The sequence below is a fragment of the Mastigoproctus giganteus genome, chromosome 12 (assembly GCF_048544385.1).
Source record: "Mastigoproctus giganteus isolate SK-2022 chromosome 12, ASM4854438v1, whole genome shotgun sequence".
Classification (NCBI taxonomy): domain Eukaryota; kingdom Metazoa; phylum Arthropoda; class Arachnida; order Uropygi; family Thelyphonidae; genus Mastigoproctus; species Mastigoproctus giganteus.
In genome coordinates this window covers 9681659-9970016 of record NC_143586.1, presented here as the reverse complement: position 1 = coordinate 9970016, position 288358 = coordinate 9681659, and the positions used below count along the sequence as shown (strand labels likewise).

The 288358-nt window shown below is 38.4% G+C and overlaps 2 protein-coding genes across 2 annotated transcripts; one reads left to right on the top strand and one right to left on the bottom strand.

The window, feature by feature from the left end:
- Positions 1-65767: 65767 nt before the first annotated feature.
- On the top strand, positions 65768-177101 carry LOC150076668 (aldehyde dehydrogenase family 16 member A1-like). Its single transcript, XM_090386600.1, has 13 exons — positions 65768-65893; positions 69077-69291; positions 74806-74984; positions 78324-78483; positions 88398-88659; positions 107516-107707; positions 121122-121214; positions 130592-130834; positions 135549-135709; positions 151065-151232; positions 152821-153025; positions 163071-163256; positions 176799-177101. The coding sequence occupies exons 1-13, from the start codon at positions 65780-65782 to the stop codon at positions 177099-177101; spliced, it is 2481 nt and encodes an 826-aa protein (XP_090242726.1). The 5' UTR covers positions 65768-65779.
- Positions 177102-187847: 10746 nt separating this feature from the next.
- On the bottom strand, positions 187848-281620 carry LOC150076667 (uncharacterized). The gene is made up of 2 exons (XM_090386599.1): positions 281515-281620; positions 187848-188184 (listed from the first exon to the last, which is right to left on the bottom strand). Exons 1-2 carry the CDS (start codon positions 281586-281588, stop codon positions 187848-187850), a joined length of 411 nt encoding a protein of 136 aa, XP_090242725.1. The 5' UTR covers positions 281589-281620.
- Between the last annotated feature and the right edge of the window lie 6738 nt (positions 281621-288358).

The window sequence follows — 288358 nt, the reverse complement described above, 5'->3', positions numbered from 1 at the left end:
AAGAAGAAATCTTTATTGCATACAAAATGCATATGCTGTACACAATACCTTCACGGGTACAAGCCAGGGGTTTACAGTAAAGGTTAATACAAGGTAAAAGTCTAATATAAAGGTTACAAAGGCTAATACACTGCAATAAACAAGGATGAGATAGGAGAAAAAATAATCTTATTACTAATTATACAAGTGTAATGAAATGAAAGCAAATGGAAAATTTACATATGAACGTATATACACAACAGCATGTTATCATGCTAATTTATCCTCCAGGGAGCAGTCCTCTTACAGTGTTGGAGTCATCTGAGCAGGCGCAGAAAGTTGGAGCAATGTAGTAAGGGATCCATGGGAGTGATGGACAGGTCCTTGGGAGCAGGTTCTAATGCCCTGTGACATGGTCCTGAGAAGGAAGTCGATGGAGTAAGTTCTGCCTGTATTTTTTATCCAATGCGAACTTGTAGAGGTCGCCATCCAAGGAGTAGACGTACTGCAGCATTTGCACGGGTATGAAGCGATCGGATAACTTTAACCGGTTTGGGGTGGCCTGGAGGACTGGATTGGCCCGAAGGCTTGGGACCGGGATCCTCCAACAGCAGTTGGCCCAGAAGTCTGGTTGCGAAATAATGCCAACCATAATTTTTACAGAAAAGACGAGTCTTCTCTCATGAATAATGGCAGGAAGACGTCTGAATACAATAAATAATTATATTTACATATTCGTCGAACATTTCTTTTTCTGATTCAATCAATTCAGCGAGCACAGTTGCGAGTGCTGCACAAGCATAGGGTAAATTCCGACTTACGTAGCATTCGGCGGAACGCTACCCTTAGCTAGAAGCAAAAGCAGAACTTGCCGTTACGTATGTCGACCTGGAAGCTGCCTTCAACTCAATCAGCATTCCCTCACTTGTTCACCTCCTAGAAAATTACTTGTGACTTCTTGTGGTTTATCACAACCCTGCTATCAGACAGAATCATTGTTCTTACAGCGGATCAAGATATAATCTCAAGAAAAATCACTGCAGGAGTTCCCCAAGGCGGAGTCCTCTCCGGAGCATTATTTACTGCAGTCATTATTCCGTTCGTTCAAGAGAGAGAAGACATAATCTGCTATGCTGACGATATTAAGTTACACACCCAGATTAACCCTGGCGAACATATCTCAAAAATTAATGAAAAGATCAATCGAAAGCTACACGACTTAGAATCCTATCTCCATCAATTTGGACTACTTATTAATCCTGCAAAATCAGCCCAAAGTGTCTTTTCGTTGAAGCACCAACCCACTGAAGTCCAAGTTTCTCTAAATGGCATTTTCCTTCCAGTGGTAAATACACATACAGACTTGGGAGTAGTTTTCGATTGCAAACTGACCTTCAAGCTCCACATTGACAAGCTCATAACAAAATTCTGCAAAATGCGGTGGATTACCAAACAACAACTACTTCACGTTAAGGGTCTGGATGTGACTCGGCGGTACGTATACAGCTCTGTATACTCCGTCGTGTTATACGCCTCAGAAATATGGGCATCTGAAGCCCCCACGAATATCAAGCGTGTGTACTCCTCCGAATACTGGCTCCTTCGTTGGGTCACACATAAACATCATCGTCCACCCCAGCAAAGAACAACTGCGATGGCAACCGCACTGAACTTTGCCCGACTGCCAAATCTTATAATGGAAAGACGCCTCACCCTAACTGTCAAAATGACCACTGCAATAATCTCGGAGCCAAACATATGGGAACTGTGCAGCTGGAGGATCCCTCAACCCGGACTGAGATCAGCTCCAGCCCTTATAGCCAACCATAACAGACTAGCCCTTAGCGACCGCTTTCTCCCCAAGCAGATGCTTATCACTGTCCAAGCAATCAAAGGCGACCTCTACAAGTTTGTCAAGGACCGCAAATACCGGAGGGAGATCCTTGTTGCCCTAAACTCAACCAGGAAAACTTCACAGTAATGTCGCAGTATAATAAATTTAAAAAGGATGTCTGTATAATATTGTATATAATGTCAAAAAATACTGTATAATATTTTTATGAATATTGTGAATAATTTAACTGAAACCTATTATACTGTTGGCCCTGGGGGTTGAACCCGAACTCCGATGTGGGCCCCTCAAGGCCTTTGTACACCAGCCAATGTGAAGGACCCTGGCATTCCTGCCGTGAAGAATAAATTGTATAAATCCTTTGTACAATAAAGATTATATATATATATATAGATTATATATAAGTCGGGGAGTTCCTGTAATGAAATAGACTTCATCCTCCCTAACAGAATATATATCGTGAATGATGTAACCGTCCTGAACAAGGTAAATTTTGGAAGTGATCACAGAATGGTAAGATGCACATTTCGCATAAATGTCAGAAAAGAAAGGAAAAAACTGACTTGAGTAAATAATACGAGTCTTAGAGAAAACAGAAGAGGAGAAAAAGAAGTATGTACTAGAACTTAAGAACAAGTTTGAGGTTCTGCAGACTGCTCAGGACCAAGATATGGACGAGGAATATTACAACTTTCTAAAAGTGATAAAGCCCAAGAAACCTATTGGGAAAAAGAAATCCAAAGAAGAAGTTCCTCACTTAGGTTGAGTGGGGTATACCACTTATCATATCTCCCTTATGATAAGGCCGCTGTAGCCTAGTGGTTAGGCGCGCGAGTGCATAAATACACGTGCCTTGAGTGACCGGGGTTCAAGCCCGTGACCACTGAATACGGTGCTGTTTCTTGTATTCTGTCTATCTTGTGAACTCCTCTGACCGTTTGGTCGTCCCCCAGTATAAACAGAAAATTTATTTTATTTTATGGCCTGGTGGAGTGGTGCTCTGTTGTTCTCGAAGTAATCCTTCAGGTTAACTATCGTTGTTTTCTGTTGCTCTACCAGGTCTATCTGTCCCCTTCCACCCTATTTCCGAGGTATTGTTAATCTCTCCACTGATGACTTCGGATGTAGAAAACAATCATCCAATAAATCGCATCCACAAAAACCTTGCTAGTGTGTGCGAGTTTCGTGACGACACGCATCCGACAGTTTCGTGAGGAGGCGCGTGCGAGAATTCGTGACGACGCGCATGCGACAATTTCGAGAGGACGCGCGTGCGAGAATTTCGTGAGGACGCGCGTCAGACAATTTCGTGAGGACGCGCATCCGACAGTTTCGTGACGACGCGCATCCGACAGTTTTGTGAGGAGGTGCGTGCGAGAATTTCGTGAGGACGCGCGTCCTCACGAAATTCTCGCACTGCAGATGATAAGTGTGAAAAAATCTGGCAAACCAGGTGGAATACGCCAAAAGGCACAGTAACCATTCAGGCAATTTCGTGAGGACGCGCGTCAGACAATTTCGTTAGGTCGCGCGTCCTCACGAAATTCTCGCACGCACCTCCTAACGAAACTGTCGGATGCGCGTCGTCACGAAACTGTCGGATGCGCGTCGTGACGAAATTCTCGCACGCGCGTCGTCACGATTGTCGCACGCGCTTCCTCACGAAACTATCGATGCGCGTCCTCACGAAATTGTCTGACGCGCGTCCTCACGAAATTCTGGCACGCGCGTCCCCTCGAAATTGTCGCATGCGCGTCCTCTCGAAATTGTCGCATGCGCGTCGTCACGAATTCTCCCACGCGCCTCCTCGCGAAACTTTTGGATGCGCGTCCTCACGAAATTCTCGCACGCACCTCCTCACGAAACTGTCGGATGCGCGTCCTCACGAAATTATCCTCACGAAATTCTCGCACGCACCTACTCACGAAACTGTCGGATGCGCGTCCTCACGAAATTGTCTGACGCGCGTCCTCACGAAATTCTCGCACGCACCTCCTCACGAAACTGTCGGATGCGCGTCCTCACGAAATTCTCGCACCCACCTCCTCACGAAACTGTCGGATGCGCGTCTTCACGAAATTCTTGCACGCTCGTCGTCACAAAATGTCGGATGCGCCTCCAAACGAATTTTTCATATGCATGTGAGAGAATTTCATACGAAATTCTCTCACATGCGTCACGTGAGAGACTATTTATGTGTGTCCTGTCTGTAGAATGAGAGATTCTACAGACAGGACAGACAGACATTCTCGAGACAGTCAGTCGAGATGAAAAAGTTTCTAATAATTTGGTCTTAATTTAATGGACTGAACAGTTAATAACAGTGGTATTTGGTATGATCAGGAAGAGGAATTTAGTCTCCAAAATGAGTATATCAGCTTCTGAAAAAAGTCATCAGGTAAAGTTATTTTATTCTCTGTGATACAAATGATGTCATACATCATTTATATCAGAGAGAATAAAATATTATATTTATTTCTCAGACTTCTAGTATTTTGGTAGAAAATTCTGCACATTAAAGAAGTTTGGATGTATGCCCTTGTTGGAGCTCTGATGGCCTTCATCAATCGTCTATGGTTCTTTCTGGAGGTAGTTCTCACCTCAATCTTCATATATCTTCCCTCAGGCGTTAGTGGTGGGTGATCATGTCGCTGGCAAGCTTCTGTGAGGGTTTTTGAACCTTTAAGAAGGTCCTGTTCAGTATAACGAATATTCCTCCCCAAACAGATTTAATAATAATTAATAATAACTTAGACTTAATGGCGGATCTGGTTCAGGCTTTCCTTTCATTATTTGTGGTTTCCATCCGCTGGGGATGCCGCATCCAGATAGAGGTAAACTTTGCAGTGCAGAAGTGTTTCACTAGTGCCCCTGCAGGCCAAGAAGTGCAAGGCTGAGTAGTTTGTAGTTTCATTCTGCTGTAGTGATTTTGAATGATGCATAGTAAGGGTGTTTGGTCGTGAGCCTGGTAACTTCTGTTCAATACCTAAGTCTTCATTCAAATAAGACCACATCTGTTCAACAGTTGTGTGTGGAGAAAGTCTGGAGACAAAAATTGATTTTTCATGTGAAGAGATTTTTAGCGGAATTGCATGCATTTTCGTTGAGTTAGCAGTCCCGACTGTGGGCTTCATGTTGTAATTTGGTTTTTCTGGTGCAGTTACTTGGTTTTGGTAGATTTCTGCTTCCCTTTGCACGGTGTCATCTTCTTAGGAAAATTTGGGTGTCTTGGTTTGGTTGTTTCTTCGATGTGGGGACGAAATGTATAATTTCAAGATGATTTGCGGTGGTGCAGAAATTTCCGGGTGCGATTTGGTTGATAGAGAGGCTCCGGTGCCTCAGATAGACTTTGCACGCTAGGAATTAGTTGCTCCTCTTCCTCCGATGCGTGCGGCCTGACCCGTAAGCTGGGGGCATTCTTCCAAAGTGTCCGGACGGTTGAATGATTAGATTTAAGGACATCTGCAAATGTAGCACATTGGCTTACTTCTGAGCCTTGGACAGAATAGTTTTGTACCCGAGACGGGAGAGAATAGATGGTGTTGTCCTTCTGTGATTTATGTGAGGAGGGATAGGAGGAGGATTGGAGTTCAGACGCTGGTACTCCAGGAGGCGGAAATCGTTCATTGCGTTGAAAACTCTTATTCGCTCCTAATGTTTGTTCCTTGAATGGCTTGGTATTGATCCTCAGTGGGGGATGATATTCATCAGTTGTCTTTTTCTGTGATGGAGAATAATTTTTTACTTGGGAAGAACATTGTTCGTTGTTGCCTTCTGAAGGGGGCTGTTGGAGACCGGTGGATTCGGTCTAATAAGGGATGTCGATCGATGCCTCAGCGGAGTCGCTTCTTCTGGGATTTTTAGCTGAAGGAACGTGACTAGATTTCGTTTTACACTCAGGACAAATTAACACGATATTGGTCTTTTCATAATTTTTATAAATCTTAATAAGGTCCTGTGTCTTGAGAAGGTTGGCAAGCTCACTAGAATCCTCGGACTTATTCAGTTCGATTTTATGGTAGATGTCTAGAAGAATAAGCTTGATGTCCTTGTTACATTGGTGCAGAAATGTGACGTTATCATGCAGTTCTGCGAGGTTCGCTTTCATCATACTGAAGCCGAATTCCATTTTCGAAATTACGTCGGATGAGGTGTCCTGGAGATCCTCTGAGAGTTTAGTCCCTGGTAGACGAAAAATCACCATTGAATAGCTTTACAAAACCATTTAAATTTCTGGAGTACCTTCGAGCACATGTTCACCACGACACGCGCATGCGTATCATGTTCCAGACCAAGGGCCCCAGGAGAGAGCCCTGAGGACAACCCCGGTAGACAGCCCTTGTGATCTGAAGAAATTTTGATTTTACTACTACAGAGCGCTCTGAAAAGTAGTTCTGGAACAGCTTGTACAAACTTCGAACGTGAGAATCATATTTCTACCGCCAAACACGACTTCACTCATCCAACCTATGGATCAGGGTGTTATTTCTTATTTAAGCGCATACTATTTACGCACAAAATTTGCTCAGGCATTGTGTGCAGTAGACGGTGAGAAAAATTTTACGTTAAGAGACGTTTGGAAATCTTACAATATTTATCACGCCCTCTTAAACATTAATAAAGCCTGGCCAAAAATTACAAAAAGTTGTTTAAATGGCGAATGGAAGAAAATATACCCACGGCACGTAAAAGGCTTCGAAGGATTTAAAAAAGACGAATCATATGAAGAGGTTACAGATAAGATTGTAAAGGTTGCAGAGCTACTTCAGTTGGAGGTTGATGCCAAAGACGTTAACAGCGGAAGAAGACAAGGAATTATCTAACGAAAAAATTATTGACTTGCAGGCAGCGATAGTGAAAGAAGAAAATGCTGACGAAGCTCAAGATGAACCAAATGAGGAGCCGAGACGCTTCGTCACCAGAGAGATGGCAATGGCATTTCGTGAAATTGCATCGGCAATGGCGGGGTTTGAGAAGATGGATCCTGACAGCGAACGATTCTTAAAAGTTAACAGAGGACTGAATGATATGCTTGCTTGCTACAAAGAAATCTACGATTAAAAGAAAAAAGCCACCGTCCAGTCATCCATTATTATGTTCTTTCGTAGGTTGAGCGGCCGACCCCTTCTAAATTTCCACAGCCCTCAACCTCCACAGCCGCGTACTTATCAGCTGAAGACGTCGATTCTGGCAACGATGCTCGAGAGGTAAAACTTACTGACGATTACTGATTCTGGCAACGATGCTCGAGAGGTAAAAATTTCAAAATTTTATAATTTTGAAATTTTTTTAAATTGCACGATTTTGTAATTTTTCCTGCGCATGAGATAAAAAATTTAATAAATACAATAAATAATTATATTTACATATTCGTCGAACATTTCTTTTTCTGATTCAATCAATTCAGCGAGCACAGTTGCGAGTGCTGCACAAGCATAGGGTAAATTCCGACTTACGTAGCATTCGGCGGAACGCAACCCTTACGCAACCATTAGCTAGAAGCAAAAGCAGAACTTGCCGTTACGTATGCAAAAGCAAAAGCAGAACTTGCCTGGAAGCTGCCTTCGACTCAATCAGCATTCCCTCACTTGTTCACCTCCTAGAAAATTACTTCCATATAAAAGGTGACTTGTTGTGGTTTATCACAACCCTGCTATCAGACAGAATCATTGTTCTTACAGCGGATCAAGATATAATCTCAAGAAAAATCACTGCAGGAGTTCCCCAAGGCGGAGTCCTCTCCGGAGCATTATTTACAGCAGTCATTATTCCGTTTGTTCAAGAGAGAGAAGACATAATCTGCTATGCTGACGATATTAAGTTACACACCCAGATTAACCCGGGGGAACATATCTCAAAAATTAATGAAAAGATCAATCGAAAGCTACACGACTTAGAATCCTATCTCCATCAATTTGGACTACTTATTAATCCTGCAAAATCAGCCCAAAGTGTCTTTTCGTTGAAGCACCAACCCACTGAAGTCCAAGTTTCTCTAAATGGCATTTTCCTTCCAGTGGTAAATACACATACAGACTTGGGAGTAGTTTTCGATTGCAAACTGACCTTCAAGCTCCACATTGACCAGCTCATAACAAAATTCTGCAAAATGCGGTGGATTACCAAACAACAACTACTTCACGTTAAGGATCTGGATGTGACTCGGCGGTATGTATACAGCTCTGTATACTCCGTCGTGTTATACGCCTCAGAAATATGGGCATCTAAAGCCCCCACGAATATCAAGCGTGTGTACTCCTCCGAATACTGGCTCCTTCGTTGGGTCACACATAAACATCATCGTCCACCCCACTTCCATTATAAGATTTGGCCCGACTGCCAAATCTTATAATGGAAAGACGCCTCACCCTAACTGTCAAAATGACCACTGGAATAATCTCGGAGCCAAACATATGGGAACTGTGCAGCTGGAGGATCCCTCAACCCGGACTGAGATCAGCTCCAACCCTTATAGCCAACCATAACAGACTAGCCCTTAGCGACCGCTTTCTCCCAAGCAGATGCTTATCACTGTCCAAGCAATCAAAGGCGACCTCTACAAGTTTGTCAAGGACCGCAAATACCGGAGGGAGATCCTTGATGACCTAAACTCAACCAGGAAAACTTCACAGTAATGTCGCAGTAAAATAAATTTAAAAAGGATGTCTGTATAATATTGTATATAATGTCAAAAAATACTGTATAACATTTTTATGAATATTGTGAATAATTTAACTGAAACCTATTATATTGTTGGCCCTGGGGGATGAACCCGAACTTCGATGTGGGCCCCGTCCTCAAGGCCTTTGTACACCAGCCAATGTGAAGGCCCCTGGCATTCCTGCCGTGAAGGGTAAATTGCATAAATCCTTTGTACAATAAAGATTATATATATATATATATAGATTATATATAAGTCGGGGAGTTCCTGTAATGAAATAGACTTCATCCTCACTAACAGAATATATATCGTGAATGATGTAACCGTCCTGAACAAGGTAAATGTTGGAAGTGATCACAGAATGGTAAGATGCACATTTCGCATAAATGTCAGAAAAGAAAGGAAAAAAACTGACTTGAGTAAATAATACGAAAGTCTTTGAGAAAACAGAAGAGGAGAAAAAGAAGTATGTACTAGAACTTAAGAACAAGTTTGAGGTTCTGCAGACTGCTCAGGACCAAGATATGGACGAGGAATATTACAACTTTCGAAAAGTGATAAAGCCCAAGAAACCTATTGGGAAAAAGAAATCCAAAGAAGAAGTTCCTCACTTAGGTTGAGTGGGGTATAGCACTTATCTATCTACCTTATGGCCTGGTGGCGTGGTGCTCTGTTGTTCTCGAAGTAATCCTTCAGGTTAACTATCGTTGTTTTCTGTTGCTCTATCAGGTCTATCTGTCCTATTTCCGAGGTATTGTTAATCTCTCCACTGATGACTTCGGATGTAGAAAACAATCATCCAATAAATCGCATCCACAAAAGCCTTGCTAGTGTGTGCGAGTTTCGTGACGACGCGCATCCGACAGTTTCGTGAGGAGGCGCGTGCGAAAATTCGTGACGACGCGCATGCGACAATTTCGAGGGGACGGGCGTGCGAGAATTTCGTGAGGACGCGCGTCAACACAATTTCGTGAGGACGCGCATCCGATAGTTTCGTGAGGAAGCGCGTGCGACAATTCGTGACGAGGCGCGTGCGACAATTCGTGACGACGCGCGTGCGAGAATTTCGTGAGGACGCGCATCCGACAGTTTCGTGACGACGCGCATCCGACAGTTTTGTGAGGAGGTGCGTGCGAGAATTTCGTGAGGACGCGCGTCCTCACGAAATTCTCGCACTGCAGATGATGTGTCAAAAAATCTGGCAAACCAGGTGGAATACGCCAAAAGGCACAGTAACCATTCAGACAATTTCGTGAGGACGCGCGTCAGACAATTTCGTGAGGTCGCGCGTCCTCACGAAATTCTCGCACGCACCTCCTAACGAAACTGTCGGATGCGCGTCGTCACGAAACTGTCTGACGCGCGTCCTCACGAAATTCTCGCACGCGCGTCCTCTCGAAATTGTCGCATGCGCGTCGTCACGAATTCTCGCATGCGCCTCCTCACGAAACTTTTGGATGCGCGTCTTCACGAAATTCTCGCACGCGCCTCCTCACGGAACTGTCGGATGCGCGTCGTCACGAAACTCGCACACACTAGCAAGGCTTTTGTGGATGCAATTTATTGGATGATTGTTTTCTACATCAGCATGTTTTGAAGGCAACTAGAGGGAGTAATACTCTTGATCTGATTATCAGTAGTGATTCTTCATGCATAAAGAATCTTCAGATAAAGGAACCACTAGGTTGCATTCATCACAATATGTTGAAGAGGGATTTACTCAAAGGAAGGGTTGTTGCTTTAGTAAAAAAGGTGACTACGGTGGTCTGAGAGAGTATTTAAATTCTATAGAGTGGAACCAACAAATGATGTTGCCAACAGCAAATTCAAAATGGGAAGCATTCAAAGAATTAATTTTGGAAGCTATTAGAATTTTCATGCCAACAAAGAAATATTGTTCAAAATTTAGGCCTAAATAGATGTCAGATAAACTGATTAGACATGTGACAGAGAAGAGAAATGCATGTGATACATATAAATTAACATGTGACACAGTAGCCTATGATAGATATAAGTTGGTCTGTAACCAAGTTACAAAGGAGGTTGGGCAGGCGAAGGCAGATTACGACAAATCTTTGGCAAGGGATGGAAAGAAAAACAGCAAGGAGTTCTTTACTCATGTAAACTCTAGAAGGAAGAGAAAGAATCAGATTGGTCCACTTGATATCGATGGTCCAACTGTTGATGATTCTGCTCAGGTAGCTAACAAACTAAATGAATATTTGCATCGACATTCACAAGGGAGGGGAATGCCAGAGGTGTATTTAACTCTGGCAGTAAGCTAGATAATCTTTTAATAACTGAGAGTAAAGTGTAGGAGAAATTGTTGAAGATAAACATAAGAAATTCACCTGGGGTGGATGGAATCTATATTAAAGGAGGCGGCAAAGGAAGTAAGCAAACCCTTAGCCATAATTACGAGACCTTCCCTGACTCAGGGGAGGCACGCATGGACTGGAGATGTGCAAATGTGACCACAATCCACAAAGGAGGATCAAAGGGAGACACAGGTAATTACAGACCTGTTAGTTTAACTTCTGTTCCAGGGAAATTAATGAAGGCACTGGTTAAAGAAGCATTCCAGGATCATCTAGACAAGACTTTAGTTATAGACACTGCATGGGTTTCTTAAGGGGAAGGCTTTTCTGACTAATTTGATTGGATACTATGATGTAGTCACAAAGGAACTGGATGCAAAGAATAACTTTGATATCATATATTTGGATCTTAGAAAAGCCTTTGATACTGTTGCACATGGTTGTAGGATAGATTTGTGGAACTTTGCCTTTAGCCAGAGAGTGGTTGATTGCTGGAAGAAACTTCCATCTGTCGTTGTATAAGTTGATTGCTTAAATAGATTTAAGGCAGAACTTGACAAACATTTGGAGCGAGTGGATGGGTGAAATAAGGTGTTTTTTTTTTTTTTTTTTTTTTTTTTGGCTGATTCTATATAAGATCGCTTTCTTGCATCATGCGCCTTTGCTAATTTTAATGCTAATGCTAATGCTAAAGTGCTGGCTACAGACTCGGGAGAGTTCTTCAAGGAGACGAAATATCTCCGACGTTGTTTACAACGGCCCTTGAGGAAGCTTTCAAAAGATTAGACTGGTGGCAGAAAGGAGTCAGTGTGAATGGAGTGTTCTTAAACAATTTACGATTTGCAGATGACATTGTGGTGATAAGCCACGATCCTAAAGAATTAGAGGAAGATCTTGATGAATTATGCAGTGTTAGTAAGGATTTTATCTGAAGATGAATATGGTTAAAACAAAAGTAGTGATGAACAAATAGCCACAGAATGGGATATAATGATTGATAATTTGATAATTTATTTATCCCTATTTTGTGTTACAATTGTTGGGATAACAGCAAGAAGGGAAGGAGAACACATAAGCCAGAGGCTTTTTAGGGGGTGTGCGCTTTGAAAAAGATAACACTAAAAACAGATACATCATGAATCGGACATGTTTCTACATTCCATTACAGAGACTTCGTAAACCAACCACACATGTCGCGTGGTTAACAACAGTACTTATAATTACATTGTGAGTACTTTTACAATAACAAGTATGAAAGAAAAAAATATGAAATAATTGCGTAGAGTGTTACAAGCTTTTTGACAGCTATTCCTTCAACTTGTTTACACAATTTCCCAACTGGTATGCATTGTGGAAAGTTCAGGAGTTGAGTGGAAGGTGATTTAGATCAGACATTCCTGGTGAGGGTGCAGTCAGGAGCTTCTTGAACTTGTTTAGTGAGATGGCATTTTTCATGTTTTCAGGAAGATTATTCCTGGTTTTTGCGCCTCTGTATTTTATATTTTTCTGGCCTATGGCTTTTCTTAAAAGAGGAACCTTCAGGTTCGCTTCATTTCTTAAATTATATCTTATTCCTTCTTCTTCTATTGTTATAAAAAAGGATCTGAAGAGAGGAGGAAAGTTCGGTGTTTTCAAAGCATTGTAGACAAAGATCGCCTCAGCTTTTTGTATCAGTTGGTAGATGCTTAAGAGTCTCGCTTCCTTATATCTCGAAGTCACCGATGCATTCCAGGGAAGGCCCAAAATTGAACGAACACATCGATTGACAATTGAATTGATTCTCGTAAGGTTATCTTCACTTGTCGTACCCCATGAGATGATTCCATATGTGAAGTGAGGCTGTATTAAGGAAAGGAATACTAGTCTGAGAAGGGAAGGAGGTACCCAGGCAGAGGCTCGGGCGAGTATTCCTGCTAGTGACGAAGTTTTCTTTCGTAAGGTGATCATTTGTTTATCCCAACTCAGCTTGTCATCTAGCCAGAATCCTAGAAACTTTGTATCATTCACCCTTTCCAGTTGTTTTCCTTTGTATGTTATTTCGAAATCAATATTTAATGGTTTATTTTTCGTCCTAAACACCATATATTTGGATTTTTCTGGGTTTAGTATCAACTGATTCTTTTGAAGCCAACTATGCATTTCAGACAGCAGGGCAGAGATCTTGCATTGAAGTTGGTTAGGGTCTTTATCAGTGATTAGAATGGAAATGTCATCGGCATATGCTACTGAAGGAGCAGTAATTGAAGGAGCAGTAACTGTAAAGATGGAGTCATATAATTATGTGGGACAAGTCATTAGCTGTAATAATTATAAATGGCTGGAAGGCATGAGAAGCATTAACTTTGGATGGATAGCATTCAGGAAATATAGTTACATATTGAGGAGCAATATCCCAAATTGTCTGAAACGTGCAATAATATATCAATGTTTTCACTTCCATAAGTCAAGTTTCCATGACTTATGGAAACTTGGGCAGTCACCAAAAGAATGGAAAAGTGCTGTAACTCTACTTCACAATAAAGATTCATTTATTTATTTAAAAAAAAGAGAAGCTGAGAACTACACAATGAAGAATGGGACGAATTATATTGGGAATCAGGCTGTTAGATAAGAAGAGAATAAGAAGACTTGGATTAGGCAGAAAACTCAAGTAAAGGACATTTTTATCAAAACTAAAGGACTAAAATGGACGTGGGCAGGGCACATAGCTCGTAGATATGATTATAGATGTACTAAGAAAATAACAGAATGGTACTTAACAGGAGCTAGAAGAAAACCTGGAAGACAACGCGGAGATCGATAGATGAAATTCACGAGTACGTGGGTAGTAAATTCTCGCATTCGCGCCGTCACGAAATTCTCGTACTCGCGTCGTCCCGAAATTCTCGCACGCACCTCCTCACGAAACTGTCGGATGCGCGTCCTCACGAAATTCTCGCACGCGCGTCCTCACGAAATTCTCGCAGGCACCTCCGCACGAAACTGTCGGATGCGCGTCCTCACGAAATTGTCTGACGCGCGTCCTCACGAAATTGTCTGACGCGCGTCCTCACGAAATTGTCTGACGCGCGTCCTCACGAAATTCTCGCACGCACCTCCTCACGAAACTGTCGGATGCGCGTCCTCACGAAATTCTTCCACGCACCTCCTCACGAAACTATCGGATGCGCGTCCTCACGAAATTCTCGCACGCGCGTCGTCACGAAATTCTCGTACGCACCTCCTCACGAAACTGTCGGATGCGCGTCCTCACGAAATTGTCTGACGCGCGTCCTCACGAAATTCTCGCACGCACCTCCTCACGAAACTGTCGGATGCGCGTCTTCACGAAATTCTTGCACGCTCGACGTCACAAAATGTCGGATGCGCCTCCAAACGAATTTTTCGTACGCGGGTCGTCACGAAATTCCCTCACATGCGTCACGTGAGAGACTATTTATGTGTGACCTGTCTGTAGAATGAGAGATTCTACAGACATTCTCGAGAGAGTCAGTCGAGATGAAAAAGTTCTCTACTAATTTGGTCTTAATTTAATGGTCTGAACAGTTAATAACAGTGGTATTTGGTATGATCAGGAAGATGAATTTAGTCTCCAAAATGAGTGTATCAGCTTCTGAAAGAAGTCATCAGGTAAAGTTATTTTATTCTCTGTGATACAAATGATGTCATACATTATTTGTATCACAGAGAATAAAATATTATAATTATTTCTCAGACTTCTAGTATTTTGATAGAAAATTGTGCACATTAAAAAAGTTTGGATGTAAGCCCTTGTTGGAGCTCTGATGGCCTTCATCAATCGTCTATGGTTCGTTCTGGAGGTAGTTCTCACCTCAATCTTCATATGTCTTCCCTCAGGCGTTAGTGGTGGGTGATCATGTCGCTGGCAAGCTTCTGTGAGGGTGTTTGAACCTTTAAGATTGTCCTGTTCAGTATAACGAATATTCCTCCCCAAACTTACACTTAATGGCGGGTCTGAGTCAGGCTTTCCTTTCATTATTTGTGGTTTCAATCCGTTGGGGATGCCGCATCCAGGTAGAGGTAAACTTTGTAATGCAGAAGTGTTTCACTAGTGCCCCTGCAGGCCAAGAAGTGCAAGGCTGAGTAGTTTGTAGTTTGATTCTGCTGTAGTGATTTTGAATGATGCATAGTGTGGTTGTTTGGTCGTGAGCCTGGTAACTTCTGTTCTATACTTAAGTCTTCATTCAAATAAGACCATATCTGTTCAACAGTTGTGTGTGGAGAATGTCTGGAGGCAAAAATTGATTTTTCATGTGAAGAGATTTTTAGCGGAATTGCATGCATTTTCGTTGAGTTAGCAATCCCGACTGTGGGCTTCATGTTGTAATTTGGTTTTTCTGGTGCAGTTACTTGGTTTTGGTAGATTTCTGCTTCCCTTTGCACGGTGTCATCTTCTTAGGAAATTTTGGGTGTCTTGGTTTGGTTGTTTCTTCGATGTGGGGGCGAAATGTATAATTTCGAGATGATTTGCGGTGGTGCAGAAATTTCCGGGTGCAATTTGGTTGATAGAGAGGCTCCGGTGCCTCAGATGTAGACTTTGCACGCTAGGAACTAGTTGCTCCTCTTCCTCCGATGCGTGCGGCCTGACCCGTAAGCTGGGGGCATTCTTCCAAAGTGTCCGGACGGTTCAATGATTAGATTTAAGGACATATGCAAATGTAGCACATTGGTTTACTTCTGAGCCTTGGACAGAATAGTTTTGTACCCGAGACAGGAGAGAATAGATGGTGTTGTCCTTCTGTGATTTATGTGAAGAGGGGTAGGAGGAGGATTGGAGTTCAGACGCTGGTACTCCAGGAGGCGGAAATCGTTCATTGCGTTGAAACTCTTATTCGCTCCTAATGTTTGTTCCTTGAATGGCTTGCTATTGATCCTCAGTGGGGGATGATATTCATCAGTTGTCTTTTTCTGTGATGGAGAATGATTTTTTACTTGGGAAGAACATTGTTCGTTGTTGCCTTCTGAAGGGGGCTGTTGGAGACCGGTGGATTCGGTCTGATAAGGGATGTCGATCGATGCCTCAGCTGAGTCTCTTCTTCTGGGATTTGTAGCGGAAGGAACGTGACTAGATTTCGTTTTACACTCAGGACAAATTAACACGATATTGGTCTTTTCATAATTTTTATAAATCTTAATAAGGTCCTGTGTGTTGAGAAGGTTGGCAAGCTCTCTAGAATCCTCGGACTTATTCAGTTCAATTTTATTGTAGATGTCTAGAAGAATAAGCTTGATGTCCTTGTTACATTGGTGCAGAAATGTGACGTTATCATGCAGTTCTGCGAGGTTCGCTTTCATCATACTGAAGCCGAATTCCATTTTCGAAATTACGTCGGATGAGGTGTCCTGGAGATCCTCTGTGAGTTTAGTCCCTGGTAGACGAAAAATCCCCATTGAATCGCTTTACAAAACCATTTAAATTTCTGGAGTACCTTCGAGCACATGTTCACCACGACACGCGCATGCGTATCATGTTCCAGACCAAGGGTCCCAGGACAGAGCCCTGAGGACAACCCCGGTAGACAGCCCTTGTGATCTGAAGAAATTTTGATTTTACTACTACAGAGCGCTCTGAAAAGTAGTTCTGGAACAGCTTGTACAAAATTCGAACGTGAGAGTCATATTTCTACCGCCAAACACGACTTCACTCATCCAACCTATGGATCAGGGTGTTATTTCTAATTTAAGCGCATACTATTTACGCACAAAATTTGCTCAGGCATTGTCTGCAGTAGACGGTGAGAAAAATTTTACGTTAAGAGACGTTTGGAAATCTTACAATATTTATCACGCCCTCTTAAACATTAATAAAGCCTGGCCAAAAATTACAAAAAGTTGTTTAAATGGCGAATGGAAGAAAATATACCCACGGCACGTAAAAGGCTTCGAAGGATTTAAAAAAGACGAATCATATGAAGAGGTTACAGATAAGATTGTAAAGGTTGCAGAGCTACTTCAGTTGGAGGTTGATGCCGAAGACGTTAACAGCGGAAGAAGACAAGGGATTATCTAACGAAAAAATTATTGACTTGCAGGCAGCGATAGTGAAAGAAGAAAATGCTGACGAAGCTCAAGATGAACCAAATGAGGAGCCGAGACGCTTCGTCACCAGAGAGATGGCAATGGCATTTCGTGAAATTGCATCGGCAATGGCGGGGTTTGAGAAGATGGATCCTGACAGCGAACGATTCTTAAAAGTTAACAGAGGAGTGAATGATATGCTTGCTTGCTACAAAGAAATCTAGGATTAAAAGAAAAAAGCCACCGTCCAGTCATCCATTATTATGTTCTTTCGTAGGTTGAGCGGCCGACCCCTTCTAAATTTCCACAGCCCTCAACCTCCACAGCCGCGTACTTATCAGCTGAAGACGTCGATTCTGGCAACGATGCTCGAGAGGTAAAACTTACTGACGTTATGCCTGTCTCCTCTGTTTTTTTTTTTTTGTAATTTTATAATTTTGAAATTTTTTTAAATTGCACGATTTTGTAATTTTTCCTGCGAATTTAGAAGAAGAAGAAGAAGAAATCTTTATTGCATACAAAATGCATATGCTGTACACAATACCTTCACGGGTACAAGCCAGGGGTTTACAGTAAAGGTTAATACAAGGTAAAAGTCTAATATAAAGGTTACAAAGGCTAATACACTGCAATAAACAAGGATGAGATAGGAGAAAAAATAATCTTATTACTAATTATACAAGTGTAATGAAATGAAAGCAAATGGAAAATTTACATATGAACGTATATACACAACAGCATGTTATCATGCTAATTTATCCTCCAGGGAGCAGTCCTCTTACAGTGTTGGAGTCATCTGAGCAGGCGCAGAAAGTTGGAGCAATGTAGTAAGGGATCCATGGGAGTGATGGACAGGTCCTTGGGAGCAGGTTCTAATGCCCTGTGACATGGTCCTGAGAAGGAAGTCGATGGAGTAAGTTCTGCCTGTATTTTTTATCCAATGCGAACTTGTAGAGGTCGCCATCCAAGGAGTAGACGTACTGCAGCATTTGCACGGGTATGAAGCGATCGGATAACTTTAACCGGTTTGGGGTGGCCTGGAGGACTGGATTGGCCCGAAGGCTTGGGACCGGGATCCTCCAACAGCAGTTGGCCCAGAAGTCTGGTTGCGAAATAATGCCAACCATAATTTTTACAGAAAAGACGAGTCTTCTCTCATGAATAATGGCAGGAAGACGTCTGAATACAATAAATAATTATATTTACATATTCGTCGAACATTTCTTTTTCTGATTCAATCAATTCAGCGAGCACAGTTGCGAGTGCTGCACAAGCATAGGGTAAATTCCGACTTACGTAGCATTCGGCGGAACGCTACCCTTAGCTAGAAGCAAAAGCAGAACTTGCCGTTACGTATGTCGACCTGGAAGCTGCCTTCAACTCAATCAGCATTCCCTCACTTGTTCACCTCCTAGAAAATTACTTGTGACTTCTTGTGGTTTATCACAACCCTGCTATCAGACAGAATCATTGTTCTTACAGCGGATCAAGATATAATCTCAAGAAAAATCACTGCAGGAGTTCCCCAAGGCGGAGTCCTCTCCGGAGCATTATTTACTGCAGTCATTATTCCGTTCGTTCAAGAGAGAGAAGACATAATCTGCTATGCTGACGATATTAAGTTACACACCCAGATTAACCCTGGCGAACATATCTCAAAAATTAATGAAAAGATCAATCGAAAGCTACACGACTTAGAATCCTATCTCCATCAATTTGGACTACTTATTAATCCTGCAAAATCAGCCCAAAGTGTCTTTTCGTTGAAGCACCAACCCACTGAAGTCCAAGTTTCTCTAAATGGCATTTTCCTTCCAGTGGTAAATACACATACAGACTTGGGAGTAGTTTTCGATTGCAAACTGACCTTCAAGCTCCACATTGACAAGCTCATAACAAAATTCTGCAAAATGCGGTGGATTACCAAACAACAACTACTTCACGTTAAGGGTCTGGATGTGACTCGGCGGTACGTATACAGCTCTGTATACTCCGTCGTGTTATACGCCTCAGAAATATGGGCATCTGAAGCCCCCACGAATATCAAGCGTGTGTACTCCTCCGAATACTGGCTCCTTCGTTGGGTCACACATAAACATCATCGTCCACCCCAGCAAAGAACAACTGCGATGGCAACCGCACTGAACTTTGCCCGACTGCCAAATCTTATAATGGAAAGACGCCTCACCCTAACTGTCAAAATGACCACTGCAATAATCTCGGAGCCAAACATATGGGAACTGTGCAGCTGGAGGATCCCTCAACCCGGACTGAGATCAGCTCCAGCCCTTATAGCCAACCATAACAGACTAGCCCTTAGCGACCGCTTTCTCCCCAAGCAGATGCTTATCACTGTCCAAGCAATCAAAGGCGACCTCTACAAGTTTGTCAAGGACCGCAAATACCGGAGGGAGATCCTTGTTGCCCTAAACTCAACCAGGAAAACTTCACAGTAATGTCGCAGTATAATAAATTTAAAAAGGATGTCTGTATAATATTGTATATAATGTCAAAAAATACTGTATAATATTTTTATGAATATTGTGAATAATTTAACTGAAACCTATTATACTGTTGGCCCTGGGGGTTGAACCCGAACTCCGATGTGGGCCCCTCAAGGCCTTTGTACACCAGCCAATGTGAAGGACCCTGGCATTCCTGCCGTGAAGAATAAATTGTATAAATCCTTTGTACAATAAAGATTATATATATATATATAGATTATATATAAGTCGGGGAGTTCCTGTAATGAAATAGACTTCATCCTCCCTAACAGAATATATATCGTGAATGATGTAACCGTCCTGAACAAGGTAAATTTTGGAAGTGATCACAGAATGGTAAGATGCACATTTCGCATAAATGTCAGAAAAGAAAGGAAAAAACTGACTTGAGTAAATAATACGAGTCTTAGAGAAAACAGAAGAGGAGAAAAAGAAGTATGTACTAGAACTTAAGAACAAGTTTGAGGTTCTGCAGACTGCTCAGGACCAAGATATGGACGAGGAATATTACAACTTTCTAAAAGTGATAAAGCCCAAGAAACCTATTGGGAAAAAGAAATCCAAAGAAGAAGTTCCTCACTTAGGTTGAGTGGGGTATACCACTTATCATATCTCCCTTATGATAAGGCCGCTGTAGCCTAGTGGTTAGGCGCGCGAGTGCATAAATACACGTGCCTTGAGTGACCGGGGTTCAAGCCCGTGACCACTGAATACGGTGCTGTTTCTTGTATTCTGTCTATCTTGTGAACTCCTCTGACCGTTTGGTCGTCCCCGAGTATAAACAGAAAATTTATTTTATTTTATGGCCTGGTGAGTGGTGCTCTGTTGTTCTCGAAGTAATCCTTCAGGTTAACTATCGTTGTTTTCTGTTGCTCTACCAGGTCTATCTGTCCCCTTCCACCCTATTTCCGAGGTATTGTTAATCTCTCCACTGATGACTTCGGATGTAGAAAACAATCATCCAATAAATCGCATCCACAAAAACCTTGCTAGTGTGTGCGAGTTTCGTGACGACACGCATCCGACAGTTTCGTGAGGAGGCGCGTGCGAGAATTCGTGACGACGCGCATGCGACAATTTCGAGAGGACGCGCGTGCGAGAATTTCGTGAGGACGCGCGTCAGACAATTTCGTGAGGACGCGCATCCGACAGTTTCGTGACGACGCGCATCCGACAGTTTTGTGAGGAGGTGCGTGCGAGAATTTCGTGAGGACGCGCGTCCTCACGAAATTCTCGCACTGCAGATGATAAGTGTGAAAAAATCTGGCAAACCAGGTGGAATACGCCAAAAGGCACAATAACCATTCAGGCAATTTCGTGAGGACGCGCGTCAGACAATTTCGTTAGGTCGCGCGTCCTCACGAAATTCTCGCACGCACCTCCTAACGAAACTGTCGGATGCGCGTCGTCACGAAACTGTCGGATGCGCGTGGCGTGACAAAATTCTCGCACGCGCGTCGTCACGATTGTCGCACGCGCTTCCTCACGAAACTATCGATGCGCGTCCTCACGAAATTGTCTGACGCGCGTCCTCACGAAATTCTGGCACGCGCGTCCCCTCGAAATTGTCGCATGCGCGTCCTCTCGAAATTGTCGCATGCGCGTCGTCACGAATTCTCCCACGCGCCTCCTCGCGAAACTTTTGGATGCGCGTCCTCACGAAATTCTCGCACGCACCTCCTCACGAAACTGTCGGATGCGCGTCCTCACGAAATTATCCTCACGAAATTCTCGCACGCACCTACTCACGAAACTGTCGGATGCGCGTCCTCACGAAATTGTCTGACGCGCGTCCTCACGAAATTCTCGCACGCACCTCCTCACGAAACTGTCGGATGCGCGTCCTCACGAAATTCTCGCACCCACCTCCTCACGAAACTGTCGGATGCGCGTCTTCACGAAATTCTTGCACGCTCGTCGTCACAAAATGTCGGATGCGCCTCCAAACGAATTTTTCATATGCATGTGAGAGAATTTCATACGAAATTCTCTCACATGCGTCACGTGAGAGACTATTTATGTGTGTCCTGTCTGTAGAATGAGAGATTCTACAGACAGGACAGACAGACATTCTCGAGACAGTCAGTCGAGATGAAAAAGTTTCTAATAATTTGGTCTTAATTTAATGGACTGAACAGTTAATAACAGTGGTATTTGGTATGATCAGGAAGAGGAATTTAGTCTCCAAAATGAGTATATCAGCTTCTGAAAAAAGTCATCAGGTAAAGTTATTTTATTCTCTGTGATACAAATGATGTCATACATCATTTATATCAGAGAGAATAAAATATTATATTTATTTCTCAGACTTCTAGTATTTTGGTAGAAAATTCTGCACATTAAAGAAGTTTGGATGTATGCCCTTGTTGGAGCTCTGATGGCCTTCATCAATCGTCTATGGTTCTTTCTGGAGGTAGTTCTCACCTCAATCTTCATATATCTTCCCTCAGGCGTTAGTGGTGGGTGATCATGTCGCTGGCAAGCTTCTGTGAGGGTTTTTGAACCTTTAAGAAGGTCCTGTTCAGTATAACGAATATTCCTCCCCAAACAGATTTAATAATAATTAATAATAACTTAGACTTAATGGCGGATCTGGTTCAGGCTTTCCTTTCATTATTTGTGGTTTCCATCCGCTGGGGATGCCGCATCCAGATAGAGGTAAACTTTGCAGTGCAGAAGTGTTTCACTAGTGCCCCTGCAGGCCAAGAAGTGCAAGGCTGAGTAGTTTGTAGTTTCATTCTGCTGTAGTGATTTTGAATGATGCATAGTAAGGGTGTTTGGTCGTGAGCCTGGTAACTTCTGTTCAATACCTAAGTCTTCATTCAAATAAGACCACATCTGTTCAACAGTTGTGTGTGGAGAAAGTCTGGAGACAAAAATTGATTTTTCATGTGAAGAGATTTTTAGCGGAATTGCATGCATTTTCGTTGAGTTAGCAGTCCCGACTGTGGGCTTCATGTTGTAATTTGGTTTTTCTGGTGCAGTTACTTGGTTTTGGTAGATTTCTGCTTCCCTTTGCACGGTGTCATCTTCTTAGGAAAATTTGGGTGTCTTGGTTTGGTTGTTTCTTCGATGTGGGGACGAAATGTATAATTTCAAGATGATTTGCGGTGGTGCAGAAATTTCCGGGTGCGATTTGGTTGATAGAGAGGCTCCGGTGCCTCAGATAGACTTTGCACGCTAGGAATTAGTTGCTCCTCTTCCTCCGATGCGTGCGGCCTGACCCGTAAGCTGGGGGCATTCTTCCAAAGTGTCCGGACGGTTGAATGATTAGATTTAAGGACATCTGCAAATGTAGCACATTGGCTTACTTCTGAGCCTTGGACAGAATAGTTTTGTACCCGAGACGGGAGAGAATAGATGGTGTTGTCCTTCTGTGATTTATGTGAGGAGGGATAGGAGGAGGATTGGAGTTCAGACGCTGGTACTCCAGGAGGCGGAAATCGTTCATTGCGTTGAAAACTCTTATTCGCTCCTAATGTTTGTTCCTTGAATGGCTTGGTATTGATCCTCAGTGGGGGATGATATTCATCAGTTGTCTTTTTCTGTGATGGAGAATAATTTTTTACTTGGGAAGAACATTGTTCGTTGTTGCCTTCTGAAGGGGGCTGTTGGAGACCGGTGGATTCGGTCTAATAAGGGATGTCGATCGATGCCTCAGCGGAGTCGCTTCTTCTGGGATTTTTAGCTGAAGGAACGTGACTAGATTTCGTTTTACACTCAGGACAAATTAACACGATATTGGTCTTTTCATAATTTTTATAAATCTTAATAAGGTCCTGTGTCTTGAGAAGGTTGGCAAGCTCACTAGAATCCTCGGACTTATTCAGTTCGATTTTATGGTAGATGTCTAGAAGAATAAGCTTGATGTCCTTGTTACATTGGTGCAGAAATGTGACGTTATCATGCAGTTCTGCGAGGTTCGCTTTCATCATACTGAAGCCGAATTCCATTTTCGAAATTACGTCGGATGAGGTGTCCTGGAGATCCTCTGAGAGTTTAGTCCCTGGTAGACGAAAAATCACCATTGAATAGCTTTACAAAACCATTTAAATTTCTGGAGTACCTTCGAGCACATGTTCACCACGACACGCGCATGCGTATCATGTTCCAGACCAAGGGCCCCAGGAGAGAGCCCTGAGGACAACCCCGGTAGACAGCCCTTGTGATCTGAAGAAATTTTGATTTTACTACTACAGAGCGCTCTGAAAAGTAGTTCTGGAACAGCTTGTACAAACTTCGAACGTGAGAATCATATTTCTACCGCCAAACACGACTTCACTCATCCAACCTATGGATCAGGGTGTTATTTCTTATTTAAGCGCATACTATTTACGCACAAAATTTGCTCAGGCATTGTGTGCAGTAGACGGTGAGAAAAATTTTACGTTAAGAGACGTTTGGAAATCTTACAATATTTATCACGCCCTCTTAAACATTAATAAAGCCTGGCCAAAAATTACAAAAAGTTGTTTAAATGGCGAATGGAAGAAAATATACCCACGGCACGTAAAAGGCTTCGAAGGATTTAAAAAAGACGAATCATATGAAGAGGTTACAGATAAGATTGTAAAGGTTGCAGAGCTACTTCAGTTGGAGGTTGATGCCAAAGACGTTAACAGCGGAAGAAGACAAGGAATTATCTAACGAAAAAATTATTGACTTGCAGGCAGCGATAGTGAAAGAAGAAAATGCTGACGAAGCTCAAGATGAACCAAATGAGGAGCCGAGACGCTTCGTCACCAGAGAGATGGCAATGGCATTTCGTGAAATTGCATCGGCAATGGCGGGGTTTGAGAAGATGGATCCTGACAGCGAACGATTCTTAAAAGTTAACAGAGGACTGAATGATATGCTTGCTTGCTACAAAGAAATCTACGATTAAAAGAAAAAAGCCACCGTCCAGTCATCCATTATTATGTTCTTTCGTAGGTTGAGCGGCCGACCCCTTCTAAATTTCCACAGCCCTCAACCTCCACAGCCGCGTACTTATCAGCTGAAGACGTCGATTCTGGCAACGATGCTCGAGAGGTAAAACTTACTGACGATTACTGATTCTGGCAACGATGCTCGAGAGGTAAAAATTTCAAAATTTTATAATTTTGAAATTTTTTTAAATTGCACGATTTTGTAATTTTTCCTGCGCATGAGATAAAAAATTTAATAAATACAATAAATAATTATATTTACATATTCGTCGAACATTTCTTTTTCTGATTCAATCAATTCAGCGAGCACAGTTGCGAGTGCTGCACAAGCATAGGGTAAATTCCGACTTACGTAGCATTCGGCGGAACGCAACCCTTACGCAACCATTAGCTAGAAGCAAAAGCAGAACTTGCCGTTACGTATGCAAAAGCAAAAGCAGAACTTGCCTGGAAGCTGCCTTCGACTCAATCAGCATTCCCTCACTTGTTCACCTCCTAGAAAATTACTTCCATATAAAAGGTGACTTGTTGTGGTTTATCACAACCCTGCTATCAGACAGAATCATTGTTCTTACAGCGGATCAAGATATAATCTCAAGAAAAATCACTGCAGGAGTTCCCCAAGGCGGAGTCCTCTCCGGAGCATTATTTACAGCAGTCATTATTCCGTTTGTTCAAGAGAGAGAAGACATAATCTGCTATGCTGACGATATTAAGTTACACACCCAGATTAACCCGGGGGAACATATCTCAAAAATTAATGAAAAGATCAATCGAAAGCTACACGACTTAGAATCCTATCTCCATCAATTTGGACTACTTATTAATCCTGCAAAATCAGCCCAAAGTGTCTTTTCGTTGAAGCACCAACCCACTGAAGTCCAAGTTTCTCTAAATGGCATTTTCCTTCCAGTGGTAAATACACATACAGACTTGGGAGTAGTTTTCGATTGCAAACTGACCTTCAAGCTCCACATTGACCAGCTCATAACAAAATTCTGCAAAATGCGGTGGATTACCAAACAACAACTACTTCACGTTAAGGATCTGGATGTGACTCGGCGGTATGTATACAGCTCTGTATACTCCGTCGTGTTATACGCCTCAGAAATATGGGCATCTAAAGCCCCCACGAATATCAAGCGTGTGTACTCCTCCGAATACTGGCTCCTTCGTTGGGTCACACATAAACATCATCGTCCACCCCACTTCCATTATAAGATTTGGCCCGACTGCCAAATCTTATAATGGAAAGACGCCTCACCCTAACTGTCAAAATGACCACTGGAATAATCTCGGAGCCAAACATATGGGAACTGTGCAGCTGGAGGATCCCTCAACCCGGACTGAGATCAGCTCCAACCCTTATAGCCAACCATAACAGACTAGCCCTTAGCGACCGCTTTCTCCCAAGCAGATGCTTATCACTGTCCAAGCAATCAAAGGCGACCTCTACAAGTTTGTCAAGGACCGCAAATACCGGAGGGAGATCCTTGATGACCTAAACTCAACCAGGAAAACTTCACAGTAATGTCGCAGTAAAATAAATTTAAAAAGGATGTCTGTATAATATTGTATATAATGTCAAAAAATACTGTATAACATTTTTATGAATATTGTGAATAATTTAACTGAAACCTATTATATTGTTGGCCCTGGGGGATGAACCCGAACTTCGATGTGGGCCCCGTCCTCAAGGCCTTTGTACACCAGCCAATGTGAAGGCCCCTGGCATTCCTGCCGTGAAGGGTAAATTGCATAAATCCTTTGTACAATAAAGATTATATATATATATATATAGATTATATATAAGTCGGGGAGTTCCTGTAATGAAATAGACTTCATCCTCACTAACAGAATATATATCGTGAATGATGTAACCGTCCTGAACAAGGTAAATGTTGGAAGTGATCACAGAATGGTAAGATGCACATTTCGCATAAATGTCAGAAAAGAAAGGAAAAAAACTGACTTGAGTAAATAATACGAAAGTCTTTGAGAAAACAGAAGAGGAGAAAAAGAAGTATGTACTAGAACTTAAGAACAAGTTTGAGGTTCTGCAGACTGCTCAGGACCAAGATATGGACGAGGAATATTACAACTTTCGAAAAGTGATAAAGCCCAAGAAACCTATTGGGAAAAAGAAATCCAAAGAAGAAGTTCCTCACTTAGGTTGAGTGGGGTATAGCACTTATCTATCTACCTTATGGCCTGGTGGCGTGGTGCTCTGTTGTTCTCGAAGTAATCCTTCAGGTTAACTATCGTTGTTTTCTGTTGCTCTATCAGGTCTATCTGTCCTATTTCCGAGGTATTGTTAATCTCTCCACTGATGACTTCGGATGTAGAAAACAATCATCCAATAAATCGCATCCACAAAAGCCTTGCTAGTGTGTGCGAGTTTCGTGACGACGCGCATCCGACAGTTTCGTGAGGAGGCGCGTGCGAAAATTCGTGACGACGCGCATGCGACAATTTCGAGGGGACGGGCGTGCGAGAATTTCGTGAGGACGCGCGTCAACACAATTTCGTGAGGACGCGCATCCGATAGTTTCGTGAGGAAGCGCGTGCGACAATTCGTGACGAGGCGCGTGCGACAATTCGTGACGACGCGCGTGCGAGAATTTCGTGAGGACGCGCATCCGACAGTTTCGTGACGACGCGCATCCGACAGTTTTGTGAGGAGGTGCGTGCGAGAATTTCGTGAGGACGCGCGTCCTCACGAAATTCTCGCACTGCAGATGATGTGTCAAAAAATCTGGCAAACCAGGTGGAATACGCCAAAAGGCACAGTAACCATTCAGACAATTTCGTGAGGACGCGCGTCAGACAATTTCGTGAGGTCGCGCGTCCTCACGAAATTCTCGCACGCACCTCCTAACGAAACTGTCGGATGCGCGTCGTCACGAAACTGTCTGACGCGCGTCCTCACAAAATTCTCGCACGCGCGTCCTCTCGAAATTGTCGCATGCGCGTCGTCACGAATTCTCGCATGCGCCTCCTCACGAAACTTTTGGATGCGCGTCTTCACGAAATTCTCGCACGCGCCTCCTCACGGAACTGTCGGATGCGCGTCGTCACGAAACTCGCACACACTAGCAAGGCTTTTGTGGACGCAATTTATTGGATGATTGTTTTCTACATCAGCATGTTTTGAAGGCAACTAGAGGGAGTAATATTCTTGATCTCATTATCAATAGTGATTCTTCATGCATTAAGAATCTTCAGATAAAGGAACCACTAGGTTGCATTCATCACAATATGTTGAAGTGGGATTTACTCAAAGATGTAACTACCACCAAGGGTATAGGGAAGGGTTGTTGCTTTAGTAAAAAAGGTGACTACGGTGGTCTGAGAGAGTATTTAAATTATTATTATTATTATTATTATCTGTTTATTTCCATAAGGAAACCACCCCGGGACGGCAAAGTGCCAGGAGGGTGCTAAGTACATATCAGGGTACGAGATACTACGTGCAGTGGGTTACATATACTGAACACGTAGTCTCGTCCCGAAATATTATATACACATTTTATGTTTAATATATACAGTATTTACACATTAATGATTCTGTACATACATTATACAGCACATATAACTTACATATTAACATAACTGTTACAGAAGGTATATTTTTACAGTCAACAGATTATTGTTCTTAAAGCAGAAAGCTTCACTTTTATTCACAATTCTTTAGTACTTTGCAGCCGATTCATATTTCAGTAAGCCTGTACGAATCCTGGAAGATCTCTTTCCGGTATGTTGCATCCTCACACAGTTTTTCGGCATCTATCTGTAGTGAGTTAAATATTCTCGCTGCATTTGATGGGAAGAATCTTTGCAGGCTACTAAGATTGTTCAGGACTGAACGCAGTGGATTATTTAGTTCTCCGCAACGTCTAGCAGTGGCACGCGGTTTAACTAGAATATTATCCAGGACTGGAGCATCCACTCTGCCTGTGAGCATTTGTGCGAGAGTGTGTATGTTCCTGTTAATTGTCCGCTGCATCCAGGGTGTGATGTTAAGGTTTGAGTAGAGAATGGCCCTTGAGATAGTAAAAGGGTGGCCAGCAACTCTGTTAAGCCATCGCAAGAACCAGTACTCGATCCCAAGGACGGACTTATAATGTGAATCTGGAGCTGAAGACCAGATTTGCGAGGCATACATTGCAATTGGCAGGACACACATTAAAATGTACTTGGTCGCTAGCTGAGGATCCCTAATTCCTACCAGTTCCTGCCTAGTAGCCCATAAAGTGGCGAATATTTTTGTCTTCATATGGGCGAAGTGTTGAGCAAAGGTGAGTCTGTCATCCCACTTAAGACCCAGGTCCAGGTGAGAGTGCACTTTTTCCACACTAGACCCGTTCACAGAGATTGAGATGTCATTTTTATTCTGCTTGTAACTTATGGTCATTTGGGCAGACTTCTGTGCATTAATACGGAGCCCGATGCAATCCAGGTAGCTCTCAAATTCTCGGATTGTGCTATTTGCCATCTGGCAAATACTTTCTGCTGATTCATGGTCTTTGGAAGTGATGAAGAATTTTACATCGTCTGCATATGTTATAAAATTGTAGTACCGTGCAAGAAACGGCTCCAGGACGGCCGCGAAGAGAGTAGCCGAAAGAACTCCCCCTTGAGGCACTCCTTGCGAGATGGTAAAGCAAGATTGTAGCTTTTGGTGCTTAACAATAAGTTTCCTATGTTCTAGCAGGCTGCTTATTATAGTTAACAGATTTCCTCTTACATTAAAATAATTCTTTAAAATCGCAATGAGCGCTGGAATTGAGACGTTGTCGTAGGCTGCGGAGATATCCAAAAAAAATAATATCAATTTGCTTTTGCTCATTTAGTGCTTTCTGCACGCGAAAAAGGGTTTCCAGTAAGTTTGTTATTGTTGATCTACCCGAAATAACTGAGTGCAAATGTGGTGGTCTATGGCTGAAGCAGTGTTGATTGATGGTGGGAAGAAGCGCTTTTTCGAATACCTTCTGTAGGGTGCAACTAACAGAAATTGGTCTGTAATCCTTAGCCAATTTTGGGTGTTTAATCTTTGGTATTGGGGTTACAATGTAATTTTTCCAAGCTTGCGGGAAAGCTCCTGTCCTGATGATTTTCTGATAGATGTGCAGTAATAGATCTATTATAAATGGGCTACTTATCTTAAGGATGAACATTGGAAATTTGTCTGGTCCAACAGTGGCCTTATTGGGCAGATCGTTGATTGCTTTCATTACGCTCTCTTTGGTGATTAGTATTTCACTCAATGGAGGTCTTGTTGGTTCCTCTCTTGCCGAATAGTTTCGCTTGTTTAAATCTTTCAGGAATTCCAAAATTTTGTTACCATTATCAGTGTTCTCAATTTGATTCAGTCCATGCAGGTTACTAAAAGTGTTATTAGCCCATTCCTTGAAAATGCATTCTGTCATATTCTCTGTGCTATTTCTATTGCTAGTAATTCTTTTTGCTCGTTTTAGTTTGTTATGAATAACACTGCAGTGTGCCTGTCGTTTTGCTTTGATGAAATGTGCTCTTTCTTTCTTATAACGAATGTGATCGGCAGGATGACCCGTTCTTTGCCATTTTCTATACAGTTTTTGCTTCCTGAGGAAACTTGCTTTCAGTTGTGGGTTGAACCATTCTTTTGTTCTCTCAGATATTTTGATTTCTTTTGCTGCTCCTTCCAATGCTGTTTGGTATAGCTTTTTAGTGATCATTTCTAAAGCTTCATCTACTGGCTTTTCTTGCAGGTCATTCCAGTTGTAACTAGTCAGGTGCCTGAGAATGACCTCTGCATTAATATACTTCACGGAGAAAAGATACTTCCTTTGCTTTTCCCAGTTCGTGTGGTTACCCTGCATGTATTTGTGTATCTTCAGTGCTGCTTCTATTTCAATGGGATTGTCTATAGAGTGGAACCAACAAATGATGTTACCAACAGCAAATTCAAAATGGGAAGAATTCAAAGAATTAATTTTGGAAGCTATTAGAATTTTCATACCAACAAAGAAATATTGTTCAGAATTTAGGCCTAAATTGATGTCAGATAAACTGATTACACATGTGACAGAGAAGAAAAATGCATGGGATATATATAAATTAACATGTGACACAGGAGCCTATGGTAGATATAAGCTGGTCTGTAACCAAGTTACAAAGGAGGTTAGGACAAATCTTTGGCAAGATTTGTCCTAACCTCCTTTGTAACGATTACGACAAATCTTTGTCGTAATCGTTACAAAGGATTACAACAAATCTTTGGCAAGGGATGGAAAGAAAAACAGCAAGGAGTTCTTTACTCGTGTAAACTCTAGAAGGAAGAGAAAGAATCAGATTGGTCCACTTGATATCGATGGTTCAACTGTTGATGATTCTGCTCAGGTAGCTAACCAACTAAATGAATCTTTGCATCGACATTCACACGTGAGTAGTTATAAGGGAGGGTAATGCCAGAGGTGTATTTAACTCTGGAAGTAAGCTAGATAATCTTTTAATAACTGAGAGTAAAGTGGAGGAGAAATTGTCGAAGATAAACATAAGAAATTCACCTGGGGTGGATGGAATCTATCCAGTTATATTAAATGAGGCGGCAAAGGAAGTAAGCAAACCCTTAGCCATAATTACGAGACCTTCCCTGACTCAGGGGAGGCACGCATTTACTGGAGATGTGCAAATGTGACCACAATCCACAAAGGAGGATTAAAGGGAGACAGATAATTACAGACCTGTTAGTTTAACTGCTGTTCCAGGGAAATTAATGAAGGCACTGGTTAAAGAAGCATTCCAGGATCATCTAGACTTTAGTTATAGACACTGCATGGGTTTGTTAAGGGGAAGGCTTTTCTGACTAATTTGATTGGATACTATGATGTAGTCACAAAGGAACTGGATGCAAAGAATAACTTTGATATCATATATTTGGATCTTACAAAAGCCTTTGATACTGTTGCACATGGAAGACGGCTGCACAAATTGGAGCAGTGTGGCATTGGAGACAAATTGCTGCTATGGATAAAGGGATGGTTGAGTGGGAGAAGACAGAGCGTGGTAATCAATGGACACTGCTCTTTCTGGTCTAATGCTATTAGTGGAGTCACTCAGGGTTCAGCGTTGGATCCATTGTTGTTTTCTGTATTTAGAAATGATATTGATGATGGTATTTTACTCTTAATGTCCGTTTGCCGACGATACGAAGGTTGGCAGGGTTGTTAATGACACTAATGACAGTGCACTGCTGCAACAGGATCTTGAAAAGTTGAACAAATGGGCTGAGAGGTGGCAAATGAAGTTTAACATTCATAAATGTAAAGTACTACATATGGGAAGCAGTAATTCCAGACTACCGTATCAACTCGGTGGCACTACACTGACAGTGGCAGAGAATGAAAAGGACCTGGGGGTAATTGTGCAGACAGATATGAAGTTTTCTGAGCAGTCCAGACGGTCTGCAAGAGTAGCTGATGGTGTTTTATCTCATGATGTTTAATGATATCATCATCATCAGCCATTTTCAATCCACTGCAGGATGAAGGCCTCTCCAGCAACTTTCCAGTTCCTTCTGTTTTGAGCACTGGCCATCCATTTACTACTCAGAAACTCATGAATTTCATCTATCCATCTCCGCCTTTGTCTTCCAGGTTTTCTTCTAGCTCCTCTTGGGTACCATTCTGTTATTTTCTTAGTCCATTTGTCATCATGTCTTCGAGCTATGTGTCCTGCCCAAGACCATTTTAGTTCTTTAGTTTTGATAAGAATGTCCTTTACTTGAGTTTGCTGCCTAATCCATGTGTTTCTCTTCTTATCTAACAGTCTGATTCCCAATATAATTCGTTCCATTCTTCGCTGTGTAGTTCTTAGCTTCTCTTCCATTCTTTTGGTGAGTGCCCAAGTTTCACTTCCATAAGTCATGGTGGGGAGTATACATTGGTTCATTATTTTACGTTTCAGACAAACTGGGATATTGCTCTTCAGTATGTGACTATATTTCCTGAATGCTATCCATCCAAAATTTATTCTTCTCTTGACTTCCAGCCATTTATCATTATTACAGCTAATAACTTGTCCCAGATAAGTATATGACTCCACCTTTTCAATTACTGCTCCTTCAATCATTATTTCCCTTTCCGTGGCATACTTGTTCATCATTACCTTTGTTTTAGCCATATTCATCTTTAGTCCAAAATCCTTACTAACTGTGCATAACTGATTAAGATTTTCCTCTAATTCTTTGAGATCGTGGCTAATGACCACAATGTCATCTGCAAATCGTAAATGGTTTAGGTACTCTCCGTTCACATTGACTCCTTTCTGCGACCAGTCTAATCTTCTGAAAGCTTCCTCAAGGGCAGCAGTAAACAGCTTCGGAGATATTGTGTCTCCTTGTCGAACTCCTTTCTCGATTTTAAATTTGCTACTGTCTTTGTCTAGTCTAATAAAGGATGTAGCACTCTCATATATTTTCTTCAAAATCATAATATATGGAGACTCTATGCCTTGTCTTTCCAGTGCCCGAAACATTGCCTTATGCTGTATGGAGTCAAATGCCTTTTCATAATCCACAAATGCCAGGCATAATGGTATTTTATATTCATTTGCTTTCTCCATTAGCTGTGATATTACGTGAAGGTGATCCATAGTTGAGAATCCTGTCCTAAAGCCAGCTTGCTCTTTCGGTTGATTCTCATCAAGTATTCTTTCTAATCTGTTAGTAATGACCCTTGTGAACAACTTGTAGATATGGGATAACAAGCTAATTGGTCTTTAATTTCCAATTTCTGATTTATCTCCTTTCTTATGCAGCAAAACTATGATTGCATTATTCCACTGCTTAGACGTCACACCTTTTCTAATGCACTTTGTGAAGAGCCTTGCCAGTTTTTGTGTTATGTCTCTTCCTCCCAATTTTAACAACTCTACAGTAACTTCATCTTCCCCCGGGGCTTTCCGATTCTTCATTTTCTTCAATGCATGTTCTACCTCATCAGGAAGAATATCGGGTATGTCGTATGTGTTGCTACTTTGCAATCCATGTTCCCCACTGCTGGTATCATTCCCTCGCTCCTTGTATAATTCTCTATAGTAGTCTTCTCCTATTTGAATTATGCCTTCTCTGCTGTTTATAAGTACACCATCGCTATTCTTCAGTTTCAGTATCATTTGTCTTTCTGTATTACTGCTCATGGCTGCTGATTTAAATCCTTTGTTTTCCCTTAATGTTTGTTCTACTTTTCTTGTGTTAAATCTTCTTATGTCCTCTCTGAGTCTCTTTCTAATGGCTTTGCATAACTCAGTATACTCAATTTTCTCCCTGTCAGTGTGTTTCTTGCTCTTCATTTGTCGTCTTTGGTTCATCATGACAAGTGTTTCTTGACTAATTTTTTCTTCTTTGGATTTCTGTTTCCCTATAGGTTTCTTGGGCTTTATCACTTTCAGAAAGTTGTAATATTCCTCGTCGATATCTTGGTCCTGAGCAGTCTGCAGAAGCTCAAACTTGTTCTTAAGTTCCAGTACATACTGCTTTTTCTCCTCCTCTGTTATTTCAAAGACCTTTGTATTATTTACTCGAGTCAGTTTTTTCCTTTCCTTTCCTACATCTATATCAAGTGTACATCTTACCATTCTGTGATCACTTCCAACATTTACCTTATTCAGGACGGTAACATCATTCACAATATATCTTCTGTTAGTGAGGATGAAGTCGATTTCATTAGTTGTTAATCCATTTGGACTCTTCCATGTCCACTTTCTGTTCACCCTTTTCTTGAAAAAAGTGTTCATTACTGACAGTCCTTGAGATTCTGCAAATTCCACAAGTCTTTCACCTCTTTTATTTCTTTCACCAATTCCAAAATTTCCTATAGTTCCTCTTTCTGCACTGCTTTGCCTTTTTTTCAACCTTAGCATTGAAGTCCCCCATAATAATAGTGTAGTGGGTTTTCTGCTCATCTAGAAGACTCTCAATTTCAGTGTACATTTCTTCAATCTCTTCATCATCATGGCTCGACGTTGGTGCATAAATCATTATAATCTTTAGCTTGTACCTCTTAGAAATCTTGAATATTAGTCTTGACACCCTTGGTGATGTACTTTTGAATTCCAAAATGTTGTTTTTAAAATCTTTATGGACCAGAAACCCAACTCCACCTTCACTCCTTTCACTGTTTCCATTGGTTTCCAGCAGATTTCCACTTGATAAACTTATAAGTGATTCATTTCTTCTTCTTGTTTCAGCCAAACCGATGATATACCAATTCACATTTTCTAATTCCTTTTCCAGCTCTAATATCCTATCTTCACCGATGAGTGATCGTACGTTATAACAGGCCAAGTTCAATTTCCGTGCATGGCAGCCTGGTCGTACCCAGAGATTCTTAGCACCCTCTGCTTCCACTCTGATCCTCTCGCTGCCGTAAGAGGTAGAGTGAAAGCTGCTGGGGACTGAGGGCCATTTGTATTGTTGTGCTTTCATTGCTGGAGGGTTTGGTCTTTTCCTCTTCACGCTGACCAGGCGTCTTGAAGAGAACCACTCTACACGTTCGTTGCCACCTAAGTGACGTAACAGGGCTTACCATCGAGAAGGTGTGCATGAGTGGATTTTAGGGAGGCAGGCCAACCGGACTTCTCCTAAATCTTCTGTAATAGAGAGATATTGGATCCATCAGTGTTTTAGGCTGAGTGTCTGATAACACACAGGATACCTGTTCCCCTCTAAGCCCCGTTTAATGATATACAGGAAGTTTTCTAGCAGGGATAAGGAGGTGATTATCCCCTTGTATAAGGCAATGGTCATGTCACACCTTGAGTACTGTATACAGGTCTGGAGGCCTCATTTAAGAAGGATGTACAGCTGTTGGAACGAGTACAGAGAATGGCAACAAGATTAATGAATGGAATAAAGGGTTGCTCTTACGAAGAAAGGCTTAAGTTTTGTAAATTACAGTGTCTGGAGACTAGGCACCTGCGAAGTGATTTGATTGAGGTGTATAAAGCCTTGAATGGTTTGAGCATGCTCAATGTCGATGGGATTATTCTTCTTGCTGAGAATAATCACCTGAGAGGGCATAAATTCAAATTGAGGAAAGACGGTTGTAGGATAGATTTGTGGAACTTTGCCTTTAGCCAGAGAGTGGTTGATTGCTGGAAGAAACTTCCATCTGTCGTTGTAGAAGTTGATAGCTTAAATAGATTTAAGGCAGAACTTGACAAACATTTGGAGCGAGTGGATGGGTGAAATAAGGTGTTTTTTTTTTTTTGGCTGATTCTATATAAGCTCGCTTTCTTGCATCATGCGCCTTTGCTAATTTTAATGCTAATGCTAATGCTAAAGTGCTGGCTACAGACTCCGGAGAGTTCTTCAAGGAGACGAAATATCTCCGACATTGTTTACAACGGCCCTTGAGGAAGCTTTCAGAAGATTAACTGGTGGCAGAAAGGAGTCAGTGTGAATGGAGTGTTCTTAAACCATTTACGATTTGCAGATGACATTGTGGTGATAAGCCACGATCCTAAAGAATTAGAGGAAGATCTTAATGAATTATGCAATGTTAGTAAGGATTTTATCTAAAGATGAATATGGTTAAAATAAAAGTAGTGATGAACAAATAGTCACCGAATGGGATATAATGATTGATAATTTGATAATTTATATATCCCTATTTTGTGTTACAATTGTTGGGAGATAACAGCAAGAAGGGAGGGAGAACACATAAGCCAGAGGCTTTTTAGGGGGTGTTCCCTTTGAAAAAGATAACAATAAAAACAGATACATCATGAATCGGACATGTTTCTACATTCCATTACAGAGACTACGTAAACCAACCACACATGTCGCGTGGTTAACAACAGTACTTATAATTACATTGTGAGTACTTTTACAATAACAAGTATGAAAGAAAAAAATATGAAATAATTGCGTAGAGTGTTACAAGCTTTTTGACAGCTATTCCTTCAACTTGTTTACACAATTTCCAAACTGGTATGCATTGTGGAAAGTTGAGGAGTTGAGTGGAAGGTGATTTAGATCAGACATCCCTGGTGATGGGTGCAGTCAGGAGCTTCTTGAACTTGTTTAGTGAAATGGCATTTTTAATGTTTTCAGGAAGATTATTCCAGGTTTTTGCGCCTCTGTATTTTATATTTTTCTGGCCTATGGATTTTCTGAAAAGCGGAACCTTCAGGTTCGCTTCCTTTCTTAAATTATATCTTATTCCTTCTTCTTGTATTGTTATAAAAAAGGATCTGAAGAGAGGAGGAAAGTTCGGTGTTTTCAAAGCATTGTAGACAAAGATCGCCTCAGCTTTTTGTATCAGTTGGTAGATGCTTAAGAGTCTCGCTTCCTTATATCTCGAAGTCACCGATGCATTCCAGGGAAGGCCCAAAATTGAACGAACACATCGATTGACAATTGAATTGATTCTCGTAAAGTTATATTGACTGGTCGTACCCCATGAGATGATTCCATATGTGAAGTGAGGCTGTATTAAGGAAAGGAATACTAGTCTGAGAAGGGAAGGAGGTACCCAGGCAGAGGCTCGGGCGAGTATTCCTGCTAGTGACGAAGTTTTCTTTCGTAAGGTGATCATTTGTTTATCCCAACTCAGCTTGTCATCTAGCCAGATTCCTAGAAACTTTGTAACATTCACCCTTTCCAGTTGTTTTCCTTTGTATGTTATTTCGAAATCAATATTTAATGGTTTATTTTTCGTCCTAAACACCATATATTTGGATTTTTCTGGGTTTAGTATCAGCTGATTCTTTTGAAGCCAACTATGCATTTCAGAGAGCAGGGCAGAGATCTTGCATTGAAGTTGGTTAGGGTCTTTATCAGTGATTAGAATGTAAATGTCATCGGCATACGCTACTGAAGGAGCAGTAATTGAAGGAGCAGTAACTGTAAAGATGGAGTCATATACTTATGTGGGACAAGTCATTAGCTGTAATAATGATAAATGGCTGGAAGGCATGAGAAGCATTAACTTTGGATGGATAGCATTCAGGAAATATAGTTACATATTGAGGAGCAATATCCCAAATTGGCTAAAACGTGCAATAATATATCAATGATTTCACTTCCATAAGTCATCCCCACCATGACTTATGGATGTGAAACTTGGGCAGTCACCAAAAGAATGGAAGAGAAGCTGAGAACTACAGAATGAAGAATGGGACGAATTATATTGGGAATGAGACTGTTAGATAAGAAGAGAAACACATGGATTAGGCAGCAAACTCAAGTAAAGGACATTTTTTGTCAAAACTAAAGGACTAAAATGGACTTGGGCAGGGCACATAGCTCGTAGACATGATTATAGATGTACTAAGAAAATAACAGAATGGTACTCAACAGGAGCTAGAAGAAAACCTGGAAGACAACGCGGAGATCGATAGATGAAATTCACGAGTTCGTGGGTAGTAAATTCTCGCATGCGCGCCGTCACGAAATTCTCGTACTCGCGTCGTCACGAAATTCTCGCACGCACCTCCTCACGAAACTGTCGGATGCGCGTCCTCACGAAATTCTCGCACGCGCGTCGTCACGAAATTCTCGCACGCGCATCCTCACGAAATTCTCGCACGCACCTCCTCACGAAACTGTCGAATGCGCGTCCTCACGAAATTGTCTGACGCGCGTCCTCACGAAATTCTCGCACGCACCTCCTCACGAAACTGTCGGATGCGCGTCCTCACGCAATTCTCGCATGCACCTCCTCACGAAACTGTCGGATGCGCGTCTACACGAAATTCTTACACGCTCGTCGTCATAAAATGTCGGATGCGCCTCCAAACGAATTTTTCGTACGCGGGTCCTCACGAAATTCTCTCACATGCGTCACGTGAGAGACTATTTATGTGTGTCCTGTCTGTAGAATGAGAGATTCTACAGACATTCTCGAGAGAGTCAGTCGAGATGAAAAAGTTCTCTACTAATTTGGTCTTAATTTAATGGTCTAAACAGTTAATAACAGTGGTATTTGGTATGATCAGGAAGAGGAATTTAGTCTCCAAAATGAGTGTATCAGCTTCTGAAAGAAGTCATCAGGTAAAGTTATTTTATTCTCTGTGATACAAATGATGTCATGCATCATTTGTATCACAGAGAATAAAATATTATAATTATTTCTCAGACTTCTAGTATTTTGATAGAAAATTGTGCACATTAAAAAAGTTTGGATGTAAGCCCTTGTTGGAGCTCTGATGGCCTTCATCAATCGTCTATGGTTCGTTCTGGAGGTAGTTCTCACCTCAATCTTCATATGTCTTCCCTCAGGCGTTAGTGGTGGGTGATCATGTCGCTGGCAAGCTTCTGTGAGGGTGTTTGAACTTTTAAGATGGTCCTGTTCAGTATAACGAATATTCCTCACCAAACTTACACTTAATGGCGGGTCTGAGTCAGGCTTTCCTTTCATTATTTGTGGTTTCAATCCGTTGGGGATGCCGCATCCAGGTAGAGGTAAACTTTGTAATGCAGTAGTGTTTCACTAGTGCCCCTGCAAACCAAGAAGTGCAAAGCTGAGTAGTTTGTAGTTTGATTCTGCTGTAGTAATTTTGAATGATGCATAGTATGGTTGTTTGGTCGTGAGCCTGGTAACTTCTGTTATTATTTATTATTATTATTATTATCATCAGTTTATTTCTCTTAGGAGAACACCCGGTTACAGCTACTGGCTAGAGGGTGAAAATACATATACAACTATGTTACAAAAATACATCTATGTTACAATTATAAAATACATGAAATACATAATATCTGATTTATAACTACATTTTATCTGGAAAATACACTATTTCAGTTATTAATTATTCGCAAATACTTTTACTACTTAACTACTGTAAACTGGTAAGAACATACCGTGACAATTGAAGCATACCTTCTGCTTAAACACACACAAGTGGGAGTTTTACCATATTTACATAAACACAAATATTTACAGCAGCCAAAACAACGTACAGCATATGAAACAACACGAATGACCGTGATACGGCAAAATAAAAATTTTAAAGTTCAATTTTCCAGCAGCCTTCTTCTTCTGTGGGGATTAGAGTTGTGTAGGTAGGTCAATCCTTACACATTGATGAGGTCGGGTTTCCTAAAGCCCAGTGGCTTGTGCCTGGCCGAACAAGGTGCTGAAACTGTATCCTTACATCTGTATTTGCAAGTAAGTGTTTCTGAGAACTTCCTTTCTGTAGGATTTGCAATTGCAGAGCTTTTCAGGATTGATGTTGAGGTTGTTAAATAGCTGGATGGTGTTTGCTGGAAAGAATCTTCCGAGGCTATCCAACTGCGTAAATGCCGCTTTCAGTTGTGATTCTTTATCTGCAACTCGTCTTGATTTTTCGCCGGGGATTTCTATCCACTCTCGGGCTTTCGGTGCATCCAGTCGTCCTGTTAAAAGCTGAGCGAGGGTCATTATGTTCCTTGACGTGATTATTTGTCTCCAGGGTGTGACCTCTAAATTGGAGTATAGTATAGCTCTTGAGATGGTAAAAGGTTTAGCTGAAATTCTGTTCAGCCATCTCAAGAGCCAGTATTCGAGTCCTAGAAAGGCTTTGATACTGCTTTCGGGAGCTGAAGACCAGATTTGTGCCGCGTATAGGGGAATAGGAGTAACACATCTGTTGATGTATTGCTTCATCAGACCGGGGTCTCTAATACCGGCGAGCTCTTGCCTGGTTGCCCAAAGCGCCGCGTATGTTTTGTTGCGGATGTATGTGAAGTGCGGGCGAAAGGTTAGGCCTTCATCCCACTTGAGACCAAGATCAACGTGTGTCTGTGCCTTTTGGACGAGGATGCCGTTCACAAATATTTCCATTTTGTTTGGCTTTATTTTATTTGTGAAAGTCATATGTGCCGTCTTCTTTCCATTCAACTGCAGCCCGATACAATCTAGGTACTCTTGAAATTCTTTTATTTTAGTATTAGCCACTTGGTTGTGGTAGTCAGCTGATTTCTGATCTCCTGAGGTAATAAAAAATTTTATATCATCGGCGTATGTGATGAAGTGCTTCTTGTTCTGGGCTAAGAAGGGTTCAAAGGCTATGGCAAAAAGTGTGGCAGACAAAACTCCGCCTTGCGGGACCCCTTTATCCACCTCATACATTGCGCACATGTTTTCGTTTGTCACCGCAATTTGTCTTCGCCGAAGAGTGCTCTTTAATAAAAGGAGGACATTTCCTGCAATGTGAAAGTAGTCCCGCAGAATGACTATGAGAGCTGGGATGGATATGTTATCATAGGCGGATGCCACATCTAAAAAGACTACGTCCACCTGCTGCTTGCTGTTTAGTGCTTGTTGGATCCTTAGCAGTGTCCCCATGAGGTTGGTGATGGTCGATCTCTGTGGAAGTACTGAGTGCAGGTATTCTGGCCTGTGCTTGAAGCAATGCTCGATAATGGTGTGCAGGATTGTTTTTTCAAAGATTTTTTGCAGAGAGCATCCGATAGCGATTGGTCTGAAGTCTTTTACAGATTTTGGGTTTTTTATTTTGGGGATAGGTTTTACAAAGTAGCTTTTCCACAGCGTCGGGAAGCTCTCCTCCATCAAAATCCTCTGGAAAATGTGTAGTAGTACATCGATGATGTAACAGCTACAGATTTTGATCATAAATAGTGGGATTTTGATCATAAATAGTTCTATACCTAAGTCTTCATTCAAATAAGACCACATCTGTTCAACAGTTGTGTGTGGAGAATGTCTGGAGGCAAAAATTGATTTTTCATGTGAAGAGATTTTTAGCGGAATTGCATGCATTTTCGTTGAGTTAGCAGTCCCGACTGTGGGCTTCATGTTGTAATTTGGTTTTTCTGGTGCAGTTACTTGGTTTTGGTAGATTTCTGCTTCCCTTTGCACGGTGTCATCTTCTTAGGAAATTTTGTGTGTCTTGGTTTGGTTGTTTCTTCGATGTGGGGGCGAAATGCATAATTTCGAGATGATTTGCGGTGGTGCAGAAATTTCCGGGTGCGATTTCGTTGATAGAGAGGCTCCGGTGCCTCAGATGTAGACTTTGCACGCTAGGAACTAGTTGCTCCTCTTCCTCCGATGCGTGCGGTCTGACCCGTAAGCTGGGGGCATTCTTCCAAAGTGTCCGGACGGTTCAATGATTAGATTTAAGGACATCTGTAAATGTAGCACATTGGTTTATTTCTGAGCCTTGGACAGAATAGTTTTGTACCCGAGACGGGAGAGAATAGATGGTGTTGTCCTTCTGTGATTTATGTGAGGAGGGGTAGGAGGTAGATTGGAGTTCAGACGCTGGTACGCCAGCAGGCGGAAATCGTTCATTGCGTTGAAAACGAATGAACGAATTCAAGGAAAATGTTTGTTCCTTGAATGGCTTGCTATTGATCCTCAGTGGGGGTTGATATTCATCAGTTGTCTTTTCCTGTGATGGTGAATGATTTTTTACTTGGGAAGAACACTTTTCGTTCTTGCCTTCTGAAGGGGGCTGTTGGAGACCAATGGATTCGGCCTGATAAGGGATGTCGATCGATGCCTCAGCGGAGTCGCTTCTTCTGGGATTTGTAGCGGAAGGAACGTGACTAGTTTTCGTTTTACACTCAGGAAAAATTAACACGATATTGGTCTTTTCATAATTTTTATAAATCTTAATAAGGTCCTCTGTGTTGAGAAGGTTGGCAAGCTCTCTAGAATCCTCGGACTTATTCAGTTCAATTTTATTGTAGATGTCTAGAAGAATAAGCTTGATGTCCTTGTTACATTGGTGCAGAAATGTGACGTTATCATGCAGTTCTGCGAGGTTCGCTTTCATCATATTGAAGCCGAATTCCATTTTCGAAATTACGTCGGATGAGGTGTCCTGGAGATCCTCTGTGAGTTTAGTCCCTGGTAGACGAAAAATCACCATTGAATAGCTTTACAAAACCATTTAAATTTCTGGAGTACCTTCGAGCACATGTTCACCACGACACGCGCATGCGTATCATGTTCCAGACCAAGGGCCCCAGGACAGAGCCCTGAGAACAACCCGGTAGACAGCCCTTGTGATCTGAAGAAATTTTGATTTTACTACTACAGAGCGCTCTGAAAAGTAGTTCTGGAACAGCTTGTACAAAATTCGAACGTGAGAGTCATATTTCTACCGCCAAACACGACTTCACTCATCCAACCTATGGATCAGGGTGTTATTTCTAATTTAAGCGCATACTATTTACGCACAAAATTTGCTCAGGCATTGTCTGCAGTAGACGGTGAGAAAAATTTTACGTTAAGAGACGTTTGGAAATCTTACAATATTTATCACGCCCTCTTAAACATTAATAAAGCCTGGCCAAAAATCACAAAACGTTGTTTAAATGGCGAATGGAAGAAAATATGCCCACGGCACGTAAAAGGCTTCGAAGGATTTAAAAAAGACGAATCATATGAAGAGGTTACAGATAAGATTGTAAAGGTTGCAGAGCTACTTCAGTTGGAGGTTGATGCCAAAGACGTTAACAGCGGAAGAAGACAAGGAATTATCTAACGAAAAAATTATTGACTTGCAGGCAGCGATAGTGAAAGAAGAAAATGCTGACGAAGCTCGAGATGAACCAAATGAGGAGCCGAGACGCTTCGTCACCAGAGAGATGGCAATGGCATTTCGTGAAATTGCATCGGCAATGGCGGGGTTTGAGAAGATGGATCCTGACAGCGAACGATTCTTAAAAGTTAACAGAGGACTGAATGATATGCTTGCTTGCTACAAAGAAATCTATGATTAAAAGAAAAAAGCCACCGTCAGTCATCCATTATTATGTTCTTTCGTAGGTTGAGCGGCCGACCCCTTCTAAATCTTCACAGCCCTCAACCTCCGCAGCCGCGTACCTATCAGCTGAAGACGTCGATTCTGGCAACGATGCTCGAGAGGTAAAACTTACTGACGTTATGCCTGTCTCCTCTGTTTTTTTTTTGTAATTTTATAATTTTGAAATTTTTTTAAATTGCACGATTTTGTAATTTTTCCTGCGCATGAGATAAAAAATTTAATAAATACAATAAATAATTATATTTACATATTCGTCGAACATTTCTTTTTCTGATTCAATCAATTTAGCGAGCACAGTTGCGAGTGCTGCACAAGCATAGGGTAAATTCCGACTTACGTAGCATTCGGCGGAACGCAACCCTTACGTAAGTCGGGGAGTTCCTGTAATGAAATAGACTTCATCCTCCCTAACAGAATATATATCGTGAATGATGTAACCGTCCTGAACAAGGTAAATTTTGGAAGTGATCACAGAATGGTAAGATGCACATTTCGCATAAATGTCAGAAAAGAAAGGAAAAAAAACTGACTTGAGTAAATACTGTAATACGAAAGTCTTTGAGAAAACAGAAGAGGAGAAAAAGAAGTATGTACTAGAACTTAAGAACAAGTTTGAGGTTCTGCAGACTGCTCAGGACCAAGATATGGACGAGGAATATTACAACTTTCTAAAAGTGATAAAGCCCAAGAAACCTATTGGGAAAAAGAAATCCAAAGAAGAAGTTCCTCACTTAGGTTTAGTGGGGTATACCACTTATCTATCTACCTTTGGCCTGGTGGAGTGGTGCTCTGTTGTTCTCGAAGTAATCCTTCAGGTTAACTATCGTTGTTTTCTGTTGCTCTATCAGCCTTCCACCCTATTTCCGAGGTATTGTTAATCTCTCCACTGATGACATCCGATAGTGTTGACGACGCTTAGTCATCATTGTCCTTGGCTTTCCCATGATATCTTCTAGCTCGGTGTTAGTTCAATCTATGACCACGAAGGTGTACATTAGCACTGGTGCTGCATAGGTGTTTATGGCTTTAATTGTGTTCCCTCCGTTCAGTTTTGCTTTCAGCAGGCTTCTGAGTCTCTGATGATATATTCGGTCAGGCACTTTTTGATTTCCTTTTGTTCCAACTGCACAGCCTGCATCATTCCTAGGTATTTGTAGGTCTCTCCTTCTATCATAGCTTCGATTTCTTTACCAGCCAGCAGCTGGTAATATCGGCCAATTAATTTTCCGTTGTGCAGTGTGTGGGTTTTGCATTTATCTAGACCAAATTCCATCTTGATGTCCTTGCTGAATTCTTCGGTGATACGTAGTAGTTGCTGGAATTGCTTCTCGGTTGCCGCGTAGAACTTGATGTCATCCATGTACATCAGGTGAGTGAGGGTGTACAGGTTCTTTCTTCCTTCTTTGAGATTATATCCATACTTGCTGCCCCTAAGTGCTAGACAGAACCACAGTGAGATCAGAGCCTCTCCTTGAAAGATTCCTATTCTAATGGTGATTGGCCTGGTTGTGATGTTCTCGACCTTACTGGCAGTACCTATTGCTGCTAGGCTGCTATGTACAGTCTTTGGTACCATACCGGTGGTTCACACTTCTTGCATATGCTACATCTCCTTGATCTCATGTCTCAGGTTCGTGTACTTTCTAATTTTTAACTCATGGGTTTTCTGGACATTGCTAGTGTTCGGCACCGCTATGTCAATCAGGTAGGTAGCCTTTACCATCTTGTCCACAAGGGTTATGTCTGGTCTGTTGTGCGGGATGGTCTTATCCGTTACTATGGCGCGGTCCCAGTACAGCTTGTGGTTTCGGGTATGTAGTACTGCCTGGGGTTCGTACTTGTAGTAGTATGGTACACTTTCTTTGGTCAACTGGTATTTCCTCACTAGCTTCTGATGTACAGTATTATCCTAGCTACGTGGTCGTGTCTATGAGTGTACTCAGCGTGGGTGATCTTGCACCCCGCGGTGATGTGTTGGATCATTTCTGAGGCCAGGTGACATCGTCGACATGTGTCATCTGACATTCCGGACTCGTTTGCGATGTATTTTCTATAGTCTCTGGTGTTGATTACCTGGTCTTGGATGGCCAGCATGAATCCTTCGGTCTCGGGGAAGGGCGTCCAGCACGTGAGCCATGCATTGGAAGCAATGTTATCGATGTGATCTTGATAGAGGTCATTGTAGTGTTTGCCATGGAGTGTTTTCTTTGTCCATTTTTCTATCTTCGTTTCTTGTATCGTTTGGGCGGGAGGGGTTTCCACGCTTAGGCTGAGTGGGGTATACCACTTATCTATCTTCCTTATGGCCTGGTGGAGTGGTGCTGTGTTGTTCTCGAAGTAATCCTTCAGGTTAAGTATCGCTGTTTCCTATTATTCTGTCAGGTCTATCAGGCCCCTTCCTCCCTCTCCGAGGTATTTTTATTTTCTCCACTGCTGACTTCGGGTGGTTTTGGCGACTCTTGGTCATCATTGTCCTTGTCTTTCGCATGATATCTTCTAATTCGGTGTTAGTCCAATCTATGACCCCAAATGTGTATGTTATTCTTGGAGCTGCATAGGTATAAGTTTATGGCTTTAATTCTGTTCCCTCCGTTCAATTTTGCTTTCAGCAGGCTTCTGAGTCTCTGATGATATTTTTCGGTCAGGCACTTTTTGATTTCCTGGTGTTCCAACTGCTCAGCCTTCATCATCCCGGTATTTGTAGGTCTCTCCTTCTGTCATAGCTTCGATCTCTTTACCAGTTAGCAGCTGGTCGATTCGGCCAACTAATTTTCCTTGGTGCAGTGTGTGGGTTTTGCATTTTTCTAGACCAAATTCCATCCTGATGTCCTTGCTGAATTATTCGGTGATCCGGAGTAGTTGCCGCATAGAGCTTGGTGTCATCCATGTACATCAGGTGGGTGAGGGTGTACAGGGTCTTTCTTCCTTCTTTGAGGTTATACCCATACTTGCTGCCTTGAGCATGGTGGATAGCGGGTTGAGTGCTAGACAGAACCATAGTGGGCTTAGAGCATATCCCTAAAAGATTCCTCTTCTAATGGAGTTGGCCTGTTGTGATGTTCTCGATCTTAATGGTGGTACTCCATTTTGCCATCGTTGCTCCTAGGAAGTTTTTCACTATCGGATTGACCTTGTAGTTCTTCAGTGTCTCTATTAACCAGCTATGAGCTATGGAGTCCAAGGTCTTGTGGTAGTCGATGTAGGCCGTCTATAGGTTGAGGTGCTTCTTGAAGGCTTGCTCCATAACTGCGGCATCTATGGTTAATTGCTCTTTGCATCCTTTGTCCTCCGCTTGCATCCTTTTTATTTATTTTTTATTTTATTTTTTTTATTTTATTAATAAAAAGATACACAACAGGTAGCCATTAACAGTGTATCTGAGATCAGATCAATAAACATAATAACAATAATGTGAAATCCTACAGGACGATAAACATTGATATAGATTCAAACAATAAAAGCATATGTACAAAAGAGGATTGTATTAAGTTAAGTTACCGGTAAAACAAGTAATAATTAATCTGTTAGAGAATAGAAAAATAATATAACAAATAATAATAAACTACAATAATTAGATGTGAGCTAGTCACTTTGCAGTTTAAGTGAAGAGGCAAACTTGTGGATGGAGTTCATCAGTGATTGGGAGTTGTCAAAGAAGTCAATGCGAGAGTCATTTGCTGATTTGCTGATTTGGTTTTTTGGACATTATGTTCTGACTCACTAACGGGCCTGATATCTTCCTAGTTATGCAGCCGGTCAGGATCTTGTAAATCGTTGGGAACCATGTGATCTGCCTGTATTTCACCGGGTTTCTTGTATCTTCATCTTTAGGCTTGAGATATGGGTTCGCCAGTTGTGTGTGTTCCTGATCGACTATTTTACTTCTTCTCGAATCTCCCACTCTCTCATCTCTTGTATGTCCTTCGTTTTCTTCCGTTCTTCTTCTTCTTCTTCTTCTTCTTATTATTATTATTATTATTATTATTATTATTATTATTATTATTATTATTATCCATATGGTGCAAGGAAACCTGAGGCTTATGCTGCACCAACCAAAAAAAAAACACCCTAAGAGAGAGAGAAAGAGCGAGAAAGAGAGAAGTAGAAAGGAATCACAACATCAAGCAAAAAGCTATAGGTATCTCGGCCCAAGAGAGAGAGAGATAATCTTTATTACCCTTCACGGCCATAAAGCCAGGGGCTTACAGTTTCCCAAACTTCCGGGAAAATTGAACAATTATTTACAAAAAGGTAATTTTACAAAGAAAATATATTATAATACAAAGGAGAGAACTCCTTACGAGAGTTAAATCTGATTGAGCTGGCTTAACATCGAGATAAGAGCACCAGCTCCATCAGACAGGAACAGATGCAAGGTATACATCAGTCATTGCTGATTAGTCCTACTCGTCATAATTTTTTTCCGGTAAGTCCGGTCAACAGCGAATTTGTTCAGGTCGGCGTCCAGTGCCTGGGTTTGCTTGAGCATCTGCTGAGGAAGGAACCTGTCCGAGAGATGGAGTCGGGCTGAATGCGAGTAGAGCTCGGGATTGGCCCTAAGGGCAGCAGGGGGGATCCTCCAGCCACAGATATCCCAGAATGAAGGTGTTGCCATTATGCCTGTTATCATCTTGACTGTTGCTAGGAGGCGTTGGTCGTCGACTAAGGTGGGAAGCAGTGGAATTCCGAGAGAGTTGGCAAGCTGCGTGGTACGAATCAGAGCTGGGAGGTTGTGCTTCCTGTTGGCCCACTTTAGGAGCCAGAATTCTGTGGCAAAGAGTGGTTTCTTTATTGACAGTGCCGCTGACGCCCAAATTTCAGCAGCATAGAGTAAAGGTGGAAAGATAACTGTTCTTATGTACCTCACGGTTATCTTTTTATCTGTGATATGAAGGAGATGTTGTTTTGCTATCCACCGGAATCTTGAAGCACGTGTGAGGAGCATGTCCATGTGGGCATTGAATCGAAGTTTTCGGTCGAATACAACGCCCAGATCACGATGGCTGGACACAATTGGGATGAGGGTGTTGCTGACCGAAGGCTGGAGAGAAGAAGCAGTTTGCTTCAATGAATACACCATGAATTCGGACTTAGCAGGATTGATCTTGACCCCAAACTGGCAGAGGTAAGATGTGACTGTGGTGAGAGTGTTGTTAATTTCCACTTTTACCAGATCTAGGTCTTGACCGGGGATGATGGGAGTGAGTACCTTGATATCGTCCGCATAGCTCAGTAGACATCGAGAATGTGCAACCAGTGGTAAGATAATGGATGAAAACAGAAGGCCAGAAAGGATCCCTCCTTGTGGGACTCCTGCGGTGACGGATCTAGTAAGGGTGCTGTGGGGGGTGGAATGAAAAGAATGATGATTGTTTATATATTTAGTTATTGTTTTATTGTTCTTATTTTTATTTCGTTTTGTTCCCTATTATGTGTTGGTCCACTTTAGTCTTATTTCCCCCACTTATGCATCTGACTTTACTTCCTAGGAGAATTCCAGATTCGAGGGAACTTCTCAATTGTGTATAATTCCCTTCGGAAAGGCTGAGTGTTCAGGAATAACAAATTCACAAATTAATAAACAACAATGTTTATTTACATATATATATACAACATAATATACAATTGAATAAAAAAACATGTAATATGCATACAAGGTTAAGTCAAGGACACCTTGCATATATTATTCTTATATTAACAATCAATATGCTATTTTCATCATTATACTCTGTGTTCTCGCCATTCTGTTACAATACACTTTTACAAAGAAAATATATTATAATACAAAGGAGAGAACTCCTTACGAGAGTTAAATCTGATTGAGCTGGCTTAACATCGAGATAAGAGCACCAGCTTAACCATCTTAACTTTCCTAAAGTCTCTATTTGTTATTAGTCTTTCAGTTGGACCAACAATTCTTCATTAATACAAACACTATATTCAATTACCTATCCTTAAAACATAATCAAAGTTTTTTTTATATAGTTCAATTATCCTTCTAACATATTATAATCATCTGAACAACAATTTAATCTATTACTTATCTTTCGTTTCTCTTGCATTTTACAATAACCTTTTTGAATTAATTAACTCTGTTAGTATATATATAATTTACTTAAGAGATAATTTATCTATCAATTTACTTCTAATGCTATCCCTTTTTCATTAATTAATCACTATACTGTTTCACAGCAATCCTTGTTAACTTACAGTACTTACTATTATCATTTTTCTTTCTTTTGCTTCCCGGGGCGGTTTCAAACTTCCATCTTTGGCTCACTGAGGATCTCCTTCATCTGCTTTCACCTGAATTTGCTACAGATAATTTTTAGGAACTCTTTGCTGCACTGGGACTGGCGTTCTTTCTCCACCTTATTCGGGCTACTTCTATCTTTTCCACTCGTTGCTTTCTTCCTTCTCCTCGAGCTACTAATTCCGCATTTTCGCTCCTTCTCTCGAGCTACTGATTCTGCGGATTTCGCTCCCTTTCTCTCCACCTTATTAAAACTTATCACAAGGAAAAACTCATAGGGTGCTACCCTCGTTTTTCCGCTCCACCTATTAAGAACTTTTTTAAGAAGAAAACTTTCCAGGGCGCTACCCTTCTCTTTTCCCACCACGACCAAACACTCAACTGTTAACTGACACATATTTCCTACCACAACAGAACCCTCAACTGTCCATGTTACTAACTCATTTTACTTATCTCGACGAAAATCTCGACTGCTGTGTCCGCTGACTATTTCATTTTCTCTAGCACCAACAAAAACTCAACTTAGAATCCCACTAACCCATTTTCCTAAACACCCACATAACTCAACTCGGGAATCTGTGTCTGTCTCACTTTCCCAAGTACTGACAAAAACTTCAACTGTGTCTCCCCTAACTCATTTCCATAAACACCCACATGAATCTCAACTCGGGGTATGACTCTGTGTCTCCCCCTGTTCACTCACTTTTTGTTCATCTCCTTTTATGTACCGCATACATATGTCAAATCCGCCCTGGTTTTCCGTTTAACCAATCTTACTCATTTTATCAACTTCCACTCTCTTCTTATTTGCCCGTTTTATTTTCTCAAACTGATTCCTTATTGCCCGATCTAACTTCTTATTTTAAGAAGTTTGTAAACTTTCTTAGGCTGTCAGTACCTTTGAAGTCAGCCGCTTATAGTTATACTGTAGCAGACTAATTTCCCACGATCTAAAAACTTGCCATCACCGACAGCCAGAGCCAGACTTAAATCTAATTCCCAGCATTTGTTCCGTTTTTACTGTCCCGGTGTAACAGATTAAAGAAATGTCTCGACAGCACATGGTCCACCGCTCTATTGTTTACCAGAGTTGACCCTTCTACTAATACCAGTTGCTACTAGTTTCTATTGTTTGGTTTGTTTGTGTGAGCTGAGAGTCGAAGTGTCCCTAGGTTGCTAATAGCTTTTCACTTACAGCTACCCTTGTATAGACGTTTGTCTAATTTAATCCTTTGGCTTGTAAGGTTCGCTCCCCCATATTGCCATATTATAAGTTTTACTTTAAATAAATCTCACTCCTCCACAAAATATTATATTTGTAAGATTTTACATCTTACAGTGCGATCTCCTGTATGAAGCTTTATAACTCTGTTATTCAGAAGAGAGGAGAGAAAGCATAATATGTTCCCTGTGATCTGGAAGTGGCATTCCAGGAGAGTGAGAAGTTGGTTTACTTGGACGGTATCAAATGCAGCCTCAATGTCTAAGTAAGTCACAGCTAGTTCCTGCCTATTCTCCAATGCTGACAAGATAGTATTCGTGGTGGCTAGCAGATTGGTGATCGTTGATCTGTTTGGAAGGGAGTAGTGAATTTGGGCTGGATTACTGGGCAAGATCTGCTTAGTGAGGATGGGGAGTAAGGCCTTCACCAGGAGCTTCAGCAGGCTGGAGGAGTTGGAGATGGTTCGGAAGTGTTTAGGTTTCGATGGCGACTGAACTTTGGCTAAAGGTTTGATGAGATAGTTTTTCCACTGCTGTGGGAAAATTTTGTTCGAGAGTAACTGGTTGAAGATAATTAAAAGTGGCTGAATAATGTACGGACTTAGGCATTTGAGCATGAATTGGGGAACTCCATCATCACCGGTGGTTGACGAGACAGGTAGAGAATTGATGGCTACGATCAGTTGTTGTTTTGTAATCTGAATGTTGTTCAACACTTCTTGCTGGATGGGCTCTGTTAGTAGAGCTAGATCTGAGTTTGGCATAGGATTACGGTTAAATCTTGTGACGAAATCGAGCCACAATTCAGGATCAAGTTGTAAAGGAAAATGAGGGTTCACTTTCTTGTAGGGAATTTTTCCTTTAGCCAGCTCACGGTTAACGTATAATTTGAATGCCTCAGATTTCAGGCGATTAAATTGAGCCCTTGCCCTTGAATAAACGATACGATAATTGACATTTTGAGACTGTTTCCACGTGCGATGGAGCTGTTGCTTCAGCTGGAAACTCATTTTGAGTTCAGAATTCCACCAAAGCCTTCTATATGGACTGATTGTGATCTTTTTAGAGGCAGCATATTTGGCAACAGTGTTGATCCAGTTTGTGAGAATGTTCACAGCTAGTTCTGGGTCACAAGTCTCTAAGGCCACCCAGGGAATGTGAGAGGCTGATCTGATGCACTTATCTACGTCAAGTAAGTTGGGACAGTAAGACAGAACTACTCCAAAATTTGGTGCGACATAAGCATAGGATAGGAAAAATGACAGTAGGTGTGCGTCATAGGCCTAATGAATCTGATGAGTATAATGAGCACTTTTCCAGATAAATAGAGTGGGCCAGTAAATTAGAATGGCTTAATATGGGGGATTTTAATTTCCCGGATATTGATTGGAATTTGTGGGTTGTTCACTCACACACTTACAAGGCTTTTGTGGATTTATTGGATGATTGTTTTCTACATCAACATGTTTGGGAGGCAACTAGAGGGAGTAATATTCTTGATCTGATTATCAATAGTGATTCTTCATGCATAAAGAATCTTCAGATAAAGGAACCAGTAGGTTGCATTCCTCACAATATGTTGAAGTGGGATTTACTCAAAGATGTAACTACCACCAAGGGTATAGGGAAGGGTTTTTGCTTTCGTAAAGGTGACTACGGTGGTCTGAAAGAGTATTTAAATTCTATACGGTGGAACCAACAAATGATGTTACCAACAGCAAATTCAAAATGGGAAGCATTCAAAGAATTAATTTTGGAAGCTATTAGAATTTTCATACCAACAAAGAAATATTGTTCAAGATTTAGGCCTAAATGGATGTCAGATAAACTGATTAGACATGTGACAGAGAAGAAAAATGCATGGGATACATATAAATTAATATGTGACACAGTAGCCTATGATAGATATAAGCTGGTCTGTAACCAAGTTGCAAAGGAGGTTAGGCAGGCGAAGGCAGATTACGAGAAATCTTTGGCAAGGGATGCAAAAAAAAAACAGCAAGGAGTTCTTTACTTATGTAAACTCTAGAAGAAAGAGAAAGAATCAGATTGGTCCACTCGATATCGATGGTTCAACTGTTGATGATCCTGCTCAGGTAGCTAACAAACTAAATGAATATTTGCATCGACATTCACACGTGAGTAGTTATAAGGGAGGGAAATGCCATAGGTGTATTTAAATCTGGCAGTAAGCTAGATAATCTTTTAATAACTGAGAGTAAAGCGGAGGAGAAATTGTTGAAGATAAACATAAGAAATTCACCTGGGGTGGTGGAATCTATATATATATATATATATATATATATAATCTTTATTGTATACAAACGTGGTATATACAATAGACCCTTCACAGCAGCAATGCCAGGGGTTTTACATTGGATGGTGGACAATAATAGCGTTGGGGAGACGGGGCCCACATCGAAGTTCGGGCTCATCCCCCAGAGCCAACAATAAAATAGAATCAGTGTCAGATTATTTACAGGATATTATGCTTTTCACAATATTTACAATGAAATAATAAAGATATTCATATTTACATTATGTTATATTAATATTTATATTCATAAAGATAATCTTGACTTTATTTACAACATATTCATGAAGACATCGTGCTTTTCAACATTATTTACAATATATTGGGCATTATTATGCTGCCCTTGTCAATGTGCACTTTGCCTGGCCAAGGTCAGGCTCTTAAGGATCTCTCTTCAGTACCTCCGATCCTTCACAAACCTACAAAAGTCGCCGTCAATTGAAACGATTTTGGGGAGCATTTCCCTGGGGAGAAAGCGGTCACTGAGTGCTAGTCTGTTATCGTGAGCTGTGAGCGTGGGAGCTGACCTCAGTCCGGGTAGAGGGATCCTCCAGCCACACAGTTCCCAGATGCTTGGCTCCGAGACCATTCCGGTTGTCATCATGACAGTGAGAACAAGGCGTTTTTCAAATACAAGATCTGGAAGTCGGGAAAAATTAAGTGAGATCGCCATCGCAGTTGTCCTTTGCTGGGGTGGACGACGATGTTTTTGCGTGATCCAGCGAAGGAGCCAGTATTCGGCGGAGTACACGCGCTTGATGTTGGTAGGGGCCGCGGACCCCCAAATTTCCGAGGCATACAGTACGACGGAGTATATTGAGGTGAATATGTACCGACGAGTCACATCCAGATCCCAAACGTGGAGCAGTTGTTGTTTTGTGGTCCAGCGCATTTGACAGAATTTTGCTATGAGCTTGTCAATGTGGGGGTTGAAGCTCGGTTTATAGTCGAAGACGACTCCAAAGGCTGTATGCATCTTGACCACTGGGAAGGGAATGCCGTCTAGAGAAACTTGGATTTCAGTGGGTTGGCGTTTCAGAGAAAAGACGATTTGGGCTGATTTAGCAGGGTTAATGAGGAGGCCAAATTGATTAAGTCGTGTAAGTTTTCAGAGATCTTTTTATTGATGTTTGAGAGATGTTCGCCAGGGTTAATCTGAGCATATATTTTAATATCATCGGCATAGCAGAGTATGTCTTCTCTCTGTTGCACAAACGGAATAATAACTGTGGTGAATAATGCTCCGGAGAGAATTCCGCCTTGGGGAACTCCCGCAGTGATCTTTATCTATCCAGTTATATTAAAGGAGGCGGCAAAGGAAGTAAGCAAACCCTTGAGCCATAATTACGAGAGCTTCCCTGACTCAGGGGAGGCACGCATGGACTGGAGATGTGCAAATGGGACCACAATCCACAAAGGAGGATCAAAGGGAGGCACAGTTAATTACAGACCTGTTAGTTTAACTTCTGTTCCAGGGAAATTAATGAAGGCACTGGTTAAAGAAGCATTCCAGGATCATCTAGACAAGACTTTAGTTATAGACACTGCATGGGTTTCTTAAGGGGAAGGCTTTTCTGACTAATTTGATTGGATACTATCATGTAGTCACAAAGGAATTGGATGCGAAGAATAACTTTGATATCATATATTTGGATCTTAGAAAAGCCTTTGATACTGTTGCACATGGAAGACTGCTGCACAAATTGGAGCAGTGTGGCATTGGAGGCAAATTGCTGCTATGGATAAAGGGGTGGTTGAGTGGGAGGAGACAGAGAGTGGTAATTAGTGGACACTGCTCATCGTGGATAATGTTATTAGTGGAGTCCCTCAGGGTTCAACGTTCGATCCATTGTTGTTTTCTGTATTTAGAAATGATATTGATGATGGTATGTCAAGCTTAATGTCCAAGTTTGCAGATGATACGAAGGTTGGCAGGGTTGTTAATGACACTAATGACAGTGCACTGCTGCAACAGGATCTTGAAAAGTTGAGCAGATGGGCTGAGAGGTGGCAAATGAAGTTTAACATTCACAAATGTAAAGTACTACATATGGGAAGCAGTACTTCCAGACTACCGTATCAACTCGGTGGCACTACACTGACAGTGGTAGAGAATGAAAAGGAACTGGGGGTAATTGTGCAGACAGATATGAAGTTTTCTGAGCAGTCCAGACGGTCTGCAAGAGTAGCTCATGGTGTTTTATCAATGATATACAGGAATATTTCTAGCAGGGATAAAGAGGTGATTATCCCCTTGTATAAGGCAATGGTCAGATCACACATTGAGTATTGTATACAGGTCTGGAGGCGTCATTTAAGAAGGATGTACAGCTGTTGGAACGAGTACAGAGAAGGGCAACAAGATTAATGAATGGAATAAAGGGTTGCTCTTACGAAGAAAGGCTTAAGTTTTGTAAATTACAGTGTCTGGAGACTAGGCACCTGCGAGGTGATCTGATTGAGGTGTATAAAGCCTTGAATGGTTTCAGCATGCTCAATGCCGATGGGATTATTCTTCTTGTTGAGAATAATCACCTGTGAGGTCATAAATTCAAATTGAGGAAAGACGGTTGTAGGATAGATTTGCGGAACTTTGCCTTTAGCCAGCGAGTGGTTGACTGCTGGAAGAAACTTCCATCTGTCGTTGTAGAAGTTGTTAGCTTAAATAGATTTAAGGCAGAACTTGACCAACATTTGGAGCGAGTGGATGGGTGAAATAAGGTGTTTTTTTTTTTTTTTTTGGCTGATTCTATATAAGCTCGCTTTCTTGCATCATGCGCCTTTGCTAATTTTAATGCTAATGCTAATGCTAAAGTGCTGGCTACAGACTCCGGAGAGTTCGACAAGGAGACAAAATATCTCCGAAGTTGTTTCCAACGGCCCTTGAGGAACCTTTCAGAAGATTAGACTGGTTGTAGAAAAAAGTCAGTGTGAATGGAGTGTACTTAAACCATTTACGATTTGCTGATGACATTGTGGTGATAAGCCACGATCCTAAAGAATTAGAGGAAGATATTAATGAATTATGCAGTGTTTGTAAGGATTTTATCTGAAGATGAATATGGTTAAAACAAAAGTAGTGATGAACAAATAGCCACAGAATGGGAAATAATGATTGAAGGAGCAGTAATTGAAAAGATAGAATAGAATAGAATAGAATAGAATCTTTAATTGCAGCAATGATAGACATACAATTAGTCCCGTCACGGCATGGTGGTGCCAGGGGTTAACAAAACATATTTACAAAAGAGATACACATGAGAAAAAAAGATAAATCAGATTATTAACAAGGCGCTGTTTTACATTTTCAGTTCGACGAGGATACCCTTCCTGTATTTTTTATTATTGACCACTTCTTGGAGGTCCCCGTCGATGGCTTGCAGTGAGGGCAGCATCTGCTTTGGCAGGAATCTGTCGGTTAGTACTAGCCGGTTACGGTTTGCTAGCAGCTGTGCTGAAGACCGGAGATAAGGGGGAGGAATGCGCCAAGAGCAGTGATCCCAGAAGTTCGGCTCTGTAATTTTACCGGTGGCCATCTACCGATTATTAATTTTACCGGTCATCCCCATCTAGATGGAGTCATATACTTATGTGGGACAAGTGATTAGCTGTAATAATGATAAATGCTGGAAGGCAAGAGAAGCATTAACTTTGGATGGATAGCATTCAGGAAATATAGTCACATATTGAGGAGCAATATCCCAAATTGTCTGAAACGTACAATAATATATCAATGTTTTCACTTCCATAAGTCATCCCCATCGTGACTTATGGATGTGAAACTTGGGCACTCGCCAAAAAAATGGAAGAGAAGCTGAGAATTACACAACAAAGATTGGGACGAATTATATTGGGAATCAGACTGCTAGATAAGAAGAGAAACACCTGGATTAGGCAGAAAATAAATAAATAAATAAATAAATAAGATCTTTATTGTACAGTACATCGGTACACGCAGGTACCACGACCATACAATACCCTTCACGGCACCATGCCAGGGGTTAACAAACGGCAGAGATAACCTCGCCGGAATTATAAAGATTAATTTTTAAAAAATTAATTAAAATTAAAAAATTAAAATATTAATTAAAATTAAAAGATTAATTAATAAAAAAAAAAAAAAAAGTACTCATAGCAGATAACATTGACTTGAAAGGAAAACTAATACAAAAATAACAAGTTGTGATAACAAAAGAAAACTCAAGTAAAGGACATTTTTGTCAAAATTAAAGGACTAAAATGGACTTGGGCAGGGCACATAGCTCGTAGATATGATGATAGATGTACTAAGAAAATAACACAATGGCACCCAACAGGAGCTAGAAGAAAACCTAGAAGACAACGGCGGAGATAGATAGATGATCACGAGTTCGTGGGTGGTAAATTCTCGCACGCGCGCCGTCACGAAATTCTCGTACGCGCGTCGTCATGAAATTCTCGTACGCGCGTCCTCACGGATTTCTCGCACGCACCTCCTCACGAAACTGTCGGATGGGTGTCCTCACGAAATTCGCGCACGCGCGTCCTCACGAAATTCTCGTACGCGCATCCTCACGAAATTCTCGCAAACACCTCCTCACGAAACTGTCGGATGCGCGTCCTCACGAAATTGTCTGACGCGCGTCCTCACGAAATACTCTCACGCGCGTCTTCACGAAATTCTCGCACGCGCGTCGTCACGAAATTCTCGCACGCACCTCCTCACGAAATTGTCTGATGCGCGTCCTCACGAAATTGTCTGACGCGCGTCCTCACGAAATTCGCGCACGCGCGTCGTCACGAAAATCTCGTACGCACGTCCTCACGAAATTCTCGCACGCACCTCCTCACGAAACTGTCGGATGCGCGTCCTCACGAAATTGTCTGATGCGCGTCCTCACGAAATTGTCTGATGCGCGTCCTCACGAAATTGTCTGACGCGCGTCCTCACGAAATTGGCGCACGCGCGTCGTCACGAAATCTCGTACGCACGTCCTCACGAAATTCTCGCACGCACCTCCTCACGAAACTGTCGGATGCGCGTCCTCACGAAATTGTCTGACCCGCGTCCTCACAAAATACTCGCACGCGCGTCGTCACGAAATTCTCGCACGCACCTCCTCACGAAACTGCTGGATGAATTTCGTGAATTTCGTCTTCACGAAATTCTCGCACGCGCGTCCTTCGCATTCGGAGGAACGAAACCCTTACGTAAGTCGGGGAGTTCCTGTAATGAAATAGACTTCATCCTGACGCCTCAAGAGGCATCCCACAAGGAAGCGTACTGTCAGCTATCCTGTTTGCAGCAGTTTTGGAGCCTTTTCTTGCTCAGAATCCGAACTTTGTCTCTTATGCCGACGATCTGAAGTTCTACGTGAGCTCAGATCATAGTCATCAGATTCAACATATCAACAAACAAGCTTCTAGGCAGATATTAAGCTTGGAAAGTTATCTTGCCACAATTGGGCTGCATCTGAGCCCTTCCAAACCAGCGCAACTGACGATAACCAAGAAGAAAGTCAAAAATGATATCCAAATTTTTGTTAGTGGGGAACCGGTGCAAAGGTGACCTCTCATACTGATCTTGGCCTCACCTGGGATGTTGGACTCACTTTTCAGCCTCACTTTGCCAGGATGAGGCAGAAGACGTACGCTGCTCTTTGGGCAGGGCGTCAAGAACTCGTTGGTGTGCATCAGCCAGCGCTGCTTGTTCGGCACATCCTGAGGTGTATTACGCCGATTCCTCTCTATGCTTCAGAAATTTGGTCATCTGCCCCTGCCTCATACCTTCAGAAGTATCTCAGTTTAGAGTACTGGTTGCTTAGATGGATGAACAGGGTGGTAGGCCACCCCCTAACTATTTCCAGATCTATCCTACAAGCAAATCTGGGCACCACTCCCTGGAGACATATCATCATGACAAAATATGTCTTCACGCTCGCACGGCTTCTAATGAGGCGAATTGATGCTCCATCGGTATCCACATTAATCTCTGGCCCGAGGAGGGCAAGAGGGAAGCACCCCGACTCCTGTCTCCCTCTACGTCTTACTCTGTCAAACATCGATTCCCTGAGGAACATGTTTCCAGCCAATTGTCTTCGGATCTTCAATAAATTTAGGATCCACCCTGATAGGTTCTGTGAAGACAAGCCCTACAGGAAGGAAATCCTGAAGAACTGCTACCAGATTATGAAATTATAATACTCACCTGCTCCTGGATATGACAGACTGTTGTTTTTTTTTTTATATATTACTGTATATCTTGTATATTATTGTATATTTAATCCTGTAAATGTCTCGGGTCGAGCACGCATGTTCTCTCGTTTATCGTGCATGTGTTCCTCGCACCTTAGTCTGTAAATATTCACACCCTTCTGGCACAGAGCCGTCCCAGGGTGACCCAAGGTTTCTTGGGAAATAAACTGATTTAATAAATAAATAAAAATATATCGTGAATGACGTTACCGTCCTGAACAAGGTAAATGTTGGAAGTGATCACAGAATGGTAAGATGCACATTTCGCATAAATGTCAGAAAAGAAAGGAAAAAAACTGACTTGAGTAAATAATACGAAGATCTTTGAGATAACAGAAGAGGAGAAAGAGAAAAATGTACTGGAACTTAAGAACAAGTTTGAGGTTCTACAGACTGTTCAGGTCCAAGATATGGACGAGGAAAATTACAACTTTCTAAAAGTCATAAAGCCCAAGAAACCTATAGGGAAAAAGAAATCCAAAGAAGAAGTTCCTCACTTAGGTTGAGTGGGGCATACCACTTATCTATCTACCTTATGGCCTGGTGGAGTGGTGCTCTGTTGTTCTCGAAGTAATCCTTCAGGTTAACTATTGTTGTTTTCTGTTGCTCTATCAGGTCTATCTGTCCCCTTCCACCCTATTTCCGAGGTATTGTTAATCTCTCCACTGATGACTTCGGATAGTGTTGGCGACTCTTAGTCATCATTGTCCTTGGCTTCCCCATGATATCTTCTAGCTCGGTGTTAGCTGGGGTTCGTACTTGTAGTAGTATGGTACACTTTCTTTGGTCAACTGGTATTTCCTCACTAGCTTCTGATGTACAGTATTATCCTGCTACCTGGTCATGTCTATGAGTGTACTCAGTGTGGGTGATCACCTTGCACCCCGCGGTGATGTGTTGGATCATTTCTGAGGCCAGGTGACATCGTCGACATGTGTCATCTGACATTCCGGACTCCTTTGCGATGTATTTTCTATAGTCTCTGGTGTTGATTACCTGGTCTTGGATGGCCAGCATGAATCCTTCGGTCTCGGGGAAGGGCGTTCCACTCGTGAGCCATGCATTGGAAGCAATGTTATCGATGTGATCTTGATGGAGGTCATTGTAGTGTTTGCCATGGAGTGTCTTCTTTGTCCATCTTTCTATCTTCGTTTCTTGTATCGTTTGGGCGGGAGGCGTTTCCTCGCTTAGACTGAGTGGGGTATACCACTTATCTATCTTCCTTATGGCCTGGTGGAGTGGTGCTGTGTTGTTCTCGAAGTAATCCTTCAGGTTAAGTATCGCTGTTTCCTATTCTTCTGTCAGGTCTATCAGGCCCCTTCCTCCCTCTTTCCGAGGTATTGTTATTTTCTCCACTGCTGACTTCGGGTGGTTTTGGCGACTCTTGGTCATCATTGTCCTTGTCTTTCGCATGAGATCTTCTAGCTCGGTGTTAGTCCAATCTATGACCCCGAATGTGTATGTTATTACTGGAGCTGCATAGGTGTTTATGGCTTTAATTGTGTTCCCTCCGTTCAATTTTGCTTTCAGCAGGCTTCTAAGTCTCTGATGATATTTTTCGGTCAGGCACTTTTTGATTTCCTGGTGTTCCAACTGCTCAGCCTGCATCATCCCGGTATTTGTAGATCTCTTCTTCTGTCATAGCGTCGATCTCTTTACCAGTTATCAGCTGGTCCTTTCGGCCAACTAATTTTCCTTGGTGCAGTGTGTGGGTTTTGCATTTTTCTAGACCAAATTCCATCCTGATGTCCTTGATGAATCATTCGGTGATCCGGAGTAGTTGCCGCATAGAGCTTGGTGTCATCCATGTACATCAGGTGGGTGAGGGTGTACAGGTTCTTTCTTCCTTCTTTGAGGTTATATCCATACTTGCTGCCGTTGAGCATGGTGGATAGCGGGTTGAGTGCTAGACAGAATCATAGTGGGCTTAGAGCACCTCCCTGAAAGATTCCTCTTCTAATGTGGATTGGCCTTGTTGTGATGTTCTCGTTCTTAATGGTGGTACTCAATTTCGCCATCGTTGCTCCTAGGAAGTTTTTCACTATCGGATTGACCTTGTAGATCTTCAGTGTCTCTATTAACCAGCTATGAGGTATGGAGGCGAAGGTCTTGCGGTAGTCGATGTAGGTCGTGTATAGGTTGAGGTGCTTCTTGAAGGCTTGCTCCATAACTGCGGCATCTATGGTTAATTTCTCTTTGCATTCTTTGTCCTCCGCTTGCATCCTTTTGGTTTTTTGGACATTATATTCTGACTCACTAACGGGCCTGATATCTTCCTAGTTATGCAGCCGGTCAGGATCTTGTAAATCGTTGGGAAGCCTGTGATGGGCGTGTATTTCGCCGGGTTTCTTGTATCTTCATCTTTAGGCTTCAGATATGTGTTCCCCAGTTGTGGATGTTCCTGATCGACTATTTTACTTCTTCTCGAATCTCCCGCTCTCTCATCTCTTGTATGTCCTTCGTTTTTTTCCGTTCTTCTTCTTCTTCTTCTTCTTCTTCTTCTTCTTCTTATTATTATTATTATTATTATTATTATTATTATTATTATTATTATTATTATTATCCACATGGTGAAAGGAAGCCTGAGGCCTATGCTGCACCAACCAAAAAAAAAAAAAAAAAAACACCCTGAGAGAGAGAGAGAGAGAAAGAGCGAGAGAGAAAGAAAGAGAGAGAGAGAGAGAGAGAGAGAGAGAGAGAGAGAAAGAAGTAGAAAGGAATCACAACATCAAGCAAAAAGCCATAGGTATCTCGGCCCAAGACAGAACTACTCCGAAATTTGGTGCAACATAAGCATAGGATAGGAAAAATGACAGTAGGTGTGTGTCATAGGCCTAATAAATCTGGTGAGTATAATGAGCAATTGTGCAGATAATAGAGTTGGCCAGTAAATTAGAGTGGCTTAATAATGGGGGATTTTAATTTCCCGGATATTGATTGGAATTTGTGGGTTGGTCACTTACACACTAGCAAGGCTTTTGTGGATTTATTGGATGATTGTTTTCTACAACAGCATGTTTGAGAGGCAACTAGAGGGAGTAATATTCTTGATCTGATTATCAATAGTGATTCTTCATGCATCAAGAATCTTCAGATAAAGGAACCAGTAGGTTGTATTCATCACAATATGTTGAAGTGGGATTTACTCAAAGATGTGACTACCACCAAGGGTATAGGGAAGGGTTTTTGCTTTCGTAAAGGTGACTACGGTGGTCTGAGAGAGTATTTAAATTCTATACGGTGGAACCAACAAATGATGTTACCAACAGCAAATTCAAAATGAGAGGCATTCAAAGAATTAATTTTGGAAGCTATTAGAATTTTCATACCAACAAAGAAATATTGTTCAAGATTTAGGCCTAAATGGGTGTCAGATAAACTGATTAGACATGTGACAGAGAAGAAAAATGCATGGGATTCATTTAAATTAACATGTGACACAGTAGTCTATGATACATATAAGCTGGTCTGTAACCAAGTTACAAAGGAGGTTAGGCAGGCGAAGGCAGATTACGAGAAATCTTTGGCAAAGGATGCAAAAAAAAAAAAACAGCAAAGAGTTCTTTACTTATGTAAACTCTAGAAGGAAGAGAATGAATCCGATTGGTCCACTCGATATCAATGGTTCAACTGTTGATGATCCTGCTTAGCCAGAGGTATATTCAACTCTGGCAGTAAGCTAGATAATCTTTTAATAACTGAGAGTAAAGTGGAGGAGAAATTGTTGAAAATAAACATGAGAAATTCACCTGGGGTGGATGGAATCTATCCAGTTATATTAAAGGAGGCGGCAAAGGAAGTAAGCAAACCCTTAGCCATAATTACGAGAGCTTCCCTGACTCAGGGGAGGCACGCATAGACTGAAGATGTGCAAATGTAACCCCAGTTCACAAAGGAGGATCAAAGGCTGTCACAAGTAATTATAGACCTGTTAGTTTAACTTCTGTTCCAGGGAAATTAATGAAGGCACTGGTTAAAGAAGCATTCCAGGATCATCTAGACAAGACTTTAGTTATAGCTCGGACACTGCATGGGTTTGTTAAGGGGAAGGCTTGTCTGACTAATTTGATTGGATACTATCATGTAGTCACAAACTGGATGCAAAGAATAACTTTGATATCATACATTTGGATCTTAGAAAAGCCTTTGATACTTGCACATGGAAGACAGCTGCACAAATTGGAGCAGTGTGGCATTGGAGGCAAATTGCTGCTATGGATAAAGGGGGATGGTTGAGTGTGAGAAGACAGAGCGTGGTAATCAATGGACACTGCTCTTCGTGGTCTAATGTTATTAATGGAGTCCCTCAGGGTTCAGCGTTGGATCCATTGTTGTTTTCTGTGTTTATAAATGATATTGAAGATGGTATTTCAGGCTTAATGTCCAAGTTTGCCGACGATAGAAGGTTGGTAGGGTTGTTAATGACACTAATGACAGTGCACTGCTGCAACAGGATCTAGAAAAGTTGAGCACATGGGCGGAGAGGTGGCAAATGAAGTTTAACATTCACAAATGTAAAGTACTACATATGGGAAGCAGTAATTCCAGACTAATGTATCAACACGGTGGCAGTACACTGACTGTGGTAGAGAATGAAAAAGGACCTGGGGGTAATTTTGCAGACAGATATGAAGTTTTCTGAGCAGTCCAGACGGTCCGCAAGAGTAGCTCATGGTGTTTTATCAATGATATACAAGACGTTTTCTGGCAGGGATAAGGAGGTGATTATCCCCTTGTATAGGGCAGTGGTGCAAGGTCACAACTTGAGTACTGTATACAGGTCTGGAGGCCTCATTTAAGGAGGATGTACAGCTGTTGGAACGAGTACAGAGAATGGCAACAAGATTAATGAATGGAATAAAGGGTTGCTCTTATGAAGAAAGGCTTAAATTTTATAAATTACAGTGTCTGGAGACTAGGCACTTGCGAGGTGATCTGATTCAGGTGTATACAGCCTTTAATGGTTTGAGCATGCTCAATGCCGATGGGATTCTTCATGTTGCTCAGAATAATCACCTGTGAGGTCATAAATTCAAATTGAGGAAAGACGGTTGTAGGATAGATGTGCGGATATTTGCCTTTAGCCAGCGAGTGGTTGATGGCTGGAAGAAACTTCCATCTGTTGTTGTAGACGTGATAACTTAAATAGATTTAAGGCAGAACTTGACAAATATTTGGAGCGAGTGGATGGGTGAAATATGGTGTTTTTTTTTTTTTTTTTTTTTTTGGCTGGTGCTATATAAGCTTGCTTTCTTGCATCATGTGCCTTTGCTAATGTTAGTGCTAATGCTAATGCTAAAGTGCTGGCCACAGACTCTGGAGAGTTCGACAAGGAGACAAAATATCTCCGAAGTTGTTTACAACGGCCCTTGAGGAAGCTTTCAGAAGATTAGACTGGTGGCAGAAAGGAGTCAGTGTGAATGGAGTGTACTTTAACCATTTACGATTTGCAGATGACATTGTGGTGATAAGACACGATCCTAAAGAATTAGAGGAAGATCTTAATGAATTATGCACTGTTAGTAAGGATTTTATCTGAAGATGAATATGGTTAAAATAAAAGTAGTGATGAACAAATATCCACAGAATGGGATATAATGATTGAAGGAGCAGTAATTGAAAAGATGGAGTCATATACTTATGTGGGACAAGTCAATAGCTGTAATAATGATAAATGGCTGGAAGGCAAGAGAAGCATTAACTTTGGATGGATAGCATTCAGTAAATATAGTTACATATTGAGGAGCAATATCCCAAATTGTCTGAAACGTACAATAATATATCAATGTTTTCACTTCCATAAGTCATCCCCACCATGACTTATGGATGTGAAACTTGGGCACTCGCCAAAAAAATGGAAGAAACGAATTATATTGGGAATCATACTGTTAGATAAGAAGAGAAATACTTGGATTAGACAGGAAACTCAAGTAAAGGACATTCTTGTCAAAACTAAAGGATTAAATGGACTTTCATTATTATTATTATTATTATTATTATTAGCCATATGGTGCAAGGAAGCCTGAGGCTTATGCTGCACCAGGCAAAAAAAAAAAAATTCCCTATTACCCTGAGAGAGAGAGAGAGGGAGAGAGGGAGTAGAAAGGAATCACCAAGAAAGAGAAGAATGATGATATCCAGCTCAGGACCCTGGGTGTGCCAAGCCCATACTCACCAGATGTGAGCCCCTGACTTGGGCAGGACACATAGTTCGTAGACATGATGGTAGGTGTACTAAGAAAATAACAGAATGGTACCCAATAGGAGCTAGAAGAAAACCTGGAAGACAACTGCAGAGATGGATAGATGAAATTCAAGAGTTCGTGGGTAGTGAATGGATGGCCATTGCACAAAACAGAAGCATATGGAAAGTTGTTGGAGAAGCCTTCATCCTGCAATGGATTTAAAATGGCTGATGATGATGATGATGAGTCTTCTCCATTGGTGAAGCGTTACTTATTCGAGGTAGCGTAATACATAGTAACTCGTTGTGAAGATAGTCACAATATGAGATTCAATTAAAACGATGATATTTACACTACTTGTGCAGTATTTTACTACTACGAAAAAATATGGTGATACGGTATATCACTGATATTCTTATAAAAATAAATAAATAAATATTAAATAAATAAATAATTACCACCACAGTACGGCGTGTTTAGTTCGAATCGCTGTTAAAGTGGCATGTGGTGTCTGTAGTTATGTTAGAAGATGGCTGGTAATAATGAGGCTCTTCTGTTAAGTAATATTGATAAGAATCAAGTAGCTAAAGCTCTCGTGACCATGAGCTACAGCCCACCTTCCGATTCTGTGGGTGCTGCGAAGGTAATTAAAAAAAGAAAGAAAAGAAAGAACAGTGATAATCTTGCGAAATTTGTAATATTTTTTGGAATCCAACTCATTATTTGGATGACATCATGTTTTACTCACCGTCTTATTTTATTGCTGCATTTCGTATGTGCATTCAGTTTGAATAAATTATCTTAAAAGAATGGATTTACAAGGAAACTCTTCGACCTGATAATCGTCACAGAGAATTATCATGATTACCACAGGCATAGACGCCAATTTTACCGGGTGGGGGAGTATAGTAAAAAATATTTAGAAGCAGCAAGTGGACCTACACTATTTCCCTCATAGTTGGCGCCTCCGCAGCCAGGTGGGCAGGAGCAGCAGTGCGTAGCACACGCTTCTTGATTAGACCGGGATTCGAGCCCGTGACCACCAAATACGGAGGATGCGGAAAGGTCAGGGAATGACCACCGCATATACCCGGAGCAATATGGCCTTAGTTGCTAATGCTCCTAAAAAAACCAAAAAAAAAACCAACCTCATAGTTAAGATTCTCCCACTTCCATAGTTGGCCCCCATGACAGTATTATTATTTTATTATTATTATTAGCTACATGGTGCAAGGAAGCCTGAGGCTTATGCTGCACAAGCCAAAAAAAAAAATCCCCGAGTTACTCTGAGAGAGAGAGAGAGAGAGAGAGTCAAAATTAGAAGGGAATCACCAAGAAAAAGAAGAATGATGATATCCAGCTCAGGACCCTGGGTGAGCCAAGCCCATACTCACCAGATGTGAGCCCCTGGGGTTAAATCAACAAAGTTCATCTGTGCTGATGTCCCTTCCAAGATTCTCAATAGTTGGCCTAAAGAGTTTATATTTGGTAGGTACTGCAAGAAGAATGCAGATGAGAATTGTAAAAGAAAAAGAAAAATGTATATCTGCCTTTTGGATTTGTTTTTATTATTATTGTTATCATTATACCTCTTATATTATTTTTCCCTGCTTGGGGGTTCCACCTCGTGATGGGTATTGCTACCAAGTACACAGGGTGGTTGTTGTTATGTCTGGTGTTACTGTTGGTTGAGGAGCTCTCTAACTATCCTACAAGTGTTCAGGATTGCAACTTTCTGGAGTTCCTTGTAGCTGTTCAGAATAATAACAATACATCAGTAGCATTAGTCATTGATAGTGTTAGGAAAAAAGTGAAAGTTATTGAACCTATCTGATTAAAAAAAAAAAAACATTGCTTCTAATAAGACAATTGAAAAGGCTGCCTGCCCAGCATTTTCAACATAACTACAAAAGCCTGTATACCAACCTTGTGTAGAGAAAAAAAAAATGAGCAGTGTATATACATATATATATATATATATATATATATAATGTTTAATATCAAATTTTTTTTGAAAGAACCATAATTAGGGAAAATACTAGGAAATGTCAAGAAGAGTAATGATTGTTATGCTCAGTTTCAGAAAGCCTATTTGACCTGACAAATTTGAGTAAAAAAACCAAAGAAAAAAGTGAATTCTTGGAGTCTCATTTGAAACAGACCAACATAAGATCCAACACCAGTATGAATAGAGAAATCTGATGTCTCAATGCATCTAATTATTAAAAAGGAGGAGTCCACTTTCCTTTTTCCATTCCCTCTTCTATTTCATATTGCAGCATCCAGCTTCCTCCACAATCAGCAACGTCCACAGACCTGTGGTCCCATAGCTCATCAAAGCAGTTCCAGCCCCCCCCACTTCTAGGTGTTCATATGTAGATTCCATTATGCAAGGTGTAAAAGGTTATCCTGCACATGATAACGTACATGTTCATATGTAGATTCCATATGCTAAGGTGGAGAAGGTTATCTGGCACAGGATTGCCCTTAGCCAGTAAAGCACATCTCCTCAGACCTTCAAGATGCCATGCCCATTGGGCAATTCATGCATTCATGATTTTTAGTAAACTAATTAAACTTTCTTCCTGTTTTGTACTTGCAATTTTGATATAGTCATATAAATTTCCATGTTATTGTATTATAGACTGCTGGGGAAAGTTCACAGAGCAGAACCATAACATATTGTTATGTAGAGTATACAAGGAACCAGTAGTATGTGTAGCAATTATTGCACATTATTTTGGTTATCTTGTTTTAGTTTGTTTGTTTGTTATTTGGTTTTAGGACATTAGCAACTAAGGCCATATTGCCCTGGGGATATGCGGTGGTCATTCCCTGACATTTCCGTATCCTCCGTATTTGGTGGTCATGGGCTCGAACCCCGGTCTAATCAAGAAGCATGTGCTATGCACTGCTGCTCCTGCCCACCTGGTTCGGAGGCACCGGTTTATCTTGTGCTGTGGTTCAGAAGGTTATAACAACAAATTATGTGCCATTAACTTTTTGATTGTCTGTGCCAGCAAAATAGAAATTCAACATATAATCGTGTAATGTTCGTGGACAGATAAAGCCCATTTTTGTGTAAACATTAATGCATTCGAGATAGGTATTAAAACAAGTTTTTAGCTTGAAAGCATTAATGATCATAATTATATCATTTGGACAAAAGGTTGTCTCCACATGATACATAAAATCCCACTATATTTTACCTACCATCCTTGTGCATTAATACAAAAACAACTCACTTCAATGAAGAACACATGAACACAAATTAACTGTGCATACAGCTATATACGTAGATATAAAAAAACAGACTGCATCATTTGGTGGGTTCAAAAGTTAAGAGAATAGTGAGAAAATAAGCAACCTGTAGAGTGTAATCTGTCTTTATTTTCTTAAGAGCCTACAGATTATTCTCATATGCCTCATGGTACTTTCTATACCACTTCTTTAGTGACTGTAAAGACAGCAGAACAGGTAAATGTGGTAACTGTACAATTAAGAAACCACATCTACTTGTTCTGCTGTCTTTGTAGTCACTGAAGAAGTGGTACAGAAAGTGCCGAAAACATATGAAAATAATTTGTAGGCCTTTAAGAAATTAAAGACAGATTAGACTCTATGCAAATTGAAGTGCTCATTTTCTCACTATTCTCTATTTTTAATTTATCTGCACACCATGCCACTAAGAGAAATAACTTGTTTCAAAAGTTCCAAAACTTTTTGACTTTGATACATATAAAGTAGTAATTAAGAAAATATTATTATTTAAATTCTTTTCCCTCTTATACTACCAATGTATTTCATAATGTTCTTTATTTAATAGGAATGGCTGCTGAAAAATAAGCATTTTGGAATTTTTATTGATGGCACATGGCTATTTCCCGAAAAATGTGATACACATGAACTTGATATGTTAAATAAACCCACTGTGGTAATACCAGAAGTAGATGATGTCGATAGTGCTATAACTTCTGCAAAGGAGGCCCAAAAACTATGGAGTTCTCTCACCGGACATGAGCGTGCTGTTTATCTGTACAAGTAAGATTTTTTTTTTTTTGCTAATATAATGGATGTGGGGAAGGGGGCAGAGGATTGTCTTAAAAATCAAGCTTATATGTGATTGGAAGATAGTATTCAATAATACGTTATATTGAAATACATTTTTTTTTTTATTTTGATACAGTGCATAACTGGAACCAGAATAGTTAATAGAAACTAGAACTCGTGAGACTACATTTGGAAGCTTTTATATTTATGTTATGCATTTCTTTTATGATTTTGAGAAGTGTGTTGAAGTGAGAAAGTAGTAATATGGTTATTTTAACATGCTGTGCATGTATTACCAACTTTAAATGTTAACTAGCAAGGCAATTTTAGACAGATTTTTAGCTTCCTTGCACTCTTCAACCAAACCTCAAACATTTTGAGAGAGTCAGTGAACCTACACAACTAGAATTTTGATAACTATTAACACTTTAAAAGCTGAAATGTTGGTTAAAACAAAATTAAGTATTTTTATGTATGTATTAGAAATGCCTATGTGAGAAAAAGAACTGCAAGACTTATTAAATCATAATTTATACAATTGTTGTATATTTGAGATATTTTTCACAAATTACACCACAAATTACAGTAAGATTCCCATATCAGCGGGGGATACGTTCCAAGATCTACTGTGGATGGCTGAAACTCCGGATATAAGCGAACACCTACTGGCCCCATATATAACGTGATTTTCTTGTACATACTATGTATAATAAAGTTTAATTGATAAATTAAACACGCAGTAAGACATTACCAACATTAAATACGGTAATAATAAAGTACAGCAGACGCTTGATTTACTGGGATTGGATTAACCGGGACACTTCAAGACTCCAAATAAAAAAAAACAAAAAAAAAAACAAAAAAAAAAAACAAGCAAACAGAAATCATAAAATTCAAGTAATAACTAGAATAGGTATAAACAGATATTTTGCAAGTTGTAAATAAGCAACAAGAACCGGTTATAAGTCATCACTGGGAGATTAGTGTACCTATTATCTTGCAACCCCTTGCCATCTTCACACCTACCGCTCAAAACAAAAAGAAACAACAAAATGTTTAGTTTGATTTAGTGTGTTGCATCAATTGTTGTGTTCCGTTGCACTGCAAAAGGACAAATTTTGTATTTGTATCGTTATCGGATGTCAGGGTTGTCGGAATTTTTTTTTTGTTTAGAAATCGCGAAAATAATGGGCAAATGAAAGAGTTGTGTTTTAAAATTAAACAAAAACTTGAAATTATTCAAAAGTTTGAAAATGATGCATCCCTTAAATCTCTAAAGAACCATTACAACGTTGGCGACCAAACCATATGCAACATTGTAAAAAATAAAGGGAAGCTATTTGATTTAAAATCAACATCATAAAAAATAAAGGAAAGCATCATATTGGACACGTGAGTAATACGTGTTAAGTTTTTCATTTTTTTTCAGTGGTTAACTGCGGGTAACAAATCAGCGGATACGGGGGAGGGGGGGGCATAACTGTATATGAATAAGAAAAACACATTCAAAAAAGAAAAAAGGTGAAACCCACAGCAGTGTCAAGTTTTATGTCAAATATGATTCTTTATTAGTGAATTTTAAGGTATAAAGTCCATGGTATTCTTTTCTAATCAATGTGCCAGCCATGCTGCATAAACCATCACATCTAATCCACTATTCCAGAAAATGCTCAAGCCATAAGTATCCCTAGCAACTAAAGTGTTGCAGTATGTTATCTCAGTACAAAGCACAAACGGGCATTTACGTCTAATATGACATCTTCCAAATGTTATGGGATGGTAAGTTCATTACCTAGGCACTGATCAGATAATTGCCCAGAAAACTATTGGTGAAGTTTATCTCTCAGTGTCTTATGGCATGTGCTATGGTAAGTTGTTTGGATGTGAGTAATTTTGCAGATTCTAGATTCTGTTAACTATGAAACATGCTTAGTAGTTCTGGTCAAGTGTATGAGGTGGAATGCACTCGGTTCCACCCATATGGATAAAATGTAATTTTGCAGATTCTAGATTCTCTTCCCTGTGAAACATGCTTAATAGTTCTGGTCAAGTGTATGAGGCAGAATGCACTCAGTTCCACCCAGAATGAGAGTAGCCTTGTGCAGGCAAAGTTTTTTACTGCTCCTGGAATAGAGAAGTTTTTTCTGTTTTATTAGCTTAAATTAGCATATTAACTTATTTTCTAGAGTAGCTTTATATTCCTAGTTACGATACTTAAAGTTTAACTTACATAGTGATTTTGTAAATATTACTTAGTATCGGTAAGGGTATCAAATCCATGTGTTACAAGTTGCAGCTCCGCTGAACAAAAAGTTTTTTAGCCATATTTAGCCGTTTTATTGACCAATTGTTATATTAAATTATTTTCTATAAGTAGCTTATAGAATTAGTCAGGATCCTTAGTTTATTCTAAATTGAGACAGCGAGATTTGGAAGTTAATTAATACTTAAGTGTCCGTAGATTTACCGTTCTTAACTTGCCGCATTGTTATACGATACAACGTTATATCATACGTTCTATCATATTATGCGATACATAATTAATTATGTTACTTTTGTAATCTAAGTCGTTATATGTATTTAGTTAAAAAATACAATTTAATTGACAATGAAGTTTAACAAGATTAATAGATTTTACTGATTAATTGACAATATTATATGATATTGTATACTATACTATACTATACTATACTATACTAAGCTTATGCTATCTAGTTTGGGATACAACGTTATATCCCAAACTAGATAGCATAAGCTTAGTATAGTATAGTATAGTATAGTATACAATATCATATAATATTGTCAATTAATCAGTAAAATCTATTAATCTTGTTAAACTTCATTGTCAATTAAATTGTACTTTTTAACTAAATACATATAACGACTTAGATTACAAAAGTAACATAATTAATTAATACATACCTTGATACGGAAGTTATATGAACGGAATATGTAGATAATACTCAATACGGAAAAATATATATAGCGTTATAACTGTGTTGGGATACAAGTTTAGGGTTATAATTTTGTACTGAAATTGAAATTTTATTGAAATTAAATCGAAATCATGACTCAGACCAGAGCAGCAAAGCAAAAGGCTCAAACTAATGGGAGTGCTGTGGCTCAGGGGAGAACTGAAGGCAGCAGTTGCCCTCTGAATCACAGGCTTTTAAAATGCACTCCTTGCTTGATATTTGTGGAGCAATCGGGTACGGGACATGATATTGTCATGGGGGGGATGTCTTTGTGCGTGCGCAATGTAAGGAATGTAAGGAAATCAGGCGACAACTCAGCATTGTGATGGGCCTATATGAGAGCTTGAAGGACAGGGTGGCTGCCCTCGAAGGATCTAAATTGAGGGGCCCTTCAAGCTGTCAGCTGCCCACATCAACGCCAGAGCTTGCACTTGGTCATCACACAATACAGCGGCAACCCCCCAAGGTAGAATGTGCTGGTCCCACAGGAACTAGTAGTTGTTGGTGACTCTATTGTCAGGGAAACGGGGAACATGCTTTGTAAAAAGGATAGGTGGAACAGGACAAGAGTATGTCTGCAAGGGCAAAGGTTGATGATGTTGTAGAGCGGATATCATCTTTTAAGGGCACAAAAGGTGATATAGTTGTACACGTTGGCACTAATAATATTAAGAGTAGGAGACCAGCAGAATCACTTAACAAGTACAGGTCACTGTTGAAAAAAAGCCGTGAATTAGGGTTGAATTTGGAAGTGTCTGCAATTCTGCCCAGACATGATAGGAGGGAGTATATGATGAGAGCCTTGTCGATCAATTCGCCCCTGGAAAGATTGTGCAAGGCTCAAGGGGTAGAATTTTTTTCAACCTGGTCTGTACTTGTTATGGAGAGATTGCTTCTACAGGGATGGAATACACTTAAATAGAAAGAGTGCAAGAATATTTGCTGATGCTATCAAGGCAGTGTTAGGTGGGTCGGAAAACTGCTAGCTTAGGGGGATACAAAGACTAATAGATTAACAGTAGCCACTGGCAGAGGTGAAAGTGATTCTTGCACTGCTTCTATTGGAAGTAGCAGCAGACTGGAAAACAAGATGCAGGACATTTTAGAGACTGCTGGGAGTCATTGTGGTACAAGTAAACACATGGGTTGTGTTAGGGTAGCTAAGAATAGGAACAGGTGCATGTATACTTGCATGTACACCAATGCTAGGAGTTTGGTAAATAAATTTGATGAATTTGAGGTACAGTAAACCCCCGCTATTCGCGGAGGTTACGTTCATGAGAAATTTCACGAATACCAAAAACGTGAATACTGAGTTATGGCTCCCATAGTAATAAAGGGGTTCCGTTCCAAAGTATGAAATTTATAAGAAAAACTAGTCCAAAATTTTGTCTATGTATGTATTATATGTACCTTCATAATATGACTATGTACATAGACAGTACATAGTGAAATGCAAGCAAATGGGCATCGAAATGAAAATAAGAAACAATTTAATATTGAATGTAATATTTATTAGAAATTTCAAACAAATCTTTCAAACCAGCGCCTTTGCTATAGCTAAAAAACGTATCCCGCCAGTGCTATCACCAGTTTCGCTAAAGTGCTGATAAAGGGGTTGGACTAAATAGTGTTTTGCCTTTTCACGAATTATGAATAAACTTAACAGAATTTTATTTTGAGTTTGGTCTTCTATCCACAGATTTAAAGCTTTTTCCATTTTTTCTAATTTAACATCACGAGTTACAGAGCAGATTTTTGAAGCAATCAGCGCGTTTTCACGGACACTACAGCGGATTTTTTTTTTTTTTTTGGCTGATGCTGCATAAGCTTGCTTTCTTGCATCATATGCCTCTACTAATGCTAATATGGACAAAATGTAGACAGTAAACTGGTATTCCACTCCTAGGTACGGAACCATGCATGGCATGAGATCTGCACCTAGCCCTTCACAAACCCTGCAAACTAAATCTCCAGTTATGAGCATGCTTCACCATTAAACCTTATTAGGAACCCTATGGTTGCAGGTGCAGTGACAGAGAAACTACTGACTAAAGATTCATAATGGTGGACCATCAGTTGTCTGCAATTCCTGTGTCCTTTATATGTAATAGAGATATTGATTATTGTCACTCTCATAACGTATCTTGCATATGTAAAATGGAATACCCAAACATCTTGTGGACCACTATATGGTTGTGGTCAGATCACTGGACATAAAATCCAGAATAGTCATCAAATTTTAAACCTGAAAGTGCTTTGAGAGCAGAGTTGGTTATTTGAGGTTTTTTTTTTTTTTTTTTTAGGCCAGTGGTACATGAACTCTACTTCCTTGCATAATTTTTGCCAGTACTGGTATAAGACACAATTCTTATTTACAATTTGATACAAACCAGAAGTTTAACATCTGCATGAGGTAATTTTATGAATTCTTTCACAGATTTCTTCTCAAAGAGTAATAGAAATAGTATTACTTTTCTAAATAAGTAAGTTTGGTATCATTATACTTAAATATTTTTCCTTTCTGTAGTATTGCACGTACTATTCAAAAGCAACAGAAATTGTATATAGAGGTGGAGGCTCTGAATTCTGGAAAGTCTACTCAGAAGGTCCGAGATTCAGATATTCCAAATGTTATTCAAAGTTTCTATTATTATGCAGGTTGGGCACAACTGAAGAATTTTGATACTGCAAATTGGAAACCTTATGGTAAGCAGTATTAATAATTTATGTTAATTATATTTAAGCCTATTTCTAGAAAAAACAATTATTTAAAGCTTGGATTTTAGAAAATATTGGAATTTAGTATTAGTATTACTAGTAACAAATGGTACATGAAAGCAAGCTTATAGAGCATCTGCTATCGCATAATATGATAAAAAAAAAAAAAATAAACTATCCACTTCACCTATGCGTCCCCTCCAAGAATTTGTCTAGTTCTTCCTTGAATTTATTCAAACTACCCACTTCCACAACAAGAGATGGAAGTTTGTTTCAACAATCGGCTGAAAGCAAACTTCTGGGTATCAATCCTGCAGCCATCCTTCCTCAGTTTACATTTATGCCCCCTCATGCTTATAATCTCAGCAGGAGGAAGAATTCCATCAACATTGACCTTATTCAATCCATTCAAAGCCTTAAATAATCTTGTTGCCCTTTTTTGCTCACATTCAGTAGATCTACATCCTGCCTAAAGTGAGGTCTCGAGTGTATACACTACTCGAGATGCAGCCTAATCGTGGCCCTGTACAAAGGGATAATCATCTCCTTATCCCTACTAACACTGTTTCTGAATATCATTGACAAAATCCCGTGGACTATCATGGCAGTCTGTCTACACTACTCAGAAGTGTAGACTGTCTACACTACTCAGACTTCATATCTGACTGCACAGTTACCCCCAAGTCGTTTTCATTTTCCCCTACTGAGTGTTGTACCACACAGTTGGTATATTAATCTGGGATTACTGCTACCCATATACAGTACAAAGAAGTTTAACATTTGTCAATGTTAAACTTCAACTGCCATTTCTCAGGCAATCGACCAAATTTTCCTGAATCTTGTTGAGTACCTTACCTGATTATTCAATAACCACCCTGCCATCCTTTGTATCATCTTCAAACTTAAACATTAAGCCTAATACACCATCATCAATATCATTAATAAATAGTGAAAACAACCGTGGGCCCAATACTGATCTATGGGGACTCCAATAATAACATTAGTACAGGAAGAGCAGTGCTCATTGAGGACCACTTTCTGTCTTCTCATACTCAACCATACCTTTATTGAAGCAGTAATTTGCCCTTAATGCCACATTGCACCAATTTGTATAGCAGTCTTTTTGTGTCCATCAGTATCAAAAGCCTTCCTGAAATCCAAGTATATGATATCAAAATTATTTTTTTATCCAGTTCCTTTGTTACTGCATCATAATATCCAATGCCTGCATATAACGTCTTTAACCAGTGACTCCATTATTTTCCCTGGAACAGACGGTAGGCTAACAGGTCTGTAATTACTCATGTCACCTTTTGATCCGCCCCCTTTCTAAATTGAAATGGGGCGGATCAAATGGGGATATCCTCGTAGCAGATTTCTAGTCCATAGGTACTCTCCTCCCTAAATCTAATGGTGCTCTTGTAACTGTGACTATGGGTTTGCTTACCTCCTTTGCTGCCTCCCTTAATATAATTGCATAAATACCATTCACCAAAGAGTGAACCATTTTTATGTTTAGCTTCAGCAGTTTCTTTTCCACTTTCCTTTCAGTTATCACTAAATTATTTCGGTCCCCATTAGAGTTTGATGGGGACACCAGAAGTTTATGGTGTCCCCTTCTGGTATCCCCTTCCTAATGAATTCCTCATGTGTGCATGTAAATGCAAAATACCTATTCAGTTTGTCAGCAACCTGAGCAGGGTCATCAATAGTTAAACTATTGACATCAAGTTGCCCAATATGATTCAACCTCTCCTTTCTACTGTTTATATAAGCATAGAAGTCTTTGCTGCTGTTCTTTTTTTATTCTTTACCAGAGACTTTTCATAATCTGCCTTCACGTGCCTAACCTCCTTTGTAACTTGATTTCAGACTAACTTATATCTACCATAGAATCACCTGATAATTTGTATGCATCCCATACATTTTTCTTATCTACCCCTAGTCTCATCAGTTCATCTGACATCCATTTAGGTCTAAGCCTTAAACAGTATTTCTTAGTTGGTATGAAAAGCCTAGTAGGTTCTATGATTATTTCCCTGAAAGCTTCCCACTTAGAATTTTCTGTTGGTAACATCATCAGTTGGCCCCACTGCATGAAATTTAAAGTGTCTGAGACTGTAGTCACCCTTACGAAAGCAAAAGCTTTTCCCCTTACCCTTGACAGTGGTTATGTCTTTAAGTAAATTCTAATCAGTGTTGAAACTCTTATGCAGATATTCCATTTCTAGTCTAAAAGTGTTACATATCTGTGAACATACAAAATTATAGGAGAAAAGTGTTAATGACTGTATATTTATATATTAACATTTATATGCCTCCAGATGCATGAAAAATGAAAGAGCTCTATTTCTTTTATGTCCAGAAAAATGTCATTTATTTTTGATAACTGCTAAGTTAGCCAAAATGGAAATTAAAATTTTGCTAGTTCACGAACACTTATGTACAGTAGACTGTCGAAATAACGGCACATTGAAATCGGATGTTTACATACAGCACAGATGTCTTGCAGTGTTGAAAAAAAAAAACTGCAATTCACATGATTACTGTATTTGTTTACATTCGCCATTTTGAAAGTGAATTCTGTACTGATATCATGGCTTATCCCACTGTTTTATGTTTATTTTAAATTAAAAACCCCTCACTATGGCTTCTAAAGTTAATAAACCTGATACAGAGAAGAAAAGAACAACATTAAAGCTTAGAGACAAACTTGATATAATCCAAACTATTACATTAGGGTCACCCAAAGAGTTAATTCATATACCCATGTGCATTATGCCTCTAAATTGCATGTGATCTCTGGTTGATTTGCCTGTTTTGCTGGACGAAAACCCCAGTTTCTGGGGGGGGGGACCTTGCTATCTACACCTGAGATGGACTAACTCATCCACAGAGTGAAAAGGGCTCATAAAGATTCCTTACATCTACAGGATTAGAACTCGGACCTTTTCTACCATGTGAGGAGGACGGTGATGATACCACTGTGCTACCGTGCAGACTAAACTTGATGTAATAATACAAAATAAAACAGGGTGTAAGCAGGAGTGTATTAATGGCAGAATATAAATTTGGGTCATCAAAATCTTTATATTTTTTTATGTGCAGTTAATAAAATTGCATTCTTAATCTCTCTTATTTTTTATTTAGCCTCATTATTTCTGCATTAAATATATAAAAATAAAACTTTGTGTATAATGGAAAAATCTAAATAACAGAACCTCGAATCCCGGAAGGTGCCGTTATTCTGAAAGTGTACTGTACATTACAACCAATTATGTATATAAATTTTTTAACAGCTCTTACATTTTTGTCTTTTTTTTTTAGGTGTTGTTGGAGTGATTACAGAAGATTACAACAACCCCCTTCTAATGCTGTGTTGGAGGATTGGGTCTGCATTAGCAACTGGAAATTCAGTTATTTTGATGCCAAAAATTAACACTTGTTTGTCTGCTCTTTTGTTTGCTGAGACATGTCAATTAGTAGGGTAAGCAAAGGAACATTGCTATCTATTCACTTTCTAGCTTCCATTCCCACGTATTCACTGTCTTTTCCACACCTCATTCTTCTTTCTTTTTTTTAAATAAGGAAAGTGAAAAGATTGGAATAGTCTAATATGATATTAGTGTAGCTATAATCATACACTACCTATAAAATCTAGTGTTTTAAGGATATAATAACCCAAACTCATTTTTTCTTGTTTTTTTATTCTTGTGGGTCATGCATAAATGAGCAGTTGAAAATAAAATTTATTAATTTTATAAGTAGCCTTGTGCAGACGAAATTTTTCTGCTCCTGGAATAGAGAGGTTTTTTCTGTTTTATTAGTGTAAATTGGCATATTAACTTATTTTCTAGAGTAGCTTTATGTTCCTAGTTACGATACTTAGTTTAAAGTTTAACTTAGATAGTGATTTTGTAGATATTACTTAGTATTGGTAAGGGTATCAAATCCATGTGTTACAAGTTGCAGCTGAACAAAAAGTTTTTTAGCCATATTTAGCCGTTTTATTGACCAATTGTTATATTAAATTATTTTCTATAAGTAGCTTATAGACCTAGTCAGGATCCTTAGTTTATTCTGAATTGACACAGCGAGATTTGGAAGTTAATTAATACTTTATTTGAGTGTCCATAGATTTACCGTTCGTAACCTGCTGCATTTGTTATACGATACAACGTTATATCCTGAACTAGACAGCATTAGCTTAGTATAGTATAGTATATAATATAATATTGTCAATTAATCAGTAAAATCTATTAATCTTGTTAAACTTCATTGTCAATTAAATTGTACTTTTTAACTAAATACATATAACGACTTAGATTACAAACGTAACATAATTAATTAATACATACCTTGATACGGAAGTTATATGAACGGAATATGTAGATAATACTCAATACTGAAAAATATATATAGCATTATAATTGTGTTGGGATACAAGTTTAGGGTTATAATTTTGTACTTAAATTGAAATTTTATTGAAATTAAATTGAAATCATGACTCAGAGCAGCAAAGCAAAAGACTCAAGCTAATGGGAGTGCTGTGGCTCAGGGGAGAACTGAGGGCGGCAGTTGACCTCTGTATCACAGGCTTTTAAAATGCACTGCTTGCTTGATGTTTGTGGAGCAATTGGGTAGGACATGATATTGCCATGGGTGATGTCTTTGTGTGTGTGTGCGATGTAAGGAGTGTAAGGAAATCAGGCGACAATTCAGCGTTGTTATGGGCCTATATGAAAGCTTGAAGGACAGGGTGGATGCCCTCATAGGATCTAAATTGAGTGGCCCATCAAGCTGTCAGCTGCCCACATCAATGCCAGAGCTTGCACTTGGTCATCAGGCAACACAGCGGCAACCCCCAAGGCAGAGTGCGCTGGTCCCACAGGAACTAGTAGTTGTTGATGACTCTATTGTCAGAGAAACGGGGAACATGCTTTGTAAAAAGGATAGGTGGAACAGGGCCAGGGTATGTCTGCCAGGGGCAAAGGTTGATGACATTGTAGAGCGGATATCATCTTTTAAGGGCACAAAAGGTGATATAGTTGTACACATTGGTACTAATGATATTAAGAGTAGGAGACCGGCAGAATTACTTAACAAGTACAGGTCACTGTTGAAAAAAAAAAAAAAGCCATGAATTTGAATGTGTCTGCAATTCTGCTCAGACACGATAGGAGGGAGTATATGATGAGAGCCTTGTCGATCAATTCAGTCCTGGAAAGCTTGTACACACGGCTCAAGGGGTAGAATTTTTTTCAGCCTGGTTTGTACTTGTTAACAGAGGAGACTGCTTCTACAGGCATGGGATATATATATATATTATTATTTATTTTTTTTTTTTTTGGCTGATGCTGCATAAGCTTGCTTTCTTGCATCATATGGACATCATATGCCTCTACTAATCCTAATTTAGAAATGGAAACATTTAATTGCTCTATATGTCTCTGCCTGCTTGTACACCCATCCACCTACTCTTCCTCTCCTGTCCTATCTGTCTGTCTATCTTAAATGAGTAGTAAAAAAAAATGTATAAGAAAGGAAAAATGGTAAAGCTGTCATCAGTGGCTGTTATACAATCATATTACAGAAACTTAACTAATATACATAAAGTAAGAATGTGCCATTCACATGGGAAGTCAAGTAAGTAAAAAAAAAAAAAAATTCTGGATGTTGCAGAATGAGTCCTTTCCAAAAAGTAATTTAAAATAATTACTTATTAATAAAAAATACCAATAAGTATAAATTTATAATAATATCAATGAATAGAAATTTAGCTTCCATGATGGCACCATGTCCAAATTGTGCGCAGTATCACTATGAATGAAAATAAAAGCTAACCACAATATTGAGGCCATTGAGCATGTGGGCCACCAATATTCTGTTGTGTTTGCAGGTTTTTTAGTGCATCTCTCAGTTCATCTGCTTGGATTTTTTTAATGTTTGAAATGCAGTGTTATTTCCTTTAACATTGCAATTATTATTTCTAATTATTTCCTTTCTGCATTAATTATCCCCTTTCTGCATTATTAGCCTTGTGGCCTTTCAAAGAAATGGGACAATGTTGTCTATTGTTTATTTTTGTGTGTCATAACATTGTGTTGGTTTATTTCCATTTATATTGATATTTCATGCAATTTTAACTTAGTGCCATCATGGAGTTGCTAGTAAATTTCTTTTAATTGGCATTTTTATAAATTTATAATAAATGGTATGTTTTATTAATTGGCAATTATTTAAAATTATTTGTTGAATGTATTTCTTCTGCAACACCCTTGCAGAAATAATGTTCTTATATTGCTATAGTTATGAACTGGTTTATTTTAAAATATTTATTTGGTCTTTTAAATACTTATTTATCTTTCTTTGTAGCAATTGATAGGTTTCTTTACTGTTACACAAAAATGACTGAGTGTTATGATTCAATCTGACATGAATTTTCAGTCAACACTCCTGATAGTCCATATGCTGAGTCTCATATTTAGTTTACCCTAATATTTCTTATGAATCCTTCAAATAGGGCTGGATTTAAACTTTTTGTGGCCCTAAGCTATAACATATATGAGGTCCTTCTCCCTCCACAAAATAACAGAGAGGAAGGGCCACATACCATGGAATCAGTTTCCCTTTTTCCCCTCTTAAGATATAAATTTCCCATGAAAAGGGAAATTTCTCTCCAGTTGACAACACTGATACTCATATTTGCAATTAACTCAATTTCATGTATACTCATCACACACAACACACATATATGGAGTCAGTACAGCTGATGCATGCACCAGTTCAATCTGAACCCAAAAGGCCACACTACTTTCTCATTCTACCATTTACTGTTATCATTGTTAGCAAGCAAGCCGCTTGAAGTAACAACTGATTGGTGATTAACATTGATAGTAAAAATCATAACAAGACATCATAATTTTGTATGATGTTCGCAGTTCACCTGTGAAAATATTAAAAAAGAAAAGATTTTTTTTTAAGATGGAGTAAGACCCTAGGCTGTAACTTATTTAGCTTATATGTAAATCCAGCCCTGCTTTCAAAGAATACAATCGAATTGAGTACCTCTAGGTACCTCAGATGACAACCTGATAGTGGTCTCTTCTCAGTGCAGCCTTTCTCTCATGGCTATTCTGAGCCTCATGTTGTTTGACATTACAAGAATACAAAATGCAGTCATCTGCAAGATTCCTATCTTCTTTTCCTTGATTGGATTACAGATTTAAATCTTCTGATGTCAATGTTTGCCCAGATCATGTCAGTGAAATTATTCTTGTAGGAATGAAATACTTTATTCCCCACTCCCTTAAAATCTTGTCCTTTATCTGAACCTTTGTTTTCCAATAAATCTACTCAGGCTGTTCAAAATAAGTATGTTGCATATCACAATTGCCTTGTATCCAAATCTGTGCTTCATTTTTTGCCTACACTAAAGCTTGCAACATTAGTAAAGCAGTTATGAATCATTCCAAACTAGATTTTGAACAGGCTAAAAGTAGAAAACTTGCTTCTTGTACAAACTGTAGCTGAGCATTCTGCTTTCTTCACAAAGCTGTTGGCCTCAATTTATGTCCATTTGTATTCCCACCTACTTTGAAAAATGCACAATGTTATAATTTGATAGTATGAACCAGAGCTATAATGCTCAATATGTTCTACGTTGATATCAATATTTGTAAAAGAATAAGAGAAGTTTACCTGAATATGATACGTAGAACACTTCCGTATGATACTTTCCAGAATTAAAACGAAAACAATTAAAAAAATCAAAATCTTACATTACAGTAAGAAATAATTAATAGTAATTAAAAACCAAATGAACACAATTAAGAATCAATTTAATGCAATTAAAAATTAATTTAAAAATTAATTTAATGAAAAAAGTTGCAAAATGATTTTCCTTCCTGAAGCTGACAATGCTTTTCAATTGTATGTCATGATCACAAGAACAGAAATTCATTTTCTGTATGATACTCTCCAGAAAATTCATTTCTGGAGAGTATCATACGGAAGTGATCTATGTATCATGTTGAGGTAAACTTCTCTTATTCTTTTACAAACAATAATGATATAGCACTCAGCATTTAGCTTTCATCCTTAATTTACTTGAGTTTTTTAACCTCTGTATCCGAAAACAATTTCACATATTGTGGATATTTCTCGTGACCAGGTTTTCAGTTTATTCATTCACACTACTTACATACCCACCAATAGTGCCAACTATTGGCAAGGGATGCAAAGAAAAACAACAAAAAGTTCTTTACTTATGTAAACTCTAGAAGGAAGGGGATGAATCAGATTGGTCCACTTGATATCGATGGGTCAACTGTTGATGATCCTGCTCAGGTAGCTAACAAACTAAATGAATATTTTGCATCGACATTCACACATGAGGAGTTATTCAGCGAGAGGAATGCCAGAGGTGTATTCAACTCTGGCAGTAAGCTAGAGAATCTTGTAATAACTGAGAGTAAAGTGGAGGAGAAATTGGTGAAGATAAACACAAGAAAGGCACCTGGGGTGGATGGGATCTATCCAGTTATATTAAAGGAGGCAGCAAAGGAAGTAAGCAAGCCCTTGGCCATAATTATAAGAGCTTCCTTGGACTCAGGGGAGGTACCCATGGACTGGAGACATGCAAATGTGACCCCAATTCACAAAGGAGGATCAAAGGCTGACACAAGTAATTATAGACCTGTGAGTTTAACTTCTGTTCCTGGAAAATTAATGGAGGCACTGGTTAAAGAAACACTGCAGGATCATCTAGACAAGACTTCAGTTATAGCTCGGACACAGCATGGTTTTGTTAAGGGGAAGTCTTGCCTGACCAATTTGATTGGATACTATGATGCAGTCACAAAAGAACTGGATACAGGGAATAACTTTGATATTATATACTTGGATCTTAGAAAGGCTTTTGATACTGTTGCACATGGAAGACTGCTGCACAAATTGGAGCAGGGTGGCATTGGAGGCAAATTGCTGCTATGGATAAAGGGGTGGTTGAGGGGGATAAGACAGAGAGTGGTAATCAATGGACACTGCTCATCGTGGATAATGTTATTAGTGGAGTCCCTCAGGATTCAGTATTGGGTCCATTATTGTTTTCTGTATTTATAAATGATATTGATGATGGTATATCAAGTTTAATGTCCAAGTTTGCAGACGATACGAAGGTTGGCAGGGTTGTCAAGGACACTACTGACACTATGCTGCCGCAACAGGATCTGGAAAGGTTGAGCAGATGGGCTGAGAGATGGCAAATGAAGTTTAACATTGACAAATGTAAAATACTACATATGGGAAACAGCAACCCCAGAGCAATGTATCAACTCTGTGGTACTACACTGACAGTGGTAGAGAATGAAAGGGACCTGGGGGTGGTAGTGCAGGCAGATATGAAGTTCTCTGAGCAGTGCAGATGGGCTGCAAGAGTAGCTCATGGTGTATTGTCAATGATATATGGGAATTTTTCTAGCAGGGATAAGGAGGTGATTATTCCCTTGTATAAGGCAATGGTCAGGCCACACCTAGAGTACTGTATACAGGCCTGGAGGCCTCATTTCAAGAAAGATGTAGAGCTGCTGGAACGAGTACAGAGAAGGACAACAAAATTAGTGAATGGCACAAAGGGGTGCTCTTACGAAGAAAGGCTTAAGTTTTGCAAATTACAGTGTCTGGAGACTAGGCACCAACGAGGTGATCTGATAGAGGTGTATAAAGCCTTGAATGGTTTGAGCATGCTCAATGCTGATGGGATTCTTCCTCTTGCTCAGAATAACCACCTGAGAGGGCATAAATTCAAATTGAGGAAAGACAGATGTAGGATAGACGTGGCGGAAATTTGCCTTTAGCCAGCGGGTGGGTGGTTGGTGGAACAGACTTCCATCCCTTGTCGTGGAAGTTGATAGCCTAAATAAGTTTAAGGCTCAGCTGGACAGGTATTTCGAACGAACAGAGGGGTGAAGTGGAAGTGGTTATTTTTTATTTATTTATATTTTTTTTTGGCTGATGCTGCATAAGCTTGCTTTCTTGCATCAAATGCCTCTATTAATGCTAATGCTAATTAGTGGTATGAGTTGTGGCATATATTTCATATAAATATTTATATACCCTCCCTTAAAGTGCTTTTTATTTAACCCTTTTGCATTTAAGACCACACAGCCTTTTGTGAATGGAGTACATTCATATATTCATGAGACAGTGAGGGAAGATAGCAAACCTTTAGCCATAATTATGAGAGCATCCTCAGATTTAGGGGAGGCCCCATGGACTGGAGATGTGCAAATGTATCCCCAATTCACAAAGGGGGTTCAAAGGGTGATGCAAATAATTGTGGACCTATTAGTTTAGCTTCTGTTTTGGTTCACTGGTTAAAGAGTTGACACAGGATCACCTAGACAAGACTGCAGTAATAGTTCAGATGCTGCGTTGGTTTGCTAAGGGGAAGTCTTGTCTGACCAATTTGGTTGGATACTACAATGTGGTCACAAAGGAACTAGATGCAGAAAATAATTTTGGTATCATGTATTTGGATTTCAGGAAAGCTTTTGATATTGTTGCATGTGAAAAACTTCTGAAAAAACTGGAGTGGTATGGCATTAAGGGCAAGTTGTTTCTGCTGCATGCCTCTTCTACAGATACTTTCATGGGCGCTGTTCTTCTGAATTGGATTCTATAATTCCCGCTCTCTCTTTCAAAAAAGTCAGAACACATGCTGCCACCAGCCAACATCCATTTACTCCAACTCCAAACTCACAGAACTAACTTTTCATCTTCCTCGTTTATTCATTCAACTGCCATTTTCTGGAACAACCTTCCTTCTTATGTATTTCCTGAAAATTACAGTCTACAGACGTTGAAGTCCAATGTCAACAAATATCTTCTTTTGTCTTCTCAACCTCCAACCCAAGCACAGTACTAAGTACTATAGGTTCTAATACCTCTCGTGTTTGGGGTTTACATAAAAAAAAAAAAAAAAAAGTTGCTGCAATAGATAAAGGGATGGTTCAGTGGGAAATGGCAGAGAGTAGTAATAAATGGACTCTGCTCTATGTGGACTAATGTTATTAGTGGAGTCTCCCTGGGTTCGGTGCTGGGTCCATTGTTATTTTATGTATTTATCAATGATATCAATGCAGGCATTAGCATTAGTAGAGGCATACAATGCAAGAAAGCAAGCTTATGCAGCATCAGCCAAAAAAAAACTCTCATTTCTCCCTCAATTCATTCCAAATGCCTATCCAGCTCAGCGTTAAATTTATTTAGGCTGTCAATTTCCACAACAAAAGACGGAAGTCTGTTCTACCAATCAACCACCCGCTGGCTAAAGGCAAACTTCCGCACATCCATTCTACAACTGTCTTTCCTTAATTTGAATTTATGCCCCCTCAGATTCGTAATCTGAATAAGAGGAAGAATCCCATCAGCATTCAGCTTACTCAATCCATTCAATGCCTTTTACACCTCAAATGGGTTGAGCAAGCTGAATGCTGATGGGATTCTTCCTCTTGCTCAGATTAATCTGAATAAGAGGAAGAATCTCATCCTGAATAAGAGGAAGAATCCCATCCTGAATAAGAGGAAGAATCCCATCAGCATTCAGCTTGCTCAACCCATTCAATGCCTTTTACACCTCAAATGGGTTGAGCAAGCTGAATGCTGATGGAATTCTTCCTCTTGCTCAGATTAAGAACCTGAGGGGGCATAGATTCAAATTAAGGAAAGACAGTGGTAGAATGGATGTGTGGAAGTTTGCCTTTAGCCAGTGGGTGGTTGATTGGTGAAACAGACTTCCATCTTTTGTTGTGGAAGTTGACAGCCTAGATAAATTTAAGGCTGAGCTGGACGGGCATTTGGAATGAATGGAGGGGTAAATGGGAGTTTTTTTTTGGCTGATGCTGCATAAGCTTGCTTTCTTGCATCGTATGCCTCTACTAATGCTAATGCTAATACCTTCATCAATATCATTGATAAATACACAAAATAACAATGGGCCCAGCACCGAACCTTGGAGGAATCAACTAATAACATTAGTCCATGTAGAGCCAGTATATCAGGCTTAATGTCCAAATGTGCAGATGACAAAGGTTGGCAAGGTTGTTAATGACACTAAAGACAGTATGCTACTACAACAGGATCTAGAAATGTTAGGCAGATGGACTGAGAAGTGGCAACTGAAGTTTAACATTGACAAATGCAAAGTACTTCATATGGGTAGAAGTAACCCATAAGAATGAAAAAGACCTGGGGGGTAATTGTGTTGTCAGATATGAAGTTCTCCGAGCAGTGCAGACAGACTGCCAGAGCAGGTCATGGAGTTTTGTCAATGATATATATGAATTTTTCTAACAGAGACAAGCAGGTGATTATCCCTTTGCATAAGGCAATGGGCAGGCCACATCTTGAGTACTGCATACAGGTCTGGAGGCCTCATTTTAGGAAGGATGTAGAGTTGCTAGAATGAGTACAGAGAAGGGCAACAAGGTTGGTGAGTGGAACAAAGGGGGTGCACTTACAAAGAAAGGCTTAAGTTCTGCAAGTTGCAGCATCTGGAGACTAGGCACCTGCGAGGTGATCTGATTGAGGTGTACAAGGCCTTGAATGGCTTGAGCAGGCTCAATGCTGACAGGATACGTCTCCTTGCTCAGACTAAAAACCTGAGGGCATAGATTCAAATTGAGGAAAGACAGTTGTAGAATAGATGTGTGGAAGTGTGCCCTTAGCAAGCGGGTAGTTGATTGCTGGAAGACTTCCATCTGTTGTTGTAGAAGTTGATAGCTGAAATAAATTTAAGGCTGAACTGGACAAACATTTGGAGTGACCAGATGGGCAAAATGGGAAGGATTTTTTTTTTTGACTGATTCTGTATAAGCTTGCTTTCTTACATTTTATGCCACAACTGATGCTAATGCTAATATGTGTATATTTTGATGATTATTTTTTTTGCAGTATCTGTACATATACAATTTTTTTTTTTATCCTTGCAACTTACTCTGTACGATTTTATAAAACATAAGCCATCAGAAGCTATCAAAACAGCTTAAAATAATATGTGAAGTGAACAGCAGTGCCATAAATTTTTATAGCAATCACTGTATATTTTGTTAGTTAGTTGCTTTCAGATAAGAAAATGTGAAGCTACTCATATGCAGCATAGATGATCTGTTTGATATACATGTATGCCCACAGTCTCCAAAGAGTTTATACCAAACACATTAAGCAATGTAACAGAGAAGCTAAAGAAGCAACAGTCATAACAACAAATAAACTTATACCTTATAATACAGCTCTGTTTCTGACAAGTGTTTTAGTATTTTTCTCCAAGTGTTTTTGTGACAAGTGTTTTAGTATTTTTCTCCTTGTCTGTATAATTTTCTTGTTTATTCTGTTGTGTAGGCTTCCTGCTGGCATTATCAACGTAGTACCATACCACTTAGGAACAACTATTTCTCACTTGACTTCCAATGACAGTGTGAGGAAAATAGTATTCACTGGCTCGCCTGGGCTAGGAAGAGAAATACGATGTCAAACAGCTGGAAAAGATAAACATCTGACTTTGCAGATTGGGGGAAGGCCAACTATTATCATACTTGCATCAGCAGATCTTCACAGTGCTGCTCTAGGTGTTATAGAATCACTCAAGTTTAATGATATACAGGCGAGTTTCTTTGTTTTTTGTTTTTTTCTATGTATATTTGAATTTTCTCTAAAATGATGACTGATCATGCTAAAAAAATATTCTAAGAAATGAGTCAGAAATTATCACAGTTGGGCACTTAAAAAATAACATTTTTTCATGATCTATCTTTGAACAAAATCTTTTGTAATAGTATATTAGTTTTTCCACATGTTAATCACTTTGAAACTTTAGATCCAACCACTGTAGCCTAAAGGAATTCATAAAGACCTCTTCAATCAGTACATCATTCACCAATCTTAGGTAGAAGGTGCAGAGTTCCCCCATACGTTTTTTGAGTTCTTCAGCAAATATTACATGCATATTAGCCCCCTGAAAGCATGGTGTACAAATATAATATAGTATTAGTAGCAAATGGTCCAAAAAAGCAAGCTTATACAGCATCAGCCAAAAAAAAAAAAAAAAAAAACTTTCCATTTTCACCTATCCAACCCTCCAATAATTTGTATATTTCTTCCTTAATCTATTCAATCTATGCACTTCCACAACAACAGATGGAATTTTTTTCCAGCAATCAACCAACCGCTGACTAAAGGCAAATTTGACACATCTATATCTATTTGCAACTGTCCTTCCTCAATTTCAGTTTGTGTCCCTAGTTATAAAGACAGTGGCAGGTCACCTGATAGGTTCCCACATACAATTTCTGAATGAAGACCATAAGAAGAAAAGTTTGACTATATTTAGAAAGAAAGAAAAATTTTCAGATTTTTAATTGTTGCTTAGCAGTTAATGCAGAGACAATATTTTCGAGGTCACCTGTCAGGTGACTGATCACTGCCATTGCTAGATTTACAGGAGGGCTTATATCCAAATGTGTATGAATGAACACATTTACAAGAGCCCTTTTAAATTGGTGTTGACAGCATGTCATCAGTACTCCCCTCCAGCTGTCAGTGGTTATACAAATTCTAATTATAAGGAACTATAATGATTATAAATTATCAAATGAAATTCTTGATTCTTGTGTTTGCCCTTTTCAAGGACCAATTTATCCAGACTTTCTGGACATTAACATCACTGAGAAACTGTATATACTCTTGTAATAGCAGACTCTGCCTAACCTTATTATCAACTATGCACTTGGGTGAGTTGGGTGCGAGAGTACAAGTGAACAGGCGAAGTTTTTACGGGCTCCAGAAAATAGAGAAGTTTTGCTTTTTTATTGACTTAAATTGACATATTAATTTATTTTTTAGAGTTGCTTTATATTCCTAGTAACAATACTTTAGTTTAATTTGAATTTAGATAGAGATTTTGTAGGTTATTACTTAGTATCGGTAAGGGTACAGGTTTTGAACATGTGTTGAACAGGTTTTGCAGCTCCCGCGAATGAAAAGTTTTTAATTATACTTAGCCACTTTATTGACTTAATTGTTAGATTAAATTATTTCTATAAGTAGCTTATAGACCTAGTCAAGCTCCGTGGTTTATTTTGAATTTAGATAGCATGAGTTGGAAAGTAAATAATACCTTGTGTCTGTAGATTAACCGTTCGTAATTGCCACCATTGTTATGTGATACAACGTGTGCACCGAACTAGATAGCGTAAGGTCTAACGGAAAACTAGATAGCGAGGATAGTAGTATCAATTAATCAGTAAAATTTATTAATCTTATTAAATTTCATTGTCAATTGAATTGTACTTTAACTAAATAAATATAGCGACCTAGTTTTTAGAAACGTAACATCATATATTAATATATATAAGTTGACAAGGGATAAGAAAGTCATATAACGTAACTCGGAGATAACATTCGATACAGAAATATATATATATATAGTGTTATAACTGCATTGGGATATAAGTTTAGGATTATATTTTGTATTGGAATTTTATTGAACTTGAATGGAAATCATTATTATTATTATTATTAATAGCCATATAGTACAAGGAAGCCTGAGGCTTATGCTGCACCAGCCAAGAAAAAAAAAAAAAAAAAAAAAATTCTGAGTTACCCTGAGAGAGAGAGAGAGAGAGAGAGAGAGAGAGAGAGAGAGAGAGAAGTAGAAGGGAATCACCAAGAAAGAGAAGAATGATGATATCCAGCTCAGGACCTTGGTGTGCCAAGCCCATACTCACTAGATGTGAGCCCCTGGGGTGATGACTCAGACCAGAGCAGCAAAGCAAAAGGCTCAAACTAATGGAAGTGTGTGGCTCAGGGGAGAACAGAGGGGGCAGTTATCCTCTGAATCACATTCTATTGAAATGCACTGTTTGTTTGATGTTTGTGGAGCATTCAGGAACGGGACATGATATTGCCAAGGGGTATGTCTTTGTGTGTGTGCGTGATGTAAGGACTGCGAGGAAATCAGGCACCATTCAGCATTGTTATGGGCTTATACGAGAGCTTGAAGGACAGGGGTGAATTCCCTCGAAGGATTTAAATTGAGGGGCCAATCAAGCTCTCAGCTGCCCACATCAATGCCAGAGCTTGCACTTGAACATCACGCAACACAGCGGCAAACCCCAGGGCAGAATGCGCTGGTCCCAAATGAACTAGTTGTTGTAGGTGACTCTATTGTCATGGAAACGGGGAACATATTGTGCAAAAAGAATAGATGGAACAGGACCAGGGTATGTCTGCCAGGGGCAAACGTTGATGACGTTGTAGAGCAGATATCATCTTTTAAGGACACAAAGGGTCATATTGTTGTACACGTTGGAACTTAATGATATTAAGAGTAGGAAACTGGCCGATTTACTTAAAAACTACAAGTCAATGCTGAAAAAAAGCCGTGAGTTAGGGTTGAATTTGAAAGTGTCTGCAATTCTGCCCAGACACGATAGGAGGGAGTATATGATGAGAGCCTTGTCGATCAATTCAGCCCTGGAGAGATTGTGCAAGGCTCAAGGGGTAGAATTTTTCTCAGCCTGGTCTGTGCTTGTTAAAAGGAGAGACTGCTTCTGCAGGGATGGGATACACTTAAATAGAAAGGATGCAAGAATATTTGCTGATGCTATCGAGGCAGAGTTAGATGGGTCGAAAAACTGCTAGCTTGGGGGGCATACACAGACTAATAGATTAACAGCAGCTGCTGGCAGAGGTAAAAGTGATACTTGCACTACTTCTATTGAAATGCAATTGAGCAGCAGCCTGGAAAGCAAGGCAATGGGGATTTCCAGGACTGCTGGGAGTCATAGTGGAACATGTAAATACATGGGCTGTGTTAGGGTTACTAAGAGTAGAAACAGGTGCATGTAAACTTGCATGTATACCAATGCCAGGAGTAAAGTTAATAAATTTGATGAGCTTGAAGTGATAGTCAAGACATCAAAGGCAGATATTATTGGGATATCAGAGACATGGAGTCACACAGACATAAGCAGTGCAGAACTGGATTTTGGGAAGTACAATGTGTACAGAAAGGGAGGAGGGGTTATGATGTTTGTTAAGAAACACATAAAGTCTAAGGAAGTGCATCCAATTGATGTTGGTGGACAATGCAATGTTGAGTCTGTTTGGTGTGACATAAGCACTGGGAAAGGAAGAATGAGAGTAAGTGTGTGTGTTATAGGCCAAATGAATCTGATGAGTATAATGAGCAATTGTGCAGAGAAATAGTGGGCCAGTAAATCAGAGTCTCTTATAATGGGAGATTTTAATTTCCCAGAGATTGACTGGAATTTGTGGGTTGGTCACTCACACACTAGCAAGGCTTTTGTGGATTTATTCGATGATTGTTTTCTACAGCAGAATGTTCGGGAGACAGTTAGAGGGAGTAATATTCTTGATCTGATTATCAGTAGTGATTCTTCATGCATCAAGAATCTGCAGATAAAGGAAGCACTACGTGGCAGTGATCACAGTGTGCTGAAGTGGGATTTACTCAAAGAAGTAACTACCATCAAAGGTAAAGGGAAGGGTTTTTGCTTTTGTAAAGGTGACTACAGTGGTCTGAGACAGTATTTAAATTCTATACAGTGGGACCAACTGATGATGTTACCAACAGTAAATTCAAAATGGGAAGCATTCAAAGAATTAATCTTGGAAGCTACTAGGCTTTTCATACCAACAAAGAAATATTGTTCAAGATTTAGGCCAAAATGGATGTCAAATGAACTAATTAGACATGTGACAGAGAAGAAAAATGCATGGGATACATATAAATTAACATGTGACACAGAGCCTATGATAGATATAAGCTGGTCTGTAACCAAATTACAATGGAGGTTACGCAGGCGAAGGCAGATTACGAGAAATCTTTGGCAAAGGATGAAAAGAAAAACAGCAAAGAGTCCTTTACTTATGTAAACTCTAGAAGAAAGGGAATGAATCAGATTGGTCCGCTTGATATTGATGGTTCAACTGTTGATGATCCTGTTCAGGAAGCTAACAAACTAAATGAATATTTTGCATCTACATTCACACATAAGGAGTTATTCAGGGAGGGGAATGCCAGAGGTGTATTCAACTCTGGCAGTAAGCTAGATAATCTTGTAATAACTGAGAGTAAAGTGGAGGAGAAATTGTTGAAGATAAACATAAGGAATTCACCTGGGGTGGATGGAATCTCTCCAGTTATTAAAGGAGGTGGCAAAGGAAGTAAGAAAACCCTTAACCATAATTATGAGAGCTTCCCTGGACTCATGGGAGGTACCCATGGACTGGAGATCTGCAAATGTGACCCCAATCCACAAAGGAGGATCAAAGGGAGACACATGTAATTACAGACCTGCTGGTTTAACTTCTGTTCCAGGGAAATTAATGGAGGCACTGGTTAAAAGCATTGCAGGATCATCTAGACAAGACTTCATTTATAGCTCGGATACAGAATGGGTTTGTTAAGGGGAAGGCTTGTTTGACTAATTTAATTGGATACTATGATTTAGTCACAAAGGAACGGCATGCAAAGAATACCTTTGATATCATATTTTTGGATCTTAGTAGTAGTGGTGGCATGTGATGCAAGAAAGCAAGTGTATGAGCTTATGCAGCATCAGCCAAAAAAAAAAAAAAAAAAAAAATCACACCATTCCCTCCAAATGCCTGTCCAGTTCCTCCTTAAATTTATTTAACCTATCAACTTCCACAACGACAGATGGAAGTTTGTTCCAGCAATTAACCACCCGCTGGCTAAAGGAAAATTTCCGCACATCTATTCTACATCTGTCTTTTCTTAATTTGAATTTATGCCCACTTAGGTTCGTAATCTGAACAAGTGGAAGGATCCCATCAGAATTCAGCGTGCTCAACCCATTCAAGCCCTTATACACCTCAATCAAATCACCGTGCAGGTGCCTAGTCTCCATCCACTGCAATTTGCAGAACTTAAAGCCTTTCTTGGTAAGAGGATCAAACATATAGGAATTTTGCTAGCAGGAAAAAGGAGGTGATTGTCCCTCTGCATCCTTCCTAAAATGAGGCCTCCAGACCTGTACGCAGTACTCAAGGAGTGCCCTGACCATTGCCTTATACAGAGGGACAATCACCTTTTCCCTGCTAGCAAGATTCCTATATATCATTAACAAAAACCCCATGACCTGCCCTGGCAGCCTGTCTGCATTGCTCAGAAAACTTCATATCTGACTGCACAATTATTCCCAGGTTTTTTTCATTTTCTACCACCTTAAGTGTAGTACCACACGGTATGTTTCTCTGGGGTTACTTCTACCCATATGCAGTACTTTGCATTTGTCATGGTTAAACTTCAGTTGCCACTTCTTAGCCCATCTGCCCAAATTTTTTAGATCCTGTTGCAGTAGCACACTGCCATTACTGTTATTAACAACCCTGCCAACCTTTGTATCATCTGCAAACTTCAACACTAAGCCTGATATACCTTCATTAATATCAGGACCCAACACCAAACCCTGTGGGACTCCACTAATAACATTAGTCCAACACGAGCAGCACCCATTGATTACCACCCTCTGTCTTCTCCCACTCAACCATCCTTTTATCCATTGTAGCAACTTACCATTAATACCGTTCTGCTCCAATTTGTACAATAGTCTTCCATGTGCAACATTTTTAAAAGCTTTCATGAAATCCAAATATATGATATAAAAATTATTTTTTGCATCCAGTTCTTTTGTAACCCCATCATAATATCCTATCAAATTTGTCAGACAAGACCTTCCTTTAACAAACCCATGCGGTGTCTGAATTATTGCTGCAGTCTTGTCTAGATGATCCTGCAATGCATCTTTAATCAGTGACTCCATTATTTTATCCGGAACAGAGGTTAAACTAACTGGTCTGTAATTACTCGTGTCACCCTTTGATCCCCCTTTGTGAATTGGGGATATATTTGCACATCCCCAGTCTGTGGGGACCTCCCCTGAGTCCAAGGATGCTTTCATAATTATGGCTAAAGGTTTGCTTAGTTGCTTTGCCGCCTCCTTTAATATAACTGGATAGATCCCATCCACCCCAGGTGACTTTCTTATGTTTAACTTCAACAATTTCTCCTCCACTTTGCTCTCAGTTATTACAAAATCGTTAAGCACCCTGCTACAATTTGATAACCTTCTGCCATTTTCAAACCTTAATAACTCCTCATGTGTGAATGTATATGCAAAATACTCATTCAGTTTGTTTGCTATCTGAGCAGGATCGTCAACAGTCGAACCATCGATATCGAGTGGACCAATCAGAATCATCCCCTTCCTTTTAGAGATTATATAAGTAAAGAAATCCTTGCTGTTTTTCTTAGCATCCTTTGCCAAAGGTTTCTCGTAATCTGCCTTCGCCTGCCTAACCTCCTTTGTGACCTGATTACAGACTAGCTTATATCTGCCATCGGCTTCTGGGTTGCTTGATAATTTATATGCATCCCATTCATTTTTCTTCTCTGTCATAAGTCTCATTAGTTCGTTTGATAACCATTTAAAACTTGAACCTTGAACAATATTTCTTAATAGGTATGAAACTTTTAGTAGCTTCCAAGATTAATTCCTTGAATGCTTCCCACTTAGAATTTACTGTTGGTAACATCGTCAGTTGATCTCACAGTACAGAATTTAAAAACTGTCTGAGACCAGTTTAAAATCTTAAAAAAACCTTAAAATATTAGAAAGGCCTTTGATACTGTTACAAATGGAAGACTGCTGCTCAAATTGGTGCGGTGTGGCATTGGAGGCAAATTGCTGCTATGTATAAAGGGATGGTTGAGTGGGAGAAGACAGAGAGTGGTAATCAATGGACACTGCTCTTCGTGAACTAATATTATTAGTGGAGTCCCTTAGGGGTCAGTGTTGGGTCCATTGTTGTTTTCTGTATTTATAAATGATATTGATGATGATCAGGCTTAATTTCCAAGTTTGTAGACAATACGAAGGTTGGCAGGGTTGTTAATGATGCTAATGACAGTATACTGCTGCAGCAGGATCTAGAAAAGTTGAGTAGATGGACTGAGAGGTGGCAAATGAGGTTTAACATTGATAAATGTAAAGTACTACATATGGGAAGCAGTAATCCCAGAGTAATGTATCAACTCTGTGGTACCACACTCACAGTGGTAGAGAATGAAATGGACCTGGGGGGTAATTGTGCAGGCAGATATGAAGTTTTCTGAGCAGTGCAGACGGTCTGCATGAGTAGCTCATGGTGTCTTGTCAGTGATATACATGAATTTTTCTAGCAGGGATAAGGAGGTGATTATTCCCTTGTATAAGGCAATGGTCAGGCCACACCTTGAGTACTGTATACAGGTCTGGGGGCTTCATTTTAAGATGGATGTAGAGCTCTTGGAATGAGTACAGAGAAGGGCAACAAGATTAGTGAACAGAACAAAGGGTTGATCTTACAAAGAAAGTCTTAGTTTTGCAAATTAGCATTAGCATTAGTAGAGGCATGTGATGCAAGAAAGCAAGCTTATTCAGCATCAGCCAAAAAAAAACAAAAGAAAACACACCACTCCCATTTCACCCCTCCGTTCGTTCGAAATACCTGTCCAGTTGAGCCTTGAATTTGTTTAGGCTATCAACTTCAACAACAAATGATGGAAGTCTGTTCCACCAACCAACCACCCGCTGGCCAAAGGCAAATTTCTGCACATCTATCCGACATCCTTCCTTCCTCAATTTGAGTTTATGCCCTCTGAGGTGATTATTCTGAGCAAGAGGAAGAATCCCATTGGCATTGAGCATGCTCAAACCATTCAAAGCCTTATACACCTCTATCAGATCACCTCGCCGGTGCCTAGTCTCCAGACTCTGTAATTTGCAAAACTTAAGCCTTTCTTCGTAAGAGCAACCCTTTGTTCCATTCACTAATCTTGTTGCCCTTCTCTGTACCCGTTCCAGCAGCTCTACATCCTTCTTGAAATGAGGCTTCCAGACCTGTATACAGTACTCAAGATGTGGCCTAACCATTGCCTTATACAAGGGAATAATCACCTCCTTATCCCTGCTAGAAAAATTCCTGTATATCATTGACAAGACACCATGAGCTACTCTTGCAGCTCGTCTACACTGCTCAGAGAACTTCATATCTGCCTGCACAATTACCCCCAGGTCCTTTTCATTCTCCACCACTGTCAGTGTAGTACCGCAGAGTTGATACGTTTCTCTGGGGTTACTGTTTCCCATATGTAGTACTTTACATTTGTCAATGTTAAACTTCATTTGCCACTTCTCAGCCCATCTGTTCAACCTTTTCAGATCCTGTAGCAGCAACATAGCGTCAGTAGTGTCCTTAACAACCCTGCCAACCTTTGTATCATCTGCAAACTTGGACATTAAACTTGATATACCATCATCAATATCATTCATAAACACCGAAAACAACAACGGACCCAACACTGAACCCTGATGGACTCCACTAATAACATTAGTCCACGATGAGCAGTGTCCATTGATTACCACTCTCTGTCTTCTGCCACTCAACCATCCCCTTATCCATTGCAGCAATTTGCCTCCAACGCCACACTGCTCCAATTTGTGCAGCAGTCTTCCATGTGCAACAGTATCAAAAGCCTTTCTAAGATCCAAATATATAATATCAAAGTTATTCCCTGCATCCAGTTCTTTTATGACTACATCATAGTATCCAATCAAATTGGTCAGGCAAGACCTGCCCTTAACAAACCCATGCTGCGTCTGAGCTATAACTGAATTCTTGTCTAGATGATCCTGCAGTGCTTCTTTGACCAGTGCCTCCATTAATTTTCCTGGAACAGAAGTTAAACTAACCGGTCTATAATTACTTGTGTCAGCCTTTGATCCTCCTTTGTGAATTGGGGTTACATTTGCACATCTCCAGTCCATGGGTACCTCCCCTGAGTCTAAAGAAGCTCTCATAATTATGGCTAGGGGTTTGCTTACTTCCTTTGCTGCCTCCTTTAATATAACTGGATAGATCCCATCCACCCCAGGTGCCTTTTTTATGTTTATCCTCAACAATCTCTCCTCCACTTTCCTCTCAGTTATTACAAATTCATCTAGCTCACTGCCAATGTCTACTTTACCTACGTCATTCTCCTTCCTGAATAACTCCTCATGCGTGAATGTAGATGCAAAATACTCGTTTAGATTGTTAGCCACCTGAGCAGGATCCTCAACTGTTGAACCATCAATATCCAGTGGACCAATCTGATTCATCCCTTTCCTTCTTGAGTTTAAATAGGTAAAGAACTCTTTTCTGTTTTTCTTTGCATCCTTTGCCAAAGATTTTTCGTAGTCTGCCTTTGCCTGCCTAATCTCCTTTGTGACTTGGTTACAGACCAACTTATATCTATCATAGGCTTCCATGTCGCCCATTAATTTGTATGTATTCCATGCATTTTTCTTCTCTGCCACATGTCTCATTAGTTCATCTGACAACCATTTAGGCCTAAACCTTGAACAATATTTCTTAGTTGGTATGTAAAGCCTGGTAGCCTCCAAGATTAGTTCCTTGAATGCTTCCCATTTTGAGTTTGCTGTTGGTAACGTCATCAGTTGGTCCCACTGTATAGAATTTATATACTGTCTCAGACCATCATAGTCGCCTTTACGAAAACAAAAACCCTTCCCTTTACCTCTGATGGTAGTTACCTCCTTGAGTAAATCCCACTTCAACACACTGTGATCACTGCCACCTAGTGGTTCCTTTATCTGCAGATTCTTAATGCATGAAGAATCACTACCGATAATCAGATCAACAGTATTGCTCCCTCTTGTTGCCTCACGAACATGCTGATGTAGAAAACAATCACCCAATAAATCCACAAAAGCCTGGCTAGTGTGTGAGTGACCAACCCACAAATTCCAGTCAATATCTGGGAAATTAAAATCCCCCATTATAAGACTCTCTGATTTACTGGCCCACTCCATTTCCCTGTACAATATCTTATTATACTCATCAGAGTCATTAGGCCTATAGCCCACTCCTACTCTCAATTTTGATTTCCCTATGCTTATGTCACACCAAACTGACTCGACACTGCCCTGTCCATCGATGTCGACTGGCTTCACTTCCTTGGATTTTATGTGTTTCTTAACTAATAGCATAACCCCTCCTCCCCTCCTGTCCTGTCTATCCTTTCTATACACATTGTATTTTGGATTTTATGTGTTTCTTAACTAATAGCATAACCCCTCCTCCCCTCCTGTCCTGTCTATCCTTTCTATACACATTGTATTCCCCAAATTCCAGTTCCGCATTCCTTATATCTGTGTGACACCACGTCTCTGATATCCCAACAATATCTGCCTTTGATGTTTTGAGCAATACCTCAAATTCATCAAATTTATTTACCAAACTCCTAGCATTGGTGTACACGCAAGTATGCATGCACCTGTTTCTATTCTTAGCTACCCTAACACAACCGATGTGTTTACTTGTACCGCAATGACTCCCAGCAGTCTCTGAAATATTCTGCATCTTGTTTTTCAGGCTTCTGCTCATTTCAATAGAAGCAGTGCAAGAATCACTTCCACCTCTGCCAGTGGCTACTGTTAATCTATTAGTCATTGTATCGCCCCCAACTAGCAGTTTTCCGACCCACCTAACACTGCCTCGACAGCATCAGCAAAAATTCTTGCACCCTTTCTATTTAAGTGTATCCCATCCCTGTAGAAGCAGTCTCTCCTGTTAACAAGTACAGACCAGGCTGAAAAAAATTCTACCCCTTGAGCCTTGCACAATCCCTCCAGGGCCGAATTGATCGACAGGGCTCTCATCATATACTCCCTCCTATCGTGTCTGGGCAGTTTTGCAGACACTTTCAAATTCAACCCTAATTCACGGCTTTTTTTCAACAGTGACCTGTACTTGCTGAGTAATTCCGCCGGTCTCCTACTCTTAATATCATTAGTGCCAACGTGTACAACTATATCACCTTTTGCGCCCTTAAAAGATGATATCCGCTGTACAACGTCATCAACCTTTGCCCCTGGCAGACATACCCTGGTCCTATTCCACCTATCCTTTTTACCAAGCATGTTCCCCGTTTCCCTGACAATAGAGTCACCAACAACTAGTTCCTGTGGGACCAGCGCATTCTGCCTAGGGGGCTGCCTCTGTGTTGCATGATGACCAAGTTCAAGCTCTGGCGTTGTTGTGGGCAGCTGAGAGCTTAATGGGCCCCTCAATTTATTTCCTTCGAGGGCATCCACCCTGTCCTTCAAGCTCTCATAAAGGCCCATAACAATGCTGAGTTGTCGCCTAATTTGCTTGCACTCCTTACATCGTGCACACACAAAGACATCCCCCTTGTCAGTATCATGTCCCGTACCCGACTGCTCCGCAAACATCAAGCAAACAGTGCATTTTAAAGGACTGTGATTCAGAGGGCAGCTGCCCCCCTCAGTTCTCCCCTGAGCCACAGCACTCCCATTAGCTTGAGCCTTTTGCTTTGCTGCTCTGGTCTGAGTCATGATTCCGATTTAATTCAATAAAATTTCAATTTCAGAACAAAATTAAATCCTTAAGTTATATCCCAAACAGTTATAACGCTATATTTATTTTTTCGGTATCAAGTGTTTTCTACGAGTTCCCTTTATACAACTTCCGTAGCACGTGTACCACTATAGTTATGTATTAATTATTTGTTATGGTTAATTAATTATAGTGTTAATTAATTACAGTGTCTGGAGACTAGGCACCTGCGAGGTGATCTGATTGAGGTGTATAAAGCCTTGAATGGTTTAAACATGCTCAATGCTGATAGGATTCTTCCTCTTGCTCGGAATAATTGCCTGAGAGGGCATAAATTCAAATTGAGGAAAGACGGTTGTAGGATAGATGTGTGAAAGTTTACCTTTATCCAGCGGGTGGTTGATTGCTGGAACAAACTTCCATCTGTCATTGTAGAAGTTGATAGCTTAAATAGATTCATTGCAGAACTTGACGAACATTTGGAGCAAGTGAAACAAGGGGCGTTTATTTTTATTATTTTTTTTGGGTGATGCTATGTAAGCTTGCTTTCTTGCATCATGTGCCCTTGCTAAGGCTAATGCTAACTTGCACGCTATCTAGAAAAATAGATAGCAAGGTACATTATCCTTGATGAAAGCAAAACTTTAAAATATTTGGAGACAATTATGTAACAGTTGGTTCTTTCACTCATTTGTCTAGTAAGATTATACATCGATGAGCCAAAACATTATGACCAGCGAGTTGTTATGCAAATCGACTTGCTGGTCATTTTGGCTACGGCATGTGCACGGGTCGGGACATGGTATAAAAAACACCCGATACTGTGCTCAGTTAATCAGTGTTACTGTTGTTCTTCAGATGGAAAAGGCAGCGGACTTAAGTGAGTTTGACAAAGGCCAAATTGTAATGGCCAGATGACTGTGTCAGAGCATATCCGAAATGGCAAGGCTGGTGAGATATTCAAGGTCAGCCGTGGTTAGTATCTACCAAAAGTGGTCTGAGGTAAAACCCGCGAACTGCCGGCAAGGTGTTGGATGACCACAGCTCATCGATGCTTGAGGTGAGTGACGGCTCTCCCAGATGGCACCTGGCAACAGAAGGGCAACTATGGTGCAGCTCGTGGGTAATTGGAATGCTGGTGATGGGAGTAATGTGTCACAACACAGTATATCGAACCCTGTTGAAAATGGGGCTGCGTAGCCGCAAGCCGCTCCAAGTGCCCATGCTAACCATGGTTCACCAGCGACAGCACCTACAATGGGCATGCGAGCATCGAAACTGGACCTTGAGTGATTGGAAGAAGGTAGTCTGATGAATCACGTTTCCTTTGCACCATATGAATAGCCGGATACGTATGCGTACGGAAAGTGATGCAGAAGTGATGGCACCTAAATGCACCGTGTGATGAAAACAAGCCGGTGGCGGCGATGTTCTGCTGGGATACCCTGGATCCAGTCATCCATGTGCCGGGCACTCTGACATCTACCACCTACCTAAACATCAGATCAGGATAGTCTCGCAGTTTCGAGTGTGCGGCCATGTATTTGTGAGCTCCGTTTTAATTGGTGTCATGAAGTGTTTATAATTGGAATTTTCACCCACTGACGATGTCAGATGAAACTCCTTAGGACTCTGGATATTCAAGTGACATTTTAGCTAAAAATGGCCAATATTAAAGAAAATATGAATGTTTTTAAAATTTTGCATGTAATGGCTGACCAATTGTATATGACGTGCATAGGGAATCTCGAACATTAGCGTCCCGAAGTAGTAAAGCCTTTTTCAATTGCTCGCAGTGCAAAATTGTAACTGTAAAGTAACACTAATCCTCATACTAGATATAGAAATAGAAGTTCTACAAAATGTATTATTATTTAAGTGTCAGTTTTGTTAATTGCCTCGCCGCGATGTCAATCACTTGCATTGCTATAACAATAGCGACACCATATTAGCCGCCATCTTGGAATTGACCTCATCGCGACAGGAAATACATGGTTATTTCTTGCTATGATGATCTCTTACGAGCTGAATTATATTTATATGTTTATCTCACTCATCAATAAGCATCCACGAATTAACAGAGTTGTGTTTAAATGTGCCGAAATGTGTGTATTAATTACATTAAATTGTTGGCTGCCATTGCTCTTCTCCTAACCAGGCAATCAATGACCCTTCTTCCCGTTGTTTGATCACGTGACAGCAGTGCCGTTCCTGATTGGTGAAAGTTGGTACCGAGACTGGCCATATATTTATGAACAATAATGTATTATTATTTAAGTAAATAAAATCTCCACATTGCAGATCATTGGATCTGCAATTCAGGGTTTTTATTGATTAACACCACAAATAGTCACAACTGGAATTCGCAATAGTTGATTTAATGAGCAAATGTGCACAATAGAATAGCTAGTTGTAAGTCGTCAAAACGAAGTGGTAATCACAACTAATAAAACATCACAAGCTCGTGACAACCGGACCTGACATTATCACGAGCAATGGTTGTCAAGGAAAGGGATTCCTTAGGACAGGATATGGAAAATACAAAGGGAATATTAGCCAGAGGCATCGTCAGAGCAACCACAGGCTCAACCCTCATGACAACTGTGAGCTCACAGAAAACTATGGGTCTACAGAAAAGAAATAAAAGAAAACGACAGGACAGAAGCCAGAACGCGAAACCAGATTACAGTGTGAAGCGAAGTAACAGGAGAAATGTCCTCCCAACAAGAACCTTACAGTTTCAGGTTCTTCTGCTGGCTTACTGTTTTAAAACATACTAAATTTTATCTCCTAATTATATTAGCATTAGTAGAAGCATATGATACAAGAAAGCAAGTTTATGCAGCATCAGCCAAAAGAAAAAAAAAAAAAAAAACCTCCCATTTCACCCCTTCATTCATTCCAAATGCCTGTCCAGCGGAGCCTTAAATTTATTTAAGCTATCAACTTCCAGAACAAAAGATGGAAGTCTGTTCCACCAATCAACTACCTACTGGCTAAAGGCAAATTTCTGCACATATATTCTACAACTGCCTTTCCTCAATTAGAGCAAGAGGAAGAATCCCATCAGCATTCAGCTTGCTCAGCCCATTCAAGGCCTTATACACCTCAATCAGATCACCTCGCAGGTGCCTACTCTCCAGGCACTGCAATTTGTAGAATTTAAGCCTTTCTTGAAAAGAACACCCCTTTGTTCCCCTCACCAATCTTGTTGCCCTTCTTTGTACTCGTTCTAGCAACTCTACAACCTAAAATGAGGCCTTCAGACCATACCACAGTACTCTAGGTGTGGCCTCGCCATTGCCTTGTATAACGGGATAATCACCTCCCTGTCCCTGCTAGCAAAATTCCTATATATCATTGACAAGACTCTATGAACTGCTCTGGCAGCACGTCTGCACTGCTCAGCAAACTTCACTTTGACTGCACAATTACCCCCAGGTCTTTTTCACTTCCCTGAGTGTAGTACCACACAGTTGGTACGTTTCTCTTCAGTTATTGCTACCCATATGCAGTACTTTGTATTTGTCAATGTTAAACTTGGGTTGCCACTTCTCAGCTCATTTGCTCAATTTATCTAGATCCAGTTGGAGTAGCATACTGTCTTTACTGTCATTAACAACACTGCCAACCTTTGTATCATCTGCAAACTTGGACATTAAACCTTACATCAATATCATTGATAAATGTACAAAACAACAATGGGCCCAACATTGAACAATGGGGAACTCCACTAAAAACATTTGTCCATGAAGAGCAGTGTCCATTGACAGCTCTTTGTGGATTTGTTGAGCAGTCTTCCATATGCAACAGTATCAAAAGCTTTCCTGAAATCCAACTATATGATATCAAAATTATTTTTGGCATTCAGTTCCTTTGTGACCACATCATAGTATCCAATCAAATTGTTCAGACAAGACCTACCTTTAACAAACCCACGCTGTGTTAACTATTACTGCAGTCTTGTCTAGATGATCCTGCAATGCTTCTTTAACTAGTGATTCCATTATTTTCCCCGGAACACAAGTTAAACTAACAGGTCTATAGTTACTTGTGTCAACTTTTGAGCCCCCTTTGTGAATTGATGATACATTTGCACACCTCCAGTCCATGGGGACCTCCCCTGAGTTCAAGGAAGCTCTCACAATTATGGATAAGGGTTTGCTTACTTTCTTTGCTGCCTCCTTTAGTATAACTGGATAGATCCCATCCACCCCAGGTGCCTTTCTTATGTTTAACTTCAACAATTTCTCCTCCACTTTGCTCTCAGTTATTACAAAATCACTAAGCTCCCTGTTAGAGTTTGATGAACTTCTGCCACTCTCGTCATTGAATAACTCCTCATGTGAATATAGATGTAAAATACTCATTCAGTTTATCAGATTGCCTTAGCATAATCATCAATAGTCAACTCATCTGTGTTAAGTGGTTCAATCTGATTCGCCGACCGGGCTAGCCGAGTGGGTAAAGTACCTGCCCGGCAACCCAAAGGTCGCGGGTTCGATTCCCGCCTCGGGCTTGGATCAAAGTACTGCAAAAAACCTTGGGAGGTGCAATATGGCCACAGAAGCCGATGTGCCAACAACTACCAAATCAAAAAAAAAAAAAAAAAAAAAAAAAAAAAAATCAATCTGATTCATCCCTTTACTTCTAGAGTTTACATAAGTAAAGAATTCTTTGCTGTTTTTCTTTGCATCCTTTGCCAAAGATTTCTCGTAATCTGCCTTTGCCTGCCAAACTTCCTTTGTGACTTGATTACAGACTAGTTTATATCTGCCAAAAACTTCTGTGTCACCTGATACTTTATATGCATCCCATACATTTTTATTCTCTGCCACGAGCCTCATTAATTCATCTAACATCCATTTAGGTCTAAACCTTGAACAGTATTTCTTAGTTGGAATGAAAAGCATAGTAGCCTTCAGAATTAAGTCCCTGAAGGCTCCCATTTAGAATTCAACATTGGTAACATCATCAGTTGATCTCATTGTACAGAATTTAAAAACTATCTGAGACTACTGTAGTCACTTTTATTTTCATAAATAAAAGCACTTCCCTTTAGCATTGATGGTAGTTACATCTTTAAATAATTCCCACATCAGTACGTTGTGATCGCTGTCACCAGTGGTTCCTTTATCTGCAAATTCTTAATGCATGAATAATCACTGCTGATAATCAGATCAAGAGTATTACTTCCTCTGGTTGCCTCTTGAACATGTTGCTGTAGAAAGCAGTCATCCAATAAACCCATAAAAGTCTTGCTAGTTTGTGAGTGACCAACCCACAAGTTCCAATCAATATCTGGAAAGTTAAAATCCCCCATTATAAGACATTCTGATTTAAAAAGTAAAAGTAAAGTGCAGCCATTATCAACCCACTGCAGGGTGGAAGCCTCCTCAACAATTCATGCTGAGGGAAATGGACCATAATCTGCCACGCTGGTCCAGTGCGGGTTGGCAGATCGACCGTATTCAGCAGTCAGGGGCTTGAACCCCGGTCTACTCAAAGAGCGTGTGCTACTGCACGCCCGCTCCTGCCCACTCGGCTACAGAGGCCTTACTGGCCCACTATTTCTCTGCACAATTGCTCATTATACTCATCAGATTCATTAGGCCTATAAAACACACTTACTCTCATTTTTCCTTTCCCAGTGCTTATGTCACACCAAACAGACTCAACATTGCATTGTCCGCAAACATCAATTGGATGCTCTTCCTTAGATTTTATGTATTTCTTAACTAACAACATAACCCCCTCCTCCCTTCCTGTTCTGTCTATCTTTCCTGTATACATTGTACTTCCCAAATTCCAATTCTGCACTGCTTATGTCTGCGTGACACCACATCTCTGATATCTCAACAATATCTGCTTTTGTTGTCTTGACTAGCACTTGAAGCTCATCAAATTTATTAACTATACACTTTTAGCATTGGTGTACATGCAAGTATACATGCACTTGTTTCTACTCTTAGTAACCCTAACACAGCCCATGTGTTTATTTGTTCCACCATAACTCCCAGCAGTCCTGGAAATCTCTATTGCCTTGCTTTCCAGGCTGCTACTCATTCTAATAGAAGCAGTGCAAGAATCACTGTTGCCTCTGCCTGCAGCCACTGTTAACCTTTTAGTCTGTGTATCCCCCCAAGCTAGCAGTTTACCGACCGACCTAACACTGCCTCGATAGCATCAGCAAATATTCTTGCACCCCTTTCTATTTAAGTGTACCATATCCCTGTAGAAGCATTCTCTCCTGTCAACAACAGGCACAGACCAGGCCAAAAAAAATTTAACCCCTTGCGCCTTCCACAATCTCTCCAGGGCAGAATTGCAGACCCTTTCACATTCAACCCTAACTCGTGAATTTTTTTCAACATTGACCTGTACTTGTTGAGTAAATCTGCAGATCTCTTACTCTTAATGTGATTAATTCCAACATGTACAACAATATCACCTTTTATGCCCTTAAAAGATGATATCTGCTCTACAACATCATCAGCCTTTACCCCTGGTAGACATACCCTGATCTTGCTGACCAGGGTAAGTCTAACACTGAGAAAGCGAACAAACAATCCGACTTCCCACCTATGGATCCCTCCCTCCCAGAGGGAAATGTTCTTAAGCAGGTCCAAAAACTTAGAATACAGTTCAAAAACATGCTAAAGGACTCTTTGAATAGAATTACCATGGCTCTGCACGGTGAACTGGTCAGACTGTGGAACAAATTGGAAACAGGCCTTCTAAATGTACACCTCAAATGTGAAGTCAATGCCACGAAACTTAATGCATACATGGAATGTAGGAACGAACAAATGTCACAGCATACCCCCACTTACGAAGAAGCGCTGAGGAACTTCCAGGGTATTTTTTGCCAGTGGCATTAATTTATCTCTGCATTATCACAAATGTTTTAATCTTTAGTAACATAGTGTTGCAGTAGCAGATACATGTGTTAAAATAAAAAAAAAGCATCGATTACCTCTTTATTCAGTAATATTTTATTCTTTTGGCAGACTCATAGTGGTGGATGCCGAGTGTTAGTTCAGGAACCTGTGTACGATGCAGTGATAGAGAAGCTAAAGAAGCATATAGAAAACTTGCAATTTGGAAAAAGCTTATCCTCAGACTTAAGGAGCACTATTAGTAAACACAAAGCTGAAAAAATTCAGCAGCATTTAGAAAAAGCACTAGCGGAAGGTGCTAAGGTAATTGTGTTTCTTAGTATGATGTTAAAAAATATTGTTTCATGTAGACATTATTCTTTTTGGGATTGAGAAAATTAATGTTTTTCGTTCATGTTTCAGTATTGAAACTAGTTTAAGTGTATTTATTAGCATTAGTGGAGGCATATGATGCAAAAAAAGCAAGCTTATATAGTATCAGCCAAAAAACCACCCTCCCATTTCACCCATCCAGCCACTCCATTTATGCTTAATCATTAATTGAACTTGTGAAATGCTCACTTTTATTTGGGATTAGTACCTTCACAGTTCATAGATTTACAGATGCTGTGACTGTGTGGCAGTAGTAACCTGAGATGATTTATATCTGCAAAAAGGCCTCTAAGGTTGGGATTATTCATACCACAAATTTAAACTGATTTAATAATAAAATAAAACAATACAAAAGACCGTAAAATAATATTTACAAAAATTGTTTAATTATTTACAAAAAATTAGTTTACAACAAAAATAAAATAAGTTAAAATGCATTAAAATATAAATTTAAAAATGATAAAAACACTATTCAAGCTTTCGGAGATATCTGCTTCCTTCCTCAGCAATAATGAAACTTAAGCAACACATCCTTAAATACCAGGTTCATGGCACACGTGGATGACCAGGCACATACTCGGTATTCCTTTCACATGTACCAGAACCAGAAGTGGTCTGGGGACGTGGAAAACTAAAACGTTTATCTCTGGCAAGAACCACCACCTCAAAAAGGGGGTGAAGCCTAACTCCCCTGTCTCTATAGTTTGGCCAGGGCACTTTTGGGTAGGGTGAGGACACATTGTAGCACCTCTGAGGAGGGGGAGAAGGAAATTAGGCAAATTTCGACGGATCTTCTGAGGTGCAGTTACCCCCAGAGGGTCATTGATAAATACAATAGAGAGGAAGAGCCCATTCGGGTAGTTCTGCCTGTACCACTTACCACAGTGTATGTTCCCTACTATCTAGACCTGTCAGATCGCATTGGGAGGATGATTCACGACTTTCAGATGCTGTGTGCAGCTCCCGGGCCAGAGGTTGCACACAGTAGTGTCACAGTTCAAAGACCCCATTACTAGGGATTCTAGTAGTGGGGTCGTATATGAGATCACATGCCCGGATTGTGGGGAATGTTATATAGGGGAGACAGGACGGTGTCTCAAGGACCATCTGGGGGAACATTTAAGAGCAATACGGACCGCAGAGCTCAATAAATCCGCCATTCCCGAGCACTATTGGGAAAAACAACACCAGATCCAAACCCCCCCCCCCCCCCCCGAAATGCTGTCATCCTTGACCGGGCGCATAGATTCTGGGACTGCAAGTGGCTGGAAAGTCTGTGGATTGGATCCTCTGGCAACAATAGCATGAACAGAGACAGGGGAGTTAGGCTTCACCCCCTTTTTGAGGCGGTGGTTCTTTCCAGAGATAAACGTTTTAGTTTTCCACATCCCCAGACCACTTCCGGTTCTGCTACACATGAAAGGAATACCGAGTATGTGCCTGGTCATCCATGTGTGCCATGAACCTGGTATTTAAGGATGTGTCGCTTAAGTTTCATTCTTGCTGAGGAAGGAGTTAGACACCTCCGAAAGCTTCAATAGTGTTTTTATCGCTTTTAAATTTATATTTTAATGCATTTTAACTTATTTATTTTATTTTATTTTTGTTGTAAACTAGTTTTTTGTAAATAACTTAAAAAAAAAAATTTTTGTAAATATTATTTTACAGTCTTTTGTATTATTTTATTTTATTATTAAATCAGTTTTAAATGGTTGGCATCATCATCATCATCATCATCATCAGCCATTTTCAATCCACTGCAGGATGAAGGCCTCTCCAGCAACTTTCCAGTTTCTTCTGTTTTGAGCACTGGACATCCATTTACTACCCCCAAACTCATGAATTTCATCTATCCATCTCCGCCTTTGTCTTCCAGGTTTTCTTCTAGCTCCTCTTGGATACCATTCTGTTATTTTCTTAGTCCATCTGTCATCATGTCTTCGAGCTATGTGTCCTGCCCAAGACCATTTTAGTTCTTTAGTTTTGATAAGAATGTCCTTTACTTGAGTTTGTTGCCTAATCCATGTGTTTCTCTTCTTATCTAACAGTCTTATTCCCAATATGATTCGTTCCATTCTTCGCTGTGTAGTTCTCAGCTTCTCTTCCATTCTTTTGGTGAGTGCCCAAGTTTCACTTCCATAAGTCATGGTGGGGAGTATACATTGGTCCATTATTTTACGTTTCAGACAAACTGGGATATTGCTCTTCAGTATGTGACTATATTTCCTGAATACTATCCATCCAAAATTTATTCTTCTCTTGACTTCCAGCCATTTATCATTATTACAGCTAATAACTTGTCCCAGATAAGTATATGACTCCACCTTTTCAATTACTGCTCCTTCAATCATTATGTCTCTTTCTGTGGCATACTTGTTCATCATTACTTTTGTTTTAGCCATATTCATCTTTAGTCCAAAATCCTTACTACCTGTGCATAACTGATTAAGATTTTCCTCTAATTCTTTGGGATCATGGCTTATGACCACAATGTCATCTGCAAATCGCAAATGGTTTAGGTACTCTCCGTTCACATTGACTCCTTTCTGCGACCAGTCTAATCTTCTGAAAGCTTCCTCAAGGGCAGCAGTAAACAGCTTAGGAGATATTGTGTCTCCTTGTCGAACTCCTTTCTCAATTTTAAATTTCCAACTGTCTTTGTCTAGTCTAATAAAGGAGGTAGCACTCTCGTATATTTTCTTCAAAATCATAATATATGGGGTATCAATGCCTTGTCTTTCCAGTGCCCGAAACATTGCCTTATGCTGTATGGAGTCAAATGCCTTTTCATAATCCACAAATGCCAGGCATAATGGAATTTTATATTCATTTGCTTTCTCCATTAGCTGTGATATTACATGAAGGTGATCCATCGTTGAGAATCCTGTCCTAAAGCCAGCTTGCTCTTTCGGTTGATTCTCATCCAGTATTCTTTCTAATCTGTTAGTAATGACCCTTGTGAACAACTTGTAGATGTAGGATAACAAGTTAATTGGTCTATAATTTCCAATTTCTGATTTATCTCCTTTCTTATGCAGCAAAACTATGATTGCATTATTCCACTGCTTAGGCGTCACACCTTTTCTAATGCACTTTGTGAAGAGCCTTGCCAGTTTTTGTGTTTTTAGCATTAGCATTAGCATTAGTAGAGGCATTTGATGCAAGAAAGCAAGCTTATGCAGCATCAGCCAAAAAAAAAAAAAAAAAAAAAAAGTAACATAAATAAATAAAAATAACCACTTCCACTTCACCCCTCTGTTCGTTCGAAATACCTGTCCAGCTGAGCCTTAAACTTATTTAGGCTATCAACTTCCACGACAAGGGATGGAAGTCTGTTCCACCCACCAACCACCCGCTGGCTAAAGGCAAATTTCCGCACATCTATCCTACATCTGTCTTTCCTCAATTTGAATTTATGCCCTCTCAGGTGATTTTTCTGAATGTCTGAGTGTTATGTCTCTTCCTCCCAATTTTAACAACTCTACAGTAACTTCATCTTCCCCCGGGGCTTTCTGATTCTTCATTTTCTTCAATGCATGTTCTACCTCATCAGGAAGAATATTGGGTATGTCGTATGTGTTGCTACTTTGCAATCCATCTTCCCCACTGCTGGCATCATTCCCCTGCTCCTTGTATAATTCTCTATAGTAGTCTTCTGCTATTTGAATTATGCCTTCTCTGCTGTTTATAAGTACACCATCGCTATTCTTCAGTTTCAGTATCATTTGTCTTTCTGTATTACTGCTCATGGCTGCTGATTTAAATCCTTTGTTTTCCCTTAATGCTTGTTCTACTTTTCTTGTGTTAAATCTTCTTATGTCCTCTCTGAGTCTCTTTCTAATGGCTTTGCATAACTCAGTATACTCCATTTTCTCCCTGTCAGTGTTTTTCTTGCTTTTCATTTGTCGTCTTCGGTTCATCATGACAAGTGTTTCTTGACTAATTTTTTCTTCTTTGGATTTCTTTTTCCCTATAGGTTTCTTGGGCTTTATCACTTTCAGAAAGTTGTAATATTCCTCGTCGATATCTTGGTCCTCAGCAGTCTGCAGAAGCTCATACTTGTTCTTAAGTTCCAGTACATACTGCTTTTTCTCCTCTTCTGTTATCTCAAAGACCTTTGTATTATTTACTCGAGTCAGTTTTTTCCTTTCCTTTCCTACATCTATATCAAGTGTACATCTTACCATTCTGTGATCACTTCCAACATTTACCTTATTTAGGACGGTGACATCATTCACAATATATCTTCTATTAGTGAGGATGAAGTCGATTTCATTAGTAGTTAATCCATTTGGACTCTTCCATGTCCACTTTCTGTTCACCCTTTTCTTGAAAAAAGTGTTCATTACTGACAGTCCTTGAGATTCTGCAAATTCCACAAGTCTTTCACCTCTTTCATTTCTTTCACCAATTCCAAAATTTCCTATAGTTCTCCTTTCTGTGCTGTTTTGTCTTTTTCCAACCTTAGCATTGAAGTCTCCCATAATAATAGTGTAGTGGGTTTTCTGCTCATCTAGAAGACTCTCAATTTCAGTGTACATTTCTTCAACCTCTTCATCATCATGGCTCGATGTTGGTGCATAAATCATTATAATCTTTAGCTTGTATCTCTTAGAAATCTTTAGTATTAGTCTTGACACTCTTGGTGATGTACTTTTGAATTCCAAAATGTTGTTTTTAAAATCTTTATGGACCAGAAACCCAATTCCACCTTCACTCCTTTCACTGTTTCCATTGGTGTACAGCAGATTTCCACTTGATAAACTTATAAGTGATTCATTTCTTCTTCTTGTTTCAGCCAAACCGATGATATTCCAATTCACATTTTCTAATTCCTTTTCCAGCTCTAATATCTCTAATGGTTGGCATATCTGTTTAAATTTGTGGTCTGAGATGATTTGGTGCCCTGGGCATGACACATTCTAGCAATCCCCATAATATAATCGAAATTTTTATGAAAAATATTACATTGAACTCTTTCCTAAGCTTACATGAGAGTGAACATGACAACAAAAATTTCTCTGAATAATAATCATATCTTAGAGGTCTGACGTAAAAATATTGAATGAGAATTAGTCTTTCTGCATAAGGTTCTGAGAGTGTTAGCATTGCTTAGCCACTTCATTTTCAAACAGTAGTGAGATAAAAGTGCAATCTCTTCAGCAGTTATGATCACCAGTGATTGTTGATAGCTAACAAGGTCCCTAATGCAAAGTGCATCATAGGCCCCCCTTGTGTTTGTGTGTGCATATCTGTTTGCATGTATGAGGTTTAAAAGTAACAAGTCAATTCTTATGTTGTATCATGTTTTAATAAAATAAAAACATTTTATTTTAAGTTAGTTGAAATTTTTTAATGATTATTAAAAATTAATTTATTTAAATACTCATAAAGAATTAGAGGTGTGGGTATTGTAGATTGCTGTAACCCCTTCTCTTTAGAACTGGTGATCACACCCATTCCTAAGCAGTAAATGACTTGGATTGCTGGGAATAAAAGCATCCCAGGGTGCTGATGAGTGAAACACCTACTTTTTTATTTATAGTAAAAAAGGCCTACGTGCTCTGGATTCATTACGAAAATTTATTTTGTTTCTCAGAGCAAACTAAACATGATTACAATTAATAAGCTTTCGGCTGGGAGGCAGCCTTCTTCAGATTGAATACATGAATGGCAGTTGGAATAGAGATGTGCACTGCCAGGATGGTGCGTGAGGCGCGTGGTTAATTGTTTGTTGATGTTTGTGGCTGTGACATATGGTGGTGACGTGGCCAGCGTTTGTCTATGGATAGAATTACTGCCTCTGTGATGGGGTTAACTTGGCGACCACTGTTCCTGTTCAAAGAGGCATCTGAGCATTTTATATTTAACGATTCCAACCAGGTGCGCTTTAGGTAATGGTGGGACCTGTAATTGTAATTATGTTTATTTATTTATTTATCCAAAGTACCATTTTCTTACTTTGAATGTTTTTCATGTTCCACCAAATTCTTATCTATTTTTTATATTTCTTTTTCGTAAAGAAATAAGGTTGATATTCTTTTAAGTTATGCACATTTTAGTGAATGAAATATATTTTCTTGTAATCTTTTTTCTATTTAGCATAGTCTTGATATGAAGTGCTGCTACCCAAAAATTTCTGAACTTTCCTTGCTCTTTTAATGACAGATCTTATGTGAGATTTTTGGCTCCAAACCTACTTGTCTAGCTTTCATCAGTGTTATTTTATATGCCTCCAGTTAAGGTTTTGTTGATTACTCTTTATACTCTTTATGATTTTTGTTTTACTGGGTAGATAGATTTAAAAGAATGAATTCCCCATAGTAAAAATATTAATACTTTTCGAGAGGGTCCCTCTAATGTCTAAGGGAGGCTGTCAGGCTAGAAAATGTCTTTCTTGGAATTGGTTGCTGCCGCATGACAAATTGAATATGGAAATACACTTGCTCACAGTACTGTCTCTGTGTAACAAGCTCTGGACAAGAACAACTTGATCCTGGTTTCTCAGCATTAGTCATCAGCTGTATCTTGCTGTGATTTTTTTTTTTTGTTACTGAAACTAAAATTTAAATTCACAATTCTCAAGCTTCACGTGCCACCCTCGATGCAGTACATTCAATATTTCTACTTCTCATCTTCATTCAGCTATGGAGGTGGACCTGTTAACTTTTGGCTTTTGCATCCAGTGCTGGATCAGGATAAAGCCTTAGACAGAGGATCAGTTGGAAAAGTTGGAGATAGTCTCCTGAAGATGACAGTGGAGCAAGTGGCACTGTCCCCCATATAGTTACCACAACTGAAGGCCAACACCACCCAGCCCAAATAACTGGACATGCTTCCTGCACAGCTGCAGTAGTGACCACCCAGGAAGGAAGGAAGAGCTAACACATGAAGTGGAGCATAGAAATGAATATGTTCATCATGCAAGCATACTACGAAGTAATCTAGGTGGTAGATGACTCTCATCAACCGGTGCAATACCACCACTTTGCTTATTGGAGGCTTGAAGTGGTGGAACCCATGTTTAGTCTCTAGAGCTAAGTTCCAGTTAACCCTTCCCTATCTCTTCCATCATACAGTATGATTGATAACTTTTGGGGTTATGACGTCATGGCGAGATCCAATATTCCTTACATTTCGAGGGTACAGCTCTAAAACGGTGTTCTCAGGCCGGCCGCTAGTTAGTACACCGGACCGAACCTATTGGTAACTCTCTAGGAGGCTTCCGGATCAGCTAGTGTATAATCTTGCTACCTCTACTCTGCCAGATAGTGACCGGAGGGAGTCCGAGTAGTGTGTATGCAGGGAGCATTGTCGAGGCCACGTTATGTCAAGGATCTGGGTATATTCTTACCATGTGTATGCCATATCCAAAAATTTCATTACTTCATACAGCATGTCCCACTCACTTTTTCTTACTATTGAATATACCATGAATTGTCAAACCAATAGAGCAAGCTTATCTGCGAAAAGATCTAAACCTCCCAAGCACTTCCTAATTCATTTCACAAATATACATGGTCTCAATTCTAATCTCAGTGATGTCCATTTCCACTTGCAGTCTGCCAAACCCCATGTACTTTTTCTGACAGAATCTCAGTTATCGGTTGATTCAACTACTGCTTATCTCACATGCTCAAATTAATCGCTGTATGATTCCTTTCGCCTCAAAGGTGGTACTTGTGCATATGTCCGTTCTGATATTCCCTGTCAGAGACTTGGCAATTTAAAATCTCCTCTCTTTGATCTTCTCTGGCTTAAAATCTCTCTACCTCATTGTGTCAAATTCATCTGTTGTCTCTACCGTTTCTCCAAACTCCACTAATCACTTGGAGCTCTTTGACTTCCTCTCTTTGCAACTTTACTTTCTCCAGTCCAACTTTCCTAACAATGAGGTAATTTTCCTTGGTGATTTTAATGTTCACAACTCCAGCTGGCTTCCGTTTTCTAGTCACACCAACCCAGCTGGTCGAGATGCAGAGGCTTTTGCAATTACTAATGACCTTGCACAGATTCTTCATTTACCTACAAGAAAACCGGACAATCCTAATCATACAGCCAATACGCTTGATCGTTTTCTCACAAACAACACTTCTAAGTACACAGTCGAAGTGAGAGGTCCTTTAGGCACCTTAGATCACAACTTGGTGATTGTCTCTTCTCCAATGGAACCTTTATCTCATGGCTATTCCGAACCTCGTGTTGTTTGGCATTACAAGAATGCAAAATGGGATGACCTGCGAGACTTCTTTTCCTTGGTCGGGTTACTGTTTCAAAACTTCTGATGTCAATGTTTGCTCAGATCGTGTCAGTGAAATTATTCTTGCAGGAATGGAATCCTTTATCCCACACTCCACTTTAAAATCGCGTCCTTTATCTAAACCTTGGTTTTCCAATAAATGTGCTAAGGCTGTTCAAGAGAAGAATGTTGCATATCGTAATTGGCTTGTTTCTAATTCTTCAGTTTCATTTTCTGCCTACACCAAAGCTCGCAACAATTGTAAAGCAGTAATTAATCAGTCCAAACTAGAGTTTGAACAGGCTAAGAGTAGAAAACTTACTTCTTGTCCTAATGGTAGCCGAGCATTCTGGTCTCTTGCCAAAGCTATTGGCCGCAACTTTTGCCCATCTCTGCTCCCACCTCTGTCCAAACCAGATGGTTCTGTTGTCACTTCAGCCAAGGATAAAGCTGACCTGCTAGCATCCCATTTTTCTTCCAACTCATGTATTAATGATCTTGGTAAAACACCTCCCACCATTCCCAACATGCTCCATTCAATGCCCCGTGTGGTCTTCCATCAAAAGGATGTCAGAAGGATTTTGACGAATCTTGATTCTAAGAAAGCTCCAGGTTCCGATGGTATTTCTCCACTTGTTCTCAAAACCTGTGCTCCTGAACTTACTCCTATTCTTTGCCGCCTTTTTTCACTTTCTTATTCCAAAAGTGTTTTTCCTTCTGCTTGGAAATTTGCTCATATCCAGCCAGTTCCTAAAAAGCGTGACAAATCCCTCCAGTGGGGCAAAAACAACTTAGTTGATTTCAACCCTTCTAAAACTCAATCTTGTCTTATATCTCGCAAAAGCGAGATATAAGACAAGATTGAGTTTTAGAAGCCTTTCTAAATCTGAATCTTTAGCCATAATTATGAGAGCTTCCTTGGACTCAGGGGAGGTACCCATAGACTGGAAATGTGCAAATGTGACCCCAATTCACAAAGGAGGATCAAAGGCTGACACAAGTAATTATAGACCTGTGAGCTTAACTTCTGTGCCAGCAAAATTAATGGAGGCACTGGTTAAAGAAGCACTGCAGGATCATTTAGACAAGACTTCAGTTATAGCTCAGACACAGCATGGTTTTGTTAAGGGGAAGTCTTGCCTGACCAACTTGATTGGATACTATGATGCAGTCACAAAAGAACTGGATGCAGGGAATAACTTTGATATTATATACTTGGATCTTAGAAAAGCTTTTGATACTGTTGCACATGGAAGACTGCTACACAAATTGCAGCAGTGTGACATTGGAGGCAAATTGCTGCTATGGATAAAGGGGTGGTTGAGGGGGAGAAGACAGAGAGTGGTAATCAATGGACACTGCTCATCGTGGACTAATGTTATTAGTGGAGTCCCTCAGGGCTCAGTGTTGGGTCCATTATTGTTTTCTGTATTTATAAATGATATTGATGATGGTATATCAAGCTTAATGTCCAAGTTTGCAGATGATACAAAGGTTGGCAGGGTTGTCAAGGACACTACTGACACTATGCTGCTGCAACAGGATCTGGAAAGGTTGAGCAGATGGGCTGAGAGGTGGCAAATGAAGTTAACCATTGACAAATGTAAAGTACTACACATGGGAAACAGCAACCCCAAAGCAATGTATCAACTCTGTGGTACTACACTGACAGTGGTAGAGAATGAAAGGGACTTGGGGGTGGTTGTGCAGGCGGGCAGAGCAGTGCAGACGGGCTGCAAGAGTAGCTCATGGAGTATTGTCAATGATATACAGGAATTTTTCCAGCAGGGATAAGGAGGTGATTATTCCATTGTATAAGGCAATGGTCAGGCCACACCTAGAGTACTGTATACAGGTCTGGAGGCCTCATTTCAAGAAGGATGTAGAGCTGCTGGAACGAGTACAGAGAAGGGCAACAAGATTAGTAAATGGAACAAAGGGGTGCTCTTACGAAGAAAGGCTTAAGTTTTGCAAATTACAGTGTCTGGAGACTAGGCACCAGCGAGGTGATCTGATAGAGGTGTATAAAGCCTTGAATGGTTTAAGCATGCTCAATGCTGATGGGATTCTTCCTCTAGCTCAGAAAAATCACCTGAGAGGGCATAAATTCAAATTGAGGAAAGACAGATGTAGGATAGACGTGCGGAAATTTGCCTTTAGCCGGCGGGTGGTTGGTTGGTGGAACAGACTTCCATCCCTTGTGGTGGAGGTTGATAGCCTAAATAAGTTTAAGGCTCAGCTGGACAGGTATTTTGAACGAACAGAGGGGTGAAGTGGAAGTGGGTTTTTTTTTTTTTTTTTTTTGGCTGATGCTGCATAAGCTTGCTTTCTTGCATCAAATGCCTCTACTAATGCTAATGCTAAAAAGATTTTTCTACTCCTATGCTTATCTTTAGTGACACTTCGATTTCTAGGCAAAATGATATAAATATTTTTTTGGGATTACGCTGACTTCTAATCTCTCTTGGCACAAGCACATTACAAACATTGCTTCCTCTGCATCTAAAAAACTTGGTTTTCTCTATTTCGCTCTCGGCGTTACTTTTCTTCCAAACAGCTGCTCACCCTGTATAAATCGCAAATCCGCCCTGCCATGGAATATTGTTCCCACATCTGGGGTTGTGCCCCCAAAACTTCTCTCAGGCTTCTTGATTCCATTCAGAAGAGGGCAGTTAGGTTAATTAATGATTCATCTTTAACAAAGTCTCTCCACTCGCTGTCTCATGGATGTACTGTTTCTGCTGCATGCCTCTTCTACAGATACTTCCATGGACACTGTTCTTCTGAATTGGCTTCTATAATTCCCGCTCTCTCTTTCAAAACAGTCTGAACACATGCCGCCACCAGCCAACATCCATTTACTGTCCAACTTCAAACCCACAGAACCAACTTTTCATCTTCCTCATTTATTCATTCAACTGGCGTTTTCTGGAACAACCTTCCTTCATACCTATTTCTTGAAAATTACAGTCTACTTCTTTCGTCTTCTCAACCTCCAACCCAAACACGGTACTAAGTACTATAGGTTGTAATACCTCTCATGTTTGGGGTTTACATTAAAAAAAAAAAAAAAAAACCAAGCTGGAGACCAATATGAAATGTGCAGGACGAAACTACATACCAAGTGGTTAAAACAGTTAATTACTGTTTGGGTCACCGAATAGCGAATAACAAAACAGAGATGAACCATTGTCACAAAGAACCTGATAACTCCTGCAATCTTGGAAAAACTCAAGTAGGGTGTGAGTGAATCAGGTAATGCCATTACAAAAAGAACTTAGAAAAATTAGTGAAATGGGGTGAGAAGTGACAATTGAGATTTAACATTAATAAATGTAAAGTACTACATATGTTTAGCAGTAATTCCAGAATAGCATACCATTTGGGTGATGGTATGCTATTCTGGTTGTTTTGTCCCTGATGGCAAAATTCCTATACAGGATAACAGGTACAAAAGTAAGCAACAAGATTAGTTAGTGAACACAAAAGGGGACTCCAAAGGAAAACTTCAGTTCTGAGAATTGCAGTGTCTGGAAACTAGGCACCTGTGAAGAGACCTGAATGAAATTTTTAAGGCTCTAAAGGGATCAAGTAAACTAAATGCTGCCATCACTATTCTTAAAAAACACACAAAAGAGGACAAACTAAAAGGCTGGTTGCAGGGTAGATGTGAAAATTTTCTTGTGTAATAAGATGTAATAAGCTTGCATCCTTGCATAATTTGTCATTGCTAAGATGATACAAATATTTCATACCATTTCTTGTACAGAAATAAATCCTGTATGTTGTATCGTATATCCACATAGTGAGCAACCCTATGGTATGTGCCCCTTGCCAATCCTGTACACTTAGTACTATTTGCGTTCCCACATGATAATGTGCTGTAATTTAAAGCCAGACTTGTGCATGTCTCTGTTCTGATTAGCATTAGCATTAATAGAGGCATTTGATACAAGAAAGCAAGCTTATGCAGCATCAGCCAAAAAAAATAATAAATAAATAAAAAATAACCACTTCCACTTCACCCCTCTGTTCGTTCGAAATTCCTGTCCAGCTCAGCCTTAAACTTATTTAGGCTATCAACTTCCACAACAAGGGATGGAAGTCTGTTCCATCAACCAACCACTCGCTGGCTAAAGGCAAATTTCCTCACGTCTATCCTACATCCGTCTTTCCTCAATTTGAATTTATGCCCTCTCAACGTGATTGTGATTATTCTGAGCAAGAGGAAGAATCCCATCAGCATTGAGCATGCTCAAACCATTCAAGGCTTTATACACCTCTATCAGATCACCTCGCCGGTGCCTAGTCTCCAGACACTGTAATTTGCAAAACTTAAGCCTTTCTTCGTAAGAGCACCCCTTTGTTCCATTCACTAATCTTGTTGCCCTTCTCTGTACTCGTTCCAGCATCTCTACATCCTTCTTGAAACGAGGCCTCCAGACCTGTATACAGTACTCTAGGTGTGGCCTGACCATTGCCTTATACAAGGAAATAATCACCTCCTTATCCCTGCTAGAAAAATTCCTATATTATCATCGACAATACACCATGAGCTACTCTTGCAGCCTGTCTGCACTGCTCAGAAAACTTCATATCTGCCTGCACAACCACCCCCAGGTCCCTTTCATTCTCTACCACTGTCAGTGTAGTACCACAGAGTTGATACGTTGCTCTGGGGTTGCTGTTTCCCATATGTAGTACTTTACATTTGTCAATATTAAACTTCATTTGCCACCTCTCAGCCCATCTGCTCAACCTTTCCAGATCCTGTTGCAGTAGCATAGTGTCAGTAGTGTCCTTGACAACCCTGCCCACCTTCGTATCATCTGCAAACTTGGACATTAAGCTTGATATACCATCATCAATATCATTTATAAATAGAGAAAACAGTAATGGACCCAATACTGAACCCTGAGGGACTCCACTAATGACATTAGTCTCCGATGAGCAGTGTCCATTGATTACCACTCTCTGTCTTCTCCCCCATCAACCACCCCTTTATCCATAGCAGCAATTTGCTTCCAATGCCACACTGCTCCAATTTGTGCAGCAGTCTTCCATGTGCATATTCTGAAATTAATTTGGTATCTTCTGTATGTGTAGATATTGAATAATGCTGACACAGAAAAAGATGCTGATGTTCTCCCTACTATTGTCACTGATGTTCAAACAGTTTCCAGTATTGTGGCTGAAGAGGTAACTCATTTTTATTATATTTTCTTTCTTGAGTACAACTAAATTGCAATTCTTAAAATAGAATAGAAATTTGTGCTTAACAATAATAAATGATAGATATCTTAAAATATGTTGTTCAGAAATTCATAAATTCAGTTTTATAGTAGTTTTAAAACAATTTTTCTGTAATAAAACTGCTTTGGTAGTTGGAGAGAGAGAGAGAGAGAGAGAGAGAGAGAGAGAGAGAGAGAGAGAGAGAGAGAGAGAGAGAGAGTGTGAGTTTAAAAGTTAAAGAAATCATACATGGCCAGGAAACTAGAGCAGCTCAACCATGTGGAATATAAGAAAGTCAAGTTTTGGTTAAAGAAATCTGTACATTTTTTTCTTATCTTTAAGTAATATAACTGATATGGGCAGTACACAGTCTGTTGTACTTTTTTTTTCCTTCCCACCTTTCTTCTGTTTACAAGTTCTTTGTTCTTTAGTGCACTTGAAGCTTCCCTTTTTGCCCTTTGATTACATTTTTGAATAATTTCTGTCATTTAATTAATGAATCAAGATTAATTGGTGTTACTTTAGTTTATTTTTATTTTATTTGTTTTATTATTTCCTGTATTTTATTATTAAGAGGTAAGCAAACCTTTAGCCATAATCATGGGAGTATCATTGGATTCAAGAGAGGAATAAGAAAAAGAAGCCACTGTTCTTCCTGCTACCTCCTGTGGACTGTTGGAAGTGTACAAATGAATCCCCAATTCACAAGGGGGAGAATTAAAGGTGAAGTGAATAATTACAGACCTATGAAGTTGACTTCTATTCCAGGACAAATAATGGAGTAACTGGTTAAATAAGTAATGCAGGACCATCGATACAGGAAGTATTGATGGTCCTGCAATACTTATTGATTGGCTGATTCTTGACTTACCAATCAGATTAGATATTTTTAAGCAGTAAAAGTAAAAAAGGAACTGGATAGAAAAAATAATTTTGACATCATATATTTAGAATTCAGAAAAGCTTTGGATATTGTTCCACACAAAAGAATGCTGTACACATTGGAGCAGTTTAATATTGGGGCAAGTTACTTCAATGAGTAATGCTCTTCTTGGACTGATATTTTAAGTGAAGTTCCCCCTGGGTTCAATGCTGAGTACATATTGTTTTCAATATTTATTAATGATATTGAAGATGGCATATCAGGCTTAATGTCTAAGTTTGCAAATGATACAAAGATTGTCAGAATGGTTAATAACAGTAATCTGGGGGTATGCTACTACAAAAGATCTATAAAAATTAGGCAGATGGGCTGAGAAGTTTAACATTAATTAAACCTTGTATTTATTAATGAAGTTTAACATTAATAAATGTAATTTACTATGTATGAGTAACAGTAATCCCAAAGTAATGCACCAGCTATATGGTACTACACACAGAGTTGTGGAAAATTATAAAACCTGGGAGTAATTGTGCAGTCAGATATGAAGTTCTCTGAGCAGTGGAGGTGAGCTGTTAGAACAGCTTGTGGAGTTTTTCAATGTTATATGGGTATTTTGTCATCAATTATTTGGTGATTTACATTTATTTAGGTTGCATCATGAGTACAGTCAGTTCTACCATAATGTGCATTTTTGCAATGTGAATTTGCTCCAATGTGACTGATTATTAGGGAACAATGTGAGTATAATGCAATTTTTTGCATTGGCTCATATGTGATTTCATCTGTGAGTAACACGAAGTGAATGCAAAACTCGGCATCAAGCTGAATGTAGCGACCTGCCCAGCAATACATACAAATTTATGAAGCTTAAAAAGTGTCAAACATCAAATTTGTGGGAGCTATATTTCTCATTTACTGTAGTTCTATTGGTTGGAGACACACTGTTGTCATTCACTGCATTCACAAGATAACACATGATATTTTAGGCTGACTCACATTTTCAGGAGCTCACACTTTTCAGTTCGAACAGAAATTTCATGAGGCGTGATAGCTTGAGCAAATGAGCACATTTCTGAAGGTCACTACCATAATTATAACAATAAAAACAATTTGCAGTTCCCAGTTTATTGGGCATTTCAGTTAGTGCAATCTAATTATAAATGGGTAGTAAACTCAATCTTACTGCACTTGCAATAATACTGATAGCTGAAATTCTGTGGGTTTTTATGTTATTATGGTGAAAAGTGTTTCCCCTTCCATGAAATCTTCAATCATACAAAAAACATAAATATATTTTCAGAATTTTCTCATCATTCCTATTTTTTAAGCTTCATAAACTTGTCTCAGTTGTGCAATTTGTGCATCCCATGTTTGTCGTTATTGATTGCTTATCTTTTTTACTGTTTTAAATTTTACAATCCAAAATAAAAAGAAATGTCAATGAACAGAAATATCAATCAAGCAAACTTCATATGTTGTCAAGGTAAATTGCAATATTTACTATATTATTTATGTATTTATTAGAAATTTAAGATGTTTAAACTTGTGTTAGCAATTTTATTGGGTTTCCTAACTTTTTTTTTAGTGTTTTACTTACGAGACTGAACATTTTTTTGAGTACTCTGCCCCTATCCCTATTTTTCCCATAAACCTTGTTTTTAATTTTATGGTAATGCACAAAATACCATAACGTGAAGATTTTTAGGAACACATATACTGCATTATAGCAGAACTGACTGTACTGTATGCAGGTCTAAAAGCCTCATTTTAGAAAGGATGTGAATCTTTTGTAAAGCTGTAAAGAAGAGCAACAAGATTAGTGAGGTGAACAAAAGGGTACTCTTAACAAGTCAGTTCTGCAAATTGCAGTGTCTGGAACCTGGGCACCTGCAAGATCTGATTGAGGTATTTAAGGCTTTGAATTTGGGTGTGTTCAAGCGATGGTGACGTGCATTCCATAACCTCTCCTACCCAAATGTCAACCTCACCTTCTCGGGGCGAACTGACCTGTTTCCACAGACGAGGCTCTGGCGACCAAGTCACAGTGGTATAACTGTCCCATCACATACAGAGGAAATGCTGTACCTGAAGCCTGTCTAGAGGCTATAAGGTGGCAGCCCCACCACTAGACTTACCCTGCGAAAGGCTGGTAACCTATCCGGGGGACATTCTAAATACTCGAAATAAGCTCAAGGGAAAAAACTGGATGGATCTCAAGGGTAATGACCTTGCAATGGATATAGGACTACAATTAAGGAACTTAAAAGTATCAACTTGGAATGTTATGGGAGTAAATCACAAATTAGATGACTTGACCATGGAACTAGAAAATAGAAATATTGACATAGCAGTCATTACCGAAACAAAAAAGAAGAACAAAGGATCTAAAGAAATAGGTAACTTCATAATGATATATTTCGGCATACCAAGTGAAATGTGGGCATCATTGGGAGTTGCTGTTATAATAAAGAAAGAATGGGAAAACTAAATATTAGACTACTCTTGGATATCACCCAGAATATTAAAATTAAGACTAAAAATTCTATCTTATACAATAACAATCATTGGCATCTATGCACCAGTAGAAGGCAACATTGATGAAACCACAGAATTTTATGTCGAATTACAACAGATCATAGACCAAACTAACAAAAACGAGTATCTCATACTAGCAGGAGATTTTAATGCAAGGGTTGGTGCTCAATCAGTAGACAGATATATAGGATCAGATGGCGAACCCGTGGTCAACAATAATGGAAGATGCCTGATAGACTTCTGCATTTTTAATAAACTTAAAATTACAAATACTTTTTTCAGACACAAGAATATCCATAAATTCACATGGGAAGCAAGAAACACAAAGTCTATAATAGATTATATTATCATTAATGAAAATTTAAATGACAAAATTAGAGACACTAGAGTATTCAGAGGCAGTGAAATTGACAGCGATCACTCCCTAGTAGAAAGCACTTTCAAAATAAAAAGAAATTATCTTAATAAAAAGAAGAAAATACCAACAAAAACTGCTAAGAAATTAAAAATACATTTGTTGGAAGACGAAAGCACTAATTTCCTGTATGAAAGTTGATTGAAAGATAAACTCAAATCAGATGAAAGTGATAATATTGAGGAAATCTGGTCAAACATGAAAAAATCAATTCTGGGAGCTGCTGAAGAAAGTCTTGGATATAAACCTATAAAAAATAAAAACTGGCTAAGAACTTGGAATGAAGAATTGAAACAAACAATCAATGAGAAAAAAAAGACCTATAAACTGTTCCTACAAACTAAAGACCTACATCTACACATAAAATATAAAAAGCTTTGAACAGAAGTCAGAAAACTAACCAGAAGAATCCGATGAGATGACTTGGATAAATTTGTTAAATCTTTAGAACGTGATATCACGGGCTCACAGAGAAGAGATTTGTAAATTTTTAAGAAATTACAACTAGACACAGATGATCAAATAAAAACCAACTCCATCTCCCAAGCACAATGGAAGCAACACTATTCCAAACTATGGTATAACCCAGGCATAGGGAGTTGGAAGATGAATCTGTGATAACCAAAGATGAAGAAAATATAACAATGGAAGAACTAGAGTTAATATTACAAAAATCGAAAAAGCCCAGGCATAGACAATTTGAATGTAGAACTATTTAAATACGGCGGCACCTTACTAAAAAATGCACTGCTAAAATTATTTAACATCATATGGCATAATCAACAGATACCCAAAGATTGGAAAACAGGAATAGTAATCAATTTACACAAAAAAGGCTCCAGAATAACCCAAACAACTACAGAGGGATAACACTGCTGTCAACTGCTGCAAAGCTATACTCTAATATACTAAAGAATAAACTTAATAAATACAGTGAACAATTCTTAGAAGAAGAACGATGTGGGTTCAAAAAAGGGAGAAGCACAATAAATGCCATTTTCTCACTACAACAAATTTTGGAGAAAAGAAGAGAATTCAATCTACCAACATTTCTGCTCTTTATTGATTATGAAAAAGCATATGACAATGTAAACCAGGAAAAACTTTGGCAGATTCTACGTGAAGAAAATATCCCAACCCAACTCCGGAAAGCGATCCAAAGCCTATATAAAAACTCAAAAGTCTGTATAAAATATTCTAATGGCCAACTATCAGACCCAATTAACACCAATAAAGGAGTGAAACAAGGATGTGGACTATCATCAAATTTATTTAATATCTACATCAATAAAATTCTTAAAGAATGGAAACAAACAATTAACAACGAAATACAGTTGAACAACAGGAATAAAATCCAAACTATATTATATGCTGATGATCAAGTTATAATTGCAAAATCCGAAGATGAACTACAGATAGCAGCAAATGAACTTAATAAAATAGGTAAAAAGTACGAGATGAAAATCTCCACCTCAAAAACAAAATCAATGGGATTATGTGGAAAAAACATACAAAGAGTCAAAATTGTTATTGATGATAAAATAATAGAACAAATATCTGACTTCACCTATTTGGGAAATTTAATATCAAATGAAGGGAAAGACATCCACACTAAACTACAAAAATATAATAAATGAATGGAGTGATTAAATGCCACTTTGGAAAACAAATGACAACTGAAACAAAATTACGGCTGCACAACATCACTTCAAAACCAGCCCTCTTCTACAGCTGTGAGACTTGGGTCATAAATAAGAAATATGCACACAAACTAGAAGCAGCACAAATGAGATTTTTAAGACCATTATTAGGCTTTACAAGACTAGACCACCAAAGAAATTTAGATATCCGCGAGAAATTAAAAGTAGATAATATAGTAAATGACATAAAACGGTATCAGTAAAAATGAATCAGCCACATAGAAAGAATGAACCCAGACCGGATCCCAAAATTAGCCTTTAACTACAAACCTACAGGCAAGAGAGATGTTGGTCGACCAAGACAACGATGGCGAGATCAAGACCACCTCCAACAGCTACAACAAAACAGGTCTTAAAAGACCGAAGCTGGACCAAGTTCATGATGATGATGAAGGCTTTGAATTTATTGAGTAAGCTGTATTGATGGCATCCTTGCTCTTTCTCAGAAAACACACATGGGGATTATAAATTTAAATTGAGGAAGGATGATTATAAGGATAGGTGTACCGAAATTTCTTTTCAGCCAGCAGGTATTTGATTTTTGGAACAAACTTCCACATTTTATCGTGGAAGTGAGTAGTTTAAATTTAGTGAAGAACTATGTAGATTATTAGAGCAGATATACAGGTGATGTGAAAAGTTTCTTTTCCTTTTTTTTTTTTTTTATTTTGGCTAGTGCTATATAAGCTTGCTTCCTTGTGTTATTTACTAATACCAATTGTTTCCTTTATTATAATTTTATATACTTTGCATATATGTGCATTTGGTTTAGCTTGGTCAATTTGCCACCAGTCAAGATTAGAATTTACATTGTGCAGTTCATTTCCTTAGGTTAGACTTTAGAGGGCTCACTATATTTAAATTTGTTCTGTTCTTTTAGTTCATTTTGTCACAGGTTGTTTAGGGGGCACCAGTGAATGCGTGGCTGCTTCTCTGCAGTTCACTCTGGAAATACTACCTTTCAGTTCTATAGATGTGTGAGTGCTCTTCTTATAAAACCACACCTGTGGTTCCTTATCTTTATTTTAGTTTTTCATTATTTTTATGTGTTATTTGCGTTCACCAGTTGGGCTTACTTTTGTTGTGTTTTGCTTGAATACAGACATCAGTAGTGCCATTATAGTGAAATGCTGTGGGACACTTCCTGTTGTGTAGATAGGCTCTCTAAATTTTATTTTTCTATTTCTTTATTATTGGTATGATGCAAGGCAGCAAACTTATACAGCATCAGCAATAAAAAAATTAAAAAAAAAAAAAAAAACACTTCCCATATCATTTATACATCCTTTCTAATAATAATTTGTTTAGTTTTTCCATAGAATTGTTCAAACTATCCATTTCTACAACACCAGATGGGAATTTGTTTCAACAATCAACTACCCTTTGGTTGAAAGCAAATTTCCACAAATCTCTCCTGCAACCATCCATCTTTAAGTTAAATTTATATAATGTTTTGTTTAATTTGTGTGTTGTCTGAGACAGAGTAAGGATGCCATCAACATTTGGCTTACTCAGTCCATTCAAAGCCTTATACACCTCAATTAGATCTCATTGCAGATGCCTCATTTCCAGATACTTCAATTGTAGAACTAAAATCTTTCTTTCTTTTTTTGTGTGTGTGCCCTTTAAAATCCTTTTACATATCACACTTTGGGAAACACTGGCCTATGGAATAATGAATAACTATGTATTGCAACAGTCAATAAAGCACCAGTATTGCAGCCATCATTGCAGATGCAAAAAAGTACTATGCGAATGGGTACATGGCATACTTTTAGTATTAGGATTATATTCTTTTTGTGTGGAACATAACAGCACATGCTGTTGTTATGGCAATGTGTACACATAGTAATGTAGTGTTTAATTTTACTTTGAAATTATTCTAAGGATTTTATCATTGAATCCATAAAATCCTTAGAAAAACTAAGGATTTTATCATTATACATCTTCAGTTTACTCCTTAAGAAAGAAGGATGAATAAACAAAGTGTGGTGGGTCATCAAAATAGTTTGTCATTTTAACTTCAACAGACACAACTTATTTAACCAGCTAAAATGTTCCCATTATAATACATCCATATATTCAACAGTGTATCGTCAACCATGTACTACAGGTATATTTGGTTACATATTCCCCTGCATATTTTTCCATAAGATGAAACATTTTATGCTCAATGTCTGCATTATTCTGTACCTTTAGCATAAAATGTTTCATCACTTTTAATTTAGTACTTCGAATTTTATAACTTAAAAGATTATTATCATATATGTTTATCACAATTTCATCATATTTTGTAATGCTCAGAAACAGCAAAGCATATCCTTTTCCACCCCCCTCCCCTTTCACATACTTCTTTATTTATTCACCCCTCCTAAATAGCATTTGACTGAGTTTCCTGTTCTTCTCATCCCTTGGTTCTCTGCTGAGAATCCAATTCGTCCTTGTTCCCTCTTGTACTATTCCATTTTTTTTTCTCTTGCTCTTCTCTCCCAACTTATAATCAACCTTCCATTCCCATCTGGATGGAGAGACTTCCATTTGAAGTCTCTCCATCCTGAAGACTTATGTCCAAGCTTCTTTTCCACTTTATATGCCTGTTTTAAGTACTTTGTCTTGTCTTGTCTTGGTCTAATCTGGCTAGAGGCCTTTACATGCACCCTAGCCAGATTCAGTTTCATCTTTAAATTTTAATGTTGTTCAACACACCCCTCTCCAGTCAGTTTTACCACAGTTGGTCTTTTTACCAGTTATCAGAAATAAAAAAAAAAAAAAAAAATGCATATTAAAACTTTAGGTTTAATCTTTCTATACATTAAAATAATTTTCCTCCTAGTGATATTTATTCAGCCAGTGGGAGAAGAGAGATGCAGGTTACATGGTAATATGTAACAAATACTAAAATACATAGCAGAAGCTTGTTTTACCGTGGTAAAATAAGCTTCTCTTTAAGCATGATTCCTCTCTATGTTTATCTAACATGACCATGCAGTACCGTTCTTAATTTCCATATATAACGCATTTATTTAAATAAACTAAATGCAACAAGGCATAATATTTTAAGAGTTTAAGGTTCTATATGTATATAACATCAGTGTAGATACACCATTACACCATAGACAACTCTTAAAGAAAAACTACGAACATAGTGTGAAAGGCACCCATCGATGAAAAGCCAGCTAATTTTGAAAAGGTGCCATCTGGATGGTGGTGCCCACCGAGAATAAGTGACAATAGTCTTCTCTATTAGTGAAGCGTTACTTATTCGAGGTAGTGCAATACATGGTAACTCATTGTGAAGGATGAGCACAATATGAGATACAAATGAAATGATGCCTTTCACACTACAATTATAGTTTTTCTTTAAAAGTTGTCTATGGTGTATCTACACTGATATTATATAGATATAGTAACATATTTATGTATTCATAGCTGAGGAAGAGACACACACACAGTTGAAAACTTCTCTAAATATTTTATTTTATCAAAAGAAGTGAGCACAGCGAGCAGGGGGTAAAGCCCCCCTAGTATAAAATTAAAATAATAGAAACATATCATAATCAAGTACTGCACATAATGAAAATGTCTATTGTGTGCACGTCCATACTTTAACAGTGTCGGCTGTTATCAGAGCAGAGAGTTATTAGGTCGATATTCTTCACTTGTGAAGTTCACTGCATTGTACATTTATATACTATGATTTACTTATCTTTTACTCTACTTGCAATGAAGTAATGCACAATTTACTGTTTATTTGGTTATTCATATATAGACACTGTTATTCTTTAACAAATAATGAAATATTTATTTTCAGCATGGAGGACCCATAATTGTTGTTATTCCTTTTCGTACCACCAAAGAAGCAGTTTCACTTTGTAACAATACCCCTTATGGTCTTACAACCAGTGTATGGTCAGAAAATCTTGCTGTTGCTTTGGAAGTTGCTCATCTTGTTAAGTGTGGAACTGTATGGGTGAATTGTCAAAACAAGGTAGATGCTGCTGCTGGATTTGGTGGGACCCGCCAAAGTGGATATGGAAGGGAAGGAGGGGAAGAAGTAAGTAATAAAAATGACCTTATTTATCAATGTTGCATTTTGTGTCAGAACCTAATGATATTAAATTAAATTCCATTATTTAATTTGTCAATAAAACCTTATTAAAATAATTTATTAAAATTTGTATGTCATCAACCCAGTCGATGCCAAGCAACACTCCTTCAGGATGACTTGAACAGGCTTCAAGAATGGTCATAAAAGTGGTAACTACATTTTAATCCAGAAAAATGCTTGGGAAAGCAACTCCAGAATAACTTATGCACTTGTTGGGGTTGAAGAAACAACAGTAGAGGAAGGATGTGAGAGTTATGATATAGGCAGATATGAAGTTTTCTGAGCACTGTACATGGCTGACCAGGAAAGCTCATGATGTCCTATCACTGATTTGAATGATTTATCTTATGAAGATGGGGAGGTCATAATCTCACTGGGAGGTCATAATCAAATTTAAAGGTCAGCTGAATGGTTACCTATGTGAGGAGGGAAGTGCATAATTTGTATTTTCGTATCTACTTTTTTTCTTTCTTTTTTTTTTTTTTTTTTTTTTGTGTGTGTTTGTGCAGCAAAAGCCTGTGGCTTCCTTGCTGTTTGTGGCTAATATTAATACTAACCCCAGGATCCTTGCTCACCTTTAGGGGTGAAAGTTTTTCTAATAAATAATATCCTGAAATTTCAGTAACACTAATGGCATGCTTCCCAGCTTATTTTATACAGTTTATCCTCACTATGAAGTGTCTCTTGTTTAAAATATCAGTGAAAATTACCTGTTCAATTCATCTGCAGTTTCAGCCAGGTTATTTAATACTTGTTCAGATTACGAACCTAAGGGGGCATAAATTCAAATTAAGAAAAGACAGATGTAGAATAGATGTGCGGAAATTTGCCTTTAGCCAGCGGGTGGTTAATTGCTGGAACAAACTTCCATCTGTCGTTGTGGAAGTTGATAGATTGAATAAATTTAAGGAGGAACTGGACAGGCATTTGGAGGGAATGGTGTGATTTTTTTTTTTTTTTTGGCTGATGCTGCATAAGCTCATACATTTGCTTTCTTGCATCACATGCCACTACTACTACTACTACTACTACTTCCCTACATAAATTACACAAGGGTTCATTCTTCTCTCCTTTGGACTCACATACATGAAAAATTCCGTATCCCCATTCATTTTTTTTGCTCTCGTGGCCAGCAGTTTATCATAATCTACTTTTGCAACCTAACATTTTTTGTGGTACTGTTACAGATCAACTTGGAGCTATTATGGACTTCAATACTTTTGATCACTCTATATAACTCATTATTCATCCATGACAGCATCATCCTCATGTTATATTTTTGAATCGTATATGTTATTGTGCATTCATGTCTTCTGTGACTATTGTATAATTCTGATTTTCCATAATTAGAAAAATAATTATGGAAAATTAGAACTATACAATAGTTATAATTTTCCTTAATTAGTTCTAATAGTTCTAATTTTCCATAATTAGAACTATACAGTATTCCATAATTCCAGTATATTAATCCTCCCTCTGGTATCTTAAACTTGTATCATCGTAAACCTGTCACAGTCTCTCTCTCTCTCCTGAAATTAAACTCTATCCCTTGTTTGTTTGTTTTTTTAACAACTGAAACCTTTTTTTTTTTTTTTTTTTTTTCCATCTTCCAACTAAGGACTGCATTATCACTTTCCACAAATGGTTTCTGTACTGTGAACCTGTGATGTCATCTTGTTTGTGGCTGATGATCAAGTCTAGAATATTTTTGTCCCTAGTACCATCCCTAACATTCTAATACAAATAACAATTATAGAGAATTGATTTAAAAATTTTGTATCCCATAGTGAGTTTCCCTCCTGCTTTCTCCAATCAGTTTTAAGCAAATTGAAATCACCCACAATAAGACATTCACACTTGCTTGCCCATTACATTTATTTTAGAATCTCTCCTCAATCTTCACAACCTTCTGGTCTAAATTACTCCCACTTTCAGTTATACCTTTGCTTCCATCTAACTCATAGCACACTTATTCTATACTAGCATACACTGATGAGCCAAAACATTATGACCACCTACCTAATATGATGTTGGTCCTCCACGTGCAGCCAAAACAGCTCGTACCCAGTGAGGCATGGATGCTACAAGATTTTTAAATGTATCTTGTGGTATCTGGTACCAACACATAACGAGCAGATCCTTTACCTTCTGTAAGGTCCATGGTTGAGACTCTGCAGATCAGAGTTGCTGTTCCAACACAAACCACAGATGCTCGATGGGATTGATGTCTGGGGAATTTGGAGGCCAGGGCAATACTTGGAAGTCTTCCTCATGTTCAGTGAACCAGTCGCGAACAATCCGGGTGGTGTAGCATGGCGCATTATCCTGCTGAAAGATGGCACTGCCAGAAGGGAAGGCCATTGCCATGAAAGGGTGTACCTGGTCAGCAACGGTGTTTAGGGAGGTGGTAGATGTCAGAGTTCCCGGCACATGGATGACTGGACCCAGGGTATTCCAGCAGAACATTGCCCAAAGCATGATACTGCCACCACCAGCTTGTTTTCATCCCACAGTGCATCCAGGTGCCATCACTTATCCAGGTAAACGATGCACACGTAGCCAGCTGTCCACGTGGTGCAACAGGAAATGTGATTCATCGCACCAGACAACCTTCTTCCAATCACTCAAGGTCCAGTTTCGATGCTCGCGTGCCCATTGTAGGTACTGTCGCTGGTGAACTGTGGTTAGCATTGGCACTCAGAGCAGCCTGCGGCTACGCAGCCCCATTTTCAGCAGGGTTCAATGTACAGTGTGTTGTGACACATACTTCCGTCACCAGCATTCCAATTATCGGCTAGTTGTGCCACAGTCGCCCTTCTGTTGCCACATACCATGCAGGAGAGACTTCGCTCACCTCGAGCATCGATGAGCCATCGTCATCCAATGCCTCACCGGCGGTTCGTGGGTTTTTCCTCCTCAGACCACTTTCGGTAGGTACTAACCACGGTTGACCGTGAGCACTCCACCAGCCGTGCCATTTCAGATATGCTCTGACCCAATCGTCTGGCCATTACAATTTGGCCTTTGTCAAACTTGCTTAAGTCCGTTGCCTTTCTTATCTGAAGAACAAGAGTAACACTGATTAACAGAGCTCAATATTAGGTGTTTTTTATTTGCATAACGACTCGCTGGTCCTAATGTTTTGGCTCATCAGTGTATATAACTTGTGAATCTGCGAAGCCTTTGTTATGCTCAGGCTGCTTTTGATAAGAGGTTTGACTGCATGACACTTCTTCTCTATCCTTCCTAAACACATTGTACATACTGTGGTGAAACGCATCATCTCCTATTTCTGGGTGATACCATGTTTCTGTAGCACTTTTATGTGTTAATTGTCCTAAACAGGAGTTCGAATTCACCCATTTTATTGATGACACTCCTGACGTAAGTGTTCTTGTATAGTTTATTATTCTGTCACTCCCTGGCACCTCCATAGCCAGGTGGACAGGAGCAACAGTGCATAGCACACGCGTCTTAATTAGACCAGGATTCGCGCCTGTGACCACCAAATACGGAGGATGCAGAAAGGTCAGGGAATGACCATCACATATCCCCGGAGCAATATGGCCTTAGTTGCTAATGCTCCTACAAACCAAATAACAACAACTGTCACTCCCCCCCCTTGAAGTTATTTAAACTTGCTTTTCTAACATTACCTTCCCATTTGTTTGAAATGTCACTACCCTAACGTTTGTTAATATCAGCTTTTTCAGCAACAACAGCAAATGTTAACATTCTACAGTGTGTTTGAAAATGATGTAGACACATTTTCATCATGTATTTTTATTCGAACTTAAATTCTTTTGTCTTTGATTAACATGTTTTGCTAATATATCACTTAATATAAAATGAAATGACACCCATGATGCAAAGCATAAACAATATGACAGGTGGATGTTTGATATTCAAAAAGTGTAATGCAATTTTAAATTTTACATTGGTACACAAGTTCCACTTTCTAGTGTAGACCACCAACTTACGAACATTTTCAAGAATCAAGAATTTGTTTATTTGTATAAACAAAGATCTGGGAGATGCTACTCATCAGTGGGTGAGGAAAATTCTGACTGGGCATTGCAGCAATTTACATGATCACTATGAAGGTGTGTAAGGCAAGCTAACTTGTGAGATATCTAGAATTAGCAACAACCATATCGTCAAAAGAGCTAAGTTAAAATCTTATGTAAAACATTGCTACATGATATTAAGTTGATCCAGATCACAGAATTGAGTTTTGTGAATGGTTTAAAGTAAAGCTGGATTAGATTGCAAGATTATTTGATTGAAGGAGGCAGGAAGGGGACTCTCTAATGCTTCCATCTTTTTTATTTGAACAACTTTATGTTATATGATTTCCAGAAAATTGCAACCAATAGAAATTAGAATTTTGTATTTAAAAGTTTCTGCCAACTATCAGTCCTGAATCCTTTGCTAGTATTGTAGGTTTTTGCAACCTTCGTGCATTTGGGATTACCATGACATATTAGTCTTAACATTCAATAGTGCTCTCATATTTACTGTTTATCCCAAATCTTTAAAATTTTATTTTGTAATTCCATTTTGTTTTATTACTAAACATACACATATTTTAACTTGCAGCTATATATAATATCATGTAACAATAATTTACAAGAAGCTCACTTGTTTGTATTGTTTACAGAGCTTGTATGACTTTATCTGTCCATCTTGGCAACAAATATCTTTAAACAAAATCCACTATTCTTCAGAATTTCTTAGTTATGGAGAAAAGCCTTCAGTTGCTGCCAGCATGTCTAATATAGCTGAGACATCACATGTACCTGAAATAGATAATACTCCCATGTAAGTATTCATATTCTTTTATTTCTGATGTGGTTCCCTCCACATGAAATTATGCAACCACTTACACAATTTTGACCTTGCTTTTCCTGATTTTTATAAAATTTGGTACTCTTATTGTTATTCAGAAATTAATAACTTGCACTTTAATTTCAAAATTTCAAATTTTCTTCTTCTTTTGATACTAAAGAAGCATAAAATTTGGAGTTTTAAGACAATCAAACCATTATAAATGGCTCATATATGAGTTTTTCACTAAGATAAAGATATTCTAGTTTCATTCTAGTTTACAGCCCATTGGCTGTAAACACATGCTAAGTCGGCATCGATGATCAAAATGATCATCGATGCCGATCTTTTTTTTTTCTTGACAAACAAGGGTGATTCACAACTAATTTGTACTTGAAGGGGAGAGAGTTAATGCTGCATTCTATATACAAGTGCTTTAAATACTATTGAAGCACATTCCCCAGATGAGGCAGCAATTTCGAAAGAAAGGCAACAGGTTCTTGTTGCTTGAAACAAAAATTTAGTTATTTTGATTTTGCTGCCTTCCCATACAAACAAAAATTAGCTAAGTTCAGGATGGCCTCGATTAATGTGATTAATTCGTCCCTTGAACGCAACACGCAAACCGAAAACACGTTAATTGAATATAATAATCAATAGGAAAAATTATAATTGGTCTGTGACCTTCAGGAATGTGCATAAATTCTTTATGGACATTCCTGAACCCTGTATACCATGTAAAAGATAATGAAAATAATTGTAGAATTAAATGATTATTGCATAAAATGGACAATGAAGAAACTATTTGTTACAGAAATATTTGAGCAGGGTAGTTTGAACAGTGTTGGGTTTCTTTTTTATATCATACAATTTCCAATAGCCGACAACAAGCTTCTCTAGGCCCTGGCGAAATAATATGCTTCTTTTGATGTTAGGATAAACCTCTATTTACTATTTATTTACTATACTTCTAGCATGTACACCAATGCTAGAAGTATAGTAAATAAGTTTGATGAATTTGAAGTGCTGGTCAAGACATCAAAGGCAGATATTGTTGGGATATCAGAGACATGGTGTCACACAGATATAAGCACTGCAGAATTGGAATTTCGGGAGTACAATGTGTACAGAAAGGATAGACTGGATAGGAAGGGAGGAGGGGTTATGCTGTTAGTTAAGACACATAAAATCTAAGGAAGTGCATCCAGTTGACATAGGTGGACAGTGCAAGGTGGAAAGGGAAATTGAGAGTAGGAGAGTGTTCTAGGCCTAATGACTCGGATGAGTACAACAAATGATTGTTCAGAGAAATATAATGGGCCAGTAAATCAGAACGTCTTGTAATGGGAATTTTAACTTTCCAAATATTGACTGGAACTTGTGGTTGGTCACTCGCACACTAGCAAGACTTTTGTGGATTTATTGGAGGATTGTTTTCTACAGCATCATATTCAAAAGACAACCAGAGGGAGTAATACTTTTGATCTGATTATCAGCAGTGATTATTCATGCATTAAGAATTTGCAGATAAAAGAACCACTATGTGACAGTGATCGCAGTGTACTGATGTGGGATTTACTTAAAGTGTAACTACCATCAAAGGTAAAGGGAAGGGCTTTTGCTTTCATAAAGCTGACAACAGTGGTCTCTGACAGTTTTTAAATTCTATACAGTGGGATCAACTAAAGAGGTTAAAAACAGCAAATCCTAAATGGGAAACCTTAAAGAAATTAATTTCTGAAGCTAATAGGCTTTTCATACCAACTAAGAGATACTGTTCAAGATTTAGATCTAAATTGATGTCATGTGAACTAATAAGGTTTATAGCAGCGAAGAAAAATGCAAGGGATACATATAAATTATCAGGTGACACAGAAGCCTAAAATAGTGGGTGCCTTAGGAAAGCAAAGGCTGATTATGAGAAATTCTTGGCTATGGATGCAAAGAAAAACAACAAAGACTTTACTTATGTAAACTCTAGAAAGAAGAGTATTAATCAAATTGTCCACTTGATGTTGGTGGTTTGACTGTTGATGATTCTGCTCAGATACCTGACAAAACGAATGAGTAGTAATAGTAGTAGTGGCATGTGATGCAAGAAAGCAAGTGTATGAGATTATGTAGCATCAGCCAAAAAAAAAAAAAAAAAATCACACCATTCCCTCAAAATGCCTATCCAGTTCCTCCTTAAATTTATTCAACCTATCAACTTCCACAATGACAGATGGAAGTTTGTTCCGGCAATTAACCACCCACTGGCTAAAGGCAAATTTCTGCACATCTATTGTACATCTGTCTTTTCTTAATTTGAATTTATGTCCCCTTAGGTTCGTAATCAGAACAAGTGGAAGGATCCCATCAGAATTCAGCGGGCTCAACCCATTCAAGGCCTTATACACCTCAATCAGATCACTGTGCAGGTGCCTAGTCTCCAGCCATTGCAATTTGCAGAACTTAAGCCTCTCTTGGTAAGAGGATCCCTTCATTCCCCTCACCAATCTTGTTGCCCTTCTCTGTACATGCTTAAGCATATCTACATCCTTCCTAAAATGAGGCCTCCAGACCTGTACGCAGTACTCAAGGTGTGGCCTGACCATTGCCTTATACAGAGGGACAATCACTTCCTTTTCCGTGCTAGCAAAATTCCTATATATCATTGACAAAACCCCATGACCTGCCCTGGCAGCCTGTCTGCATTGCTCTGAAACTTCATATCTAACTGCACAATTACTCCCAGATCTTTTTCATTTTCTACCACCTTAAGTGTAGTATCACACAGTTGGTATGTTTCTCTGGGGTTACTTCTACCCATATGCAGTACTTTGCATTTGTCAAGGTTAAACTTCAGTTGCCACTTCTTAGCCCATCTGCCCAAATTTTCTAGATCCTGTTGCAGTAGCACACTGCCATTACTGTCATTAACAACCCTGCCAACCTTTGTATCATCTTCAAACTTCGACACTAAGCCTGATATACCTTCATCAATATCATTGATAAATATACAAAACAACAGTGGACCCAACACCGAACCCTGTTGGACTCCACTAATAACATTAGTCCACGAAGAGCAGCACCCATTGATTACCACCCTCTGTCTTCTCCCACTCAACCATCCTTTTATCCATTGTAGCAACTTACCCTTAATACCATTCTGCTCCAATTTGTACAATAGTCTTCCATACGCAACAGTGTCAAAAGCTTTCCTGAAATCCAAATATATGATATCAAAATTATGTTTTCCATCCAGTTCTTTTGTAACCACATCATAATATCCTATCAAATTTATCAGAGAAGACTTTCCCTTAACAAACCCATGCTATGTCTGAATTATTGCTGCAGTCTTGTCTAGATGATCCTGCAATGCATCTTTAACCAATGACTCTATTATTTTACCCAGAAAAGAAGTTAAACTAACTGATCTGTAGTTACTCGTATCACCCTTCGATCCCCCTTTGTGAATTAGGGATACATTTGCACATCTCCAGTCTGTGGAGACCTCCCCTGAGTCTAAGGATGCTCTCATAATTATGGCTAAGGGTTTGCTTAGTTGCTTTGCCACCTCCTTTAATATAACTGGATAGATCCCATCCACCCCAGGTGCCTTTCTTATGTTTAACTTCAACAATTTCTCCTCCACTTTGCTCTTAGTTATTACAAAATCATTAAGGACCCTGCTACAATTTGATAACCTTCTGCCATTTTCAAACCTTAATAACTCCTCATGTGTGAATGTAAATGCAAAATGCTCATTCAGTTGTTTGCTATCTGAGCAGGATCATCAACAGTCGAACCATCGATATCAAATGGACCATTCAGATTCATCCCATTCCTTTCAGAGATTATATAAGTAAAGAAATCCTTGCTGTTTTTCTTAGCATCCTTTGCCAAAGATTTCTCATAATCTGCCTTTGCCTGTCCTTTGTGACCTGATTACAGACTAGCTTATATCTGCCATAGGTTTCTGAGTCGCTTGATAATTTATATGCATCCCATACATTTTTCTTGTCTGTCACGAGTAGTATTGCCAACTCTCAATAATACTTCCTGCTAGCCGCATGCTCAAAATCCGCTATTTTTAACACTTAACCCGCTAACTTTTGAAATTTTCATTTGGGTTAAATCCTATTAATGGTGCCCTAAAAAATAATGGGTGCCTTAAAAATTTTTAAGACCTCAACATTATGTCCAAACAAAAACTTCCAAATTGCATATTAAATGCAGTTTATTTTGAGGAAGTCAAAAATAACAAGAACTGTTTAATGGAGTTTATGAATTTATGCAGTGGTGTGATCACTGGATTTCTTGGTTGGCAAAAAATTACATTTTGCAGAGTACAGCTTTTTTTTTTTTTTTTTTTTTTTTTTGGTTAGTGCATCAGCTTCTGTGGCCATAATGCACCTCTCAAAGTTTTTGCATTTTACTCTGATCCAAGCCCGAGGCGGGATTCGAACCCGCGACCTTTGGTTTGCCAGGCAGGCACTTTACCTACCTGGCTAGCCCGGTTGGCACAGCTTTTTGTGAAGTTTGCAATCTTGAAATGCAGCTTACAAAAAGTAAATGTAAAACTGATATGTTTAGTTGAGGTTGTAAGAAACCTTGCCGTAAAACAAAGAGTATTAAACATAAATCATTTTTTAATGATAGTAGATTATCGTTATCTCAAAATTTATTATTTCTATACTTCTGTTCCCAAGATTGGAACCAAGATTGCATTGCTCTTGATTTAAATATCAATAAAAACATTGTTATTGAAAAATGCAAAGATCTGAGGGAGATCTGCATGATATCAATAATTGATTAAGATAGTTAACTAGGGGGGATTTCAGAAAATGGAATACCTAGCGAAGTTGAAATTGATGAGTCAGCATTTTTCAAAAGAAAATATAATTGAGGACGACTAATAGGAACACAATGGGTTTTTGGTGCATTCGAAATAATTATCAAATGATATCTTTTAGTACTGCAATAATTAAAGACAAACACCAGCCAAGGAATAAAAATTTTTACTATAAAAATAATGTGATACACTATCGGAAGACTAAAATATTACAATAAATTATGATAAAATAAACTACGATAAAACGTTAAAAATATAACGAAGCAATAAAATCATCTAAAATAAACTGGATTAAAAGCGATAAAACCTGAAGCTTTCGGAGACTGCTGTCTCCTTCTTCAACAGTATACTATTACTGCAATGACACATCCTTAAGTAGCAGTCCTGGAGACGCGGTCATTACGGACCATGCCCATGGATTTTGGGAACGCAAGTGGCTCGAGAGCTTGCGAATCGGTTCATCCAGTCGTAATACTATTAACAGGGGGACACGTTTACACCCCCTGTTTGAGGCGGTTGTCCTCAGACGGGATGACCGGTTCTGTTTGACACGCTCCCGAGGCACTTCCGTTTCCGATGCGCGCGCGTGGGGAATGCCGACCATGTGTCTGATGGACCACATGCATGAGTGCCATGGGTCTGCTACTTAAGGATGTGTCATTGCAGTAATAGTATACTGTTGAAGAAGGAGACAGCAGTCTCCGAAAGCTTCAGGTTTTATCACTTTTAATCCAGTTTATTTTAGACGATTTTATTGCCTCGGTATATTTTTAACGTTTTATCGTAGTTTATTTTATCGTAATTTATTGTAATATTTTAGTCTTCCGATAGTGTATCACATTATTTTTATTATAAAAATTTTTATTTCTTGGCTGGTGTTTGTCTTTAATTATTGCAGTATCGAATTTTCCAGCCCCATAGGCCTGTTTGAAGAGAGATTTTTTAGTTACAGTAGAAAATTGAGATAAAACAACTCTATTATCAATTATAAGAGAGAGAATATTGCCAGGTACAAGAATCATCAGTGATGGATGGCCTGCATATAAAGATCTCTACCGAGACATTAATTATACCCATGATGAGGTTATTCATTGCTATAATTTTGTTTCTCCAGATGATTCAAGTGCTCATACTCAAAATATTGAAAACACTTGGTTACATGCCAAATGAAAATTACAATACCAGTTTGGAACACAGGATAGTCTACTAGAAGGTTATCTATATGAGTTTCTATTTAGAAGAAAATTTTCTAAAGAAAAATTATCTAATTATCTTATTTTAGAAATAAATAAATAAGAAAGGTAAATTTTTTTGTGTTTTGAAAGTTATTGAAATTTTGATTTTCCCTAATTTTTTATTTATTAAATAATTTTTTCTAACTTTTTAAGCATAAATTTTTTATTTTTTTATGGCACCCATTATTTTTTATGGCACCCATTATTTTTTATGGCACCCATTATATTTTTATGGCACCCATTAATAGGATTTAGCCTTCATTTGTTTGTAAGGATTTAAAAATATGTTATATATAAATAGTTATTTTCTGTTTTTAATATAAAATAAATTTCTAAAAATCTAAATTAAAGTCGAAATTCAATACCTCCTCATCATATGCTTCTTGTGTACCCATTTTGCAAAGCACTTCTTCAGGTAAAACATAATTTTTACAACACTTTTCAACTCTTTTGAGCCTGTATCGTATCCACATTTTTCGATTTGATTGAACAATTTAAATCTATGACCCAACGGTCATGTCGTTTGTCCACGAGGGTAACTATGTATTGAAATTGTGGGTTCCCCTCAGGGGAATCCCTGAATAATATAAAACCAATTCTTTGCTTTATAAAAAAAAAAAAAAAAAACTGTGAAATAAGATATCTCTCTTATGTTTACAATGTATATGAATAAAATATTTCATTTATGAAATATTTATATTATTAAATAAATATTTCTTAATTTAAATGTTACACTGCCGAAATATATAAAATGCTAAACATATTTAAAAGTTTTACATTTATACTCTTTCCGCTATCTGCAAAAAAAATCCATTACCCGCTATTACATATTTTAATCTGCCAAAGCTGAAGCAATTCTGCTAAAACTAGCGGGAAAACTGCTAAATTGGCAACACTGGTCACGAGTCTCATTAGTTCATTTGATAATTAGGCCTAAACCTTGAACAATATTTCTTAATAGTTATGAAACTTTTAGTAGCTTCCACGATTAATTCCTTGAATTCACTTAGAATTTACTGTTGGTAACATCGTCAGTTGATCCCACTGTACAGAGTTTAAAAACTGTCTGAGATCACTGTACTCACCTTTACGGAAGCAAAATCCCTTTCCTTTAACCCCTGATGGTAATTATATCTTTAAGTAAATCCCACATCAGTACACTGTGATCACTGCCACCTGGTGGTTCCTTTATCTGCAAATTCTTAATACACGAATGATCACTGCTGATAACCAGATCAAGAGTATTACCATCTCTGATTGCCTCTCGAACATGCTGCTAAAGAAAACAATCATCCAATAAATCCACAAAAGTCTTACTAATGTGTGAGTGACCAACCCACAAGTTCCAGTCAATATCTGGGAAGTCAAAATCCCCCATTATAAGACATTCTGATTTACTAGCCCACTCTATTTCTCTGTACAATTGTTCATGGTACTCATTCGAGTCATTAGGCCTATAACACACTCCTGCTCTTATTTTTGCTTTTGCAGTGCTTATGTCACACCAAACTGACTCAACAATGCACTGTTCATCTATATCAACTGGATGCAGATCTTTTGATTCTATGTTTTTCTTAATTAACAGCATGACACCTCCTCCCTTCCTATCCTTTCTGTACACATTGTACTCCCCAAATTCCAATTCTGCATTCCTAATATCAGTGTAACACCACATCTCTGATATCCCAACAATATCCACCTTTGATGTCTTGACCAACACTTCAAATTCATCAAATTTATTTACTATACTTCTAGCATTGGTATACATGCAAGCAAGCATACATGCGCCTATTCCTAGTTACCCTGATACATCCCATATACCCACCTGTTTCACGATGACTGCCATCAGTCCCTGAAACCCCCAGCACCCCTCGCTCCAGGTCGCTACTTACTCTAATAGAACTTGTGCAAGAATCACCTTCACCTCTGCCTGCGGCTACTTTAACCTTTTAGTCTGTGAATCCCCCCAAACTAGCAGTTTTCCAACCCACCTAACACTGCCTCGATAGCATCAGCAAATATTCTTGCACCCTTTCTATTTAAGTGTATCCCATTCCTGTAGAAGCAGTCTCTCCTGTTAACAAGCACAGACCACGAGTATTTTGCGTTTACATTCACACATGAGGAATTCTGTAAGGAAGAGGAGGACAGAAGTTTACTAAATTCTAACAAAGAGCTAAATGATTTTGTAATAACGGAGAGCAAAGTGGAGGAGAAATTGTTGAAGTTAAAGATAAAAAAGGCACCTGTGGTGGATGGAATCTTCAGGGAGGTCCCCATGGACTAGAGATGTGCAGATGTATCCCCAATTCACAAAGGGGGTTCAAAGGGTCACACAAATAATTATAGACCTGTTAGTTTAACTTCTGTTCCAGAGAAAATAATGGAGTCACTGGTTGAAGAAGTGTTGCAGGATCAACTAGACAAGACTGCAGTAATAGCTCAGACACAGCATGAGTTTGTTAAGGGGAAGTCTTGTCTGACCAATTTGGATACTACAATGTGGTCACAAAGAAACTGGATGCAAAAAATAATTTTGATATCTATACTTGGATTTCAGGAAAGCTTTTGATACAGTTGCACATGGAAGACTGCTGTACAAATTGGAGTGGTATGGCATTAAAGGCAAGTTGCTACAATGGATAAAGGTATGGTTGAGTGGGGAGACGGCAGAGAGTGGTAATAAATGGGCATTGCTCTATGTAGACTAATGTTATTAGGGAGTCCCCTTCCCAGGGTTCGGTGCCGGACCCATTGTTGTTTTGTGTATTTATCAGTGATATCAGTGAAGTTATATCAGGCTTAATATCCAAGTTTGCAGATGATACAAAGATTGGTAGGGTTGTTAATGACACTAAAGACAATATGCTACTGCAACAGAAAAGTTAGGCAGAATGGCTGAGAAGTGGCAACTGAAAAGTATTGCATGTGGGTAGCAATAATCCAAAAAACGTATAAGAAACGTATCAACTGTGTGGTACTAAACTCAGGGAAGTGAAGAATGAAAAAGACCTGGGAGTAATTGTGCAGTAAAGTACGAAGTTCTCTGAGCAGTGCAGATGGGCTTTCAGAGAAGGTCATGGAGTCTTGTCAATGATATATAGGAATTTTGCTAGCAGAGACAAGGAGGTGATTATCCCTTTGTATAAGGCAGTGGTCAGGCCACACCTTGAGTGCTGCGTACAGGTCTGGGGGGCCTCATTTTAGAGAGGATGTAAAGTTGCTAGAATGAGTACACAGAAGGGCAACACGATTGGTGAGGGGAACAAAGTGGTGCACTTACAAAGAAAGCCTTAAGTTTTGCAAGTTGCAGCATTTGGAGACTAGGCACCTGAGAGGTGATCTGATTGAGGTGTATAAGGTCTTGAATGGTTTGATCAGGCTTAATGCTGATGGGATTCTTCCATTTGCTCAGATTAAAGACCTGATAGGGAATAGATTCAAATTAGCATTAGTATTAGCATTAGTAGGGCATATAATGCAAGAAAGCAAGCTTATGCAGCATCAGCCAAAAAAAAAAAAAAAAAAAAACCACTTCCATTTCACCCCTCCGTTTGTTCGAAATACCTCTCCAGCAGCTGAGCCTTAAATTTATTTAGGCCATCAACTTGCGCTGGTCCCAAAGGAACTAGTAGTTGTTGGTGACTCTATTGTCAGGGAAACGGGAAACATGCTTTGTAAAAAGGATAGGTGGAATAGGACCAGGGTATGTCTGCCAGGGGCAAAAGTTGATGACGTTGTAGAGCGGATATCATCTTTTAAGGGCACAAAAGGTGATATAGTTGTACATGTTGGCACTAATGACATTAAGAGTAGGAGACCGGCGGAATTACTTGACAAGTACAGGTCACTGATGAAAAAAAGCCGTGAATTAGGGTTGAAATTGAAAGTGTCTGCAATTCTGCCCAGACACGATAGGAGGGAGTATATGATGAGAGCCCTGTCAATCAATTCGGCCCTGGAAAGATTGTGCAGGGCTCAAGGGGTAGAATTTTTTTCAGCCTGGTCTGTACTTGTTAACAGGAGAGACTGCTTCTACAGGGATGGGATACACTTAAATAGAAAGGGTGCAAGAATGTTTGCTGATGCTATCGAGGCAATGTTAGGTGGGTCGGAAAACTGCTAGTTGGAGGGGGATACAAGGACTAATAGATTAACAGTAGCCACTGGCAGAGGTGAAAGTGATTCTTGCACTGCTTCTATTGGAATGAGCCGCAGCCTGGAAAATAAGATGCAGGATATTTCAGAGACTGCTGGGAATCATTGGGGTACAAGTAAACACATGGGTTGTGTTAGGGTAGCTAAGAAAAAGAACAGGTGCATGTATACTTGTGTGTACACCAATGCTAGGAGTTTAGTAAATAAATTTGATGAATTTGAGGTATTGCTCAAAACATCAAAGGCAGATATTGTGGGGATTTCAGAGACGTGGTGTCACACAGATATAAGAAATGCAGAACTGGAATTTGGGGAGTACAATGTCTACAGAAAGGATAGACAGGATAGGAAGGGAGGAGGGGTTATGCTATTAGTTAAAAAACACATAAAATCCAAGGAAGTGAAGCCAGTCGACATCGCTGGACAGTGCAGTGTCGAGTCAGTTTGGTGTGACATAAGCATTGGGAGATCAAAATTGAGAGTAGGAGTGTGCTATAGGCCTAATGACTCTGATGAGTATAATAAGAAACTGTTCGGAGAAATAGAGTGGGCCAGTAAATCAGAGAGTCTTATAATGGGGGATTTTAATTTCCCAGATATTGACTGGAATTTGGGGGCTGGTCACTCACACAGTAGCAAGGCTTTTGTGGATTTATTGGATGATTGTTTTCTACATCAGCATGTTCGGGAGGCAACTAGAGGGAGTAATACTCTTGATTTGATTATCAGTAGTGATTCTTCATGCATTAAGAATCTGCAGATAAATGAACCACTTGGTGGCAGTGATCACAGTGTTCTGAAGTGGGAGTTACTCAAAGAGGTAACTACCATTAGGGGTAAAGGGAAGGGGTATTGCTTTCGTAAAGGCGACTACAATGGACTGAGACAGTATTTAAATTCTATACAGTGGGATCAACTGATGATATTGCCAACAGCAAATTCAAAATGGGAAGCATTCAAAGAACTTATCGTGGAAGCTACTAGGCTTTACATACCAACTAAGAAATATTGTTCAAGGTTTAGGCCTAAATGGTTGTCAGATGAACTAATGAGGCATATGGCAGAGAAGAAAAATGCATGGGATACATACAAATTAACACGTGACATGGACGCCTATGATAGATACAAGTTGATCTGTAACCAAGTTACAAAGGAGGTTAGGCAGGCGAAGGCAGATTACGAGAGATCCTTGGCAAGGGATGCGAAGAAAAACAGCAAAGAGTTCTTTACTTATGTAAACTCTAGAAGGAAGGGGATGAATCAGATTGGTCCACTTGAGATCGATGGGTCAACTGTTGATGACCCTGCTCGGGTAGCTAACAAACTAAATGAATATTTTGCATCGACATTCACACATGAGGAGTTATTCAGCGAGGGGAATGCCAGAGGTGTATTCAACTCTAGCAGTAAGCTAGAGAATCTTGTAATAACTGAGAGCAAAGTGGAGGAGAAATTGTTGAAGATAAACACAAGAAAGGCACCTGGGGTGGATGGGATCTATCCAGTTATATTAAAGGAGGCAGCAAAGGAGGTAAGCAAACCCTTAGCCATAATTATGAGAGCTTCCTTGGACTCAGGGGAGGTACCCATTGACTGGAGATGTGCAAATGTGACCCCAATTCACAAAGGGGGATCAAAGGCTGACACAAGTAATTATAGACCTGTGAGTTTAACTTCTGTTCCCGGAAAATTAATGGAGGCACTGGTGAAAGAAGCACTGCAGGATCATCTAGACAAGACTTCAGTTATAGCTAGGACACAGCATGGTTTTGTTAAGGGGAAGTCTTGCCTGACCAATTTGATTGGATACTATGATGCAGTCACAAAAGAACTGGATGCAGGGAATAACTTTGATATTATATACTTGGATCTTAGAAAGGCTTTTGATACTGTTGCACATGGAAGACTGCTGCACAAATTGGAGCAGTGTGGCATTGGAGGCAAGTTGCTGCTATGGATAAAGGGGTGGTTGAGGGGGAGAAGACAGAGAGTGGTAATCAATGGACACTGCTCATCGTGGACTAATGTTATTAGTGGAGTCCCTCAGGGTTCAGTATTGGGGCCTTTATTGTTTTCTGTATTTATAAATGATATTGATGATGGTATATCAGGCTTAATGTCCAAGTTTGCAGACGATACGAAGGTTGGCAGGGTTGTCAAGGACACTACTGACACTATGCTGCTGCAACAGGATTTGGAAAGGTTGAGCAGATGGGCTTCGAGGTGGCAAATGAAGTTTAACATTGACAAATGTAAAGTACTACATATGGGAAACAGCAACCCCAGAGCAACGTATCAACTCTGTGGTACTACACTGACAGTGGTAGAGAATGAAAGGGACCTGGGGGTGGTGGTGCAGGCAGATATGAAGTTCTCTGAGCAGTGCAGACGAGCTGCAAGAGTAGCTCATGGTGTATTGTCAATGATATATAGGAATTTTTCTAGCAGGGATAAGGAGGTGATTATTCCCTTGTATAAGGCAATGGTCAGGCCACACCTAGAGTACTGTATACAGGCCTGGAGGCCTCATTTCAGGAAGGATGTAGAGCTGCTGGAACGAGTACTGAGAAGGGCAACTAGATTGGTGAATGGGACAAAGGGGTTCTCTTACGAAGAAAGGCTTAAGTTTTGCAAATTACAGTGTCTGGAAACTAGGCACCAGCGGGGTGATCTGATAGAGGTGTACAAAGCCTTGAATGGTTTGAGCATGCTCAATGCTGATGGGATTCTTCCTCTAGCTCAGAAAAATCACCTGAGAGGGCATAAATTCAAATTGAGGAAAGACAGATGTAGGATAGATGTGCGGAAATTTGCCTTTAGCCAGCGGGTGGTTGGTGGGTGGAACAGACTTCCATCCCTTGTCGTGGAAGTTGATAGCCTAAATAAGTTTAAGGCTCAGCTGGACAGGTATTTCGAACGAACAGAGGGGTGAAGTGGAAGTGGTTATTTTTATTTATTTATGTTACTTTTTTTTTTTTTTTTTTTTTTTGGCTGATGCTGCATAAGCTTGCTTTCTTGCATCAAATGCCTCTACTAATGCTAATGCTAATGCTAAACTTCCACAACAAGGGATGGAAGTCTGTTCCACCAACCAGCTACCCACTAGCTAAAGGCAAATTTCCGCAAATTGAGTAAAGACAGTTGTAGAATAGATGTGTGGCAGTTTTTTAGCAAGTGGGTATTTGATTGCTGGAACAGACTTCCATGTGTTGTTGTGGAAGTTGATAGCTTAAATAAATTTAAGGCTGAACCAGACAAACATTTGGAGTGACCGGATGGGTGAAATGGGAAGATTTATTTTTTTTGGTTGATTCTGTATAAGCTTGCTTTCTTGCATCATATACCTCTGCTAATGCAGAGGTATATGGTTGTCACAAAATCCATTACTTCTTTGTTTGAGATAAGTTTGTTTATTAGTTTGACTATTTGTGATGTATTTAGTAGCAAGATAAGGTTGGGAGAGACACATTGTATGAAGTAGTGAAAATTTTGTATATGGCATACACACATCAAGAATATAACCAGCTCCTTATCATAACCTGGCCGACAATGCCCCCCCCCACCACATACACACTACTTGGAATCTCTGTAGTCACTATCTGGCAGATTAGAAGAAATGAGATTATACGCTAGCTGATCTGGAAGTCTCCTAGAAAATTTCCAAAATTTTTGGTGTGTGGACTATCTAGCGGTTGTCCTGTGAATACCAATTTAGAGATGTAACCTCGAAATGTAAGGAAGATTGGATCTCACCATTATGCCCATCATAATCTCAAAAGACATCAATCATACTGCATGATGAAAAAGATGGGGGGGAGGTTGCCAGAGCTTTGCTCTGGGGACTAAACATGGGCTCTACCACTTCAAGCCTCCAGTAAGTAAAGTGGTGGTATTGCACCAATTTATGAGAGTCATCTGCCACCTAGTATTTCCTGGTGATGTAGAGGAGCGGCTTTCGTCCATGTAGTGTGGATGCCACTCCTTGATTCCTGCTTACATTGATTCACACCTGGGTGTTCACCTCCAGTATACTAGGTGCCATATTTCAGGATTTGCACATGGGGTTATACCCAATGTTACTAATAGTCCCACCATCCTGAAGGTGCAAGCAGAAGATTTGGTTGTCACAAAATGGTCAAACTTCACTAAAATTTTGTGTACTTGACTCAAGTGTCACCTGACTATCAGTTCCATCAGCATTTTAGACCTCCAGGTAGCAAGCCCAGCTTTTCATAATTGAGAGAAAGCCTCAAGGACCAACTCATTGTAAGTTCAGTAAACTCAGTAACTCATTGTAAACATGGTAAACTCATTATTGCATGAAAAATCCCAGAAAACAAAAAAATTAGAAATATTTTTGTTTTTAGAAATGTTAAAATCTTCCCCCCACCACCACCTCAGGTGGATGTAGTAGGATGTTTTAATTTGCAAACTGTTTTTCGCCATTCAAAACAGACACTGAAGAAGTGCAACTTATGGACAATACACAACCTAATCTCATGACCTTATTTTCTTTTTTGCTAATCTTATCAACCCACTTCACTATCTGTGGACATGAGAGAACTGTTAAAATTATTGAATATCTCAGTCCAAGTATTTGGGAAAGATATTTCCAGAGATATTGGGAATATATTTCTCAAAAATATACCTCTCACTCTTACTGTTCTTTCTGCGCATTGTTCGTGGAATAAAATTCATCAATTTCTGCCATCTTAATGATTTACCATTGACTCATTTCATACAAAATCTTTGATGTACCACCATTATTTCATTCAGAGCAGAGATGAAGTCTCAACAAGTTAAATATCATAATAGAGGGGAAAAGAATGTTTTGAAAAATATATTGTTTAACATTCAGATGTAAACTTGTCTGCCACAGCCAGGTTGCTAGAAGTGGCTAAGGTAGCTATAAGTATATATCTATTATGCTCCTATTTATATAGCCACCTTAATTATACATTTTTAAGTTTCATAAGATTTTAATGTAATAAGACAATTTTTTGTAATGTTTAAAGATTTGAGATGTAATTCACTGACAAGTGATTTAGCTTTATAATTAAAATATCTCTTACTTTTTTTTTTTTTTTATCTTTAATATAATATTTTTGTTTTACTTTAGTATAGATCATACATACAAGCTTTATTACGGGGGTGCACAAAAGAGGGCATCATCTAATTCATCAAGGCCTGTTTATAATTTTGATGGAAGTATTTTTGGTCATGTCACTGAAGCTAATCAGAAGGATGTTCGAAGTGCAGTAGAAATGGCACATATAGCCCAGCAGAGGTAGAATTCTGATGTTTTTATATTTAGAGTTTTAAACTGTCATTAACTAAACATATAAAGAAATCATTTTCATGTTACTTATAAAAGAATAATAATAATTTATAATTAGAAGTAAATTAAGTAAGGTAGCATAGTAAACCTGTATTTAGCAGCTATGAATTGTCTTAATAACTAATCAACCAAACAGAAGATGCACCTTTTTTTGTAAGGTGTGGACACATGGGATAGATTTCCATCCCAAAATTTAAAAGCTATAGCCTGGTTAATATATGTCATTAGTTTTTCTCATTAGTTTCTCTCCATTAGGAATGGAGAATAAATTACAATTGCTTTGTTATGGGAGATTTCATTCTGCCCTTTATGGTTTGAGCACCTGAGAGATAAAATTTTTAAGTTATCTAGATTATTGTTAACTATGTCTGCATTTTAGGGAAATTCTGGAACTGATCATTACCCACTAACAAGAACCCTAATGGGAAGTGATTGTGAAATGCTATAGTGGATGATGAGGATGAAGAATGAAACTTTAATTACAGGCAGCAGTTTCAAATTCAAGAAAGGGGACTATGACAGCTTAAGGTGTTACTTTATCATTATCAATTGAAAAGACAGTTAAGAGAGGATGAACATAGGAGGGTTATACAGTTATGGAAACCTTTAATTCATGTATATACCAAGAAAATATAGCAAGGAGAAGGTGATGAATTAGAAACTGGCTAGTTTGATGTAAGCGAAAAGGATGTTAGGGCAAACTAGCTGTAGATTGATGAAATGTTAATCTTTAATAGCATCACAGAAATGGTTAGGCCAGAAAAGGCAAAGTAAGAGAAATCATTGGCTAAGAGAACAAAGGAAGGGAAAAGAAGTCTTATATGTATGTAAAAACAAAGAAGAAAAGAACAAATAAGATTGGACCCTTTTATAATGCATATGAGAAAGTTATTTATAACCCAGCTGATGGATTGAATTATTGATCTTTACAGATGAAAGCCATGAGGTATTAGTGAACTTGAATATTAAAATCTACAAAATGGAAATTAGAGAGGATTGTTTACTAGTAAAACTTTATCCTGAAATCAAATAACAGCAATAAGGCAGATGATATGTATATATATATATATACTCAGTTATTTTGAGAGAAGTGCTGATGGAGTGCATCAAACTTATTAGAATTATAATGTTTAACAGTTTCTTTCTACATCTGAAATTTCCATGGTTTGAATAATATATTTTAGATATTTTGAGGAAATAATAACTTAAAAGTGGTCATAATCTGATGTAGTAGCTTTTTCCATAGTTTTCAGAGTTTTTGTTTGGTACTGAGTCATCAAAACACAATTTAAAACCACACTAAATTTTTAAAATATTCATTATTTTTAAATGAGTTGTCATTTGTTTTTGAATAGTGTATTTAGGTATATTTGTAACTGATCTTAATTATACTTATAATTATTGTTTACAATTAAATAACAAATTCTTTTGATAAATTAATTGAGTTGAATTAATGAGTTAACTGAAATTTGGCATTTTGAGTTGTATAAGGTTGTCAAGTCAAATCACACTTACTTTAACTTCATTTCTGTTTCAGCTGGCAGAAAAGAACAAGTTTCAATCGTAGCCAAATATTATATTACATTGCTGAAAATTTAACACTGAGAAGGAATGAATTTGTTCAGACCCTGTTAAAATTAACAGGAAAACCTCTAGATGATTGTGAACATGAAGTAGATAAATCAGTCTACCGTCTGTTTAACTGGGCTGCATTATGTGACAAGTATGGTGGATGTGTGAAGGTATTGTTTACTTATTTAATTTTAGCAGTACTTTACCCATTTCATTACAAAAAAAGTGATTTTACTCTGAAGGGTTATCAATAAAGTAACATCTCTTCACAAAGAAATCATAATCAATAATTACTGAACTAATACATAGTTTGTTAACAGTTTGATGGTGCACAATGAACTATTTCTAAGTCCTGAATCTAGACACATTTTTTAAGAAGAAATGTTTATATGAGAATGATTCCTTCAATTTTTTTTTACCAGTTAAGGAGTAATTTGGCTAAAAAGTTAAAAAGAATTATTTGGTTAAAATTATAAAAATAATTATTATTCAAATAAAGTAGGAGAACACTAAATAAATTTCATTTAACTGCATTAATGTGGATGGTAATTCTAGCAGTACTGTTTTCACAGTCATCACTGTATTAGTTTTGTTTTAAGTTCATTTTCATTCATAATGCCATAATTTTTTATTTATTCAGTGTATACTATGGCATTCATAATACCATAGTATGCCCTCTACTGTCACTTGCTCAGTAGAATCAGACATGTATTCATGTTTTAGTTAGGGATCCCTTATGGAATCCCTGTGGTGGCTTTAATTTTTTTTACTTGGAAATTTTAAATTAATCTAAAACTAATAACTATAAATTTCAATTAAATTAAATTAAAATTTACTCCAGAATGCTATACTCACAATCTTTTTCAACATACATTCTTAGTCGTTGTAACATTTATAATTAGTGTATTTAGGAATGTGAATTATATGTAATAATAATAGTTTAATTTATCCCAACTAATGAGAAAACTGAGAAGTTACAACAAATAGGAATGGAGAGTGTATAAGCCTAAGGCAGTGGTTTTCGAGCTTTTTTTTAATAAAGGCATCCCTAAGTAATTCATTTTAGTTTATGGCACCCTACTCAATTTTCTGCCTGTTAGATCCGATTCGCTCTGTGTATGTATATATACACCAATGAGCTAAAACATTATGACCACCTACATAATATGATGTTGATCCTCCACGTGCAGCCAAAACAGCTCATACCCAGCGAGGCATGGATGCTACAACATTTCTAAATGTGTCTTGTAGTATCTGGTACCAACACGTAACCAGCAGATCCTTTAACTCCTGTAAGGTCCGGGGTTGAGATGCCGCAGATTGGAGTTGCTGTTCCAACACAAACCACAGATGCTCGATGGCATTGATGTCTGGGGAATTTGGAGGCCAGGGCAATACCTGGAAGTCTTCCTCATGTTCAGTGAACCAGTCTTGAACAATCCGGGTGGTGTAGCATGGCGCGTTATCCTGCTGAAAGATGGTACTGCCAGAGGGAAAGACCGTTACCGTGAAAAGGTGTACCTGGTCAGCAGTGATGTTTAGATAGGTGCTAGATGTCAGAGTGCCCGGCACTCTGACGTCTGGATGACTGGACCCATGGTATCCCAGCAGAACATTGCCCAAAGCATAACACTGCCACCACTGGCTCGTTTTCATCCCATTGTGTATCCAGGTACCATCACTTCCCCAAGTAAATGATGCACACGTACCCAGCCATCAACATAGTGCAACAGAAAATGTGATTCATCAGACCAGACGACCTTCTTCCATTCACTCAAGGTCCAGTTTCGATGTTCGCGTGCCCATTGTAGGCACTGTCACTGGTGAACCCTAGTTATCATGGGCACTCGGAGCGCTGACCGGGCTAGCCGGGTGGGTAAAGTGCCTGCCTGGCAACCCAAAGGTCGCGGGTTCGATTCCCGCCTCGGGCTTGGATTAAAGTATTGCAAAAACCTTGGGAGGTGCATTATGGCCACAGAAGCCTATGCGAAAAAAAAAAAAAAAAAAAAAGCACTCGGAGCAGCCCGCGGCTATGCAGCCCCATTTTCAGCAGGATTCGATGTACTGTGTTGTGACACATTACTCCCGTCATCAACGTTCCAATTACCGGCTAGTTGCACCACAGTCACCTTTCTGTTGCCATGTACCATCTGGGAGAGCTTTCGCTCACCTCGAGCAGCGATGAGCCATGGTCATCTAACACCTTGCCGGTGGTTCATAGGTTTCCCCTCCTTGGACCACTTTTGGTAGGTACTAACCACAGCTGACCGTGAGCATCCCACCAGCCATGCCGTTTTTGGTATGCTCTGACGCAGTTGTATGGCCATTACAATTTGGCCTTTGTCAAACTCGCTTAAGTCCACTGCCTTTCCCATCTGAAGAACAAGAGTAACATTGATTAACGGAGCTCGGTATCAGGTGTTTTTTAAACTGTGTACCGACCTGCGCACGTGCCGTAGTTCACCTGCAGCTACTTCGATTTGCATAACAACTCACTGGTCGTAATGTTTTGGCTCATTGGTGTATATTTTCATATATATATATATATATATATATATCTAATATTAAAAGAATATGTTATGGGATAGTTATTACAATAATGTAACTATAAACAAAATTACAATTCATAATACAAATTATATATATATATATATATATATATATATATATATATATATATATATACACACACACACAGGCAGTCCTCGCTTTGCCCAGTTCCGATATGCACGAATTTCATTTACGACGGTTTAGTTAAATAACACTTGTCCCCAACAACACGGTTCAAATTTCAGTTACCACGGTATATTAACTCTGAGTAATTGCAGAAAGTAAAAACTTCACTGCTAGCTCTTCAGTCCACAAATTACTAAATAATAGATGCACATCGTGATCAGTGACCAATCAAGTCACTTCTTTCAAAGTCTGGTGGTCATCAGTGATTGGTCACTGCACATCTGTTATTCAGTTCAAGCACAGACATCAAAGCATGTGTAGTTGTATTGCCTCCTTGTCTCTCAGTGATAAACCCATGTGACATTTTATAAAAATGAATAATCGAAAGATGGAAATGGCCAACAAAGATGAAAGTGCAGCAAAGAAACAAAAAGTGATAATGCTGGAAGTGAAATTGAATGTTTTGAAAATGGCAACAGCAAAGCAACGATAGGACGAGACCTAAGTCTGCATGAAGCTACAGTATGAACCATATTGAAAATGTCCAATGAATATAAAAAACAAGGTAAAGTTGCTTAAACATCTTTTTAATTGCACTAGGAACAGAAAGCTGTTTATGGTTGAAATGGAACATTTACTTCTACTTTGGATTGAAGACTAATAAAAAAAAAAATTCTAATCAGTTTGGCTAGCATTCAGGCCAAAGCATTGAAAGAAAACGGTAATTACATGGAGACTGAAGAAGAACCTTTTTCTGCCAGTAAAGGCTGGTTTCATCATTTCAGAATTCAGCATGAACTGATTAATTTTAAGCTATTTGGTGAAGCTGCTAGTGCAGATAAGGATGCTGCTGTGAAATTTGCACCCAGATTCCAAGAATTAGTTAAGGCAGGTGGTTATGATAATCATCAAATATTTAATGTTCTTGTGACAGGTCTTTTTTGCAATGTAATCCCATCAAGAACTTATGCGATGAAAGACACAGGATCGCAAAGTGGCCTAAAAGAATTAAGGATAGATTAACTCTTTTATTAGGAGGCAACGCAGAGGGTGATTTTAAATTAAAACCCATGCTTATCTGTCGGTCTTAGAATCCCAGAGCATTAAAAAATCATAACAAAGCATCTCTACCAGTCATTTGGTGTGCAAATAAAAGGTCTTGGGTTACAATAACATTGTAACCCAAGACCTTTTAATGATTGTTTCAAGATTGGTTTCAATCATATTTTTGTCCAGCGGTAGAGAGATACTGTAGGCAAAATAATTTAACTTTTAAAGCACTACTACTGTTAAATAATGCTTCCGGTCACCCTGGATCTCTTGGGGACTTGAATGAAAAATGTCAAAACCTGCTTTTTACCGCCAAACACAACTTCATTAATCCAGCCAATGGACCAAGGAGTTATTTCAACTTTTAAAGCATATTATCTTACATGGACTTTCAGACAGGCTATTTACGCTACAACTGGAGATCATGCAATTTCTTTAGCTGAGTTTTGGAAGAAATATGACATAAAGCATGCATTTGAAAACATTCAAGCATCATGGCAGGAAGTAATATGTGTGCAGTATGGCAGAAACTTTTACCGCACTGTGCAAATAACTTTGCAGGATTCGAACTTAAATGAAGTTATAGAAGAAATATCTGACCGTGGGAATGTTGACACTGCCACCATTCGAGAGAGACTCTAGATATGTAGCCAGAGGAACTTAGTGAAGGCAAACTTATTGACGTAAATGAAGAAAGTGGTTGTGACGAAAAGGATGAAGATATATTCCAGAGGAAGTGATGCCGGCAAAAAACTTCACATTAAAGGAACTCTCGGAGATATTTCACTACATTGAAAGTGCAAAGGATAAAATGTTGGAAGCTAATCCAAACTTAGGAGTATGACAATTCGCCAAAACATAGAAAAGATGCTCACTTCTTATCATAAGTTATACGATGAGAAGAAGGCAAGCACTGCTCAAACTGCTCTTGATAAGTTTTTTACAAAGAAATAAAACACTTTAATTTTGAATTTTTCTAATGTTTTAATATTTTGAAGGCTAAATGTGCAAGGCATAATATGTTATGGGTTGAAATTAACTATATAATATTGGTCTAAATACACCATAGTTTATACCCATAAGTTTAACTACATAAGTAGTGTAAAGGCATCATTTTATTTCATCTCATATTGTGGCTACCTTCACAACAAGATACCAGGTATTGAACTACTTCGAAAAAACAACACTTCTCTAATAGAGAAGATTACTGTTATTTATTCTCAGTGGGCTAATGTTTTAAATTACAGTGTAATAAATAAATAAATATTAGTTTTACTCCTTTTTTTCATTTCCTTTTTCATTTTTTCATACATTTATAACTGACAGTAAGAGAGTTTTTAATGTTTTGACAAAAATTTTTAAAGGTCATGGAACAATCATAATTTTTCCCATTGATTATTAAGATCGCTTTGCACGGTTTCAGCTTGCACAGTCATTTTTACCGTCCTGCACTGTGCAATGTGAGGACTGCCTGTATATATAATAATTTTATTCTTTATATAGAGGTACTAAATAAACATCAATTATAGATCACTGCAAAATTAAAAAGATACTGTACACCTTTTTATAATGAAATAAATATATACATTTAAAAAAAAAATAAGTTTTAAGTAACTTAAACCAAAATTACGTGGCACTCCTGGAATGTTGTTGCGGCACCCTGGTTGAAAACCGCTGGCCTAGGGCTTTATGCAGATGTTCCCTAAGGCAAATAAAAATTATACAGTTTTATATATACAAACAAGGGGCTCACATCTGGTGAGTATGGACTTGGCAAACCCAGGGTCCTGAGCTGGATATCATCTTTCTTGGTGATTCCCTTCTACTTCTCTGTCTCTCTCTCTCTCTCTCTCTCTCTCAGGGTGATGCAGGAATTTTTTTTTTTGGCTAGTGCAGCATAAGCCTCAGGCTTCCTTGCACCATATGGCTAATAATAATAATACATTATTATACATAGATTGTCTTACATATGCTATTATATTCATTATTATTATTTAACATTATTGTATTTTAGCTGGTTATCATTAAGTGTTCGTTGAAAAGTCAATATTTATGTGAGGTGGAAGACTGTTCAATGTTTTTGCTCCTCAAAACTTGTACAATGATATCTTTGAGTTGGAGTCTTTCCTTAAAGTGTAGGTTCCATGATGATAAAAATTCCTCAAAACCATTGGGAAGCTTGATGTGTATAGAGAATTGTAAATGAAGATAGTCACAGATTTCACTAACAGCTGGTGAATATTAAGGAACTTAGCTTCATTATACCTTGTGGACACATTCAACTGAAGGCCCACACTTGAGCTGACACAATGATTTAAGATGGTATTAATCCTTTCCATATTCTCCTAGCATGTTCCCCATGAGAGAATACCATAGGCGAGATGTGGCTGAATAAGGATTAAAAAGACCTGCCTGGGGAGGATTGAGTTTACCCAGGCTACCGCACAGGCAAGTATCCCTGACAGTGATATGGTTTTGTTTCTGATGGTGAGTGTTTGTCCCAGATTAGTTTGCAGTTTGAGCCAGATTCCCAATAATTCTGCACTGTTGACCATTTCCAGATTTATTTTCCTTGTAACTTATTTTGAGGCACCTCCGTAGCCAGGTGGGCGGGAGCAGCAGTGCGTGGCACACGCTTCTTGATTAGACTGGGGTTCGAGCCCATGACCACCAAATACGGAGGATGCGGGAAGGTCAGGGAATGACCACAGCATATCCCCGGAGCAATATGGCCTTGGTTGCTAATGCGCCTAAAAACCAAACAACAAACAACAACTTATTTTGAAGTCAAAGTCTAGGAATTTGTTCTTCATCTCCTGAAGATAATGTATTTTGATTTCCTGGGATTGAGAATAAACTAATTTTTATTGAGCCATTCCTCTCAGGTATAGTGAGCCCCATAGTTGTTTTGACTTGAAGTAGGTCAGGATCTTTGTATGTTAATAGAATTGAGATATCATCAGCATACGTAGCCAGGTGGGCAGGAGCAGCAGTGCGTAACACTCGTTGATTAGACCAGGGTTCGAGCCCGTGACCACCAAATACAGAGGATGCGGAAAGGTCAGGGAATGACCGCCACATATCCATGGAGCAATATGGCCTTAGTTGCTAATGCTCCTAAAAACCAAATAACAACAACAACATCATCAGCATATGCAATGGGTGAGTCACAGGAAGCATGTGTAGAAACATTGATGAACAAAATAGTCCGAGGAGAGAACCCTGTGGGACTTCTGTAAAATTTATTGATGTTAGAAAAAGAATGGTTGATTTTAACAACAAAAGGATAATCAGATAAGTAATCACACAAGAGTTGGTTGATATTTCCTCTTAAATTTAGTTGGTCTAGTTTAGATAGAAGTAATTGATGATTGATGGAGTCAAAGTCTTTTGAAAAATCAAGGAACAAGGCCATCATATAGTAGCCTGCTTCAATGATCCTGGAACAGAAATCAGCAATTGCTAAGTCAGTAGATTTCTTTGGGTTATAGGCGTATTGTTGTAAATAAATTATTTGGTTACAGAGCAATGTTATTCTGTTGTAAAGAATATTTTAAGGTAATTTTGTGAAGGTTGAAATTAAGGCACTGGAAAAAGGCAGTTTTCTTGAGTTGATACAGAAATTTTACAAATTGAAAGGGAAGGTTAAAATTATGTTTTAATGGTTCCACTATTAAGATAAGTATAGTAGAGGTAACCCAATCAAAGCCAGGTGTGCCTCTTTCTTTCATCAGTCTCCCAGAAGTTTAGTATCTCTTGGTTGCTGACTGTAAAAGAATCTCTGATTACAGAGGAGAGGCCAGAGAGAGAGAGAGATGGGCATGATGATTGTGAAAGATTTGCCAGCCTTGAAAGAGCTTCTCCACAAAGACAAATATATCTGTCCTTGTAAGGCCTCCATAGCCAAATGGTCAGTAACACATGCTCTTTGAGTAGACCGGGGTTTAAGCCCCTAACTACTAAATATGGTCATTCTGCCAACTCGCCCTGGTCCATTTCCCTCAGCATGAATTGCTGTGACGGCTTCCATCCTGCAGTTGGTTGATAATGGCTGCAGTTTACCCTTTTTTTTTTTTTTTTTTTACCTGTCCTTGTTAACTCTCAGCTATGTTCTCTATGCTACACTTGATTAACTTCGTTAAAAACTATAAATAAAAAAAGTATATATACTTATATGTACATGTATAAAAAGTATTAAAATATATATGTATATAAGTTGTTTTTTTGTTTTTTGCCTCATATTATTTTATCTTACCTTTTGTTGGCTTCATAGGTTTCACAAGTGGATCCAGAAACATTGCTTTAGATTAGTAATTGCATTATGGAGAGTTTATTTACTGTTTGTAACCTATTTAACATAGTAAAGTAACTATATAAATTCAGTAGGCCCTGTCATTTGTGGGAGGTTACATTCTCAGAGATGTCTGCAAAATACAGATCTGTGAATGGAGAGGTTTAGACCCATTTGATACAAAATGTCTCAATCCACAAGACATGTATCAAAGATATTCTAATACTGTATTGATATATTTTATACATATTGACTGAATTCATTGATACTGCTGGGTATATACTGAATAGAAATCTAGAGATTTTGGAAATTGAGCTCAATCATCAACTTAAAAATGAGTTCGCAACCAAACAAAAAACTCTTTTAGCAATAAAAGATAGACGCTGTGCTTACACAGTATCAGAAAAAAAAAACACCATGCTCCTGATTTGGCCAACAGGCCATGGTGATACCGTACATATAGAAATATAGATTAAATGTGCAAAGAAACCTAAAAGCCTTTTCATGTACACTGGATTTTCTTGAACCATTATCATAATTTTCCAAGAGTGAATTGGCATTTTCTATTGGTAAGAATAGTCTTGCAACTTTCTGCAGATTTTGGTTTCAGACATAGAATGAAAAATAATCTGAAAGCACATAACATTTAGTTATTTTCAATAATTTGCATATTTACTGCTAGTAATATTCATTAATAAAGTCCTTTCAGGTCTTCAATGTCAAATCTAGTATGAGACATTGTAATAGCAAATAAGATTATGCTTTAAACTAAATGATTAACAGATAGCAGCCACTAAATCATCCAGGAAGGTGACTGTTTGACATGCACTTTCCAGGCCACTGAATGGACAGCTATATTAATTTACTGTGGGTGCATGCAACCAACAGTTGCCAACATTTAACTTTGAATGATCAAGCAGTTGATCTGTGAAGGAAAAAGATATGATCAATCAATGAATCACAAGGTCAGTGTAGCTGCCAGTGATTGCAAAACAAGGTCCCAAACACTTAAAAGCAAATCAGAAAAATTATAAATTGCATTTTCTTTACCTTTTTTTAGAAGTATAATTCTCTTTGTTTTTTCTTTCAAACTCAGTACAGTTGAGTATTTACTTTCTTCTACAAAAAATGTAATTGAATTCCAAGTCCATATTTTAATTTTTCAAATTTTATGGTTTGGTTGCGACAACTTTTGGATGAAAATGTATACAAAATCATGTTATAAATTATTCTAGAACTAGGAGCCATAATTCAAGTTATGGGGGAGATGTTTAAACTGGATTGCAGGAAGTTTTACGTTAGCCAGTGAGTTATAAATTACTGGAATAAGTTACCTACATAGGTGGTAGAGGCTGACAGTTTTGGGGAAATTCAAAGGTTACCTACAGGAGGAGGGAAATGCATAAGTTGTCTATTTCCTTTTCTTTTATTAATTATTTATTTTATTTTATTTTTTTATTATTATTATTATTTTACCCTTTTTTTTTTTTTTTTTTTTTGGCTGGTGCAGCATAAGTCTTAGGCTTCCTTGCACCATATGGCCATTACTAATAAAAAAAAAAAAATATATATATATATATATATATAACAGTTAAAAATATATATTAAATAGGTGGGGGATCCCACAGAGCTCTGACGAAGGAGTTTTATTTTCTACTGACCATCGATATTAAAAATAAAAAATATTCTTACCAACACAAACTGTTACTTTATTTTGTCATTGTTATCTAGAAAAATTAATGGCCTATCAATATATATAAAATTTATCAATGTGATATCAAATATATTTTTATACAGTACTTTTTTTTTTTTTTTCTAACTGACCTAATGTATTTGTTTGTTGTTATAATAAAGATTTCTAACGCTCCTTTTTCCTGTAAGCCCTTAGCTTTACTGTTCACGGATTTGCTTGCTGTTCTCAAACATCTTTAGAAATGTAATGTACATTTACAGCAAGATCCTAGTGTATTTCATATACTTTATTACAACTAACATCGTTACCGTGATATTATATAATGTTATATTCTCTTTTTCCTTCTCTGTTGAACAACTTGGAGATATGTACAATAATAAATAAACTTTATTGTTATTATTATTTTTTTTTTTTATTAGAACATTTTCCTTACTAACATCCAACTGAAAGAGATATATTTCATAATGGTGCCTAATCAAAATGGTGAAATATTCTTTTCCTCTAGGAAACACAACTATATGGAACAGTTATTCAGGTAAATGAGGCTCTTGGTGTCCTTGCCATTGTTTGTCCAAATGAATTTCCCCTTCTCGCCTTTGTTTCAATGATTGCTCCTGCCATTTCAAGAGGAAATGCAGTTATAGTAATTCCTAGTCAGCAATATCCAACCTTAGCATTGGACATGTGTCAGGTAGCCTATATTTTGATTTATGTATACTATAGTAAGCTAAATCTAGTTACACTTGCCCACCTCACTTTTTCCTGTTTATGAGAAGGGCAGTGCAGATAATCTTCTCCAAATTGAACCTCCCCAAGTAAAAAATTAGATAACTATGTTGGGGATAGGGAAATTAGTAAATTTTTTAATAATTTTTATTGTTACTTTACTACCTTTTTTGCTGTCTTCTTGCTGCCTTTAATTATATTTACTGATATATTTAATACTTATATTTATATATAAGTTAAATATAAATATTAAATATACAGGTAGTTCCCGACTTTACGAATTAATTCGTTCCTAGTGTGTGTTCGTAAAGTGGGAATTTATTTCCCATATACATAATGTTAAAAATAGGGATTACATTCTCAACAATGAAATTAGTTTTGTTTAAACAATGATTGACTTATCCAAAGAAATGAAAATGTAGCCTGTAAAATCAAGCAAATTATAATAATAAAGCAATTATTTATGACTTACAAATGTTAAAGAATGTTTATTCTTCATCATCATCAACTAAATGCACACTTGTTGATCACTCATTATTGGCTCGGCACTCGTTGGTTTGTTGCACAAGGAGTCGTCTTCTTCAGAAATGCTTCAAGAGGTGTTTGTTTCCAAGATAATCTTCTCTTTTTTTCTTTATAAATTTCAATAACGTGCATAAGCATTTTTTAATGGAACACACAAATTGCAACTAACAATATTTGCTTGGAGTAACAAGTTTACGAAGCTTAAAAAAAAAAAGGAATGAAGAGAAGATTCTGAAAATTTATTTATGTTTTTATTATGATTGAAGATTTCAATAAAGGAGAAACACATTTCACCATAATAACTTAAAAAAACCACACAATTCCAGTTATCAGTATTTTTGCAAATGCAAAAACATGGAGTTTACTACCCGTTTATAATTGCTTGCACTAATGGAAAAGCCCAGTAAACTGGAAAGTGCAAATTGTTTTTATTGTTTTATAGTAGTGACCTACAGAAATGTGTTTTAGAAAAATATCACAAAGGCGTTCAAAATTGATTCTTATATAATGGAACATATGATAACGAAAGTGTAGTGCATTTTAATCTTTGAATTGGTATCTACTGTAATACAATTTACACTATGAAAACGACCTTTCCGAGTGTTATATAGCAAAAATTTCAACCTATGAGGTCATCGAATGAATTACCAAAAAATGTGTTATTGGGTTCACATTATGATATTTTCACGATACGATGGTGTCTCTGGAATGGATTAATATCATAAAGCAAGGGTACACTGTATCATATAGCAACGAGCATGGTTTGAAATGCGGTATTTATGAATGTTTCACATTCATTTTTTGCAATTAATGTTCATATTTTCAATTTTGTTGATACTTGAAAAAAAACCAGTAAACTGTTGAAAAAAAAGCCGTGAATTAAGGTTGAATTTGAAAGTGTCTGCAATTCTGCCCAGACATGATAGGAGGGAGTATATGATGAGATCCTTGTCGATCGATTCGGCCCTGGAAAGATTGTGCAAGGCTCAAGGGGTAGAATTTTTTTCAGCCTGGTCTGTACTTGTTAACAGAAGGGCCTGCTTCTACAGGGATGGGATACACTTAAATAGAAAGGGAGCAAGAATATTTGCTGATGCTATCGAGGCAGTGTTAGGTGGGTCAGAAAACTGCTGGCTTGGGGGGATACAAGGACTAATAGATTAACAGTAGCCACTGGCAGAGGTGAAAGTGATTCTTGCACTGCTTCTATTGGAATGAGCAGAAGCCTGGAAAACAAGATGCAGGATATTTCAGAGACTGCTGGGAGTCATTTCGGTACAAGTAAACACATGGGTTGTGTTAGGATAGCTAAGAAAAAGAACAGGTGCATGTATACTTGCTTGTACACCAATGCTAGGAGTTTAGTAAATAAATTTGATGAATTTGAGGTATTGCTCAAAGCATCAAAGGCAGATATTGTTGGGATATCAGAGACGTGGTGTCACACAGATATAAGGAATGCAGAACTGGAATTTGGGGAGTACGTCTACACAAAGGATAGACAGGATAGGAAGGAAGGAGAGGTTATGCTATTATTTAAGAAACACATAAAATCCAAGGAAGTGAAGCCAGTCGACATTGCTGGACAGTGCAGTGTCGAGTCAGTTTGGTGTGACATAAGCACTGAGAGATCAAAATGGAGAGTAGGAGTGTGCTATAGGCCTAATAACTCTGATGAGTATAATAAGAAACTGTACAGGGAAATAGAGTGGGCCAGTAAATCAGAGAGTCTTATAATGGGGGATTTTAATTTCCCAGATATTGACTGGAATTTGTGGGTTGGTCACTCACACACTAGCAAGGCTTTTGTGGATTTATTGGATGATTGTTTTCTAAATCAGCATGTTCAGGAGGCAACTAGAGGGAGTAATACACTTGATTTGATTATCAGTAGTGATTCTTCATGCATTAAGAATCTGCAGATAGAGGAACCAAAAAACAATGAACCAAAAAACTAGGTGGCAGTGATCACAGTGTGCTGAAGTGGGATTTACTCAAAGAGGTAACTACCATCCCGGGGTAAAGGGAAGGGTTATTGCTTTCGTAAAGGCAACTACAATGGTCTGAAACAGTATTTAAATTCTATACAGTGGGACCAACTGATGATGTTACCAACAGCAAATTCAAAATGGGAAGCATTCAAGGAACTTATCTTGGAAGCTACTAGGCTTTACATACCAACTAAGAAATATTGTTCAAGGTTTAGGCCTAAATGGATGTCAGATGAACTAATCAGACGTATGACAGAGAAGAAAATGCTTGGGATACATATAAATTAACACGTGACACAGAAGCCTATGATAGATATAAGTTGATCTGTAACCAAGTTACAAAGGAGGTTAGGCAGGTGAAGGCAGATTATGAGAAATCTTTGGCAAAGGATGCAAAGAAAAACAGTAAATAGTTCTTTTCTTATGTAAACTCTAGAAGGAAGAGGATGAATCAGATTAGTCCACTTGATATCGATGGTTCAACTGTTGATGATCCTGCTCAGGTAGCTAACAAACTAAATGAATATTTTGCATCGACATTCACACATGAGGAGTTATTCAGCGAGGGGAATGCCAGAGGTGTATTCAACTCTGGCAGTAAGCTAGATAATCTTGTAATAACTGAGTGTAAAGTGGAGGAGAAATTGTTGAAGATAAACACAAGAAAGGCACCTGGGGTGGATGGGATCTATCCAGTTATATTAAAGGAGGCAGCAAAGGAAGTAAGCAAACCCTTAGCTATAATTATGAGAGCTTCCTTGGATTCAGGGCAGGTACCCATAGACTGGAGATTGCAAATGTGACCCCAATTCACAAAGGAAGATCAAAGGCTGACTCAAGTAATTATACACCTGTGAGTTTAACTTCTGTTCCAGGAAAATTAATGGAGGCACTGGTTAAGGAAGCACTGCAGGATCATCTGGACAACACTTCAGTTATAGCTCGGGCACAGCATGGTTTTGTTAAGAGGAAGTCTTGCCTGCCCAATTTGATTGGATACTCTGATGCAGTCACAAAAGAACTGGATGCAGGGAATAACTTTGATATTATATACTTGGATCTTAGAAAGGCTTTTGATACTGTTGCACATGGAAGACTGCTGCACAAAATGGAGCAGTTTGGCATTGGAGACAAATTGCTGCTATGGATAAAGGGGTGGTTGAGGGGGAGAAGACAGAGAGTGGTAATCAATGGACACTGCTCATCGTGGACTAATGTTATTAGTGGAGTCCATCAGGGTTGGGTCCATTATTGTTTTCTGTATTTATAAATAATATTGATGATGGTATATCAAGCTTAATGTCCAAGTTTGCAGATGATACAAAGGTTGGTAGGGTTGTTAAGGACACCACTTACACTATGCTGCTGCAACAGGATCTGGAAAGGTTGAGCAGATGGGCTGAGAGGTGGCAAATTAAGTTTAACATTGACAAATGTAAAGTACTACATATGGGAAACAGCAACCCCAGAGCAACGTATCAACTCTGTGGTACTACACTGACAGTGGTAGAGAATGAAAAGGACCTGAGGGTAATTGTGCAGGCAGATATGAAGTTCTCTGAGCAGTGCAGATGGACTGCAAGAGTAGCTCATGGTGTCTTATCAATGATATACAGGAATTTTTCTAGCAGGGATAAGGAGGTGATTATTCCCTTGTAGCAATGGTCAGGCCATACCTTGAGTATTGTATACTTGAGTATTGAATATTGTATACAGGTCTCCAGATATACAGTATTGTATATCTGGAGGCCTCATTTCAAGAAGGATGTAGAGCTGCTGGAACGAGTACAGAGAAGGGCAACAAGGTTAGTGAATGGAACAAAGGGTTGCTCTTACGAAGAAAGGCTTAAGTTTTGCAAAATATAGTGTCTGGAGACTAGGCACCAGCGAGGTGATCTGATAGAGGTGTATAGAGCCTTGAATGGTTTGAGCATGCTCAATGCTGATGGGATTCTGCCTCTTGCTCAGAATAATCATCTGAGAGGGCATAAATTCAAATTGAGGAAAGACAGATGTAGGATAGGTGTCCGGAAATTTGTCTTTAGCCAGCGGGTAGTTGGTTAGTGGAACTGACTTCCATCCCTTGTTGTGGAAGTTGATAGCCTAAATAAATTTAAGGCTCAGCTGGACAGGTATTTTGAATGAATGGATGGGTGAAGTGGAAGGGTTTTTTTTTTTTTTTTTCTGGCTGATGCTGCATAAGCTTGCTTTCTTGCATTATATGCCTATGCTAATGCTAACCCGGGAACTCGTAAAGCAGGAAATGCCTGTATAAGTAAATATAATTATTTATATAAGTAAATATATATATATATTTATATATATTTATATATAGACTTATATTTAACTTACCGTGGATCTTCTTACTTCATTTGTAAAGGCCTTTCTGCAAATTTCAGTGCAATTCAAATTGATGTGTCCTCCAGTCTTAAACAAGAAAAACAACAAATTTTAAAAATTCTTCATTACCATTGCAACTTTGCTGGTCTGATTCCCAAAAAGGTTTAATTACAAAATTATTTATTCCAGAAGTTACATTTTTAACAAAAACACTTGGAAATGGTTTTCTCCCAGCATGTTTTCTAGCTTTCTTTTATCAGGACACTGTTCCTTAAATTTTTAAGCTTATCTATTTCCATATTTCCAGTTCCAAACTTTGTCTTTGTGATTCTGTCGAGAATTCTACCCACATTCTTTTCTTTTGCCCTATTTACAATGAATATTGGTCACAGTTACTGTCTGATGCTCGTCCTCTTACTCCTTGTCGGGAACAGGGGCGGCTTGTCCATAGGCACTGCGGCGCCCGAGCTATGATATACAGTGAACGGAGTTATATGAAATTTTGTGAAGAACAATGCAAGGCAATGAATATTTTTATTAACAGGACCCGCATATAGTATGTGCATCCTCTATTTCCAGTAATCATTTCAATAATGTATAAAAACATGAAATCGTTTCCAACTTTGAAATTTAATTAACTTTAGGCCTCATTGTGCGCCAGGCAGTGAAACATTTTGCATTCCAGTGAATATCTGGTAGTTGGTTGCCATTGGCAACTTGCCAATATACATTTTTTATAGGCGAAACAAATCAAAGTCACTGTAAAGCACACAGTTTAGATTTCATGGTTGACCATGATGGGCGTGTAGCCACAATGTCGGTGTCTTTTTGTCATTCACCCGAATTCTCATTAAGTAACTAAATAATATCAGTGTTAAGTTGATACTCAACATTCAGCAGTGTAATTATGTGATTACAGCTTAATTGTGAATTGAGCTTGTACTTGGTAAGTTGAAGTTGTTATGAGGTGATGTGTAAGTAAAACATTATTTCTACGACACACGATTTTGTTAAATTTGATTCGATTGTGGCCTCCATGCTTCCCCATGAAGTAAATTGCGTGACAGTGAATAAACTTCAGCAACTTTGTTTTTCACAATTATCTCTCAAAAAAAAAAATGCGATTAAAAAAGAAGGCTGCCCCACAACAAAGATTCAAATTTCTCAGTGAGGAATAAGTAATAATAAGAAATATATTCACAGTTTTAAAACTGAATGGAATGGTACCAAAGGAAACGTTAGCTTTGTGGTCATGAAGTTAAAAATGCATTGTTTTGTTTTCCATGTTTGCTGTTTGGAGGTGACTTAACATGGACAAAAAGTGGCTTTACAAACATAAACAAAGTGAAAAAAAAAACTCTAAAACATGAGAGTTTGAAGAAACATATTGATAATGTGATTTCACTATCGCTTTTAGGAAGTGTAAATATTAAAGAATAGCTTATTGAGGCCAACAGACTGCATTCAATTTTGTGGACAGTTTGAAATTCCTTTACATGGACATGACGAAAAAAACTATTCTAAAAATCCAGGAGTATTCAGAGGATTAATAAATTTCGCCTGTACGTTAGATTCCAATTTAAAGAACCATTTAGAAAGTAATGCAGCATTTAAAGGCATTTCAAAAACTATTCAGAATGATATAGTAGTAGTGGCACATGATGCAAGAAAGCAAGTGTAGGAGCCTATGCAGCATCAGCCAAAAAAAAAAAAAAATCACACCATTCCCTCCAAATGCCTGTCCAGTTCCTCCTTAAATTTATTTAATCTATCAACTTCCACAACGACAGATGGAAGTTTGTTCCAGCAATTAACCACCCACTGGCTAAAGGCAAATTTCTGCACATCTATTCTACATCTGTCCTTTCTTAATTTGAACTTATGTCCCCGTAGGTTGGTAATCTGAACAAGTGGAAAGATCCCATCAGAATTCAGCGTGCTCAACCCATTCAAGGCCTTATAGACCTCAATCAGATCACCGCGCAGGTGCCTAGTCTCCAGCCACTGCAATTTGCAGAACTTAAGCCTCTCTTGGTAAGAGAATCCCTTCATTCCCCTCACCAATCGTGTTGCTCTTCTCTGTACACGCTCAAGCAAATCTACATCCTTCCTAAAATGAGGCCTCCAGACCTGTACGCAATACTCAAGGCGTGGCCTGACCATTGCCTTATACAGAGGGACAATCACCTCCTTTTCCCTGCTAGCAAAATTCCTATATATCATTGACAAAACCCCATGACCCGCCCTAGCAGCCTGTCTGCACTGCTCAGAAAACTTCATATCTGACTGCACAATTACTCCCAGGTCTTTTTCATTTTCTACCACCTTAAGTGTACTACCACACAGTTGGTACGTTTCTCTGGGGTTACTTCTACCCATATGCAGTACTTTGCATTTGTCAAGGTTGAACTTCAGTTGCCACTTCTTAGCCCATCTGCCCAAATTATCTAGATCCTGTTGCAGTAGCACACTGCCATTACTGTCATTAACAGCCCTGCCAACCTTTGTGTCATCTGCAAACTTCGACATTAAGCCTGATATACCTTCATCAATATCATTGATAAATACACAAAACAACAGTGGACCCAACACCGAACCCTGTGGGACTCCACTAATAACATTAGTCCACGAAGAGCAGCACCCATTGATTACCACCCTCTGTCTTCTCCCACTTAACCATCCTTTTATCCATTGTAGCAACTTACCCTTAATACCATTCTGCTCCAATTTGTACAGTAGTCTTCCATGCGCAACAGTGTCAAAAGCTTTCCTGAAATCCAAGTATATGATATCAAAATTATTTTTTGCATCCAGTTCCTTTGTGACCACATCATAATAACCAATCAAATTTGTCAGACAAGACTTTCCCTTAACAAACCCATGCTGTGTTTGAATCAATGCATCTTTAACCAGCGACTCCATTATTTTACCCGGAACAGAAGTTAAACTAACTGGTCTGTAATTACTCGTGTCACCCTTCGATCCAGCTTTGTGAATTGGGGACACATTTGCACATCTCCAGTCCGTGGGAACCTCCCCTGAGTCCAAGGATGCTCTCATAATTATGGCTAAGGGTTTGCTTAGTTGCTTTGCCGCCTCCTTTAAAATAACTGGATAGATCCCATCCACCCCAGGTGCCTTTCTTATGTTTAACTTCAACAATTTCTCCTCCACTTTGCTCTCAGTTATTACAAAATCATTAAGCACACTGCTACAATTTGATAACCTTCTTCCATTTTCAAATTGTAATAATTCCTCACGTGTGAATGTAGATGCAAAATACTCATTCAGTTTGTTTGCTATCTGAGCAGGATCATCAACAGTGGAACCATCGATGTCAAGTGGACCAATCATATTCATCCCCTTCCTTTTAGAGTTTATATAAGTAAAGAAATCCTTGCTGTTTTTCTTAGCATCTTTTGCCAAAGATTTCTCGTAATCCGCCTTCGCCTGCCGAACCTCCTTTGTGACCTGATTACAGACTAGCTTATATCTGCCACAGGTTTCTGCGTCACCTGATAATTTATATGCATCCCATGCATTTTTCTTCTCTGTCACGAGTCTCATTAGTTCATTTGATAACCATTTAGGCCTAAACCTTGAACGATATTTCTTAATCGGTATATAAAGTCTAGTAGCTTCCACGATTAATTCTTTGAATGCTTCCCACTTAGAATTCACTGTTTGTAACATCGTCAGTTGATCCCACTGTACAGAATTTAAAAACTGTCTGAGACCACTGTACTCCCCTTTACGGAAGCAAAAACCCTTTCCTTTACCCCTGACGGTAGTTACCTCTTTGAGTAAATCCCACTTCAGCACACTGTGATCACTGCCACCTAGTGGTTCCTTTATCTGCAAATTCTTAATACACGAATGATCACTGCTGATAACCAGATCAAGAGTGTTACTTTCTCTGGTTGCCTCTCGAACATGCTGCTGCAGAAAACAATCATCCAATAAATCCACAAAAGTCTGACTAGTGTGTGAGTGACCAACCCACAAGTTCCAGTCAATATCTGGGAAGTTAAAATCCCCCATTATAAGACATTCTGATTTACTGGCCCACTCTATTTCTCTGTACAATTGTTCATTGTACTCATTCAAGTCATTAGGCCTATAACACACTACTACTCTTATTTTTCCTTTCGCAGTGCTTATCTCACACCAAACTGACTCAACAGAGCACAGTTCATCTATATTAACTGGGTGCACTTCCTTTGATTTTATGTTTTTCTTAATTAACAGCATAACACCCCCTCCCTTTCTGTCCTGTCTATCCTTTCTGTACACATTGTACTCCCCAAATTCCAGTTCTACATTCATTATATCTTTGTGACACCACGTCTCTGCTATCCCAACAATATCCGCCTTTGATGTCTTGACCAACACTTCAAATTCATCAAATTTATTTACTATACTTCTAGCATTGGTATACATGCAAACATACATGCTCCTATGCCTATTCCTTGTTACCCTAACACATCTCATATACCCAACTATTCCATGATGACTGCCATCCGTCCCTGAAACCCCAACACCCCTCGCTCCAGGTCGCTTCTTATTCTAATAGAAGTTGTGCAAGAATCACCTTCACCTCTGCCTGCGGTTACTGTTAAACTATTAGTCTTTGTATCTCCCCAAACTAGCAGTTTTCCGACCCACCTAACACTGCCTCGATAGCATCAGCAAATATTCTTGCACCCTTTCTATTTAAGTGTATCCCATCCCTGTAGAAGCAATCTCTCCTGTTAACAAGTACAGTCCAGGCTGAAAAAAATTCTACCCCTTGAGCCTTGCACAATATTTCCAGGGCCGAATTGATCGACAAGGCTCTCATCATGTACTCCCTCCTATCGTGTCTGGGCAGAATTGCAGACACTTTCAAATTCAACCCTATTTCACGGCTTTTTTTCAACAGTGACCTGTACTTGTTGAGTAATTCCGCCGGTCTCCTACTCTTAATATCATTAGTGCCAACGTGTACAACTATATCACCTTTTGTGCCCTTGAAAGATGATATCCGCTCTACAACGTCATCAACCTTTGCCCCTGGCAGACATACCCTGGTCCTGTTCCACCTATCCTTTTTACAAAGGATGTTCCCCGTTTCCCTGACAATAGAGTCACCAACAACTACTAGTTCCTGTGGGACCAGCGCATTCTGCCTTAGGGGTTGCCGCTGTGTTGCGTGATGACCAAGTGCAAGCTCTGGCGTTGATGTTGTTTTTATATTCTTGACTGTTTGCTGCAAACATGCCAGGATGAAATAAAAAGAGAAATTAAAGAAGCTTCATTCGTAGCTGTCATGGCTAATAACACAACAGATGTTTCAGAACATATACAAATGGTAATTGTTCTGAGATGTGAACTGAATGGAGACATTGTTTAGTGTTTTTGGGGTTTTTTTTCACTCTGGAAAACCAAACAGCAGATGGAATATCAAAGTGCATTTTAGATCAATTAGACATAATCCTTGGAAGGAAATATTCAAAACTGGTTGCTCAGACATTTGATGGCGCAAGTGTGATGAAAGGCAAGAAAGGTGGAGTTCAGGCTAAAATAAAAGAAGTGTACAAAAAATGCACATTTTATTCACTGCTATGCACACCAACTGAATCTGATGATGAGAAATGCAGCAAGTAGTACCCGAGATTCAAGAATATTATTTTCAAACCATGTTGATACCAACATTTTTCTCAAGATCACCACAGCGTCTCTCTGTTCTCGGAAAGCATATGGACAGCCATTTTGCCTGACCTTCCCCTACAAGATGGAACTTCAATTTCATAAACATGAACAGCGTTTATGAAAATTTTGAATCCTTAAAAAGTGCATGATGGAACTACAAGCAACAGAAAATGGAGATAAGACGATTTCAGAAGCAACTGGAATTTTGCACATCTTGAGTAATGAACAAATTCAAGTTCTGGTTAGAACTTTTCATCAGATAATGCCTCACATGGAAGTTATTTATAATCAAATGCAATCTTGAGAAATTGAGCGGTTAAAATACATGAATATATAGGAAATTTTAAGAATGCCATTCTAAAAATCAGGAATTCAATGTACTATGAAAATCCTTCAAAAACACTCATGATTGAAGCGAAGGAAGTATGCGACTATATAAGTGTTGACATAGGTGAGAGATATTCTTTTACAAAGCAATTAATTGCTGCTAAATTGTTTAACAAGGAGAACTTTGTTATTTTTTGTACAAAAATGCCCATGGAAGAGGTACGGGAGACTACTGAGGCATATCCCATGATTGAAAGAGAAAAACTTCTTACGGAATTACTAGTTTTCTATAGCAGACATGACCTACACAATTATTGCAAATTAACTGACTTGCTGAAATTTATCTCAGAAAATAATCTAGCTGAAGTTCTTGGTGAACTTACAAAACTCATAAAAGTTCTTTTGGCCATTCCAATGACTACTTCAGAGCCTGAACACTGCCATTCGACAATAAAAAGAATAAAAACATTTTTAAGGAGCACTATGAATCAGGAAAGGCTAAATGCTGAAGCAATGCTTTCGATAGAGAAAAGCTTGGTCAACAATGCACCAAACTTGAATGAAAAAGTTATTAATCTATTTTCAACAAATAAAAACTGAAGAATTGATTTTGTTTTTAAATAAAAGTTCAAGTCTGTTAATGGTAAATGTCTAGTTAATGTTTTGTAATATTTTTAACTTTCTTATTATTATTACTGTGTATGTCTACATGTCTTATAACCAAAGCAATTTAATGTAACTTTTAGATGCAGCACCCCAAAACATCAGTAATGAGCCTGGTCAGGAATCTGTCCTAATTTCCCCTCCTGCTTTCTTTCAGTCCTTTCAGAATTTCTCATGCTCTGTCTTTGTTAAAAGACAACAGTTATTGTCTGACTTATAAACCTGTTTTGCATTTATTGATCAATATCTATTCTAAATTCATAATTTTAAGTATTCAAAAACTTACTTGTTTCTGTCAGCCTGGTCACACAAATTGTATAATCTGTTAACATCATCTCAACTGTTTGCTCCATATTTTTTTACTATGAAATTTTCCATTGCTTATTTGATTCTAATCATAATTTGAATGTCATGGGCAATAACATAATTTATGTCATTATCTTGTAAAATTTATTGTGAGAACACCTATTCATGTCTTGAACTGATTGCACATTTATTAACTTTAATGGTTAATTCCCTCTGTTTTTTTTTTCTGAATTTGTAATAATTTCTTTGTATAATTTTTTGTGTATTTTGCATCTGTAAATTTTGCAAATTTCCTTTGATGCAAGCAGTTTGTTTAAATATTTGTTTAAGATTGTGTAATTTTCTGTATAATTCCTTTTCTTGCAAACAGTTGAGTGGTTAACTATTTCAGGTTATCTACCTCTAAATGGTTCCCCTGTTTTTAAAGAAAATCTAACTTTAGACAAAATTTCCTTCAGTTTGAATCCCTAATTTAACCTGAAGTGGTTTCTTTCATGATTAGTTCTTTTTTTCTATCTACAGGTATATCTTCTGTCACCACAGCGAAACACAGCAGAGTTGAACTGACATTCCAGGTGCTGCCATTCATCAGACACATACTTTATACTTTTATTAATTTTTATTGTGTGTGTGTTGGTTACTTTTTTCATTCAAAACAGATATTCCAGTACTTACAAGTATTAATAATACTGAGGATGAATAGTACTCACTGTGATCAAGTGACTTACTGGGTTTTCTTGGGATTAAGACTGATGCTATATAAGCTTGCTTCCTTGCATCATCATTGCCACTACTATTATTAATGGGTGCCTCCGTAGCCAAGTGGGAAGGAGCAGCAGTGCGTAGCACACACTTCTTGATTAGACAGGGGTTCGAGCCCGTCATCACCAAATACGGAGGATGCGGAAAGGTCAGGGAATGACCACCGCATATCCCGGAGCAACATGGCCTTAGTTGCTAATGCTCCTAAAAACCAAATAACAAACAAACAAACTATTAATAATAATAATAATAATTAATCACTAGTTTTGCTATACAGTATATGTTTACATATTATTGTTTTTTTTTTAAATAAAATTTATAACTCTTTCCTTTCTCTTTTCTTTCTTTCTTTCTTTCTTTTTCTCTTCTATAACCTTTTCTCATGATACAGTAAACTCTTTAAAATTTGGCACCCTCAGGGATTGAGAATGTCAGATTTTAAAATGTTATGGATTTTAGATAGGTATATCTAGTGATCTTAGCAGTGACTAATTAAGTAAATCTAGTTTAATAGTTTTGGAGAAGCACACATATTTCAATAAATGCTAAGCACTGACAAATGAAATTATTCACATCTATAAATGTTTATAATGACTAAAAGTAAGTACTAGAGAATACAAATATAAACAATAGTTAAACTTGTTAAATGAAAACAAATGGCAGTAAACAAGTGTTGTTTATTATCAAATATTGTGCAAAATCACATCAAATTTTGCACATTTGATAACGTACATTGTCGTTGTCATGTACATTATACATTTGCAGCCCTATGTTATAGCAGTCAGTGTTACTTATTATGAGTGCAGATATGTTACCAGTAATTCATAATCCTAATCACTTTTCAAAATAGGTGAGGTGTGCTACCTAATAATTTTTTTTTAATGCTATCATATATTTTTTAGGTATTAGACACATCAGACCTTCCTGGAGGTGTTGTTAATGTCCTCACTGGATGTGGTGATCATTTAACTCGCCATCTGGCTTTACACCAGGATGTCCAAGGCATATGGTACCACTTACCATCCACAGTTGGTTTATCTTTTGTGGAGCATGTGTCATGTATAAATTTCAAAAGAATATGGGCTAGCATTCCCAACCAGATAAACTGGGACAATGATGAACAAGGTCAAGGAGAACTGTTTCTCTATCATTCAACTCAGAGCAAAACTATATGGTTACCTATGGGAGATATCTTTGCAAATTAAAGTAACATTTATTCTTTAATTGTCAAATATGAATACTTATTAAATAATAGAGACCAATAGTAATTAATGCTTTATTCTGAGAGTCAGCTGGAAAAAAACTGTGTATTACAGTTTCTACTACACCATGTATTTTAGACTTTGTTTACAGCAGTATGCCAATTATTGGTAAATACACACATTATTACTGCCTAATAATTATTGATTCCTTAATTTTATTTTGAATGCATAAATACATGTGTATTGTAGTTGATTTTAGCCCATTATTAAAACCAAGTTATCAATAACTTTTAAATATTAAAAAATGTCTTTAAAATTGATTTGGTAAAATAATGCAGACAAAATTTGTATTTCGTGCTTCATTGATTGACATTGTTGAGCAAGAAACATTTTAAAATATTTAATATGATCTTTGGACAAAATCCTGTTTTGAAATGCTTATAAGAGCCATTCATGAATATTTCAGAACAAATTTTTTATTGGTACTCTACTTACAAGCATTATAAAAATATAATATAATAATCATATTGACAATGGTTAGTTTTTAAAAAAAATTATAACCCAAATAATTACATATGTTAACCTTTAGAGACTTATACTCGTAACTGTATATGAATATTTCTTTTGAATTTTTTTTTTCCGGTAAAAAAATACTAAATTGCCATTAAAATTATTTTAACACTGCACTGCATTTATTTGGGAGCATATTTTAGAAAAGACTAATGACAGAGACTGAATCTATCTTGTCTCTTCTGCAGCTATCACATTTGAAATGTAAAGATAAAATGAAATGAAAAGCCACTAACAAAAGGTTCCACCAGTTTGTGGAGACATTTATTGTCCTGCTTCCCAGTTACTTAGGAAATTCTGATTAGTATGAAAGCCAAACTTAATAAAACTGAATTCTAACCAACCAAGTTTCTAAAAATGTATATGAAGGAAGATTTCATCCACTTGGGAGCCCTGTTCATTTGCTAGGGCCTTGTAGTTCCTTGTCAGAACTATTAGGCCCTAGAAAATGAAAGAAAGGAAAAGGGATAGCATTTCAGTACCCCTAAACCCTACCACAGAGGTTGAGAGGCTGTGCCAATGTGCTGTTGCTACTTCAATCATGGAACCTTTACTGAGCTTATAAAACTAAAAGAATGTTTTGAAATAAGCATGAAATTCTTCCTTTTATACTTATTTAAATAAATTTTTAGACACCTTGGCTGGAATTTAGTTTTATTAGATTTTATTAGTTTGTATATATGCAGTGATCAGGATGTTACTTAGTGAACTGGAAAAGGACAGAAAGAGAAGAGATAAATGTCTGTACTGGTTGGTAGAACCTTCGGTTAGTTTCTTTTTATATTGTTTTCATAAATTTTTGAATGCATTAAACCATTATTTTCCAAAATAGTTTTTCAAATCAACAGTGTAGTGTTAAAATATGTACATTAAATACTTCTGTTGTGAAACAATTATAATTGTGTGCCTTCTTTATAAATCGGCATTTAGGACCATTTTTAAGTGTCCATTTCATTTCTGTCATTCTTGGTTCTGGTAGATTGTTAAAACACAACTGCTATAAGTAAAGTAAAGTAAAGTGCAGCCATTATCAACCCACTGCAGGATGGAAGCCTCCTCAACAATTCATGCTGAGGGAAATGGACCATAATCTGCCACGCTGGTCCAGTGTGGATCGACCGTATTCAGCAGTCAGGGGCTTGAAAACTGGTCTACTCAAAGAGCGTGTGCTACTGCACTCCCGCTCCTGACCACTTGGCTACAGAGGCCGTTATACTTGATACTAATTGATATGCAGCTGATATAATTTTCATTTTCTACTTATGAAAAATATCTATATATGATTTTGGTAACTCTGTTTTCCTGATTGTTTACATCTATTTTGATTACTCATGGTTGCTTTGATAATGCTTTGCCCATCACACGTCAGGCACTTAATTATTAGTAGGTATTTAATGTTATGATATTACAGGAAGCATGGCAGCATTATTTTTAGACAACATGTAGATAAAAATTATTTAACTTGTCTGAAAATTAATATTTTTTTTCTTTAATTTATATATTGTGACATCTTTTTCCTAATGATATCATTTGTTTTAAATATGTCAAGATGTATACTATGAAAATAACATCCTTGTGTGAAAAAGTGGAACAAATTCTTTTTGTTCTCCTTTTCACAGCCTATTGTCACCCCAAAACATTTTCCAGCTTTTAGTACATACTTTCATCGGTGTAGACATTCCTTAAACACTGCTTTTAACACAGAGGAGAACATAAAAAATACGATTGGCTAGAATGAGCCCACCCACACATTATTGACAATTATATCTCTTAATTATTTTACTCGGTATGATTTAAAAAATTGTGTATATTTGCTTCTCAGTAACACTCTCATGCTGCTAGTCATAATGATGATTATAGGTATATGTGGTGGTTTGTCACTTCCTTTATGTGCTTGAGGTCAGTTTGTCCAACTTGTGTAGAAGGGAAAAAAAAAACCTTGGAATAAATTATGGGAAAAATCACATTTCATCATATTTCCACTTTCACTTCAGCCTCAGTAACTCAAACCCAAGTAAAAAGGTCCATCAGAAATTTCTTGAGTCTAAGATAAGATTCAAAATCATATCTTTCCAAATGGTTGACTATACAACCATTGTTTTGTCTCTCTCTCTCTCTCTCTCCCCCCTCATCCCTCAACATTCTTAATATGTTGCTTATTGAACAGTCATTATATTATTTTAAAATATTATTAATATTTTTAATGATGTTAATTGTCCTACTGAACAAGTTCCTCATGAGTTATGGGAATCTGTTTTACCAGATTTTATGATCATTCATTTCATTTATGATCATTTAGAGACAATATCACTCTCACAAAAGATAATTACTGTTGCATGTCTCTGAGTATTACCATATCTAGTCAAGTTTTTTTTTTTTTTCTCTCTTTCCCTTTACTAGTGATTCCACTTGTATCTGTATTTAGTTATGGAAGTAAGTACATGATATAAATAAATCATCAACATATATATATTTTTTAACTTTTAAGTTGTTATCACATTTCATTGTTGGTCACACTTATTAAAGAAATAATCCTGATAGATGGCAAAAATATCATTTCATCCAGTGTTGATCTTGGGAGTCTTATGTTCCAGCAGCAGAAAAACTGGAACTTTTTTCCTTTATAATGCTTTAAAATAGCATGCAATGTAAGTATGTTATATTTATGTCAGTACCTGAGATCATAGTCATTTTTCCTATTTAGATTTTAATTCCATAACTATTTTAGAAAAATAATAATTAAGGCAATTTGCAATATTTCTTTATACCTGATCATATTGAAACTTTGACATTCTCTTTCCTCTTTGAATATCTGAAGTTTTTAAAGTAAGAGTTCTTGACATATAAGTTAGTGCAAATGCATTATATCTATACACAGTAAATTAACCAAGGTTATTATAGTGACATTGTTTGATTGCATCTCATATTGTGAATGCCTTCATAATGAGTTGCATATTTGGTTATACTTCAAGTAATGCATCCCCAATAGAGTAGACTATTGTTACTTATTCTCTGTGGATGCTACCACCCATATGGTCATTTCAGGGCTATTTGGCCCTTCATCAGTTTTGGTACCATGTTGGTGGCATACTATTAGGGTACCTACTTATTCTCAGTAGATACCACCACTCACTCATTCACCGATGAAGGGCCAAATATCCCTGAAATGAGCATCTGGATGGTAGTACACTGAGAATAAGTAACAATAGTCTTCTCTATTGGGGAAGCAGTACTTATTCAAAGTATAATCAAACTCATGAAGGTATTCCCATTATGAGATGTAATGAAACGATGCCAATATAATAACTTTGGTTAATTTACTGCATAATGACATGATGCATTTGCACTAACCTATATGCCTGTAAATTTTCCTGGAGTCTGATTCTGCCCTGAATCTTTATTAAGTAAAAGTTCCTATTATCGAGAGAAAGATTTTCCCATTTCTTTTACTAAATGATGTGTACGTATTTCTGCCTGATAATTTTCAAAATGAATGTAAAGTAAATTTAAGTTAAAATAATTCAATCTTCTCACAAAATGTGTTATATGCTTCAGCGATTGATACTGAGTAGGAAATATGAATAAATACTCATTATTTTTCTAACGATATTCTTATATTGTGCAATGTACTTTAACCCATAAGTAAGCACATGTTCATCTTTCGATATAAACGGTCATGTGAAGCTTGGACAGAGCCCTATTTTTAAAATGCTTATTGCAGAATCATTCGTGAATATTTCTGACCATTTTTTTTTATTGGTACACCACTTATTATAAAAATATAATAATCATAATGGCAATGGTTAGCTTTTTAAAAAAAATTATAATCCAAATGATTTCATATGACAATCTTTAGAGGGTTGTAACTGCATGTGAATTTTTTTTCTCGATCTATTATTCTAAAATTCTATTAAAATTATTATATTTATAATAGCAATAGCTTTTTTCTTTTCATTATGAAGTTTATGAAGCTTCATAACTGAAATATGTGCTATTTTTATATCCTTCATTTTAAATGTTTATGATGTGGCTGCGTATAAATATTTGTTCTTAAATCTTTTTTCCAACTGATTGGCAATGTCAGTAGTTACCATTTTCTTTAAATGATCACACAGCTTAATGGGTCTAACCCCCCACCTCCCCCCACAGCCAAATACAAATAGAAAAGTTATAATCAAGTTCTTTTCAAAATTTGTATTATATCCCTAATGGGTGGGCATGCTTTATGCAGTTTGTACACCAAAAACAGAAAAAATTTAAAAATTAAAATGTCTGTTATAATTGCTCCAGTATGAGTTTTAGTATTTCTCAAGTATGATATTCACCTACAGTCTTCAATAATTTTTAGTTGGAGAAGTGTAGTTATGAGCAATTCTTTACATTTGTGTGTTTGTAATTAAAGTATGCAGCCTTGCTTTTGTGTTTATTTTCCATACAGCTTTGGATTTGGCTACCTGCTTGCTTCATGCTGCTGTTATTAAGATATTATTCTTATTATTTAATATATTGTCAGAATAAAGAATAAAATTATAAAGTACACTATTTAAATTACTTTTTGGCTTTTATTCCAAAAAAAAAAGCAAGCTAAATATATTTGCTTTTGGCTTTTTTTTTTTTTTCCTTTTGCTTCACCTACTAGAGAATTAACAAATTAAAAGTAGCTTTTCCCTTTGATTACACAATGTAATTTTTTTATGCCTTAAGCATGATGAACTCCAGCCATAAAATCCAAAAGTAATTTCCCTTTATATTGCATAATTAGTGTTAATCTTAAGTGACATTATGTTGAGTATTGAATATAGTAATGAATGAAAGCACAAGGGACACAATGTTCATATATAATTTCTTTAATCATTCATTCATTCTCAATAATTCCACTCTGATGATGGAACTTTAGAATATTCAGTGAAACCTATCTACCAAATGTGCCAAATGGGTTAAATTGATTGGTCACTGAAGTTGTGAGAGAATTTCTCGACCTCCTTCCTAAAAAGTGGAATTTCACAGTATAAAAAGGTTTAATCTCTCGTGTGAAGGTAGTGAAAGTTTTAACATTCCTAACATTCTATTTTTGAGTAGAAAATAGTTTTATAACCATATTACTCAGCAACATACCATGTTACTTATGGGTCAGAACTTCTCAAAATGTAAAGTACAAAATTGTACAAATCTATTGTTCATTCATAGGACTTAATAATTTGACCGAAATTTAAATGAACTCATTTTTTACTGATTTTCTTTATCAAAAATGTTGACTTTTTCTGTTGTCTTGGAAAGAAGGAAAGATATAAAATAGGCTATGAAATGTTTGTTCTTTTATAATTTGTTGTCCTAAATTTCTTACTGTATTAATGAACTCTGGGATTTTCAATGTACAGTACTCATGTATTAATGAACTCTGGGATTTTCAATGTACAGTACAATGTACAGTGTACAATACTGTCCTAAAAGTTATTGACAGAATCGAGTTGTGATAGTATGAATTTATAAATATAAAAATAAAAATTTTTATTTTTATGAAATTGTTTTGTTTTAATGTTGTGTTTATTTTTATGGAATGAAATGAATGAAAGTACTGGATTGATATTAGAATGACCATGCAATGCAAAGAAATAGCAGATAATTTATTCCAGGTGTCCAACCATTCTTTGGCTAAAGATAAACTTACAATGACCAAATGTATTGTACTTCCTGCAATTTATATTTATGACCCATGGTCTTAAATATAAATTGCAGGAAGTACAATTAAATATAAATTCCCCTATCAACAAGAATATTCCTCCCTAACTTGTTTTACACATTCCATTTATGGCTTCAATTCCTCAATTGTAATCATGAATAGTAATATGAAATGCAGTAGACTTTCCATAAGCAGAATTCTTCAATATTTCAGACAGTCTACCATCAACTCCTCCATATGAATTAATTCTTGATATGAGGTTTCAGGGAATATTTTAATAGACAACAAAATATGACAGGTTTGAGGTGTGCATTATTGTGTTGGGCACTTGATCACTGAGAACTTTTTCAGTGATCAACTTATCTTTATGCATTGATGCATATAGATAAGTTGCTCCCTCAAAACTTGCCAGTAGCAAGTTTTGCTACTGGCAAGTAGCAAAACTTGCCATTCAAATTGGTGATCCTAGCATCAATCTTTAGGGAGCAGGAAGTTCCCCATAATCAAGTATGTAATGCTGCCTCAAATCTCTCATATCTAATTAATTCTTGTTAAGTCAAGACTGTATTTAATGCTATCCTTGATAAATTGACATTTACATAATTTGGTCCCATAAAACTAGATCATCAAAAATTTGTCTGAGTGGGCTAAATCCAAGGCAGGAGTGAATGGGGAGAATGTCAATGGCATGTTCATTACATCAATAAATGAAAGACTTTTGGAATAAGCAGTTGGACAGCACCCACAAAATAAAAAATATATTTGTAGGTTCATAAACATAAATTGTAGTTTCATAAATGATAATTTCAATAGTTAGCTTAACCCAGCAGCATTTGCATGGGACTCAACAGATCCCTCTCTCAAAAATAATTGGTATGCATTAACCGTTAATTAATGATTAAAAATCTGAAATTTTTTATTTTTTTATTTTCCTAACTATAGTCAAACTTTAATTTTAGACATTTTGAAAGTGAAAAATTATTGGTTAGTTGGAACTATTTATGAAAAGAACCTGACAAGTCCTTCACAACTATTTACTATTTTTGCCTATGAGTTCATTATGCTAGTGATGAAATCAAAGTGTTCCAAAAACTCATGTTGTTCACATCTGGTGAGTATGGGCTTGGCACACCCAGGATCCTGAGCTATGTATCATAATTCTTCTCTTTCTTGGTGATTCCCTTCTGCTTCTCTCTCTCTCTCTCTCTCTCTCTCTCTCTCTCTCTCTCTCTCTCTCTCTCTCTCTCTCTCTCTCTCTCTCTCTCTCCCCCTTCCCTCCCCCTAGGGTAATTCAGAATTTTTTTTTTTTTTTTTTTTTTGGCTGGTGCAGCATAAGCTTCAGGCTTCCTTGCACCACATGGCTAATAATAATAATGTGTTGTTTGAAATTAGTGCATCAACTGACATGGCAGAGGCATCTGATACAGAAAGTAGCTCCTCTTTGATTTATGTTTAATCACTGCACAAAATGTGTTTTGTATCTTGATTATTATTATATCGATGTAAAAAGGGTTTTTTGCTTTTATTATTTTTATTATTTATCTATTTATTCCTTTTATGAAGCATTTGTATATGCACATATATAAGTGTGAAATTTTGCACTCTTTGAAAGGTGTCTAAACTGGAAAAAAATTAAAAAACTATTAGTTCATGTTTTTTATGATTGCAACTTTGCTTTTTCATTTTTAGCAGAATTAATTTTTGCTGTTTATTTTAAATAACCTAAAAAACATTTTTTAAATATTTAAATTTTTATCAAAAATTAAAATATTACATACAGTGAGAATAAATCCATATAAAAAGAGAAATAATTTTATACTGCAAATAGAATTTACAAAAAAAAAAAAATTCCAAAAACAAAAAATTTGGGCACCTATAAGGTTCTGCATGACTATATTTGCTACACGCTGGGGCACAACTGTTGCTGGGTTAATAATATTAAGGCAAATTTTTCACCATTTCTGCTTTTACTAGAACTCATTGTTGCAACTTTAAAGGTGGCTCTCCAGATGTTTATCAGTGAGATGTGCTTTGATTTTATATGCCTCGTTGCAATAGTTCAGTTTACCAATATCCGCAATAAGGCCTCTAAGGTTGGGATTATTCATACCACAAATTTGAACAGATACGCCAACCTTTAAAACTGATTTAATAATAAAATAAAATAATACAAAAGGCTGTAAAATAATATTTACAAAATTTGATTATTTACAAAAAACTAGTTTAAAACAAAAATAAAATAAGTAAATACGTTAAAATGCATTAAAAATATAAATTTAAAAGCGATAAAAACACTATTGAAGCTTTCGGAGGTGTCTACCTCCTTCCTCAGCAATAATGAAACTTAAGTGACACATCCTTAAATAGGCTTCAATAGTGTTTTTATCACTTTTAAATTTATATTTTTAATGCATTTTAACGTATTTACTTATTTTATTTTTGTTTTAAACTAGTTGTTTGTAAATAATCAATTTTTGTAAATATTATTTTACAGCCTTTTGTATTATTTTATTTTATTATTAAATCAGTTTTAAATGGTTGGCATATCTGTTTAAATTTGTGGTAAGTTTACCAATATTATTATTATTATTATTATTATTATTAGCTATATGGTGCAAGGAAGCCTGAGGCTTATGCAGCACCAGCCAAAAAAAAAAAATTACCGAATTACCCCAAAAGAGAGAGAGAGAGAGAGAGAGTCAAAAGGGAATCACCAAGAAAAAGAAGAATGATGATATCCAGCTCAGGACCCTGGGTGTGCCAAGCCCATACTCACCAGATGTGAGCCCCCCGGGGTGATGAAATCACCCCGGGGTGAAATCACCCAATATGATGAAACATGAGTTAAGCCGAATATATGTGAGGTTATTATAAACATCCCAAGCCTATATATATTTAGGCCTTATTTAATATAATTTTGGCTAGCATTATTTCCTATGTTATGGATCCAATATCTGCTTTTCGGGACCATTGATGTAGCTTAGTGTCGGGTGGAAGCATGTGGTAATGCGCATATGCACGGGTCAATCATGGCTCAAGCCCACATGGTGGCTTTTACAGTTCATGATTGTGCTCATTGTCAAAATAATAAATTGTAAATTCCTCTGACCTAGTCATGTCAGATTATAAACAAAAGCATGTAGCTGCATTAAATTGTAATATATTATGCCCTGCTCAATCTGCAGCCCAATTAGGCTGCAGATTGAAGTTTCTGGGTTTAAAGCAATAAGGTGTGAAATGTCAGATAATATTTAATTTTAATGTCAAAATTTTAATTCAGAAAATACCTTTTATGTATATTTTTAAAATTAAGTTGTTTAGAACCATACAAAACCATGATCCTGGTAGTCCACTAATAATAATAGCATTAGTAGAGGCATATGATGCAAGAAAGCAAGCTTATTCAGCATCAGCCAAAAAAAAAAAAAAAAAAAAAACCCTCTCCCATTTCACCCCTCCGTTTGTTCGAAATACCTGTCCAGTTGAGCTTTAAATTTGTTTAGGCTATCAACTTCAACAACAAGTGATGGAAGTCAGTTCCACCAACCAACCACCCGCTGGCCAAAGGCAAATTTCCGCACATCTATCCGACATCCGTCCTTCCTCAATTTGAATTTATGCCCTCTGAGGTGATTATTCTGAGAAAGATGAAGAATCCCATTGGCATTGAGCATGCTCAAACCATTCAATGGGATTCTTCATCTTTCTCAGAATAATCACCTCAGAGGGCATAAATTCAAATGTCTTTAATAGTCTGTCACTACTAAAGTATTGTAGCAGTTGTTACTTCTTCTTATGTTGTTATTTGGTTTTTAGGAGCATTAGTAACTAAGGCCATATTGCTCCGGGGATATGCAGTGGTCATTCCCTGACCTTTCCGCATCCTCTGTATTTGGTGGTCATGGGCTCGAACCCCGGTCTAATCAAGAAGCATGTGCTACGCATTGCTGCTCCTGCCCACCTGGCTACGGAGGTGCCCTTCTTCTTATAGTTTAAGTTAGCAATTTTTGAAAGCAACTCTAATAATTCATTGGTGACAGAATTATCAGCATCACAGTCTTGTAACAAACCACCCAGCTTAAACCTCATTATTTGTCTACAGATTCCACTCTGAAATTCACAAGTTATTGTATAAATAAGATTAAGATAATAGATAACTTTTCGCACAGCTCATTTATTTCTAGTGGTAAAAAGATAAAACAGTCAATTATTTTATATTTGTTGTATTTAGAACAAAACTAATTCTTCATCAAACAGGTTGAAATCCTAAGAATTAAAATAAAACTTTATACAAAGCAAATTTGAAGTTTTCTATACTGTGGAAATTTATGCATTACAACAGGACCAGCCGTTGTTTGTTAATCAATAACAAAGCAAACCACAAGGTAATCTTTGAATCCAAGGATATCATGGACTGAAATTCTCCTGCAGTCCAGTTTTCTTGAAGCACTTGATTACTGGCATATATTTGAGTTCTAAATGCTCCACTTGCATTCAAGTCAGTAAAAAGCAAACTTCTTTATGAATACTCCCACTGGTTTCGCATTTGATATAAACTTCACAGGTATTCTTATAATTTTTGACAGGGCTTGTGGTATGGGTTTTGGACCAAACCCATTAATAATTCGAAAAGGTTTGGCATTGGAGAGGAATTTTAAAGGAAGCTTAAAAACAGATGATGGAGGCAAAAGTGGAGGTGGCATATATGCTGAATATGCAATCATGGGATTAATAAAATGTACTGGAGATGTTCTTGAAGTAAGTGATGATGGTGCTGCAATGACTGTATGCCAATTACTGATTGCTAGAATAGCCAGTGCTACAGCGACGTGCAACCTGCAAAATAAAGGAATATATAGTTAATTGTCACAATTTTTTTTTTTTTTTTTAATTTAAGAAAAATATAATTGGCCTGTTTTTTTTTTATCAGCAGTATACTAAATAGTGAAACAGCACAAAAATTTGTCCATTAGTAGTCATTTAGCATTGCCAAAAAAATAAACATATCTTCCACAAACATGAACAAAGAGGTTACTCTTTTAGGTATATCCTTTGAATCCTTTTTTGTGATCTAGAGTTGATCGTACTATCTGTATATATCATTCCAATCATTATTAAGTAGGATTGACAACTCTTGAAAAATAAAATACCAGAAACTTTTGCTAGCATGAGTTGTATGAGGGGAGGGGTCAGTATTAATCATTTGCAAGACATGTGTAAAAGGAAACTTGCAATGACAATAAATACTCCCAATACTGATAATGCTTATGCTACAGTATGAATCTTGTGACACTAGTGAGCAAGGCATGTTTTCTTTGCTTTAGTGCCCAGAATGATCAGCCTAGTCTGTTTCTTCTGTGGTACCAGTTCCTGACCAAAATTCAGAAAATTCATGAAGAGATAAAATTTTTAAAAAATTTTCAACTTATTTATGTACGCTTTGACTCAAACTTTATATTCCATATTTTTAAATATATGCATAATGGCTTTTTCTTTGGAGAGTACTACTTAGTATCGTCACAGCTACAGTTGTCACTCAGCAAATTTTAGAAGTTATTTAGTAATTTTCCAGTGAATGCTTGAAGATAATAGTGAATTAATTGCTGTGATGTTAGAGAGTTTTTTTTTTTTGTATTACATTGGCTATGTTATCGTGGCCAAAGCCTTGTGTTATCTTTAAATTATTCAACCTGCCAGTTACAGTTGCATTAAGATCTGAATACTCTCATGTACCATTTATGGAGTGAATGGTTACAGGAAAATAAAATTTAACTGTTTAGAATGTAACATGAGCTAGATCGGTGAGACAAAGAAGCAGCTTAAAGACCAATTGGGAAAAAACATAAATGCTATATGCCATGCATATTTCACTTCAGCTTCAGCTGAGTATGTATGGCCAAGTGGACATCATATATCACTTAACCCCTCGATGCCAACAGTAGTTAGAAGGGTTGTATATGTAATGCAAGAAACATTTGATGCATAGAGACAGAGGTGCGTATGTACACCCAGAGCCATCCCCAAAATTTGTGGGGGTTTTGTTCAAGAATTACTTGCAGGGCCCTATTCAAGAATTACATGCGGGACCGTGTTCAGGAATTACTTGCGGAGCCCTGTTCAGGAATTACTTGCGGGCCCTATTTCCTTAGTTCCATAAGTTAAATACTATACAGATATTATTGAAAGTGAGTATAACAAAAAAATTACATTTTTAAATAATGTCCAATGTTCGATATTAAACGAAACGTACACAATGAGAATGAAATATACACTATACTTCTAGCAATTTTCAAGTTGAATATTTTTTACTCCAAAAATTTACTCCTTTTTACTCTGTCACTCCAAGAGTTCAAGCACTCTTGGAGTGACGATAATGTGGTTAATTAGACATTAAGATAGCGGTAAGCTCATTGATAAAAATGCAGAAAAGACGTGGATGATATTATTGAGGCCATTTGAGCGTGGGGCCCTGTTCAACAAAACCAGTTGAACATACTTGTGGCCAGTCCTGCATGCACCCAATCTTTGAATTGGAAATATTCATCATTGTGACAAAACTATGGAAAGTTGAAAACGAAAGGGGGAGTTTGTGTCATCATCAACATATTCTGATAATAATGACATAAATGTCAATCATATGTAGATACATGAGATTGTAGTATGAATCATAGAATGAATAGTTTATAATAATTATTTTTCTTCTTCCTTTTTTGCAAAGTAGGCAGAAAAGCAAATACAAGCTAATTGCTCAAGAAAGGCAGTGTCAAAAGTTACTATATATATTTTATCCATTTTTTGCATATTTTAACATTGTGAAGCTTGTAATACAGAGTATAATAGCTTCTATCTCATATTTTATTTGTACAATGCTATTTTAAAATTAGGAAAAAAATAATTGTATAGCATTTGATTTTATTTACACAATTTATGTAACTAGTCAATCAATATCAAAGAGTTATTAAATGTGCTTTTAAATTGTGGTCAGTGTAGGACACAATTAATATGAATCTTTAAGGAGTTAAAAATTCCTTCCATATTTGCATATTGCTTTATCTGTTATAGTTGAAAAATTGTCAGTATTTTTTGCACTGCCTATACCATGACATAATACATATTTATTTTATGAATACGCTATTTATTTTTAAATAGGACTGCACTGGGGTTTACAGCTTTAAGATTTATTCTTTTTTCTTTAATGGTAACCCCAAACACTGATTGAAAAAAACTTGTATACTAGAACCATGTATAAATTGAGAAGACAGAAGATACTTATTGAATGTTGATTACTTTTAGCATCATGTATTCAAATTGCTTGAGTTAGTTGATGGTTACTGGCTGTTCATTATTGTTTAAATATACACTGAGTGATCACTGCATTATGACCACAATACTGAATGCAACCAATGACCACATGAGGTACGAGATTGTGGAGTTAGTCGACCTATGTAGCATAGATAAGGTGTCAGTGGTTCAGTAGGTAGTAAAATTCCGAGAATGATGGGTAAAAGAAAGGATTTATCGGACTTTGATAAAGGACAGATTGTGGGTGCTCGACGAGCTGGTGCCTCAATTTCTCAAATGGCTCAACTGGTGGGTTGTTCGAAATCTGCCATAGTTAAGGTGTACCAGGACTGGAGTCAAAATGGCCAAACAATGACCCAATGGCAAAACTGCAAAGGTTGATGTTAAAGGTGAGCGCTGGGTCCGACGACTTGTACAAGTGAACAGGCATAGCAATGTTGAAGAGTTGACTACCCAATACAGCATGGGCCAACCCGGAACAATATCTGGCATGACCGTGCATCACGCATATGGGCTATACCAGCAGATGACCCCTACGGCATCCTCTCCTAACCAAGGTTCATCGACATAAAAGACTTGCCTGGTGCAAAGAGCATGCAAGTTTGGACGTTAGAAGACAGGAAGGTGTGCTGGTCAGATGAGTCACGTTATTTACTCGACACTGGATGGTCGTGTTTGGCGTCAACAACGTGAGGCTCTTGATCCATCATGCATGGTATCAAAAGTGGAGGCGGTTGTATGGTGTGGGGCATGTTTCACTGGCAGGAACTTGGACCCTTGGTGCATGTGGAAGAACGTATCAGTGGTTTCTGCTATCGTCAACTGCTTGCTGACTGTGTACACCCCGCTATGTTACAGTTTTTCCCGAATGGCGATGGTGTCTTCCAAGATGACAATGCGCCAAGCCATTGGGCATGTTATGCAGGAATGGTTTGAGGAACACAGTTCTGACTTCCAGCATATCGATTGGCCTCCGAACTCCGCCGATATCAATCCCATAGAGCACTTGTGGGACACTATAGAAAGGCATATCAAGAGTCTGGATTGATTGATTTAGTTTTTAATGGCGCATTGGCAGCTAACGTCATAATGCACCAAAGAGTCTGGATACACCAATCACATCCATACCTGCATTGCACACAGCTTGGTTACCATACCTCCCAAACACTTCCGACATCTTGTTGACTCAATGCCATGTCGGATAGCTGCTGTACTGAGGGCAAAAGGAGGATCTACGAAATATTAGGTAGGTAGTCATAATTCAGTGATCAGTCAGTGTACATGAGATACCTTTGCATTAGGAGCATCCCCCAACTGTCACTTTGTGCCACAACAACATAGTACAGTCTCTCTATATAAGGATAGAATATCAATTCTGTGTGAACAATGGGTTAAACCTGGGTTGACCTGATGAATGATCATTGAGGCCACATCAGCAAAGGCAAGTATGTTGCACAAAGCAACGTTCATCCGGTGTTCCCACATCCAAATTTCATTTGAATGAAGACTGGCCCAACAATAGAACAGCCCACCAGCAAGAAGTCCCATGCAGGCTATCGAAAAGTTGACCCAAGGGATGAGAGGATCCAATGCACTCTTCAGCAGAAAAAACATGTCACAGTAGAGCAACTGCCAAGTCGCTGCTGTGTGGGGTTTACATTATCCATTTCAATACGAACTGCATGTCTGATACTAGGATGGATGAGCTATTGCAGCCAGTGACCCACCCAAATACCCCTTCTGGCAGCCCATCAGTATATGCACATAGTAAGCATGGAAGTCGGCCATTGGACTGTGAATGACTAGAAATGGATTGCGTGGCCAATGAATCAAGTTTTTATTTTCGAAATACAAACTGTGCTGAATGAAGGATGGGGATAATGGTCTGTGGGCAAGTTTAGATGGAAATCCCCTCAGCTTCCCAGTGCATATCAATTAGTAGCTCACAGGCAACCAGTTACACATCTACATCACTGGGCCACAGCCCAGTGATGTAGATGTGTAACTGGTCGTCTGATGTGTACATGCAGTGTTATTTTGTCAGCATCGGACTGATTCAATGAGCATTCTCGTAAGTTCTCTGTTATTCATAATGTCAAAACTCACCCTGATCTCAGCTAAATTGAACATGTCAGATGTGGAATGGGCCATTTGCTGCCTACTAGCATAGTTCTGATTTCAGTGTATGTACAAGATGTACAAGAGTGTATGTACATACACTGAAATGGTATAGTTTCACCGTTTATTTTTTAACGGTTTCATATATTATGGTATAGTTTCAGAAATATGAGCTAATATTAGCATTAAGGAAGCTACAGGCTTTTGCTACACCAGCCAAAAATAAATAAATAAACAGTAAATAAAATAACCAGTGGTGCAATGGCCTAATGATTATGACACTGTTCAACCAGCCTGATGAACCAGGTTGGAGTCCCGCTTTGGCAGAAGCATAATAATAGTAGCAATAAATTACAATAATAATAATACACCATTGCAAAAGTCGCTTTAGCGGACCTACATTCCCCAAGATCGTCTGAGGCAGATAGTGGCACCATCTGGTGTCACTCCCAAAAACTAACACTTCCACTGCACATAGCCGAAGCTAAACAGAGATCCACCACCTCCATGTTGAAGAAAAGTAATAATCATACTGCATCAAGTGTGGTGCAGGATAAAGTCACTCGCGTTCATGCCTTAGGCAAAGGGAGACAGAGACAGTCTGTTGAAGAAGACAGTGGAGCAAGTGGTACTGTATAGCTACCACAAGGGAAGGGCAAAACCATCCAGCCAACCAATTGGAAGTGCTTCCTGTTCAACTGTGCTTAATATGTTCATCGTGTGAATATACTAACTACTACAAAATAACCAAAGCAGAGACAGATATGACAATGTACAGGGCGAGACGATGTACCAAGTGGTTGGAATGATTCCTAGATATTCAGGTCACCTGAGAATCTGGTCTGCTACTCGCTAAACAGCGAGTAGCAGACCAGAGAAGGACCATCGTGAAGAACCTCACAGCTCCTGCAATCTTGGGGGGAAAATGCAAGCGGGATGTGCACGACCAGCTACAAAATTCAAACTCCAGGTGCCAAAGATCTCAAAGAAACCAATGAAATTTGTCATATTGTGTACAAATAAGTTTTCAGTAAGTATCCACAGGATAAGGAATAGTTTAATATACATTTTTACCTTTTTATTTATCGTTTATTATTTCACCAAATACAAAATTCACTATAAATCCCTTAAGGTTCAAGATACATTTGTTACTTTGAATGTTTTGTGGAACTGGAGGGTTGGTAAGTGAAACGAACAGGAAAAAGTTCCCTTAATAAATATACACAAATAATCATTTGACCAATTGGTTTTTAAAACAGCTTTTTACCGTATAAAGCTGAATGCAGGCGCATTTAAGGGTGAACAATAGCACTGCGATGCGAAACCCAAAATTTACATTGCAATTGCACATACAGTGTGTTCAGAAAATCATAGACACCTCTTTAAAAGGAAAGTAAGTTTTTAATGTTATTACAAATCGGGTTTTTTTTTTTTTTTTTTTGTAAAACTTTTACTTACATATACACGACGGTGCACTGGGCTGCGATGGGATGGACTGATCCTTTAGATTCTACACATTTATTCACTGCTCGACACAAAGTCGCTAATTAAGGCTACCTACCGGTTGTCTGATGAGTGACCCAAATAAGTCCAAAACCAATTGGAACAGTGCCGTCCAGTTATTAATGAATAAGAGATTCGCCTACTGTTCGGTGTTATTCGTTTAAAAATACGATTAGTTACTTGTGTCAACTCATGAATAAACGTACTTTTTTCTATAGCTGAAGCTTTCGCTGCCACCAGATGGACAATGAGGTTCCTAGGTATTAATGAAGGAAAAACGAAACGCTATTTTCTGCTGTTCCATATATGTACATATGAAAATCCAGCACTTTAGAATTCTCAGTACATTAATCCGTCGCATTTTACAATCCAAAAATATTAAGAAAGTAATCGGGCACTCATATCAACAATCGCATTTGCCTTTTAAAAACCCACGCAGAAAGAGTGACATTTCTTTCTTTATAAGATTCAGGTCCATCCTGTCCTTTAACCTGTTTTTGTAGCCAGCAGAATTTAAATTGCACATATAGAGCAACTTAAGCCCGTGACTGCTAAAAACGGTGCCGTTTCTTGTATTCTTTCGATCTTGTGAGCTCCTTTAATCAGATCGTCGTCCACGAGTATAAAGAGAACTTTTTATTTTTTATTTTTTAAATCTCACAGCAGGACAACTTGCCTTTACAACGAGTAAAGGCAAGTTGTCCTGCACTGCTTTCAAACAGGTGGCTCGCCAATAGGTTAACTAGCCATTTATTTAAAAGATGAGGCTGCTATGATAGCCGGATTCAGCACTGATTGATTTCTTATTAGATAGCATGTGCTACCTTGGAACAACATGCAGAAAAAATGGTTGTAAAGAAGCTGTTCTATGTGAGCTATCATGCAGTTGTAGCTAAGGAAGTATTCTTCTTCCTTTCGTAGCGTTGAATCCAAAGGGTGTGAGTTTCACCACCAGTGGAATAAAATTCACCCCCGGCGGAAAATAGAAATTTTTATTTTAATATTCGTTCAAAGACCTCGGACGTTGAAAATTTCGGCACATTTTTTGTTTAATTTTAATTGAAAGCTGGCTTTCTTGCAAACGTGGTATTACGTAGCATCGGTCAAAAAAAAAAAAAAAAAAAAAAAAATTCACACAACCATTCCCTCTAAAAGTTTGTCCAGTTCCTCCTTGAATTTATTTAAACTATCAACTTTCACAACGATAGATGGAAGTTTGTTCCAGCAATTAACCACCCTCTGGCTAAAGGCAAATTTCCGCACATCTATTCTACAACTGTCTTTCCTCAATTTGAATTTATGCCCCCTCATGTTCCTAATCTGAGCAAGCGGAAGAATCCCATCAGAATTCAGCGTGCTCAACCCATTCAAGGCCTTATACACCTCAATCAGGGCGCCTCCGTAGCCAGGTGGGAAGGAGCAGCAGTGCGTAGCACACACTTCTTGATTAGACCGGGGTTGGAGCCCGTCACCACCAAATACGGAGGATGCGGAAAGATCAGGGAATGACCACCGCATATGCCGGAGCAATATGGCCTTAGTTGCTAATGCTCCTAAAAACCAAATAACAAACAAACAAACAAACAAACAACCTCAATCAGATCACTTCGCAGATGCCTAGTCTCCAGCCTCTACAATTTGCAGAACCTTTCTTGGTAAGAGGACCCCTTCGTTCCCCTCACCAATCTTGTTGCCCTTCTCTGTACACGCTCAAGCAACTTATGCAATACCCATATGCAATACTTTAAATTTGTAAATGTTAAACTTCAGTTGCTACTTCTCAGCCCATCTACCCAAATTTTCTAGCTCCTGTTGCAGTAGCACACCACCATTACTGTCATTAACAACCCTGCCAACCTTTGTATCATCTGCAAACTTCGACACTAAGCCTGATATACCTTCATCAATATCATTGATAAACATACAAAACAACAGTGGGCCCAACACCGAACCCTGTGGGACTCCACTAATAACATTAGTTCACAAACAGCAGAGTCCATGGATTACCACTCTGTCTTCTCCCACTCAGCCACCCTTTTATCCATTGTAGGAACTTACCCTTAATACCATACTGATCCAATTTGTTCAGTAATCTTCCATTTGCAACAGTGTCAAAAGCTTTCCTGAAATCCAATTATCAGTTTACACAGTGTTGTAATTATAAAACATGAATTCAATAAATTTATGTCATCTAATAAAGTTATGTAATAAATTATAAATTCAATAAATTTATGTCAAATAAACAACACAAAAAATCACAGCAACTAAAGTGTGGTACTCATTAGGTGGTACACAGCGAAAATAAATCACTAAAATTCAAAAGACATGAAATTCAAAATAATTAAATAGGCAATATTTCTAGCGGCACAATTTGCGGCTAGAAATATTGTCTATTTTTATTTTATGGTTCCCTTTATTTTCACACAAACCATCTCTTGATAGCGTTTCACTCAAACGGTCTACTTGCAACTAATTCTATGTTTGTATATCACAAAAAAGATCGACTTGATCACATGCAGTGAATAGATTCGCCTGAATTGGTCCCTCAATGACGGATGCTATTGTAATTATAAAGTGTTCCTAGACTTTCAGGGAAAGGGCTAAACGATGTCTGGGCAGAGAGAGGAGTGTACTGTAGCTACTATTTCAATCGTCGGCAGTTTCGCTTTATGGTTTTCAGATTCCCTTTATTTGGTTTTGTTTTTGTTTTTTTTTCAGAGCGAGAGTCTACTTGTGAATATTATACATTTTATATTATTAAATTATACATTTTATAATATTTTTATGATATATGTATCTGTGCTGTAATATTGCAAGATTGCATGAAGATACACTTAGAAGGCCCGAATGAGTTATCGGAAAAATTAATATATGAAGTGATTGATGCAAAGAAGAATAAGATTATTATAATATGATTTTTTTTTGCGAATTTTAATCGGCGATTTTCATATTATTATTGTCAGTAATGTGGTTTTTGTGAACTGACTATTAGTATTTAGATACTAAATAATAAATATTTCCTTTTGTTTTCTCATATTCTCTTATTATAACATTCATAAATATACAGATTTCTTTGTAACATATTACATAATAATAAAAAATATACACACGTGCTACATGTGCCCACGGAAGTTTACATTCTTCACCCCTGGTGCAAATTCTCTGGATTCAACACTGCTTCGATAGGCATTTTGGCTGAACAACTGTGTGTCCAAGGATCGATTTGCATATTGCGCAGGTGGAAAAATCTCACGAACAAAACCTTGCTCCCTCCCTCCCTCCCTCTCTCCCACATGTATGGCGCCCACTAAACTGCCAAGGACGGTGGTAGATTTAAGCATGATGTTCCCCGAAGTCAAAACATGCGAAGAGGCTCCAAATTGTGCAATTATACATTTTTATCTTCACAAATGAAAGAGAAGAGGAGAGGACCTCAAAGACCCCTAAGCCATGGCTTATATTGAAATCTGGCCGTGGCCACAGAGTACAATGTTTTTATATGCAGTTTATATTTGTTATGTATTTTTTTCCCTTGTGCCCCTTTCTTCAAATGAGCAATTTTTTTCTGAATTCCTGAAGCAGGGTATGCACAAGTGGACATATTCATTCCCCATTACAAAGATTCGCACTTTGATGCTACAATGTTAACCGCCATGCAAAAAACTACTTTGTATTACTGAAACTTAACATTAAAATCAAGACAAAGATACATCCCAAGAACTTTTTTAGTATAGTGGGGTAATTCCCAAGATGTCTTATCACCCAAATGTCCATATTTTCAAACGGTGTAAAAAAAGTCCATATTTTCAAAAGCGCTAATACGTCCTTGACCAAGGGTTAATTTCCTTATACTGCATCACCTTTAATCTCTGCAAAAGAAGCATGGTTTCCTTGGGCTGTGCGTGACATTAGAAAATTGTGTTGCTGTAGGTCCTGAATAACTATTACTTGACTGCCAAGTTTAGTGTCGAATGATGGCAAAAATGATAACCGATTTGCATAAAATTGCTGTCACCTTGAGCATTTCTTTTTGAGTAATAAATATCTGGCTACATCATTCATTGGATTTGATCCCAAGATTGTGATAAAATTATAACCCGAAGCGGACAAGTTATTGGCAAGTTTAGTTTATTTAATGTCGAAAATTACATGGTAGGCTACAAAAATGCGGAGTAAACATAAATCATTTCTGTAACTCTGTAAGTTTTGCTGTCAGAAGATAGGTGGCAGCAGGAGCAAATCTGGTATGAGAGTGATAATTTGCGCAGAACTAATTTTGTTAAAATTGGTGAATAAAACATGGCTGGAAAAATTAGTGAACGAAAGAAATATTTGAGTAATAAACTTAAAATTACAACTCCTCTTCCCTCCTTTAAAATTACCACTGTGTACAAAGCTATGAAATTTTGTCAACAGCTCCTACGTAAAGAAGGGTTGAAATTTCAAATTTAATTTAACATTTAGCGTATATTCAAGCCCTGTTATTTTTTTTTTCAGAAAAATTTATAAAAAGTTATATTAACTAAAATTATATATTTTTGTTTCAAATTATTTTAATTTAATTATTTATCATTAAAATTTTCAATTTGATTTATTTTAATAAAGTTACAGGCTGCTTTACAAAATTATTTATTCAGAATTATTGAAAATTACTGAGAATAACTTATTAAAAATTATTGAAATTGTTGAATTATTGAAAATTACTGAGAATAACTTATTAAAAATTATTGAAATTGTTGAATTATTGAAAATTACTGAGAATAATTGAACTTATTGAATTAATGAAAATTGTTGAGAAGTATTGAACTTATTGAGAATTATTTAACTTATTGAGAATTATTTAACTTATAGAATTATTGAATTTTTTAACATATAATTATTGAATTTTTTAACTTACAGAATTATTGAGAATTATTGGACTTATTGAATTATTCAACTTATAGAATTATTTAAAATTACTGAGAATAATTGAACTTATTGAATTAATGAAAATTGTTGAGAAGTAATGAACTTATTGAGAATTATTTAACGTATAGAATTATTGAATTTTTTAACTCATATAATTATTGAATTTTTTAACTTATAGAATTATTTAAATTATTTAACATATAGAATTATTGAAATTATTGAGAATTATTGGACTTATTGAATTAATGAAAATTGTTGAGAATTATTGATTGATTGATGAGTTCATGGCGCAAGATGAATTATTGGACATTGAATTATTGAAAATTGTTGAGAATTATTGAAATTGTTTAATTATTTAAAATTATTGAATTATTGAAATTGTTTAATTATTGAATTATTGAAATCATTTAAATTCAGATTGCAAATCATTGTAGATAATTCAGCATGGAATTAATGAGTAGATAAATTTGCTTTTCTTAAAAATTAAATTAAATTGAATTAAAGTAAATACTCTCAATTAATAATAATTTTATTAATGTGAATAACTATTAACAAATCAGTAATGAATAATAGCAATGACATATTGGTCATTATAAATAAAAACATAATTAAATGTTGGAATCCATTGTGTGGGCGCATTTCGCAGTCCCACTCTGGTCTTGGTTGAGTATGAACAATGTCTTTTTAAAAGTATGGAATGGGAATAAAATTGTAAAACGACCTTCACTTTTCGACCGTTTTAACCTTGCGTGCTATTTCTGCTTACTGCCATTAACGATGAGTACTTGAAATACTTTTGTTTCGGTGTGATTAAGCTTCCAGACAACAGAATATTAACATTTGCACGCAACATTTTGTTAATCTTGTTTTTTTTAATCTCTTTTTATTTGGATCTTATCCTCAAACTGCAAAACTTTTGAAGGTCACATTATTTTAACAAAGTAAGAGAAATGATTCCCTCCTATAATACTTTAATAGCATTGCTTCCATTAGCCTTTGTCGTCCAAGGACAGAATCGGAGGTCATTATGAAAATGTTTATGTGTGTTCCCATGGGTCTAATCATTGTATATCACAGAAAAGTTGCAACAAAATTAATTACAGGAAAGGTTACGACAGATTGAATTTAAACACTAGTCACGAATCGGCGAGATACCCATTTAGATATACGACCTAAGGATACAGAAGCTGTGGCACATGGCAGGTGCTCAGCAGAATGGAAATTTAATAGCACAATGGCTGTATCAACACTGACTAGCATAAATGGCAAATAAAAGATAAATATGTGTTGAGTTCCACCTCGCACTCACATTCTTGTCAGTGAAATTGCTAAAAATGTCAACCAAAAAGACATATTAGTTTAGACTCAGTTCTAAACTAAACTCTGTCTTTCTGGTTGACTGTGGTTTCTTGCATCATAAATATTGGCTCGACTGTGGAACAAAAATACCTTAGCACAGGTGTTTCTAAATTACTCCCCAAGACTAGATATTGCCTCCTAACCTATTTGTTTGCTCTAGTGAGCGGTATTAAAATATAATGAGTTTATTTTAAATACAGTAATATAATTAAATTGAATTTACTAGCTTAACGTAACTTAATACATGTAGTTGCTATTAATAATTACTATTAATAAGCGACTAAAAACAATATCAGTTTTTGAGTTTGATTATCAGATGGACGTGAATAATTTACAATGAAAATTTTAAAAAATAATAAAAAAAATTTAAAGGAAAAAATTTTAATAAATTATTTCAGAAACGCAGTTCAAAAACTTCAGTTGGATGCAGGACAGGACTCAGTTTAACTATTTTTTATTCCGAAATGACTCGTTTTTGTATAAAAACTCTCCAGTGAGTTTTTAAATTTAGAGATTATGTGTAAGTATTTAAGTACCATGTTAACTATATCTCATAAAAAGTTTCAGCCATAGTCACAAAGTTTAAATTTTTACTGTTTTACACATCATATTAAATTCAGGGTTTCATAGCCCTTTTTTAAAACATTTTAACTTCATTCCACAGCTGTCTTCTCAAAGCTGGAACACGTACTGTTGGAGAAAAGAGATTTCTATTAAATATTTACCCAGAAGACCGTTAGAAATCTTTGGAGGGAGTTACAAGAGACCAACTGACTCGCGATAAATAGCAATTTGGTGCCATTCCTCCTTCAGTGCAGTTGCCATCGTAGCAAAATAGTACAATATACCATATTGCCCTCGACCTCACCTGGCATTCCAAATTCATTCCAAAGGTTTTCCTGTGGGATTTACATTCTGGAAACTGACAGATTAATTGTGGGATACGTTTTCCTCAAAGCAGCTATTGAAGAAAACATACAGTCCAAGCCTTATGGGGAAGCACTATCATGGTACAGTATGGAATGCTTAGTTTTATAGAGTGGACAGCATGTAGGCTGTAATAAAGCGCTTTATAAATCATCAATGCAGTAGACCGGGGGTCGGCAACCTTTTTTGAGTGAAGAGCCATTTTTGATCTAATTAAAAAAAAAAAAAAAGACAATCCGAAGAGCAGCACCTCAGCTCAAGCTGGTGGGAGGGTGAGGGATGGGTGAGTTTTTTTAATAAATGGAATAGAGTGGGAAGGTGTTTTATTAAAAAAATATATTTTTTGAAATATTATTTATTAATACTGAAAAAAACGTAAACAAACATACAATTAGGTACGAATTAATGTGACTTTTGCTGCTGAATTCCTTGAGCGAGTCTCAAGGAATTCTCATCTTGATGAGACATGCTTTCAACACGCTGAGAGACTCGCATTGTTCAGACAATTTCTTGATTTATTTTTAATATAGTTCATGTTCAAAAATATTTTCCCGCAAAAATTCGTCGAACCAAAAACTGAGAGAAGTCTAAACGCAAATATTTTCAAATTTATATACTTGTCCGGTAAGCTACTCCACGCATCGAATACAATTTGGTCTTGCTTTTTCAACTCATCTATTGCCGTCCATTTGTGTAGAATTGCAAGGGCAGCCTCTCCAAATCCTCAATTTCAGTTTTAAGGCATTTTAGTCTTGCACTACATATGTCCTTCATTTTTAAGTCCTCTTTCAAATTGTGCTTCATATGAGCTAAAAGTTAAAGAGCCGAAGGTTGCCGACCCCTGCAGTAGACGAAGAAGCATTGAGATTTTCAATACTCCGCCCAACGGTTAGCAGCTCCACGCCATGATGCATCCTATTCCAAACTTAATATTTGGGAGAATGCAATGCAATAGGCAGTGCTCTGTGCTTTCTTAGAAATGTGACAGTCAGATCTGGACATTTTGTAGCTCGATTCGTGACTCTTGGAGCTCTTTGTCTTGTTTCAAAGTCCATGAAAGATGGATAATTATTGCTTTTCGAGGTACATTGGTGTTATATAGGAGAACTTGAGAGAGAGTTGCCGTTCTCCTGTGAAAATCAAACCTTCCCAATAATCGGTGCACATATTATTCTTTGGCAGGCTGATTGATATCTTGAGCTCAAACCCTGGATTTTATAGGAAAGTCTTTGGGGATAATATACTACTCTCTTCACTGTTTGTTAATTTTCTTGGCTTTTCTTGGGATCATTGATTAACTGTTGTATCACCTTCTATTATCCACGTTTTCACATCGGCCAGACCCTTAAACGATCTGGCTACTGACATGTCCGACATGTCAGTAGCCAGAAAAGAGATAGCGGTAATGATTAGTAATTATCGCTACTGGCATCTCTGGCCTTTCCTCTACACGTTCCTGTTCCTTCAGAAGTAAGAAAGAGTGTCCAAATACTTTTAAGAACTCACTCTTAAAAAAACTTAACTTATTTTATATCCGCTTAAAGTTAGATAAAACAGAAAAAATTCTCACTTATCTCCTTAACGTTCAGATTCACATGTATTGTTTGATAATCCAACATTTAATGTAAGTAATTGCACTTAAGGTGGTTTTTGGTGCGCAAGCTTTTGATATCTTCCTTTGGTAGTTGCAGATCTTCTTTAATTGTCTTTCTTATAATAAATGCAGATGTCAAGGATATATAGCTGAACTCCCTAGGTAGTGTTTTTGTTAAATGGTGGGACAGATGATGTTAAATTATGGGACGGATTTCAACATGTCTGAAACTGACCCACCCTTTAAATTCAGCCCATGTCTTCATTTCTTTGAAGGAAATTGACTACAATAGTTGCAAACACAACATTTTTAAATGTTATACTTAAAATTTAAATATGATATAATCCAAATTGGGATTTATATCATATGAGACAATTCATATCCCATATGATAAATATAATTTTTAAGAGAAGAAATCCTTATACCTATTATTATTTCTGTTTTTCTTTTCTTTTTTTTTTTTTACAAGTAGAATTAATATGGTACAAATATGAAAAAGAAAGAGAAAAGAATGTTTATGAAAAAACTATAGAAAAAGCCATATAGATGGTCACGGAAGAGAAGAAACAAAGAAAAGTAGCTGACTTATAACCTATTTATCCGAACATTATTTTCCAACATCCACAACCAGAGTCATTGGGAAAGAGTGAGAAAACAAGGTTCTATCTTTTTTTCCGGTTTGCAAACTTTAAAATGTTTTAAACCTGTTTTGTCCTTGCATTTTAATGTCTTCTTACTTTATTCTTTCGCTCTCGTTGGTACCACAGTTGGTAGAATCGACGTCCTCCCCCATATCGGGTGGAAAAGACCTAAGATCGAGTCCCGTTCATGATGTAAGACGAGGATAATATAGTTTTTTCTCCCGGAAACTCGGATTTTTCATCCAACTAACAGAAAACCATTGGATACACACAATTTACGGACAGTATACATGGAGCAATATGGCCTTAGTCACGGATGCTCCTAAAAACCTACTACAACAACTTTATATATTTTTTTCCACGATGCTCAACTGGAAGTTTTTCAGCTGATCTTTGTCAAATGTTGTCCAATTGTCTCTCTGTCTAAATATCAAAAAGTTCCATTTCAAAAGAAAAATTTTCCTTTAGAAAGGTTAACGTCGCAACATTTTGTTTTCTAATCATATAATTAGCGTAATTTAGTTATTAATTAAAATTTACAATAATTAGTCAAGTTCATAAATAAAATCTGTTCTGAACTGAAATAAGAATTACTCATTCATTTATTTAAGAGCTGAACATTGAATATGGCGAGTTAGTTTGAATTAAATAATTGTTATTTTAAAGTAGTCATTAACTTTAAATGTAATCACAATTAGATTAATTAAATAATCCGAAATCTACTTAATCTAATACACTGGCTTAATACTGCTCACTTCATTTAAATAATGTAAATGGTATTTGTAGTGGCGTAGTTTGATCACACTTCGTACTGCACAGAATGACAAAGCAGGACCTGTCAGCTGTAAAACTGAGAGGAAAAGCAAACACAGCATCCTGCAGGGCGATAATTCACTACGTCTGCCACATGGGGCGCTGGTAAAGTGCCACTTCAAAGTTGCTTTTATTGATGCATCTTTAGTCTTCACACCAATAATGGGTTGGTGGCAGCTTTGAAAATTAGCGGAAGTTATTATCATCGTACAATGTTTTCTTTGCAGACTTAATTCGAGGTCTACGTCTCTAACAAACAGACATTACAAATCGAAACGAATTAGAAATGTAAATAAAGAATGAGGAGACAGCAAAACATATAAAACAAAAAGTATGAATCAATTTTTGGAGTTGTGATGGATTGGTTTCAAACTCATTCGTTTGCAAACAAGCTTTCAGACAGTGTAGTCTCACGTACAGAAAGCGAAAGTAGCATTCAGTATTTAATTCATATGATAATGTCCGATAAAAACATTAGCTTACATTATTCAGAAGCCAGAGATTGGATTGAATTGTTGTAGTAGGGCTTTAGGAGTATCGCCAACTAAGGCCATATCGCTCAGTGAATATTGTCTGTAAATTGTGTTTTGAGGTCGATTTTCTGTTTGTAGAACGAAAAACCCGAGTTACCCGAAGGAAAAGAGCATGTTACCATCGCTTGAGACCGACTAACTACATATTTTCTAGCTCACCTGGAATGTAGCCCCCATTGCCCTTGCAGATAACGCAGTGGATTTAATCACCCTCCTCCTAAAAAGGCCTCAGTTCGAATCCTGTCAAAGACACGAGGAATTCTTATGAGACATTTTTCACAATAGTCAGTCTCAGGCGATGTTGAATTTCTTTTTTATCTCTTGGGAACTTGAGTTTTTCGTCCAGCAAAACAGCAAACCGACCTAAAATACAGTTACCAGCACAATATACTGATTCATCATAGCCTTAGTTGCTTTGACGCTTAACACCTAATCCTAACCTGATGTCATGTCAGACCAAATATACTGCATCTATTTGTATCTTCTTACGTAACTCCTTTTCTACCCTTTTCCATTATTTTAGGTATTTGTGTGACTTTGTTGACCCGAAGGTTTGTTGGTTCCTAATCCTCCAAATTAGAAAGGGATATTTGTAATTAAAGAATCCGCCCTGCACTTGGACACGAGATGGTTTTCTCGGCACCAATATTAAAAGTGTAGCAATGTAATTTAATCGTACTGATGATGAAAAGAAGAGTTGAACTGGCATTCTAATGCCAGGTCATTGTGATGTCCGTCTGGTAGGTCGAAATATTTTGTAGAAGACTAGGTGTAACCGTACAGCCAGTAAGTATATAAGGGCGTTTATTCTCCTTACGTCTGTGATCGAAATAGCTTTTGGGACATTAGACTTTGATCTTTTCTTTAACTGTACCCACGAGAGCAAAGTCCAAAGCATATTCAGCAATACCATCGTCGCCAGTATTCAAGTTGTAGATGTACCATGAACATGTTAACTAAAGAAAGAGAGAGAGAAGCATCTAGAAAAGGATTATGAAAAAATATAACATTTATTTAATACTGTTCGCATTTCCATACATTTAATTCGATTTGGGGGGGGGGGGAGATTTTATTTTATATCATATGATTTACTGTCATGCGTCACATATTTACACTTGTAAAAAGTTAAAAACGTAGTAGTGTCCTCCCCCAGAAACAAAGTTCTGTGTGAGTGACTGAACACTCAATTACTTAATTATTCACTCAATTACTTAATTATTCACTTAATTACGTAATTATTTAATCCACTTAACTACGTAATTATTTAATCTACTTAATTACTTAACTGACAATTACTCACACTCAATTACTTAATTCATTACCACTAAAATAAAATTGGATTAAGAACAACCTCATGCCAACGTGTAGATTGGTCTTAAGGTTGTCTACCACGTGTACACAAGTTCATAAATTGGGGGCCCTCTGGTCGGTTTGCATGTTTGAAAACTGACCAGAAATCGAAAAACCCGAATTTTCGGGAGAAAAATCATGCTACTCACCTTTCACTTGCTAACTCTGCCATTGTGAAAATGGACAATAAAAATTTCACGCAGCCACCAGTTCGGCGTTGTTCTTTGGGCGATCTCGACATGCACATACTCGACAATTCAATACATCCCAAAGATGCTCGATAGGGTTCAGATCAGAACTTTGGGATGGCCAATCCATCTTTTCCATGCCCATGTCTTTAAACCACTCTGTTACGATCCGAGCAGTATGGCATGTCGAGTTGTCTTGCTAATACAGGTATGGGCCTTCCCCGAAGTATTGCCATAATGTTGGAAGTGCATAATTGTCCTGGTATTGGACAGCATTCGTGGTTTTGTCGATAACGAAATTTTTGGGAGGATACAATCTGTTTCCCTGTCATTATTCGCCACACCCAGGAACGGCCATCAGATTGATAGAATGAATGTAAACCTCGACTCGTCTGTCTATAGGACGAGAATCCTGGACCGCTCTACAGTCCTGGATTCTGTTGAACGTATCATCTTGCATGCCCACTTTTGCAATTCTATGTTCGAAGCCCAGTGTGCATATTTATAGCAGGTTCTGTAACGTGTTGCATGCATAGGACCTGTTTCACCATCCACGGTGGGGTGTCCGGATATTAATGGTAGGGCAGTGTATATATACACAGTACAGCAATACTGTAAGCATTCTGCAGTGCGCCAAAAATCCACCAAACGAGAAAACTTAATAAATTCATAATTTTTTACTAGCATTTTTGTTCCATAAATTTAAGAACAACATAAGATACGATAATAAAAATTCGTGCGATTATCTATTCTAAATTAATTTTATTAAGGAATCTGCTGTCCGTTATTATTTGCGAAAACATCATATCCTCGGCTCTGCAGTTACAGTACTTCCATCTTCTTCCATTCAACTTCCTGAAGACATTAGTGGTTTAAGTTGAAAATTAGATATCAAACTAATCTTGCATCTTTTCACAATGGCGGCCATGTTGTTAACTTTGCAAGACTGAAATGGTTTACTTGATAATTTACTAATACAGCAGTCGTACATCTTTCAAACGCTGAAAGCTCCTTAGGTCTTGGATAAAGAGTTAAGAGCTGACGTCATTATGTGTCTAAGATCGCTATCCTTCCACACCATGTAGAAGAGGCCCGGTTTCGAATCCCATGAAGTCGAGAGCAATTTTTCATGGGCATTTTTTTCAGGCTGTGGCGAATTAATCGACTTCGGGCTAAAACTGCATAGTTCCCCTTTCAAAAGCTGAGTGTTTGCATCCAATAAAACAACCTAACAGACCACAGAATAAATAATTTATAGAGGCACAGTACACCTTATGACCTTGGTTGCTTTAACACAAACATTGATATATCTCCTTGATGTAGAATATCTCAATATAATTGAGGTATTCTATGAGGCATAGAATATCTCAATTATACTTCTCTTTAGAATTCCATGCGCTGTAATCAATGGACCCAGTTGTTTGTTTGTTATTTGATTTTTAGGAGCATTAGCAACTAAGGCCATATTGCTCCGGGGATATGCGGTGGTCATTCCATGACCTTTCCGCATCCTCCGTATTTGGTGGCCACGGACTCGAACTCCGGTCTAATCAGGAAACGCACTGCTGCTCATGCCCACCTGGCTACGGAGGCGTCAATGGACCCAGGCCATACCATATTAAATACACCTTAACACTACAGACCACTTGCAAATAATCGAGTTGGGACGACGCATTCTGGTTGCAAATGTTGTTTTCAAACTCAAATGCGTTATCAGACTGGAAGAGAGCGATATGACTTATCATCGTGCCATCCATCGACGTCCAGTTTTGTTACTCCCTGCACCATGTCGATTGGTAATTTGGATTTAACCATCAGCTCCTTGCATCACCAAAGCGTAGAGTAGCATAATGTGGTATTTGGCGTCATCGAACACTATCGATAAGATTATGGGTGTGACCGTGGTTTCGTTCGTCATGAGGGCATCTGCCAACGTGGGAACGTTTCGTTTAACTGCAATGCAATAGTAAGACACACTAACATTTGTCCAATATCCAGCTATCACAGCTTTTAAATGAATTCTTTTCCAGAACAGTGAATTGAATGAATTTAATGAATGACAATGAATTCTTTTCCATGAATTCAATGAATGACAATGAATTCTTTTCCAGGAAAGTATGAACTACCTGCCTCGTCACTTTCTAATCATCTTTATAGTACACTACTGCGTGTATCTGTCTATTGCTTAACATTTAAACATGTTATCAATAAACAGTTTTCTCAAATAGTACCATCAACGTGTTAATTTTACCTATCAATCAGATTATGTTTGTGCCCTTTGGCCAATATTTAATTAAAATTTTTTACGAGCAGTTATCAACAAAAAAAAAGCACATTTAGTAATTACGGATGAAGACAAGTGTCTAGTTAACTGGTTCTTTAAATTCCGCAGAAATCTGAGAAGAAATTGCCGTTTTATTGCATCAAAAAATGCACTGAGATAGCAGGTTGCTGGAACTATGGACACCAAATGGTAGTTTGATTTCTCTCTCCCTCCAGCATATTACATTAATAAAAAAACATATTGAGGTAGCTTTCTGTGTGTAATGGTTTTTTTTTTATATATTGACAACCGAGAACGTAAAACATGTCATCGGGCCTGGAGGACATGATGGCAACAATTTGAGTGGAATGAACTCCAAATCATTTTTATGGGTTATATACCACATGGGGCCCCAGACCTATGACTTGCCCAAGGGTTGTGAAATCGTCGGCTAACTTCAAATCTTTTTTAGAGCATTTTTTTCTTACTAAGAAGAGAGCTGACAAATACAGATTGATTCTAATCATCTTTATCACATTAGTCCACCTTTAAATCAGTGTGTGAGCAACGAGAGTTAGTTTTTAAGTTCATTATAAAATAACGAATTTAGCAATCATTTGTTGACGACTGAAGCCTGTGAAGCTAATATGACATGCAAAAGTGACATCTGTGAAAGCTGGGTTAATTAATCGATAAGTAATTCATAATTAACAAAGTTTTAATTTTACTCTTGAAATATTTTAAGATTATCGATATATTTCCGAATACACAGTTTTAATAGAAAGTAGGGTCCGCATAATAAGTTCACTGATTATTAGACTCAATCACGCTGACCGGGCTAGTCGGGTGGGTAAAGTGCCTGCCTGGCAACCCAAAGGTCACGGGTTCGAATCCCGCCTCGGGCTTGGATCAGAGTAGAAAATGCAAAAACTTTGGGAGGTGCATTATGGCCAAGAAGCCGATGCGCCAACAACTAACAAAAGAAGACGCAATCACTTAGAAGAACATAACTAAGTAGCCACTATATTAAGTCCAACTATCTTATAATAATTAGTTTACCCACTTTAGCCATGGATTCATCGTAGTATGGACGCTGGTCCGTGTTAACCGAGTTGGTTCCCACAGTTCACAACATCAGTTGAGAACTGGTGACTGGAGAGATCTACAGTAGACTGAATTCACTCTTATATTCTTGGAACCACTTCTGTACAATTCTGGTCGTGTGACATGGTACATACCGGTAATTCTATTGGACGAATGCACTCGCAGTTCAATAAGTTGCATCTATAAAGGAATATGCCTGGTCTGAAATGATTTCCAGATAATCTGGTGGAATTCAAATGTTTCTCCATTGGCAACAAGGAATCCAACATGCACAAAGAAAACATCCCCACAGTATTACGCCACCAGCAGCTTTTTGCTGACACTTGGAAGAATGGGCCAAAGGATCCATGCTTCTTTTAACATATTGGTCCTCCCATCAACGTGAAGCAGGAGGAATGGGATTTTTCATATCAAGAAATCAATGTTCAGTGTTGGTGTTAGCGTACTTTCATTTTATTGCTGACAGAAGTGGAGCTCGATTCGGTCATCAGCTGTGGACCCCATTGGACAAGGTACGAGTGGTACATTCTGAAATGATGCCTAAATGCCTCTTTTTTTTTTTTACCACTTTTGTACTGGGTTGTTGATTAACTGAGTGTAGCCATTATGTTACCTGTACAGGGTGTTTGGAAAGTCACTATACACCTGTATCACAGCAATGTGTAAAATGATATGAGTGATATGAGTCACCGTGCCCCTTGTGGTGTGTGTCAAGGTCAGTTGGCTGGTGGACAGCTATTGTGGCAGTCGATTGTGGAATTCATTAACGATGGTTTTGTCATTGGAGAAGCGTTTTTTTTTTTGTTGAATATGTCTTTGATGAGCGTGGTGAGTACACGCAAAACGTTTGAGAAAACGTTTCTAAGAAATTTCCAAATATGCCCATGTCCATCCGGATTTTTATGTTATTTTATTGATAACAAAATACACAACAGGTAACCAGTAACATGTATCTGAGAGCAAAACATTGAACAGAGATGATAACTATTTTAAGAGAGAAATCTAACAGTAAAATAAACCATTAAAATTGGTTTAAACATTAAAATCCTAGGTAAGTGCGCAATACCTTTAACTACAGTAGAATAAATAATAACAGAAATAAAATAAAAGAAAAACACAAAAACATTTTTTCAAATTATTAAATACTGTATATAAATAATAAACCACAAAGGTTAAATGAGATATAATCACTTTACTTGTGAGCGGAGTTCATCAGAGATTGAAAATGGTCAAAAGAGTCAACAAGAGAGAGTCGTTGCTGATCTGGTAACGGGATATCTATGTCATGGGATACCTACCTGTGAAACGCTTTCGTGAACTAGTGGACTCAATGTCTCGCCGTGTGACTGCCCTCATCCGAATGAATGGTGGGCCTACCCGTTAATAGGTAAGTATCCAATGATTTCTGTCCACTCAATATATAACGACTATAATTCTGCTGTTCACTGCATTCTCAAAAGTTCTGCCTTGTCTGTGAATGTATTTTACACCTTCACGCTGAACAATTCAACCGATTACTAAATGACAATTCATTTGACCCTTTTTGTAATGGAGTTTATCATCGTTCCTCTTCAGTGCTTTTGTCATGTCCCTTACAGGTAACAGAATGGTTATAATCACTATCCTCTCACACCCGCTAGATGGTTGTGATCGTGTCCATCAATTACACGAAGAATATGTATTGGCTATTTTCCAGAAAGTGGCTGAGTCAATTGACGAGGGTTGCATGGTTTCTTTCTCCCGGAGACTAGTTTTTCATCCAGAAAATTGAGAGAAACACACGGAATTGGAGACACAGCATACTGACACTTCAGAGCATTGAGAGTTGCTTTGGGTCTTAACACACACCTAATCCATTCTTATAAGTATTTTGTTTGTCTATCGTTCGGATGTCCAGCCACTTTCCTGTATTGTATAGTTCGCAGCGTTAAGCGATCATTCTTTTTGTGGATATATTTTGGATTTCAGAATAGAACAACAAAATGATGTAGATCGATATGATATTGGTGGGCGTACTTTCTCATTTAAAACAGTTCTTAAATTCTTTTCACTGAAAGAACGTTAACTGATGGTGTTAACAACTGCAAATTCTAAATCGGAAGTATTCAGAGAATTAACTGTTGAGGCTACTAAACTTTTTAAATCATTTAAGAATTACTTTTCAAGATTTGGACCTAAATAGATATCAAATAAAGTGAAGAGACTATTCGCAGAGAAGAAAAACACAAGAGGATGCATATAAATTAACAAGGGATACAGACACCTACAGCACTATCGTATCCAAATATCATTGTAAGGGGGGCATGACAACCAGATTTTTTAATGTTTTTTTTTGATAAACCTAGGAACACTTATAAGCATGGTTAAGGGGGCATATTCCCCCTCTGCCTCTCCTGAATACGCCCCTGACCTGACCTACAGTATGTATAAACCAGCCTGGAATCAAGTCACTAAAGGGACTAAGACAGATTATGAAATGTCTTTGGCTAATAATGCAAAGAAAAAGATCAAAAACTTCTTTATGCAAACACTGGAAGGAAGGGGATGAATTACATTGATCCACTTGATAACAATGGTCTAACTGTTGATGATGCTGATTCTGCTGTTAACAAACTGAATAAATATTTGACATTTAGATTCACGCATGAAGCTTTTAGGGTTGGACATACCAGAAGTATACCAAGTTAGAACTGGAAGCCAAATGATTTTGCAATAAATCAGAAGAAAATAAAAGAAAAATTGGAGTTAAAATAAGGCTAAAGGAATCTATCCAGTTATAGTAAAATAAGCAGCACAACGGGTAAGCAAATCTTTAGTCGTAACCATGACAGCACGCTTTGATTCAGGAGAAGTTTACGACAGATTGAACATGTGAATATCTCTCGTTGTCACAAAGGGAATCAAAGGGAGAAGTAAGTAATTATAGACCTGTAAGCTTGACTTCTGTCCCAAGTAAAATAATGGAGTCATTGGTAAACATAAGAATCATCATCTTGAGAGAAATTAAGTTAATTGGCGATCACAACAGGACTTGTCAAGGAGAAATCTTGTTTAACCAATCTAATTATCTTCTGAATAACCTCTGTAAAAAAATTTTCTTCTATAAGTTTATTTTTCTTTTGTGTTTTGTAAACTTTTTCTTTCTCCTTATTGTTTCCAAACAATAAAAGTTTGTAAATAGTAAGGAGGTCCAGCACCAGACCCTAATGGACTCCACTAATAACATTAATCCACGAAGTATCTCTACTTTAAAAGTTTGAATACTAGGTGTAACAATAAAGTTTCCAGACTGCTGCAATAAAAAGAGCACAAAGTGAAGGAACTCAAAAATGGTTTTATTATTTTTTTTAAAGTAATCAAGCCCTAATTGAAAATGACATTCAGTTCGGCGGTTACGTTTTTCTTTATGTCCTCAACATTCTGAATTGTCTTGATAAGTTTAGATGAAGTCTTCACATGATGACACTCTTTGTTGTGCCTCATCTATGAGGCTGTGTGTTGCACAAATTTTGCACAGACCCGCCTTTTCTCTTGATGAATTGTCTCCTTATTCATATCCAACTCATCAGCCATCATTCTGAGGGTTAAATAACGATCACTTGCTCCAATTTCCTGAACTTTTGCCACTATTCATATTTCGAGAGGTTGACGAACTCCCATTTCTTGGGCATTCGTGAACAACCTCAGGTCCGTCTTTGAACCGCTTATGCCATTCAAACACAGTGGTAAGAGACTTAACGTTTCCTCACCATAAACAGTTTTTAACATTTTATACGTTTCTGTTGCAGATTTTCCCAGTTTATAGCAAAATTTGATATTCATTCGTTGTTCCATTGCAAAATCATGACACAGAATATAACCCTAATAACGAAACTGGGTGTAACTCGCAAACTGTCAAACATACCACTTCCGTTTATCTATAGGCTCATCGAACATGACCGCAACAACTCCTGTCCAGGACCACACCTCGTATATCATTTTTAAAATAATAAATTCATAAATGTAAAAGGCATTCATTTAAAATTATGAGGTTGTTGATGAAAAGAAATATAATGGTAAACATGTTTTATCACTAAGATATCCATTTTGTTTATGAATTTGCATAGTCAATGGATCTGAAAAGATTAATTTACTACTGAAATTCATTTTTGAGTATCTACGTTACCATAAATTTTATATTAATGCTAAAGACCTGCATTGATCGAAATATTAATTTTATAAAAAATACTTGAAGAGCTACATGATGATATCAAAAAAAAAGTATAAAACTGATTTCCAATTGCCAGAAGCATATTCTATTCTTCTTTATGCCAATAAAAAGGAGCCTATTGTTTTTCAAAAGATTTTCAAATAATAAATTTGAAAATATGGTGTTTTATTAAAGATAAGTAGTTTATTGGTATAGATTTTCAATTCGCTCTATACATCATAATTTTAATTTTAAGAAGCTCTATAAATCAGATAAATTTACTATCTGGTAAATAAAACTAAAATAAACTTGTCTTCATTACAAAATTTATTAAGTTCCTATATTATGAATGCTCATATCTTTTTATATATACGTATATTTTTTTTTTCACAATATAGCTATAATTGATTCTTAAACAATTATTTTAATGGGAATAATCTCTAATTTCTTGGTAAGTATATCTGTTATCGAATTCATCACTTAAATAATGATTTGAAACATGGCACCAGTTAATCTTGGGTGCATTTAATAAATTATTCACTTAAAGTTCGATACTTTGGCCTTTCAAATATGAGTCATGTAATTTATGTTCATATTCATCTGTAATATCTTCTACAACGTTTTATATTTAATTCTAATTTGAATATCAAATTCATTGGTGTTGATGAATTATTTACAGTTCCAAAATCTGAAATCATGCTGTGTCAGAAACGAAATAATACGATTTTTGACCTTTTGAACAAAAATTACACTATTTTGCTCTTGATTTTCAAATTCTGATTTTCCTAATTCAAATTTTCCTGATAATCCTAATTCTGATTTTCCTAATAATCCTAATTCTGATTTTCAAACCTAATTCTGATACACAATAAAACTATGCAATGTTGAATACATTAGATAAATAAAGATTATTATAAAAATAAAGATCGCCCACACTTCCACAACAGTTTCTCATAATCATCATCATCAGCCATTTTCAATCCACTGCAGGATGAAGGCCTCTCCAGCAACTTTCCAGTTCCTTATGTTTTGTGCAATGGCCATTCATTTACTACCCACAAACTCATGTTTCTCGTAATACAATGCTTTATAAAAATATATTTTTAAATCTTGGCAGCTATAATGATAGCTTTTCTAAGTAAAATTTGAATTTCATAATTTTTTATAGTAATTAATAAATTATAAACTGAATTTTTATCTAATTCAATCTTATTTAGGCTTCTGTTAAAAAAAACTTTTTAATATTCCTACAGAAACTAAATACCTTCAGAAGTTACAATTAACCTTTTTAAAAATCTTCGATTAAAAATTAAATTTCATTAAAAATCTATCAACAAATCTTGGAGGCTAAAAATGTTCAAAATGATTTTATCCTTCTGGTGACTTTATTATGTCATGAATAAAATGTAGCAAGTTTGGTTAAGGAAATTTCATAATTATTGTCAAACATCAAAGTATATTTGAAAAAAATCTCTCTCTCTCTGATGTTTGTTTTAAAATCTTATGACTAATTAATATTTTTCTCATTTATTTTTAAAAAAATTCTTTTCAGAACGAGGGTGAATATTTCATATCTGGAAGCTAGGCTTATTTATCATCAACCAAATAACTGCAATAAACAGATATTAACAATTGGATGAATCCTTTTGCTGAAAAAAAATTCTTATATGCAGTCTACAACTATCTTTCCTTAATTTCAGCAATGTCTGCTAGTCTGTGCTACATTCAAAAGAAAAAGGATATCCGTATTATTCAATGTTCTCGAATCTTTCAATCTTTCAGTCTTAAAAACAGCGATCACATCCCCTGCAGATAGCTGGTAGAGACTTTCAAACTCATTGAACTGAACTCTATCTAAGAATATTTCTTTGCATTCAGTTCTTTTGTTTTATTTTCCTTTTACGAAAACCATTCTTTTTTGTATAATTTTGTTCCTGTTCACATGCTCTTGCAATTCACCCTTAATCATGGACGCCATACTCTACCCTACAAGAGAAGTTAAATTTCTCTTGTAGTTACGCATTTTCTTTGCAAAATACCTTTGTAAATTGTAGAGACCTTTTCACACTTCCAGTAGGCTGGGACTTCACATCTGTTATTATTGCTGGTTACATCCATTTATATTGATTGATGTGAAATCTTTTTTTTTTTACATTCTCATGGCTTTTTCATACAATAACACAATCATCTAGTTCCCGATAACTGTCATTTAACCCAATATTATTCTCAAGTCTAAAAGAAGCTCATATCAAAATATAGATTCAAAAAAATTATTTAGCTCATCAGTTGTCTGCTTAAGGCCACCAACGATGTTACTAAAGCAATCCTGTAGCAGACCAATCTGGTTCAGTCTCACCCTTCTAGTGTTTACATGTGCGAAGAACCATTAACTGTTGCGGTCTTTGCCAAAGTCTATTCACAGTCTTTCTTAGACTAGGAAACACAGACTTCATCAGTTCAGTGGTTATGCAAAGAAAAGATGGATAGCTTCTTTGAACACTGCTCTTTTAGCGCTAGTACTTGATAGATCCATCAGCTGTCCCCACTGAATAGTTACCAATTATGTAATATACCATTATGCTGTGTCCTTTTGCGAGATCTCTTAAAAACCACATATCACCATATGATGGCATAGCGTTCAACGCACTAAAATCTATTTGTAATACGTGCCGTTGTGTAATTGATCTTGCTAACTCTAGATCGTTAAATAAATTACATTCAAATTCGTACTATCGTATTTATTTTCAAAAACTTCAATCAAGAATCAAGTTGCTATGTTTTTGTTAGAAACCACATTTGTGAAAGACAATACTTTTTGTTTGCAGAAGTTTTCTTGATTGAGTAAACTTTTGAAGGACGTTGATCAAATGCATAATTAAAGTTATTTTTATCAATTAAAATAGTTAAGCTAACCCTAATTTCACATTAGTTATAGCAAAAAAAGACATATGCATTGAAGCATTTTGTCACGACAGACTCCATTTTCAACTTCTAACCTACACCAATCTCAGGGTATTTTATGTTGATGATCAGATATCACCTTTGTTTTCATAATATGTACGGGGGAGGGCGAAATAATGGAGATCCTGTCATTGACTTATTACTTTCGGGTGTGAAAATTTTAGGTATTTCCTTGCACAATCTCCAGCTTTCTCTGCAATTTGAGGTTGTCGTTTTAGGACCCTGAATGTACTGGTTAGACCAGGTAGCTACACAAGAACCTAGTCATTAAGCAGCACATGCAGGGGAAGGGGAGGAGCCCCGACTTCATCTTCCTACCTCGTATCACCGCGGACTTCTAGTGATAAGAGCTATTTCCGTCTCCAGGACAGATGCAAGTTAGAATGTGATAATAGTCTTTATCTGTAGTTGCCTTGTTTGGACTAGACAGAAAGGAATATTGCGAATTATGCTGAAAGGGATGTCGGTGTCCATAGCCCATTGACCTAACTTTGGGTGTCTCAAATCCGGCTTTCTCCGCACGCCACGTAATTGCACAAGACACATAATTAGTATTCTACGCGTGTAATTCTCAAGGTCACTGCGAAGGTTTCTCGCTGTGCCACAGGCGGGAAAGTGATATAACAGATGGTTGTTGTTAACTGGCTGGTAACTAAAGCTGTTGGTCCGTAACGGGAATATATGAAGTCTGGCTTCGGGCGGTCAATAACTGGGATTATAGTTCTTCGTAAGATTGACGCCCTATTACAATGTTTATCCAACTGTGGTCACGATTGAAACATTTCGCTGGATGTTAACCCATTATGACTATGTGGTTTGACTATAACCGTTAACACACTTAATATTTGTGAGTTGTACACACTTAATATCTGTGAGTTGTTCCAGTGGTTACTAACATACGTTTAGTTGTTGTCTAACTACAGCGTATAGCAAGAAAGCAAGAGTTTCAACAAGGCTTGTACAGTTTTTTTGTTTTTTTTTTTTAGGTCCTAGCCACCGAAATCTGAGGAAAGTAGGTGGCAGGACCTGAGAGTACTGATTCCTTATTGGTAACACCTGGCTAGCCTCCTCGTGGCGCGGTATGGGCAACGTCGGGTCCCATCAGGGGCCCGATGGCCAATAAACTAGATGAACAATGGGCACAACAGACTACACTATACACGATCCACACAATTTAAATCTCTGGTGTGACAGGGTACAGAGACCACCGCGGAAATGGGAGCAATCCCAGGAGCCGCTAGACCCTCGACATACCAAATACCAAATATACCAGAAATTCCCAGGTGGGGCGTGTTCCCTTGGCACACTTTCTTTTCTGGGGAATACGTGCTGTTTTTTATTCCATTGTTTTCATCATTTTATTCCATTCATTTCAACAATTTTATTTTTACCTTTGAAATTTATTTTATTGAAGTATATAATCGTTTTTTTTTTATATAAAAATATGTATATTTATAGCTAAATTTTTATGTCAAATCTGTTTATGTGCATCTGTGTTGGAATGGGAAGAGGAGTATGAAATTTATGAAATATTTTAAGGGATGCAAGGTGTAAAAGTTTTGGAACCTCTGCACTAGAGTAATTATACCAATGAAGTAATTTGGAAAATATGAACTACTGTACAGTAGCAAACCCGTTCTTGAATATATGTTTGCTCACAACACTGGCCACAAGTTTTGCATCTACAAACATAAATTATATATTCCAAAACTCTGAACTGGGATTCGAGGCTATGATATTAACCATAATTTAATGAGTTGTTTTTTTTATATATAAAAATATATATAAATATATATATATATATTAGTGCTTTTGTGCAAATGACTAACCAACATTATAAAGCAGTAGAATCAGTAGGACAGGGTAGTCGTGATTTACGTGTGGGTTGCGCATAAAAAAACTCATGCAGATTAAAACCCACATTATCCAACAGTTCATTAAAATTTGGGAGGATGTGCTCAACCAACGCATAAATATCCGCCAACGGAATAGTTTTTCGGCTAATTTTATGCAGAAAACACTTTATCTGATAACTAGAGGAACTTCGCTTCACATATGAAGTTACGTGTAACAGAGGATGGAAAAATTTACAGCTCCTCTTCGAAGGAGCTGTAAATTTTTCTGTAAATCCCACGAAAACTTAACTGAGACGAGCAAGCGTGCCAGGAGAAGTAGAAGGCGCATCAGAAGATAATACTTTGGGTATTACGAAGAAGGAATCCAGTCTACTGTGACTTGCGCAGCTTCTCTGTCTCCAGTTCCACCAGGTCGTCATTGGTCAATTCATCAGCACCAGATTCTAGAAGTTGTTCGATATCCGCCTCGTCTAATCAGGCGGAGATCGAACTTTGCTGCGTTTGAACAGCATTAACATTAGTAGTGGCAAATGATGCAAAAAAGCAAACTTATAGGACATCAGCCAAAAAAAAAAAAACTTCCATTTCACTTATTCATTCCATTCAACAGTTCGTAAAATTCATCCTTCAATTTATGTAAGCTACAACTTCTACAACAGATGGAAATTTGTCCAACAATCAACCACAATTTGCCTAAAGGCAAACTTCCGCACATCTATTCTGCAACCGTCCTTCCTCAATATGAATGTGTGCCGCCTCAAGAAGAAGAATCCCATCAGCATTGAGCTTGCTGAAACCATTCAAAGCCTTATACACCTCAATCAGATCACCTTGCAAAGGTGTCTAGTCCCTAGACGCTGCAATTTACAAAACTTAAGCCTTTCTTGGTAAGCGCACCCTTTGTTCCCCCTCAACAATCTCGCTGCCTTTCTGTGTACTCGTTCCAGTGTCTACATCTTTCCTAAAATGAGGCCTCCAAACCTGTACGCACTACTCAAGATGTGGCCTAACCATTGCCTTATACAAACAGGTAATCGTCTCCTTATCCCTGCCAGCAGAATTCTTGTATATCATTGACAAAACTCCATGAGCTGTCTTGTCGGCCCGTCTTCATTGCTCAGAGCTCTTCATATCCGACTGCACAATTACCCCCAGCTCGTTTTCATTCTCCACTACTCTGAGTGAAGTACCACACAGTTGTTACTTTACTCTGGGGTTACTGCTACCCATACGCAGTACTTTCCATTTGTCAATCTTAAACTTCAAATAACTGTTCAGATGACCCTTGCTAAATTTTGGATGCCTGCTGGTCTTCATGCAGCTTCTCCTTCAGTTCCACCAGGTCTTCATTGATCAACTCGACAGATTCTAGAAGTTGCTCGATATCCGCTTCATCTAATGATTTGTTTATAGAAATGAAAAGGCAGCAAACTTTGTTTGCTGCCTTTTCATTGGCTCTATTTTCAGCGGTGATGACGTCATTTATCCTGAGAACAACTCAAAAACTGTATGGCATCCTTGATGTTAAAGCCTTCCAGTATTCTCGAACTACGATGTCACGTTCATTTGTTTTCTTTACTAAATCATTCAAAACAGAAGATAGGTTTTTACACCTGTTTCACTGGCTACAAAAGGGAGGTGGTGTTTAGTAGTAAATATATGGCTTATGTCTCAGAATACTCTTGAATGGTTTGCAAAATGGCTAAGGGCATTGTCTAAAATCAGTACGATCTTGACTGGAATGCCTTCTTTCTAGCAATGTTCCTTCAAGTCCTTGAAATATGTTTGAACATCGAACTCGCCATCAAACCTTTTCCTATTAGCATACCTATTGGTTTGCTAATATGAAAGGTCTTTAGAGGTTTAAAGCCGAGTACACTCTTCTCTTCTGTGGAAACAGGTGCGAGCGAAATTTTTTTCCAATAAAGCTCAGTTTCATCAACATTGCAAACCTGTTTTACCGACCGTTTTCATTAACCTTCTACAACTTTGAGGGAAAACCTCTTGCTGCTTGCTTCTTTATCAGCAGATGCAGCCTTGATACTGCACTGATTCACGTTTTTAAAGCTAAATAAGTTTTTAAAATTATGCAGCCACTCAACACTAGCATTAAAATCTTTAACGTCACCTTCGATGGATGCCTTCAAAATTTCATGAAGGCTGCGGAATTGAACACAAATGACGGCTTAGCTAAGTGGATTCTTCCTTTTACGTTGCTGAATGGTTTAAGCATTAGATTTCTATTCAAATTAGAAGTTGCAAAAATCGCAAAGAAATTACGTAGGAAAAAATCAGCTAAAATATAAAATAAGTGGTAATTCCTACTGATTCTAAATCCATGCAACTCAAATTGCAAATGTTAATTATCATCGATGGAACTTGATCTTAACTTGAACTTAATGGAATTTGATCCTATCATATGTTAGTTACTAACCAATAGTGTTTTGTTTACAAAGAAGGCAGCATCCCTCCAGTCAATATTGAATCAGGAATTTGAATGGTAATTGTTTCAAGTACTAAGCCAAGTCTTATCAAACATGGCGGAAGGAGTTTTAGCTTAAATTTGGGAAGGGGGGACATTCAACATTTATTGCAGCCACTATTATAAATAAATAAATGTGTTTATAATAATGATTGAAATAAAACTGAAAATACACTATGGATTGCGTGTCTTTTGAATCATCCCGTATCCAGTTCTTGAACTCTGCATCACAGGGGAATAGAGTAAACGGCGTAGTATGAAGGATGGCACGATACCCTGGCTACTAGGGGAGAGGAGAACGCGATAAAGTGCAGACACTCTGTCCATTAGTGCATTTATTACTAAAAGTGGACATCATCAAGGCAGACAAGGATCACTTTTCCACCTCTAGATTTCAGACATTATAATTATTAACGTTATTTCATATCCTTTACTAGACTTTCGAAGGTCACTGATGTCATCGTTACGTATGTGTCTGTCCCCACCAGCCATAGATAAAAATAAATCCCTAGGAGGGTCATGCATACATGTTAAGATAATGGACTCATTAGCTTTAAGTTCCTCCCCTCGTGGGTAGCGCAGTTTGTTGAATCGCCGTCCTCCCCACACCATGTGGAAAAGACCTCAGTTCCAGTTTTATGAGCTTTTTTTTTCACAATGTGGCTGAGTTAGTCGGTCTCAGGTGAGGGTAGTATGGTTTTTTCTCCCGGAAACAGAAAATCGACCACAGAACACACGCAATATGGCCTTAGTCGCTGATGCTCCTAAAACCCAACAGAAACTGGTGGACAGCGAGCACCTAGAAGGTGGCCCTTTCACTGATCAGGGATCAGCAACCTCACGCCCCTTCTATATATATAAAGGGAGATTAGTTTCATTAATTTTCATTAAATGTGTAAAAAGACTGTCCATGAAATTTATTCGATTGAAAGATAGAATCATATTACAAATAAAAAAGCAACTAAAAGTAAATATTTGTTGTTTTTTATTTGTAAAACGATCTCCAGGAATAAATGGATTAGAAATAAAAGGAACTTTTTTGAAAATGAGATTCTTGACGCTTTCAAAACAACCGAGAAATTTATGAACATCTAAGCCCACCTATAACGAAATTTTAAGAAAAATCAATCCTTAATCCTATACTCCTACACTTTAAAAAGCTAATGAAGACAAAGAAGGATGCACCAAAGCCACAGTTGGATGACCGAGAAGAAATTAATACTTTTGAAATATCAGATATATTAAATGTCCTCCTTCTTCGAATGATTTAGACAGAGTACCGTGTAAAAACCTTTGAAAATCGCCTTAATGTAGGAGAGTGAAGTTAACGACTTCAAGATGAGAATGGGAAGAATAGCAATAAAATAAAAAAATACGAAGCAGGGGCAGAAAATAGCTGGAAAGGCGTTTAAACACGTCAATGGGGTACTGGAAGAAGAAAAAGTGCACTTCTCTGGCCTGTACCAATTCCAAGAGAGAAATTTTACGGCCGCTAGCACTCCCTTTAATTCTGCAACTGACACCCCCATTTATCTTATCATCACAGTCTGGCACGTCTGGTGAAAAGGAGAAAAAAAAAAAAAAACCGCGAGGAAAAAATGAATCCACGCTTCAATGACAATCTGCTTCAAACACCACGTGACCTCCTTTGGATCTCTTTACGCACTTGTCACTGAAGATGAAATTTAAAATGAAGAAAAAACATATGCAGCGAGTGCTCACACTTTGGACAGTTGCTTTGAAAGGTAGGCCACAGATGGCGTTATGATCGACGCAAAAAAAATTCTAAATTTATTTCGGCAGCAGAACTTGGTTAATTATGGGCAGACGACATCTTTTTCCAAACACCCAGTCATCCATGCACCTGTCATAGAATCCGGATTGAACCCTTGCGGTGCACTGTCATGTTGGGGGGGGAGCAGCCGGAATGGCATAATCTGTGGTTCCGGCAGCGTTCTGATGTGTGGAAAGACAGAAAAAAGAAAAAAAAAAACAGGTTAGCAGAGTACGATTCTTTCTCCCTCCCCACCCCCGGCCAAGAAATGCTGCACTGTCACCTGTTATTGTTGCCCATTGAAAGCTCTGACAAAAGTAGTAAGACTGCGGCGTCAGAACAGGGGTGGTATTTAACATACCACCCCAAGGTGTGTCCTCGACGATCGGGTGAAGGTCACCAGCCAGAGAAGAAAATTCAGGCTGTCAGGACTACAATAGATTTGCAACCGTAACGGAATCGGATGAGTGCGGAAAATAGATGAGGAATAGAAGACGCGTTTAGTGGACAATAGTTTGACACGAGGGTGGTCACGGCGCCTACAGAGGGATCCTTCAGATGAAGTGTAGCTAAAGACGATTTGTCTTGTGTTTGCCGAAAGGTAATAATTGACTTGTGTTTAAATGAGGTGAGATGAGAATCGAATCAGTTAGTGAGCGTCTACGGGTAAACAACTCTCGTGGGTCCTTTTGTGTGCCCTTGTCTTCTTTTCTTGGATTTTTATAGGCACAAATAAATGGCCATTACTCTTCATGGATCAATGTGATGAATGGGGTTCCACAGAGTTGGTATTGGACCCACGGTGTCTCATTTTTGGTAGTTTATTAAGTATATATATTATTGAGACTAATATGCAGATTGTGTGTTCTACATTCACCAGCCAAAAATTTAGAAACATTCATTTAGTATTTAGTAGGATTCAGAATCTGTCCATCTTTTTTATTCTGCCAAGAACCTATGGATATTTTGTCTAGGGCTGGCATATTTGTAAATGCTCCCATAAGAAAGAAACAATAAACTCCAGTTGACAGAACGTAGTTTTAAAATATAAAGACTTTGCTTAAATTTTTTTTTTTTTATGTTCAGAGTAGGCCTATGGAATGTAGAGAAAACAGGCGACAGTGGCATTGCTGACGTAACGACTCTTTGCAAAGGACATTTGGAAAAATAATAAAATTATAAAAACCAAAATATATATTGTAACAAAAATTTTAGATTAACCACAGCTGTTAGTGGATTAACCAGGCAATTAGAATCACATCGATGAAGGGACAAAGGGCGTGATGTCTGAATTTGCAGACGATGTAAAGATTGGTAGAGTAGTTAATGATCACCGCCAAGCAGCGCTTCTTCAGAGTGACCTAGATAGACTTCAAGGATGGTCAGAAAAGTGGCAGCTTTGCTTTAATCCAGTAAAGTGCAAGGTCTTACACGTGAAGAACAGCAACCCCAAAATAACTTGGTTGAGTTGAACTAAAGTCAGTAGTGGAAGAAAGAGACTTGGGAGTTACGATACGGTCAGACATGAAGTACTCCGAGCATTGCAGACAGGTTGTAAGGAAGACCCATAGTGTCCTATCGATGATTTATCGAACATTTGTTAGTAGAGATAAGGAAGGATGTCACAATCCCATTATACAAGGCTATTGTTAGACCACACTTAGAATACTGTGTTCAAGTATGGAGACCACACCTAAAAAAAGACATTGTGCTTCTTGAAAGGGTCCAACTCCTGGTGAGATTGGCAAAAGGGTGTCCATATGAGGAAAGATTCGAATGTGTGGGTTGCAGAGCTTGGAAATGACGCACCTTAGAGGAGACTTGATTGAAGTGTTTAAGGCTCTGAGAGACATCAGTAAAATGAATGAGGACGAAATTTTCAAGATTACAAATGATGCTAGAACTAGAGGACATAAATTCAAGTTACGGGGGGAAATGTTTAGATTGGACTGCAGGAAGTTTTATTTTAGCCAGCGAGTTATAAATTACTGGAATAAGTTGCCTTCATGGATGGTAGAGGCCGACAGTTTGGGGAAATTCAAAGGTCATCTGGATAGGTTCCTACTGGAGGAGGAAAATGCATCCTTTTCTTTTATTATTCAATAATTATCTATTTCATTTCATTTTATTATTATTATTATTTTACTTCTTTTTTTTTTTCTTTTTTTTTTTGGCTGGTGCAGCATAAGCCTTAGTCTTGCTTGCACCATATGGCCTAATTCTAATGCTAAGTCAAAGTATTTGTGAGAATTTAAAATTTCTGTCGTCCACCTTTATTCTCAGTTCATCTGAACAAGCAGAAATAAATAAGTTTTCTTTTTATATTTCGGGATGGCCACTTAAGATCAGAAAAGTTTAAATATAGAGAGGATATAATTCAGCAATCACGTGAGCTGTGACTATGACTAACTCAATCACTTATGCTACTATACCCTCGCGATTTACCACTCGGCTACGAAATAACAGATATTTCACTGGAATCCGGCCATCAGTTGCAATGTTTTTCACTGTTTTGATCATGGACACTACACTAATCTTCTCTTCTGTTCACTAATGTTCTGCTGGGATACCCTGGGTTCAATCATCCATGGGCCGGGCACTCTGACGTCTACCACCTACCTAAACACCATTGCTGACCAGGCACACCCTTTCATGGCAACGGTCTTCCTCTCTGGCGGTGCCGTCTTTCAGAAGGATAATGCGCGATGCCACACCGCCCGGATTGTTCGAGACTGGTTCGCGGAACATGAGGAAGCCTTCCAGGTATTGCCCTGGCCTCCAAATTCCTCAGACATCAATCCCACCGAGCATATGTGGTTTGTGTCGGAACAGCAACTCCGATCTGCGGCGTCTCAACCACGGACCTTACAGGAGTTAAAGGATCTGCTGGTTACGTGTTGGTACCAGATAGCGTCCCTGTAGCGTCCATGCCCCGCCGGGTACGAGCTGTTTTGGCTGCACGTGGAGGATCAGCATCATATTTGGTAGGTGGTCATAATGTTTTGGCTCATCGGTGTATGTACATCTCACCTTCTATCATGGTTTCAATCTCTTCACCGGTCTTCAGCTGGTAGTTTCAGCTGACTTGATGTCCTTGATACAATCTATGGGTCTCGCATTTGTTTACGCTGTATTGCTCCTGGTGTCAATTCTGATCTCTTTGGTGATCCGGAGTAGCTGTTAAAGTTGATTCTCGGTGGCGGCATAAAGTTTGTCATCCATGTTCGTGTACATCAGGTGAGAGAGGGTGTACATGTTCTTTTCCCATTCTTTTAGGGTATATCCGTACTTGCTGTTATTGGGCAAAGTGGACAGTAGGCTGAGTGCTAGACTGAACCAGAGTGGGCTCATGGCATCTGCCTGGAAGATTCCTCTTCTGATGGAGATCGGTCTGGTCATGACGTTCTCGACCTTGTTGGTGGTCATCCACTTCGCCATTGTTGACGTCTAGGAAGTGTGTCGGGTTAACTTTTTAGATCTTCTATGTCTCAATCAGCCAAGGAGCTATAGAGCACAGAGGCGAAGGCCTTGCGGTAGTCGATGTAGGCCTTGTAACGTTTTGGTGCTTCTTATAGGCTTGCTACATAACTGCCACATCAACGGTCAATTGCTCCTTGCATCCTCTGCTCACATCCCTTCTGCTTCTCGGCCGTGAATGATCTGGTTCTCCAAATGGTTTGATTATTACCTTCTTGGTTACGCAGTTGGTCAAGATCTTGTACATTGTTGGAAAAAATGTGATTGGTCTGTACTTTGCCTAATTCCTGATGTCTTTGTCCTTGGCTTTCAGATAAATGATTCCTTGAGTCAGAAACTCTGGGATTCCGTTACAGGTCTATCCAGGAGTCATGGCCGTTATTGCTAACTTTGCTGCTCCACAGATTGCCCCAGAACTGCTCGAGCGCCTTTTGGTCGAGGGGGGGGGGGGTAGTGCGTTGCCCACTTCCTCTTGTCGAATGTTCCTATAGCAGGCTCTCTGATGTTCATCAAATATCCGGTTGTCCGCGATATTTTTACTATACCCCATAACTGCTACCTCATTTTGATTTGCACTACCAGATGCAGATCACCCCCTCCTCGAAGCTGTACGAAGCTGGTCGCCTTTTTATACTGCAAGCTATGCAGTGTAGGCTAATTCGGATGGGGTAGTCACAGTTCATTGATGCTGGGTGTATATTTGCATACCGTTTGTTATGCAAATGTGAGGTACCAGATGCAGATCACCCCCTCCTCGAAGCTGTACGAAGCTGGTTGCCTTTTTATACTGCAAGCTATGCAGTGTAGGCTAATTCGGATGGGGTAGTCACAGTTCATTGATACTGGGTGTATATTTGCATACCGTTTGTTTAATTATGTATTGATGCCAATTGCAAAGGTTTCTATTTTTTTGACCAGTGAGTGTATCGTCAGTTTGTTGCTTTGCTAGATGAAAAAAAAAAAAAAAAAAAAAGGTCCAAAGAGGGTAGCAGCGTACAACTTCTGCACAAGACTGATTAGCTCGGCCACAGTATGAAAAGGGTCATTTCATGGCAAAAACTGTGTGTATAAAGCATCAAGTTACAATTCATAATTATTCTATTAATCAATTAATCGATCCGTAAATTTATAATTAACTAAAAGCGTCCATTCGCAAAAGAAATATGAAAATTAAATAATTTTGAATAATTAATAAATGATTAATCCTTTAGGGAAAATTGTGGAGCGCCAAAGGGACTCATCCTCTGAGTGGAGCCAGTCGTATATTGCCAATCCATGAAGATGGTTCACAGAAGGAAGTAGCCGAGAGGTCAGAAGCGCGAATGCAATACCACACGATCTTTCAGTGGAACGGGGTTCAAACCCATGGCTAATAAACACGATTAACATTTGTATTGATTGCTTTATTGTAAACTCCCCTATCCTGGTGATCGTGCAGGAGTATAAACAAGAAGTCATCAAAATGAAAATAGCTTTCGAAAGGAAACTGAGCATGGTTTTGTAAAGGGAAAATCTTATTTAAATAACCTAATAAACTATTATGGCAGTATCACTCATGAGTTTGATGCAGGAAATAATTTGGCATTGTTTATTTGGGCTTCAGCAAAACATTTGACTTATTTATTTTTAGGAGATAATACCTTTAGATGGATTACGGGACGGCCACAGGAGAAAATGGGTATTAAATAATAAGATCGGTACTTGGCCCACTCCTGTTTCTGATTTTCTTCTATGATACTGATGAAGGGATGCAGGGTATTATGTCAAAATTTTCAGATGACGTGAAGATTTGGGAGAGTGGTTAATGGCTAGCATTGCTATCTAAATGGTGTTGAAACAGCGCTGCTGTTTCATCAATTTCGATAAGGTTTAAGGATGATCAGATAAGTCACAGTTGTGTTTTTTATGCTGAAGAAAACAGTTTACACTTAAAAAATAATTTGGCTAGTGTGCCATACAATTTAAATGAAATCAAATCTTGAGAAATCATAACTCAAAAATAACTTATTCGCAGGGAAAGGTTGGATGAAAAGCAGTACATATGATATTAATAAACATGGAGTTCTTTCTCTGCGGACAGCGAATAACTCTCTTATGTGGTTTTCTCACTCCTTGGCTGAGTTTATCTGTCTAAGGAGTGAATAGTAAGGTTTTTTCTCCCGGTAACTGGGGTTTTTCATCCAGCAAAACCGGCAAATCGAGCAGAGAATACATGGAATTTATGGACATATTACATACGGGCAGATGAGTTAGTTTTCGGATGGTCCAGTGTGACAATGCTTTTTTTTTCTTTTGTGGGAAAGGCCTATTGATAATTTATCAAACAATTGCTGATAGACATATGATGTTGTAATTCCACTGTATAAGAGAGTTGTGAGATCTCACATGGAATACTGTGTCCCAGATATAGAGAACACACCTACAAAAAAAAAAAAAACACTTCGAGTTTCTTGAAAAGGTCCAAAGAAGAGCAATGAGCCTTGTGAGAATGGCTAAAGGATTCCCATAGACCAGAGACTTCAAATACCTGGAGTGGAAAGTTTGGTACTTGGATACTTTGATAATGAGCACTTTAGGATTCCAAGAAACTTGGAAACATAAATTTTATGATAAAATTAATATGGGCATAGGAGATTCGTTCACCAAAAATACAAATATGTATTTTTTTGATGGATGAACCACCAATAAAGTTGTTGTTGTTGGGTTTTAGGAGCATCAGTAAATAAGGTTATATTGTTCCGTGTATATTGTCTCTAAATTGAGTGTGTTCTGAGATCCATTTTCTATGTTCTCCCAAGTTTCCGGGAGAAAAACCATGCTACCATCGCCTGAGACCGATGAACTCAACCACGTTGCGGAAACGACCCATAAAAATTTCTCCCGTCATTGACGGGATTCGAACTCAGGTCTTTTCCACTCGGTGTGGGGAGGACGGCGATCCTACCAACTGTGCCACCCACACGGGCACACCAATAAAGTAAATATGATGGTATTACCAAAACAATAATGAAAATGCAACCTAATTTGCATTTCGATGGAATTTAGAACCAAACAGCAAATCGAGGCATCATTGAAGTTCTTTGCTACCAGAATTTGAATCTCACTGATTCAAATTCATATATATTCACATCATCCGTGAGCAGTCGTCGTGTGCAGCACAGTTGGTAGGATCGTTCTCCCCACACCGGGTGGGAAAGAACTGAGTTCGAGTCGTTCGATGACGTGAGGAGCTTTTCATGGGTCTTTTTCCCAACGTGGCTGAGTTAGTCGAGGCGAGGGTAGCTTTTTCTCCCAGAAACTCGAGTTTTTCGTCCAGCAAACAGAAAATCGACAACAGAACACATGCAATTTACAGACAATATACACGGAGCAATATGACCTTAGTCGCTGATGCTCTTAAGCCCTACTACAACAACCATGAGCAATTTCCACTCTGTCAGCATCTCCTCTAGTCCAAAAATCAAACATATGCAAGTTTTTCTCGTTTGCTAATTTATTTATATGTATTACTAACTTTTTATTACTGCTGGATTGCATAACTTGATATCTCCACATATATCATCGGCACTCAAACCACTAACTGTACGTTTTATGGTTTATGATAAGCCTGCTAGTTTTTGTAATAACCACAACAAGCAAAACAAGTCAGGAAAATAAATAAATCAACATCGGAAGGTCTGCAGGTTATACACCTTTCATGTAATCCAGCTGACAAGGAATGAATGAAATCAAAAATGTCAAGTTCAACCCATTGAACGATAGTCTCGTCAATGAAATTAATGACTCCGTAAATGACATTTTAAACAATTGGAAAACCATAAAGAGAAACCACGAAATTTTCTTTCATCTTTCGAGGGTTAACGAACAGCAGTCTTGGTACATTAATTGAGAAGTACCAATAATATTTCAGACCGAGAGACGTTTTAGTCATCCCTTACAGTTGCAAATAATCGAAAGAAATGTTCTGGAAGGAAATCGATTGAGTCATCTGCAATTTAGCTTAAAATTTTCATTTTAGTTACATTAATGCTGTGTCAACATCATTCAGGCGGATTTTTGTTCAGTAAGTGTTGAAATTAAAAAGAGAAAATTGAGTCACATATGTTCCAGAAAGAAGAATTTCAAAATGAAAAATGTTTGAAAAAACAATTCATAGAACACAAAGACAACAGAGAAATTCATGATTTATAATAAAAAATATATATACATAACACTCAAATCTAAAAATACAATTTCATGAAAATCCATCCACTGGGAGTCCAGCTGTACGCAGTTGTTGCATGCGGACGGACAGACGTAGCGAAGAAAACAGGTGCATCATTATGCATATGTATATACTAACGTGCCTAAAAATGTGCACTTACTGCTCAACGTAAAAAGGAAATTTGTTTTTAATTTTAAGGAAAAAAATTACCTTGAAAATGTGAAAAAAGAATCTGGACATTAAATTTAGTGCCATCTTTATTCTCTGACATTACTCAAATTATGGTGATGGTGGTCATTTTCAACATTTATTGTGTAGCAATAAATGTTGAAAGTTCTTGATGGTGGCTTACGATAAGCAGTTTATCAGTTTAAAAAGACTTAAAACATTAATCCTTAAAACATTCCACCATGAACCAAACTCCTCTATACTGAATGCCGACACCACGCAAAAACGATACTTGATAATTTCACGTGTCTGTAGCACTCTTTTACTCGAAGTTATTCACATTTTTCACATTTTCAAAATGTAACTTTATTTCTTAACTTTGCTGGTCATTTTATTATATTTAATAGCTATTATACTAAAATATTTTCAGATATCTGTTCTTTTTTTCCTAAGTTCTTTCTTATGTACAGCATCAAGTGGTGACTTGCCTGCATGGTAATCCAGCAAACACCCAGAAGGTGTTTACTGGATTACTAGTTTACTGGATTTGCAGATGTTCAGGAACGATAGTGGTCAGAAACCCCATTGACTTGATGAATGCGTTCATGAAGTCAGTAGGCGTTGGAACTACGCCCAAGGAACTGAAGCTGCCGAAAAAACCTTGACCTAGACAAGACCGGCATAAACGATGAAGAGTTTCGAAGGCTGTTGTCCTTCACTGACAGTCAACAAAACCATTTATTTACCAACATTAGCATTCTTTAGAATTTCGCCATTGTAACACCAAGTGTATTTCCAAATATTTACCGATTTTGTCCCAGCTTCCACCATTGGACAAAAACAGGTTTCATGTAATTCATTAAAATTAAAGTTTCATGTAATTTTAATGAATTACAGACACGTTGAAAGACCTAAGTAAACATGAATGTTCAAAATACTTCTAAAAAATTCCTGGTATGAAGGGAAGTGCTTGAATCACACTCTCACTAATGTAACTAAAATAAATTGGACTATACGAAAACGTATTTTCATCCCGATGAGAAGTTACCACAGGATGCTAAGGGGGAAACCACCTAAATATAATTTATAAATGAAACATGTTTGTTTTAAGCTACTTATCAATAAGTAATCATTTGGCGCAAAAAACATGGTAAAATTTTAAAATTATTGAGTTAATTGCACCTTCTCACATATAGCCAAACAAGAATCAGAAGAAAAACAGGAGAGGGGAAGTTTTTGTGTTGTAGTAGGACTTTAGGAGCATCAACGACTAAGATCATATTACTCCATGTATACTGTCTGTAAATTGCGTGTGTTCTGAGGACGATTTTCTGCTCGCTGGATGAAAAATCCCAGTTTCCAGGAGAAAAACCATGTACCATCGCCTGAGACCGACTAACTCGGCCACGTTGTGAAAAGGCCCATAAAAATTCCTCCCATCATCGATGGAACTCGAATTCTGGTGAGGGGAGGACGTCGATTCTATCAATTGTGCTACACGCCAGGGCAGGGAGAAGAAGTGTAATACATTATCATGAATTAGTAACATTCCACCAAATTATTTAATATATTAGCTTACTTTTTATTTGAACAGAATTAAAAATGTGATCATGAATTTCAGTTTGTTGTGTGCGTAGGTCTTTCTAAATTTAAAATCGAGGTTAGTATACTGTTAATTAATTAATTATTAATAATAACAATAATAATAAATTCTACAATTCTATAGTTCCCATTTCAGTGAGAGACAATTAGATATTGGCAGAAGTATGTACTGCCAAACACATAAACACCAATGTGATTTAAGCATTTGGCAGCAACGTTGTTTGAAAAAGAACTGACTGTTGGCGGGCGCCACGTGCTCATCGCACAATACCCAATTACAGAGCTCTTGCCGGACCACATGGTTTTCCAGCAGCCGTCTCATTACTATACAATTAGGTCTGCATAAACTGTTCTGAGGACGATTTTCTGTTTGCTGGATGAAAAACCCGAGTTTTCAGGAGGAAAAAAACCATGCTACCCTCGTCTGAGACCGACAAACTCGGCCATTGTAAAAATGGTCCATAAAAATTCCTCCCCTCATCGATGGGACTCGAACTCTGGTCTTTTCCACACAGCGTGAGAAGGACGTCGGTTATACCAACTGTGTTACCCACGATTGCAGGAGAGGAAGTGTAATAATCATGAATTAGTGACATTCCACCAATATTATTTAACATATCGGCTTACTTTTTTTTGCACAGAATTAAAAATCTGATCATGAATTTCAGTTTGTTGTGTACGTAGGTCTTTCTAAATTTAAAATCAAGGTTAGTATACTGTTAATTAATTAATTAACTAATTATTAATAATAATAATAAATTCTAGAATGGTTCTCATTTCAGTGAGAGACAATTAGGTATCGGCACAAGAACGTACTGTCAAACACATAAACAGGAATGTGATTTAAGCATCTGCCAGCAAGGTTGTTCGGCAATGCTTCGAGCAAAGAGAACTGACGGTTGGCGGGCGCCACGTGCTCATCGTACAATACCTAATTACGGAGCTCCCGCCGGACCACATGATTTCCCAGCAACCGGCTCATCACTCTCCAATTGGGACTGTACAAACTCTCCGTATACCACTTATTCTGTTCTTTTGGATTTATTGTCATATTCAAAAACTTCAATTGCAAGATTAATGAAGTAGTTAAGAGACAAGAAGTTCCACACAAATTAAGAATAAGATTTATCTCCGATAGGAGATGAACTGTAACAAACTCGCAAAGAGATTTCAAAAATATTAAAATCTAAAAATAAATAAATGTGCCATCCGAATCTGTATCTTACCTGCTAATCATCTTAGTTTTCATGGCTGCTGAGGTTGCTTATGCCCTTCTGTAGACTAGAAAGGGTTTCGGTGATCAACTGACGTGCAGCCTTCTCAGAGGTCAAGCACGCATGTCGGCACGGACAAGCAGCTCCCAGGTGCTAAGATATCTTCCTTTAATTACAAAATATGACCGGTCTTTCCAAACAGCGAGGCCCGTTCTGTTTATTGGTTACATTCAGCGAGGACTGTAGCGAGCTCTTTTCTCATTGGACGCTGGAGAGGGGTGAAAGTGGCAACCGACAAGAAACAGCACGTGGTTATGTGAGGTAATGAAGTGAGCGAAAGTTTTCGGTAGTTCTGACCCAAAAAAATAAGAAATTTTCTTTAGATGGGTGGTAGTTGTGGGATATTACACCTTAGGAGGCCAATTTGCGTTCCTTCTGATCCATCTTATTTATTTCGCTGAGGGTGAAGGGTTATGAAGTGAGAATGAGACTCAATTAATAGTATGGTATATTGGAAGAATAGATTTTAATAACGTGGGGTTCTTTTTTTCTTTTTTTTTTTTTACCATGTAAAACGTCATCTGTACAGCTAGAAGTAATTTACACGCATATAAAAAAGGGAAAAAAATTCAGCATTCCTTGAATGGATTATTTTGGAGATTTTTTTTCTTTTTAATTATGGTACGTTTGGGTGTCAAAGACTAAGATAAACTGGGCTCAAGGCTGAGGCGATAGAATGAACTTGTTTAAATAAAACTTCAATTACTGAGCGTTGTGATGTTCATCCTTTACTGACGAAATTCTTTCCTTAGTTGGCCGAGGGGGCCCTCGTGAGTAGCACAATTGGTAGAATCATGGTCCTCCACACACCTGGTGTGAAAAGCCCTCAGTTCGAGTTCTGTCGATGACGAGAGGAATTTTTATCGGCCTTTTTCACAATGTGGCTAAGTTAATCGGTCTCAGGCGAAGGTAGCATGGTTTTTCTCCCGGAAACTTGATTTTTCGTCCAGCAAACAGAAAATCGACTTCACAACGCATGCAATTTACAGACAATATATACCAGAGCAACATGACCTTATTCGCTGATGCTCCTAAAACCCAATAACAACAACAACGACAACTTGGAAGAGGGGGATATACTTAATAGTTCATTATTATTGGGTTTTATTAGGATTTAATGAATTGATAGATACTAAACTGTTATAATTTAGTAATTTATTATCGAAACGATACAATTTTAAAGGAATTGAACCACAGTGTTTACTTCGCTGAGGATGAAGGGTTATGGAGTGAGAATGAGACTCATTAATGATACAATTTTAAAGGATAATTTTACATTGCATTCTCTAAAAATGGAAAGAATTTCACCTTGTCACTAGGTTTAACCGTATTATTAACGTGTGTACTTGAAAAAATCGCGTATATAAGCAATTAAGAACAATTATTATTTTTATTTTTAAGTCACATATTGAGATCTGGTGACTGGGCACCCTTTGGTGTAGATCAATGTAACAAGTAGAATTCCTCAGGGATCAGCGTTGGGGCTCCTCCTGTTTCCGATCTTCCTTAATGACATCGACGAGCGAATACAGAAGTGGTCAGACTTTGCTGATGATTTAAAGGTCCAAAAGGTGGTTGACACGACACCCAGCATCACGCCATGTTTCTTTAAAATTACTCAAATCTGCTTGCAAATCTAAAGACACTCAAGGACAGCAATACGATTAGTGAGCAACACTAATCGACAACTTAGAAGATGTGGAATGAGAAGTTTGGAAACTAGATAAAGAGAAGATAACTGAGATCTATAATTCCCTGTAATACTTCCACAAAATATTTTAACTTTCTCTGTAGCTTTGACATTTTTATTCTTCTGTTTTCAAAAATATTTCGAATATCGAACAGGGCAATTATTTAGGATTAATTACTTCAGAAGACCTGAATTAAAATATATGACAAAAGAATTGGAAGCTCTTATACAGCTAAAGAAGAAAGTATGGCACAGTTAGAGTTGTTGTTGTATGCTTTTAAGGAGCATCAGCGACTAAGGCCATATTGCTCCGTCTATACTGCCTGTAAATTGCGTGTGTTCTGTGGTCGATTTTCTATGCTGGACGAAAAACCCAATTTTCCGGGAGGGAGGAAAAACAATACTACCCTCACCTGAAACTGACTAACTCATCCATATTGGGAAACAGGCCCATAAAAATTCCTCTCGAACTCAGGACTCGAACTCAGGTCCAGAAATGTCTATGATTTCACCATTTCTGACCTTCAGGTCAGAAATGGTGAAATCATAGACAGTTCGGCCGGACTTGCAGATGAATTGAACAGGTGTTTTTCATCTATTTTTTTTACCATGCACAGCATATTTCGACCCTAGTGGGGGGAACAGAAATAGAAAGTCCAATTTCTATAACATGGGGAGGGTTTGCAAGAATAAAGCTCTGGCAAACCCTCCCCATCTCTTCCATCATGTAGCATGATTAATGTCTTTGGAAATTATGATGGACATCATGGCGAGATCCAATCTAGAAGGCTTCGGGATCAGTTGGTGTGTAATCTCGCTGACTCTATGCTCTGCCAAACAGTGACTAGAGGGAGTCCGAATAGTATGTATGCGGGGGGGGGGCATTATCGAGGCCACATTATGTCAAAGACGTGGGTATATTTCTTTTGCCATGTGTACGCATTTCATTAGTTCATACAGCATGCCCTCCCACCTTTTCTTATCTCTGAATACGCCATGAATTGTCAAACTAATAGAACAAACTTATCTGAGAAGAGATCTAAACCTCCCAAACACTTCCTCCTTCATTTCACAAATATGCGTGGTCTCAGTTCCAAACTCAATAATCTCCATTTTCACTTATAGTCTGCCAAACCCCATGCACTTTTCTTGAACAGATTCCCGATTATTGGTTGATTTAACCACTGCTCATCTCAGTTGTCCGAATTATTCGCTGTATGATTCCTTTCGCATCAAAAGTGGTACTTTTGCATATGTCCGCTTTGATATTCCCTGTCAGAGAATTAGCAATTTGGAATCTCCTCTTTTTCGACCATCTCTGGCTCAAAATCTTTCTACCACATTTTGTCAAATTCGTCTACTGCCTCCATCGTCCTCCAACTAACTAATCATTTGGCACTTTGCCTTCCACGGTCTTCAACCCCGGCTATAACTCACAACTTCCAACTGGCACACCTGTAACTACCGCAGCTCATTCTATCGACTAGTCGCCCTATGCCAGTCACAGCAGAAATTAAGTAACTTTTCAGTCATATGGATATACTAGCTCCAATAATGATTCTGTGCTCCACAGGACGCACCACTGCAGTTACATCACCAGCTCTCTACCATCTCTAGCTTTGCCCTGTCCAACGACCGTGATTTAATCTTCTCCTACAATACTCCAACGTGTTCCCTGCTGCTCTTAAAAGATTTCACCGGGCGATACTCATCTTCTCTTGACAAAATTCTCACCGGAGTTTCTTGCCGACGTCGACGCTTCTCTCTGCGAAGGATAAACCACGTGCACCTAAGACTCTTCCTCGGGTGGGATTCCTGCATTTACCTCTTCTGAATTTCCTTTGCTGACGCCAGCTCAACACCTGCGTAGGATTAGATGCTTTCGGACTCTTCTTCTGGCCTGGGACACTCCCCAGGAGGAATTTTAAAAATTTTCGATGAGTCCTCATCGAAGGGGTTCTGCTGACAGGCGTGTGAACACCGCCCTTCCGCTGGCTAGGGACTCTTCTCGGGCACGATTCCTTCTGCTTCTGCACTTTCTTCTGGAAAATCTGCTGCTTCATCAGGTGGACACCCAATCTACAAAGTTACCTTCTGATCCATAAAATGTTCAATTCCACCCTTCACCTCTCAATAGTATGCCATCTTGGCGATCTCCTCCACTTATCTCTGACAGTTGCTTAGTTAAAACGACATACTTCATCTGTTGACAGCTCTACGCACACTGCAACTCACAATGCAGTTGTCCTTCAAGACGGTTTTCTTTCACACTTTAGCGCTTTCTCTTCTTCCTAATCCCTATCCCTTCTATAGGTCTCTCCCACCTATGCGGCTTGCACTTTTCCTGCTCAAACTCGCCTTGGGGTAGCCTTCTGGTCTGCCTACCCCTCCTTCCTTCTGTTTTCTTACCTTTCCTATTCAACTCGCTCCGTTCCTCTAACTTGGCCTCTCTCAGTTTGCAAGTGGGGGAGAGTCCGTCATCGTCCCTTCTACCGTCCTGGCTCGGCTCCTCGTGCAGGTGGACGGATGCTGAAAGGCTCTTTCTTGGTGATCGAGCCTCTCAGTAACTAAGAGGCCAGGCGAACAACACAAACAACACACTGTTCACACATAACCCACACTACCCACACCGACTGGCTTTGCAATGTTGAGCGTGCATCACAGAGTACTCAACGCAGATTTGTAGGAAATCACAGGAACCGCTTGAAAGAACACACTATGTCACCTCTTTGAAACTTGACTTTATCCAGTCCAACTTTTCTGACAGCGAGATAATTTTCCTTGGTGATTTAATGTTCACCTATAAAACGTGTGGCTATAAAATGGTTTCCATTTTATATATAAAATGGAAATGGTTTCCATTTTATAGCCACACGGACCCAGTTGGTCAAGATGCTAAGGTTTTTCAATTACTAATGAAAAATTGTTCATTTTTCTACAGATTGTTATTTTTATCTACCAGAATCCGCTTGATTTTTTTTTTTTTCTCACAAACAGTCCTTCTAAGTGCGTGGTCGAGGTGAATGGTCCTCTAGACATCTCAGATCACAACTTGGTGTTGGTATCTTCTCCAATGGAGCCATTCTCAACCTCGTGTTGTTTGCCATAACAAGAATGCAAAATGGGATATTCTGCGAGATTTCTTTTCTTATTTTCCTTAGTCGGACAATGGTTTCAAACCTTCTGATTTCAACGTTTGCTCAGATCGTGTCAGTGAAATTATTCTTGTAGGGATGGAATCCTTTATTCCACATTTCACCTAAAAATATTGTACTTTACCTAAACCTCGGTTTTCCAATAAATGTGCCAAGGTTGTTCAAGAGAAGAATGTTGCATATCGTAATTGGCCTGTTTCCAATTCTTCAGTTTCATTTTATTCCTACACCTGAGCTCGCAACAATTGTAAAACAGTCATTAATCAGTCCAAACTAGATTTTAAACAGGCTAAGAGTAGAAAACTTGCTTCTTACCCTAATGGTAGCTGAGCATTCTGGTCTCTTGCCAAAGCTATTGGCCGCAACTTTTGGCCATCTCTGTTCCCTCCTCTGTTGAAACCAGATGGTTTCGACACGATTGTTTCGATGGATTTTTAGCTTCCTTTGCCACTTCCGCCAAAGATAAAGCTGACCTGTTAGCATCCTACTTTTTCTTCAACTCGTGTATTGATAATCTTGGCAAACCACCTGCTACAATTCTCAGTACACTCCATTCAATGCCTCCTGTGGTCTTCCGTAGAAACGATGTCAGAAGGATTTTGAACAATCTTAATGCAACGAAAGCTCCAGGTCCTGATGGTATTTCTCCATTTGTTGAGAAATATCATCAAGTATATCTGTTGTGTCGCCTTTTTTTTTTTTCACTTTCTTATTCCAAAAGTATTTTCCCTTCTGATTGGAAATTTGCTCATATCCAGTCAGTTCGTTCCTAAAAAGGGTGGCAAATCCCTCCAATCCAATTATTTTTTCCCATTGCACTTAATCTACTCTTTAATGGGGAAATTTCACTCTTTAGTGGAGAAACATCATAATGGAGAAATCAATTAAGAGCCAACTCTTAAACTATCTAGAAATCTTTCATCTGATCAACCATTGCCAGTATGGATTCTGTCAGTGTTGATATTTTGGCTTATGTTACCCATCTATCAACAAATTGGATGGAAGTGTTTGGTAAAACTCAAGCAGTTGCTCTTGACATTTCAGAGGCTCTTCATCGTGTTTGGCATAAAAGTTTTCTAAATAAGCTTCCATCTTATGGTTTGGCAAATGTTTTTTTTTGTAATTGGGTATCCAGCTTTCTCTGCAACCACTCGTTTTGGGTAATGGTAGATGACTATGTCTTCTAACTTCTCCACTAATGCTAGTGTTTCCCAAGGTTCAGTTCTTTCTCCCACTCTTTTCCTCTTATATATTAATGACCTTCTTCCAATGACCAGAAATCCTATCCATAAGTTTGCTGATGATAACACATTCCATTCCACCTACCAGTCTAAGAAACCTTGCCCTGCACAGACAGCTTCAACTTTTCAAATATCTTCAACTTCTCTTATATTCTTTATGAAAAAATGGGGTGAAAAAAAAAAAAAACATTATACAAGTAGACACTGAGTTTTTCTTGTAGTGTCAACAATCGTCCAGAAAGGGTCAGTGTGCCTTATTAATGATCTATAGGATTTTTGTCAGCAGAGGGAAGGATGCTATTATTTGTCTTTATAAAATAATGGTGAGACGTTTAGAATATTGTATTTCAGTCCGGAATCCTCACTTAAAAAGAAACGGATCTTCTAGAGAGAGAGAGAGAGAGAGATGAAAGAAGGTAAACTATGCTGGCTAGGGGCTGGTCTGTCCTCACGAGATTAGGAGTAAAATTATTTCCTAAGAGCAAAGTCTTAAAGGGTGCGGAATGCAGAGTCTGCAGAGTAGACTCAGGAATGACCTGATTAAGATTTTTAAGGACCCTTAAAGAATAAGCAAAATATATATGGAAGGTACATTTGTGTTGGCTGGTGAAACTACACTGCTCGACAAAATTAATAGAACAAAATACGTTTTTCATGAATATTTTTTTGTGAACGGTGTCGTCGAAGGTGAATATTTCATATAATAGGAAGAATCCAGGTAGGTATACAAATTCCACGTATCTATTGGAAATCGATCTACCACCTTATAGTGCCGAACATTATGCAAACCTATAAAAACAAAGGTTGCGACCACATCACTTCGTTCCTGTTTTTTGGCACACTCAGTGGAACAGTCACATCTCCACTACTCAGGATGGCAAATCATGGTCGTTTAAATTTTTTGTGATGGCGGCCGTTGGACAACTTAAACCAGGATAGTCGCAGGTGGAGGGGGCACGTTGGCATAATGTGTCACGCAATGTCGTCTGAGCACTACAGAAGCAGTTTGTCTGCGCGGGTAGCACAGTAGTATCGGCATCATCCTCTCTACAGTGGGTGGAAAAGGTTCGGGTTCGAATCCTGTCGATGACGCTGGAAACTTATAGTTTATAGAAGAAGTTTCAGGAGACAGGAACCTTTACAAGAAGAGCTAGGGGGGGGGGGCACGTCTACCAGGACAAGCTGCTATCTGACTCTAACAGCAAGACGGAACCCTGCGATGTCCTGTCATCAACCGTCTCTTGAGGTTGCTGCGGTCACAGGTGACTGTGTTAAGAAGGCTCAGTTCAAGTGGATTCTAAGCAAGGAAACTAGTGGTATGTATCCCATTAACCCCAAATAACCGCACAGCTCGTCGAAACTGGTGCCATGAACATATGACCTGGAGTACTGACAAATGGGATATAGTTCTGTTCTCTCGTGAGTCTCATTTAAGCCTACAGATTCCAGACGATATTTCAACTGCAGACAACGAGGAATGCGGTACCATCCCTCTAGCATCAGAGAAAGGGCACTTATGGTGCATTATTGTGTGGGTCGGAATAATAATCAACGACCGCAGTCCCTCTTCATGTTTTTGATAGGTACCATAACCGCGCAGAGGTACCGAGAACAGATCTTAGAACCCTATGTGCAACTTTTTAGGGGTGGGTGCGTTGGCCCAGATTTTCTTTTCATGTGCGGTGGAGAAATATCTTGAAACTTAAGATTTCTAAGTATTCAAAGTATTTAATTATTTTTTGGCGGGCTCCACGGTTTCCCCTATCCGCCGCTGAAAGTAATCTATACGTTGTGTACAATGATTAATGATACATAAAAAGACTATATACAATGATGATACATAAATAAACACTGGGCTTCGGAGTCCAGCAGATTGATCAATACATCAGGTAAGAGTAATCCAAAGAAACAGAAACAGTCTAGCATTTTACTGAAACTGAAGATATCCAACGACTGCCGTGGCCAGCACGATCATCAGACTTAAATCCAATCGAACCGACAGCCAACTCCTTGGTCACTTGGTAAGCTAAGGTCTGCACTGGTGAATGAATGGGAGTTGTTGCCACAGAATCTTAAAGACCTCTTATATCGAGCATGATTCACTGCTGTTGGGCCTGTTCAGAAGTTGAAGGGGATCATATGCCGTATTGATGTGACCATATTTTCGAGCATCTTGTATTGACTTCTGTAATGTGACCTTTTTGGTAATTTTTATGCTATTCCTATAAATGTCCTTTACACCTGTCCTAAGTTTCCCACTGTTTCGTCATCTCATCGTTATTTTGTGGTACACCACCATACCAAATTATATTCCACTTCATTGCAAACTGTACGAGCTACACCAGGATTTCTACGTGTTCTTTCTACTGTTAATTTTGTCGATCAGTCAAGAACATGGATGCACAAATATAAATTTTTGATAACTAAATTAGATCTCACAAAGTTCACCTTTGGGAAACGTGTTGTTGATGATTGGATGTTGTTGTTGTTTGTTTTTAGAAGCATCAGCGACTTAGACCATATTGTTCAGTTTCATTATGTGCACAGGTGTGCGCGTGTTCACTGGCAAAAAAAAAAAGAAAGAAAAATCCACTTCCTCTGTTAGAGAACAAGTGGCAAAACCACTATATTGTCACGTAGTTGATCACCAGAATAAGTTGCCAACCAACCAGTGCAGTTGAGATAAAACTTCTGACAAAGTCCAATGTAGAGCTAACAATTACTTCTTAGCGATTGACAAATTATGATCGATTTAGCGTTTTTGGCTGATGCAAAATAAGTTTTGCTTTTTTAAATTGAGGCCTGATTAACACCAATACAAAACTTGACCACTGATCAAACAAAACAACACAATAGCGTACAATATAGAAGAAAAAATCTGCATGTAGTATTATGAATCCTTACTCATTCAAAATTAATGTTTTTTTTTTTTTTTTATTTGTATCAACCCTTTTTTATACTTGGTTCTTAGAATTTTTTGACCATTCCTTCTATTTCCAAGTAATTATTTCTCGTATTTTAAAAGTTTTACCGAAATATTTTTAATTTCTGATTCCAAAACGTGTAGAACGTTTTTAACTTTCCAATATACTTTTTATAAGAAAGGTTAACTTTTAAATGGACTTTCCGTTTTTTTAAAGGGACTTGGAGTGAATTATGGACTTTCCGTTCACAATTCACTCGAAGAAAGGGCTAAATCAAGGGTTGTGAAAATGTATTTCCTTTTTTTGATTCTGTAGACTGGATATTCAAAGTGTTGAAGAGGTACCTTTTACTGATCGTTACTGGAGATGCAAGCGAGGGAATGTGGCAATGACCCCATCCCCTACAAATAAAGAGGTCGTTGCAGCAGTATCTGCTCATTTTTCTCTTCATACCCCTACGACTTCTGGCCGACAAAAGCAGGAACGCGGACTAACGGAACCATTGGGACAGATCGGTTTGCCACAAAGAAGGTCAGAGTGTTTTAGGTCAAGAATACAGAATAGGTGTCAAGCTTGAGTTTAAAGAGAGAGAAGCGGAAGGTGTACAGTAGGGTTTTGATCACGAGCTAGGTTAACCTGGTGATTAGTGCTGCAAGTACTTTTTCCAGCACTGGCCTTTCTAAGATATCGTGTCTCGTCCTCCGCAGAAGATGCTGCAAAGGTTGCGTGTTTTTGCCGTATTAATCAGAATACCATTGCCTCTTTCCAGCTCACGTTCCGTTTTAAGATCCCTACGTCCGCGTTTGAAGGTAAAAGTGATGTAGGAATTTGCCCTCTTCAGGTCACAAGGGCAAGAATTTTTCCTCATTGTTTCAAAGAGACAGTTAAGTGACCACCCTTAAACCAATTCTGTGTAATTTGTCCAGCATCTATCTGCACGCCTCCCATAACCAACGCCAAGGAAACTCTGTGGGTGGTAAATTCACCGTTCTGTGGCCTGCTTAAAAAAGTTAAACTCAGCGCTGCACAGTGAACTTTCATCAGAAATAATTAATTGTATTAAAAAAAAGTTGGGAACCAAAATCATAAACATAATTTGTTAATGATCGTTAATCCTACCGTTAATCCGTACCTTCTCTCATGAAGCCCATCTTCGCCAGTGAATACTGGATATTGAAGTGGGCAACCCACAAACATCGACTCCCCCCTCAGCAGAGGACCACCAGCATGGCCGACCAACTCCAAATCCCACGGCTGCCTCAAATAATCAGCATGAGGAGAACTGTGACCACAGTCAAAATGCTGGTTGGCAAAATCAACTCCCCTGACTTCTGGGATATATGCCAGTGGCATGTTCCACTTCCTTCCTTACGAGCCACCCCTCTACTTCAGCTACAACGGAACAGGCTGAAGATCAGTGACAGATTCCTACCTGGACAAGTACTTCCTACAGTACAAGCCCTGCTAATGATCGGAGTTGACCTGCAGAAATTCGCTTCTGATCGCAATTACAGGCGCTCGTTGGCCGAACTTGTTCCCCTTTTGTTTGGCCCCTGATGTCGACTAATACTGATATCTCAATCTGCTATCTCCTATGAGGTGCATAACGGCACGTCGCAGGCAAATCGACGAACTGTCTTCACAAGAAAATGCAATACCGAACAATAATGTGGCACTGTGAAATTTTCTGACTTGTGTGAATATGCTTAAATATGTGCTTTGTACATATGAACGTGTACATACCTTGGTGTACTGTCTGCCTCACAACTATGTACATACTCATATCTATTGAATGGCTAATGCTACGTTTTTAATTGTTATGTAATATTTTATACTGCACAAATTTTTATACTGTACATATTTTTATATTTCTATATCATTGTCAAGCCCCTGGCCTCCTGGCTGTGGCGGGCACATTATTGTATCTTTACTGTACAATAAAGATTTTCTTCTAATCATTAACAAGTTTCTTTGCAGAAAATTTCAAAATGTTTCGGGAGGAATACATAATGGTTAGAAAATATTAAAGGTTTTTGAACTTTACACCAATCTGGGCATGCGAGTGAGCATAAATAATTCGTGTGTTACATAAGATGACAACTATACTCAACTCATTAGAGTTCAGGAATTTAAAGGGTACTATCCAACTAACGCCTATAGACTTTAGCCTTGCCGATTATGGCAACAAGTCCCTGTTAACCCCGAGGGTTCAGCTTTCAATAAAATACGAGGATGTGGTATGATTCATCACTAAATGACTTTTTAGCCCAAGGTTATGGGCAAACGTAATTTATAATCATCTAGTGACATGCAGGGGGCACTCGACACATTTTAGTTATTGCTAGCAGTAGTAAGACAACTTAAGACATAATAACCCAAAGCGATATTTTTTTATTCTGTCTGCTTCACGCATGCTTGTCATAACTTTGAGAGGCCAGATCCTGTAGCGGCTGTACATCCTCCTTTAGTGATCTAGATGAGGACACGAAGCAGGTTTTTCCTTGAAATCCTCCCTAGTGGACAAATGGGTGCCTTCTGTGAATTTGGCATTCTATGAATCAAGTAGATTCTTCGAATACTGCTTACCCTTATCTCTTAAGTTCTGCAACCTATCTCAAGCAATATAATCTACCTATTTTCCAGGATTTCAGTAGTGAGGACAAGGGTGAAACAAAAGTTTCACTCTTGTCCTCAAAAAGAAAAATATAATGCATTATATTTCAAAAATAAAAATTCTCCATATTATTCTGTCTCCCTACAGTATCAAAATAAACGTTAAATAATTTTTTTATGTCCTTCTACTCCCTTCCACAAGCCTTCGCTGTCCATATACCATTTCTCTCTACCATTTTTCTCATGGATCCAACAATTCTCCGCCTTCTTTGCTAATAACCACTTAGTTTATTTCCAAATCGTGTCTAGTCCCAATCTCGTTTATACTTGGCTCTCATATTTTATCTCCTCTCTAATCCTTCGTTTCTCCTATTTTTCTCACACACTTATTTTTGTTACAATAAAAATCGCTTTTGCTAAGAACGAACCTTGTTAATCTAAAACTTGTTAATCTAAAACCATAAATCAAAGTCCTGTCTTTCATTATCGAGGAGTCGCATAAACCTGCATAATATATTCAATGAAGTAAGAGAAAAACAGAGTTTTTGCAAACTACAAAACCGATATTCCTCATTAGGAGTTCTGTGGCCTTTGTTTATAGATTCTTAAATGGCAGTTCCTGCTTCATTCTCCTGGCATAATCAGTGACTACGACTTCCTGGTATCAGTTTAGTGATATTTCCCAACGTCAAACTCCCTGCTGATCGCATTTGTCTCTGAGCTAAGAAATTCATGGACCGCCCCAAGGATTTCTTGTGAGAAAAGGTGGAAGCATTGTCATCTTAATGACTTGAATGCGTTTCTTCCACTCGTAAACGATTTCCCCCAAGGCCTGGAGTCACGGGTGGAGGTCATTACCATCTGAACCCCTCGAAGTGATTCTTTCTTGCTGCCGACAGGAAGTTATAATGTCCTATGAAAATAATGAAACGCTTTAATAAGAACTTTTGGAAACCGTGTAGTGGGTCAATGGACTTTGTGGTGAAGGGGCGGGGGCGTAGTATATGCATGTAAACATTGGCTCGCATCTGGAGGTTTATAAGACAATAATAGGATTATAAGACGGGAGTCGCTGCATCTTTCAGGCTAAGCGATCCTGTTGGGCAATTTTCGCATCGAGTTCTCGCAGAAACATGTGGAGACGGAGATAGTAAACTCACGTGTACAAAACAACCTCCCAAGCGCTTCGCCCAAGTGTCAAGGTCGTTTGGATGTGTCACAAACAGGTTTTGGTCGCGGGTCAGACACCTCTGTAAGGATGATATCGGAAAGGGACCGGTGCCTGGAATAAATATCTGAACACGGCTGGGGAATAACAAAATGCCTACTGACTCAGTCTCTGATGGCCATCTTGAAGAAAGTGCTACCCCTGACCTCCCCGTTGAAGAGAAGAATGTACAACGACAAGAATAACATCCGTCGTCTACGACTAATTACTTTCACTACAAAACAATTTTTCACAGTGACAGAATTTAACTGGTTAGGCTAGCTCAATCAAAGTAAACAAGAAAAGTAATTAAGTTCCTCCATACTCATCTGAGCTGAATTAACTACTAATTGCATGTCGGGATTTTTTTTGAGAAATTAAAGCTTCTTAATCTCCTCATATCCTGATGACTAAATATAGTTTGTCAAAAATCTCAAAACCCCGTGCTTTGGGATTTTTGTTCTCAAAGTGACCCCAGGAAGGGTATATCGACCTCTCCTCCCGCAGAAAGGTTTTGATGAATGATGCATTCTTCCTAATTGTGATATTAAGCATAAAAGTATTAAATGGCTTATAAAGGCTTATAATACAGTATAAGCAAAAACATCTTTTCCTCTTTCTTTTTATTGAAGTACTCTTTCTTCGTATCTCTTTCATGATTCAAATATGATATTTCCCAAAAATACATAGATGATCATTTAATTGTTTTAATTTTTTTGGCCACTTCACATGAACTTCGAGGTGATTTGTGAGGACAAGGGCTACAGACCAACTTTTTTTTTTTTTTTTTTAACAATTTGAGACTCCAATTCACCATCATCTTCCAAGGAACGTTTGTGACCAAAGAACCTCGTTTGCGCCTTCAGAAATTTCGGACAGCCTTTATTTTGAAGTACTTTTGTTGAAAATATAAGATCATGATCTATTCTAACTTGGTTTCGATTTTTGTACCTTTTATATTATCCCTACATGTTTTGTCATAGATTTCGATGTTTGTGTTTACCCTCCTACTACGTGAATGTTGGCTAAGGTGATTGCAACTTTTTGTATGCTTTTCTTTTATCTTATGTGGTCCGTTTTGCGAATTAAATAATAATAATTATTACAATTATAATAATTATTATTATTATTATTTCTCCGTGATGGGAAGAAAAGGGTTCCACCTTTGATGGGTACCAAGTGTACAGGGTGATTGTTATGCCACGCTGTTATTACTGTTGCTCAAGGAACTCTCTAACTGTCCTACAGGTGTTCAGGACTGCAACTTTCTAGAGTTCCTTGTAGGTGTTCTCTGGGAGACCTGTTGCTGCTCGGCTCTTGTGTAGGATCTATGGCACCATACCGGTGGTTGACACGGTAATCGGGATGGCTGCTATTATTATTTCTCCCTGATTGGGGTTTCCACTTCGTGAGGAGTATTGCTACCAAGTACACAGGGTGGTTGTTGTTATGTCTGGTGTTACTGTTGGTCGAGGAACTCTCTGACTGTCCTAGAGGTGTTCAGGATTGCGACTTTCTGGAGTTCCATGTAGGTGTTCGATAGGAGACCTATTGCTGCTGAAGGTTGTCAGTGTTGGGTACCGCTATGTCAATCAGAAGGCAGCCTTTTCCTTCTTGTCCACGAGGGTTATATCCGGTATGTTGTGCGGGACAGTCATATTCGTTATTATGGCGCGGTCCCAGTACAGCTTGTGGGTTGAGGCCTCTAGTACTGAGTGCGGTTCGTACTCGTAGTACGGTATACTTTCTTTGGTCACCTGGTATTTCCTCACTAGCGTCTGATGTATTATCCTGGCTACCTGGTCGTGTGTATGAGTGCACTCAGTTTGGGTGATCACCTTGTATCCCGCTGTGATATGTTGGATCGTTTCTGAGGCCAGGTGGCATCGTCGACACGTGTCATCTGACATTCCGGGCTCCTTGGCGATGTATTTTCTATAGTTTCTGGTGTTGATTACCTGGTCTTGGATGGCCCGGGGAAGAGCATTCAGTCTCGGGGAAGAGCATTCCGCTTGTGAGCCATGCATTGGAAGCAATTTTATCTATTATTATTATTATTGTTGTTGCTCTTATATTATTTCTCCCTGATTGGGGAATTCCGCTCCGTGACGGGTATTGCTACCAAGTACACATGGTGGTCGTAATGTCTGGTGTTACTGTTTGTCGAGGAAATCTCTGACTATCCTACAGATGTTCAGGATTGAGACTTTCTGGAGTTCCTTGTACGTGTTCACTGGGAGACCTATTGCTGTTAGGCTGCTATGTAGGGTCTTTGGCACCATACCGGTGGTTGACACGATGATCGGGATGGTCGATACGGCTGGCATATGCCACATCTCTTTGACTTCATGTCTCAGGTTCGTGTACTTCCTAATTTTTTCCTCATTGGTTTTCTGGACATTGCTAGTGTTGGGCACCGCTATGTTTATTGTTATTGTTGCTCTTCTATTATTTCTCCCTGATTGAAGGATTCCACTCCGTGACGGGTACTGCTACCAAGTACACAGAGTGGTTGTAATGTCTGGTGTTACTGTCGGTCGAGGAAATCTCTGACTATCCTACAGGTGTTCAGGTGTGGGGGGGATAAAAAGGTTTAATTATTCCCTCTTGTTATTTTCCTTATTTATATATTTTATTTATTTTTATCTCGAAATATATATTTATTTGTATATATATTTTTTTTTCTATCCCTCGCTTATTTCTTTCCCCCTTTACCTTGGAACCACAAGGGCTGTTGTTTATTTCTTTATTCCTTTAAACAGGGGGGTCCTCACTTCCCTTCCAAGGCCCACATGCTACTTGCTGCATAATATATTACTTCCTTTAATTTTATCCTGTTTGTTCATCAGAAGATCCAAGTACTGTGGACTTTATTTTATTATTTTTTCTCTTTATTCTAGCTTCCCTTGTTTAGATAGTTCTTATTACTTACTATAGCTCTGAGGTGTCAGTCTATTAAGACGGGTATTAACATAACAAGGATTTATTTACCATTTGTACAACAATTATTTACACATTCTAAATTATTCATGATTATCATAATCTTACAACACAGTAATTATTAGTATACATGAAATGGTGTCCTCTCTTAATCACCCTTCTTAAACAATTCATAAACTTCCACTATGTTTTCAATACAAAATCTTAAATATTCTATCTTATACACCTTTATATGGTCATATATATGCATATATATCCTTTCCAACATAAACTGAATAACTCCAGTAATTTTTCACTCTCTCTTACATACTCTATGGAAAAAATTTCTACCGAATACAATTCACTCCGTTAATAGCAATTAGACAATTCATGAAATCAATTCTTACTTTTAACACGTTTCTTTAAGTTTCTTATCAATATCTCTAATCACAGATGAGTAACATTCACTCACTCTCTTTCTCTCTCTCTCTATTTCTATTATATCTTATTCCTATCCTTACAATATAGGAATTCCGATTCCTTTCATTTCAGGTTTCGGGACTCTGACGCTTGGGCTCTCGTCTGCTCTCTGCATCATCTTTTTGTTTCAAACTCTCCCTTATTTTTCGTCCAACCATTTGGTAGTCCTCCATCACTCTCTTCTTTTTCATTCGCTCATTTCTTATTCCTTTGTTTTTTAACCAGATTCTGGTAGATCAAACTGCCTTCTTTGTGATGAGAGCATCCGGGCGCTACATCATCACTAGAATTTTATCTGGGATGCCCGCTACCACTTACCTCTTCCGTCACGCTTCCTTTCAAGTTACCGCCCTTGAAATTATTGAGTGCATTCCGTGTCGGCCTGTTTGTACTTTGTTTACCGCTCGAACATGGTGTGCTGTCTGATCTGGAGTCTTCCTTTTCTGATGGAGCCCGAAACCGTTCTAGGGTGTGGGCGTTCTTTTGTCCCCTGCTCCCGTAAGTTCAGTACAGCCCTACATTCTGTAAACAAAAGCCTCATCAAAACTGGCCTATCCATTGTATTACAGTTCAGTCAGCGCCCCTCCTGCTGCTACGCTAATCTGGTCCCTTTCGAATGTACACAGTGCAAGCAAATCTGCTGAGTGCTTGTCTGTTTTAAACATTAGATATTTTTCAAAAAAATGGTAAATTTTAAAATCCTAATATATATTTAAGAATAGTTCTTACAGAGGATTGCAACTTTCTGGAGTTCCTTGTAGGTGTTCTCTGGGAGACATATTGTTGCCAGGCTGCTATGTAGAGTCTTTGGTACCATACCGGTGGTTGACACGATGATTGGAATGGTCGATACTTCTTGCATATGCCACATCTCCTTGATCTCATGTCTCGGGTTCGTGTACTTCCTAATTTTTTCCTCATGGGTTTTCTGGACATTGCTAGTGTTCGGCACCGCTATGTCAATCAGGTAGGTAGCCTTTTCCATCTTGTCCACATTATGTCCGGTCTGTTGTGCGGGATGGTCTTATCCGTTATTATGGCGCTATCCCAGTACAGCTTGTGGGTTTGGGTTTCTAGTACTGCCTGGGGTTCGTACTTGTAGTATGGTACACTTTCTTTGGTCAACTGTGTCATCTGACATTCCTGGCTCCTTTGCGATGTATTTTCTATAGTTTCTGGTGTTGATTACCTGGTCTTGGATGACCAGCATTAATCCTTCAGTCTCGGGGAAGAGCGTCCCGCTTGTGAGCCATGCATTGGAAGCAATGTTATCGATGTGATCTTGATGGAGGTCATTGTAGTGTCTGCTATAGAGTGTCTTCTTTGCCCATCTTTCTAACTTCGTTTCTTGTACCGTCTGGGCGCGAGCGGTTTCCTTGCTTAGGTTGAGTGGGGTATACCACTTATCTATCTTCATTATGGCTTGGTGGAGTGGTGCGTGCTGTGTTATTATTATTATTATTATTATTATTATTATTATTATTATTATTATTACAAGAGCAAAACCATCCAACCCAACCAACTGGAAATGCTTTGAGCACGACTGCACTAGGCATCACCCAGAATGAGAAGAAATGGCAACACATGAAGTGATACATCGCAATGAATACATTCATCATGAGAAATATACTTGTGTGGTTAAGAAGTAACCAAGATGAAGACCGATATGACAACGCACTGTACTGTATCTTGGTTATTTCTTAACTACACAAGTAATCGAAACGATTCTCGACAGTTCAGGTTGCCGAACAGCGAATAACAGACCAGAGTGCAATTAGGCACTCCAGGATGTGAGCGACCAACTACAAAAAAAACGAACAAATAATACAGAAAACACCGAATCAGAACTAGAGAAGAAAGAGCAAAAAAGTAGAATTCGAGGGAATGGACTCACACCATACCGAAGCAGAGACCCAACAAAATCCTGTGGCAAGTCACAGACCACCTCAATCGACAAATAATAGTACATTAGATCATCAACAACGAAATAACGATGGACGCCATCCGCGCAATTATATATACAGCGCCACCATAGCACCCACCAGGATCAATGGAAGAGAAACTAGAGACTAGCAGAATAAGAAATGAAAAAACAAGGACCAACCAGTAAACCAGGAGAAAAAAGGCTTCAACAGTCTACATAAGCCTGCTAATTAGTACCAAAAGGAAAATTAAACAAGAAGCTGATCGTAAAAGTGAAGCGCTTCCTCAAGAAAGACATCATTTACTGTAAATATGAGACCAATAATCAGACGATAGAAGAATAGAAGAATACCTAGACACTCTGAACCAGAATCTTCTAGCACTCAGTAAGACTCTACGCCGATTCAGGAGAGTTCCCAGAGGAGAATAAACAACTGGAGCTTCGATGAAAATCAAAGATACATCTATAGAAGTTTCGGACAAGAGAGTAAAAAAGGTAAAAGACCATCCAACCAGAAGGCAATCAAGAAGTTGTGAAGCAATCTATGGAGCAGTGAAGTTGCACATAACGAAGTTGGAAAACCAAGAAATCACAAGAGTTGGCAGAATGGGGGATTCATGAGGAAGAAGTACTGCAAACAATCAATCAGGAAGATCCACCACTGGCAAGGAGGTCACCGGGATCATACGGCATCCCGAGTCAATCCCAGTTTATCTGACTCAAGGAAGCACCTACCTGAAGGCTAAAGACAAAGATACTAAAAACCCAGCAAAATACAGACCGTACATCACGATCAAACCGATCCCCATCACGATCTTCAGTTCGAGGGAGATGCCCTGAGCGCACTATTGTTCTGTTTAGCACTCAACTCGCTGCCCACTGTGTCCACTTAATACTAGCAAATGTGGATAATCCCATAAAAACGGAAGAAGAACCTGTACATCCCTCTTCCACCTGATATAGAGGGACGACATCGAGCTTAACGCGGCAACCTAGCAGCAATCAACCACCCAACAGGTCGTTGATTGCTGGAAGAAACTTCCATCTGTTGTTGTGGAAGTAGATAGCTTAAATAAATTCAACACCGAACTAGACAAAAAAACTTTTAGAGTGAATGGATGAGTGAAATGGGAAGGTTTTAAGCTTGCTTTCTTGCACCATATGCCTCTACTAATGCTAATGCTACAACAGCTATTCCGAATCGCCACAGAATTCAGCACTGATATCAGGATGGAATTCAGATTAACAAATGCAAAACCCACGGATTGCATCAGGAAAAATCAGTCGGACAAAACTATGAGATGAAAGCTGGTGCACAGATCGAAGCCATAACAAATGGACAAACTTATAAGCCTGGGGAAAATGAAGCTAACATCTAGATTCTAGAACACAGAGAGATCATACCCAGCGTAACGTGACTCAGAAAACTGCTAAAAGCAAAATTAAATGGTGGGAACACAATAAAAGCTATAACTCCTACGTAGTCCGAGATCATAGAGTGGCTTGGAGATATCATTTGAAGGACCAGAACAATGATGATCAAGAGCTTCCAATACCTTATGAAGATGGCCGTTGAGAAACTGACCATAGTACGGAAAGAAGAAGCAAGTGGGTTAGACAAACCTCATCGAACAACAGAATAAAGCGATTAAAAAATTGAATGATTATTACTAGAAAAAGCTCCAGTTTAATAGGCTGTAAGGAAGTTAACATCTGGTAGCTAAAAGCTATCAGACGTTAACTTCACAAAAAGCTCACAAAATGGTCTATACGTAAGTGTAGACCATTTTGTGAGCTGTACAATGGAAAATCTGAAGACTGAGCAACGTTTTATTCGCAATTACATTCGACGGATAAAGGTGCTACAGAAACTGTGAGAGAAATACTAAAGATTTATGGTAACAAGTGTTTAAAGAAAGTTTTGGTTTTCAAATGGCATAAACTTACCAAGAAATGGCTTTCGAGAATGCTTCTACGAATGGATTCACCGATGGAACAATATATAAAACTCTTCAAAGAAGGTTATTTCATAATTGAGCGGACGTCTTCGTAGGTAGAATAGTTGGTATGAACACCATCTTCCCCACACCCAGTTGAAACAGACCTGTGTTCGAATCCCGTCAATAACGCGAGGAATTTTTATGGGCCTTTTTTCAGAACGTGGCTGAATTAATTGGTCTTAGGAGAGGGTAGCACGGTTTTTTTCTCCCGAAAACTCGAGTTTTCGTCCATCAGATAGCAAAAGGGCAACCTCCAGAAAGCCTCCCTCGCCTTGCTGACTCCATGCCTCCTAATTTGAGGCATGGCGTGAGATCTGCGGACATTGCCTTGAGCTGGCCTGGACAGTGTGGGATTAGAACAGAAAGGTACTGTAAGCCTACAGTGCGATCTTCCCCTCCCTCTCCACGCATAAGGCGCTCTGGCCGTATGTCATTACTCCCTCTTAATACGTCTTTCCCTCCCCACCTCCCATCCAAACCCTTCGCCTGGTAGACTCTACAACCGCAAACCATTCAGTTCTTAAAAATCCCACCTCCCACTATGGAGGATGGACTCTTTTCACAGGACCCCTTTAACTTCCAGTTTCATGGTGGAGAAGCTTTATTATCTATCATCCACCTTCTTTTCTTCAACACTCGAACTAACTTCTCCCCCCGTGCTCCATTTCCAATTAATTAAACACTTCCAGTTTTTTTTTTTTTTAGGGGGAGCCTACCTGACAAGAACAAGGGTCGACCAGTGTTCGCCCCAGGCAGAGACTTTATCTCCACTCTACACCCAGCCTACCTCCACGTGGTGATAGGATAGAAATATGGAGCCCCACTAGGAACCCAGCGGCTAAATGGCCGGAGGAAAAACCTATCAACACAACCCAACAGTACAGCACTCAGCCTACACTAAAACTCGTACTATCTCTGGCCTTTACAGAGCTTGCATTGCGACAAAGAGTATTGTACTATGCGGAGTTGGGGAGGGAGGGCCTCCGGTGCCACTGGACAGTAAACACTATTCACTATACACCCTACCACAGCAGGTTTCTTGATTCGAATCCTTCCATAAAGCAAAGTCCGTATCAAGTTAGCATTCCTTAAATATATATATATTTTTTTTTCTTTTATCGATCTTCCAGACATTTTTCGTCGTTGCCACATGACTTGAGTTGCCTTGGCATTAAGCCAAAACAAGGAATATTTTTAAATTTCATATTTTTATTTCAATTTGGGAGCCTTATGTACACTAGTTTACGATAAACAATTTTATTCAGTTGGGTAGAATTTTGGCCCACACAACTAAGACTGTGCGGCTCCAATATATGGCCTGAAAATTGCACATATTCTACTTTCTAGAATGAGCATGGATTCTTATTGCTAACACTAAGTAGTTATAATCTATTTTAAAAACAGTACCTCAAATAAAGTTATGGAGCTGAATTTCTTTCATGACCTTAATTTATGCAGTCCAACTAGCACCATAAACACGATTTTTGGACTAACAACAGTTCCTTCAAAGTGCATTAGCACCTCTCATGCAGAGAAACAGAAAAATGGAACCACTAATCCTAAAGCGGAAGGTTGGGCAATTGAAGGATGTAGAGTCACTGACACAATAGACTTTACCGAGGTGAAAGCGAGAGAGAGAGAGAGAGAGAGAGAGAGAGAGAGAGGGTGTATGAAGGCGACCGGTTGGGGGATTGCCATAAAATTAAATGGCACGAGAGGTGCATGTGTGGTCACTGGCACTGCAAAATTCAATTTGTCAATGTCTCCAATTCACAGTCATAATTGTACAGCAAGGAAACGTGACGAGTAGGAGTTAAAATAGAATTTCTACCGTCAGAGAAAAGAAGAAAAGAAAGTTAGCAGTGTTTTAATTCTACATAACCTGTTTTGCAGATATTATCCTCTACATTCGGGTTCTCTCAAATGTTACCAATTTGAGCCTTCTTTTATAAAACCTGCTTGATCCTTGAAATCTTACAACTATTCTTCACGATGCTATTATTAAAAAACTACTTTCATGTGAAAATCACAAAAATAAGTTAAGTATTAAAAGAGTAATAAATTCAATATATTTTAAATGGCAATGGTAAAATGATAGACCTTTATCCCCAGTACAGCAATAAAAGAAGTTTAAAAAAAAAGGATGCGTGTGCCGAGCACGTGCGGTAGATGGTTAATGTGAAACACCCTTCGCGTTTCGTTTAGGTATTTTTCTTTGTATATATTGATTAGGAAATAAAAGAGCTTTTGCATTGTAAATATTTTATTGATCATTCACAAATTCCCATAATTTCAGCTGGAAGACAAGATACAATGGATTTATGGTAGCTAAAGAGACGTACACTGTACTTGTGATTACAACGAACTTGAACAGTCTAAGAAACGTTCCTTGAGCTGGCCAAAGAATTTTCATTGGCCATGCTCCCTCCACTAGTCTGTGCTGAGTGCTCAGCACAGACTAGTGGTGGGAGCGTGAGAAGAGCCTCTGGGGAAGGCCGCGGATGACATAACCATGTCAATAACGCATGTTTTCGTGATTAATCAGATTTACTCGGATGAATTTTTTTTGTAGGCGCCCGAAAGGATGTTTCACATTAAAAAAAAAACAAAAAAAAAACGGAATTTTATTTTATTTGTAAAAAATCCTTCCTGTGACATCTCTTGGCTGCTGTAGCAACTAAAGCAGGTAGGAAATTTCAACTTAAACTGATTCCTCTACTGCAGGTTCCAATAACCTTTCGTCTTTGAAGCTGCCATAAAATAAACTAAAAGTTCAACAGCATTAGCTTTTTCTATCTAAATTAGCCCATACTTCTTTTCCAGGTAGATTCCTTGAAAAAAAAAAAGAATAGCGCAGAATTTATTACTAAAACATAAGGGTGGTTTTAAAAGTAAGGTAACGCGGGCTTCTATGAAAAATACATTTAATAATTGAACAATAAAACGACATAAATGGCGGCACATTAGTGCAATATTTATCGACTAAATCACCCACGAAGTTCAGGGATACTCCGTTGTGGTCTTAACTCATCGTTTAACTTTATCATCAGCACTAGATCCCTGCCAGATGGTTCTGTCAAAAGTCTTTATTAACAATAAAATAATGCGTGCTGACACCTTTAGCCTTCATGACATTCTCTAGTCTCTGTGGAACACTCTCCACCACCTTTTTGTAAATGTCCTCCGATGATTTCTGCTATTCAGCCTTCAAAGCGGCGACCAGTTCAGCTGTTTTATTGGGCAGTCTCTCCTCATAAAGCATGCGATGATCCAATTCATACCAGTGATCCTCTATAGGATTGTTGAGGTCAGGGCCCTGGGCAGGTCAGTTCAACTTTCTGACGCCCATATCTTCAAACCAATATCTCACAATGGCAGCAGTATGACATGAGCGTTGTGATGATTCAGGTATGGGTCGTCCCCGATGTGCTGCCACAACGTAGGTAACACTTTACTGTCCAGGACGTCTAAATAAACAGTACTGTATTCACACTTTTGTCCAAAATAACCAAATCATGAAAACAGTTCGGGACCATCACGCTGCTTCCGGCGATACAGTATCTCAGACTAGTAGACCATGTCCTGTGACTCGTAACTCCAAAGCGCAGCTTTCCATTGATCTATAATTCAAGAACAGAGGTCCTTACACCAAGCTAGATAGCGTCTTGATCAGGGCCGAATTTCCCATTAAGACACCTCCATAAAATTATACCCAGAAATCAAGTATTTAGGAATCGTCTTAGATATGAAGCTAAATTTCCATCCTCACTTGAAATATATGTCACAGAAAATAAAAAATACTCGGCCATGATCATCCGTATAAGCCGTGCAGACTGGGGCCTAAAGCGCCGGGCTCTGGCCCTCATCTATAATGCCATATTTGTGCCAATAGCTTGCTATGGAGCCTCAGTATGGTGTACTAGGGCCTCCCTCGACCGAAATCGCCGTAAACTAGACTCCATACAGCGTTCTATGCTCCTTGCCGTAACAAGGGCGTGCTGTACAGTAAGCACCCCAGCTCTGCAGGTGCTAGCTGGATGTATACCCCTACACCTAGAGGTAATAAGAAGAGGATTATATCAACGATTGAAGAAGAGTATTCCCACCGAAACAGCAGGCAGCACTCTTAACCTTGATAACAACCCCAAACAGGAAAGGAAGAGATTCTCTGAAATTATGTACAGGACCTGGCAAGAGACATGGGACACCACCAACAAAGGATTGATAACCAAAAAGTTCATTCCCTCTATGAACCTCATCAGTCCAAAGCCTCCTCCCTGGTACTCACCAGGCCTCCATACTACATTTCTATTTACAGGCCACGAACCCTTTAAAGCGAAGCTAACATCCCTAGGCATAGAAGAAGATCCGCTGTGTCACTGCGGGGCTGAAGAAACGTGGGATCACGTGATGTATGATTGCCATGAATACGACGAGTTCCGGCTATGGTTTGCCACTAAAATGCAAGAATATCCCCGGAATTGTGAGCACCTGATTATAATGGACGAGCAGCGCTATGCCGCCTTTACAGAGTTTGCGCAGTCTGTCTTCACTGCTAGACGGGTTAGGCACCCAAACACCACCCATTGAAGATCAAAGTAAGAAACTTCCTGGATATGACAGTCCTCTCAGAGAAAGAAAAAAAAAAAAAAAAAAAACACTCCTTTCTTCCTTCGTTCCAGGAGTGACAGAACCTACACCAGCACAGCTCAGCTGCTGCCTTTAGGCCTCCCTAGCCACGCTCCCTTGGGTGGTCCTTTGCCTCCACTCCCTGGCGGGAGGGGGAGTTCATCCCTGGTGTCCTCCCCCCTCGCCACCCCTCTTTTTCACTCTGGTCGGGCATGGGCCTGCTCCACTGACTTGGGGTCATCTTCTCTATGGACCCCGTATCTCTGTCTTTTCCCCCCAGTCTTCAGTCTCCCTCCCCTTCTCTAACTTACAACTAGTGTCTGAATCAACTCCAAATTGTTTGAGCCCTACATCCAAAAACTTAACAACATCAAATCGCCCAACTAGTACTCCCTTTGTTTTGGCTGACCCCTATCTATAGCGTGTTTTTTTTTTTTTTTTTTTTTTTAGGTCCTTGCCACTGAAATCTCAGGAAATTAGGTGGCAGGACCTGCCAGAGTAAATAACTAAGTAGTGTACCTGGTCTGCCTCCACGGGGCGGAGTGGGGCAACGTTGGGTCCCATTAGGGGCCCAGTGGCTTAATGACCAGATGAACAACGGTACACGACACTACACAAATACAAAATCCATATACTTTTAAACCTCTGGCATTGACAGTGTTCTGTTTCACACCCACAATGTATAGCACGCGGAGATGGGGGAAACCCCTGATGCCGTTTGACACTAAATACACTCTACTAGGCACCGTAGGGGCCTCACGCACCACCTGGACAAGGGTATCCCACAGACATGTTTGGGATTCACCACCGACATCATCAATAGCAAGACTATGGAAAAGAAAAAGCTGCATGCTCACCTGCTGCAGATGTGGCAGGATAGATGGGCCACCTCGCAAAAAGGCGAAATCACCAGAAAGTTTCTGCCCAACATTGGCCGGGTTTTTCCGAACTTCCCACCCTGGTTTTCCCCGGGCCTACAAGTTACATACCTACTGACAGGACATGGAGCTCTGAATGCAAAGCTATCCCTACTCGGAATACAGGAAGATCCCACCTGCACCTGCGGGGGGCTGGAGAGCTGGCAGCACCTCATGCATGATTGCCAACTGTATGACGACCTCCGCAGCGCATTCATCACCAAAATACAGTATCTACCATACGGCCAGGAGTACGACATCTTGGACACCAAGGAAGAATATCAGGCTTTCTCTAGCTATGCACTGGCCCTGTTCACAAGATGGAGAGCTCTTATCGCAGCGAACCGCAATCAACCACTGACACAATAAGGAAATGAACAAACCTCGAAGGAAATCATCCCGTGGAAGACGCCTGAATCCAATGGTCTCCGATAATCAAGGCACTAAACCCTGAAGTGGACCTAAAGTTGAATAAATGAGAAATGACTCTATAAACAACATTGACGCAAACACCACATGGATGGGAAATGTCACAAGAAAGACCCCACAAACGCCGACAAGCAAACCCGGACCTTTTGACGGTAAAGACTGCAGAACGGACGGGAACCACCCCATGACCGATCATGCTTCGGTCCGATCGCTCCTGGAAACGGACTAGAACCACTAGCAGCTCCGCTGCCAAATGCTATATGGCGAGCTGAATGGGGTACCCTTACCCTATTCATCTTAAATTCCCTATCCCCGGCAGGAGGGAGAGGAGACATGCTCTGTTTCCTCCCTCCCCTGCCAACCCATCTCTTCGCCTGGTGAGGCATGGGCCTGCCTCACTGACCACCTGGGGTCGCCTTCTCTATCGTCCCCATGCTTCTGCCTTTCCCCCCCCCCCCAGTCTTCAGTCTCTTCCTCCACTCTAACTGTATACCTTATCCATGGCAGGGGGAGATAACTCTTCTTCGTCTCCCCCACCCGCCATCCAAACTCCCCTCTGGTGTGGCATGAGCATGCCATACTGCCTAGCAGGGGTCATGTCCTCTATCGACCCCTTACTTCTACTTCTACCCCCCAGTCTTCAGCCTCCCCTTCCTCCCACTTTTATCTTTCATCTAGCGTATAGCCCACACGTCTAAATTTAATAACAACAAAATTCTGCCCGACCTATTAGGCCTTTTAACACATCTTTCTAGCGTTCAACCCCAACCAGCGATTTGCTAACAGCAATCTCCTTAAGAATTAACGTCAAACGCCTATATATATATATTTTTTTTTTTATTATTATTATTTTATTTTTTTTTTACTTTTATCATTATTATTTTTTATTTTTATTTTTATTTTATTATTATTTTTTTACTTTTATCATTATTATTTTTTAAATTTTTTTTATTTTATTATTATTATTTTTATTATTTTTTTTATTTATTATTATTTTTTTTATTAATTTATTTATTTTTTAGGTCCTAGCCACTGAAATACCAGGAAACTAGGTGGCAGGACCTGCCGGAGCAACTCGTCATGATGCTGGACACCCGGCTAGCCTCCACGTGGCAAGGTATGGGCAACGTCGGGCCCCACCAGGGGCCAGGCGGCCAATAAGCCGGACAAACAATGGGCAGAACAGATCACACTGCACAGACATGACCCACACATTTTCAAGTCTCTGGCTTGACAGTGTACTGTCCTCGGTACAGCGAACATACGCGGAGATGGGAGAAATCCCAGCCGCCGTCTGACACGAACATACCTTATACCTTATAGGCACCGTAGGCATAGTGCATAGTGCCTAGGGCCTACGAAGGAAGGGAAAAATCAAAAAAAACCGCTTCATTCTTTTCACTGTAACTAAAGAAAAACGAGATGAGAAAACGACTGTAGGAGCTTCAATTCAATATGCATACGCTACGCTATCTAGCGACTGTTCTCGAAACCAGAAGAATCAAAGTGACGGTCGCTCCGTCAATTGAGGTGGTTTATCATTTATTATAGTTGGAACTTGAGTCACGTTAATTGACGTGATTCGCAGTCAGAGTTTTTTATCCCTCCCCCATTTTGTTTTAGCACATTTCGGAATAAAAGTGCTTAGGGCCAACGAACACCAAAATCCAGGGCTGGATTTTGGTGTTCGAACACCAAAATCCAGCCCTGGTCTTGATGATTAGTGGTAGTGTCACCCGGAAAAATTCAGTTTGACAGAAAGCGATAGGAGCGAGCCGTGCAAGAATCTTCCGGTTGAAACGCAGGTCAACTTTGTCTAAGCACACAGATGCCTCAGTGACAACGTCGACCTGCATTCCCAGAGGCAAATTCTTGTAAGGCTCTTTTTATCCCAGTATCCACAATATTTTTTTACAAGACGATTTCTGCGGATCCAAATTAGCTTGGGTTCTAACTTCCTTGAATTTATTTAAGCTATCGACTTCTGGTGCATCAACTTCTACAACGACTGATGGAAGTTTGTTCCACCAATCAACTACCCGCTGGCTAAAGGCAAAACTTCCGCACATCTATTCGACAACTGTCTTTCCTCAATTTCAGTTTATGCCCCTTCAGGTTTGTAATCTAAGCAAGAGGAAGAATCCAATCAGCACTGAGCCTGCTCAATCCATTCAAGGCCTTATACACATCAATCAGATCATCTAGCAAGTGCCTTGTCTCCAGACGCTACAATTTGCAGAACTTAAACCTTTCTTCGTAAGAGCACCTCTTTGTTCCCCTCACTAGTCTTGTTGCCTTTATCTGTACTCGTTCTGGCAACTCTACATGCTTCCTAAAATGAGGCTTCCAGTCTTGAACGCATAGTGTGATATACAAGTGGATAATCACCTCCTTATCCCTGCTAGCAAAATTTCTGTATATCATTGACAAGACCCCATGGCCTGCTCCAGTAGCCTGTCTGCACTGTCAGAAAACTCCATATTTGACTGCACAATTACCCCCCAGCCCTTTTTCACTTTCCACTTCCCTGAGTATAGCACCACCCAGTTGGTACTTTCCTCTGGGGTTACTTCTACTCATTTGCAGTACTTTGCATTTGTCAATGTTAAACTTCAGTTGCCACTTCCCAGCCCATCTACTCAACTTTTCTAGATCCTGTTGCGGCAGCACAGTAATGACAGTAGCATACTGTCATTACTGTTATTAACAACCCTGCCATTTTCTTTATCTCTATCCTTTAGGACAGTGGTGTCCAACCTTTTTCGTACGGGGGCCGTATTCAAAGTTAGATTTGTTTCGCGGGCCGCATAGTGTGATTCGAGGGAAAATGTTATCACATTTTCTATATTTTGTTACTCGTAAAAGGAAGTTTCTATTTTCATGTTACCGTTTTTTATTTCCAATCTATATATTAAAAAAATGCAAATTCCCAGCACTTTTATGTGCAACAAATCTATGTTAGTGATTTATTTTTTAGATTTTATTAAAATTATAAAAATATGACTTACTTTTGTTTTTGTTTGAAATATTTTACTTTTGTTTTAAATGCTCATTTTAGAAAATTTACAACCTGAAAAGGATCACTGCTTTTCAATATTAAGGTGAATAAATAAATATAATGATAAACCTAAAATTGAAATATTCGAAAATTTTATTAAGTGCAATACACATTAATATTCACTGGACAAAACTTTACATTTAATGAGATGATTCTGGTTGGACGTTTTTAAATAATTGTTCAAAATTTGATTGCAAATTTGTGACGCCAATCTCAATACATAATGAAGATTATGTCCTGATGTATTTCTCCATTGTCGTCAAAACCTGCGCGCCTGAACTTACTCCTGTTCTATGCCACCTTTATTCACTTTCTTATTCCAAAGATTTTTTTTCCTCCTGCTTGGGAATTTGTTCATATCCAGCAGTACATAAAAAGGATGACAAATCCCTCCCATCCAATTATTTCTACTCTTTCTAAAGTAATGGAGAAATCACTTAACTGTCAACTCTTAAACTATCTAGAAACCTTCCGTCTGATCAACGATCGCCAATATGGATTCCGTCAGATCCACAGGTGACATTCGGGCCTAGTTTAACAATTTATGGACATTTTCAATGGAAAATTTCGGTGAAACACAAGCAGTTGCTCTTGACATCTCAAGGGCTTTCGATCGTGTTTGGCATAAAGATTTCTAAACAAGCTTCCATCTTATGGTTTGCCAACTGTTCATTGTAATTGGTTATCCAGTTTTCTCTCTGACCGCTCACGGAGGATGATGGTAGATGGCTCTCTGTCTTCTAAATTCACTACTAATGCTGGTGTCCCCAAAGGCTCAGTTCTTTTCCTCCATTATTTTCCGTTTGTATATTAATGACCTTCTTTCATTGATCGGAAATCCTATTCATAGTTTTGCTGATGATAGCACATTGCATTCCACTTTCCATTTTGAGAAACCTTGTCCTGCTCAATCAGCTTCAACTTCTCGAAAATCTGCTACCAATTCCTTAAATGCCGATCTTCAGGTAATTCTCCAGTGGGACAAAGACAACTTAGTTGATTTCAACCCTTCTAAAACTCAGTCTTGTCTTATATCTCGCAAAAAGGATTCTTCTGTTCCTATGCTTATCTTTAGTGACACTCCGATTTCTAGGCAAAATGATATATCTCTTTTGGGGATTACCCTGACTTCTAATCTCTCTTGGCATAAGCACATTACAAATATTGCTTCCTCTGCATCTAAAAAACTTGTTCTTCCAAACAGCTGCTCACTCTGTACAAATCGCAAATCCGTCCTACCATGGAATATTGTTCCCACATCTGGGGTGGTGCCCACAAAATCTCTCTCAGGCTTCTAGATGCCATTCAGAAGAGGGCAGTTAGGTTAATTAATGACTCATCTCTAACAGAGTCTCTCCACCCGCTTTCTCATAGACGTACTGTTTCTGCTGCATGCCTCTTCTACAGATACTTCCATGGGCACTGTTCTTTTGAATTGGCTTCTATAATTCCCGCTCTCTCTTTCAAAACAGTCCGAACACGTGCCGCTACAACCAACCAACATCCAATTACTAATTACTATCCAACTTCAAACTCACAGAACCAACTTTTCATCTTCTTCGTTTATTCAATCAACTTCCGTTTTTTGGAACAACCTTCCTCCATAATATCAACAAATATCTTCTTTCGTCTTCTCAACCTTCAACCTGTGCATGGTACTATAGGTTCTCATACCTCTCGTGTTTGGGGTTATCTGTTATTCTGTTTTTTTTTTTTTTTTTTAAATATTTATTTGATTTTACGAGTGAAAAAAATCTGCTTGCAAACATCCGTTGATCTGAACAACGGAGCCATTTTCATGGCATTTTCTTTTATTAGCGGAAAATCTTCAGATGGGAAAGCCTTGTAGAATTCAAATAGTTTATTTTTGCAGTTTATATACATATTTTTGAATCATACTTTGACTTGAAGATCAATAATTTAAGTTGCAATCTGGGATTTGTAGTTTTCAGCCATAGAAGTAAATGGGTTCTCAAACAAAAGCTTATGTTTTTTCATTGCATTTGATATCAGAAAATCGACTTCAAACTTGTCCAAAAGTAATTGTAATAACGAAAGGCAACAATTCTTTGGAAATGTGTTTCTCCTTTAGCTCAGTTCAACATTCAAAGTAAACTAAAGTCTCTTGCTTAACTGGCATTTAAATAATAACAACTTATTGTGAAATGATTTGATGTCACCAAACAAATCAGACCAATTTTCTTTTCCCTTGTAGTTTTAAATTAAGAGCATTTAAATAACTAGAAATGTATGTATGAATTGCAAGATCAAACAGCCACTTCATATTTGATAGTTGTTTTACTGGTTTACCTTTTTCTGTGTTGAAACATTCGGTGATGTTTCAACAGCCACATTAAGGCCATGCGATCTTCTAAAATTTACAGTTGAAATAACCACATTCATAATGTGTGGGAGATCCAATACTTTCCCATAAAGAGCTTCTTGATGCACAATGCAGCGAATTCCGATCGGAGTTTCAGCTCCAATATTTATCATTTTCTTGGTTATCATTTTCTACCCATGAACCTACTGTTTTTACCAATCATATTTTTTGTACCTCCAGTTGTGACTTCTACGAGGTTTTAATCTTAACTTTTCGATAGATTGCAAAAATTTTCAAAAAGATTTTCACCTGTAGTTGTTCCACGCATACTCTCTGGATCAGCTAAATCTTCAACTGGTACAAAATTATCATTAATTCCACGTATTTGAGATGAGGAGTTGGGCTGTGTCATTTACATCAGTATTGTCATCCAGTGCCACACTAAAATATTTCATTTGTTTTATGTTTTCCAGAATTTGTTCGAATAAATTCTTTCCAATATCTTCTACTTTTCGCGTAATTTGTCGAGACAAACTAATGTCTTGTATCATTGTTCGTTTCTCTGGACAAATTTCTTCCAGAACTTTTAACAAACAACGCTTAACAAATTCACCATCATTGAACGGTTTACTTTCAAAAGCGATCAAATGTGCAACTTCATAACTGGCACGTACAGCAGATAAATTTCTTGACTAATACGTTTTCAGTATGTTTTGTTGTTTTCTTAATTCGTTTTGTAACTTTGAAAACTTCTTTTCTCAGCACTCCTTTATGTTGATCATAAGATTAGAATCAGTGTCGTTTTAAATTATATTCTTTAAAAAACACACACAATCTCCTGACACACCAAACACAGCTTTTTCGTGGTAATCAATGAAGAAATATACTTCAGTCCACCTTGGATCAAAAACATGACACTCCAGTCACTGATTTAGTCGCTGATGCTCCTAAAGGAACATCAGCGACTAAAGCCATATTGCTCTGTGCATACTCTTTGTAAATTGAGTATTCTGTGGTCGATTTTCTGTTTGTTTGCTGGACAAACTGAACCATATTGTGAAAAGGGCCATTAAAATTCCTCATGTCATCGACGGGACTCGAACTCAGGAAAGACCTGAGATTCTATCAACTGTGCTACCCACGAGGGCAGCGTGAGTAAGACAAGATTTTTTTTTTCCAGGTTGGGCAACGCATTTAGAAACTTTCGTAACTTCCACGCGTGATTTTTTTCTCCTGGAACGTCGGGTTTTTTGTCCAGCAAAGGCAAATAGGCCTTAGTCGCTGATGCTCCTAAAACTCTTCAACAACAACAACTTCCATGTGCATTAGTATTTTTTTAATGTAACGTGCAACCCAAGTGAAAGTGTTCATTTATACCAATTTCCACGTTTTGCCTTTATCTTAAGTAACGAACATTTCATCGATAATTAAACATGACATTGCTCAATTACAGGAGCATGTAATGTTGTTGAAATTAATCCAGGATCAAAGTAACATCCTCCTCATCTCCGAACAAGCACTACTAATTAGCATATGTTAATCACACGGCAATTATTGGCTTCGTGTAATGCACGACCTTGTAGAAGCGAACCACTTCATTTTGATCTGTAACACGATTCACAGTAATGAGTTCTAGAAGAGAAAGGTAGATGGAGACATTTGATACAAACACGATATTAAAGAAATTAAGGCTAACTTCCAAGGATTTATCATTTGAATGTTACATTGCATATAGCGTAAGATCAGTGCCATTTAAACCGGCTGGCGATTTTATTTAGATTTAAAAACGTGACTTGAATGGCAATGGAAAGTTAAATTGATCGCATTTTACGAAAGTTGCCTAAACAGCTAATTAGTATGGTGGAGTGAATCTTTCACATAAAGTTCTTCTTTCTCTTCTTTTAAATTCAAATTTAAAAGAAGAGGAGTAAGCAGGACAATTTCGCTGATATCAGTATTCATCTTATGGTGTCCCATAAAGCTTTAGAAATACCATAAACATAACTCACATCTTACGGCATCTGTCATGCATGAGATTGTTGTTATAGTGGGGTTCCAGGAGCATTAGAGACTAAGGCCTTATTGCTCCGTGGCTTCGTGTATACTGCCTGTAAATTGCGGGTGTTCTGTGGTCGATTTTCTGTTCGCTGGACAAAAAACCCGAGTTTCCGTTAGAAAAAAACCATGCTACCCTCGCCTGAGACCGACTAACTCAGCCATGTTGTGAAAACGACACATAAAAATTCCCCATGTCATCGATGAGACTCGAACTCACGTCTTTTCTACCTGGTGTAGGGAGGATAGCAATTCTACCAACTGTGCTAAGCACGAGGGCGATGCATGAGGAGTGTGAGTGTTAAGCTTCAAAGAAATTAAGGCTACGAGGCGCCAGTATTGTGTCTGTAAGTTACGTGTTCTGTAGCTTGCTTTAGTTAGGAAAAAACTTTGGTTTCTCATTTTGATTAGGTGCGTACACATCGAGTTCCACTAAACCTTGCTGTGAGGTCTAATACTCCCTTTAGATTCAGGGGGTATGAGCTGTTGGGTTTGAGCCTTGTGTGTATGTACTGGTCTGAGTCTTGTTCACAAACAGCACTTCATGCTTATCATATAAGTATTTTAATAGTTTCTGTATTTTTGTGTAATCTTAATGGCTTTTGTTTTCCATGATTCTTCTTAGCTCAAATTCCCAGGTATGTTGTAGGTTTGTCAGTTGCGAAGTATAACGAATAAATGTGTTCACAGTTGTTATCCATCGTGCACAAGCTAGTCTAACAAGATTCTTTCTTAACAAATCCGCTGAGCAATTTGCCGTTTTCAACGGACCATCTCCCACATCTTCTAGAATTGCGTTTACAATTTTAGCAACTCATCTATCAGACACTTCTGCCTTGTCGCAAAGCTTCTGCAAACGCTGTTAACGACAATCTCATTTGAGATGAGTGTTTTGCATTTTGATTTTGAGGAGCTCTGTTTATCACTAGTTTCCACATCTTCCAGATCTTTCAACTTGTAGAAAGATGTGTAAACTGTTAATCAATGTTATATCCAGAACCTTTCTGGATATAACGAAGTCATTATCAACATCAGGTTCAGACAGTGTCATTCTCACCAGGTTAGTCATCAGCACATTTTGTCTTGGTTGAACGCGACTATATTTCGACAAGCTTCTTCATCGTTAGAATTTTCGTTGGTGGAGATGTCGATTGAGTCTATTATCATGTTTTTTGTCGCTTCTTTAATCTAAGAGGAAAATTCTCTTTTTTGGTAATTTACGATCTTTATTGCAATCACAGAAAGAACATTTGAATCCTTGTGGGAACAAATATCGCAAGGCCTCCGTAGCCGAGTGGTCTATCGCAGGTGTACAAAAGTGCACGCGCTTTGAGTGTCCGTGGTTCAAGTCCTGCGATTATTAAATACCAGTACAATGGCGTTGTATTCTCTCTCTCTCCCCCCTCTCTGACCTTATGTGGTCGTCCCTGAGTATAAACCGAAAAATGCATCATTTATCTTTTGCTACTTTTTCTTGTTGAATGTCACTTCGTATGGACACGAGCCAAAACCTTGATTACCACTTGCACCTGGCGTGGCATTGACTCCAGGAGACCGCAGAAGGTGTCCACAGGTATCTTGGACCAGCTGAACAGAAGGACGTCCCAGAGTTCTGCAACGCGATATAATGAAGTGAACAGGCGAAGCATCCTATAAATGTTCGATAGGATTGATGTTGGGGGAATTTTACAGGCAAAGTAGCACACAAAATACTTGGACATGATCCTCCAACCATGCTTTCACAATGCGGGCTTTGTTGGATGGGGCCGTTCTCTTGTTGAAAGAGCCCAGTGCCATCTGAATACACGGTCACCATGAATGTCGGAAACAATAACGAGATAGGAGCTGCAGATTAAAGTGTGCCAATGGGGATGAAGTGATGTTCGTGAAAACATCCCCAAAACCGTGATACTACCACTGCCTGCTTTCATACAACTGTGCAGTCTGGTTGCAGCTGTTCACCTGCTTGCTCAAATAGGCGACCGTCCATCGACAAGACTGAGCTGGAACCTCGATTCATAAGGCCAGGCGACTCTTTGCTCAGTCTTCCAATGTCCAGGAACGATGCTCCCGTACCCACTTCAGGCGGAACTGTCGATAATAGTCGGTAAACATGGCCATATGAACAGGTCGGCTACTCTGTAGAGCGTCCGCTCGAATGTGTGCTCGAAACGTTTCTCTGTGCGTTCAGGTTGTAATCTGCCATTAACTGAGAGATTGTGAACCGTTGTCCGAGCACGTGTCAGCCACCGTTCACCACAACTGTCACAACTGGTCACCTCGTTTCGGCACGTTGGGTTGTTTCTCCCCTTCCCCTTAGGACCATTCACACCTTGACTAAGGCAATCCTCGAAGAGCTGACAATGCTTGCGGTTACTGGCCCCACCTTCTTAGCGGAGCAAATCATTCCCCGCCAAAACTCCTACAGGTCCTTCCCTTTCTCCACTGCAAGGGCTTCGTACTAATGAACTGACAGGCACTATGTGCCGTCTCTATATATGCTTCGCCGGTCGGTGACGTCACCACTAGGTGCTGTGGGATAATGTTTTGGCTCGTGAGTGTACATATAGAGAAAATGTACAGAACTGGTGGCTGAGTGGCAATAGTACTTTATCTTTAGTTTGACATCGGATCGAATCCCTCTATTGTTATTATTTTTTTTATATTTTTGATTCCTGTCGATTTGTAATCACCTATCAAGAGTCATGATCGATTATTTCGATCATGACTCTTGATAAACTTTTTTGCGTTCATTCGATTTCAAAGAAGAGTTTAAAGTAAAACGTCAGTGAATTGAAAGAATGTTTCAAGGCTCTGAACCCAGGATTCTTTCATGATCCGCTCTAAATAAGCCAATGTTTTTTGGGTGTCTACAATCTACCAGAGGGGTTAATTACTTAATTTCTAAAAGATAAGCAGCCGGCTGTATCAGGGACTGGGATCTCCCGTTGTGGCCAAATGGCTATATTTAAGAGAACTGATGCGTATGTGTGTGTGTGTGTGTGTGTGTGTGTGTTCGTAATGGGTTAATCATGACTGCGCAAAAAGTATTTTTCATGACTGTTGTAATGTTTGCCGCAGGTGAAGATAACTATCTGTCTGCCTCTCTCTTCGCTTCTGTGGTATGTAGACAGCCATACTGAAATTATAATTGTGATTATACTCTTTTATTTATTTCTTTTTCAATACTGTTTTTGAAAAAGAATACATTTTATTGCCGTTAGGTGACCGACTTCAGAGTTGGCATACAACTAATTTTTTTTATATATAATTTCTGTAAAATCGATTCCAAACGTTGGCAACCCTGTACGCCCCCTGTAGACTAAAACTTGAGGGTAATTCACTCATATAAAGGAAAATGTTTCCTCAATTTGTATGCCATCAGAGAACGGAAAGAGTTTTCTAACTCTTTCTCAATGCATACAAAGGAACAGAATCTTAAATGAAAAAGGATGGCTGCAGAGTAGATGTGTGAAGATTTGTTTTCAGCAAAGAGTAATTGGATGTTGAGACAAGTTAGAATCTGATGTTGTGGAAGTGGGTAACTTGAATAAATTTAAGTAAGAATTAGACACAGCCTTTTTTACTATTATTATTTTTTATTTTTTGGCTGACGTTGTTGTTGTAGGGTTTTAAGAGCATTAGCAACTGAGGTCATATTGCTCAGTGTATATTGCATGCGTTCTGAGGCTGATTTTCTGTTTGCTGGAAAAACTCGAGTTTCCGGGAGAAAAAACCATGCTGCCTTCGCCTGAAACCGCCTAACTCGGCCATTGTGATAAAGACCCCATAAAAATTCCTGGCGTCATCGACGGGACTCCAACTGAGGTCTTTTTTTTTTACCCGGCGTGGGCAGGACGGAGACCTTTCCAACTGTGCTACCCATGATGGCATTTGGCTGACGATTCAGACGCACCAACACTTGCACACTATTCTGATCGTTTTCGAATCTTCCCAATTTTTTTTTTTTTTTTTAAACCCTCAAACACAAAATGTATCAAAATCTGTAGTATTTAGTACTTGCATGGGTTGAAGGAGTTGGGGAGAGATGGAGGGAGAGATGCCGGAAACTGCTCTGTTGTCTAAACATGGGTTTCACCACTTCGTCTCCAATAAGCAAAGTGGTGGTGTTGCACAAATTGTGGTATTTACTTAATGGAACCAATTTCAAACAGCTGCTTTTTGCTGATCTGCGTATTTTACCTTGAGTCGAAATCATATATTTCATATTTATATTGATAAGTGTCCTTTCACGAGCTTATATGCTGATCGCTGCCCTTCCCCCAACAGTTATTACAAGGTTGTATAATACTCAGAACAGGCAATTTTGTTTGGGAGATTGCATAATCGGGATTTCCAACCAACCATAAATTTCGGAGAGTCCATAGAATAACACTAATAAGAACTTTTTCAGAGGTTTAAAGATTATGTTCCACATTTATCTTTTCAATGATCCTTACTTTTAAACATAAATAACAGCTATATTTATAAATAACTGATTGAATTAATCAATCTTAAACCATAAAAAGAAGTCAATAAGGAACCAACTGAGGTAATTAAACAACGAAAACCTATTTTGACCATGGGAAGAGCCCGTGCAACCCTTTGAAGCTGCCTGAAAGAACTAAAGAAATTCATCATCAAAGACAAAAGCAGATTCCCCAATAAGAAATAACCACAATCACCAAATAATAATAATAAGTTAGTTTTCGTGGTTTAATTAATTTGGTTGGATGGTTCGCTGGTGAATTATTATTTTTCTTTTCCTAATATGAAATGTTAACTTTGGCCATTAGGTGGAAACATGGTCTCCACTCTTCTATTTGGAAAATATTTTGATCCGAAGAGCATTAGTATATTTACAAAAGTGGACTTATTTTGTTTTAACGAACAAGAAAAAACAAACGTGATTACAAATTGCCTAATCTCTCTCTCTCTCTCTCTCTCTCTCTCTCTCTCTGTCTGTCACGTGCTATTTCTTAAATAGGTCGTTTAGATTGTCTTGCCTACAGGTAAGAAAAAACATACCCATCCAACAGCGTGGTAACATCCTTGAAGAAATGCAATTCTCGCCAAGACAGCCTAAAACGCCCTCTGGATATTTCGTAGTGTTAATAGCTGAGAAATGATGTTTGGTGATGTATGTCCTGATCAAAAGGACATAATGATGACTGCTAATAGAGGTATTTGTTATGATAAACGGCAGGACATTGGCCAAACCAGCCTGCAGTTCTGTTTTTCTTCTATCTCGCTATCTGCTGAATAACACGAGCTGCATAATTAGAAGAGAGAGGTTGCCCAATGGATTAACGAAAAACCTGGTATCCTTCTGCCACGAATGCTACTGGTTTCTAGATATTTGCTCACTAGATGGCACTATCCGACGGTATGATGTGCAAATATACTTATTATTATTAAAATATAAAAATAAAATAATGTATTACTTGTATAAATAAACAAATTAAATAATATAAATAATAATAATAAATAACGTAATATAAATTCTTTGTCCCACAGCTAAAAGTGAGTGAGAATTATCTATTTTTGTTACCAACTTCAGGCTTGTATGCTGTATCAGGAATCATAAACTCTGGAATAACGTAAATCTAAATAGTGGAGTGAAATCTCGAGCTAAGACGGAGTACTAAAAAAATAACTTACCATGGACAAACTGGAGCAATGTGACATTAAGGGCAAGTTACTGCTATGGCTAAAGGGATGGTTAAGTTGAAGAAGACAGAGTTGTTCTCAATGGGCACTGCTCTTCGTGGACTAATGTTATTAATGGAGTTCCCCAGGGTTCAGTGCTGGGTCCATTGTTGTTTTCAATATTTATCAATGATATTGACGAAGGTATATCAGGCTTAATGTCTTTAGTTTGTAGATGATACAAAGGTTGGCAGGGTGGTTAACGACAATCATCAGGGTGAGCTACTGTAACAAGATCTAAGAAAATTGGGTCCATGGGCTGAGACATAGCAGTTTAACATTGACAAATGCGAAGTACTGCATATGGATAGCAGTAACTCCAGAGTAACTTCTCAACTGCGTGGTACTACACTCAGGACAGTGGAGAATGAAGAAGACCTGGGGATAATTCTGCAGGCAGACATGAAATTCTCAGAACGGTGCAGACATGCTGCCAGGATAGCTCATGGGGTTTTGTCAATGACCCATCATGAGGTTTTGTCAACCAACGTTGGCAGAAGTTTTCTTTCAGCCAGCGGACGGTTGATTATTGGAACAGGCTTCCATCCGTACTTGTGGAAGTGGATGGCTTGAATAAATTCAAAGAAGAACTAGACAAATTCTTGGAGGAGGATGGATGAACATTTTTTGGCTGATGCTATATAACCTTGCTTTTTTGCATCATTTTTGTCAATACTACTACTACTACACTGGTGTGCAAAATTTAAGGACCAGTCAGGTTTTCACCTGTAGCTTCTCATAGGAGTGGCCTGGATATGTGAAAAGCATATCAAAGGAACCTCGTGAGGTACAGAAATGATGAAGGAAACAACAACGGAAACAAAACGGTACAGAGGGACTTTATTCAACAATGGCAACATAGCACTGGCCGCCATGATACAGATGCATCACTGCCAAAGATGGAACAAAGGGAAGAGGTGGTCCTCAATAGGAGATATAGCCACCCCTAATATCGATGCAGGCTTTGCACCGCCTGTCTATACTTAGAACAATGTTGTTGATAAGTTCTTGCGGTAATACAGATGCATCACTGCCAAAGATGGAACAAAGGGAAGAGGTGGTCCTCAATAGGAGATATAGCCACCCCTAATATCGATGCAGGCTTTGCACCGCCTGTCCATACTTAGAACAATGTTGTTGATAAGTTCTTGCGGTAACATCGTCCATTCCTCTGTCAGCGCCATTCTTCAGCTGGTGAACATTTTCTGGTGGGTGTGTACGTGCTGCTAGCCGTCTCTCCAGAGTGTCCCATATGTGTTCGATGGGATTTAGATCGCTGGAACGGGCAGGCCAATCCTTACGAACAATGTCCTCACTTTCCAAAAGCATATCAACAGCTACAGTGCGATGGGGCGTCGCGTTATCATCCATAAACACGAACTTGGGGCCAATGGCACCTCGGAACAGACGCACATGGGGAAGGATTACCTCAGTACAGTAGCGTGCCCGGTTACAGTATCGCCTTCCAGTATCTGGAGTTGTGTACGTCCATCCAAGATAACGCCTCCCACAGACGAGAACACCTCGATCGCCATATCGATCCCTTTCAGTGATGTTTGCGGGGTGATACCGTGTGCAAACTTCTCCCCAGATTAGTGGACGTCCAGAATCGCTGCTGAGACTGAATCTACTCTCATCAGTAAAGAGTACCTAAAGTAAAGATTTTTTGGTTGTAACCTTTAGAAATAGTGTTGGTCCTTAAGTTTTGCACGCCATTGTACTAAGAGAGTGGGAGAATCAGTAAAATTATTAACGAGATTGTAAACAAAATAAAAACCATGCAAATCCCGTTGAGAATGAGAAAGCAAATTGTACTGAGCGGACAAAGTGCAGTGTAACCTGTACTATGATAATGTCCTCCAAAACGGATTATGAAAAAAAAAAAAATGCTATATAGTAAAATTAGTAAATTAGTAGGGCTGAAGTAATGACCACCAAAAAAAAAAAATTGTACAGTTGAAGAAAAATTAAAAGATTATCAAAAGAGGAATGGCGAAACAAAATGCGTCGAACGATATGCGGTTGGATGAAAGAAGAAGAAAATTTGTGTTCATTCGTAGAATCCGTAGAAGATGAAGTAGACCTCCAGAGAAAGAAAACTAGACATTCTGAAAACAGTGATGTGGACCACCACTGTTCATACAAGTGGTTTCTACAGAAGTATACTGAAGAGTTCCAATAAATCGGGTAATTTTGAAGGCACAGGCACTTAAACTTCCCAAGCTACTTGGTAGTGATAATGACACATTTAAAGCTTCCAAAGGGTGGCTTTGGAGATGGAAGGCTCATCATGGTTAGTCTTGTAGGCGAATCTGCATCTGGTGAAGTTACAGAAGTGGAATCTTTTCCTGGATGTCTGTGTAATGTGATTCAAGATGGTGAACTCACAGATGAACAGTTATACAACTGTGACAAAAAGGCGTGGTATTATAAATTCCACTAGTCACTGGATATTAAAAAGTCACCCAACTAATCGAACATGAAAATTAAGAGAGAGAATTACTGTGTTATTGTGCGCAAACCAGAATGGAAATTACAAGCTATAGACCTTTTACATGCAATTAGATTTGAGAACCTGTCCTGATAATAAGAAAATAAAATAACCAGATTAACAACGTATATTAATTAAAAGTGAAGATCCATTAAAAAACTAAAGAAAAAAATTAAATTTTATTTTATTCATGTGAGCATCTGTAAAGAAAAAAATTATTGTTGTTTATCTCAAGCAGCAATAATAAAGTTACTCTTTATCAGCAAACAAAACATGTTAGCTTCTATTCGGAGAGAAAACTCGAATTCTTTATGAATGAATGGTGGAGGGGGATAACTAAATAAGAATCAGCGCAGTGCCAAATACAAAACTGGTCCATTATATCTGTTGTACATGAACATCGTAATTAGTGAGTGAACTTGCATAATCCGTTCCAATACCCCAGACATTTGTTTAAAAGACGTGCCTGATGGCTGAAAAGAATATGTCCAACCCTTTTGACCGGGAATATCAAAGTGGATGGGTTAAGATTAAAAAGCTTCTACTACTTGAAGAAGCTGCATATAACGAATTGGGAGCTGCTTTTCCACATTATTATCTTAAAGGTATTTACTGAAGGAGCAAAATGTGAAGAGGCCACAAAAAAGCAAAGAAAAAAAGAAATCTGAATAGTATTTTAAGTGACAACCACAGCTGGGTCAAGTTAGATCTGATGCGGAAAGGTCGCCGATTTCTGACTTCCGGAATGCGGACGATATATTCAAAGACACCGCTTCTGATTCCAGAACGTGTTTTGATAAGATGAAGGAGAATTCTTCGAGAGACAGCTGGGGGATGTTTATTCATCGTCGAGGAGAAAAGTTAGCAGGCGTTTGTTCTTTTTATTCGTTCCACTTGAAATTTAACTTTTAGAAAGTAATTTTACATCACTCCCAGAAGGTCGATAACCACTTCCAAGCAGGACTCTTTGCTTATGAATATTACTAAGGTAAGGTTGAGGAACTGGATGTTATGTTATCAATATGGCTCATTTGGATCTTATTATCGTGTAATTCTATCAGAGAAAATGTCAAAGCTACATTTCTCATTATTTATCAGAACTCTATCCACCATTAAGTACAAATGCTATTTGGTAATCCAAACAATGCTTTGCGTGCGAAATGGGTTTCCTCAACCCGCACCATAATTCATCACTCGTTGTATAATATTACATCTGTACTGAAGATAAACACTCAATGGCTCCACTGCTCGAAGGAAAAGTTATACTGATTGCGGAAACAAAAAATTAATAGGACTTGTCACCGTGACATGCTCATGACTAAGGAAATAAATCACCGTTAATCGCCGGGTAACATAAAAAATATAAAATGAAATATCAATCACACACCCAATTACTTTCGTGAGCCTACCTAGGAATCAAGTCCCACCAAAGCTTGTTAAGACAAACAGATGTTAGGCTTCGTTGCCACTTACTATTAAACATAACTCCCTCTAAGTCCTAGTGAACTACTGAAACATCACGTTCTCTTCGAATGGCACGCACAAGAGTGAACTCGTGGTTCAGCGCCCCCAGATAGGTCAATTAGAGATGGAATATTAAAAAAAAAAAAGCAGAAACTGCACTTCCCCACAAATGTAGCCCAATTTTATTTTGTCCGTTAAATCAAATTAATAGGAGTATTATACGAGTACGTTAGCTTATTTCTCTGGGTAGCAATTAAAACTTTATGTTTATAGTTTATGTTAAGGTGACATTTGACTGACTGGGCAATGATCTTTGACCCGATTTCATTGAGACACTAATAGACAACAACTCTTTGCATATCGAGTTTTAACACGGATTCAGCATGTAGTCATCGTAAAACAGGTTCCACCAAATAAACTGATTTCATAAACAGATGCCAATGCATGGGCATCTGTTTATGAAAATATTTCTGCGTTCTTCCACCAGAAAACCAATTTTTAATTGAGCAAGTGCTGTCAGTATTCATAGAAACTGTCAAACCCCTTTCTCATCTGTTTCACATTAGTTTAATAAAATCATTAGGGTTCCATCCAGCTTACCAATGTCGTATTATTCTCCAAAAACAAAGTTATCCCGTAGTACGATTTGTAATAGGGAATATTGTTCCGTTGAAAAACATAAACTTGCGTCTTGCTTCACATCACAATAGCAGAGTGATCGCAAGTTGGGCACCACACCCAAGTTCTTCCATCAGATGAAAACAGGGCATGCCGAGATTCGTCACTCCACAGAATCCTTTCCCACTCGCTTAGTTTCTGGGAACGTGGGACTATTATACTCTTCGCTGTACATTAACTTTTGTGATGAGAAAGTGTGCCGATTTTCTAGACAACAAGATTAATAAGTATGTTCCGTCAACAAGATCGAACACACTCATTAATCTTCGGTGTTCATTCTTGGTGTGGTCGGTTGCCATCCACTTACTTCCAATATTCCATATGGAGGTCATCTGGTTGTTGAGAAACTTAGATCTCCATGGTATGCTTAAGTGTTACCATTTATCTGTTGAAATTTGCAAAGCTCCTTTACGCGTGGCCTTATGTAGCTTCCTTTATACGTCTGTTCCATCGAACTACCGTTCAGTATATGCATAACCAATAACTTAAATAAAATGTACTTCTGTCCGGTTATATACTTATGGTAACGCATAATACACTGGTGTGCAAAACTTAAGGACCAACACTATTTCTAAAGGTTACAACCACAAAATCTTTACTTAAGGTACTCTTTACTGATGAGAGTAGATTCAGTCTCAGCAGCGATTCCTGACCAGCTAATCTGGCGAGAGGTTGGCACACGGTATCACCCAGCAAACATCACTGAAAGGGATCGATACGGCGGTCGAGGTGATTATTTTATTTTATTTTCCATAACCAGAAAATAACCACAATAACTTAATAAGGGATTATAACGTGTGTATATAAAATAAATGCTCGTATTGCCAAATTGAAAATTCGTGTTATCTCGCTTCAAGCCACAGAATATCTGAGACTATTCCTGGGCTGAATACATCAATGTGCTCTTGGAATTAATTCAGTGGACACCATTCTGCAAACACCTACTGTAATATTTCAATGGGGGTCAGAGTGGCATAATTACTGAATTATTTTGCCTGCTTCTAGGCTTGAAGGATTCAGCAAGAATTCAGCACAAATAGCAACTGGACACCTGCATATTTTTTTTATATTGTACCATCAAAAAATCTTTTTAATGGTACAATATAAAAGAAAAATAATTAATTTTTTTAAACGGAAAAAATAAATTTTCTGTTTACACTCTTGGAGAACCACATAAGGTCAGAGGAGTTGAAAAACGTTTACGTGACAATGGTCCAGGGCGTTGCACTTTTGCTGCAATGACAAAAAGAAAAAAAACAGATTAATTTCTAATATGGCATCCTATGATAACTTCCCATTGGAAGCACTAAGCTCAACGTCTCGACGTACTTACTGTAATTAGTTAATCTACTTATAGTAATGCAGTTGCTTTTATACCCGTTTCTGACAAGCGGATGACAGGTATGGTTCATTCTTCCCAAATCCCAAGATTTTCCAGGTACTTGTGGCAATATAATGTTCGAATTTATGAAAGGGTAAGCTAAAGTTGGATATCACCTGGACTATTGTATTTTTTCAGGCAAAATCTTGGTTAATAACCATTCACAGTTTCAATATCCCTTGTTGCATTGCCTCCTAGCTACTTACGATATGCTGAGGAGACGAAAATTAAATCCTGATTCGATAATAATAATTGATCGAAGGAGTTTTAACACAGAAGAGACTTTAACCAGTAAGAAAGCGTTTGCGAACTACGCTACCCTTAAATGTAAACACAAGATCTTGCTTCATAAGTTAATGATGTCATTGCCGATATTACAATAGCGTTCTCCTTAAGTAATACAATTTCCTTCAGCAAAGGAGCAATTAATAATTAGTCACATTTCTCAGTTGAGAAATAGAAATAGAATCAAAATAATATATAAAAACACAAAATTAAAATCGCAATTATTTTTGCAACAATTTCTTAAAAAATATGAGTGCAAGTGAAGACCCAGTTGTTGAAATTTTGGCAGCTCTCCGCTGGTAGGACTACATGGATCAAAGCGCATAAAGGTCCTGGATGGAGCACATTGAAAAACACTGCTGGTTATACAGAAAATAGAGTCTGACCAAGATAATAATACAGTACAGGATATTTTTAATAATAAAAGAATACAACCGTGAACGGCAGAATATTTTAATTAGGTTTTAAGTTCGAGAACATAAAAAAGTCACAACATATAGTTGGCAAAGTACGTGGGGAAACAAAAAACAGTATGCCGTCCAAAATACAGTATGGAGCTCAGATAATTTCATCTTTGGACAAATGACAGTTATTGTATACTGCATCATTAGAGAAATTATCTACAGTGATGTTGAACTTAATATCAACAAGAGTTAAAAAAGAACACCAGATAATTTTGCTTGTCTATCCATTCTGTGGATCGCTTGGATATTAAAAAGAAAGGGAGCGATATGTTTTTATTTTATATATTTCTTCTCCATCACAAATGATGGCAATTATCTTTAAAGAGAAATCTTACGTGTGACAATTTAAAAGTTCGAAAAAAAAATCGCCATCAGACCAGGGAAATAAATATTAATTTGTTCCTGGAAATATTAATTTTCTTCGGAGAAACATAACTTCCATATCTGCAACATTCTCTGTGTAATCCTCTCCTCTTTGATATTTTCGAAGAGTCCTAACGCCATTTGAAAGATTTATTTATAAAATGCGCTCACAAAAAAGGTGTTAACTAGGGATGATGACCTGTGAAGGCAGACTTATGGATTAAACTAAGAAACAATAATTATACCATGTCTGTAGAAATACACCAATGAAAATCAAGTTACTCGATGAATATTAAAAAGAAAAAAGAAATGAATATTGTATTAAAAGTAGACCATAATCAACGCCGTTAATGTAGATGCCCTGGAAGCCTGTTAGGGGACCGTCTCTGTAACCTTTCTTCGACACTTATGACAGGCTGAGATTACAGTAAATGCACTAGCAACGGGCGTCAGACACGAACTGCGTTGCGTTTTTGATGAAGGGCTTTGGCTGTTAATGAACTTCATCCTGTTGAAGGACAGACTCTAGAACGCCAAACCATTAGCAATTTTGGCCATTAAGGGCTGGCTCATCATTTCGCCGTTAAAATGCGAACAGAGGCGAAAGGTCCTGGAGAAACTACGTTGATTGATCGCTAGGCTACAATAATAATGAAATTCCTTTGGTAGCGACAAATTATTACGTTATCAACCATGACAATCCGTTACATTTACTTCTAACTACTCAGGCGTCCTTTTTGTGGTCCCGCTAAAAATCATGCAATTAAACTGCACCGTTAACATGTAAAAAAATGATGGAAAACTCAAATCAATAAAATCTTAATCGAAAAAATTGTCAGAGCAATTGCTAATCCATCTGAAGAATGTGAGTCAAATGACTTTAACACCAGCTAGTATTTCAAATGCACCCCAAAAAGAATTCGAAAGAATGATAATTTGAAAATATGAGTTGCTTCTTCCGCAAACATTAACGATCCTGTACACCTACACTACAAAGTATGTATTACGATTCAGCGATAGTGAACTTGACCCAAATTGTGGCTTCTTCTGATTCTGGGAATATTTATAAACCGTGTCGCTCAGATATGAATGATAATCAACCTGAAGTATTGACATCTGCTGTTATTAAGGCATAATAAATTCTAATTCACTTACCCAAACAGGACAGATCACTAACCTTTTCTCCATACCGATTGTGTGCTTCTTGTTGCTGAACGTTAGTCCTGGGTGTGAAACCTGTAGCTTCCTCATTTCCTTTTTATAGGAAACCTTGTTTAGACTGAGCAATCTTGCAACGGTTGGGTGGTCGAAGCACCGAAATTCCTCGTAGGGGTCCTTAACGAAGGCTAATAAGCTTGCTCTCGGAACTACACTCTGAGCATGTGTAGAATAGGAAAAACTGTTGACTCAAATCCTAATTCGCATCAAAGAATGGCCCGGATGTAAGTTTGCAGAATATAAATATATATATATATATAATAAAAGGAGTCCAGGGATGTGTGTCGTGATAACCTATTTTTAATTCAATCAGAAGTTTTTATACATTATTTATTTCCGTTTATACATAAGGTAAACATAAAGTATTTATGTTCCATTTTCTTTCGTTTTCTTATCAAAAAATTTTCCTCCGGCGTTTTTAGTAACAAGAAAACTTTGGTGAAAAAATAGTTTACACTTAGATCAAGAAAATCTGTAACACAAAATATCCATTACAGGGAATAAATACGACAATTTTAATTATATTAATATTATATATTATATGAATTCAGTATATTTTCTATCAATATTAATATAAAATATTAAAACGTAATTTGTGAGATAACATCGGAGATCTATTTCTTTGGCAATATCTGCTCCACTAAAAAGACGTTTTCTTCTCTCATTATCATATTTGCATCCCGTATTAATTATTATTATGACTCAGTGCTAATTAATCCAGAAAAGTAGCACGCAGGATATAATTACCACCCTTTCCCGTCGGGTTGAAAAGAGGCGTGGGTTCGAATCCACGCGGAAAATTTTATGGGCATTTTCGCACAATGTGGCCAAGTTATTCGGTCTCAGGCGAGGGTTGCCGAAAAAGAATGAATTATTTTTTCTTTGTAATTTGGTATTTATATCAGGTTACAAAGACTTGCACTGTAGTATGTAAAATAGTTGAATACCTCTATACTAAATAAACTGTGGAAAAAAAAGAAAAAAAAAAACTTACCGATATCAGACCCAAAACACAACATATATTTTAAATGAATAGTAATATATTTCTCCATTAAAGCAGCACTATTTTTTAAAGTATGTAGTGTGATGAATGGCCTCCACAATATAAGATTGATGAAAGCTCAGCAGCTAACTTTTTTTTGGGTAGATTCATCAGGCTCTGGTGAGGAAGATTGGAGCGATTGCTCCTATCCAGATCATGAATAAATTAGGAAAGATATTGTGCTTTATCAATATTTAAGTTGTAACTATTTATTGTATTTATTACATGTGTCATCATCAATATATCTTCTCCACCGAAAATATAAGAAATATAACACCGTCGTTATATCGGTCCCCCATTAAAAAAAGTCTTTCTAAACATAGCATCGAGCAAACCTAGTTTGCTCAATGCTATGCAGTTTGGTGCTATGACCCAGTTGTAATAATTGCATTAAAGCTATCATAGCATGGGGCCTTTTTTGCCCCAGCATCTAATTGAATTATGCCAGCATTTAATTTTCCTTAAAACGGGCTGCTAATACTGCGGTTATACAAGGTAAAAGCAGCTAAAGATTTTTGTCTTCTTACAGGACTGTTTGAAATGAGTCAAAATTTGTGAGAATTTAGTCTCCAACGTACAGTAAACTTCAGACTAGGTCAGACTTACCTCTAATACACTGCTCGACAAAATTAACAGAACAAAATGTTTTTCATGAATATTTTATAGTGAACAGTGTTGCTGAAGACTAATATTTGATATAATAGGCATCTTTGTATGCAAATTCGAAGTATCCAACAGAAATCGATCTACCATCCTACAGAACAGCACATTATGAAATTATTCATGCATACAAAACACTGGTTCAGACCATAAAATACTATTATTTGCTCCTCGTGCCCTTATTCTTCTTATCATGATTAAAATCCTCTTAACTTAAGTAATCAAGTTTAGACAAGTTCGTTTTAAAATGTTTCCTAAAGATAAAGCACTTTTAATTAAACTTGATAACTCTGGCGATAGCGTACCCAGAACTCCTCGATCGTCTTCTGCTGGGGTGGTCTGTTTCCATCTTTCCCATCTTCTGCGAGATTCTTGTAGAATTCTCTTTGGTCCTGATTGAAATTTTGGTTGTTTATTATATACAGGGTGTTTCAGTTAAACGTTTCAGAACTTCTAAGAGGGGTAGAGTACATCCTGACAACTCGAAATCATATAGCAATGTGGGGTCGGAAATGCTTTCCTGAAGCGGTGTTGTACACAGAAGCACCATAAAGAAAAGAGACCGTAAGTGAGAAATCGTTTTAATAATACATGAAAAGAAGCGAAAGGTACATGGATTAAAGTAAGTGTTCGAAGTTTCTTCCACGGGCTACAATGCACGCCTCACATCTCCGACGCATGGACATCCGAACATTCTGGAATACTCCGGGCGATTTTCGAATTTCTTGAACAAGAACGCCAAGTTAGTAGGATGGATGATTACACGAACGCAGAGTTAGCCGATATGCATTTGGCCTACGGGGCTGCAAATTGTAGTGGGCCAGCCGCACAGCGTTTGTACGCGGAACGATATCCGACGAGGCGTATTCCCAGTCATAATTTCTTTGCAAGACTGCACCAGAGGTTAGCTGAGAGAGGTTCATTTGAAAGAGCTGACAGGGACAGGGTAAGAACAGTACAGGGGAATCCAAGAACGAGTACACGAAGTCTAGCAAACGCAGTCGAGGTTTCCCATTGCAGCGTCTGGAGGATTCTCCGAGAACAAGACATGCATCCGTTTCACGTGCAGCGTGTCCAGACACAGCAACCGGAGGATTATGCACCTCGTATTGCTTTCGCACAGTGGTACCTTGGAAAATGTTCTACAAATCCCCTTTTTCCTGCTGAAGTGTTGTTTTCCGATGAGGCATCCTTCACAAAGGAAGGAATTTTCAACACGCATAACGACCATATCTGGGCGGTCGAGAACCCGCATGCAATACGACGTCGTGCAGCACAGATTCAATTTTCGGTCAATGTATGGGCCGGTATTATGGGAGATCACCTCATCGGACCTTACCTGTTACCGTGTCGTCTAACCGGACCTATCTACTTGATCTTACTGCAGCAAGTATTGCCACAACTTTTGAGAGATGAACAGATTTCTGCATCGACGCAACAGACAATGTGGTTCCAACACGATGGAGCCCCTGCCCATTATAGCGGAGATGTTCGTAACTACCTGGATGTCACATTTGGTCAACAGTGGATCGGACGTGGTGGTCCCGTGCGTTGGCCTGCTCGGTCACCCGACCTATCATGTCTTCATTTTTATTTCTGGGGTCATATGAAATCGCTAGTTTATGACACCCCTGTTGACAATGCTGAGGAGCTGGTTGCAAGAATCGCAGTAGCTGCCGAAGAAATTCGAAATTCGCCTGGAGTATTCCAGAATGTTCGGATGTCCATGCGTCGGAGATGTGAGGCGTGCATTGTAGCCCGTGGAAGAAACTTGGAACACTTACTTTAATCCATGTACCTTTTGCTTCTTTTCATGTATTATTAAAACGATTTCTCACTTATGGTCTCTTTTCTTTATGGTGCTTCTGTGTACAACACCGCTTCAGGAAAGCATTTCCGACCCCACATTGCTATATGATTTCGAGTTGTCAGGATGTACCCTACCCCTCTTAGAAGTTCTGAAACGTTTAACTGAAACACCCTGTATAGTCGCTTGCTGAGTGCGAGGAGGTTCTGCTTCAGTGTGTCTAATTATTCTCCTATTCTCTGATTTTTGTTCTCGTGTTTGCTATTGATGTTATCTCTCTTGAGGATGCTCTTCACTTTTACAGTCAGTTTCTTACTCCTATTACCCCGCTGGTACTGGGTCAATTGGCCTATCTTGACTCTTAATTCCTCTGCTGAAGTCTTCTTTCTCAAGCTGGCAGTTCCTTGTTTTTTCATTTCTTCTGCTGCTGGTCTCTCATTACTCTTCTATTAATCTTAGTGGCTGCTATGGCTACACAGTATCCAGCTATGTGGATGGCCTCCAGTGTTGCATCGTTGTTTTTGAGATAATGTGGTATTACTTGCCAATTGAAGTCGTTTTTGACTCTACACAGGATTGTAATAGGTCTCTGATTCAGTATCACATGGGTATTTTGTGTGGTCATTCCCTCGAATTCTGTTAGGGCCTTCTCCCGTTCTTCTTCTGCTCTGGATATCATGACCTCGTCTCTTTCAGTTCAGATGCTCTGCGTTGTATTGCTTCTTGCAATTCTTGGTTCTTTGTAGTTTAATCACTCACGTCCTGCTTGATTTTTTCCAAGATTGTAGGAGATATCAGGTTCTTCTTGACGATGGTCCTTCTGTGGTTCACTATTCCTTGTTCGGTTACCTGAACATCCCGGAATCGTTCCAACCACTTGGTACGTAGTCTCGCCATGTGCATTGTCATATCGGTCTCTAACTTGGTTTTTTTTGTAGCATGCTCGCATGATGAACGTATTCATTTCGATGCTCCACTTCATGCGCTGGAGTTTTCTTCTGTCCTGGGTGGTCACTAGCGCAGTTGTGCAGGAAGCACTTCCAGTTGGTTCGGCTTGATGGTCTTGACCTTCCCTTGTGGTAGCCATACGGGACAATGCCACTTGCTCCACTGTCTTCTTCGGGAGACAGTCTCCGACTTCTCGAACCGACCATTCTGCCTAAGGCCTCAATGCGAGTGATTTTATCCTGCACCACACTCGATGCAGTGTGATTCTTACTTCCCTTCGACATCATCATCCATCTATGAAGATGGACCCTTTTAACTTCAACTTGCGCCAAGTTATTATTATTATTATTGTTGTTCTTCTTGTTATTATTATTATCTCTTTCTTCTCCTATTGTTTTTTTTTTAATCCCGTGAGGGATAGATGTGACAGTTTCGTGGGATGGTTGTTGTTATATTCGGTTGTTCTTATTTGTCGAGAAACTCTTTAACTGTCCTACAGGTCCTAGTATAGAACTCTCTAACTATCCTAAAGGTCCTAGTAAAATTTATTGCCAACTGCAGTACGCTTGACATTTGACTGCCGAGCCTTCCAAAGTTTCATTGCTTGGTACTTAAGAATTCAGAGAAATAAATTTTGGTTCGATTTACTTTTTCATTTCATTTCCTTTTTTTTTTCTTTTCTTTTTTTACTAAATGAGGTTACCTGAAGCTAAGAACCTCAGGTAATCTCATTATCAACAAGGTCAGGAGCATCGTGCGAGCACTGTTGGATAGCACAGCTGGTGTAATTGCCGTCCTCCCCACATCGGGTGGAAAAGCTCTAAGTTCGAATACCGTTAATGACGCGAGGAATTTTTATAGGTCTTTTTTACAACGTGGCTGAGTTAGTTGGTCTTAACAGAAAATAGTGTTTTTTTTTTTTTTTTCTCCCGGAAACTCGGCTTTTTCGTACAGCAAGCAGCAAATCGACTACAGAACACATACAATTTACAGACATAGTATAGAATCTGTATGGTGTGAGATAGTTGGAAACAAAGGTATAATGCGAATAGGAGTAATCTACAGACCAGGTGATTGTGAAGATTAAGACAAAAGCCTCTACATGCAAATGGAATGGGCAAGTAAGCGTCAATGTCTTATTATGGGTGCTTTCAATTTGCCTCTTATTGATTGGAGTAAATGGGAAGGAAACTCGACAGGGGGAACAAAATTTTTAAATCAACTAGTTGCTGTTATTTGTATCAACATGTCAGGGAAAGTATTAGAGAAAAGAATATCCTAGACCTCATCATCACCCACGAATCAAATGACATAACACGGCCGACAGTAGAGGAACCAGTAGCAGGAAGTGATCACGGAGTTCCACGGTGGATGATGACGAGAGAGGTAGCAGAAGTAAAAGGCAAAGGAATGGGTTTTAATTTCAGAAAAGGAAATTACGATGCCTTAAGGTGCTACATGACCTCTATTAACTGGGTAATCACAGACGCCTTGAATGCGTATTTACCATTAAAAAAATGTTCCACGAGGAGGGCTCCAAGTTGGATGAATAGTGAAGTTGCCACATTACTTGAGCAGAAAAAGGTGGCATGGAAAAAAGTTACAGAGCAATAAAAAGTACTGAAGCCTATAACAGCTACAAGGCGATGTGTAATAGAGCCACAGAAAAGGTTCGACAGGCAAAGGATGTTTATGAGAAATCGCTAGCAAACAGAGCAAAAGAGGGGGGGGGATAAGGAATTCTTCACATATATAAATGCTAAGAAGAGCAAGACAAACCAGATCGGACCTTTACGCAAGGGAAAGGGGACAGTATTAAATACACCAGCTGCCGTTGCAGATGAACTCAACAGTAATTTTGCATCGATATTAAGGTGAAAAATATCTAATTTAATGATATTGAAATTTCGCAAGATTATTTAATGAAAAAACTTTCGAGCCTACAGGCCAATAAGGCTCCTGGAGTTGATGGAATATACCCTATAATCTTAAGGGAGGTGGCAAGTGAGTGCATTGAACCATTGAGGCTAATTATGCAAGCATCACTAGACTCTGGGGAGATTCCCTTGAATTGGAAAAGTGCAAATGTATCTCCCATACATAAGGGTGGATCTAAGAGTGAAGTGGGAAATTATCGACCTGTCAGGCTGACTTGAGTGGTAGGGAAAATCATGGAGGCAATGATCAAGGGTGAAATTCAGGATTATTTGGATAGAATTGAAATTCTCAAGGATACCGAGCATGGTTTTGTAAAGGGAAAATCATGTTTAACAAATCTGGTTCGCTATTTCGAAAGGGTCACTCACGAGCTGGATTTAGGGAATAATTTCGACATTGTTTATTTAG

Coding starts and splice junctions, on each gene's coding strand:
- LOC150076668 (XM_090386600.1), top strand. CDS start 65,780: ATGGCTGGTAATAATGAGGCTCTTCTGTTAAGTAATATTGATAAGAAT. Junction 78,484..88,397: donor GAGACATGTCAATTAGTAGG/GTAAGCAAAGGA, acceptor TCTGTTGTGTAG/GCTTCCTGCTGGCATTATCA. Junction 163,257..176,798: donor TAGCATTGGACATGTGTCAG/GTAGCCTATATT, acceptor TATATTTTTTAG/GTATTAGACACATCAGACCT.
- LOC150076667 (XM_090386599.1), bottom strand. CDS start 281,588: ATGAGGAAGCTACAGGTTTCACACCCAGGACTAACGTTCAGCAACAAG. Junction 188,185..281,514: donor ACAATCGGTATGGAGAAAAG/GTTAGTGATCTG, acceptor TTTATTTTGCAG/GTTGCACGTCGCTGTAGCAC.